The 242,823-nt window shown below is 47.7% G+C and overlaps 12 protein-coding genes across 36 annotated transcripts; 6 read left to right on the top strand and 6 right to left on the bottom strand.

Annotated features, from left to right (window-relative positions):
• The first annotated feature begins 16,513 nt into the window (after positions 1–16,513).
• Med15 (mediator complex subunit 15) lies at positions 16,514–81,584 on the top strand. Of its 7 annotated transcripts, XM_069994306.1 has the most exons (19): positions 16,514–16,666; positions 35,163–35,250; positions 56,917–56,968; positions 59,277–59,306; positions 61,022–61,234; positions 63,209–63,447; positions 64,929–65,255; positions 66,697–66,825; positions 72,878–72,997; positions 77,127–77,254; positions 77,349–77,476; positions 77,649–77,783; positions 77,858–77,921; positions 78,694–78,760; positions 79,079–79,239; positions 79,325–79,491; positions 80,017–80,115; positions 80,686–80,831; positions 81,153–81,584. In XM_069994306.1, exons 1-18 carry the CDS (start codon positions 16,599–16,601, stop codon positions 80,820–80,822), a joined length of 2,352 nt encoding a protein of 783 aa, XP_069850407.1. In that variant the 5' UTR covers positions 16,514–16,598; the 3' UTR covers positions 80,823–80,831; positions 81,153–81,584. The 7 variants fall into 7 exon arrangements, with proteins under 7 accessions (XP_069850407.1, XP_069850406.1, XP_069850410.1 ...); XM_069994305.1 differs by having other exon boundaries at positions 80,686–81,584; XM_069994307.1 differs by lacking the exon at positions 16,514–16,666 and adding an exon at positions 16,932–17,475 and having other exon boundaries at positions 80,686–81,584.
• Positions 81,585–82,378: 794 nt separating this feature from the next.
• Positions 82,379–88,577, bottom strand: Ccdc74b (coiled-coil domain containing 74B). The gene is made up of 8 exons (XM_069994312.1): positions 88,275–88,577; positions 86,276–86,320; positions 85,344–85,400; positions 84,333–84,495; positions 83,187–83,376; positions 83,029–83,105; positions 82,895–82,951; positions 82,379–82,726 (listed from the first exon to the last, which is right to left on the bottom strand). The coding sequence occupies exons 1-8, from the start codon at positions 88,498–88,500 to the stop codon at positions 82,588–82,590; spliced, it is 954 nt and encodes a 317-aa protein (XP_069850413.1). The 5' UTR covers positions 88,501–88,577; the 3' UTR covers positions 82,379–82,587.
• Positions 88,578–91,350: 2,773 nt separating this feature from the next.
• On the bottom strand, positions 91,351–119,616 carry Smpd4 (sphingomyelin phosphodiesterase 4). 2 transcript variants are annotated; one of them, XM_069994303.1, is made up of 20 exons: positions 118,994–119,616; positions 115,687–115,767; positions 114,097–114,183; positions 113,145–113,287; positions 112,918–112,993; positions 111,662–111,770; positions 111,508–111,560; positions 111,207–111,358; positions 108,874–109,006; positions 107,572–107,643; positions 102,535–102,621; positions 98,864–99,009; positions 97,788–97,878; positions 97,284–97,384; positions 96,431–96,594; positions 95,346–95,551; positions 93,602–93,841; positions 93,235–93,366; positions 92,972–93,100; positions 91,351–92,753 (listed from the first exon to the last, which is right to left on the bottom strand). In XM_069994303.1, the coding sequence occupies exons 1-20, from the start codon at positions 119,066–119,068 to the stop codon at positions 92,424–92,426; spliced, it is 2,607 nt and encodes an 868-aa protein (XP_069850404.1). In that variant the 5' UTR covers positions 119,069–119,616; the 3' UTR covers positions 91,351–92,423. The 2 variants fall into 2 exon arrangements, with proteins under 2 accessions (XP_069850404.1, XP_069850405.1); XM_069994304.1 differs by lacking the exon at positions 102,535–102,621.
• Positions 119,617–119,717: 101 nt separating this feature from the next.
• Positions 119,718–132,988, top strand: Mzt2b (mitotic spindle organizing protein 2B). Of its 2 annotated transcripts, XM_069994762.1 has the most exons (4): positions 119,718–119,909; positions 120,129–120,277; positions 121,059–121,235; positions 132,684–132,988. In XM_069994762.1, exons 1-4 carry the CDS (start codon positions 119,743–119,745, stop codon positions 132,836–132,838), a joined length of 648 nt encoding a protein of 215 aa, XP_069850863.1. In that variant the 5' UTR covers positions 119,718–119,742; the 3' UTR covers positions 132,839–132,988. The 2 variants fall into 2 exon arrangements, with proteins under 2 accessions (XP_069850863.1, XP_069850862.1); XM_069994761.1 differs by lacking the exon at positions 121,059–121,235.
• A 1,156-nt stretch (positions 132,989–134,144) lies between these two features.
• LOC138808485 (tubulin alpha-3 chain) lies at positions 134,145–146,926 on the bottom strand. Its single transcript, XM_069994760.1, has 5 exons — positions 146,867–146,926; positions 139,790–140,012; positions 138,646–138,794; positions 137,706–138,386; positions 134,145–134,533 (listed from the first exon to the last, which is right to left on the bottom strand). Exons 1-5 carry the CDS (start codon positions 146,867–146,869, stop codon positions 134,237–134,239), a joined length of 1,353 nt encoding a protein of 450 aa, XP_069850861.1. The 5' UTR covers positions 146,870–146,926; the 3' UTR covers positions 134,145–134,236.
• A 3,709-nt stretch (positions 146,927–150,635) lies between these two features.
• Slc7a4 (solute carrier family 7 member 4) lies at positions 150,636–157,315 on the top strand. 2 transcript variants are annotated; one of them, XM_069994297.1, is made up of 5 exons: positions 150,636–150,712; positions 151,654–152,646; positions 153,081–153,721; positions 153,964–154,072; positions 154,186–157,315. In XM_069994297.1, exons 2-5 carry the CDS (start codon positions 151,665–151,667, stop codon positions 154,359–154,361), a joined length of 1,908 nt encoding a protein of 635 aa, XP_069850398.1. In that variant the 5' UTR covers positions 150,636–150,712; positions 151,654–151,664; the 3' UTR covers positions 154,362–157,315. The 2 variants fall into 2 exon arrangements, with proteins under 2 accessions (XP_069850398.1, XP_069850397.1); XM_069994296.1 differs by lacking the exon at positions 150,636–150,712 and adding an exon at positions 150,910–150,958.
• Positions 156,011–167,670, bottom strand: P2rx6 (purinergic receptor P2X 6). 4 transcript variants are annotated; one of them, XM_069994298.1, is made up of 13 exons: positions 167,511–167,605; positions 167,125–167,252; positions 166,206–166,356; positions 165,040–165,111; positions 161,617–161,692; positions 161,076–161,169; positions 160,924–161,004; positions 160,700–160,841; positions 160,501–160,610; positions 158,104–158,197; positions 157,950–158,015; positions 157,753–157,830; positions 156,011–157,636 (listed from the first exon to the last, which is right to left on the bottom strand). In XM_069994298.1, the coding sequence occupies exons 1-13, from the start codon at positions 167,589–167,591 to the stop codon at positions 157,553–157,555; spliced, it is 1,257 nt and encodes a 418-aa protein (XP_069850399.1). In that variant the 5' UTR covers positions 167,592–167,605; the 3' UTR covers positions 156,011–157,552. The 4 variants fall into 4 exon arrangements, with proteins under 4 accessions (XP_069850399.1, XP_069850403.1, XP_069850401.1 ...); XM_069994302.1 differs by lacking the exons at positions 167,125–167,252; positions 167,511–167,605 and adding an exon at positions 167,617–167,670; XM_069994300.1 differs by lacking the exon at positions 167,125–167,252 and having other exon boundaries at positions 167,458–167,605.
• A 1,061-nt stretch (positions 167,671–168,731) lies between these two features.
• Lrrc74b (leucine rich repeat containing 74B) lies at positions 168,732–187,297 on the top strand. Of its 6 annotated transcripts, none has more exons than XR_011366468.1 (9): positions 168,732–168,912; positions 169,666–169,808; positions 170,461–170,593; positions 171,405–171,611; positions 178,857–178,966; positions 179,932–180,047; positions 182,520–182,598; positions 183,809–184,092; positions 185,723–185,771. XR_011366468.1 is itself a non-coding variant. In XM_069994754.1 (9 exons), the coding sequence occupies exons 1-9, from the start codon at positions 168,774–168,776 to the stop codon at positions 185,876–185,878; spliced, it is 1,179 nt and encodes a 392-aa protein (XP_069850855.1). In that variant the 5' UTR covers positions 168,732–168,773; the 3' UTR covers positions 185,879–187,297. The 6 variants fall into 6 exon arrangements, 5 of the variants coding, with proteins under 5 accessions (XP_069850855.1, XP_069850856.1, XP_069850858.1 ...); XM_069994754.1 differs by having other exon boundaries at positions 183,809–183,904; positions 185,723–187,297; XM_069994755.1 differs by having other exon boundaries at positions 183,809–183,950; positions 185,723–185,811.
• Positions 187,298–188,721: 1,424 nt separating this feature from the next.
• Positions 188,722–199,890, top strand: LOC138808284 (tubulin alpha-3 chain). The gene is made up of 5 exons (XM_069994295.1): positions 188,722–188,795; positions 194,749–194,971; positions 195,967–196,115; positions 196,375–197,055; positions 199,508–199,890. Exons 1-5 carry the CDS (start codon positions 188,793–188,795, stop codon positions 199,802–199,804), a joined length of 1,353 nt encoding a protein of 450 aa, XP_069850396.1. The 5' UTR covers positions 188,722–188,792; the 3' UTR covers positions 199,805–199,890.
• Positions 199,891–200,646: 756 nt separating this feature from the next.
• Thap7 (THAP domain containing 7) lies at positions 200,647–202,980 on the top strand. Its single transcript, XM_069994294.1, has 5 exons — positions 200,647–200,684; positions 200,843–200,922; positions 201,340–201,495; positions 201,955–202,095; positions 202,306–202,980. Exons 2-5 carry the CDS (start codon positions 200,843–200,845, stop codon positions 202,856–202,858), a joined length of 930 nt encoding a protein of 309 aa, XP_069850395.1. The 5' UTR covers positions 200,647–200,684; the 3' UTR covers positions 202,859–202,980.
• Positions 202,981–204,869: 1,889 nt separating this feature from the next.
• On the bottom strand, positions 204,870–222,787 carry Lztr1 (leucine zipper like post translational regulator 1). Of its 2 annotated transcripts, none has more exons than XM_069994293.1 (21): positions 222,479–222,787; positions 221,989–222,051; positions 220,660–220,716; positions 215,332–215,411; positions 214,833–214,941; positions 213,529–213,612; positions 212,814–212,871; positions 211,541–211,680; positions 210,881–211,082; positions 210,415–210,570; positions 209,927–210,037; positions 209,190–209,282; positions 208,970–209,065; positions 208,721–208,883; positions 208,318–208,487; positions 208,007–208,163; positions 207,197–207,323; positions 206,949–207,098; positions 206,021–206,126; positions 205,856–205,936; positions 204,870–205,629 (listed from the first exon to the last, which is right to left on the bottom strand). In XM_069994293.1, exons 1-21 carry the CDS (start codon positions 222,676–222,678, stop codon positions 205,513–205,515), a joined length of 2,520 nt encoding a protein of 839 aa, XP_069850394.1. In that variant the 5' UTR covers positions 222,679–222,787; the 3' UTR covers positions 204,870–205,512. The 2 variants fall into 2 exon arrangements, with proteins under 2 accessions (XP_069850394.1, XP_069850393.1); XM_069994292.1 differs by having other exon boundaries at positions 208,721–208,886; positions 222,479–222,783.
• Positions 222,788–223,026: 239 nt separating this feature from the next.
• On the bottom strand, positions 223,027–241,397 carry Aifm3 (AIF family member 3). Of its 7 annotated transcripts, none has more exons than XM_069994285.1 (21): positions 241,323–241,397; positions 238,721–238,932; positions 231,313–231,526; positions 231,017–231,126; positions 230,706–230,815; positions 230,568–230,612; positions 229,975–230,071; positions 229,779–229,891; positions 229,401–229,487; positions 228,686–228,777; positions 228,466–228,596; positions 228,265–228,380; positions 228,119–228,190; positions 227,963–228,026; positions 227,324–227,400; positions 227,104–227,221; positions 225,869–225,967; positions 225,452–225,527; positions 224,823–224,927; positions 224,175–224,195; positions 223,027–223,941 (listed from the first exon to the last, which is right to left on the bottom strand). In XM_069994285.1, the coding sequence occupies exons 2-21, from the start codon at positions 238,749–238,751 to the stop codon at positions 223,902–223,904; spliced, it is 1,818 nt and encodes a 605-aa protein (XP_069850386.1). In that variant the 5' UTR covers positions 238,752–238,932; positions 241,323–241,397; the 3' UTR covers positions 223,027–223,901. The 7 variants fall into 7 exon arrangements, with proteins under 7 accessions (XP_069850386.1, XP_069850387.1, XP_069850388.1 ...); XM_069994286.1 differs by lacking the exon at positions 241,323–241,397 and adding an exon at positions 239,335–239,659; XM_069994287.1 differs by lacking the exon at positions 241,323–241,397 and adding an exon at positions 239,335–239,659 and having other exon boundaries at positions 238,721–238,912.
• Positions 241,398–242,823: the final 1,426 nt, after the last annotated feature.

Here is a 242,823-nt window from a genome sequence, read left to right as displayed (position 1 = left end):
ACTCATGAAGGCAGAGCCTTATGATCCAACCATTCTTAAAAATCCTACATCTCTATGCTGTTGCATTGAAGCCTTACAATGCTTCAATAAGCTACAATACTCAGTAAGACGTAATTTAAAAAGAGAAAACAGGGGCTGGGAAGTTGGCTCAGTGGTAGAGCACTTGCCTTACATGCCTGAGGCCCTGGGTTCGATTCCTCAGCACCACATAAGCAAAAAGAAAAAAGCAGGAAGTGGTGCTGTGGCTCAAGTGGTAGAGCGCTAGCCTTGAGCTGAAGAGCTGAGGGACAGCACCCAGGCCCAGAGTTCAGGCCCCACGACCGGACGAGAGAGAGAGAGAGAGAGAGAGAGAGAGAGAGAGAGAGAGAGAGAGAGAGAGAGAGAGAGAGAGAGAGAGAGAGAGAGAGAGAGAGAGAGAGAGAGAGAGAGAGAGAGAGAGAGAGAGAGAGAGAGAGAGGAGAGAGAGAGAGAGGTGCAAATGCCATGTGCTCCCTCTTCCAGGAGATATGGCCCCACTAATAAACTTTAAATTAGTCTTTCTCCTATGGCTGTCTGCCTCCATGTGGTCCCCTGGGATGGTCATGAAGGATTCTTACAAATAGCCCTATCCTTCTGACCTTGTCTGCTTACCCAAATTATTAGTGTGCTGTAAGAACTGAGCAAGAATGTCTTAAATATACTTGTCCCAAGTGTGAGAGGAAAACACTTGGAGGAAATGACCCCTTTGGGTGTAAAACATGTTTATCTTATGGTGCTGGGTGCTGGTGGCTCACACCTACTGAAGAGGCTGAGATTGGAAGATCGACATTCCAAGCCAGGACAGGAAATTTTCCTGGCAGGAAAATTGGCAACTCATCTCTAATAAATGAAAAAAAAAAAGACCAGAAGTGAGCTATGGCTCAAGTTTAGAACATTAGCCTTGAGCAAAAGAAACAAGAAGCTCAAGGACAGCATCCTAGTCCTGAGTTCTAGCACCAAAATTGACATTGATGGGAAAGAGAGAGAGAGAGAGAGAGAGAGGAAGGGAGGGAGGGAGGGAGAAAGGGAGAGAAAGAGAGAGAAGGAAGGAAGGATGGAAGGAAGGAAGGAAAGAAAGGAGGAAGGAAGGAAGGAAGGGAGGAAGGAAGGAAGGAAGGAAGGAAGGAATGAAGGAAGGAAGGAAGGAAGGAAGGAAGGAAGGAAAAGAAAAAATATCAAAAATAGACACTTGTTTTGAAGGGAGGATATGTTTAAAGGGTTGTTCACACATCTGTGAGCAGACTAGCTATAAAACCTCTGAAACCACGCTGGGCACTGATGACTCACACCTGTAATTCTAACTACTCAGGAGGCTGAGATCTGAGGATCATGGTTCAAAGCCAGCCCAAGCAGAAAAGTCCCCATGAGACTCTTATCTCCAACTAACCACTTAAAAACTGGAAGTAGATGGGAGGGGGGGTGGGATGGGAAGGGGAAACAAAGTAGGAGGCTACAATGCTTGATAAGAAATGTACTCATTATCTTGCCCATGTAATTGTAACCCCTCTGTACAGTGTTTTCACAATAAAAAAAAAAAAAACTGGAAGTAGAGCTGTGGATCAACGTGGTAGAGTGCTAGTCTTGAGCAAAAGCGCTAAGGGACAGCACCCAGGCCCTGAGTTCAAACCCCACAACCAATAAATAAATAAATACCTCTGGGACCAATTGATTAACCAATTTTTGGGGGGGGGTCCTTTTTTTTTTGGGTCCGGTCGTGGGGCCTGAACTCTGGGCCTGGGCACTGTCCCTCAGCTCTTCAGCTCAAGGCTAGCGCCCTACCACTTGAGCCACAGCGCCACTTTCAGCTTTTTTCTTTTTGCTTATGTGGTGCTGAGGAATCGAACCCAGGGCCTCAAGCATGCAAGGCAAGCGCTCTACCACTGAGCCACCTTCCCAGCCCCTGATTAACCAATTTAAAAGCAAAAATGATTACCTGCACCAGGTGTTGAATCAAAGGGAAACACATTGAGCCAAACCTCAACCTACTTTTCCATTATAAATACCTGTTAGAGCCAGACTTGTTATCTGATGTGTCTACACATATTTCTGGGTTGTGTATTATCTTTTTAATCCTTCCATTGTTTACTGAAAAAGCTTCTTGATTTCTACTTCAATGTGTCCTTCAATTCTCTCTTTTTTCAACAACATCACAAACTTGGTACCCAATAAACTCATGAAGTTTGTCTTGCTTCTGCAGAACTCCTTCTTGGAGCATCACTGTTTCCTGTTTTGGTAAAATAATTGCTGAAAGGATAACTTTGCCAAAGAGAAAACATTTAGGACTAGATGCTGAACACTGAGATTGAGGGATAAAGCTGAGAGATTAAAAAACTGCAAACTATCTGGATATTTCATTTCTCCAATTCTCATTCTACCGGTCCAGGAACACCCATCCACTGACTATCTAAACTATTTTGTTGTTGTTGTTGTTAATCATGGAGCTTGAACTCTGGTCGTGGGCGTTTTCTCTGCACTCTTCAGCTCAAGGCTAGCACTCTACCATTTGAGCCACAACACCACTTCTGGCTTTCTGGTTATTTGAAGATAAGAGTCTCATGGACTTTCCTGCCAGGGCTGGCTTTGAATCACGATCCTCAAATCTCAGCCTCCTGAGTAGCTAGGCTTATAGGTGTGAGCCACCAGTGCCTGGCTTGGAATTGCAAGTTTTTGAGAAAGAGATTTAGATACCTCTGAATGAGTATGCTGAAAGAGGGAGACATGTGGAAGTTTATATATGTAAACAGTTACGATTTATTATAGAGCAGCAAATATCCTTTGTAAAAAACTTCTATTGAGTGTTGAGAAGAAACAGAAGCTATGTGTCTGACATAAGATAAAGAAAAGAGCTGGGGAACCCGTGGCTCAGGCCTGTAATACTAACTTTTCTGGAGGCTGAGATCTGAGGATTGTGGTTTGAAGTAAGTCAGAGCAAGAAAGTCCAGGAGACTCTTATTTCTAATTAATCATCAAAAAGCCAGAAGTGGAACTGAGGCTCAAGTGGTAGTGGAAGCCTTGAGCAGAAAAAACTAAGAGATAGTGCCTAGATCCTTAGTTAAAGCCTCAGTACCAGCACACACATAGAAACAAAAAATACAAAGAAAAGAAGATACATGCTGGACACCAGTGGCTCATGCCTGTAATCCTAGCTACTCAGGAGGCTGAGATCTGAGGATCACAGTTCAAAGCCAGCCCAGGCAGGAAAGTCTGTGAGACTCTTATCTCCAATAAACCACTAGAAACCTGGAATTGGCTCTGTGGCTCAAGTGGTAGAGTGCTCGAGCGTAGGGACAGCGCCCAAGCCCAGAGTTCAAGCCCCATGACCAACCAAAAAAAAAAAAAAAGACATACATCTATAATTACGTATATATGTAATTATATCATATATAGTTTTGTGAGTATCTTTTATATAATATATGATGTGAATATATATCATACCTAATGTATAGTGTATATGATACATAACAAATCATATAACATATGCCTTCTATAATATATTATATTCATAAACTATATTTAATACAAATATGTTATAATGAATATTATAATATATATGATATTCATAAAACAGGCATCTGATAATTTTTGACTCATCTCTCTTTTTTTTTTGCCAGTCTGGGGCTTGAACTCAGGGCCTGGGCACTGTTCCTCAGCTTTTTTTTGCTGAAGTCTAGTGCTCTACAACATGAACCCCCACACCACTTCTGGCTCTTTCTGTTTATGTGGTACTGAGGAATCAAACCTAGGACTTCATGCATGCTAGGCAAGCACTCTACCACTAAGCCACATTCCCAGCCCCTTGATCCATATCTTAGGTCTCTGAACTCAGTGTAATTATCTGGTGGTTACAGATGTCTACAGTCAAGGGCTAAAGGTAAGCCAAAGTTCCCACTAAGAAGCAGCAGTCTGAGGTATGCATAAGTCTGCTTCCTTAACAGCCTCCAATTACATTGTAAAAAGCTCTTTCAGTGTTAACGTTCATTGTGTTTTTCTTCTTATTTTCACACCAGTTATAAGAGAACACCTTGGCTCTCCCTGATCAGAAGTTTTAGAACCAGAGCTCTGAAGAAGCAGCTGAACAAATGCCGAGTGGTCCCCTTTTCTTAAGGCTTAAAATGAAAACACTCTGTAAAAATAAAAACATTTCAAAGAAAAAAAAAAAAAAAAGAGAACACCTTGGGCTGGGAATGTGGCTTAGTGGTAGAGTGCCACTGCCTAGCATGCATGAAGTCCTGGGTTCAATTCCTTCAATTCTTCAGTACCATGTAAACAGAAAAGCCAGAAATGGTGCTGTGGTAGAGTGCTAGCCTTAAGCAAAAGAGGCTCAGGGAAAGTGCCCAGTTCCAGAGTCTGAGTGCCAGAACTGTCACAAAGAAAGAGACGGGGGGAGGGAGAGGGAGGGAGGAGAAGGAGAGAGAAAGGGAGAGGGAGGGGGGAGAAAGAGAGAGAGAGAGAGAGAGAGAGAGAGACAGAGACAGAGACAGAGACAGAGACAGAGACAGAGACAGAGACAGAGACTACTGTGCTCTTCTAAATCCCAAACTTACAGAAAATGTGAAATATAATAACTGTTTATTGTGGTTGTTTTAGGTTGCTTAGCTGTATGAGAAACACAATGACTTTCCAGGTCAGAAATGAAGACTCATGGGGAATACAGGAGATTTCATTAAGGGTAGAAGGGTGAAGTGCTGTTATTCTACTAAGAGCTAGGCAGGGCAGGGCTTTTATCCCAGGTTTTTATCCCAATCTGAACTGTCTTTCCTCCTCGTCAAGGAGTTAGGCTCACAATCGATCACCAAGGTTAGAAAAGGGGCTATTCTTCAATTCTTATCAAAGGTTTGCATTTTTTCTCATCAGGCTGGAAATGGGGCTGGGAACTGAGGGGCTGACAGATACAGATGGAGGAAGTTGATGAGCTCAGTGGAAAGCTCAAAAGGGTCTTATTCCTTTTAACTCCACTGACAAAGATTTATCTTCCTAACATGACTAGTTGGTCACAAACAGTACAGATAATAGTTACAATTGAAGTAAAAAAGCAAATAATTCCAGGAAATATCAATTCTGGGAAACATCAATACAGAAGATGGAGACAGTTTGGTTTGACAGAAAAGACTGCTTTTTCTCACATCTGTGGTATAATTTGTTATACAGGAGCATTAAGTAACTCATATAGAGGATACCTGGCAGCAGCTATTAACAGAGAAATGAAAGGTAAAGTGGGCTCTGCAAACGAACAATTCCATTTTGAGGTCTTTGTATTACAGAAATATCACAAATGGGAATGAGACAGCATAGTAAAAGACGTTTATTGCAAAGAGGTCTTTGTGAATGAGAGTGATTTATATATTTTGGTTGTTTGTTTGTTTAAGATAGGGTCTTGCAAAGTAAACAAGACTCGAGAAACAAAAGACCTCCACTCATCTGGTCATATCATTACTAAATGACCCCATGCTGCTGACCACATATATGGTATATATTTGCACATCTGAGGGAAACTAGGAGGAAGACACAAAAACAGAGGGAAACAGGGGAAAACATGCAACAGCAGGACCCATCAGCTGCATGAACACTGATTAAAACGAACTAAGCAACTCAACGGCAGTGATGGGAAGGAGGGACTGCTGACACTAAGCAAAAGGAAAGAAATATACATATCACCCAATGTGGAATCAATAGCTGTATTGTCAAAAGCTCACAGAATTCACAAACTTTATAGACCATGATAAAGACAATTTGCCCCATGAAGGTTAGAATGTGTTTGTTCAAGAAAATGTGGTATATGGGGCTGGGAAGGTGGCTCAGTGGTAGAGTGCTTGCCTTGCATGCATGAGGCCCTGGGTTCGATTCCTCAGCACCACATAAGCAAAAAGAAAAAAGCCAGAAGTGGCGCTGTGGCTCAAGCGGTAGAGCGCTAGCCTTGAGCTGAAGAGCTGATGGACAGTGCCCAGGCCCCAGAGTTCAGGCCCCACGACCAGACCCCAAAAAAAAATTAAAAAAAGAAAATGTGGTATATATACACAATGGAATTCTATGCCTCCATCAGAAAGAATGACATTGCCCCATTTGTTAGGAAAGGCTTGGAAAAAATTATATTAAGTGAAGTAAGCCAGGCCCAAAGAAACATAGGTTCCCATGGTTCCCTTATTTGCAATAACTAGTATATGTCTGAGTCGAGCAGAAAAGGTCAGATAAGTTGATGTTAGGGAAATGAACCCTAAGATATGTATTCAAATTTTTTTCTTTCATGCGATTATTTCTTACACATTTATAAGATTATTTCCTTGTTGCTTTGTATGTCCCTCCCCCACGGTATAACCCCTGGTTTCACTGTATTTGATGTTGTTATAATTTGTGGAGGGGAAGGGAAAAAACAAATCGTTTAAATAGGGATACAGGTGGACCCATTACAACAATGAGACATACAAGTCGTTATGTCGAAAACAAACTTTACAACTTTGGTGGGGGGGGGAGGAGAGTTAGGGGGGAGAAATGGGATGGGAAAGGGAAACAAAGGAGGAGGCTACAATGCTTGAGAAGAAATGTACTCATTATCTTGCTCATGTAATTGTAACCCCTCTGTACAGTATTTTCACAGTAAAAAAAATGGAAAAAAAAGAATGTGTTTGTAACTTTAAGTATCACTAGCTCACAAGACTATGAAATTTGTGAAATTTATGTAATCAATCACAATTTAAAAAATAAAAAAGATAGGGTCTTGCTAGGTAGCTCAGGTAGCTCATGATCCTCCTTACCAGGTATAGTGGCGCATATCAGAAATCCCAGTACTCAGAAGTCTTGAAGTAGAAGGATTATGTGTCCTACAAAAATGTGGCTGGCTGGGCGCCAGTGGCTCACGCCTGTAATCCTAGCTACTCAGGAGGTTGAGATCTGAGGATTGGGGTTCAAAGCCAGCCCGGGCAGGAAAGTTCGTGAGACTCTTATCTCCAATAAACCACTAAAAAACCGGAAGTGGCGCTGTGGCTCAAGTGATAGAGTGTTCACCTTGAGCTGAAGAGCGCAAGGACAGCACACAAGCCCAGAGTTCTAGCCCCATGACCGACAAAAAAAAAAAAAAATACGCTGGAGCTGGTCACTAGTAGCTAATAGCTGTAATTCTAGCTACTCAGGAGCCTGAAAGCTGAGGATCACAGTTCAAAGCCAGCCCAGGCAGGAAAGTCCATGAGACTCATCTCTATTTAATGAACCACCAGAAAACTGGAAGTGGTACTGTGGCTCAAAGTTGTTGAGTACTACCCTTGAACAAAAGAGCTCAGGGACAGCACCCAGACTCAGAGTTCAAGCCCCATGATCAACAACAACAAAAATAAGACTGGAGGGACTAGAGATGTGGCTTAGTGGTACAGCACTTGCTTAAAGTCCTGGACAGCACCCAGGCGCAGAGTTCAACCCCCACGATCAACAACAAAAATAAGGCTGGAGGGGCTGGGGGTGTGGCTTAGTGGTAGAGCACTTGCCTAGCATGCATAAAGCTCTGGGTTCAATTCCTCAGTACCATATAAACAGAAAAACAGGAAGTGGTGCTCTGACTCAAGTGGTAGAGTGCTAGCCTTGAGCAAAAGAAGCTCAGGGACAGTGCCCAGACCCTGAGTTTAAGCCCCAGACTAGCTAAATAAATAAGGCTGGAGAGCCAAGTGCTCTCACATCTGTAATTAATCTTAACTATTCAGGAAGCTGAGATCTGAGATGACAATTTGGAAACAGCCTTGGCAGACAAATCTGAGTGGTTCATAATTCCTTTTAACTATCAAAAAGCCAGAACTAGAGCTGTGGCTCAAGTGGTAGAACATCAACTTTTAGCAAAAAAGCTCAGGGACATAACCCAGGCCTTGGGTTCAAGCCCCAGGAGAGGAGAAGAAGGAGGAGGAAGGTGGGGGCGGGGAGGTACTGGGAGAGGCTTAATGATAGAGGAAAGGAGGTTGATTGTGAAACATGGAATAGATTGTGGAAACATCACAATGAAACTCCCCAGTACCACCAACTACCTCTACCTCTACCACTACTACTAACTACTACTACTGCTGCTGCTAATAATAATACTAATAAAGCTTTGAAGATTGAAGTCTTCTGCAGATACGAGATGACCTGTAACTATGTCATGTTAGCAAACAGGATTTGAGTACTGGGGAAGAGGAGATTGCAAGTTAACAGCATTGTTTCTTTCAGAAACTTCCTGAAAACTCATTTATCTGAACAGCAGCTACTCAGTAGTCCACCCCTCAGAACAGGGACAGCTCAACTGGGCTTCTTCAAGGACAGCTTATACTTTAGGGCTATTTGTTTTGTTTTGTTTGTAGTGACGTGGTTAGATTCATAGCCTCTTACCTAAACTCTACAAGGTATACCTCCAATCCCTTAGGGCTGCTTTCAAATCCTCTCAGGCTCGGACATTTAAAGAACTGCCCTGAAAATCATAAATATATTGCTTCTCCTGTACACAATTGTATTCATCCTTTTTTTTTTTTTGTCAGTCGTGGGGCTTGAACTCTGGGCCTTGGCGCTGTCCCTCAGTTCTTCAGCTCAAGGCGAGCGCTCTACCACTTGAGCTACAGCGCCACTTCTGGTTTTCTGGTGGTTTATTGGAGATAGGAGTCTCACGGTCTCTCCTGCCCAGGCTGGCTTTGAACTGCGATCCTCAGATCTCAGCCTCCTGAGTAGCTAGGATTACAGGCGTGAGCCACCAGCGTCCGGCTAAAATTTTTTCTGCTTATGTGGTGCTGAGGAATCGAACCCAGGGCCTCATGCATGCAAGGCAAGCACTCTACCACTGAGCCACCTTCCCAGCCCTTGTATTCATCCTTTTACATCCAAAATCCACAATAACTTTTTCCTCCTCCTCGTTGTCTTCTTCTTCTTCCCCTCCTCCTCGTCCTCCTCGTCCTCCTCTTCTCCTTTTCCTCCTTCTCCTCCTCCTCCTCTTCCTCCTCCTCCTCCTCCTCCTCCTCCTCCTCCTCCTCCTCCTCCTTTTACTGGCTTTGATTAATAGTTGCTGGATGGCATGACCAAGTATATTTATCCAGTTCAAAAAACATAAAGATCACAGGTAAGAGCCACTATTTTGAGTTTTTATTCTCATTTCCTGTGTAAGTATGAAAAAACAATTCACCCATTCAAACTCAAAGAAGGGATTTGGGAGTCACAAAATACAGAGGAAAGGAGATCTTAATGGTTAATGCCATTAAACTTAATGGCAGTCTTGCAAGATCCTGTATCTGATGGGTGGGCATACCAAGAACAACTACATTTTATCTTCTTAGTATTCAGGTTCCTCTCCCCAGTTCTTCATTGGCTGGGTATTTTGGGTGTACAATCTTCCTGGCTATCACCTATGTTTCATCATTTTCCATTGTTTTTAGTTGTTTTTTGGGTTTTTTTTTTGTCAGTCTTTGGGCTTGAACTCAAGGCCTGGGCACTGTCCCTGAGCTTCTTTTGCTCAAGGTTAGCACTCTACCACTTGAGCCACAGCGCCACTTCCAGCTTTTTCTGTGTATATGGTACTGAAGAATTGAACCCAGGGCTTCATGCATGCTACGCAAGCATGCTACCACTGAGCCACCTTCCCAACCTTTTCCATTGTTTTTTTCCATTATTTACTAATTGAGATTGGTAAAATTTTAGGAAGGTCTCTATCCCTCTTTGTTCTGTTGTAGTGGGAAGGTTTTGGGGTATGTGCTTTCTGCCACATATATAGTTTTTACCTATTTTCTCATTTCATTGTGGCCCATCCTTCCCCCAGGTAGTTGACCCCCTTCTAACATCCTGTTTGCCTAACCTGTTTGTCTAGAAACCTTCCAGGTGCATGGAAGTTTGGGAATGGCATAGCAGCAAGATATTAATTCTTTTTTTGGGGTGGGGTGGGGTCGGTCATGGGGCTTGAACTCTGGGCCTGGGCACCGTCCCTTGGCTCTTTAGCTCAAAGCTAGCACTCTATCACTTGAGCCACAGTGCCACTTCCAGTTTTCTGAGTGATTTATTGGAGATAAGAATCTCACGGCCTTTTCTGTTCAGGCTGGCTTTGAACTGAGATCCTCAGATCTCAGCCTCCTTAGTAGTTAGGATTACAGGTGTGAGCCACCAGCGCCCAGTGATGTTAATTCTTTATATAAGTAAGCTCCTAGAAACTTTCCATTCAGGGTAAGATATTTTGTGCTGAGAAAAGATCACTACCAACTATCATCCCCAAGAAAGGAGAGTAGGGAATGTTTTCCTCTTTTATCCAATTTTTTCCGCACTTTATTCTGTCACACACGCGGGGGGGGGGGGGGGCATGTGGGCGTGGGCGTGCACACACAAACACACACACAGAGTCCTTGTTAGACTAGTACATCCATCCTATAGGAACGCAAATGCTGTCATCTTAGAAAAGAGATTTGATGGGCTAGGAATGTGGCTTAGTGGTGGAGTGCTTGCCTTGCATACATGAAGCCCTGGGTTCAAACTCCCCAGTACCACATAAACAGAAAAGGCCAGAAGTGGTGCTATGGCTCAAGTGATAGAGTGCTGAAGAAGCTCAGGGACAGTGCCCAGGCCTTGAGTTCAAGCTCCAAGACTGGCAAAAAAAGTTAAAACAACAACAACAAAAAGGAAAGAGATTTGAAGCCAGACATGGGTGAGGCATGCCTGTAATCCTAATTACTCAGGAGGCTGAGATCTGAGGATCCAGGTTTGAAGCCAGCTCAGGCAGGAAAGTCTATGACACTCTCATTTCCAAAGAACTATCCAAAAAGCTAGAGATAGAGCTGTGCTCAAGTGATAGAGTGTTAGCATTGAGTACGAAAGTTCAGGGACAACACTTAGGTCCTGAATTTTAGCCCCAGGACTGGCACAGAGTGAGGGGGAGGAGAGGGGCGGGTGGAGGGAGAGGGAGAAGGAGAGAGAGAGGTTGAGCATTTTGTACTAGCTGGAATACACCATTCGGTTTTATCAGGGTTATGTCCTTGGTCTAATATATTATTCTGTTCCATTGTTGGTAATTGTGATGCAAAATAATTCTTGTCTATAGTCATAAGAGTTTGTCAGGTGAAAGTTCAATTATTTCCTTCCTGAACTGTGGAAAAAGGGCAAATTGTTTCAGTTTGCACACACTTCTTTTCTTTTCTTCTAGTACTGAGCTTTAAACTCATAGCCTTATACTCTCGATCTGTATTTTCACTCATGACTGAGTACCGCTTGAGCCATACCTCTTCTCTCAGCGTTTTGCTGGTTAATTGAAGATAAGTGTTTGAAAGAGCTGGGCAATGGTGGTTCCTGCTTTTAATCCTAGCTACTCAGGATGCTAAAATCTGAAGATTGCTTTTTTTCTCCCGAGGGATTGAACTTAGAGCCTAGGTGCTCAAGCATAGCACTCTAACACTTGAGCCACAGTGCCACATCCGGCTTTTTTGAGTAGTTTATTGGAGATAAATGAGGACTTTTCTGCCCAAGCTGGCTTCTAACTGAGAGCCTCAGATCTCAGCCTCCTGAGTAGCTAGGATTACAGGTGTGAACCACTGGTGCCCAGCTGAGGGTTGCTTTTTTTTGGAGGGGGAAACCGGTTGTGGGGCCTGAACTATGGGCCTGGGCGCTGTCCCTCAGCTCTTCACCTCAAGGCTAGCGCTCTACCACTTGAACACAGTGCCACTTCTGGCTTTTTTCTTTTTGCTTGTATGGTGCTGAGGAATCGAACCCAGGGCCTCAGGCATGCAAGGCAAGCACTCTACCACTGAGCCACCTTCCCAGCCCGAGGGTTGCTTTTTGAAGCCAGCCCAGGCAGGAAAGTGTGAGACTTACCTTTAATTACCAGAAAGAAAAAGAAAGAAGGAAGGAAGGAAGGAAGGAAGGAGGGAGGGAGGGAGGGAGGGAGGGAGGGAGGGGAAAGGAAAAGGAAAGGAAAGGAAAGGAAAGGAAAGGAAAGGAAAGGAAAGGAAAGGAAAGGAAAGGAAAGGAAAGGAAAGGAAAGGAAAGGAAAGGAAAGGAAAGGGAGGGCTGGAAATAGAGCTATGGCTCAAATGGTAGAGCACTAACCTTGAGTCCAAAAGCTCAGAGACAGTGCCCACAGCCCTGAGTTCAAGCCCCAGGATCAGTACACACACAAAAAAAGAGACTGGAGGATTTGTCTGACTGGGTTGCCTTCAAACCATGCTTCTAAGATCTTAGCCTCCCGAATATCTAGGATTATAATCATGAGCTACTGGTGCCCAGCTGATGTGTATGTGTGTGTGTGTGTGTGTGTGTGTGTGTGTGTATCTGTGGTTTTTTTGTTGTTTTCTTTTTGGTCCGGTTGTGGGGCCTGAACTATGGGCCTGGGCGCTGTCCCTCAGCTCTTCAGCCCAAGGCTAGCACTCTACAACTTGAGCCACAGCACCACTTCCGGCTTTTTTCTTTTTGCTTATGTGGTGCTGAGGAATCAAATCCAGGGCCTCATGCATGCAAGGCAAGCACTCTACCACTGAGCCACCTTCCCAGCCCCTGTATCTGTGTTTGTGTGTCTGTGTATGTCTGTGTGTCTGTGTCTGTGTGTGTGCAGTCCTGGGGCTTGAACTCGGGGCATGGATACTGTCCCTGAGTTTTTTTGCTCAAGGCTGGTGCTCTACCACTTAAGCCAAGCTCCACTTCAACCTTTTTTTTTTGTGGGTCGTGGGGCTTGAACTCTGGGCCTGGGCGCTGTCCCTCAGCTCTTCAGCTCAAGGCGAGCGCTCTACCACTTGAGCTACAGCGCCACTTCCAGTTTTCTGGTGGTTTATTGGAGATAGGAGTCTCACGGTCTCTCCTGCCCGGGCTGGCTTTGAACTGCGATCCTCAGATCTCAGCCTCCTGAGTAGCTAGGATTACAGATGTGAGCCACCAGTGCCCGGCCACTTCAACCTTTTGATGGTTACTTGATGATAAAAGTCCTACAGACTTTTCTTTCTGAGCAGACCTCAGTCTCCTATATAGCTACCTAGGAATATAAGCATAAGTCACTAGTGCCTGGCTTGAAATTTTTTTTAACATGTTAATGATAATGATAATATAGATAAGGTTCTATATTCCTATGGTCCACACAGAGTAAGAAGTAAAATGGCAACACTTTATTGAAGAAAAAGATAAGCAAGCTGGTTGCCTGTTAATCTTAGCTACTCAGGAGGCTGAGATCTAAGGATCACACTTCAACGCCAGCCTGGGCAAGAAAGTCCATGAGACTCTTATCTCAATTAACCACCAGAAGATTGAAGTAGAGCTGTGGCTCAAAGCATTAGCCTTGCCAGCACTGTGGCTCTAGTGGTAGAGCCTTGAGCACAGTGAGGCTCAAGAACAGAGCCCAGGCCCTGAGTTTAAGCCTCAGGCCTGGCAAAACAAAACAAAACCAAAAAAAAACCCAACAAAATGTTAGCCTTGAGTGAAAGAGCTCAGGGAGAGCGCCCAGGCCTTGAGTTCAAGCCCTACAACCAGAAACAAAAGTAGAGCTCCTGGTAGTCAGGAAGGATCCTAAGGGAGGGTATCATTTGCAGTGCATTGTGCAGGGGTTTAAAAAGTGTTTTCAGGCAGGCACCAGTGGCTCAAGCCTGTAATCCTAGCTACTCAGGAGGCTGAGATCCGAGGATCACAGTTCAAAGCCAGCCTGGGCAGAAAAATCCGAGAGACTCTTATCCCCAATCAAAGCCAGCCTGGGCACAAAAGTCTGTGAGACTCTTATCTCCAATAAACTACTAGGAAACCAGAAGTGGCACTATGGCTCAAGTGGTAGAGTGCTAGCCTTGAGCTGAAGAGCTGAGGGACAGTACCCAGGTCCAGAGTGAAGCCCCACGACCAACAAAAATAAAGAAGAGAAAAGAAAAAGTATTTTTAGGAGAGAACTATGTGACTCTCAAGATGATTGGATAGCTTGCAGGACATATTTTCTCCAGACCTGATCAGAGATTCCATGCAGCCTTCGTGAATTCTCCATGGCTTACTTAGTCCTTCTGATTGGGTGTCCATTCCAGTGTACATCTCTGGGGTCTAATCAGTTCACACGCAAATCTTACTTAGTCAATGTGCCATGAGGTGATGTTCAGGGATGGCATGCACAATTGCTTAAGATATGATGTCTAGAGGTCTACATGTGTGACTGCTCAAGGCCATGGTGAGGGATACAGAACATCTATGAAAAGGGGGCCTTCACCTAAATTATCTAGCCAGCTGCCTTTCCTGCTCTCATTAAGAGTTACAGTTTTACCTATTTTTGAAAATTCTGCTGTAGTATATGTAACAAATAAAAAAATACAGAAAATATGGAACACAACACATTTGCCCCTGGGACTTAGGATGCTCTTCTGAAGGCTACATTAATACTATCAGAAATGCCTCTATACAAAGATGTTTACATATTATGTATAGCATGGGGTAAAAACACTGTCAATCTACATGCTGAAGAACCCAAAGATGAGTAAGATATACATTATGAGAAAGTTATATATTGGAATGATATTGTTATTAAAATAATCTTTTGAGGGTTTGATGTATAGCACAGTAGTACTTGCCCAATATATGAGGCCATGGGCTTTATCCTCTGTGAGCGTGCACACACACACACACACACACACACACACACACACACACAGAGTCATCTATTACATCTGTTATACTTAGTTGTATGTATGTTTGGCCATGATATAATTCTCCAATCAACAAAATAATCATAAAAATTCAGTTAATAAAGAGTTGTTAGTAGCCAGGCACCTGTAATCTTATTGACTCAGGAGGCCGCAAACAGCAAAATGGTGGTTTGAGACCAACCTAAGTAGAAACATTTTGAGAGGCCCTTCTCAACTCATAGCTGGCTGTGGTACCATGCACTGGTCCTTAGGTCTTTGGAAATGTGCCTTCAAAGGGGACTGTAAAAAACTCCCATGTGCTCTCTTTATCCTCCAGTTTGAGATATGACTGTGAGATGAGATGCTTAAAACCTGCTTTTATTTGTTAAGAAATACTAACTCCTTACTTGGGTCCATGAATTAACTAGGAGTAGGATAAAGGGTAGGCATCCCAGATTCCTCCATTTTGTCTCTTCTGTAGTCAAGGCAGCCACCTCAGAACCTAGGAAAAGCCCGATTACCTGATACAACTTCTTTGTCTGAACATATCTTTTTTTTTTTTTTTTTTTTTTTTTGTGTCAGTCGTGGGGCTTGAACTCAGGGCCTGGGCCTTGTCCCTGAGCTCTTTCACTCAAGGTTATTGCTCTATCATTTTGAGCTACAGAGCCACTTCCAGTTTTCTGGTGGTTAATTGCAGATAAGAGTCTCACAGACATTTCTGCCCAGACTGGCTTTGAACTGTGATCCTCAGATCTCAGACTCCTGAGTAGCTAGGATTACAGGCAAGAGCCATTAGTGCCTGGCTTTTTTTTTTTTTTTTTTATCTCAAGGCTGACATTTCACCCCTTGAGCCACACCCCCACTCCTGGTTAATTGAGGATCAATGTGTATTGGACTTTCCTTCCCCAGGCTGGCTTCCAACCTCAGTCTGCAGATCTCTGATCCTGAATAGTTAGGTTTACGTAAGTGTGACTGACCATTTTGGTCACTGTGAGGATAAAAGGACGGCAGGATTTAGGATTTTCAGAGCTCAAACCTGTTAGTTTCTGGATAAAATAGGACACAAAGTGATCTTCCTAGGTACAGGTTTTAGTCAGTCTACACCCTTCAAGGGCCAACCAAATTGGTTGCTCTTCAACTGGTGCTTGTAAACCACTTAAGTCTCAGGATTCCATCTTCTCACTTTCTTCCAAGGGACACAATTACAGCCCCCTCTAAGGTTCAATATGGCAAACATTTATTCCTCTAAAGTACTCTCATGAATCCATCTCACTGGCCTCCACTGAGCAAGTCTATCTGCCCTCCAAATCCCCAAAAATCAGGGCTGGGAAAGTGGCTTAGTGGTAGAGTGCTTGCCTTGCCTGCATGAGGCCCTGGGTTTGATTCCTCAGCACCACATAAGCAGAAAAAGCCGGAAATGGTGCTGTGGCTCAAGTGGTAGAGCGTTAGCCTTGAGCTGAAGAGCTGAGGGACAGTGCCCAGAGCTAGAGTTGGGGGAAAAAAAAATCCCCACAAATGCAGTCATAGGTGGGATCTGAGATTCCAAGTCAAATAGAGATTTGGGGGTGGCAGGTAGGTAGTCGCAGAAAGGCGGGGCCTAAGTACTTTATAGATATATAATAATAGATATAATAATAATAGAGCCAGAACTCAGTAGAGACTCAGTAGAGGAGCAGATTACAGGAGTCCAGCAACACCAGGTCCTCCACGCAGCCACCATTTCCCCCAGTCCGAGGATCTGAGGTTGCTGCCACGCTAGACAACTGAAAGAAAAGCAGAGAGACTGGCCTCTTGGGCACCAGGAGACGCTTAAAGGCAAAGCGGAAAGGGCGGGATCAAGACAGCCCATCCACACAGCTGGAACTCCATTTCCCATAAGATCTTGCGCGCGACTCAATTTCCCACAATCTCTCCATGCTTCCGGCACAGCAGCGGAGCCGCGGACGGCTTCCGGGTTTGGGCCTGGCGCTGCGGTAGAGGCGACCGCGGCGGAGACGAGGAAAGCACGCTGTGAGGAGTGGGACTACCGGCATGGACGTTTCGGGTCAAGAGACCGACTGGCGTAGCGCCGCCTTCCGGCAGAAGCTAGTCAGTCAAATGTGAGCAGGGGCCACCGGGGGGCTGGGGGAGGGGGCGGGATGGCTGGACCTTCCTCACGGGGCGGGCGAGGTCCGTGGTGGACCGATGTATCGGAGCCTGCGGGGTCTCGAGGGCGCCGGTAGACCCCGGGTGACGGGGACCAGGCTGAGTCTCAGGGTGTGGTCCTCGGCTTTCTACTCCATTCTTTGCGGACTAGGACTGCTTGTTAGCTTTCCTGGGGCCGAACTCTTGCAAACCAGCGAGCTCTGGCTTATGAGTCATCGTCCTGAGCTTTCTCATTCGTCGTTTGTGTGCTTTGGGTGCAGACTTTCTCCTGCTTTGATTTACACTGAATACGGAAAGGGAACGAAGCGGTCCTTAGTGGGTTTACCAGTCTACGTGATTCGTGGTTTCTTCTTCTTCTTCAAAAAAAAAAGCGCATCAGGATGAGAGGAAAAAATTGGTGGAGGGCATATTGAAGATGCGATTGGGAGGGTAGAGAGATTTGGGCATTTGGGAAGGAGACTCATCGGACCCATCAAAGGAATATGAACTTTGCCAAAGGCGTGCAGACAGGAAGCTGCTGTCAGCAAGCGATCATGGGTTCTGGAGGAGGGAGTGAAGAGCTGGGCTTAGTGCTCCACTTCCACCAGAACTCCAGCCTCTCACTGCCAACTGCTTGTTTCACTTAGCAGTTTTTACTGAGCTTTTTACTGAGCTGTGTTGTGCCCATCTGAAAATTGCCCAAGACACAGCGCCTTCCACAGTGAATAAATGAACAGACAAAATACAGCCTTGCCAGTGCTTTTGTTATGAGGATGCTAAAGGGGTAAGTTAGCTTTAGAAAGCTGGGAGCAGCCGGGGGGGGGGGGGCGGGGGGAGGGGGGAAGTACGTTAGGAAAAATTGAGCCCTAAAAGGACCGGTGGGAATGTGAAGGGCAAAAATCCTAGCCGCGAATTGGAGACATGTGACCACTTACTGCACAAAGGACCTTGTTGTAGTCTGAGTTCTGGGGTCGGGGAATAAGAAGTTTGAGAGCTAATGAAATGAGGATGAGCAGGTGCTGGTAAGAAGTGATAGGGCTGTTATGTTCATTTGAACCTATATTTGGTGGTATGTGATCTGTTTTGAGGTGGCAAAATGCCAGTGTTGGGAAGATTTCCCCAGTCCCCTTAGGTGAGTAAGAACAGAAGAGATGACAGTTATTTGGAGTTTTTGCTCTTGGGGACGGGGCTCTTCTATATGTCCCCACTGCTAGATCACTGTGAAAACATTCCATAAAATGGTGTGGAATGACAGTCCAACAGCAGAGATAATAAAAGGTGGTCTTAGTTGTAGAAACTGAAAGAGGAAGACAGATGTCAGGGGAAGGGGAAAGTGTGAACAATAATGACTAGCTGGATGGAGGGGGTAGGTTGAAACAATATGGAAGGAAGGAAGCTGGGCTGAATGCTGGGGGGAAACTCCATATAGAGGAAGGAGTGGCCCTGCCACAAAATTATGCTGGGGCTATTGTGCAGACTTTTCACATTTGCAAGCAAGTGCTTTGTCAATGCACTTGTCTTATTCCTATGTGAAATCTTAAGGGATAACCTACTCCTAAGTTTTTATTGGAAAGGCCCTTAGGACAATGATTTTTTTCTGGGAAAGCCCAGTACTGAAGAACCAGGAAAATGAGTTTGTCTTAATCAGCAGTAAGGAGAGAGGATTGAGGTTGTGTTGGGCTGCTGAGAAAAGTCCAGTTTCTGGATAAGATTGGCACTAGATAAACTTCATAATTCACCCTCTTTATTTTCCCAGGAAATGCTCTCTTTTCTCTGCCAGATATTTCTGCTTGCATGTTTTTCTGCTACAGTGACAAATTACTATACATTTAGCATCTTAAAACAACACTAAGTTTGTATTTGGTCATTTTTATATACATTACAGGTTCAGGTAAGCACTTGCTTATTTGAATCTCCTACAAATTAAGATGTTGTCAAGATACGCTTTTTTGTTTGTTTTCTTCTGGTACTAGGGCTTGAATTCAGGGCCTTTCACTGTCACTCATCTTTTTCTTTTCATAGCTATGCTCTACCACTTGAACCACACCTCCATTTCTGGCTTTTTTGCTAGTTTTTTGGAGAGATTTGTCTTCCTGGGTTGGCACTGAACTACAATCTTCAGATCTTAGCTTCCTGAGTAGTTAGAGTTATAGGTGTGAGCCACCAGCATCTAGCTATTGGCAAGATAGATTTCTTGTTGGAGGCCCTGGGATCACATTTGCTTTCAAGTCCATTTACCTTCCTGGCTAAATTCTGTTCTTTGCACTGAGGTATCCTCTTTCCTTCCTTCTTGGCTGCTTGCCAGGGGTCAGTTTTTGTTCAGATTGTTCCTTCTCATTTTTCTGTGGCCCTTTCTAGCTGGTTCCTCTAAGTCATTTCTGACTTAGAAAAATTTCTAAATTTTACAGATTATACCTGTCATGCCCAGTATAATCTCTTTAAAGTTTGTATCCTTAATTACATTGTAAAGTCCTTTTTGTTACATTATGTAGCATATTCACAGGTTTCAGAGATTAGGGATTGTATCTCTGAAGGGGAAAGGAAAGGGACATAGTCCTACCACAACTTGGTTGCTTTCTGATGTGTTATGGGTGTTTTCAATTCTGAAATTTGTTTCCTCTCTAGGGTTCACTTTCCTGTTCCCTTGATTGTGTTCCAGGGTTAAAGAATATTTGTTTTAGGTATTCCACACGTTAGTTGTGACTTTCAGTTCTTATGCTGTTGCTCAAAGTTGGCTGCTTAAAGAAGCACTTTGAACTCAAGTGATTTATAGTAGGTGAGAAATGAAAGCACAGAGCTGGAGTCATAGTTCAGTGACAAAACATGAATTCCTGAAGTCAGTAGTTAACACTGCTTTAAAAAAAAATGAAAGGGGGTGGGTGGGGGGAGGATGGGATGGGAAGGGGAAACAAAGGAGGAGGCTACAATGCTTGATAAGAAATGTACTCATTATCTTGCCCATGTAATTGTAACCCCTCTGTACAGTATTTTCACAAAAAAAAAAAAAAAATGAGTAGCAAAAGCCAGGTGCTGGTGGTTCATGCCTGTAATCCTAGCTACTTAGGAGGCTGAGATCTGAGGATCATCGTTCAAAGCCAGCTCAGGCAGGAAAGGGCAGGAAAGTCCGTGAGACTCTTATCTCCAATAAACCACTAGAAAACTAGAAATGGTGCTGTGGCTCAAATGGTAGAGCGCTCGCCTTGAGCTGAAATGCTGAGGGATGGCACCCAAGCCCAGAGTTTCAGCCCCACAACCAAAAAAAACAAAACAAAACAAAATCTGGGCAGTTTCAATAGCAGGGAAAGCCATGTGATCATCAATTTGCTTGTCTCCACTCGGCCTTTGAAGATCTACCATGAAAGAGCCGGGGAAACAAGGCTTAAGAGCATAGGTTGATCAAGTTTCTAACTCCCACTGAGAAAAAGTGATTTTGTGTTGGAGTTGCTTAGAAGAGTTATAATAAACTATCCAGCCCATGTGAGGAGTCTCTGTAATCTTGTTTGTCCTCTTTTGTGACTGCCTTTCTGGGCGTGTGCACGCGCGTGTATGTGTGTGCATGCCAGCCAGTACTGGAGCTTGAATTCAGGGTCTTTTGCTCCTGTCTCCTTCCAACTCCTGCTTAAGGCTGGCATTCTTTTACTTGAGTCATACTTCTAGTTCCCCTTTTGAACCTTTTAGAGTGCTACTTTGCTCACTGTTCTCTGTTAGTCCTTCCTCCCCCAGCAGCACAGGTAAGGATGATGATATGTAGCCCAAGGGGCTCATGCCACTACTCACCAATGACAGCATTACCAAAAAAACTCCAGCTGCTGAACTAGCCCCTCAGCCTGGCTTCATTTATCCTCTTACATTTCCCACCCTGTTCCACTCTCATGTCCTTCTACTTTTGTTTTTATAATATATATGTAATTGTAATTATCATTGGCTAACTTCGTTCAGAACATTTCTCTTTTTTTTGGTGGTACTAGAGTTTGAACTCAGGGCATTGTACCTGCTAGGCTGCGATTTCACCACTTGAACCACACCTCCAGCCTCCTTACACTTAAAAAAAAATTTAAGCCAGGCACTGGTGGCTCATGCCTGTAATCCTAGCTGCTCAGAAGGCTGAGATGTGAGGATCACGGTTCAAAGCCAGCCTGGGCAGGAAAAGTCCGTGATACTCTTATCTCCAATAAACCACTCAGAAAACCGGAAGTAGTGCTATGGCTCAAGTGGTAGAGAGCTAGATTTGATCTGAAGAGCTGAGGGACAGCGCCCAAGAGTTCAAGCCCCAGGACCGACAAAAAAAAGAATTAAATTTCTTATTGTGGTGGTACCAGAAATTGAACTCAGGGCCTCTCATTCTTGTTCACTGATGGATCTCTGCCACTTGAGCCATACCTCCAATCCAGACTTTCCTGCTGAGACTGGCTTTGAACTTTAATCCTCCAGATTTTAGCCATCTGAGTAGCTAGAATTACAAGTATGAACATAGCTTTCCTTCCACTTCCTTTTTTTGTCGGTCCTGGGGCATGAACTATGGGCCTGGGCCCTATCCCTGAGCTCTTCATCTCAAGGAAAGCACTCTGCTACTTGAGTCACAGTGCCACTTCTGTTTTTCTGGTGGTTAATTGAAGATAAGAGTCTCACAGACTTTCCTGCCCGGGTTGGCTTTGAACCTCCATCCTCAGATCTCAGCCTCCTGAGTAGCCAGGATGACAGGCATGAGCCACCGGCACCTGGCTCCTTCCACTTCGTTTTTTTTTTTTTGGGGGGGGGTCCGGTTGTGGGGCCTGAACTCTGGGCCTGGGCGCTGTCCCTCAGCTCTTCAGCTCAAGGCTAGTGCTCTACCACTTGAGCCACAGCACCACTTCTGGCTTTTTTCTTTTTGCTTATGTGGTGCTGAGGAATCGAACCCAGGGCCTCATGCATGCAAGGCAAGCGCTCTACCACTGAACCACCTTCCCAGCCCCTCCTTCCACTTCTTAAAGATGCCAACCTCTTTCTTTGGTCCCTCTGTCTATCTGCTTATTTGTTTATGGTGCCAGTGGTTGAACTGAGGGCCTTGTTCATGCTAAGCTTTTACACTCCCCACTGCGCTCTACCTCCAGTTCCTGTTCTCTTTCAAAACAATATTATCAATGTATTTAAGATATTCAGAAACAGGTACTATTCTTCCCACTGTTTCTTGAGAAGCTTCTTCCTTTAGGTATCTGCCTCAGTATCAAATACTTAGGATCCTTTCCTGCCCCACTCCAGCCATGTCTGCAGTGGGTCATCCCTCTGATAGGTTTTAATCAGCTCCTTTTTAGTTTTCCATGGGACCCCAGTACTGAGTAGCATGGAAGAATGCAGGAGAAAGCCCTTAGGGGCTACCAGAGTCCTCTCTCATACTACAGTGGCATTCTTTACCTGACCTATTGTGTGTTGTAAAGTTCTTGAACCCCCTTTCCCCACCTGTTAGCTGTGGGGCTTTGAAACTATTTAACCTTTCTGAATGTATCCCTTATCTGTGAATTAATAGGAGTCCCTGGGAAGGACAATGAATAAGTTTCTAGCTGGGTACCAGTGCTCATGCCTGTAATACTAGCTAATCAGGAGACTGAGATCTGAGGATCTCAGTTCAAAGCCAGGCAAGGCAGGAAAGTCTATGAGACTCTTATCTCCACTAAACTACCCCCCCCCAAAAAAAAAATGGAAGTGGGGCTATATGGCTCAAGTGGTAGAGTGCTAGCCTTGAGTAAATGAAGCTCAGGAACAACGCCATGAGTTCTAGTCTAAGGACAAGCAAAAAAAAAAAAATTAGCTACTCAGGAGGCTGAGATACGAGAGTTCTGGCCCAATGCCAGCCCAGTCCAGAAAGTCCCAGAGACTATCTTCAATTATTCACAGAAAAAGCCAGAAATAGAGCTGTGGCTCAAATGGTAGAGTGCTAGCCTTGAGCAAAAAGAGCTCAAGGACAGGAACCAGCCCCAAGGTTCAAGCACCAGGACTGGGGGGAAAAAAATCTATGCAAGCTGCGGCAGAAGCCTGAGGACTGTGTTGAGCTCTCTAATGCTTCCTTCTATATCCTTGCAGGAATAGGAGATTCCTTATCATTGATCAGTGAAGACGATACCCCAAGTCTGGCTAGGGGACTTGACTGTTAAGGAAATTTATAGGAGGCAGGTAGGAAGAAGAAGAAAACAGTTGATTCAGATCAGCTGTTCATCGAACACCACCTCTCCCTGTAGAGACCTTGGGATAAGGTCCCCTTAGTACCCCTGAGTAGGGCTTTGGGGGGGCTTGAAACTTAGGGGATTTCTGGGTTAAACCTAGCATGTCTGTAGACTTCAGACTCCTAAAGAACAAATGTATGTCTGTTGCAATAGTGCTATGTCTGCTATAGAGAAAGTTTGCAGAAAATAGGTATACAGGGAATGAAAAAAGATTTCCTCATTTCCTCACATTTCCTGCCTTCCTATTCTTAAGGCTTTTATTTCTTATACCCCTCAGTTCATTAGATTATACTTAGATTACAAGTAAGTAAATGCTTGTTGAGCTAACCAGTAAATGTTTTTTGAGAAGATACAGTTAGGGAACGACAGCTCTGTATTTAGTCTGGTGCAGTGCCAGGAGAGGCCGGGAGGAGCATGAGGAAAAGCCAAGGCAGATGAGAAAGCCACCTGTTCTGATGAAGCTCCTGGGGAGACGTGAGCTCCAGGTTTCACACCTAGAAAATGAGTTTGGCTTGGACCACAAGCAGAAAATCAAGTGCTTTTTAGGCAGAAAGAAAACAAAGCAACATAAGGAGCAAAGAAAACTAACAAGGAAATAGCAGCTTCACATAGCTTGGGAGGCCTTCACTTGAGGGATGGGGGGTAGCACCCTTAGACTTGCAAGTCCAGATCCTGCTTGTGGGTCCTTACAGGGCAGAGGCCAGGAAATCTTGACCAAGCTTTTTCTAAGGCTTTTCTACTCAGATCTCCCAACAGTCTTAGGCCATTTTGACCCTTATTTTTCTAGCAGGGAGGTTTCTGAGTCCCTTGTCTTGTTCATAGCCTAGTGTCAGTTTAAGTGAGTGTGCTGGCTTACAGACGTCTGTGTGTAACCCATCCCCAGCATATGTGCTCCCGGGGCCAGACACTGTGTCCTTCTGCTCACCTCTACAGCCCCAGTTCCCTGATAGTGCTGCTCCTGATGGGTAACCCAAAGTGATTTTCGAGTCACTAGATGAATAGTGATGAGTGAAGTGATGCATTCTCAGTCATTTTCTCAGGAGTCCTGAGTCTTTTCAGCAACAGTGACTCACATAATGTATGTGGGCATCTTTGTCAGTCCCTGTGGCAGGAGTAGATTTATGTTGACTTTACCTCTTCATACTTGCCCTAACAATAGATGTACTTTTTTCTGTTTTGATATGTTGTTAGTTTTTGTGCTGGTACTGGGGCTTGAACTCAGTGCTCTTCACTGTCAGCTTGGTTGCTCATGGCTGACCCTTTATCACTTGAGCCTCACCTCCAGTGTAGCATTTGACTATTTAATTGGAGGTGGAGTATCTCGGACTTTTTTTTTGACCAGGACTGGCTTTGAACCACAGTCTCCAGGTCCCCCACCTCTTGAGTAACTAGGATTACAGGTGTGAGCCCCCAGAACCTGGCTGGTTTAATTAATAAATTTATTTATTTATTTGAGTCAGTGTCTTGCCATGTAGGTGAGGCTGTTCTCAAGCTTGAGATCATTCTGAGTGCCAAGATTATGGGTATGTCCACCACTCCCAAAGTTAGATGCATTTAGATGCATTTGAAAGATGGGAAAACTAAGGATTCAGCTTAGTGCACTGGGGGAAAGAGCCAGCTATTTGTAATTTTAGCAATTTCCCTTGTATCATTAGACCCCAAAGAGTGGAGGAAGAGCTAGCCAATAAGCCCCCATTGATCGTTGACCTCTGCTGTAGGCTACCGCCTGTCTGTGAGCCCCACCACCAACTTTTGTAAATGACCCAGCAACGTGTTGCTGCTGCCTATCTGTCTATCCATTTTCTGCTAGATGAAAAAATGCTCCTAATTTTTGTGTTCCTAGTTGATTTTGTAGTTTGCCTACATCTTCATGTGTGTTACTGCTATCTCTATCCCCTACCCAGTAGGTAAGCCCTATCACCATGTGACCATGCAGCTGTGGCTAAATGGAAATTCTTGCTGGGTGATCTCAGGTAGAAAGGACAGGGACTTAAATGATTATCTGCCTGTTACTGTCATGAGAGGGCCAGAAATCCTTGCAGTCTTTCGGCTAAAAGTTTCAATTACATACCAGGGAACATTTTTTAAGCAATTCTAATTTTTAAAAAGACCTTTATAGCCACATACCACTCAGCTTCAGCAATTACCAATTACTGTTTCTTATATTTGACATTCTACCAATTGTTTGAGTCTTAGGGCCTTTTAATGACTGCCCACAGGTATGGATTCTACTCTTGAATCTTGATCCTTTCTCCAGAGTCTGTATTTGCCTGCCCTTCACTCCACAGGGTATCCTACCAAGCTTCCTGTGGATCCTCAGATGAACTCAGCTCTAGCCCCTGGCTGTTCTGAATGTAGTTTGTTCCCTTAACTGAAAGACCCCATTCTTCCTGCAGCTAAGTATGCAGACCTCCTTCCCAAGAGACTAGCCTCCCTACCCTGCCCCCTACTTCTGCCCACACAATAGGTAAAGAGGAACGTTTGCCATTAGATTGTTTGAAAATTTGTTTCCCATTAATCTCTGGGAAGGGACAGCATGATTGGTTTTTGAGCCTGTGTGGTTTTGAGGATTCATGGGTCCATCAGCATAGGGTTTCAGAGCACCCATGTGGTGATTGGGGCTTACCTATCTTTGGTGAAGATGGCAGTAACATACTTGGTTGGTAAGCAGGCTAACCAAATCATGAATTAGGGCCATTTTTTGCTATCAGGCCTTTGTAATAGTCTTTATTCTGATAATCTTATAATAATGTCTTATTTCCTTAGGCATTTCCCCAAAGACATGATATTAGGAGGGGATGAAGATAACAAATCATCTGAGAAGATGAATGTTTAAACAAGTGATTAAGGGAGCTTGGTTAGCTTAACTATAGATGATAGATTCTATGTACCTGGTGACAGTGACCTGGGAGTTTTTTTTTTCTTCTTCTTCTTCTTCTTTTTGGTACCATCCCGGGGCTTGAACTCAGGGCCTAGGCACTATCCCTGAGCTTTTTTTTTTTTTTTTTTGGGGGGGGGTCCAGTCGTGGGGCCTGAACTCTGTCCCTCAGCTCTTCAGCTCAAGGCTAGCGCACTACCACTTGAGCCACAGCGCCACTTCCGGCATTTTTCTTTTTGCTTATGGGGTCCTAAGGAATCGAACCCAGGGCCTCAGGCATGTAAGGCAAGCGCTCTACCACTGAGCCACTTTTCCAGCCCCTCCCTGAGCGTTTTTTGCTCAAGGCTAGAACTCTACCACTTAGCCACAACTCCACTTTTGACTTCTTGCTGGTTAATTGGAGAGAAGAGTCTCATGAAGGGCTGGGAAGGTGGCTCAGTGGTAGAGTGCTTGCCTTGCATGCATGAGGCCCTGGGTTCGATTCCCCAGCACCACATAAGCAGAAAAAAAAGCCGGAAGTGGCAGTGTGGTTCAAGTGGTAGAGCACTAGCCTTGAGCTGAAGAGCTGAGGGACAGTGCCCAGGCCCAAAGTACAGGCCCACGACCGGCAAAAAAAAAAAAAAAAAAAAAAAAAAAAAAGAGTCTCATGAACATTTTTGCCCAGGCTGGCTTTGAACTGCAATCCTCAGAACTCAGCCTCCTGAGCAGCTAGGATTACAAGCATGAGCCACCAGTGCCCAGCTCTGATTGTTCATCAGAATGAGTAAACTAGCAAAAGCAGGCTAAAGTCAGGTGCTGGTGGCTCATACCTGTAATCTTAGCTACTCAGGAGGCTGAGATCTGAGGATCATGGTTCAAATCCAGCCCGGGTAGGAAAGTCCGTGAGACTCTTATCTACAATAAACCATAGAAAACCAGAAGTGGCACAGTGACTCAAATGGTAGAGCGTTCACCTTGAGCTGAAGAGCTGAGGGACTGGGCCCAGGCCCCGAGTTCAAGCCCCATGACCGACAAAAAAGAAAAAAAAAAACCAACAACAAAACAAAAAACACAGGCCAAATTCTCTTAGTGATCGTTAGCTGGTCATAAGTAATTTCAGTTTAGTTTTCTTTGCAATTTTTTTTTTTTTGGGTCCGGTCGTGGGGCCTGAACTCTGGGCCTGGGCGCTGTCCCTCAGCTCTTCAGCTCAAGGCTAGCGCTCTACCACTTGAGCCACAGCGCCACTTCCGGCTTTTTTCTTCTTGTTTATGTGGTGCTGAGGAATCGAACCCAGGGCCTCATGCATGCAAGGCAAGCGCTCTACCACTGAGCCACCTTCCCAGCCCCTTCTTTGCAATTTTTAAGACAAACCTAAGCTTATGTATTTTTTTTTTTTTTTTTTTTTGTCGGTCGTGGGGCTTGAACTCTGGGCCTGGGCGCTGTCCTTCAGCTCTTCAGCTCAAGGCGAGCGCTCTACCACTTGAGCTACAGCGCCACTTCCGGTTTTCTGGTGGTTTATTGGAGATAGGAGTCTCACGGTCTCTCCTGCCCGGGCTGGCTTTGAACCGCGATCCTCAGATCTCAGCCTCCTGAGTAGCTAGGATTACAGGCGTGAGCCACCAGCGCCCGGCTTTATGTATTTTTTTAAAATGAATATAGGTTCCTTTTGTATTCAGAACTTTTTAATGAAATAAACCTTGTCCATGCCACAGCTAACTAACTGGAAAGTCACCCTGTAGCTCCTCTGCAGTAGACCATCCTTCTAAGATAGCTTTTAACTTTGTCCACCTCTGAGGAACTTCAGACTCTTTCTCTTTGGGTCCAGTCGTGGGCCTGAACTCTGGGTCTGGGCGCTGTCCCTCAGCTCTTCAGCTCAAGGCTAGCACTCTACCACTTGAGCCACAGTGCCACTTCCAGCTTTTTTTTCCTTGTTTTTGCTTATGTGGTGCTGAGGAATCAAACCTAGGGCCTCATGCATGCAAGGCAAGCGCTCTACCACTGAGCCACCTTCCCAGCCCCTCTTTCTCTTTTAGTCAGAAATTGCCCATTCTCTGTTCTGTTGGCTCAACCAACAAAACAAACAAAAAAACAACTAAGGGAGTACCAATTTATATCCCTCCAGTAATGTGGAGGAGTTTCATATTGGTATCAGCACCTAGCATTATCAAGCACAAACAAACAAAAATTCTTTTAAGTTTTTTGTTTTGTGTTGGGAGTAGGTGGCTTGAACTCAGAGCCTGGTGCTCTAGCTTGGCTGGTTTGCTCATGACTACTGTTCAACTATTACTTGAGCCATGTCTCCAGTCTAGTATTTTGCTAGTTAACTAGAGATGGCTTCAAACCCACATCCTCTGATCTTAGCCTCCTGAGTAGCTAGTTTCAGGTATGAGCCACTGACACCCAGCAACCTTGTTGATTTAGAACACATTCACATTTCATACACCCCCTGGAAATTGTGGCAGTAGGATTGGAAAAATAGTTTTAGGACACAGAAAAGAGAGTCTACAAGGAAGGGAAAAGGTGGTATGATGTCCTGATTTTGTGTATGTGTGTGTGTAAAAGGTGGCATGATGTCCTGGGTGTGTGTGTGTGTGTGTGTGTGTGTGTGTGTGTGTGTGTGTGTGTGTGTGTGTGTGTGTGTGTGTGTGTGTGTGTGTGTGTGTGTGTGTGTGTGTGTGTGTGTGTGTGTGTGTGTGTGTGTGTGTGTGTGTGTGTGTGTGTGTCAGGGGTACATGCAGGAGCTTGCAGAACAAAGGAGGAGGAAGATAGGTATGCATGCCTGTAGGGAAATAGCCCTGACTACTGATTGTGAGATTTAATGGGGAGTGGGTGGCATTGCCAACTCTTCCTAGGAGACATGGCCAGCAGCCAGTTGTGCAAAAAGCAGGCCTGAAAGATCAGCTCCCCAAAGGAACATGAATCTTCCTGTCTGCCCAGTTGGAGGGGACAGACCTAAACTAAAGGTCCTAGAGTGGTGCTTGCTGTGGTAGATAGAGCAGATGTGGAAAAGGACTGTGGGATCATAGGCTGGGCACATTGCAGTTAGGCTACCAGTCTCAAAGAAGTTGCTCAGCATCTGCAGCGGCCTGTTTTGGTTAGAATCAGGGCTTTGGGTGTAGTGCTTTATTCCCTTCCAGATAACATTGTAGAGGACTGAAAAACAGGAAGGTGTTTTCCATAATCTTTCCTTCCAGACGTGGCCAGTCCTGACATATTGATATATTTCCTCCAACTCGGTGTTTGTTTATAACTTCATATGAGTATCTATTAATAAGTAGATACATACACACATATACTTTGTAAATGGAACTAGGTTGTATGTCCGGTTTTGATTTGTGGCTTTCTCACAGCTCAGGCTGTGTTCTTTGCCTAGGTGGGCTCTGGCTCTTGGTTCCTGTGTGCCCACAGCCCATGTTCACAAAAGGTGTGGACCATATATGTCCATTCTACCAGCTTGAGATAAGCATTTGACTTTTATGAGCAAAAGTTCCACTGTGATTTTTTTTAAGCATTTCCAGAAGTAAAGATAATAGAAAAGTGGTTTCCCAGAGAGTTAACATATGGCCAGTGTTTGTTACACCCACTCATCCCCCTCCCCCTCCTGAACTATTTTAAACTGTGTTCCAGACACCATCTGATTTCAACTGTGAGTGCTTGAGCACAGATCTCTTCTAAAAGCTGGGGCTCCCCATCTCAATACCACAAAACCACGTGAGAGAAGCATTTCCACAATGTCTTGGGCTAGCAGACCACATCCCTGTCATGTGCTTGCCTAGTGGCAACTTTTCTAGCCGGAACTGGGGGTGTGTGTGGGGGTATAGTTCCAGGCTAGCACCAAAATAGAGATTATAGGGCTTCTTCAGCTCTTTTAGTTCTTTTAAGGTCAAACCAATGTATTGGAGTAAATGTCAAAAGCTTGTGGAGTCTTTTGAACTAGCTCAAATAAACATGTGCCATTTTAAGGATAGTGGTCTCTTCACCAGGTTACCTCTTTTTTTTTTTTTTTTTAAATTTTTGTCAGTCATGGGGCTTGAACTCTGGGCCTGGGCACTGTCCCTCAGCTCTTCAGCTCAAGGCTAGTGCTCTTAAGCCACAGCACCACTTCCAGCCTTTTCTGTTTATGTGGTACTGAGGAATCGAACCCAGGGCCTCAGGCATGTGAGGTAAGCATTCTACCACTGAGCTACCTTCCCAGCCCCAGGTTACCTCTTTAATAATCTCCTTCATTGGGAGTTCTTGGGAGGAGGACAGCTTAGTTGAACAACTAAGAAAAATGTGAAGAAAAAGTGTGTCAAGTCTCTGGAATTGGTATGATTAGAAGATTTCTTTCAGAAGGACCAAAATACCATTCCACATGTAGGTGGATAAATAAGCTTTGAGATATTTTTATCTTGTGGGGGAAAAATATGTTTCTTTAAAAAGTCAAGGAACTAGCATTATAATGTTTGCTAACATTTGCTATCAAAAGAAAGAAAAAAGTTATGATCTGTTTGGGATATAGTTTGGCAAACATGCCAGCTACTTGTGAGGTCCAAAGGCCACATGTTCTCTTCAGTTACTGTGGGTACCCAAACAATTGTGTCTGTTTCCTCCTTCAGAGGTGAAACACCTAGGCACTAGGGCAGTAAATTAGTTGCAAGATCCTTGGAAGGCCAAAGGTGGTATGGGATGCTGCTCTGGAGACCCAGTGAAAATCTCAAGCAGGCTTGTTCTAGTGGACAGGCTTTTCCACCTGGAATGATAGGCATTGGAGCTGCAATAAGAAGGCATCTCTCAGGTGTGGGTGGTGTGTTGGCCTCACTTACTCCGAAGTCTCTGCCAATTCCTACTCTGATTATGGGGCTAGCTGGTCTGGGGATATCCATGGTGGTCAAAATTGCTGGCAGGGCTTCATTTTTTTTTTTTTTTTAATGTTGGCTGACACAGGAAGGTTAAGAAAAACAAATCAGAGCCAGGCATGGTGGCTTACTTCTATAATGCTAGCTCGTTGGGAGGTAGGGACAGAAGGGACAGAAGGATAATGGATTCAAGGCCAGTACAGGCAAAGTTAATGAGGCCCTGCCTTATAAACATAAATACATGTCAGTGGCCACTGACTCATTATTATTATTATCCTAGCTGCTTAGGAGGCTGAGATCTGAAGATGGAGGTTAAGCATCAGACAAATCTGAGAGAGCGAGACCCTGCGTTCAAGTCCCAGTATTGGCACAAAATGAAAATGTATGCCTAGTTTTCTTTGTCTCTGTTGCTATTAGTTTGCACATCTTTTCTGCAGTTAGTGTGGATCAGGTCACTTAGTTAGCTATGTGCTTTCTCAGCTTGGTAAAAAATTTTTTCTTCTGCTGCTACTGGGATTTGAACTCAGGGTCTTGCCTTGTTGCTCAGTCCTTTCCACTTCTACTTATAGCTGGCACTCTATCACTTGAACTATAGTTCCATTTCGGGCTTTTTGCTAGTTAATTGGAGGTAAGAGCCTTTGGATTTGCCTTCCTAGCTGGCTCCAAACCTCAATTCTCAGATCTCAGCCTTTTGAGCAGCTAAGATTATAGGTATGAAGCACTTGTTCCTGACAGCATAGTAGATTTATTTTCCCTCTAGTTGATGTTTTTCTAGAGAGTAAACCTCTAGTTGAGTCCTGGTGCAAGGATGATTACACATAGTGTGAAGTGAGGTATAGCAGGATCTAGGACAACAGACAAGAAACTGGGCAGCCAGGGCTTCTCCTTCAAATGCCACGGTGGCCTTGAGTAGCTGAAAAGCACAGAACACAGAACTTGTTTTCCTTTCTGTAGATGGCTGATAGATTCTTTATTTCTTTTTTGTTGGTCCTGGGACTTGAATTCTGAGCCTGATCACTGTCTCTGGACTCTTTTTGCTCAAAGTTAGCACTCTACCACTTGAACTACAGCTTCTGGCTTTTTCTGTGATTAATTGGAGATGAGAGTCTCACAGACTTTCCTGCCTCAGCTGGCTTTGAACCACATTCCTCAGATCTTAGCCTCCTGAGTAGCTAGGATTACAGGGGTGAACCACTGGCACCTGGCTTCACTTCTATTTTTCCTTTTTTCCTTTTTCTTTTTTCTTTTTGTCAGTCATAGGGGCTGAACGCTGGGCCTAGGTGCTGTCCCTCAGCTCTTCAGCTCAAGGCTAGTGCCCTACCACTTGAGCCACAGAACCACTCCTGGCTTTTTCCTTAAATCTTTTTTTCCTTTTTGTGATCTACTTCTGATGATATACTTGATAATTGTATAATTTTTCCTCTTTAGGTCTTTATGATTTTATTTTACATACACAGGGTAAAAAGTCCCATATTCAAGCTTCTGATTCTTTGAAGTTTTGTTTTGTTTGTTTGTTTTTGTGGTGGGGCTTGAACTCTGGGCCTGGGCATTGTCCCTCAGCTCTTCAGCTCAAGGATAGTGCTCTGCCACTTGAGCCACAGTACCACTTTCGGTTTTCTGAGTGGTTTTATTGGAGATGAGTCTCATGGACTTTCCTGCCTGGGCTGGCTTTGAACTGTGATCCTCACATCTCAGCCTCCTGAGGAGCTAGAATTACAGGCGTGAGCCACCAGTGCCTGGCTTCTAATTCTTTTAGATGGGTGAAGAGACTCTATACATGCTGGTTGCAGTCTGCCAGGAAGTTACTTGGGTATAGTGAGTGCCAAAACATGAATGGCCACTCCTCTATCTCCATCTTCTCAGGAGGGAGATTTCCTGGCTTTTCTGCAGCCAGAGTGAGCAGAAGGAATTCTGAACAACACCAGTGCTGTTCTCAAGGTATGCTGGGTCCTGACCACAGCCACTCACAGATTGATTAACTGAGGTCTCAGTGTGAGTAAGGGAAGACCAGACATAACTACAAGTGAGGATTGGGAGGCCCAAGAACTGGAGCCAGGTGGAAGGGTTACCAGGGACAAAGTACAATATTAGCAAAGGTGGAAATGCCTGTTTTGTTTGGCTTGTCTTCTATTTTATAGCACATGATTTTCAAGCTATAATTAGAAGCAAAACCTTTTGAAAAATGGTTTGCAGTCGGGCACCGGTGGCTCAAGCCTGTAATCCTAGCTATTCAGGAAGCTGAGATCTGAGGATCAGGGTTCAAAGCCAGCCTGGGCAGGAAAGACCGTGAAACTCTTTACCTCCAATAAACCACCAGAAAACTGAAAGTGGTGCTGTGGATCAAGAACACTAGCCTTGAGCTGAAGAGCTGAGGGACAGCACCCAGGCCCAGAGTTCTAGCCCCACCACCGACAAAAAAAAAAAAAAAAAAAAAAAAAAAAAAGGTTTGCAGGACTGAAAACAGTGCTCAGAGCATCTTGGTTTATGTTTTGGGCATCAAACATGAAAGGGCTATCTGAGCAGCCACTGGGCAGAGGACATGGTAGTGACTGCATAGAACTGACCTGCACAGCCCTGGGGCCTGGCTTCAGGAAAGCCTTCTTCCTCCTTAGCTGCAGGCTCTCACAGCAGTTCCTTGTTCATAGAGCTCAGCAGAACTGGCCTCTGCTTCTTAGTTTCTTGCTGTTAAGTGGTATGTTCTAGTTCAGTATAGGCTTGTTTTTGGCTTCTAACCAGGTTGATGCTTTTCAGACTCTTGAGTCATTAACAATTCTCATACCAGCCATGTCACCTGTGATGTTGCCCAGGCAGGATAGAGTAGGGCTCATCCTCATCATAAGCCCTGACATCTGATGTTTTTTACCCATTCCTCACTAAGGATGTTCCTTTGGCACAGTTGCTAATTGTGGTTGTCCCACCATTCAAAACTATTGCAATAAGCTATGTGCTGCATCTGGTCTCTATACATATACCAGGCATCTTTGCTGTGGTAGAGATTCAGTGTGTCTCCTGGGACCTGCTAGTCTGCTGACTGGAGCAAAGGTGGTATAATATTCAATGATTGCCCAGATGCCCCTGTGCTGCCAGGTCCCCCTCAGACCCCAATGCACCCCTCTTCTCTTGTGTTAACACTTTGTCAGTTCTGTTGAAAATACTCAGTGACTTCTTAGAGCCTACCAGGAGATGTTTCCATTTCCAAGGTGGAGCACCTGACTCCAAGCCAACTTCAGCACAGCACACCAGGTCCTCACTAGTGCTCCTTCCACCCCCACGCATGGCTCTCTGTTGCTTGTCCTTAATTCTGATCCTGCACTTCATGTGGAAGCTTTTGTTACTATCCTACATCATTATTCTTAAGTCTCTTGTGGCCCCAGAGACCTCATGCATCTGTTCCTTTCCCCTGGATTCCTTGCAAGCAAGAACCTGTTTTTGGCTCTTTGCTTGAGTTCAGGCTTCAGGAAGCTGATGAGGAGGGCTTGAGCTCTGGTTGTTAAATGAAGAATCTAGAAGTGTGATAGGCCAATATTGTTTTATATTATTTGTCTCAGTTTTCTTTCTGTGATTTTTGAGGATCATGGACCTGATACTACAGCTCTTGTGTCCAACATTCTTCAGTACCCTGGGCTTAGTTGATTTGTGCTTTTGCACACAGACAGGTTTAACTAGGTTTATTTTCGGAACTGAGGCTAAAGAGCCCTGGCATACTAGTTTGTTTATCATAAAACCTAGTGCTGGCAAGACAGGTAGGGAGGAGACCCACCCTATAGGGAAGAATGAAGAGCAGAATGAGAGCAGAGTAGAGCAGCCAGTCCCTTAGGAGACAGGGGATAGGTCACAGAGCCCAAGTCTGATATGCCCTTTCCTTTCTAGCAGGTACACTTTTTGTATATTATACTCACTTGTTAGAGGCACAGCTTACACCACTCTTATTCAAGAAGAGCTCTGCCTGCCTCATATGTACAGTGTTTATCTCTGGAACAACATGTGATAGAAAAACTTTAATGGGATTTCCTGTTTTCATACTTTATGAATTGTCTCCTCATCTCCCACACTAGAAATTGTTGACATTGGGGCTGGTCTCTTTGGTCACATCAAGAGACATGCATTGTTCTACATAGGAACTGGGGGATGACTTCTGTGGCCTGTTTACAGAAGAGGAATCTGGAACTAGGCTTCCACTGTATTCAGTGGCACAATTAGGGAGGGGCCACTAAGAGGCCAGGAGACCAGGTCTAATACATACTTGATTTTGTGCTGATTGTGGGCAGTCTTTAGGGATGGCTCTCAGCCTGCTTATGGAGCTTCCATTTTACTTCGTGATAAACACTTTTCCATTCCTTCTCATGGTCCTGCCCCTTTACTCCAAACTCAGCCTCCTGATATTTCTCCACTAAGCATTCCCTTTCATGCATGCAAGGGACAACACCTGGGCCACCTAAGGGCAGTTGTTGTGCAGGACTCTGGTCAGGCCCCTGGAAGCAATTTACTGTGTAACACTTTCTCTCTCTCTCTCTCTCTCTCTCTCTCTCTCTCTCTCTCTCTCTCTCTCTCTCTCTCTCTCTCTCTCTCTGTATTTCAGTGAGGATGCCATGAGGAAAGCTGGTGTGGCCCACAGTAAATCCAGCAAGGATATGGAGAGCCATGTGTTCCTGAAGGCCAAGACTCGGGTAAGGCACTGTTGTGTAAAACTCCTCAAGAAAGAGGGTCTGGGAGAGGAGTGTTACAGAATCTGAAAACTATACTGGGGTCCTGAGGAGTGGGAAGGTTCTCTCTGGGTCCTCCTGTGTGTCCATGCAATGGGAAGGACACTAAGTTGGCATCTTGGATATGGCTCTGCCTCTGGACCTCACTGTTGGCCTTTGCTGTATGTGGTCAGCCCTGATGAGTCCTGTGAAGGAGATGCTCTGCCCTTGGCCTCAGAGCCAGTGCGGTCCTCCTTGAGCCCTGCAGGGCCCTGATGCATGGGTTAGAGAAGGGTTTCCTCTGTTTAATGAGGCAGGGAATATTTGTCGGGGTTGAGGCCTGGAATAGGTGGTATAGGGAGAGGGATTTCTACTGTAGACTCTTGCTCTGGGCCAGGTGTACCACCTTGGTCTTTAAGTGATCCTCTTTTCCCATCTGTGGCTCTCCTTGGAGAGTGAAGCAAAATAACAAAGTTTGGTAGCAAAAAAAAAAGTGCATGTGCACATGAATGCACATGGAAGAGCCCTTAAGAGCATACTGAGGTGAGTAGAAGTAGGTTGTGGAGCTTGAACCCAGGGCTTGGGCACTGTCCCTGAGCTCTTTTTTGCTTAAGGCCAGCACTTTACCACTTTAAGCCACAGCTCTATTTCCACTTTCTGGTGGTTAGTTGGAGATAAGGGTCTGGACTTTACTGCCTGGGCTGGCTTTGAACCACAATCCTCAGATCTCAGCCTCCTGAGTAGCTAGAATTACAGAGCTGAGCCACCAGCACCCATCTTTTTGTTGTTGGTGATGGTGTTTGTGGTTGTGGTTGTGAAGCTTGAACTCTGGGCTTGGGTGCTGTCCTTCAACTCTTCAGCTCAAGGCTAGCACTCTACCACTTGAGCCATAGCGCCACTTCTGGTTTTCTGGTGGTTAATTGGAGGTAGGAGTCTCATAGACTTTCTTGCCCGGGCTGGCTTGGAACTGCAAGCCTCACATCTCAGCCTCCTGAGTAGCTAGGATTATAGGAGCAAGCCACCTATGCCCAGCTGTCCCAACTCTTTTTGAGGACTGGCTTTGAACTATGATCCTCCTGATATCTACCTCCTGAATAGCTAGGATTACAGATGTGAGCCACTGCACTTGGCTTCATTTGCCTATGGATTTTTGTGTGTGTGTGTGTGTGTCGGTCATGGGGCTTGAACTCTGGGCCTGGGTGCTGTCCCTCAGCTCTTCAGCTCAAGGCGAGCGCTCTACCACTTGAGCTACAGCACCACTTCCGGGTCTTCTGGTGGTTTATTGGAGATAGGAGTCTCACGGTCTCTCCTGCCCGGGCTAGCTTTGAACCTTGATCCTCAGATCTCAGCCTCCTGAGTAGCTAGGATTACAGGCGTGAGCCACCAGCGCCCTGCTGCCTATGGATTTTTTTTAAACCATTAAGTTATCAATCTTTTCATTTCTGGGCTTTACTAGTTCTTTGTAAATTTGAATACAAATCTCTTACTAAATATATAATTCTCAAATATTTAGGGGATGAGATTTTAAATTTTTGTATATTTTTTGTGCTCACACACCTTTTTTTCTTTTTTGATCTTGGTTAGAATACTATTTTTTTTTAAATTATTTATTTATTTAGTTGGTTGTAGGGCCTGGTCCCTGTCCCTCAGCTCTTCAGCTCAAGGCTAGCGCTCTACCACTGGAGCCATAGTGCTACTTCTGATTTTTTCTACTCATGTGGTGCTGAGGGATCGAACCCAGAGCCTCATGCATTCAAGGCAAGCACTCTACCACTGAGCCACCTCCCAGCCCAGAACACTATTTTAAAAAAATATATTATTGTAGAATTATTATTGTAGAAGTGATATACAGAGGAGTTACAGTTACATAAGTCAGGTGATGAGTGCATTTCTTTTTTTCTTTTTCTTTTTTTTTTTTTGTGGGGAGGGGGTGGTCATTTGTGGGCCTTGAACCTCCTGGGCACTGTCCCTGAGCTCTTTAGCTCAAGGCTAGCCCTCTACCACTTGACACAGCCCCACTTCCAGTTTTCTAGTGGTTAATTAATAATCTCACAGACTTTCTTGCCGATGCTGGTTTTTGAACTCTGATCCTCAGATCACAGCTTCCTGAGTAGCTATGATTACAGGGGTGAGCCACTGGTGCTGGCTTAGGAATGCATCCTTTCTTTCCTTCTTTCCTTCTTTCCTTCTTTCCTTCTTTCCTTCTTTCCTTCTTTCCTTCTTTCCTTCTTTCTTTCTTTCTTTCTTTCTTTCTTTCTTTCTTTCTTTCTTTCTTTCTTTCTTTCTTTCTTTCTTTCTTTCTTTCTTTCTTTCTTTGCCTAAGTGCTGTCCCTCAGCTCTTCAGCTCAAGGCTAGCGCTCTACCACTTGAGCCACAGCACCACTTCTGGCTTTTTATGCTTATGTGGTACTGAGGAATCGAACCCAGGGCCTCATGCATGCAAGGCAAGCACTCTACCACTGAGCCACTTTCCCAGCTCCATCCCTTCCCTCAATCTCTTCCACTTTTTTCCTCCTATTTTCACCCACAAAATAGTGTCCAATGAGTACCACTGCTATAGTTGTTCACCCTTTATCCCACCTTTTCTGTTGCCCCCCCCCCCCCGTCAAAGACAAACTAACAAAAGGAGGACAAAAACAGCAACAACAGCAACAATAAAAAATCCTTGTTTCCATTTCTTAGAGTTAATTTCATAAAATATTATTTATATGATCAAATGTACATAGTTATTGAGCTTTTGTGATCCAGTCCTATGAATATTCTCCTTTGGTCTCACTGTATGACTGTCTAGAAACCTGTATAATTTATCATATCCCAGTGTAATTTCTTTTTTTCTTTCTTTCTTTTTTTTTTTTTTTTTTGCCAGTCCTGGGGCTTGAACTCAGGGCCTGGACACTGTCCTTGAGCTTCTTTTTGCTCAAGGCTAGCACTCTACCACTTGAGCCACAGTACCACTTCTGGTCTTTTATGTTTATGTGAAACTGCAGATTTGAACCTAGAGCTTCATGTACGCTAGGCAAGCACTCTACTACTAAGCCACATTCCTAGCCCTAGTGGGTTTTTTTGTTTTGTTTTGTTTTGTTTTGTTTTTTTACCACCTCATGTGTTAGCTTGTAGATTTATTTTTTCAGTCATGGGGTTTGAACACAGGGCCTGGGCACTGTCCCTCAACTCTTCAGCTCAAGGTGAGTACTCTATCACTTGAGCCACAGTGCCACTTCCAGTTTTTTGGTGGTTAATTGGAGATAAGAGTCTCAGGCACTTTTCTGCCAGGGCTGCCTTTGAACCGCAGTCCTCAGATCTCAGCCTCTGAGTAACTAGCATTACTAGTAACTAGATGTGAGCCACTGGCGCCTGGCTTTACTTGTAGATTTATTTTATTTTATTTATTTATTTTTTTGGGGGGGTCCAGTCGTGGGGCTTGAACTCGGCCTGGGCGCTGTCCTTCAGCTCTTCAGCTCAAGGCTAGTGCTCTACCACTTGAGGCACAGCGCTACTTCCGGCTTTTTTCTTTTTGCTTAGGTGGTGCTGAGGAATCTAACCCAGGGCCTCAGGCATGCAAGGCAAGCACTCTACCACTAAGCCACCTTCCCAGCCCCTTATTTAATTTTTTTGTTGGTCGTGGGGGCTAACCCCTGGGCCTAGACGCTGTTTCTCAGCTCTTTAGCTCTAGGCTAGCACTCTACCACTTGAGCCACAGCGCCACTTCCTGCTTTTTCTGCTTATGTGGTGGTGAGGAATGGAACCCAGGGCCTTATGTATGCAAGGCAAGCACTCTACCACTCTACCATCTTCCCAGCCCTCCATGTAAGTAGTTGTACAAAGAAGTTCCCATACTACAAAACCGTATATGAATATAAAGTGTCTGATAACACTGTCACCCACTGCTCCTAACCCACCCCTTCTCTAACTTTTCTTCTTTTTTTTTTTTTTAATTATGATTAGGTGATTACATAAATTTCACATATTTCACAGTATTGTGGAATAGTGATACTTAGTTAAAGTCATAAACACATTTTAGCTTTCACAAGGCAAATTGTCATTATCATCATCTATAAAGTTTGTGAATTCTATGAGCTTTGACAATACAATTATTTCTTCCACATCAGGTGATATTTACATTTCTTTCCTTTTGCTTAGTGTAAGCTGGTTGAACATTTCTTCATGTGTCTATTTGCTATTCTTCTTACTCTGAGAAGTCTCTAAGTCTTTAGCCCATTTATTAATTGGCTTGACTTTTGTGTGTTGGTTGTCAGCTCTTCAGCTCAGCTCAAGATTAGCGTTCTACCATTTGACCTACAGCACCACTTCCAGTTTTTTGAGTGGTTTAATGAAGATGAGATTCTTGTCTGATGCATAGCTGGTAAAAATCTTCTTTTCTATGGGCTTTCTGTTTATCTTGTTAGCTATGTCCTTTGCCATGCAGAAACTCTTCAGTTTGATACAATCTCATTTATCTAGGCTTTCTTCAATTTGTCATGAGTCTTGATCTTAGAAAATTTTTGGGGTTTTTGGTTGTTGTTTTTTTTCCCGTTTCTGGTTTTTTTTCCCAGTCCTGGGGCTTTAACTCGGGGCCTGGGCACTGTCCCTGAGCTTCTTTTGCTCAAGGATAGCAGTCTACCAAGGAGCCACAACACCACCTCTGGCTTTTGTGGTACTGAGGAATCGAAGCCAGGACTTCATATATGCAAGACAAACACTCTACTACTAAGCCACAGTCCCAGCCCTTTACTTAGGAAGTTTTGACCCATGCCTAGGAGCCCTAGTGTTTCTCCTACTCCTTCCTGTAATACGTTAGTGGTATCTGGCCTTACATTGAGGTTTTTTTTTTGTTTGTTTGTTTTGTTTTGCCAGTCCTGGGGTTGAACTCAGGGCCTAGGCACTGTCCCTTAGCTTCTTTTGCTCAAGGCTAGCAACCTACCACTTGAGCCACAGTGCAATTTCTGGCTTTTTCTGAGTAGTTTATTGGTCATAAGTCTTACAGGGGTAACAATGCTCGATAGGAAATGTACCCATTACCTTACTCATATAACATAACCCCTCTGTACAGTATCTTTACAAGAATGAAAGAAAGAAAGAAAGAAAGAAAGAAAGAAAGAAAGAAAGAAAGAAAGAAAGAAAGAAAGAAAGAAAGTCTTACGAACTTTTCTGCCTGGGCTGGCTTTGAAACTTGATCCTCAGATCTCAGCCTCCTGAGTAGCTAGGATTATAGATGTGAGCAACCAGCACCCAGTTGTGTGTATTTTCTTTTTTTTTTTTCTTTTTTTTTTACATGTGTGTATTTTCTTACAGTTAATTTATGGAATTAATCTCAGCTTCTAAAATATAGACCTTATTGGTTTGGTATTATTATTATTTTTTGTTCCGGTTGTGGGGCCTGAACTCTGGGCCTGGGCACTATCCCTCAGCTCTTCAGCTCAAGGCTAGCGCTCTACCATTAGAGCCACAGCGCCACTTCCGCCTTTTTTCTTTTTGCTTATGTGGTGCTGAGGAATCGAACCCAGGGCCTCTTGCATGCAAGGCAAGCGCTATACCACTGAGCCACCTTCCCAGCCCCTGGTTTGGTATTATACATTAATTTATAATCATATTGAGACTTAGTGGCTTACAGGAGTGACATATTACTCCTACTTCTGTGATTTAGGATTGGGTTAGTTGGAATTCCCTGGCTGGGCTGTTCTACTGAGTTTACTTCTCATTTCCCTTGCCCCTGTCTGTAGTGGGCAGGTAGGCTATGCTGGAAGTTCTATACAGGCTTTACTCTCTGTGTGTATGTCATGTAGCATTCATATTGATATCCCTAACAGAATAGCTCAGACTTTTCGCAGTACTCTTCAAGGGAAAGAGTAGAAGCTGCTAGTATTCAGAAGTTGTAGAACATCATTTGCATATAGGTTTAAAGGCCATCACAGATTCAAGAGAGATTTACAGTACCTTTTGGGCAGTGGTCTCATGTGTAGGGAGTCTAGTGATTGTTGCAGGGTCATCATGGAGACAGGCAACCTCAGAGATCCTTCCATGACAGAGGAGTGAGCCTTCCATCTCAAACAAAGTCCTAGGCTGGGAAGGTGGCTCAGTGGTAGAGCGCATGCCTTGCATGCCAGAGGCCCTGGGTTCGATTCCTCAGCACCACATAAGCAAAAAGAAAAAAGCCAGAAGTGGCACTATGGCTCAAGTGGTAGAGTGCTAGCCTTGAGCTGAAGAGCTGAGGGACAGCGCCCAGGCCCAGAGTTCAGGCCCCATGACCGGACCAAAAAAAAACCAAACAAAAAAAAAACAACAAATGAGGGCTGGGAAGGTGGCTCAGTGGTAGAGCGCTTGCCTTGCATGCATGAGGCCCTGGGTTCAATTCCTCAGCACCACATAAGCAAAAAGAAAAAAGCCGGAAGTGGCGCTGTGGCTCAAGTGGTAGAGCTCTAGCCTTGAGCTGAAGAGCTGAGGGACAGCACCCAGGCCAGAGGTCAGGCCCACAACCGGACCCAAAAAAAAAAAAAAAAAATCAAACAAAGTCCTAGAAGCACAACAGCTCCTCAATATGTAGTTTACTCTACCTTAGTATTTGAATTGCTTTATGTTGCATTATATATATATATATATATATACTATGTCTTGTTAATATCAGACCTTTGATTAAGGTGACTTTAAATCTCAAACTACACAAGAAACCCTGACTAATTAGATAAGAATTATTCATGAGAGCAATGATGGGGAATTCTTGGGTTTTACACAGACAGACAGTATACTTGAACACTGTATCTGATGTCCATCTGTGTGTGTGTGTGTGTGTGTGTGTGTGTGTGTGTGTGTGTGTGTGTGTGTTCGCGTGTGTGTGTTCGCGTGTGCGTGCATGTGTGCCTGTGCTTATATGCCAGTACTGGGGCTTGAACTCAAGACCTTACCCTTCCTTTCCCCCTCCCCCACCCTGCAATAAGGGCTTGAATTCAGGGTCTGGGTACTGCCCTGAGCTCTTTTGCCACAGCTCCACTGCCTGTTTTCTGTGGTTGAACTACAATTCTCAGATCTCAGCCTCCTGAGATTTAGCCTCCTAAGATTTAGAGGCATGAATCACCAGCACTCTGCTGGCCTTGCCCTCTTGCTTGGCTTTTTCTCTCATAGCTGATGTCCTTCAGCTTTAGCCACATCTCCACTTCTGGTTTTTTTGCTGGTTAATTAAATAGAGATAAGAGTCTTATGAATTTATCTGCCCACATTAGGTTCAAACTGCAATTCTCAGATCTCAGTGTCCTAAGTAGCTACGATTATAGGCTTGAGCCACCAGCATCCAGCTTCAATGTCCATTGTTTTATCTACTTACTGCTCAAGTTCCAAACGGTGGATCCCAACTAGTACAGTTGAGGACCTTCCTACTACCAGGGTCATTATAGGAGAACTTTCCAGGTTAGCTACACAGTTATACCTGCCACTGCTGTCTAAGACCACATTAGAATAGCTGTGAAACAGTTTTGTTAAAAGATGGGACCCAGAGCAAGGAGGATGGGGAACAGTTTTCTCTGCTAGGATACTAGGAGAAGCTGGGAGGTTTTGCATCACAGAGGAGGAATATGCTCTTCCCTTGGAAGCCTAATAAGGTTGTAGGTCTAGGAATGCCACCTTTAAGGGAACCAGGGCACTACTGGGCATTTCAGGTTGTCAAAACAAGGAAAGTCCTTGTATTCTTTTTTTTTTTGGGGGGGGGGTCCAGTTGTGGGGCCTGAACTCTGGCCTGGGCACTGTCCCTCAGCTCTTCAGCTCAAGGCTAGCGCTCTACCACTTGAGTCACAGCATCACTTCCTGCTTTTTTTTTTCTTTTTGCTTATGTGGTGCTGAGGAATCGAACCCAGTGCCTCATGCATGCAAGGCAAGAGCTCTACCACTGAGCCATCTCCCAGCCCCTTGTATTCTTTTTGTTTGTCTGGTTTTTTTTTGTCGGTCATGGGGCCTAAATTCTATGCCTGGGTTCTTTCCCTCAGCTCTTACGCTCAAGGCTAGCACTCTAGCCGGGCGCTGGTGGCTCACGCCTGTAATCCTAGCTACTCAGAAGGCTGAGATCTGAGGATCGCAGTTCAAAGCCAGCCCAGGCAGGAGAGACCGTGAGACTCCTGTCTCCATAAACCACCAGAAAACCGGAAGTGGCGCTGTAGCTCAAGTGGTAGATCTCTCGCCTTGAGCTGAAGAGCTGAGGGACAGCGCCCAGGCCCAGAGTTCAAGCCCCATGACCTTCAAAAAAAAAAAAAAAAGGCTAGCACTCTACCACTTGAGCCACAGCTCTACTTCCGGCATTTTCTGCTTATGTGGTGCTGAGGAATCCAACCCAGGGCCTCATGCTTGCAAGGCAAACATTCTACCACTGAGCTACCTTCCCAGCCGTCCTTGTATTCTTTTTTTTTTTTTCTTTTTCCAGGGTTGAGGACTGAACCCAGGGCCTTGTGCCTACCGGGTGGGCGCCCTTCCGCTGGGCTAAACCCCCAGCCCCTGTCCTTGTATTCTTATCTGAAGGAGTTCCAAATGGCTAGTGTCCTCTATTGTTGGTGTTCTCCAAGTTGTATTCTGACAGTGTTTTGTTCCAGGTCTCATGGCCAGATCCTGTTTGCAGACTCTAATGTGTTGTGCCCATCAGTCTGTGTTCTTCATGTGTGGTAGCCTAGTTGAAGTAGTAGACTCTGTCCAGTCTACAAACACAGATAGTAAGTAACTGCCTGCCCAGAATGTCACAAGGCTAGTTAGAAGAAAACTGGGATATGATATTTGAATGCCATCCTTGCACAGAGGCCACACCAATATACCTGAATCTAAATGCCTCTCCATGCCACCTCTCTCTCTCTCTCTCTCTGTCTCTCTCTCTCTCTCTCTGTCTCTCTCATCGGTCATGGGGCTTGAACTCTGGGCCTGGGTGCTGTTCCTGGGCTCTTCAGCTCAAGGCTAGAGCTCAGCACCACTTCCGGTTTTCTGGTGGTTAATTGGAGGTAAGAGTATCATGGACTTTCCTGCCCAGGCTAGCTTTGAACCACAATCCTCAGATCTCAGCCTCCTGAGTAGCTAGGATTACAGGCATGAGCCGCCAGTGCCTGACTATGCCACTTCTTTTATTGAAGCCCATCTACCAAAACAAACAAAGACACTTGCATTAATCCCTGAAGATCTTAAAATTCCTATGAATGGGACTCGTCTTCTAGAGAGGGCTGAGGGAAACACAAGTAGCTATGCCTAGAATGCTCTACACACACAGGCCAAAGTTCAGGAGATTGCTACCCACTAATTCAGATGGCAGTCAAGAGGCTTGGCACTTGTCAGCCCTTAAGGGGCATTCTGGAGAAATGCTTACTAAAATTGGATGCATTTTCCCTTTTATTTTAAATATGGACCACTTCACAGATGTATATATCATGTATACACCAGGGCCACACATATCTCTGGATTGTTCCAGTTTTATTCTATGTGCTGTTGAAGCAAGCAAGAACTGATGCATATCCTATGTTTGCTTTGTTGATCTTTTAAAATTAACCTTAAATTGTTCTTCCTGTTATCTATGGGTTATCATCAAGGATACCAGAATCCACAGATGCTCATATCACTTCTACAAAATAGTTCACAATTTGCATAGTATCTATTTACATCCTCCCATATTTTTTTTATTTTTTTATTTTTTTTTTGTCGGTCGTGGGGCTTGAACTCTGGGCCTGGGCGCTGTCCCTCAGCTCTTCAGCTCAAGGCGAGTGCTCTACCACTTGAGCTACAGCGCCACTTCCGGTTTTCTGGTGGTTTATTGGAGATAGGAGTCTCACGGTCTCTCCTGCCAGGGCTGGCTTTGAACCACGATCCTCAGATCTCAGCCTCCTGAGTAGCTAGGATTACAGGCATGAGCCACCAGCGCCCGGCATCCTCCCATATTTTTTAAATCATCTAAATTACTGTGATACCTAATCTAGTGCAAATGCTATGAAATAGTTAATACTGTATTGTTTAGGGAAGAATGATGAAAAAGTATGTATGTTCAATATAGACCCATTTTCTAAAAAGTATTTCCTGTCTGTGTTGGTTGAATTTATGAATGCAGAAGTGGCTGATACAGAGGGCCAATTATGTTAAACACATAGTTAAACATCATGTTACGCAAAAGTTATATTTCTGGGTCAAGGTGAAACTAGGGACCATGAGGGGAGAATATGAAAGCTCATGGCCACTTTGGACAAATCACAGAACATGATAAACAATCAGGTAGAAAAGAACAGAACAGCCAGGCACTGGTGGCTCATGCCTGTAATCCTAGCTACTTAGGAGGCTGAGATCTGAGGATCATGGTTCAAAGCCAGTCTGGGCAGGAACGTCTGTGGGACTCTTATCTCCAATTAACCACCAGAAAACTGGAAGTGGTGCCATGGCTCAAGTGGTAGAATGCTAGCCTTGAGATGAAGAGCTGAGGGACAATGCCCATGCCCAGAGTTCACACCCCACAACTGACCAAAAAAAAAAAAAAAAAGAGCAGAACAAGGTGCTAGCCTTGAGTGAAAAAGCTTAGGAACAGCGCCCAGGTCCTGAGTTCAAGCCCCGTGACCAAAAAAAAAAAAGAAAAGAAAAGAAAGACAAAAGAATGAAACAAGGGAGGGAAGAGAGGGAAGATAACACCAGCACACATCAAGTAAAAGGAGATACTTTCCTACCATCAGCCTTTCTAAGAGACCTCAAAAGTCCAAAGCCCTGCCTGGTGAGAGATGTTAAAGGTCTCTATTCATTTATAGGCTGTGGAGGAAAGAATGTGAGTTTAAGGCCAGTATGAGCTACATTGCAATTTCTAGACCAACATCAGCTCTATAGAGAGACCATTTTTTGAAACAGAAAAAAAGTTACAGCTTTTCTCCAAATCTGCATATATATATTCTGCTCGACTATCTGTTAATCAAGATGAGTTACTTGCCCAAGAATTTAGGATATGAGCTGGTGGCTCATGCTTCAAATTCTTGCAGCTTAGGAGACTGAGGTCTAAAATTTGAAACCAGCCTGGGCAGGAAAATCTGTGAGACTCTTACCTCCAATTAACCAGCTAGAAAAGCTCAAAGTGGAGCTGTGGCTCAACTAATAGAGCACTAGCTTTGAGCAGAATAGCTTAAGAACAATGCTAGGCTCTGAGTTCAAGCTCCAGTAAAAGCACACACACAAAAAAAGACATAAGCTGGGCTGGGAAGGTGGCTTAGTGGTAGAGTGCTTGCCTTGCATGTATGAGACCCTGGGTTTAATTCCTCAGTACCACATAAGCAGAAAAAGCCAGAAGTTTGGCTATGGCTCAAGTGGTAGAGTGCTAGCCTTGAGCTAAACAGCTGAGGACAGCAGCCTGGCCCAGAGTTCAGGCCCCACAACGGACAAAAAGAAAAAGAAATAAGCTTTCACCAAGCGCCAGTGGCTCATGCCTATAATCCTAGCTACTCAGGAGACTGAGATCTGAGGATCGTGGTTCAAAGCCAGCCCTGGGAGGAAAATCTGTGAGACTCTTATCTCCAGGTAACCAGCAGAAAACCGGAAGTGGCACTGTGGCTCAAATGATAGAGTGCTAGCCTTGCACTGAAAAGCTCAGGAACAGCCCAAAGTTCAAGCCCAATGACACCCATAAAAAAATAAAATAAGGGTTCATAGCTATGGTTACTTGTCAACATGAGTATTAAAAGAACTCAGTGGAGAAGGATTGTTCTTTCAACAAATGGTACTGGGACAACTGCGTAAGCACATATCCAATATCGAGTCTGGAGCCCAACCTTGTACCTTCTATGTATTAGAGGAGTCTGTCAAAAGAGTGAAAAGACAACACATGGAATAGAAAAATATGAACCATATATTTAATAAGTTTACTATCCAGAATATATAGAGAATAGTACCAGACAGGAAAAAAAATAAGATAGAAAATTGCCAGTAAGCACATGAAACATAATATCTCATTATTAGGGAATTGCAAAAACAGTCACATTATGATAAATGTGAGCAATAAAACCAGGGTGCCAGTGGTTCATGCCTATAATCTTAGCTACTCAGGAGCCTGAGATCTGAGAATCAAGGTTTGAAGTCAGTTGTAAGGTCTGTCCCCAGCCAAGCAGGCCCTTTTCAGACACCTCTCTACCTCTTGGCTAAGTTTCCGCCCAGAATCTGATACTTATGTAACTGACACACCTGGAAGCAGTCATCTCCCCCTCCTGCTAGGTTACATCCTGGGCCGCCTCTGGTCACGCCTCCCATCTGACCATGGGAGGGTCCCAGGCCCTGAGGTCACAGCCAGATCCAGTGTGGCCACACTTTTCTCCCACCTGGCCAGACCTCTTCCTGTCCTTTGGCCAAGATAAGTCCTGGCCTGGAAGTGGGTATTCCCTTCTTGGCCATGCCTCTCCACCATGCATGGCAAGGGCAGCAATTCAGTAAATAAACTTCTTTTCCTGCCTGAATAGCACATGGTGTTCTCTTCATCGGCCAGTTGAGTAATTTTATCAGCCTGTTTCCTACCTGTAGTATGTTGGGAATCTAACACTTGAATTTTTTTTTTCTGTCTGAACCTTTTAGTCTGAGCTGGAAGTGTTTCTGCTAGTTCATTTTCAAAAACCTCACGGATCTCATGCATATGTGATATGCATACTATTGGATGAGCTTTCTCCATAGAACTGAGATAATTTTATCCCTTGGCATAAAGAACAAATGAGGGAATTCATGAATTTTGGGTCTGCTCTCTGGCACTGGCAAGATTTGCCCAGTCATATTCTTAGCCTCTCCAGAATACACCACTACTACTACTACTTCTTCCTCTTCTTCTTCCTCTTTTTCTTCCTCTTTCGCTGCTGCTGCTGCTGCTGCTGCTTCTTCTTCTTCTTCTTCTTCTTCTTCTTCTTCTTCTTCTTCTTCTTCTTCTTCTTCTTCTTCTTCTTCTTCTTCTTCTTCTTCTTCTTCTTCTTCTTCTTTGTCTTCGTCTTCGTCTTCCTCCTCCTCCTCTTCTTCTCCTCCACCTCCTCCTCCTTCCTCCTTCCTCTTCTCCTTCTTCCTTCCTCTTCCTCCTCCCCCTTCTTCCTTCTTCTTCCTTCTTCTTCCTACTTCTTCCTTCTTCTTCCTCCTCCTCCTCCTCCTCCTCCTCCTCCTCCTCCTCCTCCTCCTCCTCCTCCTCCTCCTCCTCCTCCTCCTCTTCCTCCTCCTCCTTTTTCTTCCTCCTCCTCCTCCTTTTTCTTCCTCTTCTTTCTTCTTCATCTGTCAGGGGTTTGAACTATCTGAGTCTTGTCCCTGAGCTTTTGTGCTCAAGGCTAGTACTCTACCACTTTGAGCCACAGTTCACTTCCACTTCAGATTTTGTCTTGTGGTTACTTGGAGATAAGAGACGACCTTTCCTGCCTGGGCTGGCTTGGAACTACAATCCTGAGATCTCAGTCTCTTGAGTAGCTAGGATTACAGGTGTGAGAAACCAGCACCCAGCTCTCTTTCTTTTTTAGTGGTACTGGGGTCTAAACTCAGGGTTTCATACTTATTAGGAAGGCACCTATGTTGAGCCACTTTTCTAGCCTGGTTATTTTGAGATTAGAGTCTCACTTTCTGCCTGGACCCATGTCTAGACTGTGATCTTCCTGTTCTATGCTCCCACCATAGCTGGAATGATGGGTGTATTCCATAATGCCCAGCTTCTTTTGTTGAGATGGAATCTTGGAAGTTTTTTGCCCAGGCTGCCCTGGAACTTTGACCCTCCCAGTCTCAGCTTTCTGCATTGCTTGAATGACAGTTGCTCACCACTGTTCCTAACTATTAGTTAAGGACATCTTACAAACTTTTTTGCCTAGGGTTGGTTTCAAGCTATTATCTTCCCAATCTGAGCTTCCTGAGTAGCTAGGATTTTAGGCATGAGCTGCTGATCCTGGCTCATAACACATTTTCTATGAATCTTTATTTTTAAGCATTTTATCTGCTTTTGCATGCTTGCCTTTTCCAATATGAGTAACTTAGAATTTCTAAAATTAAGTGCAGTTTCTGTTTGGCCTAACAGTTTTTCTTTCTGTTGTCTTGTTCCTTTTACATTTTACTACATGAAATAAGAAGCTGACCTTCAACCCTTTGATTGGAAACCTACTCAGCCAAATAAGCAAATTCTTTACATATTATTTTACCTTCTGTAAACTGTAGGGAATAATACAGTTGAACTTTGACAGTGTCTGGCAAGATGATCTTTGCTACTGTGTCCAATAGCATGTTCCCGTTTCCTCTGTACTTTTCTGAGAATTAACGTTATTAATATTTCTACCAGTATCTTTGGTGGTAGGAGTGGAGGGAGGTTTGTTTGGTTATTTGTTTGAAGTGCTGGGAATTGAACTCAGGGCCTGTGTATGTTAAATAAATGCTCTGCCTTTGAGCTACATCTCCATCTCCAGCTATATCAACATTCTTTTTGATGGTATATGTGTTCTTAAAGATAAGTTAGCTAGGTGCTGGTGGCTCATGCCTGTAATCCTAGCTACTCAGGAGGCTGATATCGGAGGATCGTGGTTCAAAGCCAGTCCAGACAGGGAAGTTCAAGAGACTTTTATCTCTAATTAACCACCAGAAAACCAGAAATGGTGCTGTGGCCCAAATGGTAGAGTGCTAGTTTTGAGCTGAAGAGCTCAGGGTCAGTGCCCAGACCCAGGGTTCAAGCCCCATGACTGACCAAAACAAACAAACAAACAAAAAAACTAAATTTTCTCTTATCTTTTTTTTTTTTTTTTTTGTCAGTTGTGGGGCCTGAACTGTGGGCCTAGGTGCTGTCCCTCAGCTCTTCACCTCAAGGCTAGCACTCTACCACTTGAGCCATAGCACCACTTGCAGCTTTTTCTGCTAATGTGGTGCTGAGGAATCTAACCCAGGGCCTCATGCATGCAAGGCAAGCACTCTACCACTGAACCACCTTCCCAGCCCCTCTCTCATCTTTCAAAACAATAAAACAATTCCTCATTCCCTTTATATGATCAAATAACATTCCTGCATATGGATGCAATCACTTGATAGGTTTTTCACTTGAGGCAGAGACTAATATCCCTATTTCTACCAACAGCTTGTTTAAGGCAATCTGGACCTTTTCTCAGAATTCTTCCAATATCTTCTCATTATCCAGTCCCAAAGCCACCTTCAAGTTTTTACCCGTTTCTGATAACAATCTTCCTTTGTTTCCTAATACAAGGAAGAGTTACTTGTAGTAGAAATTACTACAGTTTGGTTCCTAGAAAGAACAGAATCTTGGTCTCCTCATTTTCAAGGCACAAAGTCTAAAATTAATACTATAGCACTGGGTCAAAATCACCATGTCAGCAAGGCTGCTCTCCCTTGGAAGCAGGATTCTCCAGCTTGTTGTAACTACTGGTATTCCTTGGCATATGGCTGTGTTTCTCCAGTCTCTGAAGCCTATGACTTCATCAAAGGATGAAATTTCCCTGTTTATGAGGAAACTTTTGATTAAGGCCTACCTGTACAACCTAGGCTAATCCCCTGTCTCAAAATCCTAAATTTAAACAACTGCAAAGAGTAAGTAACAGGTAACACGTGAAGATTCCAGGGAATTGGACCTAATATATTGGGGTCTTTTATTTATAAACGAAAAGTTGATTAGTTGGTTGTTTAAGGCCGAGGATGTTGTAGGAGACTGAGTTTCCTTTTGGAGTGTTAAAAATGTTCTAAAATTGACTAGTAGTGCAGTATAACTCTGAATATACCAAAACAATTGAATGGTATACTTCACCTTATCTTCCTCACTGCCCATTTTGTTTTGCAATGCTGGGATTAAACTTAGGACCTCACAAATGTGGGCACTCTACCGCTCAGCTACATCAAATCGTATACTTTAAATGAGTGGCTTTTATGGAAAGTGAATTGTCTCTCAGTAAACCTATTACATTTTTCAAAAAGAATCAGTGAAAATGATGGAAGAACAGGTCTGTGGATCCTCCACAGCAGGGTGAAGCAACATGATTTCTTTGGGTGTGGAGAGGCAGAGGACACTGTCAGAGCTTCCTTATATGAGGAAAGCCTAGGGATTTCTAGCAGCTTGCCCTTCTGTGATCTGGGGCCTGAAGATACTGGCTGGGATTACAGCTGTACAAGATTACACTTGGTTGCTATATTTGAAAATATATTAGGAGTGCTGGGAAGGTGGCTTAGTGGTAGAGTGCTTGCCTAGCATGCATTAGTGGTAGAGTGCTTGCCTAGCATGCATGAAGTCCTGGGTTCGACTCCTCAGTACCATATACACAGAAAAAGCCAGAAGTGGTGCTGTGGCTGAAGTGATAGAGAGCTAGCCTTGAGCAAAGCAGCTCAGAGACAGTGCCCAGCCCCTGAGTTCAAGCCCCAGCATTGGTAAGAAATAATAATAATAATAGGGCTGGGAAGGTGGCTCAGTGGTAGAGTGCTTGCCTTGCATGCCTGAGGCCCTGGGTTCGATTCCTCAGCACCACATAAGCAGAAAAAAGCCGGAAGTGGTGCTATGGCTCAAGTGGTAGAGCGCTAGCTTTGAGGTCAAGAGCTGAGGGACAGTACCCAGGCCCAGAGTTCAGGCCCCACGACCGATAAAATAATAATAATAATAATAATAATAATAATAAAGTCTACAAGCATCTTCCATCAGCAAATAACAGAACACTAATACACACACACACACACACACACACATATGCACACACACACACACATATATATATTAGAAAAACTTTCAGAAAGATATAAAATATCTAGCCTGGAACTACAACTTGCTGTGGTTTGATAGGCCTTCCCATGTCCATATCCCTTCTTATAAGTGTCCAGGGAAGATCCCAGTTTTCACATTGCTGATGCCTGTGTAGTACAGAGTTTGTTTATACATTGGACTTCCTTCACATTTCTTCTAGTGGCTGGCTTATTTGAATCAGAATCCAAATGAGCATCTGTTCTTCCCTTAGGTTCTCATAATAGGTTGAAGTGCAGTGATAAAAATGTTCTAAAAGTTGATTGTGATGGTAGTATCCAGATGAGGGTCTATTGTCTTCCTCATGCATCCCATGGCCTGTTGAAGTAACAGCCCAACAGTCTTTTTTGTTGTTGTTGTTGTTGTTGTAAGGCTTGACTCTGGGCCTGGGCGCTGTCCCTCAGCTCTCCAGCTCAGCGAGTGCTCTACCACTTGATCCACAGTGCCACTTCTGGTTTTCTGATGATTAATTGGAGATAAGAGTCTCATGGACTTTCCTGCACAGGCTGGCTTTGAACCGTGATTCTTAGATCTCAGCCTCCTGAGTAGCTAGGATTACAGGAGTAACACATTTTGGCTACAACACATTTTTATAATAGCAACAAGAAAGCCCCATAATTTCTCTCTAATGTTTACAATTAAAATTAACCATAGAGTTTTTACTTCTTCATTTTTGGTGGTGTTGTTACTTGTCTTTTTTTTTTGCCAGTCCTGGGGCTTGAACTCAGGGCCTTGGCACTGTCCCTGAGCTTGTTTTGCTTAAGGCTAATGCCTTACCACTTGAGCCACAGTACCACTTCCAGCTTTTTCTTTTGAGGAATCAAACCCAGGGCTTCATGCATGCAAGGCAAGCACTCTACCATTAAGCCACATTCCCAGCCAACTTGTCTTGTTTTTGTTACTATGAACATCTTGGCTTCTTATGTCATTGTTTGCTTTACTCTTAAATAGTTTCAGGATAAGTAGGTTAAAATTAGCTCTTAATGACAAGGTATAGACTAAAAGCTTAAGATCTCTTCACATCTCTGCTTGTTCTTAAAATACCCCCTTTATACTGAGAACATGCAGTTTGGTTTTTTGCTCCCCCTTTTAAAAAGCAAAAGTCAGCCAAGGCACAGGTGGTTTACGCCTGTAATCCTAGCTACTCAGGAGGCTGAGATCTGAGGATTGCAGTTTAAAGCCAGCCTGGGCAGGAAAGACTGTGTGACTCTTATCTCCAATTAATCACCAGAAAACCAGAAGTGGCACTGTGGCTCAAGTGGTAGTAGAGTGCTTGCCTTGATCTGAAGAGCTGAGGGATAACGTTCAGGCCCAGAGATCAAGCCCCATGACCGACAAAAAAAAAAAAAAAAGCAAAGAGGCTTCTCAAAAATACTTCTACCACCAACTTTATATCAGACTCATTTGTCTCAATTTATTTTGAGGTTTTAGGAATTACATGTTTTTCTTTGGATTCTAATTGGTGTCTTAGTGATGAAAGCTTTGCATGATTTCAAAGTGAAAACTAGTAACACAGTAGATTTGGAAAAGATCCCAATATAACTCAGTTTTAATACTTGCTGTTTACCTATGATTGTGGTTTGTCCTTGCAATATTTCTTTTGGCAGATCTAAATAATTGTGTTTTAGATTTCTCAGGTCCTATATGAAAGGTTCCATGTTTCCCTCCTGCTTTTTCCTTCTGCAGCTCACTCCATGGCATGTTATTGTGCAAGTTACAGGCACCAGTTTCTCACACCTGTAACCCTAGTCATTCTGGAGGGTGAGATCCAGAGAATTGTAGTTCAAAACTAGTCCAAGCCGGGTGCTGGTGGCTCACGTCTGTAATCCTAGCTACTCAAGGCTGAGATCTGAGGATCGAGGTTCAAAGCCAGCCTGGGCAGGAAAGACCGCGAGACTCTTATCTCCAATAAACCACCAGAAAACCAGAAGTGGCGCTGTAGGTCAAATGGTAGAGTGCTCGCCTTGAGCTAAAGAGCTGAGGGATAGCGCCAAGGCCCAGAGTTCAAGCCCCACGACTGACAAAAAAAATAACAACAACAAAACAAAACAAAAAAAAACACTAGCCCAGACAGACAAGTCTGTCTCCAAAATAGCCAGCAAAAAGTAGGGCTAGAGGAATAGCTCAACTAGTATGGTACCAGCCTAGCAAGTAGATGGCCCTGAATTTGAACTAAAAAAAAAAAAAAGAATATCAAGCAGGAGTTGAAAAAAATTTATAAAGCTCTCTCTCTCTCTCTCTCTCTCTCTCTCTCTCTCTCTCTCTCTCTCTCTCTCTCTCTCTCTCTCTCTCTCTCTCTCTCTTTCTTTGGTCTATCATGGCCCTTGAACTTAGGGCCTTGGTGCTATCCTGGAGCTATTTTGCTCAAGACTAATGCTCTACCATTTTGAGCCACAGCACCACTTCCAGTTTTCTGGTGGTTAATTGGAGATAAGAGTCTCACAGACTTAACTTCCTGGGCTGGCTTTGAACTGTGATCCTCAGATCTCAGCTTCCTGAGTAGCTAGGATTATAGGAGTGAGACAGCCATTGGTACCTGGCTTTTTAAAGCCTTTTCTATGAGTGTAGTAGAAGGTCCTAGGAATTGAACCCAGGGCCCCAAGCATATAGTGAGCACATGCTAAGCCACCAAGCCATATCTCAAGCCTCTAAATAAATCAGTTTTAACATTTTGTTGGTAATTCAAACATGTCACTGCTTGCTTCATTGGGTGGTTGGGAGAATTAAAGGTATTAATACAACCTAGTGCCGGTGGATTATTCCTCTACTCAGGAGGCTGAGGTCTAAGGATCTCAGTTTGAAGCCAGCCTAGGCAGGAAAGTCTGTAAGACTCGTACCTCCAATAAACTACTCAAAAAAAACCATAAGTGGCTGGGAAGGTGGCTCAGTGGTAGAGTGCTTGCCTTGCATGCATGAGGCCCTGGGTTGGATTCCTCAGCACCACATAAGCAGAAAAAGCCGGAAGTGGCACTATGGCTCAAGCAGTAGAGTGCTAGCCTTGAGCTGAAGAGCTGAGGGACCAGGCCCAGAGTACAGGCTCCATGACCGACCAAAAAAAAAAAAAAAAAACCATAAATGGCATTGTGGTTCAAGTGGTAGAAAGCTTGCCTTGAGCAAAAGACACTGAGGGGGAGCATCCAGGCCCAGAGTTCAAACCCTACAACTGGCAAAAAAATAAAACTAAAAAGGCATTAATATATATGAAGTCTTTTTAAATCTTTTAAGTAATTTACAAAGGAGTTTCCAATCAACATATCATTTTATAAATACAGTGCATCTTGATCAATGTCTCATCTTCCTTTGCTTTCCATCATCTCTCCCATATACTCAAATTACCTGGTTCCATTTTCATATATGTGCACTGAATATAATAGTTGTATTTGGTCATATAAAGTTTTTACAGCTGTACCTGACAACTGTTACTTTGCCTGCTCTTTTGCTATAGGTTAGCTTTTTTTTTTTGTCGGTCGTGGGGCCTGAACTCTGGGTCTGGGCGCTGTCCCTCAGTTCTTCAGCTGTTGACTAGCGCTCTACCACTTGAGCCTCAGTCCCACTTCCGGCTTTTTCTGCTTATGTGGTGCTGAGGAATCGAACCGAGGGCCTCATGCATGCAAGACAAGCACTCTACCACTGAGCCACCTTCCCAGCACCTAGGTTAGCATTTATAGTATTATAATATCCAGCCTTAGGTGCAGCCTGGACACTTAAAGGTTTTTTTTGGGGGGGGGGGTCCAGTTGTGGGGCCTGAACTCTGGGCCTGGGCGCTGTCCCTCAGCTCTCCTGCTCAAGGCTAGTACTCTACCACTTGAGCCACAGCGCCACTTCCAGTGCTGACAGAACCTCCTTATTGCTCTGTGCTCCAACGCAAAGCATTCTCTGTCCCTACCACCTTGGTGGCAGATCTAGCAGCTCTCCCTTGGGCCTTCCTCCGTTCATGTTACACTGTGCTAATTTTAGCTAGAAAAACAGCATGTGGGGTGGAAGGTAAATGGATGAGGGATGGCAGAGATGTAGACCATGTCCTAAAATTTTTCATACTTATTTCAGTTATCTTCATTTTTGTACCTCTCCCCTTCCATTATATGTTAGCTATTTTGTGAGTCCTCAGTGCCTTGAAGACTTAACAAGACAGTCAGGTGTTCAGACAGGGCAGAAAGCACAGGGCTTTGTCCTTTGCTGCCCTGCCAGAAGGATGGGCATTTCCATGAAGGGAAAGATGCTTCACAGAAATAAGATTTTACCCAGACATCCCTTCACTGACCACAAGACATGGTAGTAATTTCTGTGGAAAATCAAATAGTGCTGTTTTGGGGTGCATAAAGGATAGTCAGAGGCAGGCCCTGTTGGGCATTTTCAAAATAATGTGACGTGGTGGCTTTCTCCTGCCACCTTCAAGTGGTGCATTGCTCCCTTTGCTTATATGGTCAGCAAAAGAGCACAATTCTCAGCAGGCACAGCTAGGGGCACTCCATGCAGGTTGGCTGCACATATTACGTCAGCAGGAGGAAGGCAGCAACAGGCTGAGCATGAAAGTGAAAGCACTTCCATACCAATAGTGGAAAGGCAACAGCTGCCTGCATCTGCTTCTCAGAGGCTCTGTGCTCTCAGGCCAGCTGCTGAGTGGGGACTTGAGATGCCTGTCTACCTCCTTTTCGACTGAGTGTCCTTCCTATTAGGTGGAGTAGCTGCCTTTTGAAGGCCCTCAGTACCCCTATTGCTTCTTTATTTCTTTGTGTCTTTTATTGACCTCCAAAGGATCACTGACAGCTCTCTGGGAGATGGATTCCAGAGGAGGCTGAGCTGAGCTGAGCAATCTCAGTCAGCCCCAGAGGCCAGTAGGGGGGAAAGAAAGAACCTCAGCTGGGTGGCAGGGCAGGGTGAGGGGGTGGGAAAAAAGAGTCACATGGTTATGCTGCTTATTTTTGGCATTAAATTGCTTCCTGTTTTTTTATTTTTAGGACGAATACCTTTCCCTGGTGGCCCGGCTCATTATCCATTTTCGGGACATTCGTAAGTAAGATTTCATATTTCTGGGTTGTCAAGAACTCTGTGAGAGGCCAGCTCTGTTGCTATGTGATGAGATTTTCTTTTTTTTTTTTTTTTCTTTTTTTTGGGGGGGGTCCGGTCGTGGGGCCTGAACTCTGGGCCTGGGTGCTGTCCCTCAGCTCTTCAGCTCAAGGCTAGCGCTCTACCACTTGAACCACAGCGCCACTTCCGGCTTTTTTTCTTTTTGCTTATGTGGTGCTGAGGAATCGAACCCAGGGCCTCATGCATGCAAGGCAAGTGCTCTGCCACTGAGCCACATTCCCAGCCCTGTAATGAGATTTTCTAGGCAAGGCTTTCTGAGTAAGCTGTATGAATTGGAACATCTGTATCTGTTTGCCTGTTTCTGGGAAGAGCCCTACTGTGCAACATTTGATTCTAGATTACTCCCCACCCCCCACCCCCAAAAAAAGCCTCAAAAATGCAGATGCTAACACATTGGAAATACTGGTCTCCAAATGGTCTAAAGTAGACTCCTATTTTCACTTGTCCACTTCATTTTCCTTTGTATAGGAATTTTGCTGTTTTCTCTAAACAGTTCTTACACAGTTTACCCTAGAACACATACTTTCTTACCTAGATGGTTTTATTGATCCACAAAGACCTGATCTAAATATACATTTCTGTGAAGTTGTAAGCTTTAGGGGTCATCTTCTTTTTTTTGGGTCCGGTCGTGGGGCCTGAACTCTGGGCCTGGGCACTGTCCCTCAGCTCTTCAGCTCAAGGCTAGCACTCTACCACTTGAGCCACAGCGCCACTTCCGGCTTTTTTCTTTTTGCTTATGTGGTGCTGAGGAATCAAACCCAGGGCCTCATACATGCAAGGCAAGCACTCTACCACTGAGCCACCTTCCCAGCCCCAGGGGTCATCTTCACTTCTTGCTCTTTGCCTTGCTGAAGGGCCCTTCATGTACTATGGTGGTCTCTTTGATTCAGAAGATTCTGCTTTGGTGCTGTTGGCCTGGCAAGGCAGCAGCCCTGACTCTTTAGAAATGAGTTTTCAAAACCAGTGCTCCCAGATGGATACAGCTTATGAAGGGAATCTGGGCTGGTAGCCATTCTGGGTTTTAGCCAGCAGCCTTCCTAGCCACCGTAGTTGTATAAGCATTGGAGACAGGCTCTTCTTGACACCAAGCATTCCCCTGTGGTTTAACAACAATTTCAGTGTGGGTTGTAGAAGCAGCTACAGCTTTAATAGTCATTGAGGCAAATGGGGACATTTGAAAACCTCAGTGGGGTTGGTGACAGCACCGTAGAATTCAGATGGTCTTTCTTTGGGGGTGTTCAGAAAGACCTGAGAAATGTAGGAGAAGGAGCCAGAACCTAGAGAACATACAACCAATATCCTGGTATGGACCTTCATGCCATCCTCTTTAGGACTGTGGCCTGCTAACTCACACAGCCCATAGTTTCATGGATTTACATGAAGGGACTGAGGACTCTGGGTCATCAGCTGTTAGGTCATTTCCTGTCTCATTTCTAGGCAGGATCAGTTTAATTTTAGCAAATGACCTCTGTTTGGATGCCTACAAAACTGATCCAGGGAAATATGTGTTTAAGTAAGACTGCTTAGCTGGCCTTTAGTGGCTTACACCTGTAATCCCAGCTACTCAGGAGACTGAGATTTGAAGATTGGGGTTCAAAACCAGCCTGGGCAGGAAAGTTTATGAGGCTCTTATCTCCAATTAATCACAGAAAAAACTGGTACTATGACTCAAGTGGTAGAGTGTTAGCCTTGAGCAAAAAGGAGCTGAGAGACAACATCCAAGCCCAGAGTTTAAGTCCCATGACCAACAACAACAAAGTAGAAAAGAAAATTTTTTTAAGTAGGACTGGGAATGTGGCTTAGTGAGAGTGTTTGCCTTGCATTCATAAAGCCCTGGGTTCCATTCTTTAGTACCACATAAACAGAAAAAGTCAAGAGTGGTGCTGTGGCTCAAGTGCTAGAGCACTAGCCTTGAGCACAAAGCTCAAGGATAGTACCCAGGCCCAAAGTTGTAGCCCCAGCACTGGCCAAAAAAAGCAACTGGGAGTGTGGCTTAATGGTAGAGAGTCCTTGCCTACCATGCATGAAGCCCTAGGTTCCATTCTTAAGTATCACATAAACAGAAAAATCCAGAAGTGGTGCTGTGGCTCAAGTGGTAGAGTGCTAGCCTTGAGCAAAAGAAGCTCAGGGACAGTGCCCAAGCCCTGAGTGTAAGCCCCGGGACTGGCAAAAAAAAAAAAAAGGTAAATAAGACTGCTAACTTGATTTTTTTGTGTGTGTTTTTCTATAGATAACAAGAAATCGCAAGCTTCTGTCAGTGGTAAGAGTTTTTCCTTTTGAAATAAAGTATTTTAGAGCGGCAGGAATGCTTCATGTGTCTGAGCAAACTTGTTATTAGAGGGGAATAGTCAAAGGATTCAAAAAAATGACCAGCCTCTTCCAGCCTTTGCTCTGCCCTGTCATATGCAAATTAAAGTCAGTCAATGCTTCTCCATCCCATGTTCTCCAGCAAAAGATTATACAAACTCACAGAGTTATTAATTCATTACCTAAAAGTTGTGAGCTCTCTGGAAGAGAACTATCATGATACATTTAGTGTAATAATATATAGTAGCATGTCATACAGAATAGCTTTGAATTCACTTCCTCAAGTTAGAAAATTTGTGAGTTCAGAAATCTTTCTACTTTAATTTCAAGATTCTTGTTGGTTTGTTTTAGTCTTTGTTTTTAGTGCCAGTCCTAAGGGCATGAACTTAGGGCTTGGGCACTGTCCCTGTGCTTGTATGCTCAAGGCTAGCACTTTACCACTTGAGCCATAGCTCTACTTCTAGATTTTTGGTGGTTTATTGGAGATACGAGTGCCATGGGCTGGTTTTGAACCACAGTCTTCAGATTTCAGTCTCTTGAGTAGCTAGGTTTACAGGTATAAGCCTCTGCTGCCCACATAATTTCAAGATTTTATCATATAAAGGGAGATATGTCAATTGATCTCCTGTTTCTGCTTACTGAGCTGCAGATACAGGCTTGCTGGCAATTCTGTAGACTGTCAGATAAGGCTCAATGTTAGAATGCCTGCTTGCCTAGTATGCAAAAGGCCATGAGTTCAAGCGCCAACAATGCATAAATAAGTAAACAAACAAATAAATGGTGTCATAGGTTGTATGGCTGAAAATGCTGATGCTCGTGTCTGTATAGGCCAGTGCTAACCAAGGCTGGACAAGACCAAGTACATGAGGTCTAGAGATTGCCGGGCTTTGTGAAGGATAGGATCACTGAGTACTACCTAATTATGTGGTGAGGCAACCCAGCTAAGTCACACTTACCTATAGGTAACTGCTATGAATTGTGATGATGGTATCATGTTCCTTGTCCTTGGTTGTGGCATTGCTCACTGAGCTGAGTATTTGCTCTGAGGCTTGTGCACACAACTTTTCCTCCTCAGTGCTCTGTGGAGCCCTGTCATAACCCCCGCCTTCACACACACCCCCCACCCCCCCACCCCCGCCCCGGTAGCCTGTCTGGTATGCTCCTCTTAGTATAGAGCCATATTGGGGCTGTGTCCTGCAAAGACTTGGCAGAAGAGGTAGTGCCTAGTTATATCAGCCTACTTGTGAAGAGTGTCTGGCCCCTCCTGCTTCCCTGCTCTTGCCTGTGTGATTACCCAGTAGGAAAGCTGGATAGCCAGGATGAGCATGGCTGCTAATTGCATTAAAAGCCTCTGTCCAACTTTTAAGTTATTTGTGCACACATCAGAGGAATTGTCACTCAGTATTAGGACTTTGTTACAGGCTTAGTCAGGGGAATAGGGTATAGTCTCAACTCTCAGGAGGTTCATGTTTTGACAGCAATGACTGACATGCCCAGAGTCCTAGTTCCAGTATTTGGGAGGCTCCAGGATTCTGACTTTTGCCACTTGGGATTTTTGAGTAGATGAAGCCTGTGGGTTGGAGGAGGTCTATGCCCCATCAGCCTCATACATGTGAGCCTGCCCAGTTCAAGGTGTTGTCCTATGACACTGTGCCCTTGTTTCCATAGATCCCATGAATGCACTGCAGAGCCTGACTGGTGGACCAGCTGCAGGAGCTGCTGGGATAGGCATGCCTCCTCGAGGCCCAGGACAGTCATTGAGTGGAATGGGTGGCCTTGGGCCCATGGGACAGCCAATGCCTCTCTCAGGGCAGCCACCACCAGGGACCTCGGGAATGGCTCCTCACAGCATGGCTGTTGTGTCTACAGCAACTCCACAGAGTGAGTACCGTTCTTCCTGAAGAATGTGCTACTTTTTTGTTTACAGTGGTATTGAGAAAAATGGAGAAGCCCCATGTATTATGTGTGATGGTTATAGAGAGAAAAAAACTTTTAAGTCCTCTTTGAGCTACCAGGAGGGTTGAATGATACTGAGCTTATCCTGCAAGGTAAGGGTGGGGGAGGGAAGGCTTGTTATGAGGCTGAGGAGGGTTTGTATTTTGTTACTGAGATAGAAACATTGCGTTTCAAGGGACTCAGCCATCAATCAGTACCACGAAGGGTCCCCATATCCCCACAGCCTTGTCCTGAAGGATGTCTCTTTTGACATTGCTCCTGCCCTTGAGTCAGTGCTGGCTGTGGCTCACAGCCATGCCTTCATCAGGCTCTCCTTCCTTAAAGGAAGAAGGTGTTTTGTCTTCTTTATCCTCATTATCCCTGCATACTGTGCCTTGGCTAGAAGTAGGCTGGCTTTCTTTTTATCATCAGTTTCTTTTTCTTTTTTTTTTGTCAGTCATGGGGCTTGAACTCTGGGCCTGGGCACTGTCCCTCAGCTCTTCAGCTCAAGGCTAGGAATCTACCACTTGAGCCACAGTACCACTTCTGGTTTTCTGGTGGTTTTATTGGAGATAAGAGTTTCATGGACTTTTCTGCCTGGACTAGTTTTGAACCATGATCCTTAGATCTCAGCATCCTGAGTAGCTAGGATTACAGGCGTGAGCCACTTGCTCCTGGCATCAGTTTCAATTTTATAGTAAGAAATGATTTTGAAATGTATTGGTTTAGGGTGCCCACATGATGCGTGAGCCACTTGCTCCTGGCATCAGTTTCAATTTTATAGTAAGAAATGATTTTGAAATGTATTGGTTTAGGGTGCCCACATGATGCCAGTTGCTGGTGGCTCATCCCTATAATCCTAGCTACTCAGAAGGCTGAGATCCAAGGGTGGAAATTCAAAACCAGCCATGAAATTCTTATCTCTAGTTAACTACCAAAAAACCAGAAGTGGAGCTGCAGCTCAAGTGTCAACTTCGAGTGAAAAAGCTAAGGGCCAGTGCCCAGGCCTTGAGTACAAATCCTAGTATTCACATGCACGCATACACAAATGCTCACATGAGCAATTCTCCTAAAACTGTCCTAAAGCACTTAGTCACAAGTTGAATGATGAAGCTCTAGTATCCTGCCCATACTCTCCCCAGCTGACCCTAGCCCACATCCTGTTTTTAACTTCTATGAGACCTGGTCTACTGGGTGGCACTAGCTGAAAGTTGAAGTGGTTCTCAACTACATCCTGTTGCTCTCTGTTAGAGACCCTCTCTACACTGACTCCTTGCCTTTCGATCTTCCTGAAAGGGATAGTGGTACCCAGGGAGTGTTTCTCCCTAATGCCTTCTGTAAACACCAACACACAATTAAGGTCAATTCAGGCCTTTATCCAGTGTCCAGACTTTGTGACAGACTTTGCCAGAGAGTCTCAGAGAGCAGGCTTACCTGGGTGCTGGTGGCTCAGACATGTAATGCTACTCAGGAGGCTGAGGGTTACAGTTTGAAGCCAGCCCAAGCAGGAAAGTCCATGAGATTCTTACCTCCAATTAACTACCAACAAAAGCCAGAAGTGGAGCTGTGACTCAAGTGATAGAACACTAGCCTTGAGCACAAAAGGTCAGGGATAGTGCCCAGACCCTGAGTTCAAGCCTCAGGACTGACATACAAAAAAGAAGCAGGCCTGGAGACACTGGTGGTAGTCTCTATGTGACACTGGTTAGCTGTGGTAGAAAGTTACATAATCAGCCCAAATAACACTTTCTACCTGATCGCCCTGTCTGATAAATGAGAGTTATTGAGGATTTTGTTTGCTTTTTGCTTTTAATTGCCCTCAGCAGCCTGAGAAGCTGTGACAGTGACCTTGCCCTGTAGTTCAGGCAGTCTGTGTGGTGGTCTAGGGCTGCATCTCTTAAGTCTGGATCTCTTTTCCAGCCCAGCTCCAGCTCCAGCAGGTGGCGCTGCAGCAACAACAGCAGCAGCAGCAGCAGTTCCAACAGCAGCAGGCTGCACTACAGCAGCAGCAGCAACAACAGCAGCAACAGTTCCAGGCACAGCAAAGTGCTATGCAGCAACAGTTCCAAGCAGTAGTGCAGCAGCAGCAGCAGCAGCTGCAACAGCAGCAACAGCAGCAGCAACACTTGATTAAGTTGCATCATCAAAATCAGCAACAGGTACTAGGTTTTCCTGTTCCCACAGTAAGTCTCTGTCTTGAAGTTCAGGAGCCCAGAAAGTTGTCAGCTTCGGTACTAGATGTGGGGAACTTAAGCTGTCCCTCCTCCATGGGCTTCCTGAAAAATATGGGACAGAAGATACTGCACTGTCTTGGGAAGAGGATGCTACATATTTCAGAAGGTTCTCTCAGATAGCCCTTGGCTCTGGATTGCAGACCTGCCATATGCCAGGAGAACTGGAAGTCTTTTTTTTTTTTTTTGGGGGGGGGGTCCGGTTGTGGGGCCTGAACTCTGGGCCTGGGCGCTGTCCCTCAGCTCTTCAGCTCAAGGCTAGCACTCTACCACTTGAGTCACAGCTCCACTTCCGGCTTTTTTCATTTTGCTTATGTGGTGCTGAGGAATCAAACCCAGGGCCTCAAGCATGCAAGGCAAGCGCTCTACCACTGAGCCATCTTCCCAGCCCCTGGAAGTCTTTCATATTAAGAGTTAGCTCCTACCTGTAATCTTAGGAGGCTAAGACCTGGAAAGATCATAGATTAAGCCAGCCTGAACAGAAAAACCCACAATACTATATCTCCAATTAACCAATAAAAATGCTAGACTGGAGGCATGTCTCAGGTGGTTGAGTACCAGCCTGTGAACAAGAAAGCTAAGCAAGATCATACGACCCTGAGTTCATGCCCCAGAATGGGCATGAGAAAAAAGGAAAAGAAAAAACAAAGACACTAACTGAAGCAAGAAGAGCAAGAAGGAATTCTAAGATTCAGTTTTCTTCAGAGAATATACATGCGTTCAGTTTTGTTTCTGCTGCTCTTTGGTACAATACCAGTTCAACTCTCCAGCTGTTTGTTAGGTCAGTAGCAATGTCATCTTAGGGATCTTGCTGTCCAGAAGCTGCTTTGTCTTCACATGGCTTGTGTTCAGAAGTTAGACATGTTCAGTGTTTATCCTCTTGGAAGGTTGAGGGAAGAAAGCCCCAAAGGGGCCTGCTGGTCCTTGGATCTTAGCAATACCTCTCCCAGAGCTGACAGTGTTTGCTCGCTGTCCTCATCCTATAGAGCAGACTTTGAGATCCTCACAAGGCTCATACTGCTGACTTCTCACTCTACTCCAAAGTAGCATTAGAAGAATTCTGCAGCTTCTAGCTCACCTGCTATGGCACTGTACCTATTATTTTACCTCTTACGAACCTTAGATATTTCTCTTGAACCATCCCAGAGACAGACCAGTCTCTATTGTCCAGGGCACAGGCACACACTTGATGTGTCTTTCATGACTGGAAGATGGCTGGCGTGGTCCTCAGAGACACAGAGCCCTTGTGGTAAATGTGCTTCCCTCCCTGTGTGAGAGGTCAGCCAGGCAGGCCTGAAAACTGAATTTATGCCTCCAACTGGACTCTATAGGATCGAGGATGGCATAAGGAGCAGCTGAAGCCCCAGAAGCTTATGGGTAGTAACCCAGTGCTATTATTCTGTTTTTAGATACAGCAGCAGCAGCAGCAGCTGCAGAGAATGGCACAGCTGCAGCAGCAGCAGCAGCAACAGCAGCAGGTGATGCAGGCCCAGCCTCCAATACAACAGCCTCCAATGCAACAGCTGCAGCCTCCTCCTTCCCAAGCCCTCCCACAGCAGCTGCCACAGTTGCATCACCCACAGCACCACCAGCCTCCGCCACAGACGCAGCAGCCCCAAGTTGCTCAGAACCAACCACCACAACTCCCGCCACAGTCACAAAGCCAGCCTTTGGTTTCACAGGCTCAAGCTCTCCCTGGACAGATGTTGTACACTGCTCAGCAGCAGCTGAAATTTGTGAGTACCTAAGGTCCACTGTGGAACACATGCTTCTCTCCTCTGGTGTCGCATATAATCAGTGGCTCTGTTAGCAGCAGTTCTACTGAGGCTAATTTGAGTTTAGGAAGGTTTCTTGCTGCAGTGGGCTTGGGGAGCCCCTCCCCAAGCCAACCCTCATATCTGGCTCCATAGTACAGGCCAGCAAGAGAGATACTTCCACATGCTACACAGAGATTCACAGATGTGTGGCTATGTGGAAAGTTGTAGTAGTGTCTATTGGGCATTAAGACAGTGATGGTTAGATTGATATAATCGCACCACGTGGGAGGATATGCTGGGTATCAGGCGTCCATAGTGCTTTACTTGTTGCTGGGAGCTATGTTCTATGCCAAGATTTATTTTTATTTTTATTTTTGTGTGTGTGTGTGCTGGAAATTGAAATCGGGGTCTCATGTAAGCTAAGCATGTGCTTTTGCACTGAACTACACCTCCAGCCTTGAGCCAGGTTCTTTTAGCCTTGTCATTACCATATTTTTGAGAGGCATATTCACACAAAATACTATTTATTTTCAATCTCATTGTACATCTGTGTACAAAACGAGTCCTATTTTAACAGAGGACAGAATATTGCCACCAAGCAGAGGTGGCTGTGAACAAGATCCATTTGAACATCTTTTAAGCTACTCTGAATTTTGCCCTTTTCTATTTGTGATCCATTGAATGGCATGAGGACAAGGGCCTTGCCTGAGCTGAGTGAGAGGCCTTGCAGAGGCACAACATCCTGGGGTGTAGTGAGGAATGGATATGGTCCCTTACTTGTCACCTGAACCTTTGTGAGCTTCTTGGTGGGCTGTGCTTCTTGTGGGGATTGGTTCTGGCATCCACAAATGTCTAGGGAGGAGTTCCCTATTTGTACCTGGCCAGTGTGAGCCCCTTGTGGAGGTTTCTCCATGTGGAGGTCCCACAGTTGTCTGCTTTTCCTGCCTCGCTCTGTTGCCACATTCATCTTTCCAGCTCAACCTGCTACAGGCTGGCAAGCCCTAGTTTCCTTCAAGGTGTCTGGGCTCTGAATGAGGCTCTTGTGAACTGTCAGTGTGTTTGACCAGAAGGATGAGTGAGCTGGGCTGTGGACTTAGCTTTGGAAACCATCGCTTTGCTCCCATGTTGGTTGGTGTGATGAGTATATGGAGAATCCCAGTGGAGTTCTCAGTGCTGAATCCCAGTGCAGTTTCTCTCCAGAGTTAGGAAAGTGGGGCTTGGCCTTGCAAACTTGATATTTCTGATTACTTTATGGGACCAGGAATGGAAAGTAAAGTGACATCATAGTCTGAAATCGTGATAGTACCATCCCCCACCTCAACAAAAGGCTTATCAGTTCTCACAGCTCCCACACAGGTAGTGGGTGCCCTGCTCGCTGCCCTGGGTAGCTCCAAGTTGCATTCTCCATTCCTCCCTCAAGGTCCGAGCTCCGATGGTGGTTCAGCAGCCGCAGGTGCAGCCCCAGGTGCAACAGGTACAGCCTCAGGTGCAGCAGCCGACAGCAGTGCAGACAGCTCAGGCTGCCCAGATGGTGGCTCCCGGAGTCCAGGTGAGGGCCTTGAGAGCCAAGGGCTTCTTTAGTCACTAGCAGGTACATGTGCAACCAAGCACAAAGCTCAACAATGAGGGTCCTGGTTGGATTAGGGGCCACATTGGTAGTATGGGGTCCTCTTCCCCTTAAACTCTACAAGATACTCCTAAGGTCCTCAGGGTAGCTAGCTCTGCTCAGGTCCAACTGAGACCTAGTAGTTGCATAGTGCATGTTGTTCCCACTTCCTTGTCTCCCATCATCTTTGCCTCCTTTCTATTACCCTGAGAGGTGATTAGAGATGAGTACCAACTTCAACTTCCCTCAGCTTCCACTGAGCTAACTGGGGTCAAAGGCAACTTTCTAGATACTAGGAAGAAGACAGGAATAGCACTAGGCATCTGGCTTCAGAATGCTTGCATGAGCATGTGCTGCAACAAGTAAATGAGAGAGGGCATCAGAAGCTTGCCCACCTCTAGAGACTCCAATACCTTGTGGGAAAGGTGTGCACTGCCCTCATGTTGCTAATTGGCTTGCCCCATTCTCTGAGTGTTAGATACCCTTGGGACAATGGAATGCAGGAAGCTTTGCTTCCTGTGGGTTAGTTTCTTCAAGATGTAGCATATCTTGTGTGTCAGATGTCATTTCACAATGGAGATGAAAGCTTGGTGACAGCTCTTTGCTCCCACTTTACCACTTAGTCTCTGGGCCATAGTCTCAAGAGAAGCATATTGATGAAGGGGGCTGAGGTAACTGGCAGCTTCCTGTGTCACCTGCTCAGATGTGGCTTTGTGTGAAACATAAAACAGATTTGAGGTTTGTGGCCAGGGCAAGCTAACCACATGTGCTACTGTAGTATAGGGTATGTCCTTAGGCATTGGAGAGGCAACTTCTTTTGGTCTGTGCAGAAAAGGATGTGGCATATGTTTCAAATCGGTTCAGTAGTGGAACATTGTGCTTGTCCTGCCAGTGGAAGTTTTTCCCCTTATTCTTCATGACCTTCCCTCCCCACTTCATGGATACCTCTGTACCTCTGTTCTGACCAACTAGGAAAAGGAGCAGCTCTTTTCTGGTCTCTTGAGTATTCGAAAAGTCGGCAGCTAGGTAATGGGCAGTGTACAGCTAGCATGTTCACAAGCTGCTAGCTTGAAGTATATGACCTGTGGCATGGCTGGTATCTCATCAGCTACCAGAAGCAGGATGCTTCCTTCTGTGTGTGCTCAGAATCCTATACTAAAACTAGTGTGTAGGACACTGCTCTTCCAACCTGCCTGCTCCATAATTCACTGCTTCAGGTGGAGGCCTGTTCTGCTAGTATAGGGCCAAGTCTAGGCAAGTCGCCTCTGGAGCACATACCTTGTGCAGTGTTGAGGGTTAATGGCAAGTGAAGCCAAGGTGGCTTCGGTCCTCTCTGTACAGATGGGGACCACAGAAATATTGCAGGTCTAAGAGAGGGAGAATTTGCTTTATTTCCAAGTAGGTTTGGATCTTTTATATGTATGCCAGTAACAGGACTTGAATTCTGTGTCTTACATCTTTCCTCAGCTTTTTCACTCAGCTGGCATACTACCACTGATCCATACTTCCATTTCCAGCTTTTTGCTGACTGATTAGAGAGGTTTTGCTGCCCAGGATAGCTATGGACTTTTGATTCTCAGTTCCCAGCCTTTTGAGGAGCTAGGATTATAAGTGTGAACCATTGGTACGCAGTGTGAGTTTGGATTTTTGACAACTGCATCATCAGTGTTTTTTTTTTTTTTTTTTTTTTTTTGTCGGTCGTGGGGCTTGAACTCTGGGCCTGGGCGCTGTCCCTCAGCTCTTCAGCTCAAGGCGAGCGCTCTACCACTTGAGCTACAGTGCCACTTCCGGTTTTCTGGTGGTTATTGGAGATAGGAGTCTCACAGTCTTTCCTGCCCGGGCTGGCTTTGAACTGTGATCCTCAGATCTCAGCCTCCTGAGTAGCTAGGATTACAGGCGTGAGCCACCAGCGCCCGGCTTGCATCATCAGTGTTTTAAGGAGGGTGGTCCAAGGCCCTGTGGCACATTGTGCCTTGGGTTGTTGGCAGTGGGATTCCTAAGCACTGGTGGCAGAAGCTTCATTAATTCTCAAAGCCCAAGAACAAGTTATATGCATCTATGTTTGATTTTTAGTCCAGATTGTGACCACCTCAAGATTCCGTTTTCCTGAGGGCTTTCTTACAGTTCTTTATCTTACAATGTCAGTTTAGTGAAGCTGGTTGACCAACCTTTCTTTTGTTTTTATAGTAATGGGATTTGAGCTCAGGGATTTGCACGTGATTGGCAAATCACAACAACTGTTCTACTAAAAACAAAAAAAAGTTCTGGGCTGGGAATGTGGCTTAGTAGTAGAGTGCTTACCTAGCATGCATGAAGTCCTGGGCTCAGTACCACACAAACAAGAAAAGCTGGAAGCAGTACTATGTCTCAAGTGGTAGAGTGCTAGCCTTGAGCAAAAGCAGCTCAGGGACAGTGCCTAAGCCCCAGGACTGGCTAAAATTAAATAAATGAATGAATGAATAAATGAATGCAAGCTTCTGGAGTATAGCTAGTTTGCTTAGGTTTGAAAAGTCCTCTTTGCATTCATGGCCTTCCATTTAAACCCAGCTTGCCATAGTGGAGAACTGCTCTGAGCCATAAACCTTAACAAATGTGTAGTAACTACAGAAGAAAGTAGAGAGAAATATGAGAAGCAGCTTAGAATAGAAGAAACTGTTCAATGTCCTTTCTGAAGTCTTATTTTCATGTACTGTCTTCCACATTAATGTAGAGTAAAATGTTTTCTTGAATATTACTTACTTTCTGTTACTGTAACAAAATACCTGAGATAAGAAATAGAGAGAGAGGAAAGATTTATTTCAGCTCACAGTTTTGGAGCTTTCAGTGCATTGGTCTCTTGGCCCCTTTGCTTTTGGACTGGTGGTGAGCAGCATATGGCAAGAAGCATAATAAATAGCAAAGCCTATAACTTCATGGTAGCCAGGAAGCAAAAGAGAGCATATAGACTTTATTCCACAGTTGTCTTCAAGGTCACACTTCCAATGACTCAAAATCTACTAACTCCCATCTCTTAAAAGGTTTCTACCAACTTTCAGTAATGCCAAGTTGAGAGCCAAACTTTAAAAAACTTTAAAAAAAAATTTTGTTTTGCACAACTAGAGGTTGAACCCAAGACCTTTGTATGCTAACCAGGCATTTTATTATACCTCCAGCTCAGGATCAAGCTTTTAGTACATGAGCTCCAGATCCCAGTAATAGTATCCTGTAATTAATCTCTTGCCAACATCATCATCATCATCATCATCATCATCATCATCATCATCATCATCATCATCATCATCGTTATCCTGAGGCTTGAACTCTGGGTTATCCTGAGGCTTGAACACTGGGTCTGGGCATTGTCCTTGAGCTCCCTTTGCTTAAGGCTAGTCTCTACCACTTGAGCCACAATACCACTTCTGGCTTTTTCTATGATTAATTAGAGATAAGAGTCTCACAGACTTTCCTGCCCAGGCTGGCTTTGAACTGTGATCCTCAGATCTCAGCCTCCAGAGTAGCTAGGATTATAGGTGTGAGCCACCGGCTCCTGGCTCCAATCAACATTAGTTTGAATGACTGTAATATACTGTGAATGTCTCCTGAAGTCCTTAAATGTTTTCTTCTTAGAATCCTCCCCATTTCTACCTGATAGCCCTGTTTGAACTCAGGGCCTCACCCTCCTTTTTGTTCATTTCTGATACTCTACCACTTGAGCCATTATTCCAGCCTAGCTAGTTAGCTAGAGATGGATTCTCCCAGACTTTGTGCCCAGCCTGGCTTTGAACTGTAAACCTCCAGAATTTAGTCTCCTGAGTAGGTAGGATTACAAGTGTGAGCCACAGATGCCCTCTGCATTCTTTTATTTATTGATTGATTGTGGTAGTAGAGTAAGAACTCAGGGCTTCACACTTGCTGAGAAGCTCTTTCCTGCTGAGTCATGACTTCAGTCCTATTTTGCACTTATTTTTGAAATAATCTCTCACTTCCTGCCCTGTTATGCACTTGGACTGCAGTCCACCTGTTTTAAGCTTCCTGTTGTAGATGGGATGAAAGATATACTTCACCATCTCTACCTTCCCTTTCTTGAGATGTAGATGCCATCTCAAGGACTTGTCTCCCTGAGCTAGCATCAAACCACAATCCTGTTCTCAGTCACCCAAGTAGCTAGGATTTCAGGCATACAGTTTGGCCCTATTACAAGTGATGGATATATTAGTACATAGTTCTCAGAAGCAAGTCAGTGGTGCCAGTTGCTGGTGACTCACACCTATAACCCTAGCTTCACAGGAAACTAAGATCTGAGAATCACGGTTCAAGCCAGTTCAGGCAGGTAAGTTCATGAACCTCTTATCTCCAGTTAACCACCAAAAAGCCACAAGTAGAGCTGTGTTCCAAGTAGTAGAGCCCTATCCTTGAGCACAAAAGTGACATTGCTTATCCCCTGAGTTCAAGCCTCAGGATCAACCTCAGTACTGGCACTAAAAAAAAAAAGAAAAAGAAAAAAAAAGAATTAGCATTGACCTGGATCTCTTATCTGATATTATTTGTGTAGTTGCTAAAGGAGTGGAGAGGGAGTATTACATCACCTGCAGAAAGATTTACTAGGATCCAAGAGTATGTGAAAACAGCTAAGCTAAGTCACAGGTTTCAAAGAATTACCATTAAAGAAAGACATCTGTTACAAATGTACATGTGGCATAGCTGGCTGGTGGTTATCCTCTAGTTGGGCCTAGGCCATCCACAGAGGACCCCTCTGTCTTCCCTCTGAGCCTTTCTGAACAGTGGACATAGTAGGGAGATCTTTTCTAGATAGCTGTGGCCTGGGAGTAGTGAAATATTATCACTTGACAATGAGTTACTGCTTGATGGCTGCATGGCTCCTCTGATCCACTAAACATTGTTGATGTGTTTTCTTCTGTAATTTCTAGTTGCAAGAAAATGAGCTTTCCCTGTCAGGAATTCTCCCTTTTTAAATAAACCACTCAACTTTAAAGTAGATTTATGTTTTTATTCCTTCTTAATTTTCTTCTTCCTGGGTAACATTCATGTTCACCTCTTGTACCACTTGACTTCCAGTTCTTCTCCCTTTGAAAGAGCTCTGTAGTGCCTGTGGCCACTAGTTTTAAGTGGATATCCTACATTTCTGTCAGGAGCCCAGGAGAGAGTTTTAGCCCCTCCTGCGGTGCAGGCAGTACCCTCACACCCCTTCCATTCTCCTTTCTTTCTGAAATGGTAGTGGGCCCTGCTTTCCAGGGACTGGGCTCTACCCCTAGAGCTGGAGTAAGGGTGGCAGGACCCAGAGCCATGGCAAGTGCAGCCTGTCTTGTCTTTATAGTTGATGGGAGATTATCCTGGTTGGTACTGGAGTTCCTGCTTCTATAGTCATCTTTGATGCTTAGGAACAGATCTGACAGGTATCCCTGTGGAGGAGAACTTCCTCATAATAGAGAAAGCCCACCAGGTAGAGGTCCAGACTCTCCTGCCATCCCCGACTTCTCCTGTTATTAGTTATGAAGGAAACCAGTTCTGCTATAATCACCAGGACCAATAGTCCTTGGAGGAGACAGGATTTGGGTTTGGTATGGTAATAAGACTTATCTGGGCTCCTTTCCTATTTCAGTAATGGCTGACTTTTCTCATAGCAAGCCTTGTTGGCATGTACTCTTTCCAAATCTGTCCCAAGAGCCTGGTCTCTCAGAACTGCCTCAGTCCTGGAGGGCTATGGGTCACGGGATTCTGATCTGTGGCCAGGACAAACAACAAAGGAGTGTGGCCAGTAAGAAAGAAAGGTCTGGATGCAACATTCTTGGTCACTTCTACATTCCTGATGTCTAGCTGCACCTGGAGATGCTATAACCTGGAACACATCAGCAAGCCTCCCCTCTTCGTGGGCTGCCTGAGCTGCCCAAGGGTGCCTTACTTTGGCCTTCTTCCTTGAGAGTCTGCACAGCCCTACCTGCCATGCACTGTGATTCTTGTTGCGATCACCTTGTCTGTTGTCCCTCTGTCCTCAAAGATGATTGCTGAAGCCTTGGCCCAAGGTGGGACGCACGTAAGAGCCCGGTTCCCGCCCACCTCCACCATGTCTGCCATCCCGTCGAACTCCATCTCTTTGGGCGGACAGCCCACAACACAGGTATTTACGGGCCGGGTGGCGCACAGGGCTCGGCCAGGAGCTTGGGGTTCCTCTGAGCGCCTTTGTAAAGCGCACCTGTCATCATTGGTGACTTCCTTCATGGTGGCTTTCAGAGTGCCAAAGCAAGTATCATAATTTTTTTGTTTGTTCAAGTAAGGCTAAACCCAGCTGGTATTTCTTGAGGGGCTATGAATAAATCTGGGGTTTTGTGGGCTTTGGGGGCTTTTTTTCTTCCTAGTTTAAAATAGTCATAGTACTGCTATTTTCATAGTAAAATAAAACAAGCCATGCAAATAATTTGGCTTTCTAGAACTGTGCTATCTAATCCTGTGGTCACGATGTATAGCTACTTGCACTTAAATTGATTAAAATTAAACTAATAATTCTCCTCATGGCAACAGTTACATTTTGAGTACCTCATAGCTCTATGAGAAAGTGCCTGGCTGCTGAACTGGACAGCACAGATCACAGGCAATGGCCATTGTGTAGAGGTGGTGTTGGCCCAGTGGGCAGGGAACTGGATCCACACATGCCTTATGTGGTAGAGGTAGACTCTGGGAACCTTCTACTTTTCAGAGGAATTAATCCCTGCTTTTCCATTATCATGGGAAGTTGGACTTGTCCTTGTGTTCTTTTGTTTAACAGTTGTCACCCATGTTCTGTGGGCCTAGTTATTCAGCAGGGCTGAGAATAAGATGGGCTTGAGGTTCTTTCATCATAGAGGCTCTACATTTTAGTGAGTTTATCATGAAAACCTCAAATTTGCCAAAAGACCCTTAAAATTCCTTTTCCTTTGCAGGGAAGTGCTGCTGTAAATCTTTGCCCTTTCCTGAGGGCCTGGCTATAGTCATACCGTGGGCAGTGTGGTGTGACAGACTTTGTGTAGCCGCCTCCAGAGGAGCTGTGGCTGAGCTCCCCTGGGATTCACAAGTGTCAGGTGGGGCTGTGGAGGGAGTGAATGAGCAGTAGCATAGAAAGCAGGACTTATTTGAGGGGTGACATATGCCAGGCCTTTGTGTTGAGCAGGTTTAGTTCAAACTGAGAAGGGCCCATAACAGAAGGGCTCAAATGAAACTCAACACCTCTGCTTCTCAGTAGGATTCCTCATCAGATCACTCCTGTTGGTCTGATGACATAACCTGGCTGGCCAGGCTTTTGCATGCTCCTAGATGAGCTTCCCCACCTCTGAAGCTACGGATTCCACCAATGCCTGGTCTGGATTGGGGTTTTTCTTGCCATATTAAGTTGGGATTGCTCTTCGCCATGTACCTAGTGGCTAGTATTTCCACTGGGATTTCTCACAGGCACCTTGTCCCTCCCACCTGCTTCCAAACTCATTCCCTTCCCAGCCTTCCTAGCCTCCTGTGACATATTAGCAGTGACTTAGTGACTTTCAGCAAGTCACCTCTTTCTGAGCTTCCTTGTCACCGGTGATTTACAGGTGACATGTGCAGGGTTTGTGGCAGGCAATCAAAAGCTCTTTCCTGAAAGATGGGCTCTTTTCATCTTGACTTTTGCTAGCAGCTGTGTCCATGCCTAGGACATTGATAGAACAGAACTGGAGACGGCATGAAGGGCATCTCCCTCCCACCAGGCTCATTCCTCCAATTCCTGGGACTGGGTCTCTTCCCACCACATTTTGCTCATTGGGCTAGTTATGTCTACAGATGGGTATTGGGGACCATTCTTTAGACCAGATGTCTGCTAGGACTGGGATGACCCAATGCTAGACCCCTGGAGAGCTCTCTAGGGCTTCCTATTCAGAAAATCAAAAGGTGCTCTTGGATTGTTTCCCTCCTGCTCATCCTTTGGCTGCTTCTGTGCCACCCAGCCCCAGTGAGGTGCAGAGGAAATTTAGGGGACGGATAGCTTCTCAAATGTGTCTGGAGGGGACTCCTGTGTGAAGACATCTATTTGTTAACACATAGGAGGATGCTTTCAGGCTGTGCTAAGGGTGAGGAGAGAAGTATGACCAAGATCCCTCCACAGGGGAAAGATATTTCTCTCTGAGGGCATGACCTATACAGGCCTGGGTGTTCTGCCTCTTTGAGAGCAACCAGCTGCCCTTCCCCGTGTCTTAGATCACAGCCTCAGATCTGAGGGAATCTCCTCATCTCCCTCCCTGCCCTGGGAGTTGGTGGTGTGTGTCCCAGGCCCTCTGGTTAGGTACTGAGGTGGGAATGTGAGGTACCCTTCTGGCTGTAGCTCCCCAGCCACAAGGCCCTGTGGGGAATATTCTGCCTCACAGAGAAGCATCAGTCTTTAGCCACAGCCCAGGGCTGATGGTCTCCTGTCTTACAAGGAACAGCTGCTTAAACAGGGACTGGGTACAGGTGAAAGAGAAGGGGTAATAGTATGTCCTGGGACTTGAGAAGGGCTAGGCTAGACTGTTCAATTCTTTATACTCTATATTATTTATTTTCCTTGGTACCATCTGTAATTTTCTGCATGGAAACTTACTACTCTGTAGTTTTTGTGAGCACATGGATTGCTTTTTGAGCATATTTTCTAGTGGGGGTCATGTGCCTGCACTAGTGTTCCCAGGACCCAGTTTACCCCAGCACCACGAGTGTGTGTTGGACCTATATGTCAGAAACCTGTTACAGTTACTCAGCTCAACATAGCAGTCCCATGTCTGACGCTAACACAACATGAATCTCCATTCAGAGTGACTAGGCCCAGCAGCCAGAGGCCTGTGTTCTCTTAGTCTTCTTTTCCCCTCCCCTCTCTCTCCTTATCCGTTTTCTGCCTTTTCCCTTCTCCCCTCTCTTCCTTCCCATCTAGGGTTTTTTTTGTGGGGGTTTTTGGTGTGCTTTTTAAAAAAATCACAAAGTAATAGAAACGGTTCATTCCATCTGTTCCTCTCACTGGGCCAGTGACTTCGCTTGGGGGCACAGACCCAACCTTGTGGACAGCACACCTGTGGGGAGAGGGGGTTTGCCCCGTGTCTTGGTGCTGCCTGCCACCCAGTGCATACAGCATGGGTTGTGAGGAAGCCTCCATTTGCACTCTGGGCATCTCTATCTGGAACTCTAAGTAGAGTCATCCTTAGCCAGCACTCCTGCCATGGTGAAAGTATGAGTGCAGAACTGTGGCCTCAGAATGTACAGTGTCAGAGGCTATGGGCTGGCCCCTCAGAAGGAAGGCTTTGAAGGGGTGCTCAGTAGGTTGAATAATGTGTGGGAGATGCCACCTTGGGCCCTTGACAATCTGGAGGTTTGCAAGGCCTCAGGTTGGTCCCAGTGTGTCAAGGGACTGGCATAACTATCATCTTGTGCTTCTCTGCTGGAAGGAGTAACACATCTATCCCTCCATGCCAGACACTGTGGTTTCAGCTCTTGGGGTTCATGGGTGAAGTTGGTGCTAATAGTGGTGCAAGTGGCCCAATTTGTACCATCTGGGATGCAAACTAGGGAGCAGAGAGCAGCCCTGTACTGTGGACAGGCCCGGCTTCTGAGGAGTCGAGGCCTGCATTTCTGGGGCAGAGTCACACACTAAGCCTGGCTTCCTGACAGTCACTTGCCCCAGCCAGTGGGTTCTGCATCCAGAGGAGGTGCTGGATGAGGCTAGAGCAGGTGTCACCTGTGTATTGGCCTCCTTGGACATTCAGTTAAGCAAATCCAGATGGACAAAGTATAAGACACCATGTCTGCATCAACCAAAAACCAGTCAGAGGATAGAAGACTTTTGTGGCTGACTGTGTTTTGGGGGACCATCAGCCTGGTGGCTTGGGAGGTCTCATAGAAGCATGCAGGAAGACTGGCCCATGGCTAGTAGAGCAGGGCCTTATTGACCTACAGATAAGAGCACTGCAGGCATGACACAGGCCATTGCATTCCCAGACCTTTCTCTTTCTTATACCCCATGCCACAGAAGCAGGGGAATAGTCATGGCTGTCCAAGCCCAGAGTCCTCGTGTCTTCCACCAAGAGGCCAGGCTACCCTGCCTGGTATTCCTGCCAGCCCCTCAGACACTGTACCCAGAGGTGGTGCTTGTGCCTAGTTGTGTATGGGAGCAGCGTCTGAAAGAAGATAGTGGTATAGGGTAAAACTGCAGAGGACAAGCCTTTGGGTGCAGTGGGAAGCTGGGAACAGGTGGCAGTGAGCCGGCTGAGCCCCTCCACTTGCAGGTCAGCCAGAGTGGCCTCACCATGCTGTCCTCGCCGTCGCCAGGCCAGCAGGTACAGACCCCACAGTCAATGCCTCCTCCTCCCCAGCCGTCCCCACAGCCTGGCTCGCAGCCCAACTCCAACGTCAGGTAGGCTGACCAGGGATACCCCTCCTTGCCCAGTCCCTGGGGCAAGCCCACTCAGGTACCCCACTCAGACCTGCTTTCTTTCATTTGACTGCAGCTCTGGCCCTGCCCAGTCTCCCAGCAGCTTCCTGCCTAGCCCCTCCCCACAGCCTTCACAGAGCCCAGTGACAGCCCGTACCCCGCAAAACTTCAGTGTCCCCTCGCCTGGACCTTTAAATACCCCTGGTAAGCTGGACCTGGGGCTGGACCTGGGGTGGACATACCACAAGGGGCCAAGAGTCAACCTCTCCATCCCAGTCCTCAACTTAGAAGGGGTGCATGAGCTCTTGGACCCGTCAGAGCATCTGCACCCCACAAAGGTTGGCAGAGAGCTAGCCTCACCTACTGTGTCCTGCAGTGAACCCCAGCTCTGTCATGAGCCCTGCAGGCTCCAGCCAGGCTGAGGAGCAACAGTACCTGGACAAGCTGAAGCAGCTGTCCAAGTACATTGAGCCCTTACGCCGCATGATCAACAAGATCGACAAGAACGAAGGTGAGACTCAGGCTGGGCACAGGGCCCTGGGAACCCCCTGTGCCCTGTGTCTCAGTATCCCCTCTTTGTCCCAGACAGAAAAAAAGACCTGAGTAAGATGAAGAGCCTTCTGGACATTCTGACCGACCCCTCTAAGCGGTGAGCTTTGCCCTTGGGCCCTGAGCAGGAAATGGAAGGTCCCTAGAGCTTGGCAATGTAGGCTTAGCAAAGGAGCCAGCAAAATTCTGTGACCCCTGACAGAGGCTACACATAGGAGTCCTGCTGTGCTTCAAGCCCAGACTTCAATTCCTTCAGCTTTTGCTCTGTTGAGGGCTCCTACTCTGATCCATGCTTCTACCCTGTGGCCATGACAGCCTGGCTCATCCGGACATTATCCAAGGCCTAGTTTGTAGTGGCCTTTCTGTCAGCTGCTATAATAGGCTAACTTTGTCACCCATGCTCAGCAGAACTAGTTATGGTCATACATGATGGTGACGGTGCCTGTGAAAAGCATATGGGAAGAAGTAGCTGGTCAGGTTCTAACCTTTTCTGCCTGCTAGCCTCATGCTGCTCTGAGCATTATTAGTCTTGGGTAGCACCACAGACCTGCGCATGTGGATGGTCCTTCTTCTGTCTCTGCCTCACCTCAGCTAAGGTCTGCTTCCTTTCTAGACACATCCCTCATTTGCATACTTGGGGGGGAGAAGGCCCCCTTGTTGGAGCTGTCCAGGCCCTCCTGGGTTGATCCTTCATTGGAGTTACAGGGATCGGCCTAGAGGAGGCTGAGGTCTTCTCAGTCTGGGTTGGGAGTGGCTGTGGACTGGCTAGGTTTCTGTGGTTGTGGCCCAGGAGTCTGGATCAACACCCAAGCATCACCTACTTCCCTGGCCCCCCAGCACAGAAGGATAGCCCACATGTTCTCTCCCCTCAGGTGTCCCCTAAAAACCCTGCAGAAGTGTGAGATTGCCCTGGAGAAACTCAAGAATGATATGGCAGTGGTGAGTAGAGCCCCAGAGTTGTACATACACTGTAGCTAGCTAGAAGGAGCTTTTATGCAAAGGCCAGTCTGCTATAGAGAGTGAGGACCTGAAAGAGGTCACCCTTGTCTCCATGGGTATTCGCATGCATTTGCCAGCCTAGCATAAGGCCCTAGCCCAGGGAAGGAACCTGGGTGGGAATGAGGTTGTTGGGGCAGGATTCTTTCCAGGAATACTGCAGGAAGCTGCTGTGATGAGGGACCTGGGATCTGGAAGACCTGTTCAGGATGGGTTGAGGCCACAAGCCCAGGCTGGTGACCTTGCCCATCCTATTCCCAGCCCACCCCCCCACCCCCACCAGTGCTACCAACCAAGCAACAGGACCTGTGCCAGCCACTCCTGGATGCTGTCCTGGCCAACATCCGCTCGCCTGTCTTCAACCATTCCCTGTATCGCACATTTGTGCCTGCCATGACAGCCATCCATGGCCCACCCATCACGTATGTGCGGCTGGGGCTAAGTCTCATGATGGGGGGTAGGAGGACCAAGGCTACATGTAATCATGTCACCATGGTCCCCATCCAGGGCTCCCATGGTATGCTCCCGGAAGCGAAAGCTTGAGGAGGATGAGCGCCAGAGCATCCCCAACGTGCTCCAGGGGGAGGTGGCCAGGTTAGACCCCAAATTCCTGGTGAACCTCGACCCTTCCCACTGCAGTAACAACGGCACTGTCCATCTGATCTGCAGGCTGGGTGAGTGTTCAGGCAGGGTTGGGTGGCTTAGGAGAGCAAGGCCTAATCTATAGCCCCAGGGCTTACCTTCCCATACCAGGCCTTCAAAACACTGGTACTTGCCAGGTACGTGCTGGTGGTGGCTCAAAGCTATAATCCTATCTACTCAAGAGGCTCAAGTTCATAGGATCCAGTTCAAAGTCAGACGGGGCAGAAAATTTACTAGGCATTATAAACTTGGAGGCATAGCCCAAGTGGTAGAATGCTAGCTGAACAAGGGAGTTGAGCAAGAGCACCATACCAGCCTGCTAAGCTACCTCCTCTGTCCTCACTCCCTTTGAGAAGTGGCTCTTGTCTGAGGTTGTGTGTCAGCACCCCTGGACACCCATCTTCATAGGAGACTCCATGGCCCAGTGTTCAGAAGTCCCAGAGGCATCCAGGCCTGCAGCAAGGCTCCCTGCAAGGAGTAGAGAGAGCCAGTTTAGGAGCAGGGCTGTGTGTGTTAGGGCTTGGGCCAGATAATAGGTGCAGCCTTATGTGTTACAGATGACAAGGACCTCCCGACTGTGCCACCGCTGGAGCTCAGTGTGCCCGCTGACTACCCTGCCCAGAGCCCCTTGTGGATCGACCGGCAGTGGCAGTATGGTGAGCCAAAAGGGGACATCTGGGGGCCAGGACATGTGGGGCCAGCTCTGTAGGTCAGGAACACTTCTCTGTCCCTCCTACCTCCCCTGCACGGGCAGGAAAATGTTGCTCACTGGTCACCTGGAGACAGCCTCTGCCCTGCATTGTGTCCTTCACTCTCTGTTTCATGACTCCAGGAAGCTGTTTGTTAGGGGAGGGGTGAGCAAGCCCATGGCTTCAGGACAGACCCAGCTGTTCCTGGCAGCCACCACAGAGCTCTGTAGTGCTGACACAGGGCCACTGCCAGGAGCTTGGTCTCTTTGGTAGACATTTTCCCCCCCCACCCTGGCATACAGCAGAGCTAGGCTGGGTCCCTAAGAGTGTCACAGAGGAAAAGCCAGGGGCTCCAGATCCAGTTCACATTCCAGTTCTTCACTGAGTTTGTAACTATGAAGACAGCCCATCTGCCAGGCAGGAGCAGGAGACCAAGACCAAGGCAACTCTTCCCAGAAGTGCTTTCCGGCCTGGGGCTCAGGTCCAGCTGCTCCTTGCTGAAGGCTTGGCACTTACCAACCCACTGCTCTCTTGCAGATGCCAACCCCTTTCTGCAATCAGTGCACCAGTGCATGACCTCCAGACTGCTGCAGCTGCCCGACAAGCACTCGGTCACCGCCCTGCTCAACACCTGGGCACAGAGCATCCACCAGGCCTGCCTCTCAGCTGCCTAGCCAGGAACTGTGAGGACCGCCTGTAGTCTTGTTGGGCTGCAGGCCCACACCACCTCTTGAACATTTCTAGGTGTTGGCTTCCTTAGAGCCTGGGGTTAAGTTAGCTTTCCTGCTTTTATCTCCTGCCTTGGGGACCTACCAGACGTTTCCCCATACTTGTGCAGCACAGGGCCAGGTGACTGGAGCTGGCTGCCCAGGGAGTGAGGGTCCTCCTAGAGAAAGTTCTCCCTGTGTTCTCTCCAGGTTCTGTCTACCCAGCAGCATGAGGGAGAGCTCAGGGTCTCGTCCAAGCATCATGTGCTAGAATACATTGTACTCGTTTTTTTATAGGCGACTGTGGAAGACACAAGAAAATCCTAGGACAACTTTGCTCAGTGTTGGGTTCGTACTGTGCCACTTGTGGCATGTGGACCACATACAGCGACACTCCTAGATAGAGGACATGGGGTCCTGTCTGGAGGGCCCCACGGTGAGGGACCTCATGGGCCTCCTGCTCAGCGCTGTGAGGGCACAGGGGTGTCTGAGAGCCTGATCCCTCTGTCACTCGGGTGAGGGTGCTGTGACCTGTGCTTGGGCCCCAGTATCCTCAGAACACCTACTTCCCATGCCAACCCCCAGAAAATATGGGCTTCCTTGAGGATTGCCCCCCTGGATCACTTGCCACACTGGGCAGCACCAGCAGCCCTCTGGTGGCAAGTTTTCCCTTTTTATATGTGCACTACTCTGTCATATGTGGTTCTTAAAATAAATTTATTATTCCTCTGTTTGTTCTTCACTGTATCCCCTCCTCCCCTAAATCAAGGTCACTATCAGTCTCAAAGGTGACTAGTTGGGCCCACGATGCCCCACACCTTAGCTCTTCTGTTCCTGAGTTCTTTTGCTCCAGGCTAGCACTCTACCACACCACTACTTCTGGGTTTTGGTGGTTAATTGGAGATAAGAGTCTCATGGACTTTCCTGACTGGGCTGGCTTTGAACTGTGATCCTCAGATCTCACCTTCCTGGGTAGCTAGGATTACAGGCGTGAGCCTCCAGTGCCTGGTTCCTGTGTCCTTTTTGTCAGCCTGGTTTGTACACTGGCCAAATTCCAGCCGTGGTTCATGCCAGAGCATAAGGCAGTGGGGCCATGCTGCCGCTGGAGTAGACACAAGCTGACCACCTCACGGTGATATACGCAGTTGCTGTTCTGGAGGTGGGGGCGAGGGAGCAGCTGGCTCGAGAGGACAGTCCTTTGGCGGTGGACTCCAAGCACAAAGGGCCCAGCTGGACCCTTTGTTGGCAGCAAAGGACAGTGTTGCACCTATAGGAGTGCCCATCTGGACAGGAAGCTCAGCCTAGAAGGCCATTCTTGGGCCAGTCGAGACCAGAAAGCCACTTGGCCTCCAAGAAGGTAATGTGGGGCTCTGCTGGCAGTTTACCTTGAGGGAAGTCATCAGCTCCGGGGATGAGGCATCCTTGGCTGCCCCAGGCCTGGCATTCCAGACTAGCAGAATCCTCGATGAGGGACAAATGGCCAAAGAGAGACTGATAGCCATGAGGCAAGGAAACTAGGTGAAACAAGCTTTATTTTCTGTTTTCAACTGGTAATAATATGCTTTTGTGTAAATAAAGAATAGCAAAACAGTAGTGAGAAAATAGTTTCTCAGCTCCGAGATTAAGTACTTTATCTGTCATGGTTTTTGTCTAACTTGGAATTGAGTGGCTGAAAAGTAGTGGAATCCGTGGGAGGGGAAGGGAGAGGGCAGCAGAGCTGCTGGGCGCTGGCTCAGAGCACCGAGCGATGCAGGCGCCGGTTCTGCACCACCTGCAGCCGCTTCTGCCGCTCTGCGAAGTTGCTCTTCAAGCTCTGCTTCAGAGCAGGCAGGATGCCTCGCTCTGCCGTGGACATTGGGCTCAGAATCAGGCTGCAGGTATGGAGAGAAGTGGCTACCATGAGCAAGCAAGCCTCTACAGCTTGTGAGTGCCCTGGAACTTAGGCCTTATAGGAGCTGGCTCTGTGTCTTGAGACCCAGCCCTCCTCCCTGTAGACACCATGTGCAGGGCTTCCCACTGTCCCATGCCAGGGGCCTTACCACTTCTTAGAGATGCCCTTGGTGGAGACCTTGGGGAACTGCATGGCCTCCTGGTCTCTGGGGAAGGAAGTCAGCAATGAGCCCGTGTTGCCAGGTCCTATTGGGCTAGGGCTAGTGGGCACAGGGACACTCACTTGAGAGAGCCAGACCCGGACTCAGTGACAGCCTTAGACCTCTGATTCCCCTCCAGGAGAGACTTGAGGTGCTGCAGCTAAAAGGCAGGGCAGAGAGATAGAGTGGGATGCATGGTGAGGCCCACATTGGTGCCAGTCCACTCCCGCCCAGGCCTCACCTCTTGGGCCTGCAGAAGGTTGGCATTCCACAGCTGCCGGATGACCACCTCACATTGCTGCACTGTGGTGGGCTTGCGCAGGTGTGGGGGCAGGCTCAGTGAGGCAGCTGCCCCTGTCACCTGCTTTCCCCTGTGCTGGCTGCTCCCTACCAAGGGTGCCACTGAATTAGAGATCTCCGCATCCTCGTCTCTGAAACATCATTATGGCAGCTCCGAGATGACCTGTAGTTTGGTATAACCACCTACCTGCCAGCCTCCCCAGGGTGCTGCCCATGCCAGTGTGGGTGTGAGAAGTGAAGAAGGCCCTGTCCGTTCTCACACAAACCAGGGTATCCTGGGACCAGCTGGGACCAGGGTCAGATAGGGGTTGAGTGGAGCGTGGCTAGCTGCTAGGCTACCCTGAACCTAACCCTCCCTGCAGACTTCTAAGGAGTGTTTTAGGACTATACAGAGAAGCAGGCCAAGTGCTGGCCTCCACAGCATCAGGGAGGCCTTACGAATTTAGGAGTCAGCAGAGCCTGGCTCTCTCTGTCTTGCTAGCTTTCCAAAGGCATCCTGTGCCCATCTCAGTCTAACCAGGCACGGGAACCCAATATACTGTGTACTTGGTTTAAAAAAAAAAAAAGCCAGGCATTGGTGGCTCACGCCTGTAATCCTAGCTACTCAGGAGGCTGAGATCTGATGATCATGGTTCAAAGCCAGCCTGGGCAGGAAAGTTCGTGAGACTCTTATCTCCAATAAACCATCAGAAAACTGGCAGTGGTGCAGTGGCTCAAGTGGTAGAGCATTTGCCTTGAGCTGAAGAGTTCAGCGCCCAGGTCCAGAGCTCAAGCCCCACAACAGATAAAAAAAAATAAAAATAATAAGCCAAATCACTTTTGGTTTCTTCTCTCTGAGAAAATGGTTTGGGGGGTACCTCTGGTTCTCTTGATTCAGGCCCTCACAGGATCCCTTCATGACCCCCAGGGAGGGGGAAGAAAATGGTACCCATCAAATAGGGCCTCCAGCTGACCACTTCTATGAGCCCAGTGCAATCAGGCCCATGGAGGAGGAGGCAAAGCTGCTGGTCCAAGGGTGCGAGCCTATGAAGTGCCACCATGGGGCCTTTGGGGTGCAGCCTGGCCCTAGGAAGCAGGAAGCCCTTACTTGGTCTGGCCCTGTACCCCAGGGACTCTGTCCAACTTGCTGCTTTGACTCATGGAAGCACCAAGTGGCTGTTCTTCTAAGTCCATCTTCTGGGAGATGTCAGTTTTCGACTCTTGTTTCCTGGAGGAGCCAGGCTGGGACCTGGTCTTGGCTTGAACGGTAGCTGCAGGGCAGATCCAACATGTCATCACTACAGGCCTCAAGATCTACAGCCAAGGACTTTAGGATTGGCCACTGGAGCCCTATCCCTGCCTCAGTGTAGACCTCTGTAAAGGGAAGATGAAAACTGTGTGTCTCTCTGATGGCTGTTAGGAGGGTGACTGACCCCTCTGAGTAGTTGCTGTAGAATGTTCTAAAACAGTAACAGTAGTTGGAAGCTGGTCTTCATTTTGGGTACAGTGAAACTGAAGGAGAGGCCTAGTCCCTGTCCACGCATGCCTGTTGTCCCAGGCTCATTGCTTACTAGCCCAGCAGTGACTGCTGCTGCTGCTGGATGGCAGCATAGCGGAAGAGACCTGCAAAAATGGTCCGTGGGCAGGCCTATCCCACCTGCATCTTGCCTGCGTTGGAGACACAGGCTAAGCAGGGCTTTTACTAGGCAACCGCTATCTACCCTCCTCCCAGGAATTCCACTACAGGAAGCACTTGGAGGTCCCTCTTGCTGTCCCTGACTCCTCACTGTCTTGCCCCGGGTGGGCCTGCCACAGCACCTTTGTGCCCTACAATGACACAGTGATAAAGACTCAGTCTTGCTAGAGTAGCCTGCCACTGGACCATGGTTCTTGTGCTTCCCATTTCAGCTTGGGGCATTAGCTCCACCCCCACTGCATCTTGACTCCTTTTGGCTGCCCTTGTGTTCCCAAACCACAGGGTCTTCCCTGAGATTTGCCTGACAGAGGGCCACTTTGAGTTTGCAGCTTTCTAGTTAATACCCCATAATGGCCATACAGCCCTGGACCTCAGCAGAGCACTCCTCCAGCTTGGAGTACAAACAGGTGCCGATCTACTCACCTGATATTGAGTTGGAAATGGACTTGTTGGACTGGAGGCTCAAGGAGGAGCTGCTTCCTGCAGGAGGGGACATAAGACTCAGCCCAAGACAATGGCAACTTACCTATGCTTACCACTTAGCCCTGAGTGTTGGTTCAAACCTGTGTGCTCCCTATGATACGCATACTCCCATACAGCAGTGCCAGACCCAGCACAGCACCCCAAGGAAAAGAGACCCCTGGAAAGACTTCCTGAGGGACCATCCAGAAAACACAGGAAGCCTATACCAAAGGAGCATCAGGTACTGCTGTTGAATATGACCTCCCTCTCCTGCTGTCCTAGCAGGGCCTCCAAGTCCTGCAGAGCTGAACCACTAGCTCAGGCTGTGTGTTGCTCAGAGCAGCCTGATGGGTCTGTTCTGCTCTGCTGGAAAAGGGGCCTCCTACCACCACCTGTTCTATTGAGTCTTCAGGAAGGGAAAGCCTTGGGCAGGCTAGACACAAGAACATTTTCACCTGGCATCTTAACTAGTCAAATCAGAAGGTAAGTGAGCCAAGGAAATTAACTGAGGCATCCCTGAGTGGGGTCATCATGAAGAAGAGGAATGACTTAGACATGTGGCTTGCAGGTCTGAATCTGTTTCCTCCTCCCCAGTCCCTAGAGTTTGGCAGGAAGGATTCCCCTAGGGAAAGTGCATAGGCTGGGGTATCTGGGTGAAACCAGTTGGGTGGGAAAGCCCAGCAGTTCTGCTGAGTTAAGGGTAGATCTTCAGGCTCCCCAATCCTAACTGCCCAGGGGCTCTGAGAGCATGGTACCCAGCTGTGGCTAGGATAACTGGCATGAGTTCTAATCCCCCGAACCAGTCCTGACTGAGCAGCCAGATGGGCACAGGGTTTGGAGGGGCTGTTGTGGACGGTGGTAACTTGCCATTGGGCACTCGGACTCAGTTGTACCTTTCTTTTGTGGCTTCTGATTCATTATTAGCTTGTAGTGGAGATCTGAAAGCAAGCACATACTCCGGTTACTTTTACAAGGAAGACAAAGGACAAAGTTAGACCTGCCCCATTTTTGCCTTGGTCCTCCCATTGGGCCCAAGTCTCAGCTGGTGATCGTGCTGACTGGATTCTGTTGTGGGCCCACCAGCTTTCTCCCACCAAACCTTTACCTTGGGTATTCTGGGCAGAAATGCCTCTGGATGTTGCCTGTCATCCCACATCATGCCCCTGATGTCTTCAGGGCACCCACTTCTAGGCCAGGTCGCAAGGGGATATGATGGATGACAGCTCTCTGATGAATGTGAGCAATGCAGGGGTCAAACAGTACCTAACACAGGGCTGGTCAGGCCAGGCATCAGACTGGATAAGATTCTAGAAAGCATGGGGAAGGGGATCCATCCACATAATAGACTCCCAGTGAGGGACTCTGGCACTTCAGGTACAGAGAACACCAGAAAACAGGACAAAATTGATGCCTCAGGTGGGCAGAGGATCCTTGGCTAACATGGGTATGTTTAATTTGTGAGTTCTTGGCTACATTTAACCTCTAAAAATCTTTTATGGGGGCTGGGAAGGTGGCTCAGTGGTGGAGTGCTTGTCTTGCATGCATGAGGCTCTGGGTTCAATTCCTTAGCACCACATAAGCAGAAAACAGCCAGAAGTGGCGCTGTGGCTAAGTGGTAGAGTGCTAGCCTTGAGCTAAAGAGTTGAAGAATTGCGCCCAGACCCAGAGTTCAGGCCCCACGACCGACACCCCCCCCAAAAAAAAATCTTTTATGGGCGGTCAGTTGTGGGGGTTTTTTTTGTTTGTTTTTTTGTCAAGGGGCTCAAACTCTGGGCTTGGGCTCTGTTCCTTAGCTCTTCAGCCCAAGGCTAGCATTCTACCACTTGGGCCACAGCATCACTTGTTTTCTAGTGGTTTATTGGATAAGAATCTCACGGGCTGCTGGACGCTGGTGGCTCACGCCGATAATCCTAGCTACTCAGGAGGCTGAGATCTGAGGATCGCGGTTCAAAGCCAGCCCGGGCAGGAAAGTGTGAGACTCCTATCTCCAATAAACCACCAGAAAACGGGAAGTGGCGCTGTAGCTCAAGTGGCAGAGTGCTTGCCTTGAGCTGAAGAGCTGAAGGACAATGCCCAGGCCCAGAGTTCAAGCCCCACGACCGACAAAAAACAAAAAAAGAATCTCACGGGCTTTCCTACCCGGGCTAGATTTGAACCGTGATCCTCAGATTTCAACCTCTTGAGTAGCTAGGATTACAGGCGGAAGCCACCAGCACCTGGCCAGTTGTGGGGTTTGAACTCTGGACATTGAGCTTGCTTGGCTTGCTTGCTTTTTGCTTTACCACTTAAGCCATGCCTCCAGCTCTGCTCTTTACTCATTGTCCTGGGAAGTTTTTATTTTTTTATCCAGGCTGGCCTCAAACCAAGATTCTCCTAATCTCAGCTAGGATTTGCAGCTAGGATATATAGACATGAGCTATGGTCGTCCAGCTTTGTGAACACTTTAGCTCAGGACCTAGCCCCTGTCCCAGAGCTTTTATTTATTTATTTTTCTTTTTTCCCAAGACGAGTGCTCTACCATTAGAACCACAGCCCACTTCTAGCTTTTTGGTGGTTCATTGGAGATAAGAATCTTATAGACTGTCTTGCTTGGGCTGGCTTTGAACTTCGATCCCCACATCTTAGCCTCTTAGTAGCTACATCTTGAGCCACCAGCACCAGGCTTTTGTGAAAACTCTGCAGAGCCAGCTGCAGAGGAGGAGTGTGCAGTGGGGAGACGACTCTCTGGACAGGGTGTCTGGGAGCAGGAAGGAGGCCAACGGCCAGCCAGTGGATGCTGCCCTGTATTCTCTCCATATCTCAAGTCTGTTCTAGAGTATATGTGCTGAGCGCTTCTGGCCGCAGCAGGCCAGGGAAGCCCAGGTGTGGGGACCCGGGAGCAGCTGGACTCACCTTTGTTCTCCCGTTTCAGGTACTCGATCTCCTCATGGAGCTTGACCAGCGTCTCCGAGTGCTGCTGCTGCAGAAATTGCAGGCTCTTCTCTAGATCCAGGATCCGCTTCTGGGCTTCGTAGAGCCCAAGCTGCGCAGCAGGCTGCTGCTGGCCTGAGGGGCGCGGGCGCGGTCGGGACGAGCTCCTGGAGCTGGAGTTCGAGCTGACGGGCCGTGGTGCGGCCATCACCCACGCCCCTCTCAGTCGCCCTTGCCGTCCCTGCCACCGCCACTGCACGCAGCCCGCTCAGTGGCCGAGCTGACCCGACTTGGCTCCGCGTCGCCACGGGAACGGGCACGCCCGCGGGGGCGTGGCGTGTGGCTGGGGCGGGGCCTGTGACCGCGTTCTGCCCAGGCATTTACACCTGAATTAGAAAGCACAGCTGGCTTGAACTTGTTTGAGAACTTGTTTGCGTCCGCTAATATTTCTCTTTATCCATTGTAACGGCTCGCTTTTTGAATAGGATATGGTTACAGGCACAAAAATCAACTTCCAATCCAGTTCCAGCAATCGCAGAATCTTTATTATTATAAATGTAGATAAAGAAGAAAAGAGGCCAGATTGTGATGAATGCAATCCCAGTTACTTAGGAAGCAGAGATGCAAAGAACACAGATTCAAAGCCAGCTGGACAAGAAGTTTTTTGTTTGTTTGGTTTTTCCCCCTGGGGCTTGAACTCAGAGCTTGGGCATAGTCCCTGAGCTTCTTTTGCTCCAGGCTAGCACTCTACCACTTCATCCATAGCACCACTTCTGCCTTTTTCTGTTTATTTGGTACCGAGGAATCAAACCCAGGGCTTTGTGCATGCTAGTCAACTCTACCACTAAGCCACATTCCCAGCCCTGGCAAGAAGCTATTAAAATGTCACCTCAATAAGATCTTGTGGGCTGGTGCCGGTGGCTCACATCTATAATCCTAGCTACTCAGGAGGCTGAGATCTGAGCACCACGGTTCAAAGCCATCCCAGGCCATAAAACTCTTATCTCCAATAAACTACCAGAAAAAAAAAGAAAGTGGCTCAAGTGGTAGAGTGCTAGCTAAAAAGCTGAGGAACAGCTCCATGACCAACAAAAAGATTTTTAAAAAAATCTGTGGGGCTGGGAATGTGACTTAGTGAGTAGCACTCTGGGGTGCTGGGTTCAATTTCCTTGGTACCACATAAAAATAAAACCAAAAAGTCTTGTGGTAGTGGTAGTGCACACCTGTAAATCCAGGTAATCCCAGCTACTCAGGAGACTGAGATGGGGAGGATAGTTCAAGGCCAGCTAGGCAAGTAGGTTCAAGAACCTGGATCAACCAATAAAAAGATGCCAGTCTACCAGGGTACTTGGAAAATATAAATAGAAGGATTGCCATGCAGGCCAGCTAGGTCAAAAACCAAAACCCTATTCAAAAACTAAAGGAAGGAAAAAGGCTGGAGTCATGGCTTGAGAGTAGAACAGCTACCTAGGAAGTGTGAGGTCAAGTTAAGACCCCAGTACCACCATCTCAAAACAAACAACAACAACAACAACAAAACCAGGCACCAGTGACTCATGCCTGTAATACAAAGACAAGCCAGGTGCTAGTGGTTGTAATATTCAGGAGTCTGAGATCTGAGGATCGAAGTTTAAAGCCAACCTAAGCAAGAAAGTTCATAAGACTCATCTCCAGTTAACTACCAAGAAGCTGGAAGTAGAGCTTTGGCTCAAGTGGTAGGGCTCGAGCATTCAGCACAAAAAGCTAGGGACAGGGCCTAGGCCCTTGAGTTCAAGCCCCAGGACTGGCACCAAAACCAAAACAACTGTGTGACTACACATAAACAAAAGGCATGGGGAAGAGAAACAACAAATAGAAGCAGCTTTTTCTCTTCGCCCTGGATTTTTCTTTTTTTTCCAGTCCTGAGGCTTGAACTCAGGGCCTGGGCACTGTCCCTGAGCTTCTTTTGCTCAAGGCTAGCACTCTACCACTTGAGCCACTGCACCACTTCTGGTTGAATAGTTAGTTGGAGATGGCTCATGGGGACTTTTCTGCCCAGGTGGCATTGAACTGTGAACCTCAGATCTCAGCCTCCTAAGTAGCTAGGATTACAGGCTTAAGCCACTGGTACCTGGCCAAAGCCTGTTTTTTATTTTTTTGTGTGTGTGTGTGGGGGGTCTGGTCGTGGGGTCTGAACTCTGGGCCTGGGCGCTGTCCCTCAGCTCTTCAGCTCAAGGCTAGCGCTCTACCACTTGAACCACAGAGCCACTTCCGGCTTTTTTCTTTTTGCTTATGTGGTGCTGGGGAATCGAACCCAGGGCCTCATGCATGCAAGGCAAGCACTCTACCACTGAGCCACCTTCCCAACCCCCCAAAGCCTATTTTTAGAACTGGAATATGGCTGACATTAATTCTGAATAGGAACAGAAGTTGATTGGGAAATCATTTGACCTATTTTGGTACCTTTACATTTAAGTAAACTGTGTTAAGAATTCTGGATTTGAGCCAAATCAGCTAAATTTTCAAGTGATGGCAATGGTCACTTCTGGACTAGGGGTGTGTCTTAGGGGTAAAGGATTCTAGCATCTTCAAGGCTCTAGGTCTAATCCCTCCCCCTCCCCCCCCAAAAAAAGCCAAATCAACAGTCATTAATGAGGGCTGATCTTATCAGGAACCTTTTAACTTTCAAACAGCTGCTCATGGCAAGTCTGAGTGAGATGTTGACCTGGGGATTGTTGGTTAGTTCAGGTCAGTCGCAGCTACTCATGATTCTTGAATCTCCTGTAAGCCCAAGATATGTTTTGAGAGATCTGCTTTACATATTAAAGCCAATTCTGATCTGTGGAATACAAGGTGAAATTCACAGGGTTCATCACCACCACAGGGCCACCTTCTACATTATCTATCTGCCTTGGTTTGCTGCTGCTGTAGATTCATCCACCCTGGGAGAGAAACACAAAATATCCAGATGACCAGTCTCCACTGTCATTATCCAGTTGTTTCTGCAGCTCCCAATTGCCCAGCGACCCTGTGCAAGGTGAACCAGTTGCTAGACACTTGAACTCAGGTACTGAAAGACTCAGAAGCAAGAATGGGTTTATTCTGATCATGGTAGGTTACAAATTTGTGGTTGACTTTTGGTTAGATTACTTCAATCGAAATACAAAGCCCAGCATTTGCAACATAAAAATTTTTTAAATTCCCCACACACACCAAAGGCTTGGTTTATAAAAAATCATCATGGAGGTGCTGTTGGTAAGTCATCCGCAGGATGAACGAAGAAGACATCCATGACATGACCATGTTGTCATATACTATGAACGTCAGTGTTATCAAAAGGTGATTTCAGTCTTTAGACCCTTGGCTTTACTGAGGACAAACAATGCTTCTGACCATCTTTGGTTGTGGGTAGAAACGGGCAGGATGCAACTCCATGGACCCAACCGCACTGCTGTGCTCCGAAAACCAGGCCCACCTGCCACATGGCTATGCCTGGGCTGGACCCCAAGAAGGGTGTACTTGGTCAACTCTTTGGGGTGGGGGGTAGGAGAGATGTAACATTGTCCTATTACACCTGTGCCTGAGAGGGCTTCCTGGAACTCAAAAGTGGAATTCTATGGCCCAGCCATATAATGTGACAAAATCTAGATCTGCAGTTATGAATCATAAGTCATTAATTTCCTCAGGAATCTTTAGAAACATTGATTCTTCCTTGGAGCGGATGCTGAATGTCCTGGTTATTTCACAGGGAGGGAAAGGTCACTCATGGCCATTTCTATCTCTAGGATTGCCAGAGAGGAAAGATTAAGGCTAGGCCAGTTCCTTGAAGGTCAGGCCTGAAGTCAACTGTGGGAATGCTAAGCCAAGCTTTACCTGGCAAAATCCTAGAATGGTTAGAAAGGCCTGAAGAAACAGCTCAGCTGCTTGGGGGTTTATGGGCTGAGGGACATGGCTCATGAACATGGCCCTTTGCATGCCAAACCTGCAACACTTCCTCCTTTCAGTTTCTTCTGGATCACCCTACTACTGCAAGAAAAGAACCCCAAAGGTAACGATGCTCTCGTTTGGAAGAAGCTTGCCAGGACTTCTCAGGCCAAGGAAGGGGGCATGCCGCACATCCTGCTGGTCTATATTGGAGTCAGTGGCCAACTGTCAGAGTTGGTGCAGCTTCCCTCGCTCAGTGAGCAGTGTCATGGCCATGGCGTAGAGGAGGTAGCCCAGGACAAGGAGCAAGGAGCAGGGCAGGGGCCCGATGCAGAACAGAGAGGCCACAAAGAAGACTGAAAGGAGTGAGAGCAGTGTCCGGTAGCTGCCCAGGAAGCGCAAACTGAGCCTAGGGCCCCGGGCCTGGCTGGTGGCCTGTCTCCGCCCCACAGGGCTCAGCAGGTGCCTGTCAGCCAATGCAGGCTCTGTGAGGTGGTATCGACAGAAACTGCCAAGGAAGTCATCCCGGGAACACAGAGCAGTCATCTGGCCTGCAAACTAAAGCACAAACAAGGACTAGTGGTGGTGGTGATGGGGAGTGGAGGAGGTGTGGGCAAATCCGAGGACAGCAGAGCACCCTCCTTCCCAGCCCACTCCCAGGACTCATTTCTACCCAGACACTCCATAGCCTGTAGGATCACATGGAATGTGAAGGTGACGGGGATACCCAGTTCCAGAAGCAGCTAGGCTCCCCAGGCAGTCCCGTAAACACTAACTCTGTGATTGATGGCAGATGATAGACGGAAGAGTGCTCGGACAAGGCTGGCAATCTCATAGCTCCGGATGGGCTGCAGCTCTGAATCTCCCTGGTACTCGATTTCAAACCTTCGCAGTCCATTGATGATCTAGAAATTGCAGACAGCTTTGAAAATACATGTTTGCAAACAACCCAGAGAGACTGTCTCTGTTTACCAGAGGGAGGAAGAATTGAGGGCTGGTTATATGGTAGCAGATGCCTCTCGGTGACTTGGTCCTTTACCTGGTAGCGGCCCAGGGGTGTGAGGATGAGTCCATCCTCTCCTACGATACAGTCTGGGAGCTGCTTCTTCCCATTCTCGTCCTGCGTAGTCCCTAAAGCGAGTGTGAGCTGGGCAAGCTGGGCTTCACTGAGCTGTCAAAGAAAAACACCTCTGCTTTCAACTTTAGGGTGAAAGGAGGGGACTAGTCTTTACTCTACAGGCAGTGACAACAAAAGGACAGAGACCTGATACCCTAGTTGCAGACTTTTTCCCTTTGGACAAAGGACAGTCACATTGGGTCCATGTGTGCAGATGGCTGGCCATTAGCTAGGCAAAGAGTGAATTCCTTAGGGAGGGGACTTTCTATACAAATCCTAAAGTACATACTCGGAATATCTGACGCAGGTACTCCAGGGCCTTCTCCAGATACTCATCTGTCTTGCGAATGCTGTCTTGACCCATCTCATCCAGGTCATTAGCTGGGTAGTAGCCATTTGCGTCTGTGGGGCAGAAGCCCAGCCATGACCATGATAGGAAAGAGCGGTTAGTGGGGCTCTCCACACACTGGTCAGAGATGGACTTGGCAGTCTGCTTGGCCTGTGTGATGAGCTGAGCGAGGCGCAAGACCTGCAAAGGAGGCATAAGCAGGTCACCCACAGGTGGCTCCAGGAGGGTACAGAGCAGATGGGCAATAATTACTATGTCTTAGTCATACAAGGGAGGTTTTACTGTAACATGTACATACATGTATAAAGTCCGTTTCCTAACAGGATTTATTGTTCTCCCTCCCCACACCCCAATCCTGGAGCTTGAACTCAGGGCCTGGGCACTGTCCCTGAGCTTCTTTTGCTTAAGGCTAGCACTCTCTCACTTGAGCCACAGTGCCACTTCCAGCTTTTACTATTTATATGCTACTGCGGATTTGAACTCAGGGCTTCATGGATGCTAGGTAAGCACTTTACCACTAAGCCACATTCCCAGTCCATTGTTCCATTTTTTGTTTGTTGAGGCCGTGAACTCAGGACCTGGTCACTGTCCCTGAGGTTTTTTGTTTAAGGCTAACTCTCTACCACTTTGAGCCACAATGCTATTTCTGGTTTTCTGTGGTGAATTAGAGACAAGAGTCTCTTGGTCTTTCCTGCCCAGGCTGGCCTCTAAGGAAGATCCTCAGATCTCAGCCCCCTCAGACTTTCCTGCCCTGGCTGGCTTTAAACCCTCATCCTCAGACCTCAGCCTTCTAAGTAGTATTACAGGCATGAGCCACTGATACCTGGCTACCTTTAACTTTTATGTATGATTTTCTTCTTTGATAGTGGTACTGGAATTTGAACACTTCTACTACCTGAGCCACTCCTCTAGCCCTTTTTGCTTTTATTATTTTTTGAATAAGGTCCCATTTTTTGCCTAGGACAGCTGAGATCACAATCTTGTTTATACTTCCTATGTAACTGGGAAGATGGACAGTGTCACTGAACCTAGCTTTTTATTGGTTGAAATATTCTTCCATACATTTTTGCCTAGGCTAGCCTAAAATCACATTTTTCCCAGTCTCTCAAACAGTTAAGATTTACAGGCCTAAGCCACCATACCGAGCACTGAATGATATTCTAAATGTAAAATATTTCCAAACTACATTATACACACACGCACGCACGCACGCACGCACGCACGCACACACACACATACAAGCACTGGTGGCTCATGCCAGTAATCCTAGCTACTCTGAAGGCTGAGATCTATGGATCACAATTCAAAGCCAGTCCAGGCAAAAAAGTCTAAGGTTCTCATTCCCAATTAATCACTGATAAGCCAGAAATGAAATTGTGGTAGAGTGCTAGCCTTCAGCACAAAAGCTCAGGCCCTGATTTTAAGCCCCAGCGCTGATTTTAAGCCCCAGGATTGGTACAAACATGCACACATGTACAAACCCATTCCCTCGCCCCCATCAAAAAAAATACCCCACCCAAACTTTACTAAAAAAAAAACGGGAGCACAGAGAGGGGACAGCAGTATTTGCTCAATACCCAAGCTCCTGCCTCTCCCTCCTTTTCTGAGCTTAGGTGTCTTCCCTGATTCTACCAGTTCTCACAGCCTCAATGACCCCAGGCCAACAGTACCTCTGATCACTCACCAAGGTCCGGACCTCAGGACCGAACATTGGGGTGTACTTGCAGTCTTGGCCCTCCAGGCTGTACACATGGCTCTTCACCTTGAATGAAGCATCAGTGACAGCTGGTGGCCATGGTGACAGGAAGCTACCAGTGACGGTGGGAGCTGTGAAGAGCCGGTGCTGGCGGTGGGGAATGACAAGTTCTGGCTCCAGGAACAGGTGCTCACCTACAAGGCAGGGGCACAAGTCTGGCACCTGATTCCTAGGGAGGAGTACCTGGTGCTACTGGCAGGAGTCCAAACACTTCCTGAGGTTTCTACAGAGCCTTAAGAACTATGTACCCAAGGCCTTGTCCCAGAATTGTTGCAGAGGCTCATGGCCAACAAGAGTGCAGAGCCTGAGGACTCAGGTCCCGATGTATTGGGAAGTTCACCAGTGCCAACAGAAAGGCAAACACCAGAAGAGAACAGAAGCCAATGCCTTAACAAAGCTGAGACAAAAGTATACCAGGGCTGGGCACTGGTGGCTCACGCCTGTAATCCTAGCTACTCAGGAGGCTGATATCTGAGGATCACGGTTCAAAGCCAGCCCAGGCAGGAAAGTCCATGAGACTCTTATCTCCAATAAACCACCAGAAAACCGGAAGTGGCACAGTGGCTCAAGTGGTAGAGCACTAGCTTTGAGCTGAAGAGCTGAGGGATAGTGCTCTGGCTCAGAGATCAAGCCCCGCGACCGACAGAAAAAAAAAAAAGTACACCAGGGAGCAAGATTACCTCCTGCACAGTACAATGAGTCGGTAGAGAAAAAACTGAAGTTTCAAAAGAGTTACAGCTCCGGTTAGCTGCTCTTCCTGTGGGTATAATGGAGCCCCCACTTGGCATCCCACAATCACAGGGAATACACGGTTCAGCTGGGCTCAGAGACTTCACAGCACACTGATGGGCTTGAGGCCCCCAGACAACCGATACTCAGCTACACCGCAAGCTTTTGGTGGGGGTACACAGGGTCTCTGGTCCTTCTTTAAGTGCCACTTTCTATCAGAAAAGGGCACGGTCCAGCTTAGCCAGGACAAGGCCTGCCTCACTGACCCAGAGCTAAGGACTTACCTTTCTGGATCATTTCGGCCAGGTTAGGCTGAGCAAAGACTTTAGCTACTCGGAAAACCATAAGCGCATTCTTGGGACTGACCAAGTCTGTGCGGAGAGCACGATTCAGGAAGCCCACAAATAGCTTGGTGTACATCAGCAGGTTCTCCTGCACAAAGGGTGCCCTAAGGACAAGAGTAGCAGTTAGTGTCCAGCCTGGGCGTAGGTCAGTCCTACTGGATGTAGGGGCTGCAATGGTCTACACCTTCTGAAGCCTTTGCTCTTCTCTGGGTTCCTACACTTTATAAAGACATTACAAATGGCAGCTCAAGAAGCTAGGTGGCTGGAGGTCAGGGAAAGAGAAGAGAGAGCACGGCAGAGGCCAGCAACACTAAGGACCCCAGAGCTTGTTAGAGCAGAGAAAAGAAACAGCAAAGTACAAAGGGGAAGGCTTGATTCCAGGGAAGGACAGACCTCTGGTGATACCAGGTGCTAATGGAAGCCTAGAGATAGTCAAGCAGGAAGAATGAGTGGGGGACGGTGAGCATGCCATGCTGGTGAGGAAGGGTAGGAGGAGGGTTTAGAGCAGACTAGGACATCCACGAGCCAGGTTAGGGCAAGAGCAGGGACAAAGAGCATATGATAACCCACTATTTCCTTAGAAAATACATCCCAGGACTCAACATTTATTCATGAAGCACTCACTGTGTGCTCACTCTGTAGGGCCTCAGTGGGAGAAGAGCCCAGGAGACCACCAGGGCAAGGGCTGGATCAACTGAAGCACAAGCCGAGGGCTTGGTGTCTACCCAACAAAGCAGCTTCTTCTCAAAGGAGCCAGTAGAATGGCTGGCAGGAGAGGGTGCCAGGGACTCACCATTTCTCTGCCACGCACCGGGGCTGGGAATCACTACTTTGAGCTTGCTTCTCAGGTGCGTACCTCCATGGCTGCAGGTAGCTCAACCACATCTCCAGGACCTGGTGAGGAACAAGACATGTGAGCTTTGAAGGTACAGGGGCCTAGTGGCCATATACTGGGCTTTTAGTCACATCTTTTGGTGGTCTTCAGCCTGGCTTTCAGGGGTAGCTCAGAAAGGAAAGCATGGACATCTGCCAAGTGTGGAAGGGACATATATGCCCTTATGCTAGGCCCTGAAGAGCCAGGCTTCCAGGTACAAGGGACAGCTAGGAGCAGCTGGGAGCTGCCTGGACATATAGCTGTGCAGGGAAGGGCTCTTTGGGGTCCAAGATCTGGCAGGATGACAATGTTGCACTAAGGCCTCCTTTCCTAGGCTTCTGTGGTAAAAGCTACTACTCCCCGCCTCATGTGCTCACCCCTCCCCAGGCAGAGGGCTACAGCAAAGGCCAGAACATTGCTTACAGCTCTGAAGGACGCATCCAGGGGCCAGTGACCAAAGCAGTGCTGCAGGAAGACATAGAGCTTCTGCTGGACAAACCGTGGCACAGCAGCCCTATGGGAACAGGAAGGTCAGGGATACCACTCACATGGGGTGGGAGGTCTGTTCCCAAGGGAGCTTAGCCCTGGCCTGGAGACTGCTCTGCCAGCAAGGGTGCTAAACCCTCCTTGGAGGGAAGCCAAGGTTCTTCAGAGGAGAAAGCTAAGGTTCACAGAGATCATGAACATCCCAAGTGCCCACAGCATGCAGACAGTGTTGATTCCTTCACAAACCTCATCTTAGCGTCAACCCCCAATCCCCCCCCACCCCCACCCTGCAAGTCACCTACTTGGCTGACCCCAGTTGGCCTGAAGGGGTCAGGCCATGTGATTCCAGCCCTCCTTCTGACAGGGGAAAGAAATGCCATCAGTACAATGATGCCACTTCTGCCTCCCAACTGAGGAAGGGGCAATACAGAATAGTGAAATAGGGTTTCTCTGGCCATCTGGCTGTGGCCACAGTCTGAAGGCAGGTCTGGAGGGAAGGCTTTGGGAGTGGAACAGCTGGGTAGTCCCAGCTGCCTCTTGGAGCTCAGATTCAGATTTGAGTTGAGTGAGGGGAATAAACAAGTGCATAAAGGCCAGGGCCTGGGATCACTGCCTGCCCCTCTCCCTATCTTGGCTGAGACCTCATGTGCTTTTTTTTTTGGTTGCTGGTCCTGGGGCTTGAACTCAGGGCCTGGGTGCTGTCCCTGAGCCTTTTTGCTCAAGGCTAGCACTCTACCACTTGAGCCTCCGCTCCACTTCCTGCTTTTTTTGGTGCTTAATTGGAGATAAAGAGTCTCATAGAGTTTCTTGTCCTGGCTGGCTTTGAACTGTAATCCTCAGATTTCAGCCTCCTGAGTAGCTAGGATTACGGGCATGAGCCACCAGTACCTAGTCTTCATTTTCTCTTTGAGCAACTAGGGCCCCTCATCTTATTCCCATGCCCTGGGGAAGGTCAGGGTGGTGTCACCAAGGACTAGAATAGGAAGCCCAAGGCCCTGTCTCTTCACACTTACCGTTTAAACTCCTCCAGGGGGCTAGTGGCATGGGAGTGAGCCGAGGGTGAGGTCTGTTCTGGCTTCAGGCTATTGGCAAAGGCATGAAGATGCTTCAGCAGCAGGCGTACCACTAGCACATGCTCTTCAGTGGGTGCAAATGACTCCTAAAGCAGAGAAGGAGGCCATCAGGGCCAGGGGAGGTTTGCTATGCCCAGTGGGCCTCCCCAGCTCTGACCACATCCCTCCCTGACCAGTGGCTCCGCTCCCTTACGGGGGGACAAACCAGGCCAGGAGGGCCTCCCAACCCCTGCAGCACCTAGCATTTAGTGGACATGCCTCATGCAGTTGAGTCTAAACTGAGGCTGGTTCACAGCAATGAAGTGGTTGGTCCAACCTACCCAGCCCATCCAGTGTAGCTGGCTAAACTAGACAAGCCTGCAAAGTGCTTCCCTGTGCACGTCAAGCCCCATCTTGGCAACACAGTCATGTGCCCTCCGACCCTGTTGCCCATGCTGGGCCTCAGGATCCCACCCCCCGACCTGGCCAGCTAGAGGGTAAGAACAGGATCAGACTAGCAGCCCACCCAAGCTCTGGCCCCAGGGCTGCCTCCTTCCTGCCTCCCAGGGATATGCAGAAAGCTCACTGGGGCTCACCTTGTAGAAGTGGGAGTGTCTCCTTTCTCCCCAATTCCTTCTCCAGTCATAACCCAACCCTTCCCACATTCTCCCCGATCCTGGTCATGGCCAGATGAGGGCTCAGCCCTGGGCATCACTTTTCTGCTGCCAATGGATCTGTGACCAGCTCAGGTCCCCAGACAAGAACACCTTCAAGGCTGTGAGCTGAATTTGCTGAGCAACACAAACGCAGGCTCTGTAAGGCCAAGACCCAAGAACAAGCTTTTCCGCTAGCCAGGAGGCTTTCTAGTCATTCACCAATGGAGTGGTCATGTCTGCCTTGGGGCTGGGAGCAGGGCTATCACCTGAATGCAAAAGCAACACACTCTTCTCCCTACCACTTCTGCCCCCCAACCTCAGCCCTTCACATACTTTGTGCTAATCAGGTTTGCAAAGGACCTCATCCCCTGGTACACCACAGGATGCAGCAGACCATGTACAAACTACTGCCTCCAGCTCCATCTACTGAGGTCTCCCTGCCATGAAAAGCCACCTTCCCCTCCAAGCCCAGATGGCACACTCACTAGCTGAGCTTGAGGAGGGATCTGTAAGTGGGAGGCCATTTTTTTCTGCCTACCTATAACTTTAAAGTCTTTATAGAATAAATGTGCATTTTTTTTGAAGGATAAAACACCATGATAGTTTGCTCCTGTTGAAACTGAATGTTATAAGACAGTAAGAGGTGAGGCCAGGTGGGGCCTTTAAGAGGCAACTGGGCTCTGCCCTCATGAATGGGTTATCTTTTTCTTTTCTTTTTTTTTTTTTTTTTGCTCAGTCATGGAGCTTGAACTCTGGGCCTGAACACTGTCCCTCAGCTCTTCAGCTCAAAGTGAGTGCTCTACCACTTGAGCCACTGCACCACTTTCAGTTTTCTGAGTGGTTTATTGGAGATAAAGAGTCTCACGGACTTTCCTGCCTGAGTTGGCTCTGAACCACAATCCTCAGACCTCAGCCTCCAGAGTAGCTAGGATTAAAGGTGTGAGCTAAATGGGTTATTTTAAGAATAAAACTGCTGCCGGGCATTCATGCCTGTAATCCTAGCTACTCAGGAGACTGATATCTGAAGATGGCAGTTCAAAGCCAGCACAGGCAAGAAATTCTGTGAGACTCTTATCTCCAATAAACCACTCAGAAAACTGGAAGTGGCTCTGTGGCTCAAATGGTAGAGCACTTGCCTTGAGCTGAAGAGCTGAGTGATAGTGCCTACACCCAGAGTTCAAGCCCCATGACCACCACCACCAACAAAAAGAAGTCTGCTTAAAAAAAAAAAGCCAACTTGTTTAAGATCTTTTAATTTTTTTATGGTGCTGGGATGAAACCTTGGGCCTATTCTCTTATAAGGTACATCCTCCCCTCCCTACTCCTCTTTTTGAAAGAGTCTCAATAGGTAGTCCATGCTGTCATTGAACTCTCCATCTTCCTGCTTCTAGGTCTCTTCTACATTCCCTGTTTCCTGCCATGTGATGCCCACCATCACCTCAGGACTCTACTAAAATAAACCTTATCAGTCTGTGGAATTTCATAACTAATGAGAGAAAGTCGACTGAGATATACCATAATACCCTAATTAACACTAAGAAAAGGGTGTCAATACCATACTGTCATCTCCAACTCCAGAAGCCTCCCTTTCCTGCAGCCTCTCTCTCCCAGCCCTGTCCTGAGATCCTGGGTGATGATGTCGATTCTTGGCTCAGGAAGAAGGTAAGGCGCCCTTTTGTTCAGCTTCTGTGGAGCTTTTGGCAGGCCAGACTCTGGCTCTCAGCACTAGCAATCACACAGTACCCTCTCAGCCTACTTCTTGCTAGTTTGCCAAGTGAACTTCTTTCTTAACTTCCCACCACTCCTGCTGTAAACCAAACCTAGATTCATGCAGAATCTAGGGCCATGGTTGCCCTTAGCATCCAACTAACTGCTCACTTTCTTCCTTTCTTGCTCCCCCTTTCCCACTCTGTACTGCTGGGAATTGAACACAGGGCCTCATATATTAGGAAAGCACTCTACCACTGAGCAATATCTTTCTGTCTCCTACCCTGTTCAATTTCTATGGCATTTCCCACTAGGTGTAGATTCTCCAGGGCTCACCCTCAACCTCTACTGCTATAGGGCTGGGATGAAGCCAAATGGCTTCTTAGGGAAGCTGCTCAGTGCTCTGCAACTTCTGCTTGAGGAGCCTAGGGTGAGCTTTGGTTACCATCCCATGCCACTAACATGACTGGCCCTTAAGTTCAACTGTTTGTGTGCTCCTTTCCAGGGTGAACTGGACAGAGACCTGGCCAGGAGCATAGCTCTGTGTGTCTGCTGTTTCTCACCAATCACCTAATTCTGTATCAGAGAGGGTCTGCGCTCTACTTCATTACCTCAAATCTATCCACACATTTGCCATTTCTCCTCAAATAGACCACAAGCTCCATGAGAACACCACTTCCTCTCATTTGCCTCTGGAGGAGTCTGTAAATGGGCTGAGGTCCTGGGCTCAAGAGTAATAGGCCAGGTCCAGGCTGGACTATCAAAGACTAACAGCCTCTGAGTTCTGGGGTAGGGTGGGGGACTGGGCAAATTCTCCCTAGCCCTCTGACATACACACCGGTCTGGGCTTGGCTGCAGCCTCCAGGCTGGGTGATGGCTTTGAACCAGACAGAAACCAGACCATTCACAACTTCCCAGGCTCTGAACACTGAGGGTAAGTTGGGTCACTGGAAAGCTCCCTCAACATCTGAGAAACTGAGACACTTATGCTGTCTAGGAGTTTAGCTATTCTGATTTTCTGATACTGTAGGCAGCTAGAGCCACATGCCTCACTAGTCTGCCCCAAACCAGATTAGTGTACATGCTAGAGATTAGGCTAGGATGAAGCTAACTTGTCTATCCAACACATAGCTTCACTCTGCTGAGAACTAGCCTCTCAGTTCCCTGCAGCAGGCCCCACCAAATCCTTGCTCTGCCACTGTGCAGAATGCACTCTGTGCCCCTCACTTGAGACAGGGAAATGGGGAGGGACTCAAGAGCGGCCAGTACTTGGTAGGCGTGGAGGGCCTGGAGGCTGGGTTGGGCAGGGCTGTGGAGGGCGCTGGAGACACTGAGTCGGTAGTGCAGAACCTCCAACTGAGAGACAACACACAGAGAAGCCAAGGAAAGGCAAGAGGGTGGAGGACAAGACAGGGTGGGGAGGGTGAGAGGGGATGGGACAAGACAGGGGAAGGGGGAAGTGGGGAGAGAAAGAAAATAGTGAGGAGCCCAGAAGAAAGAACAAAAGAGAAAAAAACAAAAACAAAAAACAAAACAAAAACAAAAGTACATCAGTGACAATCCAAACCACCACTGCCCCCGCAGCCTCCGGTAGCAGAGCATCCCCCTCAGTGCCTGAAAGCCTTCCGGTGCAGACAACCACAGGCAGTCTACACTGGGCATCCTCTTGTAGGTCGAGACAGATGGATAATCAAGATCACCGGGAGGACCCTTGATGCTGGGGGCTGGAGGGCTCAGCAGCTCTGAGGTCAGCCCAATTCTGTTCTTCCACAGGGTCCTATACTCCTGTACATCACAGCCCACCAGAGCCCTAGACCCTTGCTAGGACATGCTGCTAGCTACTGAGGAGGCCTAGAACGCCTCAAAGCTTAGAAAATGAATTTGAGGAGCCAGTTCCAAAAGGACTCTATTCAGAAAAGAAAAAATATGTATAGTCAGCTTTCCCTATACATGGGTTCCATGTTCAGATTTGAGCAACTGAATAAAAATATTTAGGGGCAGGCATCAGTGGCTCATGTCTATAATCCTAGCTACTCAGGAGGCTGAGATCTGAGGACTGAGGTCACAGCCAGCCCAGGAAGTCTGAGAGACTCTTACCTCACAACTACCAAAAAGCTAGAAATGGCACTGTGGTTCAAAGTGGTAGAGAACTAGCCTTGAGCACAAAAGCTCAGGTCCTGAGTTCAAGCCCCAGAACCAACCCACCAAATTATAGCCAGGTGCTGGTAACTCACACCTATAAGGCTGAGATCTGAGAATCTCTGTTCAAAGTCAGCCCAGGCAGACAAATCTGGCAGACAAATGGGAAGAGACTCCAATAAACCAGCAAAAAAATCCCAATTAACCAGACTCCAATTAACTAGCAAAAAACCCAAGGTGAGAAGTGTGGTAGACTACCAAGTGGTAGACTGTCATGAGTGAAGAAGCTGGTGACAGTGAGGCTGTCTTAAATGTGAGCAGATAGATTTTGTCATTAGTCCCTAAAGAAAACAGTTTAACAACTATTTATACAATATTTATATCGGATTAGATGCTGTAAATAATCTAGAAATTTCTAAACATATAGTTTAGGCTATATACTCCCCCACTTTATGTAAAGATCCATGGATTCTGAGTGTGTGTGTGTGTGTGTGTGTGTGTGTGTGTGCGTGTGTGCGTGTGTGCGTGTGTGTGTGTGTGTGTGTGTGTGTGGTGGTGGTGGTGGTCCTGGAACCGGTCTTCCACTGGATACTGAGGAATGACTATAATTAATCAGATTTCCATGAATTGTCTTATTATTTTTTTTTTTGGGTCCGGTCATGGGGCCTGAACTCTGGGCCTGGACGCTGTCCCTCAGCTCTTCAGCTCAAGGCTAGCGCTCTACCACTTGAGCCACAGCGCCACTTCCGGCTCTTTTTCTTTTTGCTTATGTGATGCTGGGGAATCGAACCTAGGGCCTCAGGCATGCAAGGCAAAAGCGCTCTACCACTGAGCCACCTTCCCAGCCCCCATGAATTGTCTTGAAGGAAGAAAATTACCAAATTAGTAGGCATTCTGATATAATTACTTTAAAAATTGTAAGATAGTATAGAACATGCAGTCAATATACAAATTCTGATATATTTAAAACCCAATCAACGTCTTTTCCATGAATAGCTTTTTCATAATTGAGAAGACTAGACAGCTTTCCAAGGGCAGCACAGAGCTGAACACAAGCTCAGCCAACCAGGTGCCCTGAAATTGCTAAAGATGGGAAGATAAGCTTTTTTTTTTGGTCAGTCATGGGCCTGAACTCTGGGCCTGGGCACTGTCCCTCAGCTCTTCAGCTCAAGGCTAGCACTCTACCACTTGAGCCACAGCACCACTTCTGGCTCTTTCTGCTTATGTGGTGCTGAGGAATAGAACCCAGGGTCTCATGCATGCAAGGCAAGCACTCTACCTCTGAGCCACCTTCCCAGCTCCCCCCCCCCCCGCTTTTTTTAACCTCATCAAGATCCATGCCCCCAAAAGTACAGAGCTCCCAAGGGAAGGAGCTCCTAAGAAATCTGGCTATAGCTACATACCCCACAGGCAGCAGGCGTGACATTCCAGCTGGCATGCTATCCAACCCCCCCATCCCAAGGCCCTACTTCCCGCAGTCCCTTAGCCTGCTTTGTTTTTGTTTTTTGCCAGTCATGGTGCCTGAATTCTGGGCCTGGGCACTGTCCCTCCAGCTCTTCAGCTCAAGGCTAGTGCTCTACCACTTGAGCCACAGCACCACTTCCAGCTTTTTCTGCTTATGTGGTGCTGAGGAATCGAACCCAGGGCCTCATGCATGTAAGGCAAGCACTCTACCACTGAGCCACCTTCCCAGCCCCCTCCCTTAGCCTGCTGAAGCCCCCATATCCTGCCCCTCGAGGGCTGTGCCTCCTACCCAAGCAGCATGCCTGCTAGACTTCCCAAAGGACAGGTCAGAATGTACTTGCTAGAAGATGAGGAGATTCATAGCAAGATGGCAAAAGCTTCTCCCAGCCTTCTTGTATGCCAGACCCAACCCTGTGGCAGCATTCAAGGAGAAATTGGAAAACTCCTTACCCAGGTTCCTGTTCCCTTTCCTGTGGAAACACAGGACAGGCTCCACAGCCACTTGTAGGTACCCAGGACCCAGGATGACCATGGAGTGGAACCTCAGGTGCTATGTTTTCCTTCTTTTTTTTCCCAAACTTTTTTTTTGTGCTGGTACTGGGGCTTGAACTGAGGGTCTGGGTGCTGTCCCTGAGCTTTTTTGCTGATATCCTACCACTTGAGCCACAGCTCCACTTTGAGTTTTGCTGGTACATCATAAATAAGAATCTCATGGACTTTCCTGCCTGGACTGACTTTGAACTGCAATCCTCAGGTCTCAGCTCCTGAGTAGCTAGGATTAGAGGCATGAACCACCAGCACACAGCTTGGTGCCATGTTTTCTTTCTTTTCTTTTTTTATTTGCTGGTCATGGGGCTTGAACTCTGGGCCTGGGTGCTGTCCCTGAGCTCTTCAGCTCAAGGCTAGCACTCTACCACTTGAGCCACAGTGCCTCTTCCAGCCTTTTCTGTTTATGTGGTGCTGAGGAATCAAACCCAGGGCCTTATGCATACAAGGCGAGCACTCTACCACTGAGCCACCTTCCCAGCCCCAAGTGCCATGTTTTCTGTATCTGGAAATCAAGGCTAAGTGGGGACAGAAAAGGATGTCTGTAGGTAGGTGCAATGTAGGCCCTAGTAACAAACGATAAAAGGCCTTGGATAATGGGAACTCCTACCGATATCCTTCTAAGCTCCCAGCCAACTAGTTTCCTTGAGTTTTGTTTTCTGCCTCAATAGAAAGTAGCAAAGAGTAGAACCTCACATGGTCCAGTCCTTCTACTGCCAGTCACTCTACACAAGTCTCATCTATCTCATGGTCTGGCCAAGAGGAAGCAATTGTGGGGATATAAGGGGAAGGCTTCTCGCTACCTGAGCGGGGACAGCCCACTAATCCTTCTTCTGGCCCTTAAAAGTAGATATATCTTTCACCACTGGAAGATAGCAGGAGTAGGAAAATAATACAGCCCTGCAGCCCTGCCTCTGCTTAGCAATGCTGCATACATAAGGCTGAGTGAACTTCCTAGGCCCTGGAAACAAGTTGGGAAGCCCAGCAAGCAGACTACCATCTATCAGCCAGGAACATGCAGAAAGACTATGCTGGAAGCAGAAAGGGCACAGCAGAGTCTTTGTGCTTAATAGGCCCAAGAAAAATCTGTCAGCCTCTCCCTGTTTCTTTCCTCCACGCATGAGCCCCAGGATGATGATGTGGGGTATCTAAATGATGATTAAATGATGATTTAATCACCTCATCACCAACAACAGCAGAGAATTGGGATGGCAAGGCCTCTGCAGAATCAGAGACAATGCAGTATAGCCTTCTCAAGCTGAATTCCATTTTTATTCTCAGTGAAGTCCTCAAGGATTTTGTCCCATAGTGAGAAACTTGAGCACAGAAGCCACAGACAGCAGACTATGCACCATTGCCTTGGGCAGGGCCCAGGTGTGTGTGATTTAAGCTGTTTCACAGTATGTGAAGCTAACTGTGACTTTAAGCATCGCTAGGGCACTCACTAACAGAACTGTTCTTTGATAATGAGCTCAATGGAGTATCTACCCCAGGAATAGCAATACCAGGAAGTTCAAGGACTCTGCCACCTCCACAACTCTGCAAACAAGTGTGCTGCCCAGGGAAGGAAAGGGGAGAGGCTGAAAGGTGGGGAGAAGGGGAAACAAGAGGAAAAGGCAGGCCAGGCTGCATGCAGGAGGATACCAGGCCACTTACTGTAAAATGGATGCTTGCTTATATTCTAGAGTAGGTAAGAGCAGTAAAGGCAGGAAAGAGGTTCAGATCCACCACAGTATATGTGTATATGTGTGTGTATGTGTAAGTGTGTATGTATATGTGCGCACATGGACCACTTGAGAGCATGAAGGCACACAGAGGAACTGGAATATGACTCCTAGAGGCAGCTATAACTTCCTGTGCCTCAGAACAAGAGCACCAGCACCTCAGCCATTCCTCTTGCCAGGAAGAAGCCTTGGAAGCTGTGGAGGGAGGACCCCAGAAAGCAGTCCTCCAGTCTTAGGAGCCTACATGCTGGGATGTAAGCCCCTCACAGGACTGAAGGAAAAGACTCACCTTGCATTTGGCATCTAAGGAGAGGAGGGTGGGCTTCTGACTCCACTATTCAGGCTAGGACAACTAACTTACACTCAGGACAAGAACAAGAAGGCTGGCCAGGGCTAGAGGCATCAGACAGTAAGAACAACCATGAAAACATACCTTGGCATGAGGGGACTGCATTTTCTGATACATCTCCAAGGAATAATGATGGAGCCACATTTCAACAAAAACCTACAAAAGAGCATCAGCTAGTCAAATCACTCAACAATGGGTCTATGAGCATTCAATCAGGAAGGGAGGATTCCAACCTGTGCTGCCAGGAAAACAGGTCATTCACATGCCAAAAAATGAAGTTAGAATCTTTTCTCATACTGTATACAAAAATTAAGCCAAAATTGATCAGTGACCTAAAGATGCTAAAACCATGCTTAAAAAAATAGGGGAGGAAAGATTCGTAGACAATACATGACACACCACAATCAAATTTCTGGTGCATTGAAAAACACTATTAGCTAGACGTCCAAGGCTCACGCCTGTAATCCTATCTACTTAAGAGGCTGAGATCTGAGGATCACAGTTGGAAGCCAGACTGGGTAGGAAAGTCCATGAGACTCTTATTTCCAATAAACTACTCAGAAAAAGCCAGAAAAGGGACAGTGCCCAGTCCCTGAGTTCTAGCTCAAGACAGGCAAAAACAAAACAAAACAAAACAAAAACAAAAAACTCCAAACCAAAACACTATTAGCTGGGTGCTGGTGGTTCATGCCTGTAATCTTAGCTACTCAGAAGGCTGAGACTGGAAGATTTCAGTTCAAAGCCCAGCCTGGGCAGAAAATTGAATGAGACTCTTATTTCCAATTAACAACCCAAAAGATGGAAATGGAAGTATAGCTTAAGTGGTAGAATATCGGCCTTGAACAAAAAAGGGGCAGCACTCAGGCCTAGTGTTCAAGCCCAAGTACCAGCATAAAAAAAAAATAACTAAATAAAAATGTGGGAAAACTTTAAATATTGTTCTTTAAAAGTTATACAACTCGGGGCTGGGATGGTGGCTCAGTGGTAGAGCGCTTGCCTTGCATGCCTGAGGCCCTGGGTTGGATCCCTCAGCACCACATAAACAAAAAGAAAAAAGGGGCTGGGAAGTTGGCTCAATGGTAGAGCGCTTGCCTTACATGCCTGAAGCCCTGGGTTCGATTCCTCAGCACCACATAAGCAAAAAGAAAAAAGCCAGAAGTGGCGCTGTGGCTCAAGTGGTAGAGCACTAGCCTTGAACTGAAGAGCTGAGGGACAGTGCCCAGGACCAGAGTTCAAGCCCTACAACCAACAAAACAAACTAAAACATCCAACATTTAGATCTACCCTCAGGGTAACAAGGTATCTTTGGGACTGTCTTACAAGGACTGTGGCTGGCTAAACAGTTTGTTTTGAATAGAAACAGAGACCATTCTCGTTGATTCTCACCTGGAGGAGAGTTTCTGACCTCCAGATTTCATGGGAAGCAGGATCTGCATTCACAGATGTCTGATGAGAGATGTGTCGCTTTAGAAGGCTGATGTGGTGGAGGCCATAGGAGGCAAAGGGCATGGCTGGTGTCCTGACAAGAAACATGGAAACAGGCTTGAGTTAAGTGACCACTGCTAACCAGAATTCTGTTGTCCAGAAAATCTAAACAATAAAATCAATGATAATAATAACCAATTACAACAGGTTTAATCACACAATGATCCTAAGGTCCATACTGATACATTTGAATAAATAAATGGGAAAGGGAAAAGTCTTCCTTACCATAGGGTACTCATTTAGTAAATATAGGAAAGACGAAATTATAAAACCACCATTTGGCAATCTGTTAATAACTGATTTAGGCAGGGCATGACAGCTCATGCCCATAATCCCATTTGCCTGGGAGGTGAAAATAGGAGGACTGTGGTTTGTGGCCAGTCTGAGGGAAAAATTAGAAATACTCTATCTTAAAGAACACACTAACATGGTAGTGATAGTGCATGCCTGTGATCTCAGCTAGAGAGGCAGGATAGGAAGGAAGATCATGGTCCTAAATTAGCCTCTAGCAAAAGCAAGACAATATCTGAAAAATAAAGCAAAAGGAAAAAAAAAAAAGAATTTGGGGACATAGCTAAAGTGGAAGAGCTTCTGCCTATCAAGCATTCAGAACCAGAGTTCAAACTGCAGTGCCACAAAAAAAAAAAAAAAAGTAAATAAAAATAAAAAGGGAAAGAAAACGTCTAAGATCAACAGTGGATACTAATAAATGATTACATATTCTTGATGTATTTTCCCACTAAATCCTTAAGTTTAGTTTAATTTAGGTTCAAAGTGTACATGTCACTTTACAGTGAAAAAAGCTGGCTGACACACTCTTAAGTTGTGACAAAGCTCATGCCACTCAGTAATGGGGCAAAGGGACACAAGGCTCTTGGCTGGATGCTTCAGAAGACCTCAGTGTCAATACTGTGGTGCTCCTGCTCACAAAGCCCAAACTGGGCCTAGTCATGAGTAAACATCAGACAGTCCAAGTAAAGGAACACACCTTTGGAGAGGTTAAGATAGGTAAAGATAGAAAGACTGAGGGCTTGTTCCAGATCAAAGAACAGTAGAGATGACCATGCAGTGAGCCAATCTGTGCCAGATTGCAACCAGACAACAGATATGAGTAGGTCAGCTGCTAGTGACCCCAAACAAGGTCTGAAGACTCCATGGTGAGTACCAGCTTCTTGATGTAGACAGAAGTATACCCTGGTCTTATTGGAGAATATGCAGCCTTCTACAAAATATACTGAACTACTAAAAGGTCATGAGGAGCCAGGAGTGGTGGCTCAAGTGAAGAAGTTGAGATAGGAGGATCTTAAGTGCTGGGACAACACACCTAGAACTTGCTCAAACAGCCCAGGAAACACAAACTATACTATAAATACTATACAAATAAATGGAAAGACTGAGGATAAAAGAGACATGGGAACATGTCAAAAATCAGGAAATTGGGATGAAAAGATATGTGAGAATTATGCCTGGCCACTTTAAGTCTGATGTCATTTCCAGATGAAAAAGTTAAAAGGAGCCAACCAACCCAGCCTAGTTAACCCTAGATGACCTCCACTTTCTTCCCAGCCACAGCATCACAAAAGCCACAGTAGTATCACAAAGGCAGTCGGGACACCAACTAATGTTGCCATGTAGGCAGCCACTCCCTCCACCTAAGCTCACTTCTCTGAGGGCATTTGCTCACATGGTTGAATTTTAGGCACCACTAGCCATGGCTGAACACTGCCTCGCAGGGCCAAAAGTGGACCACTGAGACCACAGAAGGAGTTAAGAAGCTCAGGTAGCTGCTGCCTGGGCAGAACAAGCTCTTGAGGAGAGGAGACCAAAAACCCTGGGATATGTGTACTCAGAGAACCTACCTAGAGCCCCCAATTCACTCTAGAGCTGGGGCTGCTGCACAGCCATGGGATGCAGCCTGTGTGGCCTGGCACAAAAGGTTCTTCACTCACGGCCTCCCCTCTTCCCTAAGACAACCCCTTTCCCTCCATCTGACAAGGAACTTAAGACAGTCTGCAGTGAGCACTGCTACTAGCAGAATACAACCTTTTCCATACCATAGCAAGGCCTCATTAAAGAAGACAGAGACAGCCTTAGCCCTCAAAAACTAAAACACAAGACACCTTCCAGTCTATGCTAGGGCAAGTGATTCTGGGAAATAAGGCATAAGAAAAATGGGAAAACTTTATACAATTCTCTTGTACAGGACTAGGCTTTAATAACCAAGGCAGCCTTACCTGGGAGCTGGTGAGGGGCTGGGGCCCCCTGGACTAGAGGACAATGGTGGGGGAACGCTGCCTTCAGTGGGCAGGAACCATGACAGGTATCTGTCCACCAGGATAAAATACGCACAATCTGAAGTACGGACATGGATGGAAACAGGCAGTGGCTGGAAAATCAAACCATAATTAGTGTGGGCTCTGGGCACCACCCTGGCTTCCACTGAGCACTTGCAACCTCTTGGGACACTCCTGACACATCCCCATGGGATGTGGTAGAGCAAGATGCATTCAGACTTCAGACATATATTTTCTGTACCTTCTGAGTGATGAGGCTCAGCGCAAAGAAGAATATGTAGTACTCGAATGGATCTGATGGCAGAATCAAGGAGCAAATGCAGAGCTGGTGGGCCACCCTGTAATGTGTGCTGGCCTACCCACAACCTCCCCACCCTCAGGCCACCAAAGGATACTGAGAGCCAAGTTTAGACCAAGGCCACCAGTGGTGGGAAACTGGACCTTGTTGTGGTAGAGAGGGCTGTCAGGGAGGACGCGCTCCTGGATAGATGCCTTCACAGGACCCTGTAAAGAGTGAAGTAGGCTTGTGGGCAGGCTCTAGCACCTTGGGAAGGAAGGAAGACTTGTACCTGTCTCTGAAGAGGCTGCTGTTTTGGGCTCCTCCACTGGATTATATGACATTACCAAGCAGCATCACTTTATATTTGGAACAGTTAAGTAAGTCAGCCTTGGATTAAAGTGGGTTTTTTGTTTTGTTTTGTTGTCATGGGGCTGAACTCAGGGCTTGGGCACTGTTCCTGAGCTTTTTTGCTCAAGACTAGTGCTCTACTACTTTAAGCCAGAGCTCCACTTTTGGTTTTCTGATGGTTAATTGGAGAGTCTCACAGACTTTCCTGCCTGGGTAGGTTTTGAACCTCAATCCTCAGATGTCAGCCTCCTGAGTAGCTAGGATTATAGGTGTGAGCTAAGGGTATAACGCACTGGTAGAGCTCTTGCCCTATCATACCTAAGGCCCTGGGTTCAATCTCCAGGATCACAAAACGAAACAAAACAAAACAAAACATCAGACCTACCTGCCTGTGAGGACAGAGTTCAACTTTCCTTTGGGCAGTGCTTAGGCAAAGTAAAATTTAGAGTATTTCCTATCATCATTATAAAAACCTGCAAATAGCAAGGTTACCCTGAATATGTTTTTGAACCCCATCTCTTTGCTTCTTAAAACTAAGAAAGTCACTCCTCAATTTTCCCTGAAGGACTGGATATAAAGAGTAAAGAAATGGGTCACATGGTCCTGTTGCTATCCAGCCAGGGGCAAGCAAGGCAGCATGGTGCCTGCTCTACCCGCAGGATCCAGAATGACCTTTTTTAAAAAAATGACTATTTGACCTGGCACCAGTGGCTCACACCTGTAATCTTAGGCTGAGGGTTACAGTTAAGCCAGCTGGAAAAAAGCTGGAATTGGCACTGTGGTAAAGTGCTAGCCTTGAGCAAAAAATGCTAAGGAATAATTCAAACCTTAGTACTGGCACACACAAAAAAAAAACACACAAAAAAAGTGACTACTGGAAGTTTTAATAGGAAATATCTCTTGCATCCTAAACAGGCACTGCCGACTGCCACTATTTCTCTAAGCCCCTGACCTACTCACTACAACAGCCACTGTTCTGGGTCCTCTGCCCAAGTGCTACTCTGTCCATCATGGCTTACTTACAGGGAGGTAGGAAACAGGAAAGTCAAATTTATAGTCTTCAGCTTGAAGTTTATACACCAACTTCATCATTGGGCCACTGAACATAAAATTTTTAAAAAGAAAGAAAAAACAGGACACATAAATTGCAAATTGTCTTACTCTGACTCCTTCATAATTTTAACAAATTGATTCCAAATGGAATCACTATGTGGGGGTACTTAGCCCCTTTCAAATGGTTATCTACCTACCCTGGATCTAGAAACTCCATCGCGATGCCATATTCCACAGGGTTCACACGTCCCTGTAGGCAACGGAGGTTCCAGCCAATGAGGACACCATCCAGGCTGCCAAAGATGTTCTCTACTAGCCATGGGAAGATGGCATGTAGCTCCTGAAACAAGGCACAGCAAAGCATCAGATATACTCACCAAGGACAGCTACCACTCCTGTCCCAGCTCCAATTCTACACCATATACTGCCCGCCTTCCATTGTCTGGTAGACTCTGGTGCAAAGGTAAAGAGCTGCTTTGGCTCTTCTACTAGGCAACATGATACACCAAGCATCATCATTTTTCAGCCTTGGATTAAAGACTTTCTTTTAGGGGATGAGAGTATAGATCAGTGATGGATCCCTCATTTAGTATGCACAAGACCCTGTGTTTGATCCCTAGCATCACAACAAACAAAACTTCAGACTGAAGAGGTAGTTATTAGGAGATAGTTTGTATGTCTGTACTGGGACATGAACTTAGGTCCTGGGCACCATCCCTTAGCTTTTTTGCTCAAGGCTGGTACTCTACCACTTGAGGCAAGCTCTACTTTCAGCTTTTTTCTGGTTAACTGGAGATACAGTCTCATAGACTTTCCTGCCTAGGTTGGCTAGGATTACAGACACAACCTACTGTTGCTGGCTGAGAACAATGTTCTTTTTCAGTCAAAAGACTGAAACGTAACTGTCACCTACTGTTATCTAGCATCTAGGTGAGCTTCCTGGTCTGAACAATTCCAAATTTAAATTAAGTACATACTTTTAAGTATTTCCATCAAAGCATCTCACTACTGACATCTTGGACTGAATACTTTTTGGTTGCAAGGGGCTGTCTTATACATTGCAGGATATTTCTAGCATTCCTAGCCTCTTCTTAGTACAGATTACTAAGAATATAAATATGCCCCAGAGAAATTCTGATAAAGATGTACCTTTGCTGGAAAATCCTCAATGACTTTTACCAAATCTTGGCAGCGCTGTGCAAAGGGCTTATTTATAGCATCAGCTTTCAAGCTAGCCTAGAAAGACAAAGTGAAAAACATCATGAACACATTTGCTCTGCAGTTTTGTTTGCTGTGTTAGTACTGGGCCTTCAATTCAGAACCTAGGCACTATCCCTGAGCTCTTTTGTTCAAGGCTAGTGCTCTACCACTTGAGCCACAGCTCTACTCCTGGCATTTTGTGGTTAAGTGGAGATAATATTGTCATGGACATTTCCTGTCCAGGCTGGCTTTGAATTACAATCCTCAGGTCTCTGCCACCTGAGTAAGTAGGATTACAGATGTGAACCACCAGCACTTGTCTGTTTTGTAGCTTTTACAGCAATAGAAAAATACAACCATTGGTCTTGTCTCTATCACTTCATGCTGGTGATCCAAAGGATGCTAACAGAACAGACAAGCTGACTTAAAACAAAGTCCTGGTTGTCCCCATCAAGACTAGTAGTTCTCAGAGGCCCTTCCTCAGGCATCCCAGAGTTCTATGAGTTATCAAAATGATAGTAAACCTCCACTAACCAATGAAAGGGTTCAGTACCAAGGTCAGCCCCACAGCTAGGACAGGACCTTTCTGTTGTGCGGGGCACTTTCTCACAGTCTATGAGTACGAAGTTTATCTACATTAATTGCAAACTTACTACTCATGATTAGATCACTGTGAAAAAAGCACAACAAAATGAGGGCTATATAAGTTCTTTTCTCTCTTAATCATAGGTAAGCAACTTACTAGATTATTACTTCAAGAAATAAGGCATCCTTGGTCAAAAGTAAATACTAATCATGAAGGCAATGGAGAGGTCAGCAAACAATCAGGACAGGAACTGAATATATCCTGACTCCATAAAATGGGTTAAGATTAGGAGGAGACACCAGAATTTCAACAGCTATGCTTTGCCAAGGATATCTGATGCCTGTCCACTTCCATATGAAGGTGGATTGCATAGAGCCTGTTCAGGCTATGGGTCAGGTCTTTTGGCTCTAGAAGGAAGACTGTCCTTCCAAATGTTTACAAAAAGCACTTTCTGGAAACTATAATTTAGAACATTCTTTATCTACATGTACTTTACACGCGATTCTCTAACATCCTCTTTAATACTTGAAGTCCTGATTGTCCCCAGCATAGCAGTGTCCTTTTATTCTTCATTGATGACAGTTTTGACCACTTGAATGCTTCACATATATATAAGGCTTTACAAGTCATGGACATTATGATGTATATCCTTCTCACTTGCTCTTCCTCATACTCTAGTAAGTAGGGAAAACACTATCTGAATCAACTCATTTTGTAGATAAGAAACTCAAGATCAGAAGTTGAATAAACTCAGGATCTTGCATTAATTAGGAGGCATATTAAGAGCTTAAGGATGCTAATCTCAGGTTAGAATCTCAAGTCCAATGTTATTTTCATCATATGCCCTAAAAAATAGCTGGTAGAGGGATTCTTCGTAGCTATGAAAAGAACTCTCAAGTCCCTCAGTTGCAATACTGTCTTCATAGACAATCCTATAGGCAGCTGATATTTACCAGTAGGAAGCTGGGCTGCTGCAGGTGAGGGAATGCCATAGCAGTCTCCCGTGAAGAGTTAACTGTTGCCTTAGGAAACCACTGTTGAAAAACAAAGACAAAACTCAGTATCTGATGGAGGGATAAAAGGTAAACAAATGCAGCAATGTGGATACTAGAGACTATGTTGAAAATGAAATATACAACTTGTGTGTGGGAATGGGAGGGAAAAAACTGGGAGAGAGTGAAGGAAGGTGTGACATTGTCTAAAAAGAAATGTATGGAGGGGACAGGTAGGGAGGAATAAGTGGGAGATAAAGAGGGATGGGGTAACAATGATTTAAAACAAATGTACTAGCTGGGTGCTAGTGGCTCATGCCTGTAATCCTAGCTATTCAGGAGGTTGAGATCTGAGGATCACAGTTCAAAGCCAGTCTGGGCAGGAATGTCTGTGAAACTCTTTTTTTTTTTTTTTTTTGGGGGGGGGGGTCCAGTCGTGAGCCTGAACTCTGGGCCTAGGCGCTGTCCTTCAGCTCTTCAGTTCAAGGCTACCACTTGAGCCACAGCGCCACTTCCCACTTTTTTCTTTTTGCTTATGTGATGCTGAGGAATCGAACCCAGGGCCTCAAGCATGCAAGGCAAGCGCTCTACCACTGAGCCACCTTCCCAGCCCATGTGAAACTCTTATCTTCAATAAACCACCAGAAAAGTGAAGTTGTGCTGTGGCTCAAGTGGTAGAGCACTAGTCTTGAGCTGAGGGACAGAGCTCAGGCTCAGAGTTTAAGCCCCACAACCGACAAAAATGAATGAATGAATGAATGAATGAATGAATGGGGGAGGATGGGAGTGCAGGGATTGTAAGGGGAAACAAAGGAGGAGGCAACAATGCTTGATAAGAAATGTACTCATTTCCTTGTTCATGTAATTGTAACCCCTCGGTACAGTATTTTCACAATAAAAAACTTATTAATAAAAATAAATAAAACAAATGTACTTATTGCCTTACTTATGTAGCCCCCCTGCTCATCACCTTTTCAATAAAAAAATGTACTTTACCTGACTTAAATAACTGTAACACCTCTGTATATAACCTTTATAATAATTTTTTTTAAAAACTCAATATCTGCCACACAACAGAATATTAGACAATTTCACAATGTCCAGAACACCTCTGTATCTCAACCCACACCACACTGACCATTTCATAGTTTTACAGAACTGCCATTTTCACACAGTCCAGATAGCCACTTTCAGAGCCAAGTTATGATGGTGAATCTTTGGTGATGTTTGCCTAGTACTTGCTAGATATCAGGACTGGTTTTAATGACTTCCTATATATTTCTTCATTTAATCCTTAGTGACAGGCAGAATTCTAAAGATAGTTCCCAGATTCCTACCTTTTGTATTTAGTCACTTATCCAGATACTGTGGTAAAGGAATTTTAAGATGTAATTAAAACCCCAAGTCATTAGTCTTTAAGGTGAAGCAGTGTCCAGATGCAAGTTCCTAGTTCCAACTAAATTGTGCCAGCAATCTGAAAAAGCTTGGAAAAATATTTTCTAGAGTCTAGAGACAAGAGCAAAGCTGCCAACACCTTGATTTTGATATCCTAAGTAGAAAATTCAGCTAGTCTGGACTTCTGACTATGTAACTATAACATGCATGTGCTGCATTAGGCTAATGTTTGCTAGCCAAGAATAAAAAAATGTATCTTCACAACAACCCGACGAGGTTAGAATGAATGAGGAAATGTCACAAAGAAGCTAAATCACTTGCTGCCACCCAGCTAGTAAATAGCAGAACCAAGATATGAACAACCTGACCTCCTTACAAACCTCTCACAGATTGTTGGGTAAAGCATATTACTTGTGATGTGCAATGAATGAAAGTAGGGAAAGGCCACATTCTGCCAGGGAAATCTTTGAAATAGCCAGCAGAAAATTAGGAATGGCTCTCCAGATTCTTCTCTGCCCACCCTGCTCAGAAGTAGAAAATAACCACTACTGGACTGAGCAGAGAAGCTCATAGAGTTCCACTGATGGGCTAGTGATGGTTTTCTTTTTTTTTCTTTTTTTTCGGGGGGGGGGGGGGGCCTGGTTGTAGGGCCTGAACTCTGGGCCTGGGCGCTGTCCCTCAGCTCTTCAGCTCAAGGCTAGTGCTCTACCACTTGAGCCACAGTGCCACTTCCGGCTTTTTTCTTTTTGCTTATGTGGTGCTGAGGAATCGAACCCAGGGCCTCATGCATGCAAGGCTAGCGCTCTACCACTGAGCCATCTTCCCAGCCCCTAGTGATGGTTTTCTTGGCACAGTTCTGCCCAGCACGAGACATGCTGAAGTGGTAACTGGTAGTATGGAGGTAGGGGCAGTTGAGGCATTGATAGGAAATTCTTTGCCACGTGATAGAGGAATATTACCAGTTACTGCTCTGTTTACCTGACCCACCCTCTTCTGCATAATGTGTATCTGGGCTTCGCTTCCTCCCATCATTTCAACACCTGAGTTTTTTATTGTTTTTATTTTTGGGGGGTAGGTCCTGGGGCTTGAACTTAGGGTCTGGGCTCTATCCCTGAGTCTCTCGGTGCTCAAGTGGCTGCCACAGCGCCACTTTCTGCTTTTTCTGTTTATGTGGCAATGAGGAATTGAAGACAGGGCTTCATGCATGCTAGGCAAGCACTCTACCACTAAGCCACATTCCCAGCCCCATCATCCAATTTCTTTCGGAGCTATCTGGCTTCTTTTTATAGTATCAGTCCTAGCCCACGGCAAGCAGGACAAGTTTTTCGCCATTGCCAAGACCTCCCTCTAGCTGTAGCATGCCTCTGTTTATTACTTTTTACAAAACTATGGAGTAAAATGTTGAGATTCTTCTATTTCAAAGGGGGGAAACAGACTCAGAGAAATTCAACAACTGTGCGCCGAGGGTGGAGCCAGGACCCACACTCGGTTCTGCCGCTAACACCGCTAGCAGAGCCTAAGACTCAACTTGAACTTAAAATCATCCCCTTGTTCAACGGACGTTGAGCGTTAACCGAGCACCGAGCACCTTTCGTGTTGGGCTGTGCAGACTGCTCGGGATGGTGGAGTAAAGTCAAGACCCCTGAGGGTGGCGGGAAGACACAGCCGCGGTTCTCGGCTCCCCCGCCGGCCCGGCTCGGGCAGAGTGGCCCTGACCCGGGCCCGGCCTGAGTCCTGGGGTTCTAGAAGGAACGGAGACGACCTCGGCAAGGGTTCGAGGAAGCTGCCGCGGTGCGGAGCCGACTCACAGGCGGTTACCCACCTTTTCCCCTTCCCCTCTTTCCCTCCCTCCCCTCCCCCCCTCCCAACTCACCTGTGGGATCGCTGGCACAGCCTCCCTCAGCGCTGGGAGCCGCCATTCTGCCACCCAGCGCCGAATTGTCGTCATCAAGCTGCGCGCTGCGTCACGCCCCCCCAGCCCGGCGGGAAAAACGCCCCTACCTCTCTGGACAGCTATCTCAAAAGGCGCATGCGCAATACGAAGGCCTGCCCAAGCCAGGGAGGCGGGCCGCTGTAAAATGCGCACGCGCAACGGGGTAACTGTAGCCCGCCAGGAACAGCTTGCGCATAACTAGCTTCAGCTTTCTAGCTTCTTCGTGGAATGCTCCCTTAGTGACAGAACCCTAGCGGAACAAGTATATACTGTAGTGAATGTCCTTCGTCCAACAGACTTTTGTTGAGTGCCCACTGTATTGGGCATTCCGCTATATACTGCGGCCTAAGTGAGCATGACCAATGCAGTCTGGCAGGGAACGTTTGATCGCCAAGGAGCGCACCTCTGTTTTCCACCACAGCATCCCAACGCCTGACACTAGGCGTCCAGTACACGTCTAGGGCTCAAAGGGCGACGTGGAGATGGCTCGGGTTCGCGGCCCAAAGGCCCAGGGCTGTTTGTCCCTATCCGGACGTTGTAGGGAAAAGGGTGGCGGGCTGCGGCCGGTAGAGGGCGCGGTGGGAGCGCCGGGCGGGCTGGTGGGCGGGGCCGGGGCCGGGTGGGCGGGGCCGGGGCCGGGTGGGCGGAGCCGGGGCCGGGTGGGCCGGGTCGCTGCGCGCGCTGAGCCGATGGCGGCTGCGGCCAGCGGTCCCGCGCACTCGGCAGCCACCGCGATGGAGGCCGCAACCTTGCAGAAGCTCGCGCTGAGACGGAAAAAGGTGCTGAGCGCGGAGGAGATGGAGCTATACGAGTTGGCCCAGGCTGCGGGCGCCGCTGTGGACCCTGACGTGTTCAAGTGAGCGGGCGCGGGTGGGGGCCTTCGCGCTGGTCGGAACCATCCGCACCCCTGCACCCAGATCTCCTCCCGGCCGCTGCTCGATGGTCTCCAAGAGCCCTGTTTATCGGGATCTTCAGCAAAGTGGCTTCTGGTGGCCATGCCGGGTCCGCTGTTGTCAGAGCAGGCCTCTGCTCTGGGTGGGGTGTGTTCACTGAGCACTGCGTTTGTTTTCCCCAGGATCCTGGTGGACCTGCTGAATCTGAACGTGGCCCCCCTCGCCGTCTTCCAGATGCTCAAGTCCATGTGTGCTGGGCAGAGGCTAGCGAGCGATCCCCAAGACACTGCAGCCATATCCCTGCCCACGTCCAGCATGGCAGAGACCCGAGGTTAGAGCTGGGCCCCAATGGCAGGGGTGGCTGGACACAATATCAGCTTATGGCTGGATAGCCAGGCCTGTCTGTCTGTCTCATCCCATTTGCCATCAGGGACCCTAGTTTGGCAGCCACTTCGGGAAGGACACTCCCAGATCAGGTGGGGATGGGTGGTCCAAGCAGTCTAGGGTTTGTTTGCCCAGCTTCTTCCCAAGTATGCCTTCCTTGACAAACTTGGGAGGTGGGGGTGCGGAATGATGACTTTGACTTTGATCTCTATCATCCTGAAACCACAGCTTCCACAGAAGCACTCAGAGAAACACTGCCCTTATCCTTCCCTCTTACCTCCATCCACCTAAGCCCAATCCTATCTTGGGATGGGGCCAGCAGAACTTACCTCCAAAGATTGTAAGGATTGCAGACCAAGTTATCAACTTCTCTAGATTACAGAATGGAGCCTGTGTGAACGTGCAGGTTTGAAGGGCTTCCTTGTTGGTGTAATCGTGACTGAGAATGGGCAGGTGCTGACCACCAGATTATATCATGGAGGAGCCTCTGGTCCCTGCTCTGATTCATCTTTTGTAATGCTTTTACCTGCTGTTTCCCTCCACTCCCCCATAGTCTTGGGACCCCCCTTGGCAAAGGGAAGGAGGTCAGGGCCAATGCCCCACCTTGGAAGCACCCAAACAAGCTTCCAGGACAGGCTGGGCCATGGGGAGGATGACCAGTACCCTCCCAGGTATCTTCACTGACCCACCCTCTGTCTACTCTCTTTGTGTTTCTCTCTGACCTCCAGAGGCCTTTCTCTCTGCCAGGAACTGTAGTCCCCCTGCAAGGCCCTCCTATTCCTCTGCCATGCGGCCTGCAGCCTCTCCAGTTCTGCTCCACTGTCCAGCTGCCAAGCACTCGCCTCTCTCTCCAGGGGCCCCTGCTTCCCTCCGGTTCTCTTGCTGCCTGTTCTCTCCTTTCACAGGTCGCGTTTATTGGCTTATCTCTGGGGGTTGGTGTGCTCTCTTGTTATCCTTGAACCACCCATGACCCTATAAGGCCAGGGCAGCATTTAACTGCAAAGGTAGAACCACAAATGTCATCTCAGCCACATAGCTTAGAGCCAGACCATGTTGTCTGTATATCAGACAGTTGAGTCAGACACAAGTGACTTGCGGTTCAGTGGTTCATGCCTGTAATCCTAGCTACTTGGGAAGATGATATGAAGATCACACTTTAAAGCCACCCCAGGCAAGAAAGTCTATGAGATTCTTCTCTCCAGTTAACCACCAAAAAGCTGGAAATAGAGGTGTGACCCAAGTGGTAAGCACCTGCCCTGAGTAGAAAAAGCTAAGGAACATTGTCCAGGCCCTAAGTTTTAAGTCCCAGTACCAGCACTGAAAGAAAGAGAAAGAGAAGGAAGGGAGGGAAAAGAAAAGACACTTTACCAAAGTTTTAGTTGTTGTTTTGTTTTTGTCAGTCATGGGGCCTGAATTCTGGGCCTGGGCACTGTCCCTCAGCTCTTCAGCTCAAGGCTAGCGCTCTACCACTTGAGCCACAACACCACTTCCAGCTTTTTCTGCTTATGTGGTGCTGAGGAATTGAACTTAGGGCCTCATGCATGCAAGACAAGCACTCTACCACTGAGCCACCTTCCCAGCCCAAGACACAGTATTTCTAGATTGTGTATTTGGCCTGCTGTTGGGCAATGAGACCAACAACCCCCATACCCCAGAGGTAAACTCAGATAGGAAAGACTTTGAGGCTATAAAGGATGGGTCCAAGGGAAGGAAGCAAAGCCATGGCTAAGACAGCATGGTGTGCTGTTAGAAACACAGTCTCAGGTTGGAAAACCATCTGGCCTTTTAGGCACTGATCCCTTCCTGGGTGGAAGGTCTAGAAGAGAGAATAGATGGAATAGATGTTCCCCTTCCTCCCAGCTTCCTTGGCAGGACCACAAGAATAGCATGTAATTGTACCTTAAGTCACACTTTTAAACTGAGCCCTCTTTCTTGCCTCATTTCTGAGATACCTTCCAGGTGGTTCCAGGAGCTCAAAGCCAGGGTTTGTTAGATCCAGGGGTGTTCTGATTGCACCCTCCTCCTCCCACCCTCCCTCCAGGGAGGAAAAGAGAGCTGAGGAATCCCCAGGCCAATTTACAGGGGAAGGGAATAACTAGGCCTAGGGTTCCCCTAGTTCAAGGGGATAGTGCTACTCACTAGCTCAGTGAGCCCAGGCATATCGGAAAGATTGGGGACACACCTTTGGTCAATGAGAGAGGTGGCTAGACAAACTAATGATGATGGGCATGGGAGGAGCTTCACAGCCACCAGAGCAGAAGGGTAAAGCAGGTAAGGGGCACAAAAAGCTACTTGGGTAGGACCCTGCAGCCTATCACATGGCATGGTGGGACAAGGCAGAGTGCAGTGTAGTGGCCTGGGCTGTGTGTGTGTGTGTGTGTGTGTGTGAGAGAGAGAGAGAGAGAGAGAGAGAGAGAGAGGAAGAGAGAGGGAGGGGGGAAGAAAGAGAGGGAGAGAGATATACCGGTACTGAGTCTTGCACTCAGAGCCTTAGCTTTTTTGCTAAAGGCTGATGCTCTAACACTTGAGCTACAGCTCCACTTTCAGCTTTTTGCTGGTTAATTGGAGATAAAAGAGCTTCTTTGACTTTCCTACCCAGCTGGCTTCAATCTGTGATCCTCAGATCTCAGCTTCATGAGTAGATAGGATTATAGGTGTGAGCCACCAGCACCTGGCCTTTGTGTTGTATTGTCTGGCCTGACCTGGGGCAGGAGAAGGGAAGAGGGATGAAAAGTATATAGGGATGAGGCTGTGGAAACATGGGCACAGAAGGGATTGGGAGGATCAGGGGCACTATGTGAATGATTGGGAGTCCCAAACAGGAGAACCATGAGTAGTTCCACAAGAGTTGGCTCTCAAGGGCCCAGTCATAGAAGCATAGCCTAGACCCTGGTTGTGGGAAGACACAGAACCCCTGAAGAGATGCTGGGGGCAGGGGGCAGGGGACCTGGAGAAGCTGATTAATAGGGAAGAGGCAGAAGTGGCTTAAGCCAGGAATGACCTGCAGGCCACCAGATGAGACACAGGAGTGGCTGAAGAGGTGCCTGAGAGATAGGGTAGGACAATAGATCAAGCGCCATGGGCAGTGTGCTGGGAACAGCTGGTATGGAGTTTGCATTTGCGTGAGTGCTTACTCAAAGAGGAACTGTTGTCTGGAGCTTGTACCTCCGACTCCCTAAGGGTCACAGTTTGTGTCTGGCAAATTTCAGATTCAAGATAGAAACATCTTCCCTACCCTGCCCCATTCCCCACCTACCTGGTCAGTACTAGTGCCCATTTTTAACCCTACCCATCACTTACTTGAAACCTCTGCTTACTGTGCAGCCCCTACACAGAACATGCTCTACAGATTCAATTCATATTTTGCTTATTAAACTTGACATTATTATTTTAAAAAAATCTAAGGTGAGAAAATAAGAGGAGTCAAAGTGATGCATTTATGGGGATGTGATGGCCTAGGATGACAGTGCGAATTTATTTTGTTTAAACATTTTTATGGTGGTACTGGGGCTTGAACTCAGTCCCTTTTTCTCCTACAGCTGACATATACTACCATTTCTAGCTTTTTGCTGGTTAATTGGAGATGAGTTTCTCAGGTTTATATGCCCAGGCTGGCTTTGAATTTTAGTCCCCAGATCTCAGCCTCCTGAGTAACTAGAATTACAGGCATGAGCCACTGGTGTCCACCCACAATGGGAATTTATGACCACTAGGGTCCCACAGAACTCAGGGTATAGAGTGGCTAAGGAATAACAGCATATAGGCCACGCCTGCTTAAAGGTTTGAGTCTCTAGGTTACAGCAGGCACAAGGGGTTCATTTGGACACCTGGGCCCCAACAGAGAAGAGGCAAATAAGACCTCAAAGACAGAGAGCTGTATTGCTGGTGAAGTCTATGGTGATGAAGGGCAATTAAGTTCTGGAGTGTTCTGTTTATAGAAACTTTTTTTTTTTTTTTTTTTTTGGTGAGGGGGCAGGGTTTCAGCTAGGACCTGGGTGCTGTCCCTGAGCTCTTTTTTTCTCAAGGTTGGAGCTCATCACTTTGAGCCACAGTGCCACTTCCGGTTTTCTGGTGGTTAATTGGAAACAGGAGTCTTACAGACTTTCCTGCCCAGGCTATCTTGAACAGTAATCCTCAGATCCTCAGATCTCAGCCTCCTGAGTAGCTAGGATTACTGGTGTGAGCCACTAGCATCGGCAAAACCTTTTTTTTTTTTTTTCCCTGGTTGTAGGGTTTGAACTCAGGGCCTGGAACTACCCCTGAGCTCTTTCACTCAAGACTAGCTCTCTACCACTTTGAGCCACACTACTTCTGGTTTTCTGGTGGTTAACTGGAGATAAGAGTCTTACAGACTTTCCTGCCTGGGCTGGCTTTGAACTGTGATCCCCAGATCTCAGCCTCCTAAGTAGCTAGGATTACAGGCATGAGCCACCAGTACCACGCAAACTTAAACATTTTTAAAACATAAAAGGTGATGTGTGAAGTGTGAAAAGCATGAGTCTCATGACTGTGCTGTCCCCGAAGGAAGCCATAACTGTCATTTGTCTAGGGTAGTCAAGGCACACTATCTGCATAAGCACACAATAGTTGTCAAAGAACTGTCACCAAAAAATGAATGCAAAAGCCTGGGAATATATATTGGTTATATTTTAAAATAATAATACAGTTATTCCTTGAATCTATGGGGAATTGGTTCCATGAACCTCATAAGTACCAAAATCTATAGATAGATGTTCCAGACCTTATATAATATAAAATAGAATAGTAGTTGCTTATAGCTTATACACTTCCTCCCTTATATGCTTTCTTTTGGTAATACTGGGGTTTGGACTCTGAGCCTCATTCTTGGTAGACAAGTGCTTTACCACTTAAGGCACGTGCCCAAACTTCTTTTGTTTTACTTATTTCGTGTGTCTCTGCTACTACTAGGATTTGAAGTCAGGGCTTGGGTGTTGTCCCTTAGCTATTTCACTCAAAGCAAGCACTCTACCACTTGAGCCACAGTTCAGTTGGGCTTCTTGCTGGTTAATTGGAAATAAGACTCTGTTTTTGATCCAGCTTCCACACATGAGAGAAAACATGTGCCATTGGTCTCTGTGAGTCTGGCTTACTTAATGTGATTTGTCCTAGGGCCATCCATTTCCCTGAAAATGACATAATATTCTTTCTAACGTAGGATAAAATTCCATTGTATATATGTACCACATTTTCTTGATCCACTCATTTGTTCTAAGGTATCTGGCTATTTCCATAACTTGGCTTATTGTAAATAGTGCCGCAATGAGCATGGATGGGAAAGTGTCTTTAAAATGCTCTGGTTAGATGCCTAAGAACAGTATGGCTGCATTATATGGTAGTTCTCCGTTAAGTTTTTTGAGGAATTGCCAGCCTGCCTTCCAGAGTGGTTATATTAGTTTACATTCCCACCAACAGCATTTGTTATTGTTTGAATTCTCAATGCTGGCCAATCTTACTGGAGTGAGATGGAATCTCAAAGTTGTTTTGATTTACATTTCCTTTATGGCTAAGGATGTTGGGCATTTCCTCATGTGTTTATTGGCCATCCTTTTTTTTTTTTTTTTTTTTTTTTTTTTTTTTTTTGAGAACTCTCTATTTAGCTCCTTTGCCCATTTACTGATTGGGTTATTAATTTTGGAGGGGTTACTTTTCTTTTCTTTTCTTTTTTCACAGAAAGTATTTTTATTCTGTTCTTTGCACTACATATGATAACAATGTGGAATCAATAGTATATAAAGTCAAAGAGAAAGGACAATTCACTGGCAGAATGAAAGATCCAAGTTTCTTCTTTTAAAATTTAAAAATAACTATAGACAGTATCAAAATAGACAACTATACTGGACCCCTAACAAAAAAAAAACTACTAGAGTTTTGTCAGTCACAGGGCTTGAACTCTGGGCTTGGGCACTATCCCTGCGCTCTTCAGCTCAAGGCTAGCGCTCTACCACTTAAGCTACAGTGCCACTTCCCGTGGTTTATTGGGGATAAGAGTTTCACGGACTTTCCTGCCCAGGCTGGCTTTGAACCGTGATCCTCAGATCTCAGCCTCCTGAGTAGCTAGGATTTACAGGCGTGAGCCACCAGAGACCGGTGGGGGTTACTTTCTTTAGCTCCTTGTATATTTTGGAATTTAGGCCCTTGTCAGAAGTAAACTGGTAAAGATCTTTCAGTCTGTGGTTGTCTTTTTATTGTAGTAACTATGTCCTTGGTTATACATAAACTTTATTTTGATGTAATCCCATTTTTCAAGTCTCTCTACTATCTGTGGTGCCTTGGGACCCTCTTCAGAAAGTTCCTGCCTATGCTAAAAAATTCTAATGTTTCTACTACTCCATCTTGTAGTTTCAAAATTTCAAGTCTGATGTTGAGGTCTTTAGTCCTTTTTCATGTGTGTATGCCAGTCCTAGGGCTTGGACTCATCACCGAGGTGTTATCTTAGAGCTAGCTTTATTTATTTATTTATTTAATTAATTTTGTCAGTCATGGGGCTTGAACTCAGGGCTTGGGCACTGTCCCTGAACTCTTTTGCTCAAGGCTAGTGCTCTACCACTTTGAACCACAGCCCCACTTCTGATTTTGTGGTGGTTAATTGGAGATAAGAGCCTCACGAGAAAGTTGGGCGCTGGTGGTTCACACCTGTAATACTAGCTACTCAGGAGGCTGAGATCTGAGGATCATAGATCTGAGGATCATAATTCAAAGCCAGCCAGGACAGGAAACTCCATAAGACTCTTATCTTCAATAACTAGAAAACCAGAAGTGGCGCTGTGGTTTAAGTGGTAGAGTGCTTGCCTTTAGCTAAAGAGCTGAGGGACAGCCCCACGACCAAGACACACACACACACACACTCTCACTCTCTCTCTCTCTCTCTCTCTCTCTCTCTCTCTCTCTCTCTCTCTCTCTCTCTCGAGTTTCCTGTTTGGCCTGGCTTTGAACCATGATTCCTGAGTAACTAGGATTACAAGTTTGATCCACTTTTAATTGATGTTGGTACAAGGTGACAGGGATCCCATTTTAATCTTCTATATATCCATGTCCAGTTTTACCAACACCAATTATTGAAGAGGCTGTCTTTTTTTTTCCAGCATAAATTTTTGGCTTCCTTGTCAAGTATCAGATGACTGTAAATATTTGATCTTCTAGTCTATTTCATTGGTATTAGGGCTTATTTTTATGCCAATTCCAAGCTGGTTTTTGTTTGTTTTATTATAGCTCTGTAGTAAAATTTGAGGTCTAGAATTGTGATGCCTCCAGAATTGCTTTTTTTTTTTTTTTTTTTTGGTCAGTCCTGGGGTTTGAACTCAGGGCCTGGGCACTGTTCCTGAGCTACTTTTGCTCAAGGCTAACACTCTATAGCACTTGAGTGCCACTTCTGGCTTTTTGTTTATGTGGTTCTGAGGAATCTTCATGCATGCTAGGCAAGTACTCTACCACTAAGCCACATTCCCAGCCTCCATTTTAATTTTTTGTTTATGTGGTGCTGAGGAATCAAACCCAGGGCCTCATGCATGCAAGGCAAGCACTCTACCACTGAGCCAACCACCTCCCCAGCCCCCCCATATGAATTTTTGAGTTCTCCCTTTTCTTGCCCCTACTTCTGTTTTTACCTTCTTAATAATGCCTCCTTGTCAGCCATGTGCCTTGGTCTCATGCCTTAGCTACTTAGGAGGCTAAGATCTGAGAATCACAGTTCAAAGCCAGGGTATGCAGGAAAGTCCGTGAGATTTGTTTTCCTTTATTATTATTATTATTATTATTATTATTATTATTATTATTATTATTATTATTGTCAGTCATGGGGCCTGAACTCTGGGCCTGGGCGCTGTCCCTCAGCTCTTCAGCTCAAGGCTAGCACTCGACCACTTGAGCCACAGTGCCACTTCTGGCCTTTTCTGCTTATATGGTGCTGTGGAATTGAACTCAGGGCCTCATGCATGCAAGGCAAGCACTACACCACTGAGACCCATTCCAAGCCCTCCATGAGATTTATTTTTTTTTTTTTTGTTTTTTTGGTCAGTCATGTGGCTTGAACTCTGGGCTTGGGCGCTATCCCTGCACTCTTCAGCTCAAGGTGAGCGCTCTGCCGCTTGAGCCACAGCACCACTTCCAGTTTTCTGGTGTTTAATTGGAGATAAGTGTCTCATGGATGTTCCTGTCCGGGCTGCCTTTGAACCGTGATCCTCAGATCTCAGCCTCCTCAGTAGCTAGGATTACAGGCATGAGCCACCAGCATCTGGCTACATGCTGGATTCTTTATAGATCTGAATGTACTCTAGCTGCCTGGCCTGCTGGCTGAGTTTACAGGGAATAGTGTGTTAGGGCTCACAGGGGCCACTCTAAAAGGCAGTCCCTGCCAGGTATCAGTGGCTCATACTTGTTATCCTATCTACACAGGAGGCTGAGATCTGAGGATCATGGTTCAAAGCCCAGCTCTGGCAGGAAAGTCCAGAATACTCTTGTCTCCAATTAACTAAGCCAGAAGTAGAAGAGTGTCTCAAATGGTAGAGCACAGGCCTTGAGCAAAAAGGCTAAGGGATAACACCTAGGCCCTGATTTCAAGACTTAGTACTAGCACAAAAATAAATAAAAGAGAGTCACAGCTTGACTTGGCCCAATCCCTGATTTCAGGGACTCCCCAAATTATGGCTGACAGGTTGGTGCATTTTGCAGTTTTGCTTCTATAGGAGATCACAAAATACTGAGTGATCACCAGCTGCTCTCAGGGGCAGGAGGAACTTTTGACATTCTTTGGTGTATAGGAATGTCCTGCAGGGACAGGGCCTGGGATCACTTGCTGTCACCGTCCAACTTCATCTGACCTTAATAACCCCATTGTGGATAAAATGGGAAAGCCTGAACCTGTGCCCCTATTAACAAGCATGTCATTCCTGAAGAGTCTAAGAATCTTGTAGAGCTGGATAAGTATTTTGGGAGGTGTGAGGGGCGGGGGTGTGCGCGTGTGTGCGCATGCACACTCACCAGAGTCAATACTAGGCTTGAACTCAGGGCCTATTTGTTATCCTTTTAACTTTTTCACTCAAGGCTGGCATTCTACCACTTGAGACACGGCTCCATTTCCAACTTTTTGCTAGTTAACTGGAGGTAAGAGTCCCTTTTGCCTGGGCCATGATCCTCAGTCTCATAAGTAGCTAGGATTATAGACATGAGCACCAGTACCCAGCATATGGCGGTGTGTTTTGAAGTTGTTTTTGTTTTGCAGCCATGAGGCTGCCTCATGCATTCTAGCTCAATGCCACTGAGTTGTACCCCAACACTAGATGGGTTTTCTTCATGTTTCCTATGGTTTGTGGCTATACTGGTTTCCCTTTTCATGTTAGGTTGGGTTTATCAGCCACATCAAATTTATAGATGGGCATTATTTCCTCTTTTCTACTTCCCTGTCCTTTAGTTTCCAGAAGGACCTGCTCAGTGTCCTGAGGGCAAAGAAGAAATTCAGAGTGTGACAAGCTAAAAGGAAACTTGCTTCAGAGTCAGGCCTATATCCCATATCTGCCTTGCTCTTTAGGCCTTGGGATGAGTTGGGCATGACACACTCATTGAAGAAGGCATGTGGGTATTTGGGCACCCAGGGTTAGACCTCATATTCCTGGCTCAGCCTGCTGAGAGACTGTGACCTACCAAGAGACCACCAGCATGCTGTGGGAGACACTGCTGGATGACAGGGAACATCAACCTATGAGTGTTCACTTACCAGTCAATGGAGTCTAGAACAATGGGCACTTGTCATAACTGCTCTTTTGTAGATTCATGAGTAGTATATTCACTTATAGTGTTCACGAGTCACTGCACCCAACACTACTCTACCATCTCTGGTGGACCCATTAGTACGTCTTTGTTGAATCAAGTATGCGTGATCATTTGAATGTGAAGCTCAGGGAGGAGTAGGGGAAAACTAAAGGAAGTCAGGGCCAGGCACCAGTGGTTTACACCTATAATCCAAACTACCTAGGCAGCTGAGATTTAAGGACTGCAATACAAATCCAGCTTGTGCTGGAAAGTCCTTGAGACTTTCTAATTAACCAGCAAAAATCCAGAAAGTTAGCTAGGCATGGTGACTCATGCCTATAGTCCTAGTTACTCAGAAGGCTTGAGATCTGAGGATCATAGTTCAAAGCCTTCCTGGGCAAGAAAGTCCATGAAACTCTTTTCTCCAGTTAACCACCAAAAAGCCAGAATGGAGTTATGGCTCAAGTGGTAGAATGCTAGTACTGAGCACAAAAGCTCAGGGACAGATTGAGGCCATGAGTTCAAGCCTCAAAGACCAGTAAAAGAAAAAAACAAAAACCAGAAGTGGAGCTGTGGCTTAAGTGGTAGAGCACTAGCCTTGGGTGAAAAAAGCTAAAGGACAGTGACCAGGCCCTGAGTTCATGCCCTAGTACCAACACACGCGCGTGCACACACACACACACACACATACACACACACACAAGCACGCATGCACATATACAAAATCAAATATTAAACAGGAAGATGGGGACCAGCTGTCAGTTTTGCAAATAGGTCATCACAGTAACCTCACCATATTAGGCAAAATTTCCCCTCATTCTGAGAAAGTAGGTTTGAGAAACTCTTATAAGGAGGGCCTCTTCTCTGCAGGTATTGAGAGTCATGGTTAGGATTCAAAGTATGGAAAATGAGATGGAAGAGCCCCTGGAGGAGACTGGGTGTCTTACCCATAGAGGTGACAGTGGTGAAACAGAAATGACCTCAAAGACCACCTCTTTGCCCATTTTCTCTAAGAACTCACTCTTCCCTGGCTGAACCTGAGATTTGAGTCATCCTGAAAGCAGAGGCAGAGGGCTCTGGAAAAATCTCTGTCCCCGATTATCCAGGGTAAGACCAGTTGGGATTTCAGAGAAAGAAGCATTAAATGGCTGAGGGATTGGGAGTGATTAGGGAAACTTTGGGTGTGGGGTAGGGGGAGCTGCAGCATGACTTGGAGACAGGAAAGAGAAAGATTGACTGGATGTGTCTGCAAGGGAGGGAGTTAGGAAAGAATTGTGCTGACGTTCAAGGAATTTGGCTGTGATGGGGCTATTTTTCTATGTTGAACCACCTGCTTGGTCTCTGAGTATTTGAGGCAACAACCTGAACAAGCTGACCAGTGTTTTAGAATATTCCCATCCTGGTTTAATGTTCAAGCCTACAGGGAAAACCATGTAGCTGTCCAGGTCACAGCCTGGGTTTGTCAGGATGAGGAAAAACAATGTGGAGGATGCAGGTCAAAGTGGAATACATGCCCTGGTCAGTATCTCAGGGCAAGACAGCTGTCTATCCATGTAGAAGGATTGTGGCCCTCTGAGTAAGTCTGCTCCAAGCATGTCTTGTTCCCACAAGATACTCTCAAGTCTTATATGTGTTCTTAGCACTCTTGACCTAGTAGTTACATCTTTTTTATGTTTGTATCAGTCCTCGGGTTTGAACTCAGGGCCTACACACTGTCTATGACCCCAATTGCTCAAGGCTAGCACTCATCATTTGAGCCACAACTCCACTTCCTTCTTTTTGCTGGAGAAGTGGAGATAAGGATATCACAGACTTTCCTTTTCAGGCTAGCTTTGAACTGTGATCTTCTGATCTCAGCCTCTTGAGGATTACAGGCTGAACCCCTAGCACCCAGAGTATAACTACCCCTTTTAAAATGAAGCTCTATAAAAAGTTGTAAAAAATCAAGTCCAACTATGGCTACAGATTTTATTGGAAATAAAAGACTAAGACTAAGGAAAACTACATATCAAGGAGTCTGTGAACTCCTAAGAGTGGCTCTCTGAAGATCATTTTCAAACACTCAAAGCCTGGCAGGAGCCCTATGTAGAGTCAGTGGCTAAACCTTAGTACAAGAGGCTTGGCCAGTGTATTTCAGGAATATGCTTATAAGCAAGAGCTTCCAGAATCTGAAATTGGCCTTCAGTCTTGGTGATGACTGTGTTTTGTGCCTGTGAGCATCTCCTGAGGCCACTGCAGTAGATGATTCCTAGCTCCCCAGGAATACATTCCTCCTGTGTCTGCAAAGGATCAGATCACATTTATGGTGTAGGGAAGATTAGCCAGACTACATTCCCTGAATGGACTTAACTCATGTGTGCTTTGAAAATATCTGTGCTCTGTCCTTGGGACACTCCTCAAGGGCACCATACAAACTGTCAAGTGTTTTTCTATGGTTTACTAATTTAGGCAGTTTTGAGCCTCAGGACTCTGAGCTGATATGAGATCTCCAGCTGGAACAGCTTGAATACTAACTGACCAGAATATTGCTCAGGAAACAAACATGACAGGTGTTCTGCATCTAACAGTTGTATTCTGTGTCTCTGCAGGCAGAAACAAAGGCGGCCCTGCTCTTGGCACACCCACACTAGGAGAACGCAACAGCAGGGAAGGATCCAGCCAGCGGATGCCCCGCCAACCCAGTGCCACCAGGCTACCCAAGGGGGGTGGGCCCGGGAAGAGCACCTCTCGAGGTGGCACATAGGACTGGAGCAGAGCCTGCAGGCCACCCTTCTCCCCAAATGCTGGCCCACCACCCTGTGTGCATTTCTTTGCCTTACATGTTTCTGAAAGGCTGAATGTATTAATTCGACATCATTTTTGGACATATTAAAGGACAAAGATTTAAAATGAATTCTGTTTGCTAATCTTTATCACACTATAGCCAAACTAAGCAAGTAAAACTAGTAACTTCATCTTTCTGCTCCGTTTTAGGGGTCTGAGAAAGTATGCCCTCTGGTCTTTTGTAAAGGAGTCACCATGCTTCCCTTGTAGCAAAAGGCTCCTGGAAAGACCACAAAGGTGGCAATGTGGGCATGGAGGGGAAAACAGCCTCCAAATGACCACACAGTGAGGTCAAGACTGGATATATGAAGAATTTACTAACACCCCTTTCTCATTCTTATGTCCTATCCTTCACATTTAAGCCAATTTTAGGGATTTTGTGGACATTTCTCACCACAGACCTTAGATTAAACCCTCTATTTCTGTGTTTTAAGTCAGGGTCTTGCTATATAGCCCAGGTTAGCTTCAAACCCAGTCTTCTGAGTGCTAGGCTTGAAGACATTATCTACACTCCCAATCTCTAAACCTTTATAATTGAGTCAGCATGTTTCATCAATGGGGAAATCTTCAAATAGCATTCAATGGAGAAAACCTAACTCAATTTTTTTTTCCCCCAGTCATAGGGCCTGAACTCTGGGCCTGGGTGCTGTCCCTCAGCTCTTCAGCTCAAGGCTAGCGCTCTACCACTTGAGCCACAGTACCACTTCCTGCTTTTTCTGCTTATGTGGTGCTGAGGAATCAAACCCAGGGCCTCATGCATGCAAGGCAAGCACTCTACCACTGAGCCACCTTCCCAGCCCTATTTATTTATTTATTTATTGGTGAGCCTGGGGCTTGAACACTCAGCCTGGGCACTGTCCCTGAGCTCCTTTTGCTCAAGGCTAGCACGCTCTCACCTTAGTCACAGCGCCACTTCCAGCTTTTTCTGTGATTAACTGGAGATGAGTCTTATGGACTTTCCTGCCTGAGCTGGCTTTGAACCACAATTTTCAGATCTCAGCTTCCTGAGCAGCTAGGATTACAAGTGTGAGCCACCAGTGCTCAGCTTCTCAATTTTCTTAGGAGATAATAAATCTAGGAGATTGGAAGTTTTAATTCCTTGAGGTCAAGTCCATTCAACAATGCTTTCCCAAGACCTACTTCAATGGAGCTTATACCAGCTTCTATGTGGCTTGGAGAGCTTGTCTACTTCTGTGGGCAGAGATAGGCGGCAGGAGATTTGGGGTTTATGCAGAAGCTTTAATTGAAAACAACTCAAAGTCAGCCATGTTGAGGAGTGGCAGGAGTCAGGAAGAAACACCTGCCAGCAACATGGCTCTCAGTATTCTTCCCCTTCTTCAGCCTCTGCTTCCACAGAATCCACGCCCACCTCTTCATAATCCTTCTCCAGCGCTGCCAGGTCCTCCCGGGCCTCAGAGAACTCCCCTTCCTCCATGCCTTCGCCCACATACCAGTGCACAAAGGCCCGCTTGGCATACATGAGGTCGAACTTATGGTCCAGGCGGGCCCAGGCCTCAGCAATGGCGGTGGTATTGCTCAGCATGCACACAGCCCTCTGCACCTTGGCCAGGTCTCCCCCAGGGACCACAGTGGGGGGCTGGTAGTTAATGCCTACCTGTAAGAGAAGACAGCATTCCATGAAGTCTATATCAAAGTCCAGAAGTGGTGCCTACTGTTTCTTAAACAGAAGACATTATAAGTACACTCCCACGACTAGGGGAAAATACTTGGTGCTTCCTACAAACAGACTTGGGGCTTCCTTTGTGCCAGACAGGGGGTAAAACAGTAGGTGGATGGGTCCTGAGAAGGTAAATGCAGGGAGAGAGGAGCCTTGGAGTTGGGTCATTCTGGCTGGGTCCCAAGTGGCATGAGAGCTGTGTCCTAGCAACTGTGTCATATGATAGGTGCTCAGGGGAGGGGACTGTCTTCCATCTGAAACCTAGGTCCGTCTTATATTCTTGAAACCTAGGTCCTGTCTTATATTCTTTGTGGTTTCTTTCCTCCACAGACTTCAATAAGATGGCAATGAATTTCTGTAGTGGAAACCTGCAGTTTAGTAGACCCCGAATACTGAATACAACTGCAGTACCCAGAGGGAACACTGGCCCAACTTGCTGACCACCAACCAAGCCTCTAAGGCCAGCAGGCATATACAAAAGTGACAAAAGCCAGAGGTGATATGAAGCTGTTACCATTGTGGCAGGAAGTGACCTACTTTAGTGCTAAGTGGGAGCAGAGGTGGCATTGAGGAAACAAAACAGCAGGCATTCTAAGTTTGAGAACCAGGAGATATGCAATGTGTAGGGTGAACTGGAGCAAAAGACATAACTACAAATTCCAGGATTAAGGTTCTTTGTCACAACGGTTGAAGCTTGCTAATATATATGTATGACAAAAACAGCCATGAACAATCCTTAAGTGAATGAATGGACAGGCTGTGCTCAATCCAAACCTTAATTTGAAAAATTAGGCAGCTATTTATCTTCTATCTAGAGGAAAATAACATAATCAGAACAAAAAATTCTCCATAAGAATTTAAGGGCAAGTTGGGCCAGGTGGTACAGGCCTGTAATCCCAGCACTCAGGAGGCTGAGGCAAAAAGATTATGAGTTAGAGGCCAGCTTGGGCTACATGGTAAGTCTTATTGCAGTGAAGCTACCAGAAGTAATGACAATTGAATGAGAAAGCAACAATGAAAAATAAAACACAAGAAACCAGAGATGAACAGAAATTAGTAATTAACTTCTAGAAAAAGCTGAAAAGTGATAGCAAGGTTTCTAACATGTATCAATGAAATGCTGGTACATATTTTGTGTTTGAAACAACTCAGGACAGAATTCCTAGGAGGAGACAAACTACGATGTGATCTTTTTCAGTGCAAAAACATTCAATTCCTGACAGCTGGGCACTGATGGCTCACATCTATAATCCTACTCAAGAGGCTGAGATCTGAAGATTGCAGTTTGAAACCAGTCTAGGCAGGAAAGTCTGAGACTTTTTTTTTTTTTTTTGCCAGTCCTAGGGCTTGAACTCAGGGCCTGGGCACTGTTCCTGAGTTTCTTTTGCTCAAGGCTAGCACTCTACCACTGGAGCCACAGCATCACTTCCAGCTTTTTCTGTGTATGTGGTACTGAGGAATAGAACCCAGGGTTTCATGCATGCTAAGCAAGCACTCTACCACTAAGCCACATACCCAGCCCTGTGAGACTCTTAGTGTCAATAAACCACTCAGTAAAAGATGGATATGGTGTTGTGGCTAAAATGGTAGAGCACTAGCCTTAAGCAAAAGCAACTCAGGGACAGCACCCAGGCCATGAATTTAATCCCCAGGATTGACAAAAGAGAGAAAGAGAGAAATTTGTCATAGTTTTATTTTGAATAAGATAATCTATAAGAAATTGAAATCAAGGGCTGGGAAGTTGGCTCAGTGGCAGAAGCGCTTGCCTTGCATGCCTGAGGCCCTGGGTTCGATTCCTCAGCACCACATAAGCAAAAAAAAAAAAAAAAAGAAAAAAAAAGAAAGAAATTGAAATCAATTTCTACTTACTTGGAGAATGAGGTGGGATTTTTATTATAATTTTTAAAATATTAAATAATTAAATTTATTTTTTTCAAAAATACATACAAGGCAGGCATAGTAGCTGATACCAGTAATCTCTGCAAGGAGGCAAAGATCAAGAGGATCATGGTTGTATGCCAATCCAGGCAAAAGTTAGTAAGAACTCATTTCCATCAACTGGGCATAGTAGAATGTACCTAATGACCCCAGACACTTTGGAGAATCATAAGGAGCAAGACAAAAATGCAACATCATACCTGAAAAATAACCCAATAAACAAGGGCAAGAGATGTGGTTCATGGTAGAGAGCCAGTTAGCAATAAGAGGCTCTGAGTTAAAAGCCCAAGACTGGATGTATGAATATGTTTGTGTTTGTAATCCCCACACATACACCATGACACAAAATTCTAATAGAATGCTTACATGTGCAAGACAAAACTAGGTGGGCACTGGTGGCTCATACCTGTAATCCCAGCCACTAAGGAGGCTGAGATGTGAGGATCATGGTTCAAAGCCAGCCTGGGCAGGAAAGTCCATGAGACTCTTATCTCCAATGAACCACCAGAAAACCAGAAGTGGCACTGTGGCTCAAAGTGGTAGAGTGCTAGCCTTGAGCAAAAAGAGCTTAGAGATAATGACCCAGGCCCGAGTTCCAGCCCCATAACTGGAAAAAAAATAAATAAATCAAACTGTATTTCCTACATTAATCCTACCAGGCACAAATGGCACAAAAAACTTTCAGAAACAACTTATTGTGTGTATTTGTGAGTGTGTGTGTGTGTGTGTGTGTGTATACATACACTGCCTAGTGTAATGACTCAGTAAAAAACTTACAGAAATATCACTGAAAAAATTTCTTCTCTGGTTCACTTTTTTTTTTTTTGTCAGTTGTGATACTTGAACTCTGGGCTTGGGTGCTGTCCCTGTGCTCTTCAGCTCAAGGCGAGTGCTCTATCACTTGAGCCATAGCCACTTCTGGTTTTCTGGAAATAGTCTCACAGACTTTCCTGCCTAGGCTAGCTTTGAACTGCGATCCTCAGATCACAGCCTCCTGAGTAACTAGGATTACAGGCGTGAGCACTTGTGCCCAGCTCTGGTTCACTTCGGAAGGCCACCAGCCTGGCCAAAGATGAACACTCAGGCCAATGTTCCCAAAGGATATGGGCCATGACTCTACAGATCTGCCACTTACTGACAGACATGGGGACTTCACATCCCCCAGTCCTACCTTAAATCCAGTTGGGCACCAGTCCACAAACTGGATGGTGCGCTTGGTCTTGATGGTGGCAATGGCCGCGTTGACATCTTTGGGGACCACATCCCCCCGGTACAACATACAGCAGGCCATGTACTTGCCATGCCGAGGGTCACACTTCACCATCTGATTGGCCGGCTCAAAGCAGGCATTGGTGATCTCAGCTACCGACAGCTGCTCGTGGTAGGCCTTCTCCGCCGAGATGACCGGAGCATAGGTGGCCAGGGGGAAGTGGATGCGGGGGTACGGCACCAGGTTGGTCTGGAACTCTGTCAAGTCCACATTCAGGGCCCCATCAAACCTCAGGGAGGCTGTGATGGAGGACACGATCTGCCCAATCAGACGATTGAGGTTGGTGTAAGTGGGACGCTCAATGTCCAGGTTGCGCCGACAAATGTCGTAGATGGCTTCGTTGTCCACCATGAAGGCACAGTCGGAATGTTCCAGGGTCGTGTGGGTAGTCAGGATGGAGTTGTAGGGCTCCACCACAGCTGTGGAAACCTGGGGGGCTGGGTAGATGGCAAACTCCAGCTTGGACTTCTTGCCATAGTCCACTGAGAGCCGCTCCATGAGCAGAGATGCAAACCCAGAGCCGGTGCCGCCCCCAAAGCTGTGGAAGATGAGGAAGCCCTGCAGGCCTGTGCACAGATCCGCCTGTGAGGAGAACCACAGCACACATGACAGGGGCCAGCACCTGCACAACCAGCCAGGCTCCCTCCCTCCTTCCCTCTGCACCGGACATCAGGAATGGCACACCGAGGACCCACACACTGGACACCAAGACCTGTGCGGACTCAGCTGGACTTCTGAGTCCAGACTCTGAGACTGGCCATAACGACCCATCCACCACCCAAGGCCCCACTCTCTCCACCAGGACCACATCCACACGCAGCCTTCTGCGTGCTGTTCTTACCAGCTTGCGGATCCGGTCCAGGACCAGGTCGACGATCTCCTTACCAATGGTGTAATGGCCTCTGGCATAGTTATTGGCAGCGTCTTCCTTCCCAGTGATCAGCTGCTCGGGGTGGAAGAGTTGCCTGTATGTGCCCGTGCGCACCTCATCTGCAAAGAGACAGTGTGTGCGAGACTCAGGCCCCCTCTGCTCACCAGCATGGACACCTGCCTGGCGATCGTTCAAGTCAGCACAGCACAGCACATGCTGTTCCTCCTAGGTCAACAGTGACTCCCTAGAATTTTCTTCTTTTAATTTTCATTTCTCTTTCTCCATTTGGTTGGTTGGTTGAGATGAAGTCTGGCTACATAGCCCAGGTAGGCTGGAATTCCACAGGGAGCTCAGGTAGGACTAGGCCTCATAATCCTCCTACCCAAGACCCGCAAGTGCTGGAAATACAGGTGTGCATCACCACACCTAGCACACTAAAGCAATGTGTGCCTCTAGGAAGCCAATGACAGCTCAGTACAAATGCCAAATGGAAATAAGCTCTCACTCGCTCGCATGGATCACTGGACAGGAACTCACTTCTTTTGACCTGCAACCACCTCAAAGGGAAGATCTCACAACTCCTTCAAACACTGGGCAGATACCAGGCCAGTGTGACTGGCAGCACTCTATGCGGCCTGGCTCTCACAGGCTGTAATAGGAGATATTCTGTCACCTCCTGGGGGACACTGGAAGGTGCTTGCCATCTCTTCCAAGCTGGAGGAACCACATGGATATTCTTTGTTGCCTTTTCCTAGCTAAGAGCTAGCCAAGAGCCCTGCAGCATCACTACCGCATGAGGGAGAGAACCAACACCTGTGCACCTACACCCGGGGTCTGCAGAAGCCACCTGACAGCCAGAGACAGCAAGCAGGAGGGATCTCTCAGCCCATTATCTTCCTGCTGGCAAAGCAGCTTCCTTAGAGCCCAGGGTTTCCTAAGTTAGGAGCCTGTGTCCCACAGGCAGCAACTTTTCAGCTTCTCTCCCAACAGTGCTTGGTGCCTACAGCCACTTGTTCCCTCCTTTGTACAGAAGGATTCCAGGAGCCTGCATGGGGCTGAATGGAGGTGCTCCCGCCCTCCCAGGAAGGCCGCCCTCCAGGGCTAGAGCACCTACCGACCACAGTGGGCTCTAGGTCCACAAACACTGCTCTGGGCACATGCTTGCCAGCCCCGGTCTCACTGAAGAACGTGTTGAATGAGTCATCCCCGCCACCAATTGTTTTGTCACTTGGCATCTGGCCATCAGGTTGAATTCCATGCTCAAGGCAGTACAGTTCCCAGCAGGCATTGCCAATCTGGACCCCTGCCTGCCCCACGTGGATAGAGATGCACTCGCGCTGGAAACCAGAACACAAACATGAAAACCATGTATCTTCAAAGCAACTGAAATGGCACAAAATGTTAATGAGATTTTGTCATAAGTGAGTATTGAGAATGTATTTGGGTTCATAAAGAGCTCCTAAGACACAACATCCTTTGAACTCCTAATGGTTATTTTAAATCAGAATGCTGGTCTATCCAACATGGATACTTGAGCTATGAACAGAAATAATCATTTAAATTCACCTTCTGAGCAATTAACAAAATATGTTTGAAATAAAATAAGCAATTCTGTACTCAAAGATTAGATTGTCCTACCTGAAGTAATGGCTTAGAAAATCCGACATGATTTATGAAATAACTTTTTTTTATATAGAGAGCTGATTATCCAACTCAGAGCCTTGTACTTGCCAGGGAAGTGTTCCCCAACCAAGCTAAATCCCCAACCCAGTAATAACAGGTTTTTAGAGACTTGCCAACAGGTGAACAGTTTGCTTATCCTTCAGAGAAGGGAACAGAGTACCCCGATGGCTTATATTTAAAATTTTAGCTATGATGGAGGTTAAGAGCTGAAGAACAATGTTGGAAGACAGTCCAGGCAGACAAATCCAATTAATTCAACTAAATACTGTGAATCTTTGTGTATGTGTTTATGTGTGCCTGTGTGGTATTGGGGGAGGGGCAAACCCACAGCCTTGCACGTATATACTAGACAGATGCTCTATCATTAACCCAAACCCTCTCTGCCAGTCCTGGGGTTGAACTCAGGACCAGGGCGCTGTAGCTTAACTTTTATAGTCAACACTAGCACTTACCATTTGAGCCACAGCTCTACTAATTTTTTGGTAGTTAATTGGAGATGAGAGTCTCATGGACTTTCCTGCCCAGGCTGGCTTTAAACTGTGATCCATAGACCTCGGCCTCCTAAGTTACAATTACAGGCGTAAACCTCTAGCTTCAGTCTTTTTTTTTTTTTTTTTTAAATGAGGATTTCACTCACAGTCTTATGCATACCAAGCAAGTGCTCTATCACTGAGCTATATCCTTATCCCTTACTTATTTATCTAGTTAGTGCCAGTACTGAGGCTTTGAACTCAGGGCCTCACAATCTTACTTAGCTTCCTCCCACCCCCTCAAAGCTGGTGCTCTATCACTTAAGCCACATTTCCACTTTTGGCTTTTTGCTGATTAACTGGAGATAAGTCTCTCTTTGATGAGTCTGCCCATGCTGGCTTCAACCTAAAATTTTCAGATATCAGACTCCTGAGTAGATAGGATTATAGACAAGAGTCACCAATACTGACTGTTTTTTAAATTATTTATTTTTTGTCAGTCATGGGACTTGAACACAGGGCCTGGGGACTGTCCTTGAACTTTTCCATTCAAGGCTAGCACTCTACCACTTTGAGCCACAGCTCCATTTCCAGTTCTTCTGGTAGTTAAATGGAGATAAGAGTCTCACAGGGCTGGGAAGGTGGCTCAGTGGTAGAGCGCTTGCCTTGCATGCCTGAGGCCCTGGGTTCAATTCCTCAGCACCACATAAGCAAAAAGAAAAAAGCCGGAAGTGGCACTGTGGCTCAAGTGGTAGAGCACTAGCCTTGAGCTGAAGAGCTGAGGGACAGTGCCCAGGCAGAGTTCAGGCCCCACGACCGGACCCAAAAAAAAAAGTCTCACAGACTTTTCTGACCCAGTTGGCTTCAAAATACAATCCTCTAAATGTTCATCATCCCTGGTGGTGAAGGAAATGCAAATAAAGACAACCCTGAGATACCACCTTACCCCAGTCAGAATGTCCCACATCCACAAATCAGCCAACGACAAATGCTGGAGAGGATGTGGAGAATGAGGAACGCTACTACACTGCTGGTGGGAATGTACACTTATACAACCATTTTGGAAAGCAGTCTGGAGGGTCCTTAGAAAGCTAAAGATTGACCTCCCTTACGACCCAGTCATACCACTTCTAGGCCTCTACCCTGAACAACAGGAACCAATATACAAGGACACGTGCACCTCCATGTTTATTGCAGCACTGTTCGCAATAGCTAGGATATGGAAACAACCTAGATGCCCCACCACAGATGAATGGATCCAAAAATTGTGGTATCTATACACAATGGAATATTATGCAGCCATTAGAAATGACAAAATAATGGCATTTGCAGGGAAATGGATGGAGCTAGAAGGAATCATGTTGAGCGAGGTAAGCCAAGAACGAAGAGACAAACAGTACATGGTCTCCCTGATAAGTGGATGCTAAATCCAAAATGTTAGGTGATATGACAAAACTAACAGGACTTAAGAAACAAAGAACTCCCACTCATCTGGTTGAACCACTACCAAATATCCCCATGCTGCTGATCACATATATGGTATATAACATGTGAGCACCGTTATATATTACAGACTGTGATAAACAATTTGCTCCAGGAAAGTTAGAATGAACTTGTGACTTTGAATGAGCATCATTATTCCACAATACTGTGAATTTCCGGAAATTATGTAATCACTTAATCACAATAAAAAAAAAAAGAACCTCGGGGAAGGGAGGGAGGGAGGGGATGGTAGGGGGAAAACAATGGAGGGGGTAACAATGTTCAAGAGGAAGTGTACTCATTACCTCACTCATGTAACTGTAACCCTCTGTATAGTATCTTTACAATAAAAAAAAAAAATACAATCCTCTGATCACAGCCTCCTGAATAGCTAGGATTACAGGTATGAGCCACCAGCACCCAGCTCAGATTAATTTTGTTTTTGTTTTTTGGTTGGTTGTGGGGCTTGAACTCTGGGCCTGGGTGCTGTCCCTCAGCTCTTCAGCTCAAGGTGAGCACTCTACCACTTGAGCCACAGTGCCACTTCCAGCTTTTTCTGCTTATGTGGTGCTGAGGAATCGAACCCAGGGCCTCATGCATGCAAGGCAAGCGCTTTACCATTGAGCCACCTTCCCAGCCCCTTAATTTTTATGTTGAGACAAAGGCTTGTTTAGTTAACACAGGTTGGCTTTGAATTGAAAATTTCCCTACCTCAGCTACTTGAGAATAGCTGGATTAGAGAGAGCTATACACCACAATGCATGGCTATGAAATTTTGAAGTCATATTTAAGCTTTCCAAGTTGAGAAGACTATGCCTTACCAATAAAGAATGCATGAATAACTCTTTTAAAAGTATTTATCATCTTTTTTGAGTGGTGTGATGAGGAAGTCAAGCCTCGGAGTTTAATGCCTGCTAGCTGAGCACAAACACTCTACTATTAAACTCCTTTTTTTTTTTTTTTTCTGCCAGTCGTGGGGCCTGAACTCTGGACCTGGGCACTGACCCTCAGCTCTTCAGCTCAAGGCTAGCGCTCTACCAGTTGAGCCACAGCGCAACTTCCGGCTTTTTCCATTTATGTGATGCTGAGGAATCAAACCCAGGGCCTCATGCATGCAAGGCAAGCACTCTACCTCTGAGCCATCTTCCCAGCCCCTAAACTCCTTTTTTTTTTTTTTTTTTTGTCAGTAACAGGGATTGAATTCAGAATTCTCAAATCATCACTCAGCTTGCATGCTCAATGGTAGAACCATTTGTGCCAAACCTTTAGCCTAGCTTCTTTGTTGATTAAGTGGAGATGGAATCTTGTGGACTTTTCTACCTGGGCTGGCTTTGTGCCTCAATCCACAGTAGCTAAGATAACAGAGAAATTATCTGTGCCCTGTTCTACTTTTTAAATTTTTATTTTTAGGGCTGGGAAGGTGGCTTAGTGGTAGAGTGCCTGCCTCACATGCACAAGGCCCTGGGTTCAATTTCTCAGCACCACATACACAGAATAAGCTGGAAGTGGGCACTGTGGCTTAAGTGGTAGAGTCTTCACCTTGAGCTGAAGAGCTGAGGGACAGCATCCAGGCCCAGAGTTCAAGCCCCATGACCGACCAAAAAATTATTTTTAATTGTTATTATACTGATATACAGAGGGGGTACAATTACATAAGTCAGATAATGAATACATTTCTTTTTAGACAATATCACCCCTTCCCTTGCTTTCTCCCCGTTTTTCCCTCCCATCCCCATAGCTCCTTCCCCCTCATTGTTAAAGATAAACCTTTGCTTAAAATAGCAGCTCCTAAAAATGGTAAAATACACAAATCTAATCTAATCTTGTTTCCATACTGTAACCGTACCCCCTCCAAAAGCCTTGAAACCAGCTGTGTGTGTGTGTGTGTGTGTGTGTGTGTGTGTGTGTGTGTGTGTGTGTGTGTGTGTGTGTGTGTGTGTGTGTGTGTGTGTGTGTGTGTGTGTACTGGGGCTGAGGCTTGAATTCAGGGCCTCATGCTCTTACTAGGCTTTTTTGCTCACAGCTGGTACCCTACAATTTGAGTCATGTCTTCAGCTCCAAAACCAACTTTTATACCCATAGAAAATGCCCATGGTACGCCGGTCGCTGGTGGCTCACGCCTGTAATCCTAGCTACTCAGGAGGCTGAGATCTGAGGATCGTGGTTCAAAGCCAGCCCCGGCAGAAGAGACCATGAGACTCCTATCTCCAATAAACCACCAGAAAACCGGAAGTGGCGCTGTAGCTCAAGTGGTAGAGCGCTTGCCTTGAGCTGAAGAGCTAAGGGACAGATCCCAGGCCCAGAGTTCAAGCCCCACGACCGACCAAAAAAAAAAAAAAAAATGAAAATGCCCATGGTATAACCCCTGTTTTTACTGTATTTCATGTTGGTATAATTTGGGGAGGGGAAGGAAAAAAACAAATTGTTTAAAAAGGGATACAGGTGGACCCATTGCAACAATGAAATGTACAAGATGCTATGTCCAAAACCGAACTTTACAACTTTGGGTAGATGGGGGGGGGGTAGTGGTGGAGATGGGAGAGCAGGAATGGTAACGGAAAAACACAGGAGGAGGCAACAATGCTTGATAAGAAATGTACTCATTACCTTGCTCATGTAATTGTAACCCCTCTGTACCGTATTTTCACAATAAAAAACTTATTAATAATAAAAAAGAAAAAAAGAAAATGCCAACATAAGTTTGAGTTATTGCAGTTATATATTTTGTATGGTTGTAGGCTACCAAATCATATAAACTTAGTTTGGAGAGAAAATTGAGATTAAAATGACTGGCCATCCACTTCAGTTCACTGGGAACAACTGAAATGATATGGACTATGTAAATTATTGGAGAAGGGTCTTTATGGCCTCTCTCAATATAAGACTATGTTTTGTGTGCACTTATTTTAAATGTGCACACACAATGACAGAGATATTAACTGCATTTAATTGATGTGTAAATGATTCATATTCAGTCCAATTACCTAGTAGTCACCTATAAGCTGGGGATATAAAAATGAATAACTTGTTAAGTGCTGATGCCTATAATTCTAACTACTCAGAAGGTTGAGATCTGAGGATCTCAGCTCAAAGCCAGCCAGGGCAGGAAAGTTCATAAAACACTTATCTCAATTAACCACCAAAAAGCTGAAAGAGGAATTGTGGCTCCAGCTTTTTTCCACTCAGCCTTGAGTGGAAAACTAAGGGACAGTGCCCAGGCCTGAGGACCTACAGTGTCCAGGCCTCCAGGACCAGCATGCACACATGCACATGCACATGTGCACGCACGCACGCGCACACACACACACACACACAGACACACACACAAAGTTAAAAGCAGAAGCAATCAGTCCTGGTGATTCACACCTTTAATCTCAGGGATAGGGATCCTGGTTCAAGGCTAGCTTAGGCAGAAAGTTATCAAAAGTCCATATGGGAGGTGGGCGTGAGGTGGGAGAACAGGCTCCTGGGGCTCATGTCTGTTATCCTAGCTCCTCAGGAGGCTGAGATCTGAAGATCATGATTTGAAGACAACCTGGGCAGCAAAGTCCTTGATACTTTTTTTTTTTGGTTGGTCATGGGGCTTGAACTCTCTGGGCCTGGGCGCTGTCCCTGAGCTCTTCAGCTCAAGGTGAGTGCTCTATCACTGGAGCCACAGCACCACTTTTGGTTTTCTGATGGTTAATTGGATGGAGATAAGAGTCTCACTGGGAAGGTGACTTAGTGGTAGAGTGTTTGCCTAGCTAGCATGCATGAAACCCTGGGTTTGATTCATCAGCACCACATAAACAGAAAAAGCCAGAAGTGGTGCTGTGACTCAAGTGGTAGAGTGCTAGCCTTGAGCAAAAGAAGTTCAGGGCCAGTGCCCTGGACCTAGGTTCAAGCCCCAGGACTGAAGGAAAAAAAAAAAGTCTCATGGACTTTTCTTGCCTGGCCTGGCTTTGAACCATGATCCTCCAATCTCAGCCTTCTGAGTAGCTAGGATTACAGGCATGAGTCACCAGCACCTGGCCCTTGAGACTCTTATCTCCAATTAACCACCAAAAAGCAGAACTGGAGCTGTGGCTCAAGTGGTACGGTGCCAGCCTTGAGAGGAAAAGCTAAGAGAACAGGGCTCAGACACTGAGTTCAAGCCCTAGCACACGCGCACACATGCGCGCACACACACACCCCATGCACATGTGCGTGCACACACAAGAGGAAAACTTAGTCATGTTTTCCATGTGCCGTTTTTTATCGGTCATATGTCAAAATCTGATTTTAAAATAGACGATTAAAAACCCGCCTATTTTTGTAAATGCTCATTTTCGTACATCACTTTGTATTGCTTTGGAAACGAAAGCTAGAAAGAGATGCTGGTTGCAGCCAGCATGGCAGGGAGGAAGCTGAGGGCAGCGGGCATTGCTGTGGGTGCCTAGTGCCGCCGCAAACTCACGCAGCGCAGCCACCCCGGAAGTGTCCTGCACAGCCTCGCCCGCTCCCTGTGCCCACTCCGGGTTCCACACAGCCCTGCCGCCCTCTCCAGCCCGCCCCAGTCCCACCAGCGCACAGCTTACCATGGCTTCCTCCTGGCAGCACACGGCGTTCTCACCTCCTCTCTGTCCGAGGCCACGTGCCCAACCGCCTGGCGCGTCCGCGACACACCGCGTCCTGATTGGCTCATGGCCTGCGCGACTGCTACTGGTTCTCACAGCTTTAGGGCGGACCGTAGGTTTAAACCTCAATCTTGATTGGCCATTGGCCTTGACTTCCGAAATGTTCCTTCTGATTGGTTGTCACTTGAAGGCCCAAGTGGTGACCTTTGATCTTTTGGGTCCTGTGTGGGCACGTAGAGGTGGCGGGGAGTCTTCCAAGTTGGTGCCTACTTAGAAACTGTACGAGAAGTAGCCAGGGGGCCAAGAAGAAGGTCTGGTTGGGAGGGAGGTGGCCAATTATTGTTACTTATGCCACCTGAGCCCCACCTGTAGAAAACTCACATCAGGAAACCTAACTACCGGAGAGGTGGAGGTCATGAGTATCATGGTTCGAGACCTGCCTAGGCAAAAAGTTCATGAAACGAGCCTGGCACAGGGTGCTCATGCCCATAATCCTAGCTCCTCTGGAGGCTGAGGATCTGAGGCTTTGGATTCAAAGCCAGCCTGAGTATACGAGTCCAAGAGATTTATCTTCAATTGAACAACAGAAGACCCACTCACATCTGTAATCCTAGCTACTCCGGAGGCTGAGATCTGCGGATTGCGGCTCAAAGCCAGCCTGGCAGAAAAGTCTGAGCCTTACCACTTCTGGGCATCAACCCAGAACATCACAAGCCATGATACTGTAAAGCCTCTAGACAGCACAAAAATGTCAGAAGTGGAGGTTGTGGCTCACGTGGTAGAACACCAAACTTGAGCAGAAAGTTAGACAAGAAAGCAAGGTTCTGAGTTCAAGCCTCAATACCATCATGTACACAGGCACACGCGTTTACAAGCACACGCCACGCGTACACACACACACAACACCACAATTAGTGATTCCCAGGGACTGGAGGAGGGCAGGATGAACAGATGGGGCACAGAGGGCTCTTTTTTTTGGTCGATCATGGGGCTTGAACTCTGGGCCTGGGCACTGTCCCTGAGCACTTCATCTCAAGGCAAGCGCTCTACCATTTGAGCCACAGCGCCACTTCCAGTTTTCTGGTGGTTAATTGGAGATAAGAGTCTCACGGACTTTCCTGCCTGGGCTGACTTTGAACCGCGATCCTCAGATCTCAACCTCCTGAGTAGCTAGGTGCGAGCCACCAGCACCCAGCCACAGAAAACTCTTTAAGGCAGGAAACTATGTGATAATCTAATCCTTTATACTGACCTTATACACTTGTCAGAACACATAGAACTTTGGTGCAACATGAATTTCAAACCTAATATAAAAGTAGGGACTTTGGATGATAATAATGAGTCAGTGTAAGTTCATCAGTTGTAACAAATGTGCTGCTCTGACGCTAGATACCAAGAGTGGAAGACATTGTGTATCTGGAGCTTCAAGTCTATGGGAACTCTCTGTACTTTCTGCTCAATATTGCTGTGAATTCAGCTTCACTGATAAACTCTATTTTTTAAAAACCATCTGCCATAATGTAAAGGTTTATTTCTTGATTTTCAAGTTTATTTCATTTATTTCTATGTCCATTCATATGTCAGCACCACAGTCTTATTATAGCTTTGTAGTCAGTGTAGAGATCAAGAAGCAGGAATCTCTAATTTTGTTATTTTTCTTGCCCTTTTCTTTTTTTCTTTTTTTGGTCCAGTCCTGGGACTTGAACTCTGGGCCTGGCTGCTGTCCCTGAGCTTTTCTTTCTTTTTTCTTTTTTGTCCCTGAGCTTTTCTATTCAATAGCACTCTACCACTTGAACCACAGCTCCACTTCCAATTTTCTGGTGGTTAATGGGAGATAAGGGTCTCATAGACTTTCCTGTCTGAACTGGCTTCATGCTGCAATCCTCAGATCTCAGCCTCCTAAGTAGCTAGGACTATAGGTGTGAGCTACTAACACCCAGCTTCCTTGCCTTTTAGTATGAATTTTGAAATCATCTTGATAATTTCTTTAAAATACACAGGGTTTGGGCTGGGAAGGTGGCTCAGTGGTAGAGCGCTTGCCTTGCATGCCTGAGGCCCTGGGCTCGATTCCTCAGCACCACATAAGCAAAAAGAAAAAAGCCGGAAGTGGCACTTTGGCTCAAGTGGCAGAGTGCTAGCCTTGAGCTGAAGAGCTGAGGGACAGCGCCCAGGCCCAGAGTTCAGGCCCCACAACCAGACCCAAAAAATAAAAAATAAAATACACAGGATTTGTTGTTATTTGTTTGTTTTGTGCCAGTAGCGGAGCTTGAACTCATGGTCTAGATGCTTTCTCTTAGCTCTATTCTCAGACTGAAGGGTAGCTAGGATTATAGACATAAGCCATTAGCTCCCAGCCAGAATTATTTTCTTATTTTTATTTCAGGATAGTTCATAGTAGTGTACAGAAACACAATTGATTTTTATACACTGATTTTTTTTGTTGTTGTAGTTGGTCGTGGGGCTTGAAGTCTGGGCATGGGTGCTGTCCCTCAGCTCTTCAGCTCAAGGCTAGTGCTCTACCACTTGAGCAGCACTACTTCTGATTTTCTGATGGTTTACTGGAGATAAGAGTCTCACGGACTTTCCTGCCCAGGCTGGCTTTGAACCATGATCCTCAGATCTCAGCTTCCTTAGTAGCTAGGATTACATGTATGAGGCACCGGCACCCAGCTGCACACTGATCTTATTATATATGACAACTTTGCAGAATTTGTTACTTCTAATGTTACTATATTATATATATGATGTCATCTGTAATTAGAGCTAGTTTTACTTTCTTTCCTATTAGATATATTTCTTTTGGTTTGGTTTCTTGGCAGTACTGGCTCTTAAACACATGGCCTTATACTTGCTAGGCAAACTTTCTACTACTTGAGCTAAGCCTCCAATCCAGTTTTGTGGGGTTTTCTCTGTGTGTGTGTGTGTGTGTGTGTGTGTGTGTGTGTGCACGCGCACTCGTGCACGAGCATAAGAGAGACAATACTGGGGCTTGAATTCAGGTTGGGTAGTGTCTCAGCTTTTTTTGCTAGCACTCTATCATTCAAGCCACAGCTCTGCTTCTGGCTTTTTTTTTTTTTTTTTTTTTTTTTTCTGTTTAATTGGAGACAAGAATCTCACAGACTTTTCTGCCTGGGCTGGTTTTGAACTGAGACCCTCAGACCTCAGCCTCCTGAGTGGCTAGGATTACAGGTGTGAGCCAATGGCACCCAGCTGCTTTTTAGTTTCTTTATTCCTTAGAATGGCATAGTTCAACGATTTTCAAGTTAAATCAACTTAGCATTCCTGGGTTCACGATATGCAGACAGGCATGAGTACTCTGAACTCCAAAGAGCAGGGAATTGCTGTTGGGGTTCTCCAGGACTTGCCAGGTGGTCCTAGACTAAGAGGGGCTGTGTTGGCATTTGAGGGGCTTTGAGGGAACACACACACACACACACACACACACACACACGACTGCAAGCTGTTTCGGGAGGTCAGCTGCGGGTTTCTTTATAAGACATTATCTGTAGCTGGAGGAGGCTCAGCACAGCCTGCCCAAGTTCTGCCATTTCACAGCATTCTCATAAAAGGCTACAATTTCTTGCCAGCGTGTGAGGGTGGCTTCCTGCCAGCCCATTGTAGCTGAGGAGTCAGGGCACGGCAAGACCTAGGTCCTCATCGCACTGTGCAAGAAAGTATTTTTCAGACCCTGCACATCGCTGGACCTGGACCTCAGCGTGGCGGGATTGATGTGAACAAATCACTCATCTGCTTGAGTGGGATGACAGAGACACCGTAGGACCCAAGCGAGCTCTTGATCTGCACCAGGTAAGTTATGCATAGAGGAGGTTATTTAGCTGTGTGATGGCGGAGGGGGGCGCAGGCTGGGCCCCCTCTCCCACCAGGAGATGCGGCGGGGGGGGGGGCAGGGGGAGGGACGGGACGCTGTGCGGTGATCCAGCGCCTTGGAGGCGGGGGGGCGGGCCCGGCGCACAGACGGTGTTCGTTCGCTGGCTGGTGAGGGCGGGCACTGCGCGCAGAGCTGGCGGTGGCTGCGGTGGCTGGCGACAGCAGGTGGGTCGCGGCAGGGTTAGGCTGAAGCGCAATAGCAAGCAAAGACTGTGGTGTCTGGGGACGAGGGCAGTGCTTCTGGCTCCTAGGTAGCTCCTGGCGCAGGCCACGATGATAAGGCGGCAGCTTGTAGGCGTTTGGGCAAGTGCACGGTGGGTCTCACTTCCAGATCCGGGGCCCCTGCTTGCTGGCCTGGTGAGCTGATATTCCAGCCTGGCAGCAGGGGGTGGGGTTGGAGGTTGATCGTTCTTTGAGGCCAAGTGGTGGCTTGGGCCACGCCCCGACTACCGGAGCCGCTCCCGTTCCGGGTACTGGAGGCCCAGCTCCTCCGAAGCCTCCCATTTCCTCTGGCGCTTAGATCCCTGATCCATCATGGATCTGTTCCCAATCTCTCTCACTTTCTGGGGCTACCTCTTCATTTTCAGTGTCGGATTAGCCGGCGCCTAGGTCAGGCTCTGCCTTGCCCCCTCCACTGCCCAGGAGGCTGACAGGATCTCCAGCTTCCTTATGACTCCCCATGTCTGTGGTCTCATCCTAGTCTTTAAGTAGACCCTCAAGTGCAGGTGTCCTGCATCCGTCCCTCCCCACCCCAACCCGGTGGAGTCAAGAGAATGAGCCGAGAGTGGGCAATCCAAGAGAGACACAAGGCTAGCCAGGACCTGACTGGACAACCTGTCATTTCCCTCTGACCCTCCTAGGTCCCAGCACCATGGCCCGGAGACTGTTCAGCACTGCCAGCCTGGCTCGATTCTGCCAGAAGTTGAATCGATTGAAGCCACTGGAGGACTCCAGCATGGAGACATCTCTGCGGCGCTGCCTCTCCACACTGGACCTGACCCTTCTGGGCGTGGGGGGCATGGTAGGCTCCGGTCTCTATGTGCTCACAGGCACTGTAGCCAAGGACATAGCTGGGCCTGCTGTGCTCCTGTCTTTTGCCATAGCTGCTGTGGCATCCCTGCTGGCTGCCCTATGCTATGCAGAATTTGGAGCACGTGTGCCCCGCACGGGCTCCGCGTACCTGTTCACCTATGTATCCATGGGTGAAGTGTGGGCCTTCCTCATTGGCTGGAATGTGCTTCTGGAATACCTCATTGGAGGGGCTGCTGTGGCCCGTGCCTGGAGCGGCTATTTGGATGCCATCTTTAGCCACAGCATTCGCAACTTCACTGAATCTCATGTGGGTGTCTGGCAGGTGCCCTTTCTGGCCCAATACCCAGATTTTCTGGCTGCTGGCATCTTACTTGTGGCTTCTGCCTTTGTCTCCTGTGGAGCCCGAGTCTCTTCCTGGCTCAATCACACCTTCTCAGCCATCAGCCTAATTGTCATCCTCTTCATCATCATCTTGGGTTTTGCCCTGGCCTGTCCCCATAATTGGAGCCCTAAGGAAGGTGGCTTTGCACCTTTTGGCTTTTCTGGCATCATGGCAGGCACAGCTACCTGTTTCTATGCCTTTGTGGGTTTTGATGTCATTGCAGCCTCCAGTGAGGAGGCCCAGAACCCACGGCGGGCTGTACCTATGGCTATTGCCATCTCTCTTGGCCTGGCAGCTAGTGCCTATATCCTTGTCTCCACTGTGCTAACACTCATGGTGCCCTGGCACAGCCTGGACCCTGACTCTGCCCTTGCTGATGCCTTCTATAGGCGGGGATACAGCTGGGCTGGCTTCATCGTGGCAGCTGGTTCCATCTGTGGTAAGTGACTCATGTGGATAGGGTGGGTGGGAACAGGGCAGTGGGAGCCTGACCCTGAGCTTCTTGGAGAACATATCTCCATTCAGGTCTCAATTTTATCATCTGTATAATGGGCCCAGGAAAACACGAATTATTAGATCTTTTCCATCTAGGCCGGATAAAGTGCTGTTGCCCACAAATTGTCTGTAATGTCAATTCTAGGCATGCACTTACAAATCCTTTGGGGGCAGTGGCATTCAGCCATCTCTGAACTGGAATGCTATTCCTGGGGGAGGGGTGACAATCCAGCAACCCCCAAACATTTATACTCAGTTTTTGAGAACCTAAACTCATGCCCCTATATCCAAAGAGCCCCCTTATGCCCCTGCCCCTCCAACAGTGGCCCTTGATGAGCTCCTCTGCCATACTGAATGCCCTCTTTCCCTCTGCTGCAGCCATGAATACCGTCCTACTCAGCAACCTTTTCTCGCTGCCACGAATTGTCTATGCCATGGCCGCCGATGGGCTCTTCTTCCAGATATTTGCCCGTGTACATCCCCGGACACAGGTGCCTGTGATGGGGATACTGGTGTTTGGGGTCCTCATGGCTCTCCTCGCACTGCTGTTAGACCTGGAGGCATTGGTCCAGTTCCTGTCCATTGGTACTCTACTGGCCTATACTTTCGTGGCCACCAGCATCATCGTACTGCGCTTCCAGAAGGTTTCTCCACCCAGCTCCCCAGGCCTGGCCAGCCCTAGCCCCACAGCTAAGAAGTACGACTCGTTCGCTGACCACATACAGCTAGTAGGTTCTGTGCAGACTTCCATCGCTGAGCCTGGGCAGCTGCGACCATCCCTAAGGCCCTACTTGGGCTTCCTGGAGGAATGTAGCCCTGGACCTGCAGTGGCTTGGGCACTTGGCATCCTGGTGGCCTCGGCCATTACCCTAGGCTGTGTGCTGGTCTTTGGGGACTCAGCTCTGCACCTCCCACGGTGGGCCTACATCCTGCTGCTTGTGATCAGTGGTATCGTGTTCCTGCTTAGCCTCCTCGTCCTGGGGGCTTACCAGCAACAGCAACAGCAAGACACTTTCCAGGTATTTCCTCCATCTAGCACACACTCACTTGACCCAACTAGCTCTTTGGCCCTACCAGTTCTGTCATCTCACAGAAAGTAAAGGGCTTATGGGGCTGAGGAGGTCAATCTATCCTCTCTTACCCCCATAGTAAGGATCCACAGGTCTCCAGACTCTCCAGAGACAAGGGTAGAATGTGTGTGAAATCAAGCACGGGGCCAACAGATCCTGCAGCCCAGCTTTCTTTACTCTTATGCCTTCAGATACCCTTGGTGCCCTTGACTCCAGCCCTGAGCATCCTCCTCAATATCTGCCTCATGCTCAAGCTAAGCTACCTGACCTGGCTGCGTTTTGCCATCTGGCTGCTGATTGGTGAGTGGGGCCAAGCTGAGACACACTCCCCCAAGTACTTCAGTGGTGTGGGAGGAGGAGGGACAAGACAGGGCTGGGATCTGGCTCTCAGGCTCATTCCATATCCTCTACAGGACTCGCTGTATATTTTGGCTACGGTATCTGGCACAGCAAGGAGAACCAACGGGAACCACCAGAGCTGGCCACTGCACACTATGTGGTATTCCCCAATGGTGGCCTGGAAGAGACTGTGGAGACAGTGCAGCCTGCTAGCCAGGAGCCAGCCCAGGAGCCTGGCTGTGCAGAGTAGCTTGGCCTGTCTATGAGACCTATTGAAATTTCCCTGCATTCCTCACTTCCTTGAGAGACAAGAAGAGTTGGGGCTGCACATGTCATGGACGACTTGGGTTTGCAGGCCTGCTCAGAATGGGGTAGAGTGTTCTCAGGACCACCTGACTTAGGTGCCAAGCTGCTGTCTTGTGAGTGTGTGTGTGTGTGTGTGTGTGTGTGTGTGTGTGTGTGTGTGTGTGTGTGCACGTGCACACAGGTACTGGGGCTTGAACTCAGCCTCTGGGCACTCTACCACTTGAGCATATCTTTGCTTCTGGCTTTCAAGTGATTAATTGGAGATAAAAGTCTCATGGACTGGGCTGGGAAGGTGGCTCAGTGGTTAAAGCGCTTGCCTTGCATGCCTGAGGCCCTGGGTTCGATTCCTCAGCACCACATAAGCAAAAAAGAAAAAAGCCGGAAGTGGCGCTGTGGCTCAAGTGGTAGAGCACTAGCTTTGAGCTGAAGAGCTGAGGGACAGTGCCCAAGCCCAGAGTTCAGGCCCCATGACCGGACCCCCCCCAAAAAAAAAAAAAAGTCTCATGGACTTTGCTGACTGAGCTGGCTTTGAACCAGGATTCTCAGACCTCAGCCTCCTGAGTAGCTAGGTTACAGGTGTGAGTCACCAGTGCCTAGAAAACTGCTGGTCTTTAGAGATAGGTCTTGGCTAGTGCTGGTGTGGTGGTCTCTTTGTCCAGTGCCTTCCTGTTTATTAGCAATTCTGGCTACCTGGACAGGTGAGGGAAGACTAGGCAGGAAAAAGCTCCAGGGACCCATAATAATAACTATTCTACTGGCCATATGGCCAGCCATGATGTACTGTGGCATTCTTTAGGCACTGAGTTCTTATTTGTCCCTCTCTGCCCTCAAACCAAGCAGTAGTTCCTGATTCACAGCAAAGATAGTGAGGCTCTGAAAATTATCACTGGACAGTTACACAGCTAGATTTGGGACCAAAATCATTCTCATGCTGGATTCTCTGCTCAGTTCAGCAGGGAGTTGCTCATCCCTAGATGAGGAAGGAGCCATAACAAGGGTGTGGTGAGCTCCCCATGTCTAGGGATAGATTTAAGGAGTAATGGCTGGCCCTGAAGGTCAGTCAGAAAAAGCAGCGAGATTCAAGGGACCTTTTGATTTTTTTTAGGGCTCCCAGAGATCAGAGCATGAGCCCTAGGGTCACTTAGGGCACACCTGGACATAGGCACATTTCCACAAGACCCTTCTCCTCCAGGAGCATACCTTCATGGCCCAAATGGCTACTCCATAATGGAAGTGACAATTATTTGCAAGCTCAGACCCAGCCACAGCTTGCTTTTGATAACTCTCTCTTTATCCACCTTGCCAGGGCTTTCAGATAAAGCCTTGGGGGTCTCTGCTGCTACTCAGTGCCCAAGGCAGAAGTGCCCACGAAGATCTGGGCTCCACTGGGGCACAGATGAAAGCTGCACATGAATGTGCATGTGTGGCAGTGCTTAGTGTATCCCTGCTACCTTTCAGCCTGAGTACAAAGGAGTTTCCAGGAACACCCTAGCCCATGTTATATACATAATTCCACTGGGGTACCTATGGGTGAGCTATGTCCACTATAGCCACCTCTCCCTTCCCTTCCCTCCCTGGAAAGACAGGAAGCTGTTGGCTTTGTCAAGCTTTACTTCAGTAGTGACATCAGCTTTCTCTAGATTCTGGGAACAACCAGGTACATGTGGCCTGCCTCCAATCTCCAGCCCTTGGGATCCATACCCTCCCACTTTAGTACTCTAGAGCCCTCCTCTTCCATAAAAACCATTGCTTGGGGCTGGGAAGGTGGCTCAGTGGTAGAGTGCTTGCCTAGCATGCATGAAGCTCTGGGTTTGATTCCTCAGTACACAGAAAAAGCCAGAAGTAGCACTGTGGCTCAAGTGGTAGAGTGCTATCTTTGAGCAAAAGAAGCTCAGGGACAGTGCCCAGGCCCTGAGTTTAAGCCCTGGGACTGGCAAAAAAACAAACAAAAAATACTGCTCTGGATACTGAGAGGTAGCAGAGGTGCTGAAGCTTTGGGTGCTAGATGATTTCAGATGTTAATGCAGCTTCGGCTCCAGCACAATTCTGATGGCCAGGCACTCATGAGAAAACAGTAATTTACTGAGATGGGAGTATTTTCAAAACCCTGCCCCCCACTTGGGACCAAGAGAGGGTTGGCCTCCTGTAACCCTATCCTTTCCTCCTGATCATGGCCCTGGGATATGGAAACAATTCCCATCAGACAGAATTTGGGCTACTGTTGAAGAGTTGCAGAGCCAGAACTTGGCCAGACTTTATTAGGGCATTTCTTGCAGCTTCTGTACTCTACCTGGGGTCAGAGTTATAGCCTTTTGCATGTGGGGGCCTCTTGGCAGGGTGGGCAGCTGCATGTGAGCTAAATGACAATAGTCAGGAAAAAGGCTATGCCCCAGTGATCCATAATAGTAACTGTCACTCTGGCCACATTGCCAGCTACCATGTACTGTAGTGTTCTTTTGGCACTGAACTCTTGCTTGTCCCTTTCTCTCTCCCACCAACGATGTTGAGGCCCTTCCAAGGTAGCTCTGACACAGGGGCACAGCCAGACTTGGGTCCAGAAAGCCTCCTCAAGCTGGGTATTCTGCCTAGCTCAGAGGGGAACTGCATATTCTAAATGTACACCCTCCTTTTACAAAGGACCACCATAAACCAGTGATCAGGATGCAGGGGGTGGGCTGAGGGCCTCAGGAGATATACAGAAGATCCCAAAGGACCAAGTGACCACAAACTCAGCACTATTACCCTCTCCTTGTCACAGCCCTCTGTAGTGGCAGGTGTTTACAGGCAGGACAGATGTGGGCCCTCTACCCTTGACACCTTGTGTGTACTCTGGTCTCTACCTCTATGGCTTAAGTCTCACCACCCCACTTAAATAAAATTGGCTTTTGTGTCCTCCCAGGTGGCACCCTGCCAAGGGTGGACCTAGTCTTCTTGGGAGTTCAAAGGAGGAATCCAGCCCCATCTCCAATTTTACTGGGCTTTCTCTGTGAACCAGCCCTTAGCCCTCAACCCCTAACAAGCAGAGAACAGCTACAGGCCTTGGGAATAGACAGGCAAGTGGTTCTGAGGCCGCTCTCACATTGGTTTCAGGATGCCAACAGTAGCAGATGTAGGGGGGGCAAATGCTGGCACCATCTAAGGCAGCTGGGCATCCGGGCTTGTGGGTGGGAAAGCTGGCTTCTTCTGTGCAGGAATGCCATTTGCTTTAGGCGCTTTTGCCTATGGATAAAAAATATCTGATCAGGGGTCTGGTTAATATCCCCCAAAATGTGACAGAACCCAGTGTCCAGACAAAGTGACCTCAGTTCTAGGACCAACACAAGTCTGCAACTCACTTCCTCATACTTGGTCCTCCAGTAGAAATGGGCTTCTCTATCCACATATAGCAAGAGCAGGTCACAGAGGAAGGTGACCTGGGAAAAGTAGGGCCCATCACATCCCAGCTTCCAAAGCTGCCTTCCCGCCACCATCTTAGCTGCAACATGCAGTCACTCACTTGCAGCCAGGGCAAACCCACAATGATTAGACTCACCACACCCAGCAAGGCTGCTCCCGTACCCACTGTGATGGCTGTGGGGATCAGCCCAAACTTCCCTGCCTAAGAGAGGCTTAGGTTGAGTCTTTTAGACCATGACTGCCCTCCCAAGCTTCTTCCAGGCCCATCTGTCTGAATTTCAAACCCTTACCTGGCCAGTGACAAGGATGTCAAAGCGGATCCCATAGAGCTTGAGCAGACTCCGGGTCTCCACACCTGAGGCCTCCCACCAGTGATTGGATGTCCTTGGGTGGAGAAAGAGGGCTTTGGTGTCCATGCTGCCTTATTTCCAGGCTAGATGGGTTTTATTGGGCCTCAGTCTTACTTATAGGTTGACTCTCAGCCCAAGCCTGAGTCCTGGGTCTTGGCCCTAGGTAGGTGCTAAAGACAGGCCAGATATATGGCAGAGTTCCCTGCCTATGAAGGAGACCAAAAGACAGTAGGAGTTGGGAGGAATGGGAGGAGAAAAGCAGAGTGGGGTTGGGCAGGCTGAGAACTTGTCAGAACCTTGAGGCAGGAATTCACTTTTCCCAGAACTGGGGAAGAAGATTCACCTAAGGTGGCTTCCCAGAGCCCAGGAAGAAAACCTGGGTAGAGAAAAGTAGGGCTGGCAAATCCATAGTAGGTGGAGAGGAAACAGAAAGCCAGAAGGGCTGGGGAGGTCAGGAAAGCCAGGCCAGACAGGACATGGTAAGTTGCATTAAGTGTATGTGTGGTGGTGGTGTACACATGTTTTCCTGTGTGGTGTCAAAGTGACAGAAGTAGCAGAAAGATCTCAATGGGTTTTACTTAAGTGATTGAAAGACATGATAATAAATGCAATTTAAGATCCTTGAGTATGACAGGCACTGCTGGCTCATGCCTATAATCCTAACTACTCAGGAGGTGAGACCTGAGAATTACAAAGCCAGGCTGAGAAGAAAAGTCTACGAGCCTCCTATCTCCAATTAACTACCAAAAAAGCTGGAAGTGGAGCTGTGGTTCAAGTGGTAGAGCACCAGCCTTGAGTAGCAAAGCTAAGGGACTGCACCTAGGACGTGAGTTCAAGCCCCAGAATCAGTACACACACACACACACACACACACACACACACACACACACACACACAAGCCTTGAGTGCATCTTCATTCAAGCCCCAGAATCAGTACACACACACACACACACACACACACACACACACACACACACACACACACACACACACAAGCCTTGAGTGCATCTTCAATTAGAAAGCACAAAAATTTAGAACCATTATGGCACTGCTGTAGAAATATAAATATTAGATTTAATTGGCCAATGTCCAGTTTCTTGGGTGTGACGGTTGGTTGGCAGTCACATGGAAGGTCCTTGTTCTCAGTATTGGGAAGGGTGAGTGTCCAGTATCTGACACTTATTTTAAAATAATTTTTCTTGCTTTTTTTCTTCTGTCCTATTACTGGGGCTTGAAATCAGTGTCTCACACTGTTGCTCAAGGGTAGCACTTTCACTTGAACCACAGTTTTACTTCTGGCTTTTTGCTAGTTGATTGGAGATAAGCATCTCATAGACTTTTCTGCCCAGGCTGGCTTCAAACCATAATCCTCAGATCTCAGCCTCCTGAGAAGCTAAGATTACAGGCCTGAGACACTGCTACTCAGCTTTTGTTTTTCTTTTTCCATACTAGGGTATGAACCCAGGGCCTTATGCCTACTCTGCTTGTTTAGCTGGCATTTTACCACTTGAGTCTTGCTTCCATTCCAGCTCAGTTTCCCCATCCCCCAAAACAACTCATTTGGCTTTTTAATTAAGGTTAACATTCTACCACTTGAGCCACACTGCTAGTACAGCATTTTTTGATAGCTAATTGGAAATGGAGTCTCATGGACTTTTCTACCCTGGTTGCTTCAAACTCTGATTGTCAAGAATCAGGTAGATGAGTAGCTAGCATTACTAGCATGAGACATCAACACCAAGCTACTTGCAAATGCTTCTGTTTTGTTTTGCTTTGCTTTGCTTTGTTTCATGTTCTGCAAGGCTTAGGATCAAACACAAGGCCTTACATACCCTAGGCAAGCACTTTACCATATCTCCAAAGGAGTTCTGTTTGAAATCTATCAAAATAACTAGTTTTTTTTAAGACAGGGAAGAAAAAAATGCAAATGTGGCCAAATGTTAAAAATAAAACTAGTGAATACAAATGAATGGTATATGAATATGCATGACACTAACCTTTGAACTTACTACAGATGTTTTGGGGAAAAAGTTTAGATCAAACCATTAGGAGAAAATAAAAAACAAAATGTCCCATTGCCATACAAGGGAGCTGTTAGGAGCAGGGTTGGGTGGAAGAGGAGCCTTGCCAGGGTCCGGAGGCAGAGAGATTGTACTGACAGGATGTATAGCCAGATGGAGCCTGGGATGGAAAATAAGGGCTGTGAACACCCACTTCTGCCCCCTGGAAACTCTCTTAGGCATAGTGGACCTAGTTACAGTCTGTCCTGGAAGCCAGAGGGAAATGGGTAGGGGGAGACTTGCCCCAGGCACAGCCAGCAGGCACTGGGAGCCATACCTGAAGTTGTAGCCTCTCTCTTGCAGCTGGAAAGAGTAGCGAGGCCAGCAGTCGGCGCCTCCGATGTCCAGGTTGCAATCCCAGTGGACTGTGATGCCCACAGCGCCACCCTGCACACAGCATATATCTGCTCCCACTGGTGGGTGGGCCTGAGGTCCTCTCCCTGAGCCCTTCAACATCCCAAACATTGAGGACCCACCAACAATGCCAAGTCATCGAAGTTGGCTCCAGCTGCAGCCACAAGGTCCCCAATGCGGAACACAGGGCAGTAGGGGCTGGAGTGTGGATCGTAGCGACAGTGCTTGAAATAGGTGGTGTCCCAGGTGTCTAAAGCATTGGTCCTGGGAAGGGGCAGGGCTGGGGAATTAGATCAGCTAGGGAACATAGAGGGCCTGGGGTCAGCCAGAGCCTGCCCATGCTTACTTGGAAAAGTTGAACTTGCTGAAGGTGACAGTATTTTTGATGAACAGCGTAAAGTTCTTGGCCTGGATCAGAAGAGGCTTCCTGTAGGTAGAGGGTATATTAGCAAGATTTTAACCACCCTGGAGTCCTTCCCTGGGAATCGGGAGACTTACATGGGCACAACTCTGCTCTCCACTGGGCACCAACTCCAGATCTCACATGTACTATGGGTCTCATTGAATACCACACACTGACCTGTTTTTATGCCTTAGAAAAGAACACAGGGGGCTGGGAATGTGGCCTAGTAGTAGAGTGCTTGCTCAGCATGCATGAAGTACTGGGTTTGATTCCTCAGTACCACATAAACAGGAAAAAAAGTTAAAAGTGGCACTGTGGCTCAAGTGGTGGAGTGCTAGCCTTGAGCAAAAAGAAGCTCAGGGACAGTACCCAGGCCCTGAGTTCAAGCCCAAAGACTGGCAAACACACACACACACACACACACACACACACACACACACACACACACACACACACACACACACACACACACACACACACTGAACTCTAAGCCCTCAAGGACATGAGAGAGAAGCTGTTGGCCGAACAGGCAATGCCAGGACAGGTGCAATAAAGCCTACCTTCAGGACCACCCAGGATTTCTTCCTCGCTCCTTTCCCCAGGGGAGGTGCTGGAAGACAGAGCTCACACACTTACCATGGCTGTGCGTCCCCATCTCCCCTTCAGGGCAGTCCTCTTGGGCCCAGCAGTTAGCCAGTGGGACAGAGGGGTGCTGGGGTGGATGAGAGATCCTTAGTTACCAATAACTCAGGAAGAGATTCCTCTCCTCTGTGACTCAGCTCCATAGACCACAAGGACACACCTCTCCCCTACAGATTTTCCAGGATACGCTGGAGTTGGAGGCCCATGGGCAAACACACATTGGAAGGTTCAAATAAACAGAGACTGGGGGACAAGATGGAGGAGTGGACATCTAGCTGCCCTCTGATCAGATAAGGAAATAAGGACATCTTGTCCTGGTGTCGGAAGTGATGTAGCTTCTCTGGTACAATTTGGACAACAGAACAGAAAAGTGAAGGGACCTTGGCAAAGACAAGCTAATGATATTCGGTGTTCTAGGGTGGAGGCAAGAGGGTATAGCCAATAAAGAGCAGAACCTGAAGTCACAGGGAAGTAGGACCTACCATACTTACTGGGGCCCCATAGACTAGTCCCTTCCCTGCTTGTTCTTCTACCACCAGAAACATTCATTGCCTTCACTGGGTCAGAGTTATGGCGATCGTCCACAGAGGAAGTGGGTATGCCAGAAAGCAAGGCAGCCTTGAGCTTCAGGAACTCTTATGGGGCCTTAGCTCCAGGGAATGGGAGGCAGAGTGACTGAAGAACTCTGAAAAGCCATAATGCAATGTGGGACTTTTGTGGGGAATGGACTTATGACCTTTGGACAGAGGACAAAGTGGAACCAACTACTCTTCTTTGTTGTCCTTACCTATATCTGTGTATACCCCTTCTCTGTACTATAAATGCCACATCTCTTTCAAATCATTGTGTCTCTAACAGAACTCTACTCTACCAAAGCATAAGAGATTAACTTCCATCCCATTGCACCCATCCTGGCTCCCTTTTCCTTCCATTTTTCCTTCAAACTCAGATCCTTAGCCCCTGAGATATTGAAATAACCTCTTCCACTCCAGTCCATATCTGCCCTTACCCCAAGAATCAGCAGATCAGCCTAGATAGAGGTTCTTCATCTTACCCAACCAGGACCCATGCCCAGGCCTCCCTCTCTGTCTTAACATTCTGTTCCAGCCAAATCTACCCTGCTCTTTGGGAGCTTATGCCTATAATCCTAGCTTCTCAGAAAGTTAAGATCTGAGGATCATGCTCCGAGGCCAGCCCAAGCAGGAAAGTCTGTGAGACTGTTATCTCCAATAAACTATTCAGAAAAAAAACAGACGTGGCACTGTGGCTCAAGTGGTAGAGCGCTAGCCTTGAGCAAAAGAAGCTCAGGGATACTGCCTAGGCTCTGAGTTGAAGCCCTGGGACTGGCAAAAAAATTAAAATTAAAATTAATTAAAAAAAAAGAAGCTCAGGGGTCTGGGAATGTGGCTTAGTGGCAGAATGCTTGCCTAGCATGCATGAAGCCCTGGGTTCGATTCCTCAGTACCACATAGACAGAAAAGACCAGAAATGGTGCTGTGGCTTAAGTGGTAGAGTGCTAGCCTTTAGCAAAAGAAGCTCAGGGACAGTGCCCAGGCACTGAGTTCAAGCCTCATGACCAACTCCCACCCCCTACCACCACCACAAAAAAAAAGTTGAACCTTACATTCCAGGCTTTTGCAACATACTATAAGTTGGCATTAATAAACCCTGGACTTCGGTTTTTACTTGAAGAAATTTAAGTCCTTGAACAAAGCCAAACAAGTCCTAAAGACCATCAAGCTTCCTTATAAAACTTGACATAAGCCGGGTACCAGTGGCTCATGCCTGTAATCCTAGCTACTCAGGAGGCTGAAATCTGAGGATTGTGGTTGGAAGCCAGCCTGAGCAGAAACATCTGTGAGGCTCTTACCTCCAGTTAACCACCAGAAAACGAGAAATGGAGCTGTGGCTCAAAGTAGTAGAACACTAGCCTTGAGTGAAGAGGCTCAGGGACAGCACCCAGACCTTGAGTTCAAGCACCATGGCCAATTAATGAAGGGGTAGGGAGGGAGGGAGGGAGAGAGAAAGAAGCAGGTGGCCAGGATACTAAGGAGAGCCAGTTAGCTCTGGTTAGCTTCAGGAAACCAGGATGTTGGAGCGATGGATCTCACGCAGCATGGCAGTTGCATTGGAAGAGCCAGATTCCTCAAACATGGGCAATGAGGAATCCCACAGGTTCCAGAAAAGTCAAGTTCATGTCCCCAGCAAAATTTCAGAGCAGTCTACAGAGAGAACTAAATGGATGTCTTTAAGCATCCAGAAAGGGAGAAGATACAGTGTGGACCATCCAAAGGTAAGCAAATCCTTTGTATAGATGCCTCCTCTCTTCTGGGGTAAGGGTCTGGACATGTGAGATCCCCTACACCCAGAATGGGACCATCCACCAGAGACAGGCATCTTAACAAGCATCCTCCAGCCCAGCAAGTGATCAAATGTTCCACTTGATTAAAGAAAGAGAAAGAGGTTACCATAGAGATAGGCATCCACAGTTATATTTTGGGTATCAACCATTTAACCAGTGGGCTGTTCTCTGACAAATGCTAAATCACTTGGGACAATCCCAGACCTGGGGTCGGTGGCAGGATGGGGCAGGAATGGTGACATTTCAGGGAGAGAATCTGCATTTCTGGATGAGAAATGGCCAAGAACAAGATTGGCTCATTTGAAGACATCAACATGGTGCTGGTAGCTCATGCCTGTCATGACAGATATTCATGAGGTTGAAATACAAAGATTGCATTTTGAAGCCAATCCAGATAGAAAAAGCCAGTGAGGTTCTTAGTTCCAATTACAGCAAAAAGCCAGATGTGGAGGTTGGGCTTACATGATCAAATGCCAGCCAGCCTTGAACAAAAGAAGCCAAGCAAGAATGCAAAGCCCTGAGTTCAAGCCCCAGTCCTAGCACACATAAGCACACACAAAGTACCCAGAGATCATAACGACTCCAAACTCATTCCAAGCAGAAGTGCTAGTTTTTACCCCCCAATATGGTCACTGCCTTGGGACACAATAATAAAGACTGAAAATAGAGAAGGGGATGTGATCTTCCCCTTTGTCATTTGTTATAAGAGGCTATCTGAGCTTGCGCCTGGCTTGGGCCATTAAAAGTACACACAGGTGGGGCCAGAATCAGGAGGGAAGAGCTGGTACTCAGAGATCTCAGTGCTGTCACCCACAGGCGGGGTGGTCTTGAACATGTGATTAACTTTACTGAACTTCAGTGATCTCTTCCTTGAGACTCAGTAGTTATGAGCCCTAAACAAGATAATTTGCAGAAAGATGAGCCTGGTGCCTAGGACACACTAAGTACACACTGAATAATCTTTAGCCACTTGGGAATCAGAAAGGCAATGTGGCTGGTGATCCAGGACTGGTGAAGGAAGTGGGGACTTACTGGGGGGTTTTGGATAAACTTACCTCTGGGCATCTGCCTTGAACTTGAGCTGGCGTCACAAGAAGGTTGGTCACCAAGAAGAACACATTCTCTCCCTAAGAGGTAAGTCTCAAGGTTGGTCCTGGCTAGGCTCCTCCAACTGGAAGAGTCAGAGGCCATACCTGGTTTAATTTGTTGTTGTTGTTGTCACTAGGATTTGAACTCAAGGCCTGTGCTTGTTAGACAACAGTCAAGCCACACACCAGTCCTTTGTCTTTCAGTCTCCCAAGTAGACTTTGAACTACTTTTTCCCAAGTAGACTTTGAACCAAGATTTTCCTACCTCTGCTTCCCAAGTAGCTGGCATTACAGGTATACATGACCACACTCAGCTTGCTGTTTGTTTCTTTTGTGGCCAGTGTTCTATCACCCAAACCCAGGAGTGTGTGTGTGTGTGTGTGTGTGTGTGTGTGTGTGTGTGTGTGTGTGAATGAACTCACAAGCTATTACGGGGGTTGAACTCAGGGCCTATGTGTTGTACTTTAGCTTTTTCCACTCAAGGCTACCATTCTACCATTTGAGCCCCAACTCCACTGGTGGCTTTTTGGTGGTTAATTGGAGATAAGAGTCTCATGGACTTTCCTGCATGGCAGCAGCTTGGTTTTTGAGGGGAAAAGTTCTTCACCTCACCTAGTCACCAACCTCATCCCCTAGAAGACACCTCCAGTGAGACAGGAGGAAGCAACTATTGGAGGCTGGCTGTTTCTGGCTGCATCTGAGCCCAGGAAGCCTTAGTCAGTCTGTCTGTCTGTTTGTCTGTCTGTCTGTCTGTCTGTCTGATTCTCTGTCTCTGTCCCTGTGTCTCTGGCTTTCAACACATTTGCTCAGCTGGTGTTCTACCACATGAACTATGCCTCCAGTTGACTTTTTGTTGGTTATTTTTGAGATGGAGTCTCATGGACTTTTCTGCTCAAGCTGGCTTTGAACTACAGTCCTTTGAATCTCAACTTTCTGAATAGCTAGGATTATATTATTATGATATACTATATATTATATTAAGAGCCACTGGTGCTCAGAACCATCTCTTTGATACAAGTTATTACTCATATTTATTTGCACTCCCTCAACCCTCCTAGGCACTGTAGATAGAGGGGGGTTGAAGGCTGTATGTGATTGGCCTCATGTCCCTGGTAGTGGCCCCAGGAACCTACCTGTGGTGGCTTCACAAAGTCAGCTACATCCCAAAGCCGGTTCTCCAGCTCTTTGATCTGTGTCACAGAAACCCCTTTGAGTTTGGTGATGACAGAAACATGGGGGTCCAAGTCTCGCTCCTGGTAGCCTTTCTTCACAATGAGGGCCCACCTGGGGAGATGAGGGACAATGTGCTATCACCATGGCACGAGATGAACAGTGGAGAGGCTGGGTCCTATACACTTGGCTCCTTCACCACCCACCCTATAGGTATCCCCTCAGCATCTAGGGTCCTTGCCTCCTCTCTGCCCTCACCAATCATTCCAGACCCCCTGAACAGGCTAGAAATCCCAACCAGTCAGAGAGCCAGAGCCATCATATGTAAACAGCTTTTACTACAACCATCCAATGTCCCCACCTCTATCCCTACTATCACTACTTAGACTCAGTTCACTCCTTTTTTTTCTGATATTGGAGCTTGGATTCAGGGACTGGGCATGTCCTTTAGTTAGTGCTTTACCACTTTAGACACAGCTCCACTTCTGGCTTTCTGGTGGTTAATTGTATAAGAGTTTTACAGACTTTCCTGCCCCAGCTGGCTTTGAACAGAGATCCTCAGATCTCAGGTTCCCGAATGGCTAGGATTATAGACATGAGCCACTGGCACCTGGTGAGGTCCCCCTCCACCATAATTTTTTTTGCCAGTCCTAGGGCTTGAACTCAGGATCTAGGTGCTGTCCTTGAATTTCTTTTGCTCAAGGCTATTACTCTTATCACTTGAGCCACAGCTCCACTACTCCGAGCTTTTTTGGTAATTTTTGGAGATTAGAGTTTCATAGACTTTCCTGCCTGGGCTGGCTTTGAACTGCAATTCTCAGATCTCAGCTTCCTGAGTAGCTAGGATTATAGGCATGAGCCACCAGTGCCTGGTGCTTTTACCTCAAACTAGAGCTAGTGGTCTTTTGGGGGGGCGTCAGTGCTCTAGTTCTCATGAATGTCAGTAATACCACCATCAGTGTCTGGACAGGAATGGGGATGCAACCCAACATGGGGCTGGGGACAAAGCCCTGAAAAGGAGTCAGATAGACACACATCTTGTTCTGATGATATCTGAATAGACAAAGATTACTCCTTCTGCCTACCCTGCCACTTCCCTCCCCCATCCCCCTGACACCCCCCACAAGCATCATGGTTTTTTAAACTCCCAACCCTCAGCCCCACAAAATCCAACCATGATCCCTCCAGGCAGCCTGTCCAAGATTTCCCTCTTACCCCACCACATAGGCCACCACTCCGAGTTGCAGCAGTCTCTGTAAGATGCCCACCTTCCAGTTCCTGGTCATGACATACTTCTCTGTCTTATAATCTAGAAGCCCCCGGGCTGCTGCCGCCCCTAGGAAGCCCATGTTCCCAGCTCCTGCTGTCAGCTACCTATGAGTCAGCATAGCAGCTGCAGCCACTACTGAGCTGGAGGCACAGCAGGCTCCCAACCAGGCCAGGCCACACAGTTGTTAAAGGGACACCTCCTGGGCAGAATCCAGTTCTGGGCTCAGTCCCAAGTCCTATCTACCCTGGGCCTCTCGTTCTCTCCAGAGTCCTGCTGATGGAAGAACATACCCCTGCTTTCTGATTCCACTTCCTTATAGGGTAGGAAATGACAGCTGTAAGTGCTGTGAAAGGTCTTTATGTGGCAGCAGAATCCCAAGGAAAGTTTCAGGAAGAGATGGCCATTGAGCTAATGCTTGCAGATCTTACATTCTTTCTGGAGAAGTGGCTCTGACTCCAGAAAGAAGCCTGCACCCATGACAGAGCTACTGGAGTCAGAGAAGAGCCTGTAAAAGCTTTGAGAACACTCCACAAGCTCTGGAGTCAGGAGAACCATAGAAGGTGTGACATTGGCTAAGATGCATTGTAATCATAATCCGACTTGTGGAATTGAAACAAACCCTTTATACAACTACTTAAAAAAATAAATAAAGCCAGGTGCCAGGAGCTCATGCCTGTAATCCTAGCTACTTAGGAGGCAGACATCTGAGGATTGCAGTTCAAAGCTAGCCTGAGCAGGAAAGTCCATGAGACTCTTATCTCCAATTAACCACCAAACAGCTGGAAGTGGAGCTGTGGCTCAAGTGGTTGTGCACTAGCCTTGCACAAAAGAGCTCAGAGACATTGCTCAGACCCTAACTTCAATCCTTAGGAGCCCCACAGAGAGAGGGGGGCGGTAAATAAAATTTTAGAGATGCTGGCACCTCACAAAGCAGCAGGAAAAATGAACGCCCCAAAGGTGCCCACCCCTGTGCATGGCAATGAGGCTCACATTAATTCACTCTGCTCCATGTTGGTGCAGGCCAGTCGCGGTTTCTATGGCGACCAGCAACACGGGGTTGCCATGAAACCGCCGCGGGGGAGGACAGCTTCGGCGGGGGGCGGGGCGGGTAGGTAGGGATAAGCTGCCACTGGTTGCGATGAACGCCTGTTGTCTATGTGCCGCATTCCATTGGTCAGTGAGGCAGCAGGGCCCGCCCACATTCCGGGGCAGCCTTCCAAGTGTGAGCACTGCTAGGTACAACTGAGAAGTGGGCTTAAGGATGAAAGATCCCTTCGAGGGAGCTGATGAGGATGAAGAACTGGAGGAAGGAGCAATGGCAGTCGCTGGGGCTTTCGCAGAGCTCCAAGAGGCTGAGAACAGTTTGAACGCAGATTTGGACTCGGACCAGGAAACGGAAGGTGCCCCTGGGGCAGGAGGAGCCAGGCTTGACTCTCACCTTGAGGGTTTTTCCAGAATGGGTGGACTGGCTGGGCTGAATGGGGTGTCCTCAGGTAGTCAGTGGTGCTTTGTGCCCTCTGACATCTTCTCCTGGGGGACAGTCCGAGTGCCACCATTAGCTAGGCGTCCGTGGTTCACCCTTGTAACCTTAGCTCCTCTGGAGGCTGAAATCTGAGGATCCAGATTCGAAGCCAGTTTGTGCAGAGAAGCCCAAGTAACCACCAAAAAGCGGGAAATGGAACGTTTTAGTGATAGAGCACTAGCCTTGAGAATAAAAGCTAAGCGACAACGCCTACATCCTGAGTTCAAGACCAATATTGGGGGAGGGGCGAGGGAGAGTTCCACCATCAAGAATTCACTTCCCAGTAGCACCACTAATAATGATAATGATAATAATACCCTTGCTTCCAGAACAATATTTAAATGCCAGACCCTGCCAAACATTCTGAAATTGGTTCAAGGCTGGAAAAACAGAATCTATAGGAAAAACTAAGCTAATGGATGCATAGGGTTTAGAATTGTTTCAGTCCCCCCCGACACACACATACAATGTTCATAAAACACTGTGTGTATGGGAGTACATTATGCACTTTAACATTGATCAATGCCCTAATTCTGGGAAAGAGTTTGCTTTCTCTGTAATATGAAAGCAATAGTCCTATATGCACAGGAAGAAACAGTCCATATGTGTGATGTCCCCTGTCTCTTACTAGGCATCCAGGGGCACAGAGAACTAGCCAAGGATCCTCTCTGCCTGAGGTCTTGCCAGACCCATAGCATTATGCCTGTCTCCTGCTTTTTTCGACAACAGATTTCTGGGGAATTGAACCTTCGGCATCGTGGTCTAGGACCTCAGGTACCTATGGAGGGGCACTGGAGCAAAGCTTAAAGAAGAAGGATCAGGGAGACAGTGGCCTTGACTCTTCTTGAGTCCATTGCACATATTCAGCTGTCTTCTGTGTCAAGTATAGGACACAGGACAGACTGTGACTGATATCAGTATAAGGGGTGGGGAGGCTGAGGGTTCCTACCTGCTTAAATTTAGGTCAGACAGGACTCCTCCAGGAGACAAGATCTGGGTGGAGCCAAGAGGGAGAAACAGGTGTTCCCAGGGAAAGGGAAGCCTTTCCAGTTAGAAAGCATGGAGTCTAGCCAGGCACCAGTGGCTCACACCTGTAATCCAAGCTACTCAGGAGGCTGAGATCTGAGGATCGTAGTTCAAAGCCAGCCTGGGCAGGAAAGGCTGTGAGACTCTTATCTCCAATAAACCACTCAGAAACTGGAAGTGGCGCTGTGGCTCAAGTAATAGAGCGCTAGCCTTGAGCTGAAGAGCTGAGGGACAGTGTCCAGGCCAGAGTTCAAGCTCCATGACCAACCAAAAAGAAAAAGAAAAAGAAAGCATGGAGTCTACTGAGTCCTGGGAACATGAGCCAGAAAAGTGGGTAACCATGTTTGGAGCCCTCAGCTTTGGACAGGCCCCGCCCTCACACCCCTCTGTTCTGTGCCAGGGGGCTCAGGCTGTAGCTTTCACATTGACCAACAATCCCTCCATTAAGAGGCTGGATCTTCGGGACAATGGTCTCTGTGGGACTGGTGCAGAGGTCCTGGCAGCTGTCCTGAGAAAAAGTAGCAGTATCTGTGGTAGGTACTGAGCCTGGGATGGTGGCTAGTTTGAGTCCTCCTCTCCCTCCTGGAGGAAAAGACCTTTATACTTGGGCCCTGCTGGGGGTGTGTGGCTGGGGTGGGGAGGACTGTCTTCACAAGGTGGGGTACAGGTTGAGTTAGAGCCTCCAGGGGTACAGCCAATGCTGGAGGCCACTCTCTTCCTCTGATATACCACAGCCCACTCACCCCACTTGTCCTCCCCTCATCCCCACACTGGGTAGACTCCCAATGTCTGAGGCAGCGTGAGAGATACAGAAACAGGGGCGGTGGTAGACAGGGTGCATCCAAATGCCAGTTCTGCCACCTAAGAGAATCAATCTGTGAAATGACTCCAACCATCTTATAGCCCTAGGAGTTGTGCTCAGCAAGTATGATGTGGTCTGCAGATAAGATGAGACAAAACCAAGATAAGGCACATAATTTCTTTCTGAATGGACAGTATGGGCCAATATTGCCAGTCCCTGGCAATGTGGCAGAGAGGGCTTCTGGGTAGGATATGGTTTTGCTAGACCCCCTTCAACAGGGGGGTGCCACCCCCTCTACTGCATTGTTCTCCACAGCCATACAGGTAGGTGGTTTTTAACCCCGTGACAAAGAGGCTCGCTGACATTGAGGAATTGGGAGGTCAGAGACACCAAGAGATCTAGCCAGTAGCAGTAGTGGCAGAGATGCCACCGTGCTACCTCATGACAGTTCCCCTGCAAAGCCCCTTTCTCTGTCATGATCCTGGGATGGAGGGAATTGGAGGAGAATTATGCCTGACTGAACAGTGGTCCTGGCCCTCCAGATGTGGACCTGTCAGAGAACCAGCTGGGAGTCACAGGGGCCCAGGCCCTCTGTGCTGCCCTTGCAGAGAACCAGACTGTACAGAAGATACAGCTGGCAGGGAATCGTCTGGAGGAGCAGGCAGCTCAGCACCTTGCAGCATTCCTGCTGGCCCACACGAGCGTGAAATCCCTGGACCTCAGCTATAACCAGTTGAATGACCTAGCAGGTAATATGTGGTCTGGGCCACTATGGGACTGAAACCTTTTTTTTTTTTAATCAGTCATTGGGCTTGAACTCAGGGCCTAGGCACTGTTCTTGAACTCTTTTTGCTAGCTTTCTACCACTTTGAGCTTCAGTGCCACTTCCAGTTTTCTGGTGGCTCATTGGGGATAACAGTCTCATAAACTTCTCTGCCTGGGATGGCTTTGAACTGCAATCCTCAGATCTCGGCTTACTGAATAGCTAAGATTACAGATGTGAGCCACCAGTGCCTGGCAGGACATGAAACTTTATTGTTGTTCTGTTAGTGGGAGAGAGAGTTGGCAAGGCCACATTCTGCATATGCCAGAGAATATCCACATGCCATTTCTGCTTCCCACACCCACCTTAGCCCACTCTTCTACTCTATTCATCTCAAGAATATCTCCTTGGGGGCTTGGAAGGTGGCTCAATGGTAGAGTGCTTGCCTTGCATGCTTGAGGCGCTGGGTTCGATTCCTCAGCACCACATAAGCAGAAAACGCCAGAAGTGATGCTATGGCTCAAGTGGTAGGGTGCTACTCTTGAGCTGAAGAGCTGAGGGACAGTGCCCAGGCCCAGAGTTCAGGCTCCACGACCAACCAAAAAAAATATATCTTCTTGCTCACTGTTATATATGTCCATATTGATTTAATAACTAGAAGAAACACAGCCTCAAACAAAAAGTCCCTGGTTTCAAGAAGGACATGCTAGGGGCCCAGGTGGAATTACAGTGACTCAATCTGAAATCCCAGCTCTTTGGGAGGCAGAGAACTAGAGAGTTGCAATTTGAGGCCAACTAGGGCAAAAATCACATACTTTCTTATAACAGATACTATTTTAACAAATAAGTCAGGCACAGTGGCATATGCCTATAATCCCAGCTATGTAGGAGACTATAGGCAGTTGGAATGGAAGAGCTATAAGCTAAGGCCTGTCAAGGCAGTGCAACTCATACATGTGTACACAAGGAGTTGGCGTGGGACCTGGAAAGGACAAAGTTTAAACAAAGACCTTTTTTGTTTGCTTGTTTAATTGTTCTTTTTATTTCTTTATTGTTATTATAAAGGTGATGTGTGGAGGTATTTGTTTATTTTTGTTTCTGTTTTTTGTCAGTTGAGAGGCTTGAACTCTGGGCCTGGGAGCTGTCCCTCAGCTCTTCAACTCAAGGCTAGCACTCTATACCACTTAAGCCACAGCACCACTTCCAGTTTTCTGGTGGTTTATTGGAGTAAGGGTCTTATGGGCTTTCCTGCCCAGGCTGGCTTTGAACCATGATCCTCAGATCTCAGCCTCCTCAATAGCTAGAATTACAGGTATGAGCCACCAGCGCCCAGTTAAGGTATTTTTTTTGATGCCAGTACTAGGGCCTGACGTAAGGGCTTTGGCTTGGCTTTTTTTAAAAAAAATTATAAAATATTGTATTTTGCTGGGTGCTGGTGGCTCACACCTGTAATCCTAGCTACTCAGGATGCTGAGATCTGAGGATCTCAGGAAAGTCCATGAAACTCATATCTCCAGTTAACCACCAGAAAACTGGAAGTGGTGCTGTGGCTCAAGTGGTAGAGTGCTAGCCTTGAGCTGAAGAGCACAGGGACTGAACCCAGCCCCAGAGTTCAAGCCCCACAACCAACCCCCCAAAAATTGCATTTTATTTCTCTTCTGTTTTGGTTTTAAGAGTACATTTGGTAAAAATTCTGGGTTAGTCATAAAAGCATTATTAGATATTGATTTTTTTCTTTTTTTCTCTTCCTTCCTTCCTTCCTTCCTTCCTTCCTTCCTTCCTTCCTTCCTTCCTTCCTTTTTTCCTTTCTTTCTTCCTTTCTTTCTTTCTTCTTTCCTTTCTTTCTTTTTTTTTGTCGGTTGTGGGGCTTGAACTCTGGGCCTGGGCATTGTCCCTGAGCTCTTCAGCTCAAGGCCCTGGGCTTTTCAGCTCACTCTACAGCACCACTTCCGGCTTTTTCTGTTTACGTGGTGCTGAGGAATTGAACCAAGGGCTTCATGCATATGAGGCAAGTACTCTACCACTGAGCCACCTTCCAAGCCCAATTTTTTTTCTTAATAAGTGAAATTCCAAAATATATTCACAGATAAAGTAGAGCTTGTTGATACGGTTGGAGGTTAGAGTTCTTTAAGATATACCTGCTGTCATGAAATGATTCAGAGAGTTTGATGTAGTTGTTCACATACCAGTTTTTTTTCTTTTTTTTTTTTTCCTGTTCATAGGCCTTAAACTCTGGTCTTGAGCACTGTCCCTGAGCTCCTTTTGCTCAAGGCTAGTGCTGTACCACTTTGAACTACTTCCAGCTTTTTCAGTGACTAATTGAAGATAGGATTCTCATGAAGTTTCCTTCCCTAGATGTCTTTGAACCACAATCCTCAGATTTCAGCCTCCTGAGTAGTTAAAATCATAGGCTTGAGTCATCAGTACCCAACTTTGTACATCTTTTTAAAATTTTTTACAATTTTTAATTGAGATTGATTACATAAATTTCACAAATTTCACAGTATTGTGGGATAGTGATTCTCAGTTAAAGTCACAAACATGTTTTAACCTTCACAAGGCAAATTGTCATTATCATGGTCGATAAAGTTTGTGAATTCTATGAGCTTTGACAATACAACTATTTCTTCCACATCAGGTGATATGTACATTTCTTTCCTTTTGCTTAGTATAGGCTGTTCCCTCCTTTCTTCTCATTCCCTCCCTCCTATCACTGCCCTTGATTTGCTTAGTTCATTTTCATCAATGTCCAGTGCAGCTGATGGGCTCCTCTGTTGTATATTTTCCTGTTTCCTTCTGATTCTGTGCCTTCCTCCTAGTTTCCCTCAGATGTGCACATATATATCGATATCATATATGTGGTCAAGAACATGGAGTCATTTAGAAATGATATGACAAAATTAAGTAGAGGTCTTTTGTTTCTTTAGTCCTGTTTACTTTGTCATATCTCCTTGCATTTTGAATTTAACATTCACATATCAGGGAGACCATGTGCTGTTTGTCTCCCTGATCTTGGCTTACCTCACTCAAAATGATTTGTTCTAGTTCTATCCATTTCCCTGCAAATGCCTTTCTAATGGCTGCATAACATTCCATTGTATATAAGTACCACAATTTTTGGATCCATTCATCTGTAGTGGGGCATCTGGGTTGTTTCCATATCTTGGCTACTGTGAACACTGCAGCAATGAACATAGAGATGCATGTGTCTTTGTATCCTGGTTTCTGTTGCTCAAGGTAGATGCCTAGGAGTGGTATGGCTAGGTCATGGGGAGGTCTATATTTAGCTTTGTGAGGTACCTTCAGACTGCTTTCAAAGTGGTTGTATTAGAGTACATTCCCACCAGCAGTGCAGTAGGGTTCCTCTTTCTCCACATCCCCTTCAGCATTTTTCATCGGCTGAATGTAGGATATGGGCCATACTGACTAGTATCTCAGGGTTGTTTTTATTTGCATTTTCTTTATGGCCAGGGATGATGAACGTTTCCTCATGTGTTTCTTTGCCATTTTTGTCTTTTCTGAGAAGTCTCTCTTTAGTTCCCTTGCCCATTTAAATGATTGGTTTGTTAGACTTGGGAGGGATTAGTTTCTTGAATTCCCTGTAGATAATGGATATTAGTCCTTTGATATACTGCTGGTAAATAATTTTCCCAATTAGTTGGCTGTCTTTCTAGTTTGGTAGCTCTGTCTTTAGCTGTACAGAAATTTTTTATTTTAAGGTAGTCCATTTGTCAAGTCTCTCTCCAATTTGTTGTAACCCTGGAATTCCGTTCAGGAAGTTCCTGCCTGTGCCTATAAGTTCAATTGTCTGTCCTACTCTGTCTGGCAGTAGTTTCAGAGTTTCAGGTTTGATGTTAAGGTCTTTATCAATTTTGAGTTGATGTTAATGTATGGTGACAGACTGGGGTCCACTTTTCGCTTTCTGCATGTGGCTGCCCAGTCTTCCCAACACCAATAGTTGAAGAGGCTATGCTTCTTCCACTGTATGTCTTCGGCTTCTTTGTCAAATATCAGCTGACTATAGGTATGTAATTTTATTTCTGGATCTTCTAATCTGTTCCATTGGTCTTTGAGTCTGTTTTTGTGTCAATACCAAGCTGTCTTTGTTATTATTGCTCTATAGTAGAGCTTGAAATCTGGTATCATAATCTTTCCTGCATTGTTTCTTTTGCCTATATTTGTTTTGTCCATTGTAGGTCTTTTGTTGTTCCATATGAATTTTTGGATTGCTTTCTCTATTTCAGTAAAGAACGTCATTGGGATTTTGATGGAAATTGCATTGAATTTGTGTACCATTTTTGGCAGTATGGCCATTTTCACAATATTGATTCTGCCTATCCAAGAATATGGAAGGTCTTTCCACTTCCTGGTGTCCTTTTTGATTCCTTTCTTGAGGCTTTTATAGTTTTCACTAAATAGGTCCTTTACATCTTTGGTTAGGATAATTCCTAGATATTTTTTTTGAGGTTATTGTAAATGGGGTTGTTTCCCTGATTTCCCTTTCTGCTTGTTTATTGTTGGTGTACAGAAAGGCAACTGATTTTTTCCTGGCTTGGCTTGTTTCCTTAAAACTGGCATGCTACCATTTGAGCCACAGTTCTACTTCCAGCTTTTTGGTGGTTAATTGGAGAAAAGAGTCTATGGACTTTCCTGCCTGGGTTAGCTTTGAACTGTGATCCTCAGATTTTAACCTCCCGACTGGCTAGGATTACAGCCATGATCTAGTAGTGCCCATCTAAAATGAGGCCATTTTGTCCCTCCAAGACAAGATTGGAAAGTATTCCTGACTCCTTGGAAGGGTGAAGGAGTTAGATGTGAGTCTTCCCACCCAATCCTAAGTGACAGTAGCATCTACTTCATAGGTAGGGTTGCTGCAAAAGTCACTCAGACTGGACATGAAAAAGAAAAAGCCTTCTTACCCTCTACTCAGTGGAGAAAGGGGTGCACTACAAAGTGGGCAACACTGCCCTCCCCTCTAAGCCCTGAAGGGAGCTGAGGAAGGAAAACATACTCATATTTGAGAACCTAGAGCTACTAGATCTAATGCTGCTCAGAATGTCAGGCCAAGAATCTTCACTTGCTGCAGGGAGCTATCCAAGGTCCTAAAAGTGTTCACTGCCAGGCAAGCCAGGCAGGCTGCTAGGAGAGCATACTGTCTGAGTGCTCTAATTCGTCCATTTTTAAAATTATTTATTTATTTATTTAGTTAGTTAGTCTTGGGGCTTGAACTCAGGGCCTGGGCACTGTCCCTCAGCTCTTTTGCTCAAGGCTAGGCTCTACCACTTGAGCCACCAGCTCCACTTGCAGTTTTCTGGTGGCTCCTTGGAGATAAGAGACTCAGACTTTCTTGCCTGAGCTGGCTTTGAATTGTGATCCTCAGATCTCAGCCTCCTGAGTAGCTAGAATTACAGGTGTGAGCCACCTGCACCTGCGATTTCTTCAACAGTCTAGAGCATGTTATAATTCCATCTTGATAAGAAATCAGTTTAAAACAAAACCTTACATTTTAAAAATCCTTTCTTATCTCAAGTCAGTTCCTCTTTTCCTGAACAAAAGCCAAGCCACCTGGCCAAAGCAGGAACTTTTAAGCAATACCCTTTGATAGAAGAGTTTTTCTCACTTGGTGCAAAGCCCTTCAGCCCATTTCAAATGCCCCTCAATCTCTTAACTCCTTGCCTCAATGCACTTGCTTCCCCCTCCCACCTCTAGCTCCATGAGTGGGTGTGTGTCTACACAGGCATCTCTGCCTATTTGCTCTTTCCTGTGATTCCTGTCCATTATGCATCCATATATGTTGGTGCCAGTTCTATCCAGTGAATATTGTGTTAAGAAAAGAGGATTACTTTAGAAACACAGGCACGGTCAAGAGATGCAAGGGAGAGTTCCAGAACAGAACAGATTTCTTTAGCTTTCTCTATCCACCCTTTTTTTTTGGGGGGGGGGGAGGGTCTGGTCATAGGGCTTGAACTCTGGGCCTGGGCGCTGTCCCTCAGCTCTTCAGCTCAAGGCTAACGCTCTACCACTTGAGCCACAGTGCCACTTCCGGCTTTTTTCTTTTTGCTTATGTGGTGCTAAGGAATTGAACCCAGGGCCTCAGGCATGCAAGGCAAGCGCTCTACCACTAAGCCACCTTCCCAGCTCCATCTATCCACCCTTTTTAATAAATTAATTGCCCCCTAACTTGGGCAATTTTGGTTCATAGAATAAACAGTCCAGCTGGGCGCTGGTAGCTCATGCTTGTAATCCTAGCTACACAGGAGGCTGAGAGCTGAGGATCATGGTTCAAAGCCAGCCCAGGCAGGAAAGTCTGTGAGACTCTTATCTCCAATTAACCACCAGAAAACCGGAAGTGGTGCTGTGGCTCAAATGGTAGAGCACTAGCTGTGAGCTGAAGAGCTCAGGGTAGTGCCCAGGCCCAGAATTCAAGCCCCACTACTGACCAAAAAAATTAAAAAAGGGAAAAAAAGAACAAAGGGTCCATCCTAAGAAGTAGACAACATACAGCAGGATATAGTGGAGATTAGGCATACAGGAAAGGACAAACATCCATCCTGTGTTTGGACAGAATCACTGTATAATATCAAACACTCAGAATCTTGTGTCTTTGCTCAAACACAGGATAGAGCAAACAAACCAGCAGTTTTATGCTAGCATCAGGTTTTCTCCTTGCACACCATCCAATCATACTTTCTATTCTCCATCATAGCTCCCACAGGACTCAGGGATCCCTAACATGATGGATTTCTCAGTTTAAAATCTCCTTTTTTGGGCTGGGTATGTGGCTTAGTGGTAGAATGCTTGCCTAGCATGCACAAAGCCCTGGGTTTGATTTCTTAGTATCACATAAACAGAGAAAGCCACAAGTAGCTCTGTGGCTCAAGTGGTAGAGTGCTAGCCTTGAGCAAAAGAAGCTCAGGAACAGCACCCAGGCCCCGAGTTCAAGTCCTAGAACTAGCAAAAATAAAAAAATAAGTTCCCTCACTTTTTTGATCCCACAAAGACCATCTCTCTGCTACTAGCCCCCTGTTTGTAGTTTTTAATAGCTTATATCTCAATTTGAATTCCTATCTATCCAATTACATGTGGATTCCTTGAGTGTGGGGCAGGCCCAGGGTAATTCATGTTGGTGATCCCTTTGCCCAGCAGAGACTCTGGCACACATTGGCATCAGTATTGTTTTTGAAGGGAATTAACAGAATGACTAAATCTATCAATCTTGGTGTTTCTGAAGGAGAGATCCTTGGGCCAGCCCTGGCAGAAAATACTGGACTCACTGAGCTTAACATAAGATGGAACCACCTTCGAGGGTCAGGGGCCACAGCATTTGCCAAGGGGCTGGAGGTATGAGACCCCCTACTCAGTCAGCCCCTGGGATATGTCCTTTGGGGCAGGTGTTCCCTGTCCCAGCTTTTTTGTCTCTGCAGTGCTCCAGAAAGAAGCTTTGTGGCTTCCCCTCCCCCCAATACTGGGGATTTTATCTCAGGGCTTGGGTATTCTTCCATAGTTTTTCACTCAAGGTTGGTTTTCTATCACTTGAACTACAGCTCCTTTTCTGGTGTGTTAGTTGTTAACTTGAGATAAAAGTCTTACATACCTTTCTTTCTGGGTTGACTTTCAACCACAATTCTCAACTCTCAGCCTTCTGAGTAGCTAGAACTACCAGCACCCAGTGAATCTTAAAGGTAAGCAGACCTTAAAGGATGTTTGGTGACTTTTATTTCCTGGCCACATTTAGTGGTCACTGTGCTCATCCAGATGCCAGTGGTTCACAGCTGTAATTTTAGCTCCTTAGGAGGCTGAGATCAGAGGAATGATGTTCAAGGCCAGCCAAGGCAGAAAAGTCTATAATTCTCCATCTCTAAAATAACCAGCAAAGTGCCAGTCTAGAGGTATGGCTGAAATGCTAGAGAACAAGCAAAGCAAGTTGACCGAGATTGCAAGGCCTTGTGTCCTTGAAAGATACTCTCAAACAACTCATCTTTTTCTTTTTTTGGGTCCGGTCGTGGGGCCTGAACTCTGGGCCTGGGCGCTGTCCCTCAGCTCTTTAGCTCAACCACTTCCGGGGTTTTTCTTTTTTGCTTATGTGGTGCTGAGGAATCAAACCCAGAGCCTCAGGCATGCAAGGCAAGCGCTCTACCACTGAGCCAACTTCCCAGTCTGGCTCAAACAACTCACCTTTACTCTGCCCTGGAAACCCTCCCACTCTAAAGCTTGTCCTTGATCAGGCCTCCTGGATTCTGAGGCAGGGGCTCCCTGGCGTTTTGCATTTTCTGCCTGGTTTCATGGCTTTCTTCTTTGGCTTCTAGGCAAATATCTTCCTGAAAGTCCTGGACATCTCTTATAATGGCTTTGGAGACTCTGGTGCCTCTGCAGTAGGTGAGGCCCTCAAGGCCAACAATGTGTTGGAGGAACTCAACTTGAGGTGAGCACCAGGGTGCTGCTCCAGGGACTAGGGCCATGACAATCTAGCTGCTATTCCATTTGATAACTGGATCTTCCACAGTCTAGCCAGGATGGAGCTTGAGCCACAATCCCAGAACACCCAACTCTGTCCTCACTTCAGATAATTGTGTGTGTGTGTGTGTGTGTGTGTGTGTGTGTGTGCGTGCGTGCGTGCGTGCTCCAGTCCAGGGTCTTTAACTCAGGGGCCTGGCCACTGTCCCTAGGCTTGTTTGTACTCGAAGCTAGTGTTCTACCACTTGAGCCACATCCCAATTTCTAGCTTATTAGAGACAAGAGTTTCAGGGACTTTCCTGCTCAGGCTAGCTTTGAACCATGATCTTCAGATCTCAACCTCCTGAGTAGCTAGAATTACAGGTGTGAACCATTGGTCCCAGTTTAAGATAATCTCTTATGACACAATCCCTGCAGCTCAGATCATAAATTTGTGTGCAAAGCATCTTTAGAGGACCTGGTGGAGAATGGGCATCATCAACAGACTCCCTTCCACTCATAAAAGTCTAGTCTGGGTGAGTAAGGCACAGCCCTGACATTGGGGGAATACTTTTCTCAACACAAGACTGCTAAGAGCCTGCTGGGTGTGAAGGGCTTATCTCAGCCCTCGGCAGGTAATAGAGTTCAAGGTAAGACTAGCAGAAGGGAAGAGGCAGGGACCAGACAGGTCATAGGTGGCTGTGGCTGAACCCCTCACCAGGGACTGTCCCCTGAAGACACAGAAGCCCTCTTTTCCTCCCTACAGAAAAAGCCAAGAAGCCAGGCACTGGTGGCTCACACCTGTGATCCTAGATGCTCAGGAGGCTGAGATCTGAGTTCAAAACCAGCCCGGGCAGGAAAGTCCATGAGACTCTTATCTCCAGTAAACTACTCAGAAAAAGCCGGAAGTATTGCTATGGCTCAAATGGTAGAACACTACCCTTGAGCACAAACAGGCTCAGGGGCAGCGTCCAGGCTGTGAGTTCAAGCCCCAAGATAGGCAACAAGAAAAAAGGGGGGGATGCCAAGGGAGGTGTGGCCACAAGAGATACTGAAATCACAGGCATAGTCAGAACTGGGGTCTGAGAAGTCAGAAGTGAGAAAAGCCCCAGAGACAGTGACCCAGAGCTCAGACTTAGAGTTTGAGTTCTAACAGAAGGAGAAGAAAAAGGAAAAGAGGACATGGACAGTGCACTGGTATTTTCCAGAACAGATGTTGTCAGAGATAGGTTGTCAGCTGGAGTAGAACATATGGAAGCACCTGCTAAGATCAAAGGGCTAAGCCACTTGGGAAGGATGCTCAAGGTGACCTCCAAAACCACCATGAAGCATCATCATAGCCATCTTCTACATATGGGCTCTTGGGCACCAGTGCAGGGCTGAAATATGAAGCTCAGCCTGGTGGATTCAGTAACAGCTGCAGTAGGAACCCTGGGACAATCAGCTGAAATATATGTGGAGAGTAAAAAAATGATAGGACAATGATTACTGGAAATTGGGAAAGATATTAGGAGGAAGGTGGGAAAGGAAGGCTGGGGTTTTGTGTGTGTAATTATATGTGTGTGTATGCTTCCACATATAAGAGGAAACCTGTCTTTTTTGGCCATTCCTGGGGCTTGAACTCAGGGCCTGGGCACTGTCCCTGGGCTTCCTTTTGCTCAAGGCTAGCACGCTGAGTCACAGCACCACTTTTGGCTTTTTCTGTGTATGTGGTACTGAGGAATCTAACCCAGGGCTTCATGCATGCTATGCAAGCACTCTACCACCAAGCCACATTCCCAGCCCTGTGGTACTTGTCTTAACTATATCCTGCTTATTCACTTAATATTTTGTTTTCTAGTTTCACCCATTTGCTGTAAATGACATAATTTTATTCCTCTTCATAGCTGAATAATACTCCCTTGTAAAAATAATCCACATTTTGTGCATGTGTGAGTGTGTTAGTGATGGGACTTGAACTCAGGACCCCATACTTTTACTCGGCTTTTTTGCTCAAGGCTGGCACTCTACCACTTGAGCCACACTTCTACTTCCATCTTCTTGCTTGTTAATTGGAGATAAGAGTTTTAAGGACATTTCTTCTCAAGTTGGCTTCAAATCAGAATCCTCAGAGCTCAGCCTTCTAAGTAGTTACAATTAGAGGTGTGAACCACTGGCTCCCAACTCCCACATTGTCTTTATTCATCTAGTGATGGGTACCTAGGCTGGTTCCATATTTTAATTACAATGACTTTTTTTTTTTTGGGTCCGGTCGTGGGGCCTGAACTCTGGGCCTGGGCTCTGTCCCTCACCTCTTCAGCTCAAGGCTAGTGCTCTACCACTTGAGCCACAGCGCCACTTCCGGCTTTTTTTCTTTTTGCTTATGTGGTGCTGGGGAATCGAACCCAGGGCCTCATGCATGCAAGGCAAGCGCTCTACCACTGAGCCACCTTCCCAGCCCACAATGACTTTTTGATTGCAGCAACAACCGCATCTCTGTGGTGGGAGCTCTGAGCCTGGGGTTTGGCCTCCAAGTCAACCAGACACTGAGGATTCTTGTGGTGAGTGCTACCTGAAGGAGGACACCCCAGTCCAGATCTGCCTTGTACCAGCCTACACAGACCCCTTCCCACCTCCCTTCACCCACAGATGAGGATGAGAAGCAGTACACACCAGGCTATTGAGCCCAGAAGGGGGGGGTTCCTGGTTTCCCCATTGTGACTACTTCTCCCACCTCTGGCCTGGTCCATGCTGCATCTCCAGTGTGATCCCAGAAGCTCCCCCATAGCTCCTTCCTGCCCTTTTCTCTCCTCTGCTGGAACACCTTTAGCTTCACCTTCACCTTCTTCCCTGAGCTTCCTCTGGTCTTGTGGACATCCAGAGTCAGTCAGCTCAGACCTACCTACCTGAGGCCTGTGGGCCTGGCAAGAGTTCCCTTCCCCAGGGGTATAGCTGGGGAGAGAACAACTAAGTAGTGCTGAAAGCAGAAGACAGGGAAGCGAAGATGCGAGGTGAGCATGGAGCGATGGAGGCTACTGTGCACACAGCTTGTGCCCAGGGACAGCATAACCAGCTAGGAGGTGGCATTTGGCTTTGCTCCCCACCACCCGCCTTTTCCATGCTTCCCTCATTAGTTTTCACATCTCTGTCCCCCATAGGATCCCAGATTTTCTTTTCAAGCTTTGATGTACATTTCCAGCCAGTGTAGATAATCCCCCAAATTAACACAAATTTTAGTTCACTTGTAACACATCAGGGCTCTGGGCTCTGGTGATTTTCAGTTCCTAGTTCACAGCTCTTTCCTCCACTGCTCAGAATTCTCTGCATGCATGCTGGAACGTTTGCATGCACCAGTGCCCAAGGGCACACCCATATATATATACACGCTTGTACAATTCTATTTCTTCTTTTTCTTTTTCTATCCCTGCTTTTGCTCTTGATGAGCAGTTCCATGCCCAGGTCCATTCACCTCTCCTGTAAAAGCCCAGAGTTCTACTCCCCTCTCAAGTGGTGTTGCTGCTAAATAAATGTTGTCGCCCCTTCTAACAGGACAGTTGTTTAAGGACCAGGTGCACTAGGTGGGTGCCTAATCAGTGTCCACTCCTTTCTTCTTCCCTCTATCCAGCACCCTCATCAACAACACTGTCACACACAGACACACCTGCAGAAAAGCCACAGTGCATGCCATCAGAGATGACAGCCCCTCCTCCTGCGTGTTGTCCTCTGGCCGCCCTGGGCTCAGCTTCTCTCTCTTGTCTGTGTCTCTCTTAGATGTCCAGGAATCCCATACAAAATGAAGGCTGCTTTGGTCTCCTTAAATCTGTCCGGGACAATCCAGCATCTGCTCTTGAGCTGTTGGATTTCTCTGTAAGAGCTTCTCCTGAACTTCATCTCTGGCCTTCTCAACAACCCTGTGAGCTATCATCATTTCCATGTTAGAGGAATAAAATGAGGATTAGAGAAAGAAAATGTCCTGCCCCAATACCCTGTTTGGCTGGGTAGATGTTCTAATGTAAATCAAGAAGCCTCTCCTACTTTGCTCCTGATCTGAACAGGTAATGTTTCTGAGGTCTCACCCCTGCCTAGGTTCCTCACTGGCTAAAGACAAGACGTGGAGGGCAGTGGCAGAGTGCTCACTGTCCATAGGTGTTTACACCTGCCAAGTCTGTACTTAAAAGGCTGTTCTCCCGGCCTCTATCCTAGGACATGTATGGCTTCAAAGGGACTGTGGGGCAGAAAGATTCACTTTTGTGTCTCTGAGGGGAATTAGGTCACATTTTTGTTTAATTTTGCTTTAATATAGAAAAATGTATCTTTTTTTTTTCTTTTTTTGGCCAGATACTGGGGCTTGAACTCAGGGCCTCACACTTTCATTTGGCGCTTTTTTTTTGGTCAGTTGTAGGTCTTGAACTCGGGGCTTGAGGGCTGTCCCTGACCTATTTTGCTCAAGGCTAGTGCTCTACCACCTGAGCCACAACTCCACTTACAATTTTTTGGTGGTTGGGGGCTGGGAAGGTGGCTCAGTGGTAGAACGCTTACCTTGCATGCCTGAGGCCCTGGGTTCGATTCCACAATTTTTTGGTGGTTAATTGGAGATTAGAGTCTCATAGATTTTCCTGCCCAGGCTGGCTTTGAACTATGATCCTCAGATCTCAGCCTCCTGAGTAGCTAGGATTACAGGTGTGAAGGTGTGAGCTACCAGTGCCTGGCTCACTTGGCTTTTTTTTTCTTAAGACTGATGCTCTATCATTTGATCATCTATACCTCCTTTTGGTAGTTAAATGGCAATAAGTGTCTTACAGTCTTTCTTGACCAGGCTGGTTTTGAACTGTGATCCTGGCAGGAAATACTTTTCTCAAAGGAAAGAAGTGCTGGGTGCCATTGGCTATACCTATAATCTGATATCTGAGGAGCACAGGTCAAAGCTAACCCAGGTAGAAAAGTCTGTGAGACTTATATCCAATTAATTACCAAAAAGCCAGCACTAGAGCTATGGCTCAAGTAGTAGAGCATTAGCCTTAAGCAAAAAAATAAAACCTCAGGAACAGAACTGAGGCTAGGGTTCAAGCCCAGAACTGCCACCAAAAAGAAAGAAAGGAAGATGGAAGGAAGGAAAGAAGGAAGGAGAAAGAAAGAAAGAAAGAAAAAAGAAAGGAGGAAGAAAGAAAAAAAGGAGGGAAGGAAGCTGAGCATGGTGTCATGTACCTATCATCCCAGCTACATAAGGAAACCTAAAGACAGGCAAATCATCTTACAGGTGCATGCCCAGTCAGAATGCAAGACCTTATCCAAAAAATCACCAGGCAAAAAGGCCTGAAGGTGTAGGTCAGAGGTTGAAGACCCAGCTTACAAATGCAGGACCCTGAGTTCAACAAGCTGTTTTTTAGTTCAACAAAATAAAAAAAGACAAAGGGTGTACTTGAAGTAGTAGAATTAAACCAGGAGGAGCTGGGTTCAATCCCTACTACTCTCTCCTAACCTCTCACAAAGAATGAAATTGAGCATGTCCCTAATAGCCTTCCCTTCGTTCGCTTTCCTTTTCTGTATTAGTAATTTGGGGAATATGAAATTGTGGGCCACAGGAGAAAAACTGCTCAGTGGAGCTTCTTGGAGAGCTGTGTATGCAAGAAAAATAATGGAGTTCTCAGAAAGGAATAATCACTGCCTTGTAATATTTCTCCTTAGGATATCCAGATAAACAAAGAATTTGATGACTTAGCAAGCTCAGTGAAGGTAATTCTTCCAGGGCTTTGCTTAAAGACTGGTGCCCACAGACCGGAGTATAAAAAAGAGTTGCTGCCACTCTTCAAACCATCGTCACCGGCATCTACCACTAAATGACTGGAGCATGGCTTCTTCACTTCATCTCCTCCAATAAGCCCTTCAACTTCCACATTGTGTGCCATTTGATTCATAACACTGTACCTTCCTCTCTGCCCTGCTGTCCTTGCTGTAATCTAGGCTGTCACTCATTCTTTTTTTCTTTATTTTGTGCCAGGACCTCATGCTCTTGCTTGGCTTTTTTTTTTTTTTTCTCAAACCTTATGATCTACCACTTGAGCTACAACTCTACTTCTGGCTTTTTGCTGGTTAATTGGACAAAAGAGTCTCATTACTTTTCTTTGCCCAGGCTGGCTTTGAACTGAGATCCTCAGATCTCAGCTTCCTGAGTAGTTAGGACTATAATTGTGAGCCACCAGTATCCAACCTGTCATTCACTTTCATAACACACGGCCCTAATATATATTACATTGAGCTGGACACAAGGCCAAAAATGTCCCTGGCTTGCACATATTCATGTGCTGGTAACCTTGGCAGATGAAAGGAAAGGAAACTGAAACAAAAAAGAAGTGCAAAGTTATCATTCCTAAACTCCACTAGCAATAATCAGACCATCACAACCTTTTTGGAAGACAATGTGTCATTGAGCTTTAAAACTGCCTGTGACCTTTGATCCAATTGTTTGCCTATTCTGCTCTACATTAAAAAATTAGATAGGCATAATATATTAATGCCTGTCAGTCATGGTGGGGCACACCTGTATCCTAGCACTCAGGAGGTAACCACAGGAGAATCATGAGTTTGAGGCTAGTTTGCACTACATAGTGAGACCCTGTTTCAAACATATAAGCAAAAAGTGGGGGGAGGGGGAGGATAAGAAAAAGGAGGGGCTTAAAAAGTAGTATATACAGGGTGATTTTGATTAAAGTACATTATATACATGGATGTAAATGCAATTAATTTATACTACTAAAATTTTTTTGTGCCAGTCCAGCTTTTTGGTAGTTAATTGGAGATAACAGTCTCATGGACTTCCCTGCCTGGGCTGGCTTTAAACTGTGATCAGATCTCAGCCTCCTGCATAGCTAGTATTACAGTTATGAGCCACCGATGTCTAGCTTTAAATAGTTTTAAATAAAAGAAGGAAACATTTTTAAAGTAAAAACAAATCTGGGCTCTGGTGGCTCATTCTTGTAATCCTAGCAATTTAGGAGGCTGAGATCTGAGGATTGCAGTCCAAAGCTCTGGGCAAAGAAAAGCCCATGAGTCTTATCTCCAATTAAACAGCAAAAGGCCAGAAGTAGAGCTGTGGCTCAAGGGGTAGAGCACCAGCCCTGAACAGAAAAGGCTAGATAAAGGATAGTGTCCAGGCCCTGAGTTCAAGCCCCAGTACCAGCACTAAATAAATAATCAGAGACAAGATTTTCAAAGTAGCAAGAGATATGAAACCCTAAAAAAAATTGGATGTCCACGAACCAGAAAGAGGAGTCTCTGGGTCTTCCAGCCTCCAAAACTGTGAGAAAATAAATTTGTTTCAACTACCCAGGATACAGTAATTTTTTTTTTTAAATGGAAATGGTGAGCTAACATACAGAAGGATTTGCTGGCCTGCCCACCGCCCCCCCCCCCAACAAAAAGCAAGGAAGATAATGAATGGTCTTCTGGTTTCCCAGGCTTTCTGTAGACCACACTGCCCAGTTGCCAGGTGCTGGATGGAAATGGCTTCTCAGCACCTGAGAAAGGGACAGAAGAAGAGGAATGTGCATCTATTTTTGGCTATATGGTGGAAGGCTTCTTGGAGGTAGCAATGTTTGTAAAGACTGAATAAAAAGGGAGGAGGGCTGGGCGCCGGTGGCTCACACCTAGAATCCTAGCTACTCAGGAGGCTGAGATATGAGGATCACGGTTCAAAGCCAGCCCAGGCAGGAAAGTCCATCTTAAATCCAATTAACCACCTGAAAACCGGAAATGGCACTATGGCTCAAAGTGGTAGAACACTAGTCTTGAGCTGAAGAGCTCTGGGACAGCGCTCAGGCCCAGCCAGAGTTTAAGCCCCATGACCGACGATGAAAAAAAAAAAAAAAAAAAAAAAGAAGGGACCATATACAGTGGTTCATGCTAAAATCCCCAAATCCCAGCTACTAGGGAAGGCGCAGGTCTAAAGGTTAGAAACTTAAGGCTGACCTAGGCAGAAACTGTCAAGATTCCATCTCAACCAACAAACAACCTGGTGCACTCCTGCGATCCCTGTTGTCCTAAGAGGTAAGGAGGGTTGCATTCCCAGACCAGCTAGGCAAAACGGGAAGTCTGTATCTGATAAAACAATCTAAAAAGTGCTGGGGCGCAACTCAACTGGTAGAGGACCTACTTAGTAAGCACAAGACCAAGTTCAAACCCGGTACACCCCTACCGGGAAAAAAAAAAAAAAAAAAAAAAAAAAAAAAAGCTCTATTTCTGGCCTTTTGGTAAAGCCTAAGTGAAGCTGTGGCTCAAGTGGTGGGGGGAATAAAAGCACAGGGACAGCACCCAGATCCTGAGTTCAAGCCCCGGGCTGAAAGAAAAGAAAAGAGAAAGCGGGATAGCAAACGCGCCTGGGTGTCTAGAGTATTGCCTGCAGCATTTAGTCTTTTGCACCTGAGAGCCTTCCACGCACAGCACTATCGCTGTTGGGCACCCCAACTAGGCAGCACCATAGACAGACTTGAACGCAGGGTCCCTGGACAGTCCACGACTCTGTAGCCTTCCCGCCCAACCTGAATCCAATCAGGGAGCTCCATTACTCCAAGTGGCACAACAGCCAATCATAAATAGGATCTGGGGCTTCTTCCCGCCCCCCCAGAAGCTCTGAGCCAATGAACATCTGAGTAGCGAGGTATAAAATCGCTGCAGCGCTCGAGGTGTCCGCAGTTGAGCGCGTGGCGGCGGTTGAGGACGGGTGGTGAGTTTGTGCAGCGTTGTCGGAGCAGAGCTCACCATGGTAAAGTCCTGGGGCTCAGCAGAGGGCTCAGCCGAGGGCAATGCAGGAGCAGAGGGACCCCCCAATGCCTGGAGTGCCGGCCTCGGGTTGGACAAGAGCCAGAGGGAGGAGTCTTTGGGAGGGAGGAAGAGTTGCGATCTAGTTGGCTTTTCCCCGGTTTTCTTGAGGACGGATGTGTTCCGAGGGCAGACGTGACCCCTTGGGGACAGATGGGAAGTGCCAAGGGTGAAGTGCGCAGCCGGCCCCTGCATCGTCCCAGATTCGGGCTGCAGAGGGGGGGAGGGGGGAGTTTTTTTCTCAGGGAGTGTCACTGGCCTTGGTCTCCTTTATAATAAACAATAGCATTGGATTCCAGAACCCTGGATGGAAGCTAACTCTCTGGTCCAAGAACCACTCCAAGCTCTAAAAGTTAACCGAGGAGCTCCGAGTCACTTTGTTTACGGCTGGCTAAATCACCATGCTGGTCATATTAGAAAGTCAAACGGGTGGCAGGGGAACGCGCTCGTGACTTAGACCTATCACCCTAACTGCTGAAGTAGATCCTGAGGATTGGGACCAGAGGCCAGCTGGAGCAGAGTCCATCTCCAAATTAACCAGCAAAATACTGGGCTGGAGGAGTGGCTGAAGTGGTGGAGCACCAATCGAGCAAGCATGAGTGATGCCCAAAAAAAAAAAAAAAAAAAAAAAGCCGGGTGCCAGTGGCTCACACCTGTAATCCTAGCTACTCAGGAGGCTGAGATCTGAGGATTGCGGTTCAAAGCCAGCCTGGGCAGGAAAGTCCGAGAAACTCTTAACTTCAATGAACCACTAGAAAACCGGAAGTGGTGCTGTGGCTCAAGTGGTGGAGCGCTAGCCTTGAGCTGAAGAGCTGAGGAGCAGTGCTCAGGCCCAGAGTTCAAGCCCCACAACTGACAAAAAAAAAAAAAAAGGAAAACTAAGAACTTTAAAAATAGAAAATTGGGCCTGGTGCCCGTGGCTCAAGCCTGTAATCCAAGCTACTCAGGAGGCTGGGATCTGAGGATCGCAATTTAAAGCCAGCCCAGGCAAGAAAGTCTGAGACTTATCTCCAATAAACTACTCAGAAAAAGACAGAAGTAGGACTGTGGCCCAAATGGTAGAGTGCTAGCCTTGAACACAAAGAGGCTCAGGGACAGCACTCAGGTCCCAGTTCAAACCCCAGGGCTTACAAAAAATTAAACAACAAAAAAACCAACAACAAAAAAGGCTACATATTTGCTTAAAAGTAATACAGGTTAACATAAATAACAGTTATCTATGTCTGAATAGACAAAGTTTGCTCAGGCTTTGTATGGCGGGGGTTTTGGGTATTTTTGTTTTGTTTTTGGTGCTGGTACTAAGACTTGAATACAGGGCCTGGATTCTGTCCCTTAAGCTTTTTTTTTTTTTTTGTCAGTCTTAGGGGGCTTGAACTCAGACCTGGGCACTGTCCCTGAGTTTTTTTGCTCAAGGCTAGCACTATACCACTTGAGCCACAGTATCACTATGGTTTTCTGGTGGTTAATCAGCGATAAGAGTCTCACAGACTTTCCTGACTGGGCTAGCTTTGAACTGTGATCCTCAGATCTCATTCTCCTGGGAAGGTAGGATTACAGGCATGAACCACTGATGCCTGGCTTGCTTGAAGCCATGATTACTGGTGGGTTTTTTTGTTGTTTTTAAGAGAGGAAAAGTTTATTTGGGCTCATGGTTTCAGAAGTGTTAGCCCATCCTGGCAAGGAGGATGTGGTGGAGCAGAGTAGAAAACTCATGGCAGCCAGGAAGCAGTGGGGGAGGGGAGGGACGGGCAGAAGAGGTAGAGAAGTGAGAGTGGTTGATTTTTGTTTGCTTTTCATTCTGATCAAGGATTCTGTATTGCCTTGATCCTGGCTAAGTTGCTAACCGTTTTCTCCACATGTGTATACACTATTAGTGCAAATATAAGGCACAGTTTAAAGGATTAATTAATGTGGGGTCCCTACTTTGAAATTGGCTTTATCCCCCTTGTAGATTCCTTTGGTGCCTAGGAACAGCACTAAGGACTGTTTGAAGTAGTCAAGCAGTAGAGAGGAAGTGTCGTGGACTGTAGGAGACACAGTTATATATAAAGAAAAGGAAGGAAGAGCTGTTTGCAGATTTGGTGGCCAGAAGTGGTTCTGTGGGTAAGAAAACAAGGTCATTTGCAAAGAATACAGAAAAGATTGAATTGGTTTGAGCAAAAAAGTTCAGGGGATAGCAGAAGCCCCAGGATCTGTGTGCATGCATACACACAGACTGGGCTGGTGTTTACAAATATAGAGGGGATCGGTCTGGAATTTACCTCAAAGTTTATTTTTTGTTTTGTGATTGTGGGGATAGATCCTGGGAACCTTGTGCATAAGCACTGTACCACTAAGATGCATCCCCATTTGTCAAATAACTTTCTCAGAAGGGATAGAACAACTAAAGAAATAGTAAGTTTTCCAAGCACCAGTGGCTCATACCTGTAATCCAAGAGGCTAAAAACTGAGGATCATTGTTAAAAGCCAGCCCAGGCAGGAAAATCTGTAAGCCTCTTATCTCCAATTAATCACCCAAAAGCCAGAAGTAGAGCTGTAGCTCACATTGTAGAGCACCATCCTTGAGGGGGGGAAAAGTAAAGTTTGATGATCCATATAAGGTTGGTTTGAGCAAAGCAAAACAAAATACTTGGGAATCTCCCAGGATAAGAACAGATTCTAAGAACAATAGCCCGTAGATGAGTTGGTGGCATTTATAGAAAAACTAAAGTGAGAGCCGGATGCCAGTGGTTCATGCCTGTAATTCTAATGCTCAGGAGGATGAGATCTGTTCAAAGACTAGTCAGGAAAGTCTGTGAGACTCTTAGCTCCAATAAACCACTCAGAAAACCGAGAGTGGCTTAAGTAGTGGCTTAAGTAGTAAAGCGTTAGCTTTAAGCTGAAGAGCTGAGGGAGAGGGCCCAGGCCCAGAATCCAAGCCCCACAACCAAAAACAAAAAACAAGTGAAGCATAGAAGAAGCTAGTCTCCTATAGGAGAGACTCCTGGAACTGAATGTTCTGATCTCCCATGATGTGGGCGAAATTGCTCCATTCTACTGATTATTTTTGTGCCTGGGCAGACTCATATTTGGTGCTTCAAAAATAGGCTTTAGATTCTTCCTTTTTTTTTTTGAACCCAGGGCCTCAGGCATGCAAGGCAAGCGCTCTACCACTGAGCCACCTTCGCAGCCCCAAAGGACTTTAGATTCTTGAATTGAAGGTTATGATTACAGTAGGAAGTATGCGTTAAGTTTATTTATATGTATTTGTGAGAATGATTTAAAATTGAAAACGGAAATGGCTAGTGAGTTTACAGTTTGGCTCCCAGCAGAAAATAGGTTGTTTTACTCAAATGCTTTAAAGAAAACCTAAGGAAGTGGTGCTGTGGTTCAAGTGGTAGAGCGTTCGCCTTGAGCTGAAGAGCACAGGGACAGCATCCAAGCCCTGTGATCTTGTTCCAGCACTTACAGGAGCCATTTCAGTCCTTTACTTGAGAGAAAAGAGGAGGTAGTAGTAACTTTATGAGGTGTGTTGACTCAAAAGATTCTGGTGTTTGACTGGGAATGTGGCTGAAGTGATAGAACACTTGCCTGGCAAATCTAAGGGCTGGAATTTATTTTATTTATTTATTGCCAGTCCTGGTGACTTGAGCTCAGGGCCCAGGCATTGTCCCTACGCTTCTTTTGCTCAAGGCTAGCACTCTACCACTTGAGCCACAGCGCCACTTGCAGCTTTTTCTGTTTGTGTGGTACTGAGGAACCAAAACAGGGACTCATGCATGCAAGGCAAGCACTCTACCACTAAGCCACATTTCCAGCCCCTGGCCTGGAGTTTAAAAAGTTATAGGCTTGATAAAGTGATTCTGACAATCTGGCATGGAGGTAGTATTCTGACCAAACTTTTCCTCTAACCTGTCTCTCCTACCATGAACCAGAAGCCAGAGAGTAAGGGAATATTCTGGTGCTGCCCATAGGCATGTGAACAACTGCATTCATCTAGTGAGTGTATGGAATACATAAACCAGTGGAGATTTCTCAGAGGAACACTGACTGACTCACAGTGAGGAGTATAGATTATTGACACTAAATGGTTTCTGAGTTTTAAGATAATCCTTTCATGTCGTCACAAACATTTAGACACTTTGGCTAATTACCACTTAATAACAAAGATAGTTTACAGCAAATGTTTTATTTATAAAATCTATTTATTTGGGAATACTGGCATTTGAAATCAGGACTACCTGCTTATTGTGCAGATACAATACCACTGATCCACACCTCCAACTGTTATTTGCACTGTTTTTTTCCTTTTTTTGGAGGGGGGGGTCTGGTAGTGGGGCCTGAACTCTGGGCCTGGGCGCTGTCCCTCAGTTCTTCAGCTCAAGGCTAGTGCTCTACCACTTGAGCCACAGTGCCACTTCCGCCTTTTTTCTTTCTGCTTATGTGGTGCTGAGGAATCGAACCCAGGGCCTCGAGCATGCAAGGCAAACACTCTACCACTGAGCCACCTTCCCAGCCCCTGCACTGTTTTTTTGGTTGTTGTTTTTTGTGTGTTTTGTTTTGTTTTTTGGTGGTTTTTTTGGGGGGGGGTCCAGTTGTGGGGCCTGAACTCTGGACCTGGGCGCTGTCCCTCAGCTCTTCAGCTCAAGGCTAGCGCTCTACCACTTGAGCCACAGCCCCACTTCCAGCTTTTTTCTTTATGCTTATGTGGTGCTGAGGAATCAAACCCAGGGCCTCATGCATACAAAGCAAGCATTCTACCACTGAGCCACCTTCCCAGCCCCTTGGTGTTTTTTTAAAAATCATTCATGGGGCTTTGAACTCTGGGGCCTGGGCACTGTCCTTGAGCTCTTCAGCTCAAGGATAGTGCTCTACCACTTGAGACAGTGCCACTTCTGGTTTTCTGGTAGTTAATTGGGGATAAGAGTCTCATGGACATTCTTGCCCGCACTGGCTTTGAACCAAATCCTCAGATCTCAGCCTCCTGAGAGGCTAAGATTATAGACGGGAGCCACCTGCACCTGGCTTGCACTGTTTTTTGGTTTGGGGTTTTTTGTTTGTTTTTTGGTTGGGTGCCTGGGCCGTTCCCTCAGCTCTTCAGCTCAAGCCGAGCACTCTACCACTTGAGGGACAGGGCCACTTCTGGGTTTCTAGTGGTTAACTGGAGATAGTGTCTTGGACTTTCCTGCCTGGCTGGTTTTAAACCTTGATCCTCAGATCTCAGCCCCCTGAGTAGCTAGAAATACAGGCGTGAGCCACAGATACCTGGCTATGAAAGTTAGTTTTAATAGAGAAAAAAGAGCTGGGCACTGGTGGCTCTCACCTGTAATCCTAGCTACTCAGGAGGCTGAGATCTGAGGATCGCCATCCGAAGCCATCCCGGGCAGGAAAGTATGTGAAACTAATCTCCAGTTAAACAACAAAAAGCTGGATTTGGAGCTGTGGCTCAGGTAGTCCAGCTCTTGCCTTGAGCTGAAGAGCTGAAGGACAGTGCCCAGGCCCAGAATTCAAGCCCCATGACCAACCCAAAAAAATGGGCTGGGAAGGTGGCTCAGTGGTAGAGCGCTTGCCTTGCATGCCTGAGGCACCCTGGGTTCGATTCCTCAGCACCACATAAGCAGAAAAAAAAAAAAAGACGGAAGTGGCGCTGTGGCTCAAGTGGTAGACTGCTAGCCTTGAGCTGAAGAGCTGAGGGACAGCGCCCAGGCCCAGAGTTCAGGCCCCACAACTGGACCCCCCAAAAAAAAAAATTAAAAAGAGAGAGAAATAAAGGAGTTACTTAATCATCATTAGAAATAAACTTTGAGAAAGCCCTAGACATTGAAGCACTGAACAAATACTGTATGTGATGTTTTTTATATCTTATATTGTGGTGGCTTTGGAGGTAAAGGTTTTCATGTTTGTGTTCTCATTTCCAGCGCGAGTGCATCTCTATCCACGTGGGGCAGGCAGGGGTCCAGATTGGCAATGCCTGCTGGGAACTGTACTGCCTTGAGCATGGAATTCAACCTGATGGCCAGATGCCAAGTGACAAAACAATTGGTGGCGGGGATGACTCATTCAACACGTTCTTCAGTGAGACCGGGGCTGGCAAGCATGTGCCCAGAGCAGTGTTTGTGGACCTAGAGCCCACTGTGGTCGGTAGGTGCTCTAGCCCTGGAGGGCGGCCTTCCTGGGAGGGCGGGAGCACCTCCATTCAGCCCCATGCAGGCTCCTGGAATCCTTCTGTACAAAGGAGGGAACAAGTGGCTGTAGGCACCAAGCACTGTTGGGAGAGAAGCTGAAAAGTTGCTGCCTGTGGGACACAGGCTCCTAACTTAGGAAACCCTGGGCTCTAAGGAAGCTGCTTTGCCAGCAGGAAGATAATGGGCTGAGAGATCCCTCCTGCTTGCTGTCTCTGGCTGTCAGGTGGCTTCTGCAGACCCCGGGTGTAGGTGCACAGGTGTTGGTTCTCTCCCTCATGCGGTAGTGATGCTGCAGGGCTCTTGGCTAGCTCTTAGCTAGGAAAAGGCAACAAAGAATATCCATGTGGTTCCTCCAGCTTGGAAGAGATGGCAAGCACCTTCCAGTGTCCCCCAGGAGGTGACAGAATATCTCCTATTACAGCCTGTGAGAGCCAGGCCGCATAGAGTGCTGCCAGTCACACTGGCCTGGTATCTGCCCAGTGTTTGAAGGAGTTGTGAGATCTTCCCTTTGAGGTGGTTGCAGGTCAAAAGAAGTGAGTTCCTGTCCAGTGATCCATGCGAGCGAGTGAGAGCTTATTTCCATTTGGCATTTGTACTGAGCTGTCATTGGCTTCCTAGAGGCACACATTGCTTTAGTGTGCTAGGTGTGGTGATGCACACCTGTATTTCCAGCACTTGCGGGTCTTGGGTAGGAGGATTATGAGGCCTAGTCCTACCTGAGCTCCCTGTGGAATTCCAGCCTACCTGGGCTATGTAGCCAGACTTCATCTCAACCAACCAACCAAATGGAGAAAGAGAAATGAAAATTAAAAGAAGAAAATTCTAGGGAGTCACTGTTGACCTAGGAGGAACAGCATGTGCTGTGCTGTGCTGACTTGAACGATCGCCAGGCAGGTGTCCATGCTGGTGAGCAGAGGGGGCCTGAGTCTCGCACACACTGTCTCTTTGCAGATGAGGTGCGCACGGGCACATACAGGCAACTCTTCCACCCCGAGCAGCTGATCACTGGGAAGGAAGACGCTGCCAATAACTATGCCAGAGGCCATTACACCATTGGTAAGGAGATCGTCGACCTGGTCCTGGACCGGATCCGCAAGCTGGTAAGAACAGCACGCAGAAGGCTGCGTGTGGATGTGGTCCTGGTGGAGAGAGTGGGGCCTTGGGTGGTGGATGGGTCGTTATGGCCAGTCTCAGAGTCTGGACTCAGAAGTCCAGCTGAGTCCGCACAGGTCTTGGTGTCCAGTGTATGGGTCCTCGGTGTGCCATTCCTGATGTCCGGTGCAGAGGGAAGGAGGGAGGGAGCCTGGCTGGTTGTGCAGGTGCTGGCCCCTGTCATGTGTGCTGTGGTTCTCCTCACAGGCGGATCTGTGCACAGGCCTGCAGGGCTTCCTCATCTTCCACAGCTTTGGGGGCGGCACCGGCTCTGGGTTTGCATCTCTGCTCATGGAGCGGCTCTCAGTGGACTATGGCAAGAAGTCCAAGCTGGAGTTTGCCATCTACCCAGCCCCCCAGGTTTCCACAGCTGTGGTGGAGCCCTACAACTCCATCCTGACTACCCACACGACCCTGGAACATTCTGACTGTGCGTTCATGGTGGACAACGAAGCCATCTACGACATTTGTCGGCGCAACCTGGACATTGAGCGTCCCACTTACACCAACCTCAATCGTCTGATTGGGCAGATCGTGTCCTCCATCACAGCCTCCCTGAGGTTTGATGGGGCCCTGAATGTGGACTTGACAGAGTTCCAGACCAACCTGGTGCCGTACCCCCGCATCCACTTCCCCCTGGCCACCTATGCTCCGGTCATCTCGGCCGAGAAGGCCTACCATGAGCAGCTGTCGGTAGCTGAGATCACCAACGCCTGCTTTGAGCCGGCCAATCAGATGGTGAAGTGTGATCCTCGGCATGGCAAGTACATGGCCTGCTGTATGTTGTACCGGGGGGATGTGGTCCCCAAAGATGTCAACGCGGCCATTGCCACCATCAAGACCAAGCGCACCATCCAGTTTGTGGACTGGTGCCCAACTGGATTTAAGGTAGGACTGGGGGACGTGAAGTCCCCATGTCTATCAGCAAGCAGCAGACCTTACAAAGATATCTTGACAGTGATTATCTCCAACTGTACTGATTATCTATACCTTTGACAGATATAAAGTTTAACAGTAAAATGTAAAACACTAAGCAGATTTCACCAACCTGGAACTCTTACATGGGACTGACTGCAGCCCTTAAGAATTCTTAAGTAGAAGGTGATACCTTCTACTCTGTGTCTAATTACGAAATGTTTGGACTTGAATAGGGTTTTTCTTTCAGTCAAAGGCATTTGCAAGTCGATATCCAAGGCAGACTTACTTGAGGGCACAGGGAAATGCTATGCCTTATCTGCTTTCCTTTTCTAGATTAGTCTCTATTTCTGTGTGCCTATAGGAAGGATGGTGTATGGGGAAGTATAAGTCATAAGCCTTTCATGTTCAAATAAAAGTCTGTAGCAGCTGGGTGCTGGTGGCTCATGCCTGTAACCCTAACTACTCAGGAGGCTGAGATCTAAGGATCAGGGTTCAAAGCCAGCCTAGACAGAAAAGTCCTCTTAAGATTCTTAGCTCCGGGGCTGGGAAGGTGGCTCAGTGGTAGAGCGCTTGCCTTGCAATGCATGAGGCCCTGGGTTCAATTCCTCAGCACCACATAAGCAAAAAAAGAAAAAAAGATTCTTAGCTCCAATTAACTATTCAAAAACCAAAAGTGGTTCAAGTGGTAGAGTGCTATCCTTGATCATGAAGAGGCTTAGGGACAGTGCCTAGGCCCTGAGTTCAAGCCTCCATCTAGCCCCAGATGAACCCTGATACGTTTTCTTTGTTTTAAGTTCATTTTTATTGATCTCAGTGTAGTTTATTACACATTCTTTCACAAACGATTTGGTCCTTCCCACGTTTAAAAAAAGTTTTTAAGCTGAGTTTGGATGGGAGGATACTTGTAATCTCAGGTGGCTTTTGGAGGCTGAAGCAGAAGACAGCCAATTTTGAGGCCAGTCTGAGCAACAGTGAGAGTATCTCAGAAACAAATTTCAGTTACAAAAGTATGTGACAAAATATTCAAACTGAAAGGTTGAGCTGGTACCCATGGATCACAGCCTGTGATCCTAGCTACACAGGAGGCTGAGATCTGAGAATCACAGTTCAAAGCCAGCCTGGACAAGAAAGTCTGTGAGATTCTTAATCTCCAATAAACTACTCAGAAAAGGCTGGAAGTGGAACTGTAGCTCAAGTGGTAGAGCACTAGCTTTGAGCCAAAGAAGCTCAGGGACAGCACCCAAGCCCTTAGTTTTAGTCCCAGAGCACCAAAAAAAAAGGAAAGAAAGTCTCATGGTGTTTCCTCTGGGGATGGCTTCAAATCCTGATCCAAAGATCTCAGCCTCCTGAGTAACTAAGATTACATCATCAGACACCTTTGCCTGGCCTTTTTCATGTTTCAATGTATGGGTCCATAATCAAAGTGTTATCCTATCCTGGACATTCATTTCCAGTTTTGCCATCACACTGACTCAAGTCCACATGTTTTATCCATGTTGCTTTGTGCTTGTAAGCATTATGCCCACTTTTGGTCCTCAGCTCCACCCAGACCTGAGCTCCTCCCAGCCCTAAAGTTCCCACTATACAGCTGGCCCCTCCCTCTCTCTGCACAGACCCTCCTGAGCTCCCACCTACCTCACTTCCTGCCCCCAGATCCTGCTGCTACCTAGTGGAGGGTGCCAGGTGCTCCCTCTCTGGGGGGAAATATGGCTCCTCTAATAAACCTTGTAATAATCTTTCTCCTGTGCCTGCCTGCCTCCATGTAGTCCCCTGTGATGGATCCTTTCAGTATTCTTCTGTGGGTAAATCCTAAAAGAACTTTAGAGTAGCGGGGCCTGTGGCTCACGCCTGTAATCCTAGCTACTCAAGAGGCTGAGATCTGAGGATCACAGTTCAAAGCCAGCCCAGGCAGGAAAGTCCATGAGACTCTTATTTCCAATTAACCACTAGGAAACCAGAAGTGGTGCTGTGGCTCCAGCTGTAGAGCACTGGCCTTGAGCTGAAGAGCGCAGGGATAGCAACAAGCCCAGAGTTCAAGCCCTATGACCAACTAAAAACAACAAAACAAAAACAAAAAAAAAAAACTTTAGAGTTAAAAAATATTAAGCCAGGGCACCGGTGTTTCACACCCATAATCATAGCTGCTCAGAAAGTTGAGAATCTAAGGGTCCCAATTCTAAGCCTGCCCTGGGAGGAAAGTCCATGAGGATTTTATCTCCAATTATCCACCAAAAACAAGACAAAAACCCAGAAGTGGAACTGTGGCTCAAGTGGTAGAGCTCTAGCCTTGAGAAAAAAAAGCTCAAAGAAAGCACCCAGGCCATAAATTCAAATCCTAGGACTCTCCCCACACACACCCAAGACATTAAATGTTATCATTTCTGAAGCCAAAATTAACTTATATGTTCTCCTTTTCGGGCAGGTGGGCATTAACTACCAACCCCCCACTGTGGTCCCTGGGGGAGATCTGGCCAAGGTGCAGAGGGCTGTGTGCATGCTGAGCAACACCACCGCCATTGCCGAGGCCTGGGCCCGCCTGGACCATAAGTTCGACCTCATGTATGCCAAGCGGGCCTTTGTGCACTGGTACGTGGGCGAAGGCATGGAGGAAGGAGAGTTCTCCGAGGCCCGGGAGGACCTGGCAGCATTGGAGAAGGATTATGAAGAGGTAGGCGTGGATTCTGTGGAAGCAGAGGCTGAAGAAGGGGAAGAATATTGAGGGCCAAGATGTGGCTGGCCACCAACCCTCTTAACTTCCCACTGTAATAGTACAGAATATATTTACTATTAAAATTTCTTTGTTGAGATAGTTGTCTTGTGTGTTCTGCTTGCCTGGTTGTAGTTCATTTGTCTTGGAAAAAAGTGTTTTTCATAGGGAATTTTATCTGTTCAGTTAAAGACTTCTAATCAACTGGATGTAGGAATTTGGAAAACTGCTTTACTTCAAACCTTAAGCCCTTCACCATACTTTGACGTGCACAAAAGTGGCTCATTTGTCACAGACTTGGGGTGTAACAGCCACTCATCTGGGTCTCATTACCGTGGGGGTACAATAGGCTCACCGCTTTCCCTCACAAGCCGGGACGAGGGTTTTGTTCTTGCTAGGCAAGCCATGCTTCCAAGCCTTGTTTGCTTCATTTTCCAAATACAGGGGCTCCAGCCTGCCTACACTGCGATCCCCTCGCCCAACTCCCCCTCTTCCCTCGCTAGGATAAGGGGCGTGCAGCGAGACATCCCCAAACCAGCCCGCCCTCCTCCGGTTGAGTACGTTGTGGCCGGGTTCTTTTAAGATCCTGGGTTTTCTCGACTGTTCCTTCCGGTGGCCTTCCCAAGGCAGGCTTCCGGGTACGGCCGGACCACACAGGACGCTCTATCCGTGCCCGGGTGTTTATGAAACTACCCTCGGGCTAGAAAAAGACCCACGCGAGTGTCACGACGCACACTTGAGCGAGTTGGCAACGGGCGGGAGGAGAACGTCACCGCCGCCGCTCAGGCCCCGCCTCCGGGGCCAGCGCCGCCCGCGCCGGAGTCTCTATGGTACCGACTTCCGCCGCGGTCCACACCTCGCGAGACTTCGGCGGCGCAGCAATGGCGAGACCGTGAGTGCCGCTGACGGGAGTGAAGAGGACGGGTTGGGACAGGGTTGGGACGAGATCGGGTCGCCGGTGACCCTACGGGCCTAGACCCTTTGCAACGGAGTGGCGGCGGGGGGCGCGAAACCACTCCGCCAGCGACCTAGCTCCCACCCCTTCCCCAGATGCCGCGTCACTGCTCCGCCGCCGGCTGCTGCACACGGGATACGCGGGAGACGCGCAACCGCGGCATCTCCTTCCACAGGTCAGCGTGCGTGCGTGCTGGTGCGTGAGGGCGAACGTGCGCATGCGCCAGTGGAGTCCGCCTCTTTCGGTTGTGACTGCGCATGTGCCCGGCGCCTTGCTCCAGCCCAAGGCGGCTTGAATTTGTCAGTGGGAGGGTGAAAGGGGCGGTCCGGGTACGATGGAATCCGGCCTGAAAAAAAGCTGGGACGTGTAAGACTTAGACTTACTGATCTCTGACTCTTTCATGTTAGATGACGCTGAGCCAAGCAAGCTGCTTTCCTTCTCGAGACTTCAGTTGCGTGTCTGTGCCCGGGTGGGGGTTGCTTACCCGGCAGGGTCGCGGGAGTCTCCTGGCAACATGCCTTGGGAGATCATGGACATCATCATGAGCCCAGGGCTGCCAGCAGCCTGGTGCTCAGGGTTTGTGGCTCTGCAGACTTCCCAAGAAGGACAACCCGAGACGCGGTTTGTGGCTGGCCAACTGTCAGCGACTGGACCCCAGCGGCCAAGGCTTGTGGGACCCCTCCTCTGAGTACATCTACTTCTGCTCCAAACACTTCGAGGAGACCTGCTTTGAGCTGGTGGGAATCAGGTGGGCCTTCTCGCCAGCCAACATTGGGGCAGAGTGTGAGGCAGAAACATATTGGTGGGGGCATTTGTGTTCTGTGGAGGTTCTTGAGCAGTTGATCTGAGGACGGGGTGGGAGGGAGCACAGGCAAACCTGGACACCCCCCCACACACACACCTCCCCACACTTTGCCAGTGACACTAGAACAACACAGCTTTTCTAGGGGTGTTTGATGCCCAGTCCTCCTAGGAAGCCCAAGAACTCTCTTTGGATGGTCAAACTCAGTGAGTGGTTTTCCAAAGCACCTCAACTAGTCCTATCTTGTTACAAGATTGGTAGAACTCTCCATAATTTGGCATTTCCCTAAACTTACTGTTTGTACCTTCCTGCCTCTCATAGCCCTAATACTAAAAAAAATCCATGCTGGGGTGTTAGTGGTATTTGGTCTCTTCTCCAACTCATCTAGGCTATTGTTCCCCACAGTGGTTATCATAGGCTGAAAGAGGGAGCAGTCCCTACCATATTTGAGTCTTTCACCAAGTTGCGCAGGACAAACAAAGTCAAAGGGCACTGTTACCCACCTGGTCCACCTGATGTCAGCCGTCTCCAGCGTTGCAGGAAGCGGTATGTGCTACATATGGGGGCTCAAGGTGGGGGGGGGGATGCAGAGCTCCCACCCCAAAACTAAAGGACTGGGCTTAGGGTATCTTGCTTGGCAGTCTTGCTGCACAGGGTTCTTGCTCCCCCTGTGGAGGGAACTCCAGAGATCAGTAGGATCATGAAACAGGATCTGGCAGTTCTTTAGTCTAGCCTGTCAGTTTCTTTCTCTTCCAGCTGTTCTGAAGGCAGAGGGCCCACAACTCCCTTTTCTCCGCCTCCTCCTGCGGATGTCACCTGCTTTCCTGTGGAAGAGGCCTCAGCACCTGCCACTTTGCCTGCCTCTCCAGCTGGGAGATTGGAGCCTGGCCTTAGCAGCCCCTTTTCAGACCTTCTGGGTCCCTTAGGTGCCCAGGCAGATGAAGCAGGATGTAGCGCCCAGCCCTCACCAGAGCGGCAGCCCTCTCCTCTGGAGCCACGGCCAGTCTCCCCTTCAGCCTACATGTTGCGCTTACCACCACCTGCCGGAGCGTACATCCAGAATGAGCACAGCTACCAGGTGGGCAGTGCCCTGCTCTGGAAGAGGAGGGCTGAAGCAGCCCTTGATGCCCTGGATAAGGCTCAACGCCAGCTACAGGCCTGCAAGCGGCGAGAGCAACGGCTACGTTTACGTCTAACTAAGCTGCAGCAAGAGCGGGCACGGGAGAAACGGGCACAAGCAGATGCCCGCCAGACTCTGAAGGAGCATGTGCATGACTTTGCTATGCAGCTAAGTAGCAGCATGGCCTAACAGAGGTGCCATCCACTGAGGCTCTGACCCTGCCTCACAATTGCATAGAAAGGGACTTGATCTAAACTTACTCAGCAGACCAGCCAGCCAGATGCTATTAATAAAGTGGATTCTAGAAAGAAGCCCTATTGTCTGGCTTAGCTGAGAATACCAAGCTTGTTCCCACATACACAGTAGACACAGCCCTAGGAGAGCTCAGACCTATAATCCAAGCTTTTATATGTGGGTTTCTGAGAGCTTTGTTCTTAAGAGCGCACCTCTCAGTGCCACACAAATAGACAGGTAACAGCCAGTCTTGTCCATGCAGTTCTATGATCCACAGCATTCTCTGAAAGCACAGGATGGTATGAGACCAGTCACAGAACAGTCCAGCTGGGTACCAGTAACTCAGGCCTGTAACTCTAGTTACTCAGAAGGCCGAGATCTGAGGATCACAATTTGAAACCAGCCAGAACAGGAAAGTAAGTCTTCTCAGACTTTTATCTCCAATTAACCACCAAAAACCACAAGTGGAGCTGTGGCTCAAGTGGTAGAACACCAGTTGAGCAGAAAAAGGCTAAGGGACAGTGGTTAAACACAAAAGTCTAGATGGTATTTTTACAGAAGTCTTAACCATCTTTTTCTTTTTCTGGCAGTACTGGGATTGAACTCAGGGCCTTTCTCATGCTGGGAAAGCACTATTACTTGAACTACACCTTGAGCCCCTTCATTTGAGACAGGAGTTTTGCTACCTTTGCTCAGGCTAGCCTCAAACTCAAGCTCCTCCTGTCCTTTTGAGTAGTTGGGACTTTGTCTATACCACCATGCCTAGCCATGACAGACTATCCACAGGCTCCATTTTCCTGGCAAGTCAGGCTAGCCCTGCATTGCTCACCACAGGGCCTGTCCCCATCAGCAAAAGGGTTGTGATGACAATCAGCTGAGCTGGTGCTGCTATAGTCCGTAGATGGCAAGGCCCCAAGAGAAATTTTATTTCTTGGAAGTGTGGGAAGAGGTGGATAGATCTTGGAGGCAGGCATATAGCTCCTGGCTTCTCATTTTTCTTCAACCCAGGAGAACCTAGAAGGGCTTATGGTAGCTTTCACTATCCATAGGCACATAACTATGGATCCAGTCGAGTGTGTGTACCCACAGCTATTTCCTACTGTTACATTTGCTTTTAAGGGCCTTAGTTATATAAAATAATTTATGTCTAGGAGAGAGAATCAAAGGACCAGTTACAGGGTTGGCAAGAAGCAGGGTTTACAGGTTTGGGCTGGTCTTTCTTTGAGGGGTTTTGATGAGGCTGTCCATAGATATGGCAAGAGCCATACCTCGTGAAGATGTGACATACTGGTCTGCCTGGCTGTGCATTGACAGCCCCTTATCCTCCTAGGAACTGCCCCTTAACCACCTGCCTCAGCTCCTGCTCTACACTTCCTTCACCCTTACCAGGTCACTTCTACATAGTCTGGTGGGCTTTATGGATCTGCCACACTTGGGGCCCCACAGCAAGGGCTGCAGCTGTGGCACATTTGTATGGAGCATGGGCCAGAAAGGAAACAGGTTCTGAAGCCAGGGGAAGAGCTGAGAGGTTTCTTTCAATGTGAGCTCCAGCTTCCTGGCAGACAGGACAAAGGCGTTTCTGCATTCTTTTCCCAGAAAGGCTAAACTTCTCTGCATGAGGACATATTCACATAGGACCTGCTCTAGGGCAATGGGAGGTTGCTATGGCCTATCCTTAGCAACCAGCCCAGGCAACAAGAGATAATCTTCCTTAGGACCCAACAGATGCAAGAGTGAGAAAGTGTTCCCACTCTGGGCTGGGGGGGGTGGGAGGGAAGAGGGAGGGACCGCTGGCCACTTCCCACAGCCATTCTCCCCTTTGTGACTGACCACATGTTGGTGGCAAGATGTTGACAACGTGGGTAAAGAATGAGGCAAGACTGGCTACACCCACATCTAAGTGTCTGCCAAACCATGGGTCTGCACAGCTTGATGGCCCAAGACCAGCAGTGGAGACTGCCAGGAGGCATGTGTTGGTAGCATTTAATGGAGGCATATCTATGACAATAAATACTTGGGGGAGGGGGGCATCTCTGCTGACTTCCTTCTGGAAACCAGACCCAGCTCAGCTTGGCTTCCCTGTGAACTGAGAATAAACCACAGGGCTCTTAACTCCAGACCTACCATCACTGGTGCCCATTTGTGAGCTCACTGCCAGAATTCCTTATAGACTAAGGTGAGTTGTTTATCCTGGGCAGTAATTCTGGCAAGCTGCCTTCTTCCTAGAGAAAGGTCCTGATAACATGACCCAAAGCTGAATCCACGACACACAGACCACAGGAGCCAGGCTGAGCCTTCCAAAGCCCATGCCTGACCACAAGGCCATACTCCCAGCCTCGCTTCACTGCTGGATAGAATTCATTTCAAAGCCCTGGCCTTCTACTCAGAAGAGGATAACAGCTGAAGGCAGGGGTCCTGTTTCACTATGAGACCTGTCTCATTCTCAATAAAATAAGCAGTCCTTCCTGCACCTTTTGGCTCTCTCAGGAAGCTCTGAGCACCCTGGAGGTTGGCCCTAAAGGTATGACCACTCTGCATGCACAGGTGTGGTCAGGACAGTCCGCAGTGCACCAAGCAGGCAGCTTATCATGTTCCATACTGGTGGGCGCTCAGATGTCTGCACCCAGCTCTGCACACTGCTTGTCAGAGATGTGGGAGGCCAGAGAGTCTATGATGTCCAGTAATAGCTGCTGGCTGAGGGACCGTAGTGTGGGCAGCTTGGAGACCTGCACAAATGACCAAAACAAGATGGAATTACACTCATGTAAGGGTCAGGGCAGGCAGCTGAGTCTTGTTAGAGCCCAAGCTGCTCAGAGCTGGGGGCTGGCTCGGAAGCGTAGTGGCCTGAGTAGTGGCCTGTGCATAGGCAGCTCTGCTTTGGCTCAGCCCCTGGCCCACACCCACTGGGGCCTGACAAGGGAGAGCAACTCTGAGGACCAGAGTGGGACTGACCTTGGTGAACTGGTGCACAATAATGTGCAGACAGTGCCGCTTCATGTCCAGTGCCTGCGTCTTGTCAGCTGCCTCCAGGATCTGCAATGGCAAGAATCTAAAACACCACCCCAACTCACCTATCCTCAATGGGGAGGCGAGACCCAAGGGCACCAGGGGTGCTACCTGCAGCACGTTCTGCACAGTTACATTCATCTCCAGGTTCTGCTTACAATATGCCTGCAGCCGGTTGTTGTAGAAGCCGTAGTAATAGGGGGCCGCAAACAGGTAGCTATGGGTGGGTTAAGGAGCTGCCAGCCAAAAGAAGCCCATCCAACTACTACTTCCCATCATCCCCTGGGAGGGTACTGCCTGACCCCTACACTCAGCTACCCCAGTCCTCCAATCCAGGGAGCAAGCCAGAAACTCTGGCTTCTGGCTTGCTCTATAAACAACTTCTGAACCACTCAAAGGCTCAGAGAACCTAATCAAGATTTAAACAAAGCCAGGCACTGGTGGCTCACACCAGTAATCCTAGCTACTCAGGAGCCTGAGATCTGAAGATCAAGGTTTGAAGCCAGCCCAGGCAGAAAAGTCCCGTGAGACTCTTATCCCCAATTAACTACTCAAAAACCAGAATTGGCGCTGTGGCTCAAAGTGGGAGAGTGCTAGCCTTGAACAAAAGAGCTCAAGGACAGTGCCTAGGCCCTGAGTTCAAGCCCCAAGACTGACCAAAAATAAAAAAAAAAGATTTAAACAAAAACCCTCTGCTTCCTATATATACATTTACAGAGACACAATAGCCAGATGGGTACCCTTGCACCATGTTCAAACTCCACTGAAATGAAGGATGAGAAATGACTTGTCTGTTCTCCTGGCACACAGAATAACTGACCCATTGTTCCATCCATCCTGGCTACAAACCCCTCCTGGCTAGCTGCTTTCAGGGCCCTTAGGAAACACTAGGCTCAGCACCAGGCACTGGAAAATCCTCCAAAGTGAGGCACTAGACCATAATCGCCTTGCAAAACAGGACAGCTGGATCCTGAAGGGCTCAGGTGGGCTATAATTTCCTCCCTGATGACCTAGGAGCACCCTCAGGGTATAAGGATGCAGTGAGTCCTCGGGTGGCATGTTGACCTCGCCATAGTAAATGTAGCGCAGCATGGACTCAAAGGCCTGCCTGCTGGGCACCATCTCCCCAATGGAGATGTTCACCTGCCCATCCTCGGGCATGAAGGACCGGAACATAGCCTCAAAGTAACTGCAAATAGGGTGAAACACATTCAAGTCTTAGGTGAGCAAAGCCAGCCTCTTGACCCTACCCTCCTCCCCACCCTCCCTCACAGGCCCTCAACCCACCTAGAGCGAGCAGCTAGGATGGCCTTGTGGGCTGGCCTTGGGTGGCCATCTAGCAGCAGTGTGATGTCACAGAACTCTGCACCTGCTCCCTCCAGATATGCCTTCATGTCCTGGATTAGAGATGTGCCTAGGGGATGTGGAGAGACCTAAGCAAGTGGCCCTACTCTCCAACAGATCTTGAGTTATGGGGCTGATTTGTATTCCAGCCTGAAGTCACCATGGGCACCATCTCTCCACACTGCCCATGTTGTTGCCCGGCACAAAGCTTCTCCAGGCCAGAATGTGCCACCCGCTTCCATTCTCTTCTTCCCTCAGCCTCTCAGGTTGACTAAAGCAGCCCCCAACATGGCCTTTAGACCTGCCACCTATAAATCTACAACATGGCCCTCTGTGCCCTCCTTCCAGCTTCATGCTGGGCTTCCAGGCCATCAGTGTTCTGTGGCCACTCCAGGTGTCACCAAAAGCCAGTGGTCAGCACAGGCTCCAAGGGGAAGGAGGAAGGAGTCTGTGGTTTACCTTCCAAATTGGGTAAAGAGAAATAAGAGGAGCAATCACACCTGACTCTCCAGCTAGAGCACTACCCAGGTCACCCCCAGAAATGGTTTGCTGGTAGTCTGCTCTGGAAAGCCTTGTGGGTTTGAGGGTTCTTCAAAGAAAACTGCAGTGCCCTTGTACCCAGAAACACTTGGGGCACAGTCACCCCCTGACCCAAGGGCCTGACAGGTAGGTGGCTCTTTATGGTTCCTTAGTTCCTACCCAAGATGAACACCATCCCTCCCAAATTCCAGGACAGAAACAGGGGTTACTTACCGATGTCCACAGGCTGATCTGAAGGGGTGCGAGGGGGTGGCTGCTGCTTCCGCCGCACAATCTCCACAATCAGTGGGGATGAGAGGTGCTCAAACTCCTTCATCATGATCACCTGGTTGAAGTGGGACTCCTTCACCACGAAGTTCAGGCAGTGCTCCTGGGACAGACAGGCCCAAGCAGGCAAGCAGGATCAGGCCAAGGGACACAAGCTAGGCGGGGAGCTTGCAAATGGGGAGCAGGTTAAGGACTCGATGTGAGTACTTCTCCCTCCCTCCAAGGGGAGCCCAGGCCGGTGGGCACTCCAGCTGCACCTTGAGCTGTCCCAGCTGTAGCCTGGCAGCACTTTCACACACAACCAGCACATTCTGCAGGTCCACAGAGGCCTCAATATACTGGCGACACAGCTGCTCTAGGCGGCTTAGCTGGAAGCTCAGGGCCAGTTTGTACACGTCCATGATGAGCAGCACATCTTCCACATGGCCTACACACAAGAGTCCTTGAGAGGCCTGGAGCGGAGGGCCTGGGAATAGGGCCCAGAGCTTCCTCCTTAGATGAGTGTGGGACAGAGCTGCTAGTGGCAGCTGGGCCATTTTCCAGCTGCTGTGATCTGAGGTGATAATGGTGACAGAGCCTGTACTTAGAGGGTCCCATCTAGGCCTAGGAGCACCTTGCCTCCCACTCTGCTGACCACTCCCACCCACAGCCCACTCAGACCTTTTCGTGGGTACTTGATCTTGTCAGTGTAGAGGAACTGCATGAGCACCTCAAAGGGCTGGGCCTCGGCCTCCCGGATGGCCACTCGTAGCAGGGGTGGATGTGTCCCCCCTATGGCTGCACCAGAGACCTCCTTGGGAGTCAAGGTCACCTCCTCCTCCAGCTTCTGAGGGGAAGAAGGAACTCAAGAATACCCAAGGACCAACAGATACAGCTATCCCAGCCAAGGGGGATCAGGGAAGAACTCACCTGGGCCAGCCACTCTCGTGCCTGAACGATCTTCCTGCGAAGCCAGCGGCTTCGTGCAGTAACAATGGCCACATGGCCCTGCACACACTCCTCCTTCTAGAGGAAGGAAAATGTGTGGATGAAGGGCACAGGACCCTGCCCCAGGGGGGCACCTCTGGAGGGCCAGGTTTGCCTCTGAGAACCCATGCTCCCACCCTGTAGGCATAGGAAGGGCACCCACCTCCCCCAGCACGAACTCCACGTCACAGAATTGCCGGCTCTCCCACAGCCGCCCATAGTCTTCATGCAGCGTGCACTTAGGGTAACAGGAGAACTGTGGAAGAAGACCCCAGTGTTGCCTGTGTGTTGTCACCGACGACAGGGTCAGGAGACAAGGCAGGCCTTACTGGGGGGAGAGGGAGCAGGACTGTCCCCTCTGTCCTGGGTGAAGAGGGGTTCCCACTACCACACTTGCCTTCAAGGGCCCAGGCTTTGGCAGGGCTACGCTGTCTCCACTCTGTACCTGGACCCAGGAACTCATACTGGCCCCGTCCCACATCCCATCTCTCCAGAGGACTGTCCCTGGCACCATTGTTTTCTGGGACCCCTGCCCTGACCACCTTCTCCTCTAAACCTAGTAAGGGGCTGCCAAGGGAAGCCTCTGCCATGTCCTCTGGGGCCAGGGGGGGCGGTGCTTGAAGCCCCCACTTGGCCTGGCTCCCTCTACTGTTTCTGCTCAGAACTCTCTGTGTGCCCTGACCCTGCTCTGAAGCTGAGACTACCCCAAGTGTCACCTCAGTCTGGAATCCCCCACCCCACTACAGACCTCTCAGAGAAGCTTCTGTCTTCCAGGTTAGGCCAGCAACAAGCACCATGGCACAAGTCCACTTCCACCTTCCCACCCTCTAGGCCTCCTTCATTCCCTATCACTGGGGTCCGGCTACCCCAGCAGCCCCTATAGATCCATAAGCTGCACACCTGAAACCTGTACATCTCCCCACTCCGGATGTTGTTGTCCACCGTCCCCCCAAAGATGTACATGGCATCAGAGATGACAGCAGCCGCATGGAAGAGCCTCCCACTGGGCAACTGGGGAAGAAAACATAGAAGACAAAGGGTAAGGCAAGTGTCAGCAATAGGGCTGGCTGGAGCCATGTGAATGGGGATATGTCTCCACCTGGCGGCAAAGAGCCCAAGCCCTGGGGCAGATGGGCTATGAAGACCCCACAGTGAGCAGAATACCAGCCCAGGCTGCTGCTCTGGCCCCAGATAGCAAAGAACAGATCCCAGGGCCCTGGTTTGTCCATCAGGACTTGGCCTCAAAGAGCTATGCCTGTTTCACTCTGCAGACCACGCCCCCGCCATCAAGCATGTGTGGGCTTTGAACTGGATTTCCATTTGTGGGAAGTTGATCACATCCTTCTGCAGAGGTTGATGGAGCTTGTGCTAGGGTCCCCAAGCCTTACTTCTGATGCTGGCTGGGCAGGTTGCTTAGCTGAAGTAGTACCAAAATCCAAACCAAACACATCTCGGGACTTCTTGAAGCCACCTCGCTCCTCAGAGGTCAGGGTAGGAAGTTCCTCGGAAGCAGAAGCCCGCTCAGGTACCTCAGCCCCACCAACCTGGTGGCAAGAGAAAGGCAGGAGGTCAGGAGACAGTCAGCAAGGGTCATGAAGAGGAGCCACAGGCGGAAGGATGCAAGACAGCAACACAGGAGAGGATGAGGGAGATTATTACACACCAGGTTGTAGGAATGTAAAGGCAAGAGGACTGAGGGACAGAGCCTCAAGGATTCTGGCTCTACTTTTCTAGGACTTTCTGGAGCCTGGGATGGAAGTCATCAGTTTCCAGTCAGTAGGTCAGGACCCCCACCCCATCCCTCTACCCTGCCAGGAACTCCTACCCCAACACCTGTAGCTTGGCAACACGCACCTCACTGTCAGAGCTAGGCTGCACCACTTCCCAGGTCTGGAAGTCCACATCATAGCAATGCAACTCGTTAGGCAGTGTGTTGTCAGCTGCACCCCCAAACACATAGAGGTGGCGGTCAAAGGCTACCATAGTGTGACCATACCGCCGCTGTGGGGGTGGCGGGGAGCCCCGGAGCAGGTGCTCAGTAGGGATGCGTGTCCACCTAGGAGAACATGATTATGAATCAGTACTGGCATAAAGGCTCTGCTTCCTCCTGCATACTCCCTACTACAGGCCCCCTCTGAAGTCTATCTGTGGTCTCTGTAGAGACCAGCCCAGGGTACAAAGAAGGCCTGAAGCTATACCCTTTGTCAGATGTGTGTGCCCAGAATCCCTTGCCCTATTTATTTAGCTCTGCAACCACCCCTTCCCAGCTTCGTACAGCCCACTATGGCTCAGTGTCAGGAAGTGTGAGGCTTTGGAACACTTTGGAACTCTGGCCCAGGCTCTATCTTGCTGAACCATAGCTATACTCAGAGGGGCCTGCAGGGGGTGCCACATATCCCTACTCCAGGCTGAATGTTCCTGTTGTTTGTGGGAGCTTGGGAAAACAAGACAAAAATGACTGCCAGACATAGGTATGAGCATTAATGAAGCTCCACTCGAAATCAGAACACTCACGTCTTATCCTTGAATTCAAACTGGAAGAGGTTGTTGGTTATCTTGGCTCCACTCTGTCCTGAGAACACAAACATCTTGTCCCTGCACACCGCTACAGGGAAGTTGCAGCAAGATGGTGGAATCTCACCACTCTGGGCTACCTGGGGTAGGGGGTGTAGTTCAGCCAGGGCCTTACGGGACCTTGGCTCACACTTCCATGTTCTTTTTCTTAGCTTTTTCACTCTAGGCCTCAGTGCTGTCCCTGAACTTTTTTGCTCAAAGCCAGCACTCTTCCACTTGAGGCACAGCTCTGTTTCAGGCTTTTTGCTGATTAATTGGACATAATCTCACAGACTTTTCTGTCCTGGCTGGCCTCGAATGGAAATCCTCATATCTCAGTAGTTAGGACTATAGGTCTACAGGTGTGAGCCACTGGGGTGAGCCCAGCTGGGAACGTTATTGTTAAAACTTCTTTTGTAAATGCAGGTTCACAGACTCATATTTTGCTGAATGGCTAGTAGTCCCACCTCAGCCACTTCATGGGCCCACCTTAGAGCTGAAATCATCAGAGCCTAAAATCAATGTTTTTCCAAGGGAAAGAAGGCAGTGAGCAGGACAATGGATGGCACGCTGCTCTTATTATGTTCAAATAGGAGTGAATGAACGCTGAGTGTTGGTGGCTCACACCTATAATCCTAGCCACCCAGAAGACTGAGATCTGAGGATCACAATTGAAAGCCAGCCCAGTCAAGAAAGTTTGTGAGACTCTTGTCTCCAATTAAGCACCAAAAAGCCAGAAGTGGAGCTATGGCTCAAGTGGAAGAGTACTAATCTTAAGCAAAAAAGCTCAGGGACAGCACTGAGGCCTAGAGTTCAAGTCCCTGGACAGGCAGGCATACACACACATCTACACACTCACACACACACACACACACACACACACACGCACGCATGCACGCGCGCGCACACACACACACACACACACACACACACACACACACACATGCGCAAGTGGATTAGCCCAAGATTACATCTGTTCATCACATTTGGCACTGTGCTTGTCCAGGGCTCAAAGAGCCCCCATCTTCCCACCCCAGTGCTGCTAGTGACATTGCACCCTGAACCCCAGAACTGCTGTCTTTAGTCATCACCCAATTGCTGTTAGGGGTGTAGGCTAGGAGGACATTAGGGAAGGAGGAAGGCTTCATTTTGGCAAAGGGAAGAAACAATCTCGGCCACACGGCACTTGGTTTCCAATGCCCCCTCATCCATGTCTATACTATGACTCCCTTACCTCCTCCCAACACGTGAGTTCACGGTCCTGGAGGCCAATTGTCCACATGTCGTTCAACCTACATCATGACAAACAGATTAAGATCCTTTAGGTTTGGCTGTCAGGTGGGTCTGGGCCTGGCCAGGAGGGATGTGGGTCAGGAGACTGCTGTGTAGCCACGAGGGAGGAACATCAATGGGAAGAGAGGCACTTCATGAGAGCCATGCCATGCCAGGTCCTCTGCACATCCTGGACAGAATGAAACAAGGCTAGCCCCTACTCAGTTGTCCTCTCAGGGTAGGGAGACATGAATGGACAGCACAACTGAATCTGCTACTTTGGAAATCAGAAATAAATACTCCAGTAAAATGAACTTTTGAAATAAGGAAGAAAATATCTCTAACAAAGCAGAAATCTAGGGCTGGGGCTAAAACCCACTGCTGCTGTATCTCCAACTTGCTGGACCCTCTGAGTTCCTCCTCCTAAAGGTCTGGAGTATCCTCATCCCAGTGGGTCCTCACTCAAGGGACCCTAGGGTTGGCTAGGGCTTCACTCACTAGACTCACAGTTATTTGCCCTAAAATCTCTTCCTTCCATAACCCTTCCTGAGAAACCCCAAAATGATGCTCAAAATTGATAAGCCAACCTTCCCAGTTGGAGCCCTTGAATGCCAAGGAGATTGACTCTGCCCAACAGTACATTCAGAGATGGGTAAATAGGTCAAGTCACTGCCTACCTGGCATTGCCATCATAGCCAGCGAAGACCCACAGCTTGTCACTGTACACAGTGGCCCCATGGGCTGATCTGGCAACAGGCAACCTGCAGCACAAAGGAGAAAGTAAGAAAGGATGTTTGCAGGAGAGGCCAGATGTGCGCCACATGGGCATAGAGCCCCATGTGGTAGCATAGAGGCCACAAATGAGCAGGTGGAACCACATCCGCCTGACTGGGGAAACAAGCAAGAGCACCAAATATTGATTTCATGAAGTCTGAGTAGCAGCTGAATAAAATATTCAGATGTAGCTGGACACTCAGTAGCTCACACCTGAAACTCTAGCTACTCATGAGATTGACATCTGAGGATCGTGGTTCAAAACCAGCCTGGGCAGGAAAGTCTGTGACACTTTTTTGTGTGTACCAGTCCTGGAGCTTGAACTCAGGGCCTGGACACTATCCCTGAGCATTTTTTGCTCAAAGCTAATGCTTTACCACCTGAGCCGCAGTTCCACTTAAAACTTGTTGGGAGTGGGCTGGGAAGGTGGCTCAGTGGTAGAGTACTTGCCTTGCATGTATGAGGCCCTCAGCACCACATAAGCAAAAAGAAAAAAAGCCGGAAGTGGCACTGTGGCTCAAGTGGTAGAGTGCTAGCCTTGAGCTGAAGAGCTGAGGGACAGCGCCCAGGTCCAGAGTTCAGGCCCCATGACCGGACCAAAAAAAAAAAACAAAAACAAAAACTTGTTGGGAGTTTATTGGAGATAAGAGTCTTACAGACTTTTCTGCCCAAGCTGGCTTCAAGCCACAATCCTCAGATCTCAGCCTCCTGAGTAGCTAGGATTACAGGTATGAGCCACCAACACTCAACTTAATTCTGTGAGAATCTTACCTGCAACTAACCACAATAAATAAATAAAATAAAATAAACCTGGAAGTGGTGTTATACTCAAGTGGTAGAGTGCTAGTCTTGAGCAAAAAACAAAACAAAAGCTAAAGCTTTGAGTTCAAGCCCCAGCACAAGAATAAATAAATTAAATTAAATAAATTCAGATGTAGGACTGGGATGTGACTCAATAGTAGAGCACTACCTAGCATGTGAGGAACTGAGCTGAATCCCCAGCACTGGTGGAAAAAAAAAAAGAAGATGCCCATACAGACACAACATCTATTCCCATCTGGGTCTCTTCTGAAAGAAGAGGATCTACAGAGAGCAGGGAACAGAAGTAGGTAGTGAGAACTAGTGTTTATCACTCTTTCCTGTCTGCTGAGTGCTCTTGTGTGTCTCCCAGCCTCAGGCTGTTAAGTACGACAACAAAGTCTCTTACCGCCCTTCAATTTTCCACTCTGTCCACTGACCAGTTGCAAACTTGTATTCAAAGAGGTCATTTTTATTCTTCAAGTTAGAATTGGAATAAATGTCTCCAGTGTAGCCTCCTAGGTAGAGAGAGAGCAAGAGTCACATCCCAAACACTGCCAAAGTCTTCAAATACCAGGTCCTGGGGCCACAGAAAACTCACAAACTGAGACTCCATGCACAAATCTATTGGAAACAACTGCTTACCTGCAGCCCTGCCTATGCTGGACTCTGGAGACCCAGAGTTGAGCAGGATACCATGTCATGCCCCAGCCACCACAACCCTGGGAGCTCGGGACCAATGAGGAAAAGGACCTCCCACCCAGCACAGGAATTCAGAGCAGGCCAGTGGACCGAGCAGAGGGGACAGAGAACACGTGCCAGACATAGAACATGAAGATACCATGTTGGGAGGGGTTGGCAGGAAGACAGGGTATCTGCAGGCCCAGGAAAGGCAAAATGCTACTCACCAAAGACAAACATACTGCTCCCATAGACAACAGCTGAGTGGTGATAGCGGGGCGCTGGTGGGGTACCAGTTGTAAAGGCTCTAGAGTAGTTACAAGGGCCAAGTCAGCAGAGGTCAGCTAGATGGTCCATGCCCCACCCCCCAAGGGATGCCCCTTCTCTCCCCTTCTGGCTTTCTGGCTTCCATTTATTTGTTTGTTTATTGTTGGTCATGGAGCATGAACTCAGGGTATGGGTGCTGTCCCTGAGCTTTTTTGCTCAAAGCTAGTGCTCTCACACTTTGAGCCACAGCTCCACTTCTGGTTTTCTGGTGGTTAATTGGAGATAAGAATCTCAAGGACTTTCCTGCCTGGGCTGTCTTTGAACCAGGATCCTCAGATCTCAGCCTTCTGGGTAGCTAGGATTACAGGCATTAGCCACCAGCCCCTGGCCCTTTTATTTATTTTCACTCTTTGAAATAGGGTTTTACTATGGTGCCCAGCCTGGTCACACAAACTTGTGGGCTTAAGTCATCCTCCAATCTCATACTCCCAGGTCACTGGGACTACAGAATGCACAACAGATACTTTATGTTTTCAAAGGTGATAGTTTCCATTATAAAAACTTCTGAAATATCAATATGAAAAGAATCAAAGCAACAGGCATTAAACTCTTAGAAAATCCCATTGCCAAAAACCACTACTAGCCAGGCGTTGGTGACTCACATCTATAATCCTAGCTACTGAGAAGGCCAATATCTGAGGATCTTGGTTCAAAGTCAGCCTGGGCAGGAAAATCTCAGGATCAGCATACACAAATTACTACCAATACCTGGAGGTAAAAGATCCATACTTCTCCCTCCATATTTATGAGTCTGAGAATTTAATTTTTCTGGTAGGCAAGCATTTTACCATTTCAGCCACACCCATCCCTTTTTGTTTTTGTTTTTGGTTTTTTTTGGCGGTTGTGGGGCTTGAACTCTGGGCCTGGGTGCTTGTCCCTCAGCTCTTCAGCTCAAGGCTAGCACTCTACCACTTGAGCCACAGTGCCACTTCCGGCTTTTTTTCTTTTTGCTTATGTGGTGCTGAGGGCCTCATACATGCAAGGCAAGTACTCTACCACTTGAGCTACAGCACCACTTCCAGTTTTCTAGTGGTTTATTGGAGATAGGAGTCTCACGGTCTCTCCTGCCTGGGCTGGCTTTGAACCGCGATCCTCAGATCTCAGCCTCCTGAGTAGCTAGGATTACAGGCGTGAGCCACCAGCACCCGGCTGCCCTTTTTGGTTTTTGAGCTTTTCAATTAAGGTCTTGCATTATTGTTACTGCAAACTGTGATTCTCCTGTTTCTAATCTCTGGGGAATTTTCAAATTTTCTAATTCTTTTGCCAGTCCTGGGGCTTGAACTCAGGGCTCGAATGCTGTTTCTGAGCTTTTTTTTTTTTTTTTTGTCAGTCACAGGACTTGAACTCAGGGCCTGGGCACTGCCCATGAGGTTTTTTTGCTCAAGGCTAGTGTTCTACCACTTTGAGCCACAACTCAATTTATAGTTTTCAGGTGTTAATTGGAGATAAGAGTCTCATAGACTTTCTTTGCTCAAGGTTATTGCTCTACCAAATGAGCTACAGCTCTACTTCTTGTTTTGTCCAAGTTAACTGAAGATAAGAGTCTTACTGACTATCCTGCCTGGGCCGGCTTTCAAACAGTGATCTTCAGATCTCAGCCTCCTGAGTTGTTTGAATTACAGGCATGAGCCACTGGTACCAGCTTCTGTTTTTTTTTTCTTTTTTTTTTTTTTTTTTGTCCACTGTGGAGCTTTAACTCTGGGCCTAGACACTGTCTCTGAGCTTTTCAGCTCAAGATGAGAGCTCTACTACTTGAGCCACAGCACCACTTCCAGTTTTCTGATGTTAATTGGAGATAAGAGTCTCACAGACTTTCCTGCCAGGGCTGGCTTTGAACCAAGATCCTCAAATCTTAGCCTCCTGACTAGCTAGGATTACAGGCATGAACTACTGGCACCTGGCTTGCCCAAATTTTTTTTTTTTTTTTTTTTTTTTTGTGGTCGGTCGTGGGGCTTGAACTCTAGGCTTGGGTGCTGTCCCTCAGCTCTTCAGCTCAAGGCGAGCACTCTATTGCTTGAGCTACAGCGCCACTTCTGGTTTTCAAGTGGTTTATTGGAGATAAGAGTCTCACGGACTTTCCTGCCCGGGCTGGCTTTGAACCTCGATCCTCAGATCTCAGCCTCCTGACTAGCTAGGATTATAGGCATGAGCCACTGGCACCTGGCAATGCCCACAAATTTTTAATGGCAGACATTTTGTAATTTTCATTTGCAGCTAGACCATAAAATATGACTAGGTCTTTCTGCCACCCTAGGATCACTGACCAGGATCATTCTTTGTAGCTATGCCTCATAAGGGCCCTAAATTTTACTTACTGAATTTAAAAAAATTGTACCACTTGATCAGAGTTACTTATTTTCTAGGTTTTATACTTAAGTAATTTCTGTGTATTTGTTTTATGCCAATACTAGGGCTTGAATTCATGGCATAGGCACTGTCCTTGAGCTTTTGTGCTTAAAGGCTAGCACTCTACTACTTGGAGCCACAGTTCCATTTCCAGCTTTTTGTAGTTAATTGGAAATTAGTCTCATGAATTTTCTTGCCCAGGCTAGCTTTGAACTGCAATCCTCAGATTTCAGCCTCCTGAGTAGCTAAGATGATAGGTGTGAATCATTGGTGCCCAACTTCTGCGTGTGTGTGTGTGTGTGTGTGTGTGTGTGTGTGTGTGTGTGTGTGTGTGTGTGTGTGTGTGTGAATCAAATTTTTCTAGCTTCAAAATTCTCCTGCATCAGCCTCCTCAGTGCTGGGATTACAGATGTATACCAGATGTATGCCTGGCTACACTTAAGCAATTTGTGCCAATACCAGACCTTGAACTCAGGGCCTAGGCACAGTTCCTTAGCTTTTCTACTCCAGGCTGGTTCTCTACCACTTGATCCATACATACACTTCCAGCTTTCTGTTGGTTAATTGAACATGTGTCTTGTGGCTTTCCTGCCAGCACTGGCTTTGAAACTTGGTTCTCCGATCTCAGCCTCCTGGATAGCTAGGATTACAGGCATGAGCCACTGGTACTGGTCACTTAAACATTTTTTTTTTTTTGGTCCAGTCGTGGGGCCTGAACTCTGGGCCTGGGCGCTGTCCCTCAGCTCTTCAGCTCAAGGCTAGTGCTCTACCACTTGAGCCACAGCACCACTTCTGGCTTTTTTCTTTTTGCTTATGTGGTACTGAGGAATCGAACCCAGGGCCTCAGGCATGCAAGGCAAGTGCTCTACCACTGAGCCACATTCTCAGGCCCACTTTAACAATTTTTGATAAAGAACTGTGAAGTAAACTGGGTGCCGGTGGCTCACACCTGTAATCCTAGCTACTCAGGAGGTTGAGATCTGAGGATCGCGGTTCAAAGCCAGTCCGGGCAGGAAACTCCGTGAGACTCTTATCTCCAATAAACCACCAGAAAACCGAAAGTGGTTCTGTGGCTCAAGTGGTAGAGAGCTCGCCTTGAGCTGAAGAGTGCAGGGACAGCGCCCAAGCCCAGAGTTCAAGCCCCATGACCGACCAAAAAAAAAAAAAAAAGAATTGTGAAGTATTCACAGTGATTTTTACAACTTAGTCAAAAGTTGGGATGCAGGGCTGGGAAGTTGGCTCAGTGGTAGAGCACTTGCCTTGCATGCCTGAGGCCCTGGGTTCGATTCCTCAGCACCACATAAACAAAAAAGAAAAAACCCAGAAGTGGCACTGTGACTCAAGTGGTAGAGTGCTAGCCTTGAGCTAACAAGCTGAGGGACAGCGCCCAGGCCCAGAGTTCAGGCCCCATGACCGGACCCAAAAAAAAAAAAGCTGGAATACAGTTTGTGGTAGAGCATTTGCTTAGTATGCACAAGACTCTGAATCTGATCCTCAGTGCTGAAAAAGTTACTCATTAAAAGATAGAGCTGGGCGCCAGTGGCTCATGCCTGTAATCCTAGCTACTGAGGAGGCTGAGATCTGAGGACTGCGGTTCAAAGCCAGCCCGGGCAGGAAAGTCCATGAAACTCTTATGTCCAATAAACACTCAGAAAACCAGAAGTGGCACTGTAGCTCAAGTGGTAGAGCGCTCGCCTTGAGCTGAAGAGCTGAGGGACAGTGCTCAGGCCCAGAGTTCAAGCCCCACGACCGACAGAAAAAAAAAAAAAAGTTAGCTGTAGAGGCTGGGAATGTAGCTTAGTGGTAGAGAGCTTGCCTAGCATGCATAAGGCCCTGGGTTCAATTCCTCAGTACTACATAAACAGAAAAAGGCAGAAGTGGTGCTGTGGCTCAAGTGGCAGAGTACTAGCCTTGAGCACAGAGAGGTTCAGGGACAGTGTCCAGGCTCTGAGTTCAAGCCCCAGAACTGGCAACAACAACAACAACAAAAAGTAGTTTTATTATAAAGTTGACTGTGAAAGAAACGGCAGTCACTGCTGCCCAGAGCAGTGTTCCTGGGCAGGAGTGGGGAAGGGTCCTGGATAATTCTGAGCCCTGAAATACTCCTCTGCCAAATGGGGACAATGAGACCTCATCCCAAAGGGCTGTTGGAAATCAAGAGGATATTCTACAGACCAGAGTGTAACAGCACAAAGTATAGGCCTGTGTTCCTGTGTAACTAGATGGTATTGCTTAGGAAGCCCAGTGTTTTCTGCCCCTTCAGCCTAGTAAGTCCCTGTAAACTATGAGCTGCTTCCAGATAGGGCTGCTGAGCTGAGCACAAAGGGAAGCTATCTTTTGCCCAAAGCCACACAGCTGAAGAGGGCATCTGTGGGAGGGTGGTGGAGAGGGTTTATATGTTGTCCACTGCCTGTGTGGGTCTCCTGACAGATGATGGGCCACATGGGGCAAAGACAAGACAGGAAGCACTTCTGCCAGCCTCTTGGTGACATTCTTTACTGGTACAGAATCAATCCTGGAAAAACTCACTAGTCACAGCTCATCCTTGTCCTGATCAGATCTCATAGCAGCCCTCGACTCAAGAGAAGGTCTGGTGATTGAAGGGCTCTGTATGGTCAGAATTTGGGGGTCTACAACTGGACCAAATAGACACCCTCCCTTGGTTAACAGGATTCAAAATAATCTGTACTTGTGTCAGGGACAGACACCCAGGAGAGGGAAAAGAGCACTAAGAAGCTATGGGCTTGACACCCAGGGGCCCTGTCTCTCTTCCATGCTTGTCTCTGGCTCTCCATAATGAGCTAACTCTGTTAAGTCAACCCAGCCTACTACTGGATTCTGGAAGGAATGGCAGAGTCCTGGCTCACAAGGGGGCTGCCTACCTGCACCAAGAGCAGTCCTTCACATCGAACCGTAGAAGATCATTGAGCATTGTCTTTCTGAAAGGCAGCCAGAGAGAAGGTTGCATTGGGTACATATGCTTTGTAGGATATTGTCCCAGGGCATATCCGGGGATATGACCCTGGAGATGGGCACAATATGTACCTGGGGTGGGGGTGGGGGTGGGGTCAGCAGGAACAGCCAGGCTGACTCACTAACTCCTGGACCTAGCCAATGCTAGGCAATCAGCCAATAACCAAAGGACAGAAGTGGTGACCACAAGGAGTCCCCCCCCCAGTTGATGTGGGTACCAGGGCTGCCACACAGCTAGAAGAGAGCACAGACTTTGCCTTAGCAGAGATGATAGATTATAACCAATATCTGTATGTCTTAGAGGACAAATGGAGGTGATCAGAGACTAGGGGCCAGGGAAAGTTCTTACAAAGAACATCAAAAGAGAAGGAAAAAGTATAGGAAGGAGGAAATAGTACAAAAGGCTATGCAGGAGGGTTGAAACTCTAAATGTAGTAAGGCAGTCAGAGTGGCCTGGGGCCACAAAGGGACAGGGCTGAGGAACAGTGAGTGTACAAGTATGTAAGCCTCACTAACAGTCACGAGTCCTGAGCTTTTAATCAAAGAGGTTGGGAGATATCCAGGGTTATGTGCCAAGAAAAAATATATTCTGATTTGCATTCACAAATGTGTCACTGTGCCTGTTCTTAGGTAAAGATTGTGAAGATGGGCTATGTAAGGGAATCAGGCCCTTCTGCCCAATCTGCAAGTCTTGATACAGACCTGAATATCCATCCCATCCCAAGTCAACAACCTCTTCACCACCAGGACCAAGGCTGCAGTGATTTTCCTAGGCTTTGGGCCAGGTACTGGGGCTGAAAGGTGGCACTAGGACTTATGGGTAGGACCAACCCTTAACACAAAGAAACCAGCCACAAGTTAACTGGTGGCAGTTCATGTGAATGGAGTGTGCCCACCAACAGAATATCAGGTCACTTGATCTGCCAGGAGTTTATAGCAATGCAGGAAAAACCTTCATGGATAAGTCAAACATGCAGAAAATAAAACTGTGTTTTCTCTATCATTTGGCTGTAAGGTGCACATGTGGACAAAGTTCAGAGGAAAGGGGTGGAGGGCAGGATCTTATTTTAACTTTTACTATGATCTGAAAGGTAAGTGCAGAGAACCTCACAGATGTAAAAGCTGGCATTTTCAGTGCTTAGCTGATGTCTAGAAGGTCAGCAGTGACGCTCTGCAGGCCGTCTCAGACCACAAGCCTTCTCTCTATAGGGTCTAAAAATCCAGATGCTCACACTCACCCATTGTCTCCACCAAAAACGTAGATGGCATCTTTATATGCCACCACCGTGTGCTTGCTGCGCCTAGAATGAAAGAAAGTGTGGAGAGTACTGAGGCCAGTACCCAAGTGGGCAGCATCCAAAGAACAGGACTGCACATGGGTCTGCCACAGAAGATGGATGACACCTCTCCACTACCAAGATGTGCAGAACAAAACCCTAAATTACTCTCAAGGAACCTACACGTAGGGGTGTCTGACACCACCCTGGATGTCCCACCCCACCGCACAACTTGTTGAACCCAAACGGGAGATACAACAGTTCTAGTATCCTGCCCAGGGTCACCACCTGTGGGACTTCCTCCTCTGCTCCAGCCATCACTCACTAGCCCAATACCAGATCTCACTCCAAACTAACACCTCTGGACCTCGTCCCTAGACCTCGCCCTAAGACCGCCCCAAAAGACATTCCCGCTCCCCGTGCCCGCAGAATTTCCTCCACCTCGCCATACCGGGCACCCACGAACTCGTCGCAGGGTGGGAGGCGCCGCCAGCGATGCACTGTTTCGAAGGGCCCGAAGTTGAGCGTCAGGTACTCAACACTGTCTGAGCAGCTGTGGTCAAAATCCACACTCGGAGCTACTTTGGAGCGTGCCCCACTTGCCAGGGCCCCGGCCCCTATCGGGCCCCCGGAGCCACCCGGCCCAGCCATGTCGGGTCCACTCCGGGCTGGCCACCGGGTCCGCAGGATTTGCGGCCACCGCCCCGGCAGCCCAGAAGAACCACATTTCCCAGCAAGCTCTGCTCTAATGGCGTGGCACTTCCGGCTGGTGTCCCACTTCAGGCATCCTACACTTCCGGATAAGCTTACTAATTAAAGTACTGCGGCCCAGCGCGGAACCTGGCTGCGAGCTTATAACATTCCGGGAAGCCTTTCTGGTCAAGCAAACGCGGCGTCCCAACACTGGGACTTCCCAGAGCCTGCCAGCCTCAGGCCACCTGCGGATGCTCAGCGGCTTCGGACCCAAGGTTCCCGGCATGCTTGTCTGCACGTAACTACCGCTTGCATCTTCCGTCGCTCCCAGGATCCCGGCTGGAGGGTTCCGAGCTCGACTGCAGTGCGACTCTCCTCGTTCTGCTTGACCCACTTATCCCTGGTCCCACGTGGCTCCCCTCGCCCCCTGGCTGGGAAGCAGCAGGTCGCCGAGCCTCTGGAATTTCCCCCACACACGCACACACATTTAATAGCAGACTTCGCTTCTTCACCTGTGACATGGGTTCAGAAAGCTCCGCCTATATAAGTAGCATGGTGTGACAGGACCTAGATCCTACAATTCCCCAAAAGTCAGACGTAAACTGCCTCCCACCTATGAAGAAGAATTTCTTATCTCAAGCCCTTTTCATGTGCTGTCCCTTCTACTTGGAGGGCCATTTCTTCAAAATCCTGATGCAAAATCACTTACTAGTTTTCCTTGACATTGCAGACAGGAGGGAATCTGTTGCTGCCTCCTTGGGTACTCAGATGCCTAACTTCTTTGCTTTCCCTATAATTTTCCTTTTCCCTCTTGAGTATTGGCCCAATTACACTGGGAGTCACACCAATCTTCAAATGTGTGCATTTTAATTTTAAGATAATCTCTAGCAAGTCATAGGGACCTCCTGGGGACCAGAAGAGAGAGAAGAGGCAGAGACTTTTCTTTTTGCAGTACCAGCTGTCAATGGCAGCTGAGGCCTTGGTGAATGAGCATCTTCTCAAGGCATCAGCAACCTCTTGGGGTGGGGGTGGGGGGAGCCAGGCAGTTAAAGACAAGCATTGGGAGGGCTCAGATTCTACCCTGGGGGATCCTGGGAAGTTGAAGATTGGCACCTGTCCCCCAGGCTTGGCTTCTGACCCTGGTGCTCCAGCATGCCTTCCCAAGTCCACTGTACAGGAGCTTAGGATCCTTTCCCAGTGAGCCAAGACATGTCACCAGTCCTGCAGGAATGAGAGAAAGAGAGTCAAAACAGAAGAGGGTAGATTCCCATTCTGGGCATCATGATAGCCCAGAGGCTATCTTCATGATAGCAAGAGGCCTCTCTGTGCCAGATCCTGGTGCCCAGCAGGGAAATGTACTTGGGTAGAGGAAGGGTAGATCACTGGGTGGAGGTTCTGGGCTGAGGTGGGAAAGGCTTAGAATGGTCAATGGGAAGGACAGAGGACACACGTACTTGCTGTGCAGCATAAACAACCTTTGCGAAGGCAAGAGAGAGAAACAGAAGGCCAGGAAAAGACCATGTTATTCATCATGTCTACTGTTGGTCCTCCATTGTTTCCAGCTTAAGACCTATCTATCCCATAGCCTCTAGCCCCATAGTATTCTTTTTCCCCAGTCCCTGAGAACTTTTCTCTGCACACATGTTGAGCCACAGTAGAGTGTTATTGGCACCAGGCTGGGTTGAAGGTAATGACCAGTGCCTGATGCCTACCAGACTCCAGACAACCATCCCATATCTCTGCAGGGCATATCCAGAAACATCACTAGCTGCATTTCCCCATTTATCTACTGCTAGACTCAGCATAACCACATAGGTTAAGAGTTCAGATCTGGTGATCACCCAAGCAATTAGCTGTGACCCCTTCCCACATCATTGGCCTTGGTCTGGCCCTTTCTGCCTCCTGTATGCACATATATCCATCCTGCTCATGATCCATGCCCCACACTGCCTAGCATTCCTGGAAACCTAACTTGAAGGGTACCAAGAGTTAGAGGAAGGGCCCTGAAAGATTAGGGGTAGGAAGGCAGCTGCTGCCAAGTTAGCTGGTGAGTCAATCCTACAGGAGACTTAATCCCCCACCCCAAGGCCTCCCACACTCACTCCACCTCCCGCTTCCGGATGGCACGGCCTGAGGCGAGCACCTCGGCCACCTTGGATACGATGGGATCGTAGTTCATGCTGGCCACGGCAATCACTTCGTCACCTCTGTAGAGAAAGGGTGGCTGGACCTGAGGACTGCCTAGAATAGGCCCTCCTTTTCTTGCTCAAAGCTGATGTTCTACCACTTGAACCATACCTCCACTTCAATGGCCATGTCCATTTTGAATATTGGCACCCTCCTGTCCACCAAGAACTTGGGGAGGGATCTTGCCCAGGGCAACAGGATGTCCTGAGCACCTAGTCCTCCCTTTGTCCCAGCCTAGACTTTAGCCTTCCCTAGGGAAGCATCAGCCCTCAGCAACACTCAGAGTTTGTGTAACTTTCATTCTAAAAGCACCCACCTAAAAGAACTATCGGGAGGATAAAAATGCTTGACCAATGGGTAGTAGTAAGAGTTCTCATTGCCCTTTCACCTTTCCTCTATTTACCTCCTGCCCAGTTGCCTCCCTTTGCCACTTGGCCCACCTGTTGGCTAAGCCCCCTCCCCAGGAGGAAAACTTTTCTGGAATGTCTCCCTTCCCCACCAGGCTCCAGGTGCTTTGTGCCCCTGCTGCACCCATTGTTCTCACTTGGTGTAAAAAGCCACAAACTTCAGCTCTTCCAGATCCCCCTGGATGATGACGTCGTCAAAGCCTTCTCCGTAGCCTGTGGGCCAGGCAGGTGGGTGGCGTCCACGTAAGCCAGGGAGGCAGTGGGGGGCTTCACTGCTCCCCACCTCTACCCTCTTAACCCGTGGCTGGTACCCCCCGTTTCCATGCACTTTTTAGGTAGACTCTAGTTACACACACACACACACACACACACACACACACACACACACACACACACACACACACACACACACACACACACACACACACACGGCATCATTTCCAGTTCCTAGGATGGACTCAGCCCCGACCCTAACATCTTGCAGGCCTCACCTCTACTCTCAAGCCCCGCCCCTAGTCGCTCTAAGCCCCGCCTCTTGCGAGACTCCTAGTTACCTGCATAGCGCAGGCTCTTCCCGAACATGGCAGTCCACAAGTAGGGCACCGTGCTGATCTCCGCCTCCTGCGCCAGCATGTTCTGGGCTGCCACGCGCCCTGTGAGACCCAGAGCAGTGCAAGCTCGGACCTTTGCCCTCGCCACACCCACACTACCTGCCCCTGCGCTCTTGGGGGGGCTCTGACAGGTGTGGCCCACGTGCAGGTGCAGCTGATTCATAAAGGGAAACACCTGACTGGAGAATTTGAATGACATGCCCTAGGTCTTGTTGGGGATGTGGGAGAGCTTCTATATTTCCACTGTGACCACTGGCAGCTAATCAGACACATCAGGTTCAAAGAAAGAGGACCAATGAAGTACAAAGGTCTGGGAAGCAGAAATGGCAGGCGGTATGGAACAATTTGAAAGAACAGCATGGGTAGCTCCCCAGTTCCTGTAAGACCCTACCAGACTCCATAGTTGAAATATATGAGAACCACTCCCTGTACCTATCTGCCCAGTTAATTTCTAAGTCCTAATTCTGTTTTGCTGAGTAAGCCTTTGGTTCCTTACCAGCAACTTTACACCCTGAACAGAAACGGGTGCCAGGAATGAAGTTTCAGATAGTAAATGGGGAAAGGGAAGGTGGGTACAACGGGAAAATCCCTGGTTCTGGACCAGAAGTCCAGCAGTCCAGTCTGTGAGGCCTTGAGCTGGCTAATTTACAGGAATCTTCAGCTTAAGGGCCTAGACAGATGTATGTAGTAGGTAAGGCTCAGGGAACTTGGTGGCCACTAAATATGGTGAGGGGAAATGTACTCAATGAGCTGTACTAGATGGCTATTCAAAGTTACATGAGGCAACTGAGTTCACAGAGAAAGTCCAGAGGCCCAAAGGAGACAGACTTTGAGTGGGAAGCTGGCCTACTAATTCCCACTTCCCTTCTCTCCAGGGTGACTGCAAAGGTTGGTTGCCAATGTATCTTTGAGAAAAAGGAAAAGACCAGTGGAAAGACACCTGGTGATTATGCCTGGTTAAACACAGTATTCAGAGGGCACTAGAAGCAGGTGTCTGGAGATGGACTACAGGGCTTGCTCTGTGCATTGTTTTGATCACCTAAAAGAGGCTGTCCAGACAGGCTGCCACCGAGCACAGGACTGATGATCCCAGACCAGAAACTGAGGCATGAGTCTGGAGGAGGCTGAGATCCTGGGATAGCCTCCCACCCCTCTCCATGCCTCAGGGCTGGCCATACCCTGCACATGAGCCATCTGCCAGTGTGGGATGTTCACTTTCCGGTTGTTCCTCCAGGCAAGGGGAAAGGTGACAGCATCACCAGCAGCAAACACGCCAGGAACATTGGTCTGCATCATCTGTGGGGAGAGAGACCAAGGTTCTCTGGGTGGGACAGGGGCCAACATGGACCTCCAACCACCTCTAGCCCAACCAGTCCCCTGCCCACTCCACAGCCCCACCTTGTTGACAGGAATGAAGCCTCGGGAATCCAGACTAATGCCACTCTGCCTCAGGAAGCCTGTAGCGGGCACCGCACCTAACAGGACAGAGGCTACTGTGTCTACAACCTGGTCCCACCCTGAGATATGAATAGTCCACATCCTTCACCTGCTGTACATGCCCCCAGACTGATCATCATAGCTACCCACCTGGGGCCTTCATGCATCTATCCCCTCTGCCCACACCCCTTGACTTCCATCCAACTTCAGGATCACCTCCTCCAAGAAGCCCCCAGGGGACAGTCAGCTGGTCATACCTTTCCTACTTTGTGCTGCTATCTTCCAATTTTGCACCTCCTCTTCCCCCCCCCCCCAACTGTCACTTCAGCTTTAGTAGGAATCAGTTCAAGGCTTGTCTATGTCCTACAGCTCAGACAGGGCATGGAATTGAATAGCAGTCTGTAGCAGTCATTTGGTATATACTCCTTTCCAGGCCTAGCCCAAGTAAGTTAGGTATAGGATTCCCAACAGCCCTGGGAAGTGGGTACCACTGATGTCTTCATTTCACAGAGGTGAAACTGAGGCTCGGGGATGGGGGAGGCAAGTCTAAGAATGTGTGATGGCTCTGCTCATTTGTGTCTGCCTACCCACCCAACTCACCAATGCCTACCACACAGACATCAGCCCGCAGGATCTTGCTGCTCTTCAACACGACCTCCTTCAGCTGTGGGGAGTGGGAGGAGGTGAACAGGTGGGCCTACCTCGGAGCACAGGAAGAGTGTCGGGCCATAGCAGTGAGGAAAGACAAGAGCCCACCTTTCCCTCCTGGGCCCGTAGCTCTGACACCTCTGTCTGCATGTAGAACTTTACCCGATTGTTCTCGAACATCTACCAAGACAGGTATACAAGTAAGTAGTGGGAGCTGGGCTGGACACCAAGGGTTTCCGAGGGGGTAGGCTAACCTTCATTAGGGCACGACCAACCCTGGTCCCCAGGAACTTCCGGAAAGGCGTCTCCTCCAGCTCCACCACGGACACAGAATGGGCCTTCTCTGTTAGGTAGGCGGCCACCTCCATCCCTATGGTGGTAGGCAGGAGTGGCAGAGCTGGCAGGCACTGGCCATGATGGCCTTCCCACCTCTGTCAACAGTATCAGCCACTCACCTAGGAAGCCAGCTCCCACAACAACAGCATTTCGGCCCCGGGCCAGCCTCACCACACGATTGGCATCCTCAGGCGTCCGGATGGTGAACACATTCTCTACCTCTTTGCCTTTGCAGCTCAAGCTCTTAGGGCTGAGAGACAGCAACCCAGTGAGACCCTTTTGGCCTAGCCAGAGTCCCATCCAGTGTCCCAACAGAGGGCAAGAGGGATGACCACCCACCTGCTCCCTGGTGCCAGTAGCAGCTTGCTGTACTCCAGCTTGAAGCCATCCTTAAACACAACTTTCTTGTTTCTCACGTCTACAGTGACCACCTGTAATCTCCACCCCCAAGGCAGAGTGAGATCTGGGGATGGCCCAGGACCTTACTGGCCACTTCCAGTGCCAAGCTAGGCTCTGAAAAGCCATCCTGGGCCTTCATTCTGTAAGCCTTGGGCACTGGTTGCCCCTCAAAACCTGTGTGAAGACATGCTCTCTGGCACTGATCTGATCACCTATCTCCCCACATCCTGGAACTCTGCCTGTGTCCATGATCCCACCGAGAATACCTGACAGATCACTGGTAGTTAGTCCTAACTAACCAGGAGGCTGAGATCTGAGGACTGCAGTTCAAAGCCATCCCGGGAAGAAAAATCCATAATTCTCTTACCTCCCTTCAATTAACCAGTTTGTGACTCAAGTAGTAGAGCACCAGCCTTCAGCCAAAAAAAAAAAAAAAGCCAAGCAAGAGTTCAAGGCTCTGAGTTCAAGCTCCAGTACTGATACACACACACACACACACACACACACACACACACACACACACACACAGTACCAGGTCTGTGCAGTAGGATCAGAAGGCAGAATAACCCTCCCCTCAGATGCCACCATGACCTCCTGATCCTTCTGGTTGCTATTAACCCCTTCATTAGCATATTTCTTGCCCATAACCTCATACCTGGGCTTCTGTGAGCACCTCGATGCCATAGGCCCGGAAGAATTCTTTGGGCCTCAGGGCCAGCTGCTCAGGCTGTGCATCCAGGGACTGAAGAACATAGTTAAATTGAGACAGTGCCAGGTGGCCACACTTCCCTTTTTCAACAGAGGACACAGAGCCCCAGGGAGAGTGAGGCCAGCCCTGGGTCACATGGAGGCCGCAAGACAGAACTCAATAAACCCAGGTCTTTTAAGGGCACCCCAGATGGTCCTGGTATGAGTGGAGAGGGGCGGTTTGACATGTCCCTGAGGATGACAAGTCCCAAGGGAGCTTGACAGGGACCCAGTAAGTTAGGGATCCAGGTCACTGACTGTGACCCTCTGGGCCCCACTCTCCCACCTTGCTGAGTTTGGGGCGGTCATAGGGGAGGTGCCGGTCTAGCGTGCACAGGACGATCCGGTCTGAGAAGCCCTCCTGGCGCAGTGTCTCTGCACACACCAGGCCAGCAGCACCTGAAGGAAGGGTACTGTTCTCCATAATCCACTTCTCCCTCATCCTCAACCCCCAACCTGCCCCTCATGACTCTAACACCAACCTGCACCCACAATGAGCACGTTGGTACTCCCGCTATGCCCAGCACTTGGAGAGATGCACTTGGCCATCACCTTGGTCCTTCGCTGCAGCTGCAGGGCCTGGGAGTGGCAGGAGGATGGAAGCAGCTGGAAGCTTGTGTCATCCTGGCTGACCAGGTCCTGCTGCTCCAGCCCAGTCTCATGTCCATGCAGCTCTTCTACTCCTACGCCAGCTTTCCTTCCACCAGAGCCGGGGCACTGTTTCTTCTTGCTTTCCTTCCCTCACCCACTTTCTCTTTTTATTTTTTTTTGGGGGGCAGGTATGCCGATCCTGGGGCTTGAACTCAGGGCCCGAGTGCCATCCCTTAGCTTTTTCTGCTCACGGCTAGCATGCTCTTATTTGAGCCACAGCTCTACTTCAAGCTTTTTGATGGTTAGAGATAAGTGTCTTGGAGACTTTCCTATCCAGGCTGGCTTTAAACTGTAATCCTCAGAACTCAGCCTCGAGTAGCTTGGATTACAGGTATGAATCACCAGCACCCAGCTCTCACTGGTTCATTTTTCTGAGCCAAGATACCCTGCTTGGCCTCTGCCTGACTCCTAAGCCATCCCTTACCTGCTTGCTGGCCCGAATGTACACCTTCTCCTTCTCAATCTTCACCTGCAAGAGCATCAGTGTTCAGGACTGATCTGTAAGTGTTGATCAGGCATGATTCTGTACTCCCAGGCTTTCATTAGGTACTCCCAGCCCCACCTGGAACTTGTGCAGACTGTCCAGGCCTGGGAAGTCTTCCAGGTCTCCAGTATTTATGTTGAAGCAGGCACCATGCCAAGGGCAGCGCACCCGGCCCCGGGATAGCACGCCTGGAGGATGGTGAGGCAGATTGGAACAGGGACTCCTCTCCAAGGATCCCTATGCCCCAGCACCTACTGGTGTTCCCCATAGCTCTGGAGACCCCAGTAATAGATAAAAGATGCTATTGTTAGGGAGGAGCCAAGCAAGCCTACTGGAGTAAAAGCAGGGATGGTCCCACCCAGCTTTCCACATGTGCCCCAACATCTCACCTTTAACCAGGGGTGCACCATAGTGTGGACACTTGTGGCCTAGGGCATGGTATTCTCCATTGTCTTTCACTAGCAGCACCTTCCCCCAGCCCAGCTCCACTTCCCGCATCCTGGGGAAAGGGTTGCACTCAGTGGTCAGGCTGAGGATGCAGGCCTTTGGGTGCCTACTTCAGAGTCCAGACTTCCAGGGAGCAGGCCTAGATCAGAAGCCCCTCCCAACCTCCCACCTCGGCTCACCCCTCATCCAGAACCTCCATCTCTTTGCCCTCTGACACCCTCCCAGGCCCAGCACCCACTGGCCATTCTCCAGATCCTTGACATGACAGACGGCAGCCTCCACGCAGTCCTGAGGACCAGGGTAGGGGTGTGGGGCAGGCAGACGCTCCTCTGTGTGGAAGTGGCGGGCAGTGCCGTTGCCCTGGTAGGCCCGGGGGCTGCCCTTCCCTCCTGCTGACAGCTCCTCTTTGCCTCGCTCCTTCTCAGGCAGCACCACTTCAATCTTGAGCTCCACTGTGGGCAGGGCCAACCCATGAGCCCTTTGTGGAAGTGCAGGACCCTTGGCCCTGCCCCTCCATCTCCCCTCTAAGCCCTCTGCTTTTCTAGAAAACAGAGGGACAACAAGCAAGTTTTCTGGGTCTATTTGAATTCAACTCTGTATCTTTCCTTTTCTTTTCTTCTTTTGCAGTACTGGGAGTGAAACCCACACTAAGGCAAGCACCTTACCACTGAGCTCTACTCCCAGCCTCTAGGGTTTCCATTACCAATAGCAAAATTAGTGGAGGATCAGAGACTAGGGCTCTTTTCACCCCTAAACTGTCCCTTCCCCAGCAACCTCTGTGAAAGAATCCTGCTTCTTTCTTATCCTCTGGTAAATATGATGCCTCTGGCATCTCAGAGATACATGAGGGAATGACTCCTGAAAACAGCAGGGAATCTGAGTGAGGAAGTCCAGAGACCACGGTTTACACACACACACACACACACACACACACACACACACACACACACACACACACACACACACACACACACACACACACACACACACACACACACACACACACACACACACACACACAGAGCCACCAGGTACTAGGGATTAAATCAAGGTCCTCATATGTGCTAGGCAAGTGTTTACCATTTTAGCAACTCCCCCAGCCATTTTACTTTAATTTTGCTACTAGCGTTTACTTAGTGCCTTGGTCTTTCTGGGCAGGCACCCTAGCACTGAGTCACTCTGCCACCCCCTTTTTTATGTTGGTCATTTTCAAGAGAAGGTAACTTCATGCCTGGGTAGGTCTGGTCTGTGATCCTCCTATTTGTCTTTTTCTTTGTCACTAGGATGACATGCATATACCACTGTGCTGAGCTACTTTGCTTCCTCCTCCCAAGCTTGAGATGACAGGTAACATGCCATCCTGTGCAACCTTTAATTAAGATGAAGTCTTGAGAACTTTTTATGCTCTGGTTGGCTTTGAATCACAATCCCACAATCTCTGCCTCCTAAATAGTGAGGATTGCAGACTTGAACAACCTTTTTTTGTTTGTTTGTTTTCTTCTTTGGTGGGTCGTGGGGCTTGAACTCTGGGCCTGGGCACTGTCCCTCAGCTCTTCAGCTCAAGGCTAGTGCTCTACCACTTGAGCCATAGCTCCATTTCTGGTTTTCTAGTGATTTATTGGAGATAAGAGTCTCACAGACTTTCCTGCCTGGGCTGGCTTTGAACCGAGATCCTCATATCTTAGTCTCCTGAGTAGCTAGGATTACAGGCGTGAGCCACCAGCGCCCGGCTTTTATTTTGGTTTTGAGACAGTGACATACTGCTTTGCCTTGGCTGACCTAGAATTCAAATCCTTGTCTCTACCTCCCAAGTAGCTGGGATTATAGACATGTCCTACCACACTCAGCTTCACTGTCCTATTCTTGCAACTTGACTATTACGTTTGAATACATTTTGTTATTGTTTTGTTTTCCTGAGGTAGGGCTTGACTATGTAGCCTGGCTGGTAGCTAGCCTTTAACTCAAGATCCTCCAGTCAGCCTCTTGAATGCTGCAATTAGAGAATTGAACCCTAACGGCCATCTTGAATAGATTTCTCAAAGTTAAAAAAAAAAAAAAAAAAGATGAGTACTGAAGTGTGGTTCAGGATTAGAAACTTTGCCTAACATTTGCAAAGCTCTTTTGATTCATAGCACTACCAAAAAAAAAAAAGTATACAACATAATTCCATTTTTTCCCCTGTACTAGGGGATGAATTTAGGGCTCACATAAGCTAGGCAAGTCCTCCAAGTCCTCTACCACATGAGCTCTACCATCCCATACTATTTTTTGTGTGTGTGCAGGTCCTGGGACTTGAACTTACCACCTGGGCACTATCTCTAAGCTTTTTTGCTCAAGGTTACTCTACCTCCGAGCCACAGCTCCACTTAATGGCTTTTGGCAGTTTATTGGAGATAAGAGTCTCACATGCTTTCTTCCCCAGGCTGGCTTCAAACTGTGATTCTCAGATCTCAGCCTCCTGAGCAGCTAGGATTACAGGCATGAATCACTGGAACCAGTTTTGTTTTGTTTTTTTTTCAGTCATGGGGCTTGAACTCAGGGCCTGAGCACTGTCCCTGAGCTTCTTTTGCTCAAGGCTAGTGCTCTACCACTTGAGCCACAGCGCCACTTCTGGCTGGTTCTGTGCATGTGGTTCTGAGGAATCAAACCCAGGGCTTCATGCACTCTACCACTAGGCCACATTCCTAGCCCTCCAGCTTTGTGTTTGAGATAGGGTTTCACTAAATTTTCCTTGGCTGGCCTCACACTCACAATCCCCTTGCCTCTACCTCCCAAGTAGCTGGGATTATAACCATGCACCACCATAACACCTCACCTAGCTGAACATTGTGTGTGTGTGTGTGTGTGTGTGTGTGTGTGTGTGTGTGTGTGTACTATGAGCACTATGTTCCCCCTTTCCCCCTACCCCACTCAAGGCCATGCCTTCACGTTTGGCTTTTTGCTAGTAAATCGAAGGTAAGAGTCTCTTGATTTATGTACTCAGACTGACTTAGAACCTGGATCTTCAGATCTCAGCTTCCTGAGTAGATAGGATTGCAGGAGTGAAGGCCCAACTTCTTAAAATAGCTGTCCTTACCAGTTTGGGATCCATTCATCTTTTACCAAGTCCTGGATTTGTGACAACTTCCTGTACAGCGTGGGGGAGGGGGGCGCAGGCAGTCCATATGGGCAGATCAGAGTGTGCAGCCCCTCACAGGCCCCTCACAGTTCGCTTCCTCAGGTGCCTGCGGGGCCTACTCTAGCTGGCGACTGTTGTGTTCTTCATACTTTTCTGCATTTGCCAAATTCCCTATGACGTGCCTGGGGTATTTTTCTAATTAGAAGGGAACAATAAACAGAATTTTTAGCAGCGATAATCCGGCCTCCTGGAGTTGCTGAAGAGAGGGGAGGAAGGGGGGAAGATGGAGGAGGAAGAAGCTGAGCTCCTGGCACAGCATGGGCTCATGTGGGAGAAAGAGGCTCCTCTCTCAGTTCCCAAGGCACCAGTGTCTCCAGGCTGCCTGGGTTCCCGCTTCCCTCCACTTCACACCTGACATAGCTGCTGAGCCTTGGCCTTTGCCCACCCATTCTCCTCGTTTACTTGAGTAGGCTGCCATCCTCCGGTCCCTGGCTAGGTTGTATGCTACTCCTCAGACATAGCCGCTTCTGCGTCCCTGCCTGTCAGGCCCCTGCATGTTGCCTCTCCATGTTGCCTCATCCCCTCACTCAGGCCCAGACCCCTTCCCCATCTGCAAGTCCCGGCCTGCAGCTCAAGCCAAGGCACTGCAGGGGAAGGGGTGAAGGTCAGTCCGTTTACTTGAGCCTGGCAGGGAGTGCTCATGTGCACAAGGCCACTAGATGGCTGTGTCCTGTAGAGGCTTCTCCTCCATTTTCCACGCTTGATGTCATGGTGTTAGAATGTTTTTGGAAGAATCAAAAAGAAAAATACTTAAGGCTCAGCTGACATCAGGGAAGAGAGCTGTGGGAGTCCACAGGAACTGCCTGGCGGGGAGGGGAGGGGAGGGCAGATGACGCCAAGCCAGGCTGCTCCCACCCTCCACTTTCTTCCAGAAGTATGCACAGTGCTCCTGATACAGCCATGCAGGATGCCATTAAGTCAAGAGCAGTGGCAGAGGGCTGGGAAGGTGGCTCAGTGGTAGAGTGCTTGCTTGTATGCACGAGGCCCTGGGTTCGATTCCTCAGCACCACATAAGCAAAAAGAAAAAAGCCAGAAGTGGTGCTGTGGCTCAAGTGGTAGAGCGCTAGCCTTGAGCTGAAGAGCTGAGGGACAGTGCCCAGGCCCAGAGTTCAGGCCCCACGACCGGACCCAAAAAATAAAATAAAATAAAATAAATAAGAGCAGTGGCAGAAAGGCAGGTGAGGAGGGTGGCTCTGCTCACATAGCCAGATCAACCGCAGCTCCAGGATCCCCAGCTGCCCATAAGACCCTGCTTTACCCTTCTGGGCCTCAAGATTCCTTAGTTATAAAATGGAGAGGAGAGGCTAAAGGTGTAGTTCAGTGACAGAGTACATGCTTAGCATGTACAAGGCCCTAGGTTCAAACCAGCACATCACCCAACACACACAAAAATCCTGAGGGAATAGCATTTACTTGTTACATATATATATATATATATATATATATATATATAGATATAGATATATAGATAGATAGATAGATAGATAGATAGATAGATATAGATATAGATATAGATATGTATGTATTCTGTACGTGTATATATAGAACATAACTCCATGTATTTGCGTGTGTGTGTGTGTGTGTGTGTGTGCGCGCGCGCGTGCGCCTGTGTGTATGTGTATGTGTATAGAATGGAAGCTTAATGAGTATAATTGGGAAGAAGTAGTGTATTTTGGTTTGCCTTGATTCTGGGAATTGAACTCAGGACTTTTCACATGTTGAACACTCACTCTATCCACTATGCTACACCCCCAGACTTCATTTTATCAACTAGCTCTGAGCCTCCTAGCAGCCATAGTGAAAAGCAAAAGCCTCCAGGTAGCACTTCTGGCCTAATAAAAAATAAGAAACTAGATGTCAGAAGAAGCTGTCCTGGGGCTAGGAAGGTAGCTCAGTGGTAGAGCGCTTGCCTTGCATGCCTGAGGCCCTGGGTTCGATTCCTCAGCACCACATAAGCAAGAAAAAAAAAGCCAGAAGTGGCGCTGTGGCTCAAGTGGTAGAGTGCTAGCCTTGAGCTGAAGAGTTGAGGGACAGCACCCAGGCCCAGAGTTCAGGTCCCACGACCGGACCCCCCCCCAAAAAAAATAAATAAATAAAAAGAAGCTGTCCTTCTTCCTTGTTTTGTGCTCAGCAGGAACTGGCCTAGCATCTTATCAGGAACAAGGAAACACCAGGACAGTACTCTAGGGAGCAAGCTCAGAGGGAGCTCAGGAAGCAGGTGCTAGAGCGCACAGAGACAGATGAGCAGAGAGGAGTGGAAGGATAAATGTTTGCCCAAGGGTCTTGTGCTATCTCTGCTGTTTATGTGGCCCCAGCTAACCTCTACTGAAATCTCATGCCCATATCCTGCAATCTCCTAAGCTTCACCCCTGACTAACCCAGCCTCCAGTTCAGGAGAATGTAAGTGATTCCTGGATGCCAGGTCCTATGCTAAGTGAAACACCCCATTTTATACATCAGGGACATGTAGGACTTGAGAGGGTCTATCACCTGCCCAAGACCACATAGCCAGGAAGGGGCGGGACTAGATTGTTGCTCATGAGTTCAAGCTCTTAGCACTGCCTCTGGGTTTATGAGAATGCCTAAACAGCATTGGAGCTCAGCCTGGGTAACATAGTGAGACTTTGTCTTAGAAGGAAAAAAAGAGAATGAGGAGAGAGAGAGCAGGAGGGAGGGAGGGAGGGAGAGAGGGAGGGAGGGATGTCCTGCCAGCCTGGATATTGTAAAGAAAGAAAAGGGAAGTGGGCTCTGGTGGGCTTTCTACACCTTATGAAGGGAGGGAGAGGTGGGGGAGGCAGAGAGAGACAGACAGACAGACAGACCACACCAAAGTCACCTGTGGTCCCAAACAGGCCAACCATTTGGGGTCCATAAAAGAACCTGTATCTGAGACCTTGGTGGTTATTGCCTATAGCTACTCAAGAGGCTGAGATCTGAGGATTGCAGGGTGAAGCCATCTCAGGCAGGAAAGTCTGTGAGACTCTGCAATTATCCAGAAAAAGCCTAGAAATGGAGGTGTGGCTCAAGTGGTAGAGTGCCAGCTGTGAGCAAAAAAAGCTGAGAGCATCAGGCCTAGAGTTCAAGCCCCAGTACTGGTTGGCGCGCGCGCGCACACACACACACACAAACACACACACACACACACACACACACACACACACACACACACACACACACACACACACACACACAAAGAACCTGCAGGTGACATATTCTGCCCAGGGTCTCCTGTCAGCCCAGCAGTCCTACAGGTGCCCAGTGAGTGGCCAGCTGGCATCCCCCTGTCCGCTTCTGAAGAGGGAAGGCAGAGACCAAAATTGACAGATATTGAAAGGGGAGACACTGATCAACATGCGTTGTGCTCATAAACTGACATGTTGAATTGAGACCCCTTCGTACAACTACTTAAAGATAATAACGATAGACCTCATTTACTCAAGCCAGGAGGAGCAAACCCAGCCCAGTTCTGGGTGTCCATGGCACAGCAGTAGAAGAGGAGGAAAAGAGGATTCAGGGGCAGGGGCAAGCAGGCTATCTGCCAGGCAACACATCACAGCTCCTCTCCCTCCCCCAGGTTCTCCTTCAAACCCAGGAAAAAGGAGAAAAGGCTCACAAGTTCCAAGGTAATGGAGCCGATAGGTATCAGGTAAGGGGATCCGGGGTGAGCTGGCAGGGGCAAATTGGGTGCAGGTGGGTGGAGTACTAGCTGGACTCTGGAGGGCTCCCCAGATCTCAGTTTCTCCATCCCTGTCATGGCTGCATGCCTTGCCTCCCTGGATATTGTGAAGAGGGAAGTAGGAAAGTGGGGATCAGAGGGGGAACCCCACAGACATCATCTCTAATGGAAGAGCAGATCTCCACTTCCTTAGCACCCTGCAATGGTCCCTTCTGTGGTAGAGCCCTTAGGCTAGACAGAGCAGGGCATTTCTGTAGAAAGGGGATGCTACCCAGAGAGGCTGAGATGGCAGTCTAGGATCACACAGCCGGTCAATAAGGCAGGTAAATAAAGGCATTGGAACTACTACTGTATCTATCCTTCCAGCAATTTAGAAAGGTCAGGGTGGACAGTCTCATCATGTAGAGGAAAACTGAGGCTCAGAGAGGTCATACCATGGCTGAAGACATCCCTACAGCCCCTCCAACTTGGCAACAGGAGGGGTCCTCTCCTCCCTGCTTCAAGGAGGATTCAGCTGCTATTCCTGCCATGGGCACCCAAGCCCCAAATAGAGAGGGGCATTTGGCAGTGTGGGGGGGTCCTGAAGAACCTCTCCAGCCCCCCCTCACCCCTTCCTATCTAACAGCGCATTAACATTCCGGGCTCCTGCCTAGCCTGACCTACTTTGGAGGCTGGCGGAGTGCAGGGGGGAGGGGAGGAAGGTAGAGGAGGAGGGAGGGTGGTGGAGAGAGGAGGAGGAGGAGGAAGGGCTAAAGAAGGAGGAGGAGGAGGACTTAAGAGGAGAGGAGGTACCTGGCTTGGGCTTGGAGAAGCAGCCACCCATGGCGAGTGGCCTGAGGACTGGAGGGCGGCAGGAGCACAGATGGCTGGGAAGTCCTTGTCAGAGGCCTAGGGTGCCTCCCGCGGAGATGGGCCCCTTTCAGCCCTTAGAGATGCTGGAGCAGCCATCCCAGCCGGAGCTGCCTCAAGGACCTGTAGGGGACACTGGAGGCGGCAAGACAGGGCTTGGGGGGGGGGGATAGAAACAAAGACAGACTAGGAGTTTCTGGGAGAGCTGCATGTAGGGGCCATGCAGGACACCTTCCTTTAAGACCCTCTGGACTCAGTACCTCATACTCCCCTCCTTCTCTGCACAGCCTATGTCCACTGCTCCAATGTTGGTCACCTTCTGTCCAGCCCCAGAACTGCTTTGTCCAGAAATCCTCAGCGCCCAACCCACCCACCAGCCCACAACTTCCCTTCTCCAAATTCCATAACTCTGAGACCCTCCATTTTCCCAGAAGGCCATCAACGCTTGGGACACCTTGAGCAAGCCAGAGCCCTCCTAGTCCTTCTTCCAATGACAGTGACACAGAGCTGTCCCTGGTGTCTGCCTCCACCCTGGATGGCGACCACTAGGCACCCACCTCCTCCAAGGGCAGCCATTGCTCCTTGCTCCTAGTCCAGTAATGGCAGAGGCTGCCTGGCCTTGGAAGGCAGGGCAGGGAGGGCAGGGGTCCAGGAAGCCACAAAGCCTCTACCCCCTCCTCCTAGTAGAAGCTTTGGCCAGGAGGGGCTGGGGGTGTGGGGCTAGGCCAGTCCACTGGTCCCCAGGGAAACCCAGCTCCATGGTGAACAAATGGGCGGCCAGCCCAGGACTAATGGGGTTGGGGGAGAGGGAAGCCAGGCAGACAGCCCTGCCACAGCCTGTGCCCGGCAGCCATAAGGCACCGCCCCCCTCCATCCCATTCTGTGGTGCTAGGGTCATGTCCAACAGCGGATGGAGAAACTGAGAAACCAAGGTTTTGCCAAGGTCAAGCAGCAGGTGTTGCGGGGGGGGGGGGGGGGGGCAGGGGAATCTGTGTGCCATGTCAATCCCCTACCTATCTTAGGTCTAAGATGGGCAGGGCTCTAGGAGGCGCCCATACTACCTATGGCCTTGCAAGGCGCCGGCTGGGGGATGGGGTACCTGGTCAACAGAAAGATCACTGCAGCAGAGCTGGCCTCAGGGCCACAAGGTGAGCCTTCCCAAAGATGGGGCTTAACAGTGGACTTTGGAAGGCTCAGGACAAAGGCATTTGCTGCCCTGTTTACCACGGACTTTTCCACATTCCATCCGCCTTCAGCCCTCCATTTCCCCTGGAAGGTTTTCCTGAGACCCCAGGGAAGGCTGTTGAACAGTGCCTGAGAGCCAGGGGGCTGAGAAGGAGGAGGGGAAGGCCTACTCCTGCCTGGCCCTTCATCTTACCTGCCTGTTAAAAGTGGAGGCACCAGAGCCACTTGGGGGTGCCTTAGCTCTTTCCCTCACTTGTCATCCAGTATATAAAACTGAGCTGCCAGTGCCCCTTTCCCTGGGCGCCAAGGAGCTCTGGCTGAGGTCCTGGTTTCACTTGTGGCTCAGTCCTGTTCACCTTCTTGCTCAGAACTTACCTGCTGGGTAGGATCTAGTCCTACTGAGGGGAGAGGGGTGACCCCCGAGGGCCTGGCCAGACTTCCCTCCCTTCCCCGATGTCCAGAGCTTCAGCCTGGAAGAAGATTTGGTGGGGTCCTTGCCTTTCACCTATTGTGTGGGAGAATAGCTTGGACCCGACTTCAAAGGCGAAGATCTTTGCCTCACCCTGATGGGAGGGGCCCCCAAGTTTTGCTGAGTACTCTGTGTCGCTCCAAGCTGCCCATTATTGAAACGTTCTCAGCGCCTCGTGTAAACGCCAACCAGGAAGCCTGTACCTTGGTCCAAGGACCGCCGACCTGTGCGGCGGGTACTGATCCCCCCCTCACAGAGGTGCCCATGCTCGGGGGCAGGGCTTCCGGGGACCCCGCAGGGGTGGGATCGGCAGAAGCTTCCTTAGCTCCTTTGATGGGAGCCTTTCTCCCATTCCTCGGTCGGCCGCCCCCTTCCCGATCCCACTCCTTCATCTCCAGGAGCGGGGAGACTCCTGCTCCGCCGCAGCGGCTCCGGGAACGCTCGGGGATGGCGTCTGATCGCCTCGGTCCCGGCTCCAAGCTCCCCCCGTGGCGCTCCAGCCTCCTGTCCACTCTCCCTGCTTTCGCACGTGCAGCTCCCTGCGTCTGGGAAGCCGTTTTCCAGACCGCTGCATCCCGGTCACCCCTACCTCGCCAGACCCTAGCACCCCGGCAAGGGGGCCGGTGCTCGGGAGGGCTCCGCGGGGGGCCCAGGGCCGGGGGAGGACGGAGGGCCAGCCGGGCGCGGGAGGGTCAAGAGAGGGGGCTCCACACCCGGTGGGTTCATCTAGTCCCCGCAGCTGATCCTCCCCCAGCCCCCCAACGCATCGACCCCGGGTCCGAGACCCACGCGCGAGTGCGCGCTCTGCCCCGAGGCGCAGGGATGCGGGGCAGGGGTGGTGATGTAGGACCCGAGGTCCCCGGGGCCGGGGTCTCTGGGGCGGGCGCTCACCTGGGCTGGTGCGCGGGCCTGGGCTCCGGAACCGCTCGGGGCCGCGGCCGCTGGGGGGGAGGGGAAGGGGGAGGGGGGAAGGAGCGGGCGGGGGCGGGGCCGGCGCTGCGGCCGCACTGCGGCCGGGAGGGAGCCGCGGCGCCCAGCCCCGCCCCGCCTGGCCCGGACCCGCAAGGGGGTTCGGGGTCAGGGGTCACGCCGGGCCGGGGAGTGGGGGTCGGGGGAGTAGAGCCTGGGCGTCTTGATCGGAGCGGTGACAGTGGGAACGTGGATCTGCGTTCCCCGAGATCCTCCAGACACCCCCCCCTCCCCACCAGGGGATGACAAGCTGGTACCTGGGACCGGTCTCTGGGTCTCCATTGGTGGATGACACGGGGCAAGTTGAAATCTGCCTCCAGGAGAAAACTCAAATTACAGCCCTCAGCATCTCCCTCAGAGACCTCCACCCACCTTCCGGAGTTGGATCTCCCCGTCTTCTTTTCATTTTTGTGGTTTGGGTCTGTCGTGGGACTTGAACTCAGGGCCTGTGCTGTCCCTGAGATTTTTTGCTCAAGGTAGTGCACTACCACTTTCGGTTTTTAGGTGGTTCATTGAAGATAATGTGTCTCATGGATTTTTCCTACCTGGTTGGCTTTGAACCACAGTCTTCAGATCTCAATCTCTTGAGTAGCTAGGATTACACTTGAGAGACACCAGGGTACAGCTCTTTTCTTTTCTCTCTTCCTTCCTTCCTTCCTTCCTTCCTTCCTTCCTTCCTTCCTTCCTTCCTTCCTTCCTTCCTTCCTTCCTCCCTCTTTTCTTTTTCTTTTTTTGAGCCAGCCTTGGGCTTGAACTCAGGTCACGGGTGCTGCCCCTGAGCTTCTTTTGTTCAGGGTTAGTGCTCTACCACTTGAGCCACAGCACCACTTTTTCTGAGTAGTTTCCTCAGGGACTTCCCTGCTGGGGCTGGCTTCCAACTGTGATCCTGGATTACAGGTGTGAGCCGCCATTGCCCAGGCAGACAGACCTTTTATTTTGATTCCCAGCACCTGAGTGTTGCGTTGCTTGATATGCCTATCTTTTCTCCAACTCTGTGTAGCTGTGGTCAGGTGGCCTTGTCCCTCCAGCACAATTAACACCATGAGTCATATTAAGGGAAGTGATTTACACCTACCGTTCAACACATGGGAACCCACTAGCTCTGCTGGGGAAGGCAAATACCACACTCCTGCTCCACCCAACCCATCTTACAGATGGGAAGGTGGGGGCCTACTGAGGCTTGCCCACCAGCTGGATAATGGCCTGCATGGATTACAGTTCAATGCTGTGATGTGAGGCTCCTGCCTGCAGGGGGCCAGCATGAAGACAACCTTTGGCTTTCTACGGTGTGACTGTGGGCCAGTGCCATTGGAGAGGTCCCCCATCACTGGGCAGATGGCTGATGCCCTTGGCTGTTCCACACAATACTGATCTTGCTGCTGCTGGTACTGCTGTTGCTGCTGCTGCTCCTCTTCCTCCTCCT

The sequence above is a fragment of the Dipodomys merriami genome, unplaced genomic scaffold (genome assembly GCF_024711535.1).
Source record: "Dipodomys merriami isolate MVZ:Mamm:240054 unplaced genomic scaffold, mDipMer1.0.p SCAF_45, whole genome shotgun sequence".
Taxonomy (NCBI): domain Eukaryota; kingdom Metazoa; phylum Chordata; class Mammalia; order Rodentia; family Heteromyidae; genus Dipodomys; species Dipodomys merriami.
This window is presented reverse-complemented; position numbering and strand designations above follow the sequence as displayed.

What these genes read in the sequence shown, in the direction of transcription:
- Thap7 (XM_069994294.1), top strand. Translation starts at nt 200,843, where the DNA reads ATGCCGCGTCACTGCTCCGCCGCCGGCTGCTGCACACGGGATACGCGG. An exon ending in TTTGAGCTGGTGGGAATCAG is followed by an intron (nt 201,496 to 201,954) that starts GTGGGCCTTCTC and finishes TGTTCCCCACAG; the next exon opens with TGGTTATCATAGGCTGAAAG. An exon ending in CTCCAGCGTTGCAGGAAGCG is followed by an intron (nt 202,096 to 202,305) that starts GTATGTGCTACA and finishes TTTCTCTTCCAG; the next exon opens with CTGTTCTGAAGGCAGAGGGC.
- Lrrc74b (XM_069994754.1), top strand. Translation starts at nt 168,774, where the DNA reads ATGAAAGATCCCTTCGAGGGAGCTGATGAGGATGAAGAACTGGAGGAA. An exon ending in AAAAAGTAGCAGTATCTGTG is followed by an intron (nt 170,594 to 171,404) that starts GTAGGTACTGAG and finishes CTGGCCCTCCAG; the next exon opens with ATGTGGACCTGTCAGAGAAC. An exon ending in TTGAGCTGTTGGATTTCTCT is followed by an intron (nt 183,905 to 185,722) that starts GTAAGAGCTTCT and finishes ATTTCTCCTTAG; the next exon opens with GATATCCAGATAAACAAAGA.
- LOC138808284 (XM_069994295.1), top strand. An exon ending in TGGACCGGATCCGCAAGCTG is followed by an intron (nt 196,116 to 196,374) that starts GTAAGAACAGCA and finishes TTCTCCTCACAG; the next exon opens with GCGGATCTGTGCACAGGCCT. An exon ending in GGTGCCCAACTGGATTTAAG is followed by an intron (nt 197,056 to 199,507) that starts GTAGGACTGGGG and finishes CTTTTCGGGCAG; the next exon opens with GTGGGCATTAACTACCAACC.
- LOC138808485 (XM_069994760.1), bottom strand. An exon ending in CCTAGAGCCCACTGTGGTCG is followed by an intron (nt 138,795 to 139,789) that starts GTAGGTGCTCTA and finishes GTCTCTTTGCAG; the next exon opens with ATGAGGTGCGCACGGGCACA. An exon ending in TGGACCGGATCCGCAAGCTG is followed by an intron (nt 138,387 to 138,645) that starts GTAAGAACAGCA and finishes TTCTCCTCACAG; the next exon opens with GCGGATCTGTGCACAGGCCT.
- Slc7a4 (XM_069994297.1), top strand. Translation starts at nt 151,665, where the DNA reads ATGGCCCGGAGACTGTTCAGCACTGCCAGCCTGGCTCGATTCTGCCAG. An exon ending in GGCAGCTGGTTCCATCTGTG is followed by an intron (nt 152,647 to 153,080) that starts GTAAGTGACTCA and finishes CCTCTGCTGCAG; the next exon opens with CCATGAATACCGTCCTACTC. An exon ending in TGCCATCTGGCTGCTGATTG is followed by an intron (nt 154,073 to 154,185) that starts GTGAGTGGGGCC and finishes TATCCTCTACAG; the next exon opens with GACTCGCTGTATATTTTGGC.
- P2rx6 (XM_069994298.1), bottom strand. Translation starts at nt 167,591, where the DNA reads ATGGGCTTCCTAGGGGCGGCAGCAGCCCGGGGGCTTCTAGATTATAAG. An exon ending in TTCAAGGCAGATGCCCAGAG is followed by an intron (nt 161,693 to 165,039) that starts GTAAGTTTATCC and finishes CATCCACCCCAG; the next exon opens with CACCCCTCTGTCCCACTGGC. An exon ending in GAGCAGCCTTGCTGGGTGTG is followed by an intron (nt 157,831 to 157,949) that starts GTGAGTCTAATC and finishes TACTTTTCCCAG; the next exon opens with GTCACCTTCCTCTGTGACCT.
- Med15 (XM_069994306.1), top strand. Translation starts at nt 16,599, where the DNA reads ATGGACGTTTCGGGTCAAGAGACCGACTGGCGTAGCGCCGCCTTCCGG. An exon ending in ATCCATGGCCCACCCATCAC is followed by an intron (nt 79,240 to 79,324) that starts GTATGTGCGGCT and finishes GTCCCCATCCAG; the next exon opens with GGCTCCCATGGTATGCTCCC. An exon ending in CCATCTGATCTGCAGGCTGG is followed by an intron (nt 79,492 to 80,016) that starts GTGAGTGTTCAG and finishes TATGTGTTACAG; the next exon opens with ATGACAAGGACCTCCCGACT.
- Mzt2b (XM_069994762.1), top strand. Translation starts at nt 119,743, where the DNA reads ATGGCGGCTGCGGCCAGCGGTCCCGCGCACTCGGCAGCCACCGCGATG. An exon ending in GTGGACCCTGACGTGTTCAA is followed by an intron (nt 119,910 to 120,128) that starts GTGAGCGGGCGC and finishes TGTTTTCCCCAG; the next exon opens with GATCCTGGTGGACCTGCTGA. An exon ending in CCTGTTCTCTCCTTTCACAG is followed by an intron (nt 121,236 to 132,683) that starts GTCGCGTTTATT and finishes GTGTCTCTGCAG; the next exon opens with GCAGAAACAAAGGCGGCCCT.
- Smpd4 (XM_069994303.1), bottom strand. Translation starts at nt 119,068, where the DNA reads ATGACGACAATTCGGCGCTGGGTGGCAGAATGGCGGCTCCCAGCGCTG. An exon ending in CCCCTGGAGGAGTTTAAACG is followed by an intron (nt 97,879 to 98,863) that starts GTAAGTGTGAAG and finishes CTGTTCCCATAG; the next exon opens with GGCTGCTGTGCCACGGTTTG. An exon ending in GGCCGAAATGATCCAGAAAG is followed by an intron (nt 95,552 to 96,430) that starts GTAAGTCCTTAG and finishes CCTGCCTTGTAG; the next exon opens with GTGAGCACCTGTTCCTGGAG.
- Lztr1 (XM_069994292.1), bottom strand. Translation starts at nt 222,678, where the DNA reads ATGGCTGGGCCGGGTGGCTCCGGGGGCCCGATAGGGGCCGGGGCCCTG. An exon ending in GAGCAGTATGTTTGTCTTTG is followed by an intron (nt 214,942 to 215,331) that starts GTGAGTAGCATT and finishes CTCTCTACCTAG; the next exon opens with GAGGCTACACTGGAGACATT. An exon ending in TACAGCTGGGACAGCTCAAG is followed by an intron (nt 208,164 to 208,317) that starts GTGCAGCTGGAG and finishes TGTCTGTCCCAG; the next exon opens with GAGCACTGCCTGAACTTCGT.
- Ccdc74b (XM_069994312.1), bottom strand. Translation starts at nt 88,500, where the DNA reads ATGGCCGCACCACGGCCCGTCAGCTCGAACTCCAGCTCCAGGAGCTCG. An exon ending in CCTGAAACGGGAGAACAAAG is followed by an intron (nt 86,321 to 88,274) that starts GTGAGTCCAGCT and finishes GCTTGCTTTCAG; the next exon opens with ATCTCCACTACAAGCTAATA. An exon ending in TCAGAAGCCACAAAAGAAAG is followed by an intron (nt 85,401 to 86,275) that starts GTACAACTGAGT and finishes CCCCTCCTGCAG; the next exon opens with GAAGCAGCTCCTCCTTGAGC.
- Aifm3 (XM_069994285.1), bottom strand. Translation starts at nt 238,751, where the DNA reads ATGGGTGGCTGCTTCTCCAAGCCCAAGCCAG. An exon ending in TGTGGGAGCTGGCTTCCTAG is followed by an intron (nt 228,381 to 228,465) that starts GTGAGTGGCTGA and finishes CTACCACCATAG; the next exon opens with GGATGGAGGTGGCCGCCTAC. An exon ending in TGTCTGTGTGGTAGGCATTG is followed by an intron (nt 227,401 to 227,962) that starts GTGAGTTGGGTG and finishes CTGTCCTGTTAG; the next exon opens with GTGCGGTGCCCGCTACAGGC.